This window comes from Thalia democratica, chromosome 4 (genome assembly GCF_965202585.1).
Source record: "Thalia democratica chromosome 4, ktThaDemo2.hap1.1, whole genome shotgun sequence".
In the NCBI taxonomy this organism is placed as follows: Eukaryota; Metazoa; Chordata; class Thaliacea; order Salpida; family Salpidae; genus Thalia; species Thalia democratica.
In genome coordinates, this window is record NC_139168.1 from 20,382,271 (window position 1) to 20,670,628 (window position 288,358).

Genomic DNA, 288,358 nt, shown 5'->3' on the forward strand with positions numbered 1-288,358 from the left:
AAGCATAAAAGCTCTTCTTTGTTATTATCACTTCGAACACGAAAAAAATTCTTCTAAATAAGCATAAAAAAGTTAATCGACGCTAAATGTAAATACTGTCAATAGACATGATAAGAAAAAAGAGCTTTCGGTCATCAAGCTTTTCCTGGGTAAAACTTGCGTCATTCATTCCTTTGTGATGTCACTCTGATTATAACTTTGTTAGTATAGTAAGTTTTTACTTAAAAATGATCAAAGTATATCATTAGCATTTAAATGTACTCTTGCAAAAAACTTTATAGGCTTTGTGAAAATTCTTATTATAATTTTGTATGTATTTTGAATCGAGTTGAAAAAGAACTTTTATGTAAATGACACTTTATGTTTTTATACAAAAAATTAATAACAAAGGTAGTTTTTAAAGCGTTAAATTTAAAAGTGCCTTTCCAAGTTAAGAAAAATACGTTTTATACTGTAAAACTCATACAAATGTAAAAATATGTTCTCCAAAAGAACATCAAAAACATCAAACAAAGTGTTAAAGTACAAGATATTTATTTATTATATTTATTACGTATTTTTAAAGTGATCAATTACCACATACTTAATTTAGAGCTGTGAACAACTTTAATTTTGTTATATTATTAGTAAATATATTATTTAATAATTAAACTTTATGTAAACCTTTTTTTATTAAAAAACTATACAACAACATTATTTTTTTAAAAGGTATTATTAAAGTAGATTATATTTATTTAACTTCTAGCTTAAGACACTTTAACAAACTATTTCAATAAGTAGTACATAATTCCAAAATTATACTTTGACATGTTATTAGCAGCGATTAGAAAAAAAGTATCATCTAAGCAAATAAGTTACGTCAAATCAAACAATACGTAGCTAACATTTCAGCTTAATGTTTTACTAGTCAGTTATGGGCGTTCACTAATGTATTTCTAGAATATACTTTGAATTTAGTGTTTTAAAATGCTTTTTACTAGCTGAATTTTAAACATTATTGTTATTTTACTATGTAACCTTTTTTTGAGTTGTTTCGATTTGTTTTGTTGATATTCTTTTTTAAGATATTTTTTTATCTTAAAAGTTTTTTAAAAATTTAAAAAGTTTATAAAAGTTATTTTTTTTTGTAAGTATTTTCATATAATTAAATAAGGGAATATAAAATTTTATATTTGTAGTATTATTATAAAGTTTTCGTCGATAGTGCTCGAAAAATGAATTAGTAATAAAAACTTATATAAATATAGAACATACTATAGGTTTTACATATGCTTCATATATGAAATAAATAAAGATTTTTGAAGGTCATATGAATAAGAAACATTTCATATATGAAACACATGCAAAAAACTATGGTTTATTGTATAAGATATAAAGTATATATATATATATATAAATATATATATATCTTAAATGCAAGTATGTCACAATGCAAAAATTACTAAATATATCTTTCATATAAAGTTATTCTGTTTTAATTCTATAATAGTGTAAAGAGTTTTAAACGTTTTATATTTGAAGATAGTTAGATTTTAAGTTAAAAGTATATACTAATTATAAAAATAAAATGTTTTATTAAAATTACAATTTACATTTAGTAAATTTTTTTTTCTTTTTCTTATATTGTCAAATAACTTCATATTGTAGTGCTTATACAGTGATAAAAAAAATAAGTATAATAAAGATGGCTGTACAAGAAATAGGTTCTTCAGAAAGTTGGTAAGTATTACCCTCAACAAATATTAATTTTTCTTAATTGTTATGTTTTTAAATTATCTTTTGTAATAGAATAAAAATAAAACTTTATATTGATGCTATGTTATAAAATCTTTAAATTGAGCACGATAATTTAAGTTTAGCTATAGTTAAAAAACATATGAACTAAAAAAAAAAGACTAATATTATGTTTTTTTTTACTTTTAACTTTTAGTTGTTGTTATTAAACAAACTTCAAAATTAAAGTTAAAAAAAGACAATACAAAATTCTTGTTTATACTTCTGCACCTAGAATTTATAAAACATGCTTACTAACCTAAAACTATACTGATAGCTGTACAAATGGGTAGCTGTTGAATTTGCACGAACGTACAAAATTGCACGAAGACACTTTTGCACGAGCAGACATTTTTGCATTGGTTGAGTTTTTTTTTATGAACTTTATTAAATTTTTTTTTACTTCCTTTTTTTGTTACTATTACTGTTACCCCTAACCTTTACCCTTGTTGAGTAGTTTTTTTCTTTTAAATTAATTTCGATATTTTATTTTATTTATCGGTATAATAACTTTTGTTATTTATTTTCTATCTTACTATCGCTGTAACGCCTAACCCTTACCCTCGGTCAGTAACTTTTTTTTTCTTTTTTTTCTTATTAATTTATCTTTTAGTGTTTTTTTTAGCTTCTTTTTTAATATCTTTAACTTTTTTTACTACTCTCGTGCAAAATTTTAACTCGTGCAAAATCGACTCTTGGTACAAAATTGTCTTCGTGCATTTTTGTCTTCATGCAATTTTGACCTGTTCCCAAAAAAAAAGCTAAAATAGCTCGCAAAATTTAATTTCTGGCATACTGTTTACTGAATGACATAAAAAGCGCTCAAAAGTTTGGTCTAAGGATCTAGTAACGAGTTATATACTACGTGTATGTAATAGTTTTCCGGGACATGACTATTAATAAATAACTAATTAAAATTTTATAAAAATTTATAATTTAGTAAATTTCAAAGTACTAACTACCAGATATAGTTTCTTTTCGTATTTTTACATTTAATGTATTATTATCTTTTAAATAAAAGTTAGTTTTGCGTACTTTTAGAATTATACTTAGTTTTCGTTTTATTCTTTTTATCCTATATATAAAAAACAAATAAATACTAACTTAATATTTCCAGTTAATATATTTTTACCACTAAAGATCATTTAAAAATTTTTAATATTAAATTTAAGGCCGAACAAGCTTCATGATGAAGTTTTCTTGCACAAGCTCGATTCAGATATTCCCCTAAACAGAGATTTCGTCGAGCGTTTTGACTTGTTCTCTACCGGAAGCACCATAGGGATGCCCAGAGAAACTTTCGTGAGTTTTATTTATATAAAGAATTCTATAGAGCAAGTACTCAACTACTGCAGTTTGACGTTTATTTTGTGAAGATAATAAAACTTTAATTATCATAACTCTATTTAGTTTACGAGTATTTTAAATTTATAAAATTCTCTTAAATAAGGACAAATTTTATAAGTTTATCCAACAAATTTCAAACTGATCTTCATAGTTAAAAAACGAGAAAAAAACAGCATAACAAAAAAAAATTGCAGGTCGCATTTGCAAACAAGTATAATTCTGAAAACTCGGTAAGAGCTGTCCTGGACTATTTGCTGCACGCCAGGGGCAACAAATTAGTTGACGGGTGGTCCAGGACTTTACTTGAGGTCATGAACAACAATTTTCAATCTGAACTTGCCAGCAGGCTTAAACCAAGTTTGTCTTTTAAAATATTAGTTTAAAAATGTATGTGTCTGCAAAACAATTATTAACCTGAACTTTGACCTAGTTTGTATAAATTTGATAAGTTTAAGTATTGTCTTAATAAAATTTATTAAACTGAATTATCAAAACAACTAAAAGATTTTGTTTAAATTTAATATATATAAAAATTTTACCATAAGAAGTTGCTCACGGTTTGTTTGTTTTTCAATTTTAGTATTTATTAATTGTATTATTATCAACAGTTGATACTTTTAGCTGAAATTTTACTTACTTTTTATGTGTATAATACAACTTTTACCTTTTATTTAACAACCTTAAAGCTGTCATTAAAAAAAAAGTTTAATAACCTTAGAGTAAATTCTTTTTGTTTTATTTTTAGAGTGTTTTTATTATAAACATCTTTGTGCGAATTTAGTAAGTAATATATACTAAACAAATTTAGCTGAAGCAGACAAGATCTTATATGAAGAACATGAAGAAAGAGAAAGATTGAGAAGGCTAAGACTGAGATCAACTGATAGTTCTGACAAGTTAATAATTTGTTTTTAATAAATTAGATTTATCACTAAGAGACAACTGAAAACGTTTTTGTATCACAAGTTTTAACTTTTATAGAATAAAAAAATTCGTATTACTGTCTCGGTACACAGATGTTAAAGGGGGGTAACAGGGATTAATAAAGTAGATTAGTACAACAATCAAAACAACACTTATATTTTATTTACATAAACTAAACAACACAAAGATACAATTACATCACTCTATACGAGAACTAAAGTTAAACACACAAGAAAACATTAGTTCTTAAATCTAACGTGCTTAAAATGTATCTTAACTTAAAGCACACTTGCCGAATGCTCTGCCGAAACTGCTACTGCAAGTAAATGCAAGTAAAATTCCGTTTTATAAGCACTAAAACAAATGTAACTCCTAACAAAAAAAAATGTTTTTGTTTTCAATACTGGAAGTACGTCACGAAATCTGCGTAAAACAGTTTACAACATCCGCTTTTGAATAAATTTGGAAAAGCTTGTTTTGAGAATAATGAAAAATATTTTTATTGTTACAAAAAATTACATATTTACTCACGAGCTTTAAAATATTTAAATGAAATGTTAGTTTCATTACATTACTTATTTTATTTTTTTTTTAAATTAGTATTAAAAGCCTGATTTTAAATAGTTTAAATCCTTAAAATCCTACTTAACTTTAAACTTTTTTAACAGTATTAAAAGTCCGGTTTAAAAAAAGTAAGAAAAAGAAACTGTATTTCTTATTATCTCAAAAATTACATAATTTACAAAAACTTAGATAAAACACAACATAAAGACAAAGTAAGTAACAATGATAGTCATTTAGTGGCTTCTGGCTTGTTGTCCTCGGGGTTCTTGTCCTTGGGCTTGTTGTCCTCGGGCTTATCGTCCTCGGGCTTGTCGTCCTCGGGCTTGTGTCCTCAGGCTTGCTATCCTTGGGCTTGTCCTTGGGCTTGTTGTCCTCGGGCTTGTCGTCCTCGGGCTTGTCGTCCTCGGGCTTGTTGTCCTTGGGCTTGTTCTTCACTGGTGGTTAATAGAGGCTTATGAAACATCAATTGGATCATTGACAACGTTTTGTTTCTTTTAGGAAACATTTGACTTTCTGTCTTCTAGCTGGTTTGTTGAATCAGCAAAACATTACATCGATCGGCTTTGGAAACAATGACAGCAGCAATTTTGATTGTGACGTCATAGAATTAACACAAAATCTTCATTCTATATTTTGTCTATTGTCATACAGTAACCTCTCGGATCTTTACGCACTCGTGACGTTACGCTTTCTCGTTTAGTTACGCATTTCAGAATTCTATAAAATTCAGAAAATATATTTTTTTTTTTGATATTGCACAAATTAGGTTTAATGTATATTTTCAAATTAAAATATGTTTTTGAATGCAAACACACCTGTCTATATCTTTAGACTTTGTAAATTTATGTTCCTTGACTAATTGATAAACATTTAGTTATACTTCAGTATATCAGAAATTTTGTAAACAATAAGAGATTAAATCCAAATTTTGAAATAAACATGACTTTTTTTAATAATGAAAGTATAATGAAATAATAAGAGTTTAAAACACAAAGAAATGATACAGCAGTCTTGCATTATATATTAATAAACACCATTTTATAATTGTAAGAAAATGCTTAATTATAAATTGAATTTGCTAAGTAGAATAGAATATAAATGTCACATATAAATAAAGATAAAGAATATTTCTACTTTTTATTTAAACAGTAAAATTATTTCTACTCGTATTATTATTTTATAAAAATTCAAATCCTTTTTTTTAATATATGTATAGTTTTATCTGTTATTTTCATATTTATAAATAAAGTAAACAAATTGTTAAAAGTGGGAAAGTGCCCAGTCTGCTTTTAACTAGAAGCAATATTAAAAAACAGCTATTTTAGTGAGTATATTTGGTCCCTCTCATTTCTTTACGATCTCTCATATCTTTACGCACTTTTTCTGTGGACACAATGTTCATAAATAAGCGAGAGGTTACTGTACTTATAAACAAAAAAAAACTTTTAAAGTTTCATGCAGTAGCAAGGTGTTAGGTGTGTTTAAATGACAATCAATTATTTGCTTCAACAACGTTCAAAAAGATACAAACGCAACAATTTATTTAACAAACGACGACTGCTAAATTTAAGGGGAGTTTATTTTTGGTTTCTTTCAAAGGGAAAATTTTAACACAATTTTATACTTGAACTTGAAATGAGTAATAAAATGTGGCAAACGATAAGCCATTTAACGACTAAGAAAGATGAATACTCATTCAAACATATTTTTAAACTTCAGAAACATTCTAATTTAAAACAAATACAATCTATACTTTAATACGATCAATCAGCAGATCAAAACAATAAACTAGTAGTAGTAAACACATAGGAAAATTAGTCTTATCAGCTAAAACTCCGACGTTATTAAGAACAACTATTCTGCTGTTGTAATTCTAAACTTTATTGCGGTTCTTACTTTACATTTCTATGCTTAGAAAAATATAGTAACTGCGCTCTCTTGGCAACTTATAAAATGCAATTTTGCACTAAAATACTGCGTCCCCTGACGACTTATGTAAATTGCAACATCTTCAAAGAACATTGTGCACTAGAGTAAAAAGACTGTACTTTTTATAATCGAAATACTGCGCCCCCATGCGACTTATATTAGTTGCAACTTATATTGTGCCTTTAGCTAAAAAGATTAAGCTTTTTAGGATCCAAATACTGCGCACCCATGCGACTTATGTTAGTTGCAACATATATTGTGCACTAAGAAGAAGAAATATTATGCTCGTTAGCAAACAAAATGTGCACCTAAGCACTAAAAAAGCATATATAAAACTATACATAGAAATAACCGCAAAAGTTATATAGTACTTCCAGCAAAAAATCCTTGACATCAAGCTTCTCTTTTAACAAAACTAAATAAACCCCTACCACACACTTGTATTATAATTGTAGACTTGCTGTTTCAAAGTAGAAAGTTATTCACACAATTTTTCTTACTTTTATCAAAGTGAAATGTAGCAAAGTAAAGTATTATCGCAAATTATACTGTCAAAATTTTAAACTCATTGAAAAGTTGTTTAGTAATAAACTAAAGTTTTACTTTCCGCTGCGTTTTTTGATTCATAAGGCACCTAATTCCTAATCAGAAGATCGTAAAATTCAGGCCACTAATGGTCTCCAATGTCTCGGTACACAGATGTTAAAGGGGGGTAATAGGGATTAATAAAGTAGATTAGTACAACAATCAAAACAACACTTATATTTTATTTACATAAACTAAACAACACAAAGATACAATTACATCACTTTATACGAGAACTAAAGTTAAACACACAAGAAAACATTAGTTCTTAAATCTAACGTGCTTAAAATGTATCTTAACTAAAAGCACACTTGCCGAATGCTCTGCCGAAACTGCTACTGCAAGTAAATGCAAGTAAAATTCCGTTTTATAAGCACTGAAACAAATGTAACTCCTAACAAAAAAAAATGTTTTTGTTTTCAATACTGGAAGTACGTCACGAAATCTGCGTAAAACAGTTTACAACATCCGCTTTTAAATAAATTTGGAAAAGCTTGTTTTGAGAATAATGAAAAATATTTTTATTATTACAAAAAATTACATGTTTATTCACGAGCTTTAAAATATTTAAATGAAATGTTAGTTTCATTACATTACAAAAAAAAATATCATTATAATTTATATCAAATTTTTGTTTGTCTTTTACGATATTTTTGTTCACTTTATGCTTCAAAAATAATGTGTTCTTGATGAAACTTCAATATCTAAAATTAAATTAGTTTTAACTCGGCTAAAAGTTAATTTCTTATGCATTAATTGCAAACCTATTATTAGTGTAAACATCTAACTAATCTTGAAAAAATGTTTTAAAACAAAATAGAATTGTAAAACTTGAGTTAGTAAAATATAAACATTGCAAATTTACTACTGTAATTTTTTTTGTAGTTCACAGTCCAACATAGATGATGACGAAATTGAAATAACTCCAGCCATTTCCATAAACGTTGTAAGTTGATTTCACTTTTATTTTATATACATTAAAACAACATAATTGCATTTTATTTTTTTATAAACATAAATAAATAAATAAAATGTTTAATAGTCTGTTCAAAACTTCATGAAAAAAAGCGCTAAGCGTGAAACAATTGTAAAGTAGTGTTTGATTCATTAATTACACGAAAGTGGAATGATAGGTTTATATAGAATATAATTATTATTTAAAATTTTAAGAGAATGTTTAAATATTTTTAAGGCTACAATAGTGTCTCTTCCTCACAAAGAATTCCAATGTAAATGTAAAGAGATGTTTGAAAAAGACCGGTTTGAAAGTTATACAGTTTACAGATACATCTTAGTTGACCAATTGAAGCTTAATATACTTCCTAAAGGTTATTAAATGTTTCTATTATGAAAATAAGTTCAAAATGTGCAAATGTTTTAATGCGGTAAACAACTGACTTTCTTTTATATAACTTTTATTACATTTTAGAAAAGGCAGAAATACTTTGTGAAGAAATTGTTAAGATGATTCACAAAGAGGACGAAGAATATTCAGGTATTATAAAACATTAAAATTATAATTAATTCAAGTTTAAGGCTACATTTTGTTTTAAGTTCTATCTAAAACTTTTTATTTGTTTAGTTAAAAACGAAAAGTTTTAGTTTTTTTAATTAAAAAAGGTACTTTTATATACTTACTTAAAACCTAAAATTCTACTCACATTATTGTTTTTTTAGTTAACTAACAACTTTGTTTACGTCTATAACTTTACTAAAATAACTAATATTGCAGCAGAAGTTTTACAAACAATGAAACTTACACTGAGACTAAATGAAAATAAATCACTAAAAACTAAGATTAAGAACAAACAAAAGAATTACTACTTGTTACCTGAAAACAATGATGACCTTGATATAATTTCACAATTTTTAGCAAGTTTTGATGTAAAATCTTATCGGTTCAAAATAACACTATCTGAGAACACACAAGATACAAAGCTTTTAAATTTAACTGAAAATATTGGAAAACAAAGTCACGAGGTAAGTTTTTGTTTAGTTCTGTTATTTTCCTTATATATACAACTATGTAAGTTTTAGATATTCGCAACAATAATATTTTTTTTTCGTATCTCATAACTTATTTTAATAAAATTACATTTGTGTTAAAAGTCTGATATACTTGCTTTACCTACTGTTTTCAGTCAATGGTAAAAGTATAATTTTGTTGTATTTTAATGATTACAGATTGATCTTTTGAGTGTTAAACATATTGAAACTAAAAACAAAGATGTAATATCAAAAGAACTTCCGAAATCCACTAGAAGAGTTATATATCTATATTTCAAAAATGCATTTACTTCTGATGAGCTTCAATCACTGAAAACTAGTTTAATTGGTTCATTAAACTGCAGTGAAGTTGTAAGTTTTATAAGATTTGAAAATATTTGTTTATGACTAAATAACTAGTTTTTTGTTATCAATATTTGATATAAGAATTAATGTATGTGTATTGATAAGATTTAAACGTTTCAATTTATCGGTGAGTTGTATAAGCTAAATTAGTTACATATGAAGTATACTGAATACTGTCCATTACAAATTTAACATATAATAACTATTATCTGAAGTAACACAATACTTATGTTTAAAAACTTTCTTTTTATATATGACAAAATAAGTATCTTACTTTTAACTTAAGTTAGTGGATAACTAAGTTTAGGATTATTCAAGTATATCGCAGTTATCTAACTTTGTTTAAGTTCTCATACACTTAAAGTAGTGTGTGAGAATTTTTAGGATTAATAGTAATAAATATACAATTTAAATCAAAAATAATTCATACAAAATTGCTATATATATCAAAAAAAAAAAGTAATTGAATTATTTGACTACTTAAATTTTGAAAATGTGCTAAAAGTATATTTTCTTTAATTGTTACTAAAATAACATTTCTATTTTTTTGCATTTTATAATTATAAATACTAAAAAAATTCATTAAAAAAGCGTTTTTGACGTGATGGATATTTTTTTAATTAGTAAGTGTTTTAACAGACATTTATTATGAACATTTTAAAAAGTTCAAAAATAGTTTTTGTGATTTATAGTTTTAAAGAACATAGTATTTAAAAATTTGTTATCAAACAAGTTAAAAAAAACTTTTTCTATGAAATAAATTAAGTAAGCAAACTTTATAGAATTCTCCTTTTATTTATGCAATAACAAAAAAAAGACGGTATTTAATACGAAAAAAATGTATTCCTGCAACAAGATATTATGATTGGCGTTAGTAAGTTTTATCGATTTATATAAAGTAACTTGTATTAAAACAAATAATTTAATTTTATATTATTTTCTGATGATGAAATGTTTATAATTTTTCTAATCAATTTATTTTAAGTTTAAAATATTAGAAAAATCAATTCTATCTATGAAGTACTATTTTAAACCCCTTTTTAAATTAGTCCTTTTACTTCTATAAGGAAAACTATGTGGCATTTTTAGAAAAGTATCTTAATTATGTACAACATAAAATAGTTTACAAAAGAACTTAACATAAAAATATTTTAGAAAAAAAATAGGAATTATGTACAAATTAAACAACATTGAACTTTTTAACTAAACTTAACTTTTATTGTAGCTCATTCTGATGGTAAACCATTTAATAATATTGATATACGAAACTTGAAATCAGAAGAACTCACAGGAGTCATTGAAAAAGTTTCAACACTTACACGGGTTAGAATTACAGTTTCAACAAAAGAAGAAGTTGTTAACATGGATAAAATATTTCGAAAGTTATGTAAACAAACTGAAATTAATGATGTAACAATATTTTTGGACGACGAAGCTTTTTATGAGCACTTTCTTTACTTTTTCTTCACAACCCTTACACGTGAAAATTTCAAAGTAATTGTTTCTTGATATTAATTTCAAAACTAAATAGTAAACCTTATGTTTTCACATACAAGTAACGATTAAGAAGTTTATAAAAATACCGCATTTTCTATCTAATAATAAATTAAAATTTTTAGGTTAAAAATATCTGTTTTTAAAGTTAAATATGAGTTTTTTAACTATAAATTTACGCTAATAAAATTTCAATATATTTCATAAGTTTTACATTACCTACTACACACAAATAAGAATTATTTTACATTAATAACAGACAAATTTTCTCTTTTTGAACAATGTTAAGTTTAATGAGACGTTTTACGATGGAATAGAACAAGTTACAAAAAATGTAACATGCAGAATATATATTTACACGGAAGACAACTTTACTAGCGAGCAAAAAGAAGTAATAATAAGAAAACTGAAAAACTTAAATAAAAATAACGTTAGTTTATGATTTAATTTGTAACCTTCTGAAATTTAACTAGTTTACTTTACGAATGTTGTTAGTTTGAAAACAATTGTGTTTAGAGGTTTTCTAAGTTTAAAACTGTTACTTATTAAGATACTTTTTAATAACTGTGTTTAGTTGTTTATATGTTTTGAATACATACAAGTGGAAGTGTTACATGAAATTTAAAAATAATAGTTTTTAATAGAGTAGATTTCAAACTAATTTATTTTTATTTAGGAAGTTAATCTTTAAATTAGTACTTTATTGATAATAAGTATTATTTATACATATGACTTGCAAAAACAGTTGAAAATTGTTTAAAATGCTTTTAACAACAAATTTTATAAAGTCCTAATTCTAATTTATGAAGCACTCTAAATGTAAAGATAAAACTATCTAAATTCTGTTTAAAGTTTGTAATAAAAGCTTAAATACAACTAATATTGTAAAGTGTAAACGAATATCTTTTTGTTTTTACTTTTAAATATAAAAGTAATCATTACTTTCTTAGACATGCGAGTTATATGTTTACTTTCAAAATGAAGTAACGAAGATTTGGTGATGGAATAAAAAAAAATTATAAAAAATGAACAATGTGTTAATACTTAGATGTAAACAATATTTTAAGCTTGATATTGCTGTGTTTGTAATTTTTTTTTTTACGAATTTATTTCAAATATTTATAATTTTTTTATTTTTTTTGTTATTTTATAAAGACCTAAGATTTGTTTTATAAAACCAAAACTTTATCTATTTTTTATATAAAGTTGTTTAGCATGTAAATTATTTGTTAAACTGTAAAAAGTCTTAAAGTAGTATTTCTATAGTGAAAACTGTTTTTATACAACAATTGTTTAACTTAAAACTTTCGGCAACATTTATGTTTAAAGCAAGTCAAATTACCACAACTACGGTTAAATATTAGAACTAACTTAATAAAAAATTTAAAAGAATTTTACAGATTTTACTAATTTTGTTTTATTTTTATTATAACTAACGTTTTCTTCAAAGTGCTTAATGAATGTTTGCTTTGAAAGATATTGCGTTAATGTAATCAAAACTATTATTTTTAAATAAATACATAGAACTCTGAAATTTCAATTTTTACTTTTTTTGTTTTGAATTTGCTCTATTATCAAAATATTTTCAGTAGCGCAAATTTTTAAATTTTTTAATCTTTTCATCGATTTCATTTATCAGTTTACTTTATTCCATTTGAACTTATTTAGAAGATATAAGTATTAAGTATTTAGATTCTAGAACTCTTACTAAAGGAATTTTTATAAAATTTTATCAAGAAAAAAAAGATTATGTTAGTTTTAAACTAACTATAACAAACATATTACGAAAAACTAATGTTTTTCTATTAGTTCTCGGCCAAACTAAAAAAGTGTTCACTGTGAGTTTTTATTTTGACTTAAGATTTCCACTTTACAAAAGTATAACAGGTTTAAAACATATGTACAATTACTGTTTCAACAATTAGCTAAACAGTCTAAAACTAACTTATCGATTTATTTGTGTGTAATGATAAATTATGTACATTTTTATTTTTTGTAGAAAATAAATACATACTTTTTGTAGTTTTCATGTTTGTATTTTAGTAACAATATCCTTTTTTGTAAGCAATTTTACCTGTTTGTTTATTGATTATTAATACTAATTTATTTAGTCTCAATTTATCTATTTTTTGTTTAAAGCCGTTTAAAACTTAAATGTCATATTTTACTGAATGGATTATTTTACTTTAACTTAAAACTTAATAGTAGTTTACCTGGTCAAAACTTAAAATGTATAATATGGGTTAATCTTTTAGTATAGTATAAATTTACCTAGTAAGAAATCGTTCAAAGTCTAGTTTTAATTACTAAACTAAAAGTTTTCACATAACAATAAACACAATTCTTTCAAAAGTTTTTAGCTACGAACTAATTTATATAGAAAACTCTGTATTTCATATTATTAAGTTTTACTATTTCAAATTGACTTAAGTTAAGTACACATAATATTTCATTTATTATCATATAATAAACATTTTTATGTATAATATATTAGAATAGTATTTCCGATAGATCTAAACATAAGCTTATTGCAAAAAACTAGTAATTCATAAATTTAATAATAAATATTTATCGACGTTGTAATGTTTAAAACTCTGAAAATGTTTTTAAATAGTTAAAATGTTAAGGTATGTAAGAGGGGTGACGTGTGGCTACGTCATAGGGGTTCAAAGCAACATGAACTAGTTTAGATTGCATTTTTTTTTTACATTAAGTACTGCATTTCCAGTTAAAATTTTGAAAACACTTAAACCAGAGTATTTAAGCATGGTACAAATCTATACTTAGTAGTTTATTTTTCTCTACAACCCTTATGGCCTCATCATGCGTTCCCACTGGTAAGTGCACACTTTTAGAAATTATGTGCACACTTAAACGGTATAAAATGATAACAATAAGTTTGTATTGTTTTTTTATGCACTTTTGTGCAGTTTTTTCACTTCTCAAGTACTTTAACACTTTTTGGAATAAGTAAACTCTTATTTTCATTCTTTATATTAAGAAAACTGTAATAAACCATTCTAATACTACATACAAGCTTGAATTATTTCAATACTATTTGATATCAGTTTATATAAATTGCAAACAAAATAGAAAATTCCGAGTGCAACACTACACAGACTCCAATAACCAAAATTAATTTTAAAAAATTCAGAAAACATATCTCTAAAGTAATGTATATTTATTTAAATTTAAGAAGTGCTCGTGTAACCTTATTTGTTACCTATAACAATTTTTTTCTGTAAAATATTAGTATTTCTTGAGATATGGCTAACTAATTCTTTAATTAAAATTATTGAACAATTGTAATAGTTAACTATTAGAAAATAATAATTCTTTCTTATTTTTAACTATCATAGTATTGTTAATTAGACCTACAAAAGCTTTTTAAATATTCTAAAGTATGTGTTGTGGCCCTTTAAACACTTTTTTAAGGATTTGAATTGTTAGAAATTGAATTGTTAAAGTTTGAATTATAAACTAACCGAAAATTACTTAAAAGGACGTAATTGTGCAAAGATATACTTCAATTTATAATTTTAGAGTTTAAATGTAGTATAAAGTGTTGTTACAAAATAAAACTGTGTAAACTTTTTAAAGTTTTAAACTTGAAATGTTGTGTATAAGTTGTTTTATGAAAAAAAGCTAAGCTTTCAAATAAGTTGTTCAATACTATTATGAATTCTTATGATTATGTATAGTTTATTTAGAATAGCAGAAATGAATTAATTTTTTATTAAGTAAGACTTTTGGTTCTAAAAATAAAAACATTTTTTATTTCTTTGTTCATACGATAACGCTTACAAAAAACTTATAATTTCAATTTTTTTATTATTATAGAAGTTTATTGTCAAATAAAGGACCTAGGCATTAAAACCTGAGCCACTTAAACTGAAAGACACTAACATAAAAGAAAAACAAATTACAGTGTTCAAACAAATATAAAACCCATACACGGCACAAAATAAAAAAACTAAAACTTTCACAACCCTAGTATTTAACGATTCCAAAGTCACCAATTTCCAATTATACATTCCAAAACATCAGATCTTTGAAACAAACATCTCCTGTCAAAATTCTTAAGAACCTGGCTCGAAACTCTAGGAACCATCATGAAGACAACTCTTTATCAAACAAGAACTTTCAATACGGCATTTGTTTTAAACTTTCGACAGAAATCTTGATCTTGCAGAACATTGATCTCAACAACTGTTTGCCATTCATATTTTCAAAGTTTCACCACGGCAAATTCAGTCAAAAATCACATCAAACAAGTGGCAGCAACAGTTCACAAATCTAGCTTACGAATCAACTGAGCATCTAATGATTTCAAAATCTAAATTCCCAAGCCAATAAACTAAAATTAAAAACTACTTAAGATCTATAAGGGGAAGGTGTAGCTTACAGATTAAACTACCAATAAACTACATACCACACACCAAATCAATGGTTAAAGAGATGAACAAAACTAATTACTTATAAATTTTACTGGTAAATATTTTATTTAAATCATATTTTTTACAAGTTTGATCGGAAATTTTCAAGATTTTTGCACGATACTAGTTCCTTTGGAAGTTCGTTTCACATTTTTACCGAACGATAGAAAAAAAAAATTGCCAACCAACAAAGTTGAAATGATATGTGCATGTATATTTTCTACTATTACTTGAGTGACTAATCATTTTTATAAGATTTAAAGAAAGTTTTGGAATCAGTAGTAGTTTCATTGCTAATCAGTTTAAAAAAAGTAATAAGATCAAAATCAAGTCTTCTGTACTCTAAAGTTTTTATATTAAGCTTTATTAGTCTGTCTATGTAAGACGTATATGAAACGTTACACCGATTAAAGATTGATCTTGTAAATTTTCTTTGAATAGATTCTAGTTTGTTGATGTGTTTTATGGAACATGGAGACCAAAAAGGTGTGTTGTATTCCATCTTAGGATGGATGTAAACTAGGTACAATTTTTAAAGAATTTCCAAATCCGTAGATATAAAAAAAAAGCTCACAAGTAACTTATATTTTAAATTTGTTTAGCTCCATGGTAAAGAAAAGTTTAGAAACAAAAACATCTAAAACTAGTGATAACAAACATCAAACTTTTAATCTTAAGTTTTGAAAACTTTAAATCAAACTTTACAGTTTTTCAAAAAAAAAAGAGGAATTCTGCAAAAATTTTTAAATAGTTGGATATAATTTACAAATTTGCAGCTTTTCTTAGTGTAGAAATCTTCAGATCTGTTACTAGTTAAACACATGTGAACTTTTAATTCAAATTCAAGTTGTAAAAAACATAAAAGATTCAAAACTTTATTATTTTAATGTTCATCTTTTACTCTGTGTTCATTTTCACTGCGTGTTTTGTTTGTCTTTTTATTTATGAGTTTTTATCAAGTAATACTTTGGTTCAGAAGTTTAAAAAAAAAACATTTTTCTATGTACATACAAAAAAAATAAAAATCATAGAAGACTTAATAACTTTAGTTTTTTAAGCTCCACAACAAACGCAAATATTAAAATTACAAAAAAGTAAAACAATTTTGTCAGGTATTAGCAACATTGCTTCAAAACAATGCAATATGCTTTAAAACCTCTAGAATAAAATAAAAACTAAAGTTTTGCAAAATATAAATTAATAAACTATATTTATGAAGGATTTTAAAAACTTGTTGTCATATATTTTATAGAAAAAAATTTCTTGTTGTTCTGCTATTAATAGGTTTATATACACAAAACTTTAAATTTAAGATTAAGGTGTAAAACAAAACAGGTTTGCAAAATTATTAAACTAAAGTTTATATTTTTCTTTGTCTCCATTTTTACGATTCTTCATTTTATCTTCGTTTTGTTTTTATTTTTTTCATCAGTTAAATTAATTAAAATTTTACTGCCTGTTTTGTTTTTTATTTTTTTTATCAACGAAATTAATTAAAATTACGCCGCCTGTTTTATTTCTTATTTTCTTTATCAATGAATATAATTTTATTTTAACCGCTCGTATAATTCTTTTAATGACGGGATTACAAGTAAGCAGACCCTTTTGAAAGTTGTTTACAGTTAAAAGAAACATAGAAGATTAAAACACTTTAAAACAATACTTATACACGACCTATCATACAACTATTTATACAAACATTGCAAATAGCTTTACTTAAAATAAAAACATAATTATTTTCGAAATACTTCTTGCAAATGTTACAACCAAGTAAAATTGTTTTAAAATGTCTCATTAAACTTTGGTAAATAAATTTGAATCCAACTTTAATAAGCATTTTAACTTGCCATAGTACCTTAGTTAAACAATAAAAAGAAAAAATAATCTGATTTGAAATGTTTATAAATTAGTTATCAGGTAGAAATAGGGTCAAATAATCACAAAGACGTGTTGTTAAGACCACTTAGTTGAATGGAGGAAAACCTTACAATTTCAACTACTACGTCATATTAAGTAATTACCAAGAAAATAAAAAAAACAGTAGAAAGGTGCTTTTAAGGCTAATTAAGTAAATTTTTAGTTATTGCTTTTTAGTTAGTTTTTTGCATAACTTTTGATCTATCAAGTCTTAAAAAGTATAGGTTTTTTGATTTGATTTGTAAAAGTCAATAAGGCTTAAGATAGATGTTTAAAAACGCTTAACTTTGGTGCAATCAGTTTTTATAAATAGATCTATTCTAGAATTGCAAAGACTAAATGCAACAAATTTTGTATAAACATATGATGTTTTATAAAATTACTTTAACTACTTGTTTTTTTGTTACGCAAACATACTTAAGTTTATTATTAACAATATCAGTATATACGCTTTGTACAGTTAAATGTCGTAACTAAAAAGACTCAAACAATCTTTTTATGTAAATGAGAAATAATAGTTTTAACTATTTAGCTGTGTGAAATAGCTTTTAATAGCAAAAGTAACATAATACGAAGCAGAAAACTTTGTTATTAAACATTTTTCGAGCACAAAAAAATTATTTCAAATAAACATTAAAAGTTAATCGACGCTAAATAAAAAAAACTGCAAATAGAACCTTTATGAAAAAAGAGCTTTCGGTCATCAAGCTTTTCCTGGGTAAAACTTGTGTCACTGATTGATTTTTGATGTCACTCTGATTATTACTTTGTTAGTACAGTTGCTTCCTACTACCCTTAAAAATTATCAAAATATGTCAGTGACATTTAAGTTTATTGATGCAGAAAAAATTAAGCGGCTGTATAGGCTTTGTGAAAAGACTTATCATAAAAATGTATGCATTTTGAATCAAACTTAAAAACTATTTTTTTGTAAGCGATACTTTGTTATTTTATCAAAAAAAGTTAGTAACAAAGCTAGTTTGTTAAGCGTTAAGTTTAGAAATGTCACACCGAATTAGGCAAAAAAAAGTTTTATACTGTAAGACTCATACATATGTAAACATATATCCAACAGAACATAAAATACATCAAATAAAATTTTTAAGTAAATATATATACTTTATACATTTCTTACGCATAGTTTAAAAAGGATAAATTCCACATACTTATGTGAAAGCTGTGAACAAACTTTAATTGCATTGTTAGTAAATAGAATTTTTTATTAATAAAACTTTATGTAATTCTTTTTTTATTAAAAAGACTACACAATAACATTAAGGTTTTATAACGGTTATTGTATGTAACTGTAGATTATCTTTTTTTAAATTATTAGCTGAAGAAACTTTAATAAGTTATTTTAATATTCACTACACAATTACAAATGTACATATACATTTACAAATTATTGGCAATAAGTAGAAAAAATTTCATCAAAGCAAATACTATACGTCAAATCAAACAAAAGTTAGCGGAAATTTTAGCTTAAAATTTCACTAATCAGTTATTAGCGTTCACTATTGTAATTTTAAATGTACTTTGAATGTAGTGTTTTGAATGTTTTTTACTAGCTGATTTTTGAATGTTTTCTTTTTAAAACTTTTAGATGTGATCTAGTTTTTTGGAAGAGTTTTATTGATACTTATTTTTATTAATCTTTAACGTAGCTTTAAGTTGTGCAAAAACTAAAAAAAAATTATACGAATTATAATTATTAAAGTTTTTTTGCACTTAATTTAAATATAAGCATATATAAATGCATATATATTTACAGTTTTATTAAGAATTTGCACAATAGTGCTAGACATACAAAATCGGAACTAATTATTGTTGTTAGACTACAAACATAAGTTTGTTTTTTTCAAATCCTTTAAATACCAACTTGAATTTAAACGTGTAATAAGTTAGAAATTAAAAAATAATTCTACGCTGATTTAAAATGTCAATATAAACTACGAAACTCATCGAAAAAAAAAGTTGTAATCCTAGTTATTATAACTGAAACTATTATATTTATTGCTCAAACTAGTTGATAATAATAAAATATGCTTCAGTACTTTTTGTTATATATATATATATACATAATAAACTTTTGTTGTCTAAGTGTAAATTTTTGCCTGATAAAACTTAACACCGATTTAATTTTTACTAAAGTTACTAACTTTTACACCGAAGTTTAAGATGGTCGTATTGTGAAAAAAAACTAAAACGCCTTCAATATATATCATACAATCAAATCCAAGTAATAACCTATATTGTTGTAAGTAGCATTTACATTAGTAGGAACCATACTCTGCCAGACTTATACGGTTCCCCGTTGTAAAAGAAAAATTCGAAAGCAATTTTTATATGATAGCAAAAGTAAATTAGATGTTGTTCATGGTTTTACAGTCAGATTAGGTTTATTCCCAGCCAGTCATGAAACATGTGTTAATTACCTAATTGAGTATTAATAACGAAACAAAATCCTAAATAGTTCACCTCATACATAAACAAATAAACAAGAAGCAACATATAAGTTGTGACTCTACTTAATGAACTTTGGGTCATTGTTATCGATTTTACCCCCCCCCCTTTGAAAATTAAGACTGTTACTGCTAAATATTATTAATCTTTGTTCACGTTTTAATAAGGGTTAGAAAAGAAGAAAAAAAAAGTGAGTATTTACTCTTAAATTGTGTTTTGTTTACTATATTTTTAAAGATGAGGTTCCTAAAAGGTAATATAAAATTCTTATTTACTAAATACACGACATATTTTTCAAGTTCAGTTATTTTTTACTGTTTCGCATGTTATAAGTCAGAAAAAAGTGTTTAAAAGTGGTGCACGACTATTTGATTTCCGACAATTCAAATTCTTAAAAAGTTTTTATAGGACCACAATTTTAAAAAACACAAACTTGAAACATTATGAAAAAAATGTTACTATAATTGCCTCCTACTACTCTTAATAACGATTGAATTAGATCATTGGCATGTTAGTATACTGTTGCATAAAAAGTAAGCGAATGAATTGGCTACGTGATAAACTTAATAGATAATGCTTGTGTTTATATTAAGTTTAAAAAGTGCTTATATTTAAGCTTCACGTTTCGTTTGTATTTACAAATTGTTAAGATAGTTAATTTTTCAAACCGTTCATATTGAAAACACTTTACCGAGCTAAGCAAAATAGTTTTATACTGTAAAACCCATACAAATGTAGAAATGTTTTATCTTAGAGAATATAAAAATATATCATACAAAGTTTTTAAGTTAAAGATATGTACTTAAATTTTTTTGTATAGTAAGTTCCACAGATTTAAATTGAAATTGTAAAAAAAAATAATTTTGTTATGTTATTAGTAAACAGATATTTATTAGTTATTATACTTTATGAAATTTTTTTTCAATGATAATGCTACTGAAATTTCTATAACTATTATAATTTCAGGTTTTCAGACGGTTATTGTATGTAGCAAAAGACTTTATTTTTATTTTTAGCTAAAGACTTTACTAAACTATTTCAGTTTGTACTAAACAATTAAAAAGCTATACATTCACATGTTATTAGCAATGATTAGAAAAAAGTTTCATCAAAGCAAATAAGTTACGTCAAATCAAACAAAATGTAGCTAACATTTTAGCTTAATGTTTTACTAATCAGTTATGGGCCTTCACTAGTGTATTTTCTAAAATGTCCTTCGAATGTAGTGTTTTAACATGCTTTTTACTAGCTGATTTTTAAAATCTTTTTTTTTGTTAAACTATGTAAATTTTGTTTTAGTTTTTTCGAATTGTTTTTTGGATATTTTTTTATAAGAATTTTTAACGTAGCTTTAAAATTTTCAAAAACTAAAAAAAATATAGAAGTTATTATCTGTTGTAAGTATTTTTTATTTTATAAACCAAGCTTATTTAAACGTATATTTGTAGTATCATTATAAAGTTTTGGTCAATAGTGCTTGACAAATAAATTATAAATATAAATTTAATTTAATTTACAATATACTAGGTTTTACATATGTTTCATACATGAAAAAAGTAAAGTTTTTAAGGTTATATGAATTAGAAACGTTTCATATATGATTCATATGTAAAAAACAGTGGTTTAGTTTATAATTAATAAATAAAATAAATAAATATCGAATACGTAATTGAATTAAAGTGCTTAGACTATAAAGTATATATTTTTATAACGTTATTCTATTTTGTTTTATAAAAGTGTAAAAAGTTTTAAACGTTTTATTTTCTTAAATAGTTAAGTTTAAGTAAAAAGTACACATTTTTTGTAAAAAAAAAATTTTTAAGTAAGTTTGCAATTAGTATCAAATAAGATAAATTTCTATTTTTACTTATAATACCAAATATGTTTATACAATAAATGTTTATACAGTGATAAAACATAAAATAAGAATAAGAAACATGGCTGCAGAAGGAAGAAGCTCTTCAGAAATTTGGTGAGTCTTTATCCTTAATACACATTTTAAAAAAATAACTTATTTTATAATAAAAATATGTTGAAAACTTTGTATTCACCCTTTAAAGTCTCTAAATTGAGCATGATATTTTCACTTAATCTATATCTTAGAAATATATTAGTCAAAAAGTAAAACTAAAACGATGATCCTTATTTTTTTTTTTTTTAAATTTTGGTTGTTGTTGTTCTTGTTGTGAAACAAACTTAAAATTTTGTATTAAAAAACAAACAATATAAAATTGTTGTTTTTATTTCTGCCTTTAAAAATTATAAAAAATGTTTATTAACCTAAAAAACATACTAGTAGATGTACAAAAAAACTAAAATAGCGCGGTGAAACCAATTGATGCCTTAATGTTTTCTGAATGACATAAAAAAGCACTCAAAAATTTTTTTCAACGACCTGGTATCGAGTAACACACTATTGATACAGTTTAGTATTTTTTCCAGGACATGTCACCTTGAAAAATGACCAATTTAGTTGTGTTTTAAAAAGTACTAGCTACCAGACTTTTTTTTTCATTTTTTACTTTTAATTTATTAAAATTTTTATTAGTAAAAGTTAGTTTTGAGTATTTATAGTATTATATTTTGTTCTTGTTATGACTTTTTTTTCTAAATATAAAATACAAAAAAGAACTAACTTAGAAGTTTAAGATAATATAATTAAACCTTGAAAAGCATTTAAAAATTTCAAACATTAAATTTAAGGTCGGACAAGCTTCACGATGATGTGTTCCTACATAAACTCAACACGGATATTCCCCTTAACAGAGACTTTGTTGAGTGTTTTGACTTGTTCACTACCGTAAGCACCATAGGGATGCCTAGAGAAACTTTCGTGAGTTTTATTGGTAAAAAGTATTCTGGTAAGCAAGCAGTTTTGTGCTATTTTGGCAAGGTGCTTTAACTTTAATGTACTAACGTGCGTGGTAAAGGGAAGTTTAACAAAAACATAAAAGTTTCTATCATAAATATATTTCAATTTGTAAGTGTTTTGAATTTAAAGTATTTACCTTCTGAATTTATCCACTAAATTTAGAAATATAGCTGCGTGTTTGTAAAATTAGACGACACAAAAAATAACTCAAAAAAATTCAGGTCGCATTTGCAAACAAGTACAATTTCGAGAGCTCGGTAAGAGCTGTCCAGGACTATTTGCTGCATGCCAGGGGCAACAAATTAGTTGACGGTTGGTCCAGGACTTTACTTGAGGTTATGAACAACAATTTTCAATCTGAACTTGCCAGCAGGCTTAAACCAAGTTTGTTTGTTTTTTTTAATTTCGAAAATTTATGTGGCTGCAAAATAATTATTAACCTGAACTTGCATAATAACTTAGACATAGTCTGTTTAAATTTGATAAATTTAAAAATTGTCTAAATAAAAATTACTAAACTGAATTATCAAAACAACTAAAAGTTTTTTTATAATTAAAAATTAGTTAAAACTTTACCATCAGAACCTGTTTACATTTTGTTTGTTTTACAATTTTAGTATTTTTTTATTGTATTATTATCAATAGTTGATACTTTTAGCTGAAATTTTACTTACTTTTTTTGTGTATAAAACAACTTTTACCTTTTGTTTAACAACCTTCAAGCTGACAATGAAAAAAAAAGTTTAGTTAGATTAGTGTAAATTCCTTTGTTTTATTTATAGGATGTTTTTATTATAAACATCTTTGTGCAAATTTAGTAAGCAATATATACTAAACTAATTTAGCTGAAGCAGACAAGATCTTATATGAAGAACATGAAGAAAGAGAAAGATTGAGAAGACAAAGACTGAGATCAACTGATAATTCTGACAAGTTAATAATTTGTTTCTAATAAATTAAGTTTGTCACTAAGAGACAACTGAAAAGTTTTTGTATCAAAAGTTTTAACATTTATAGAATAAAAAAATTCGTATTAAAAAAAATTATCATTATAATTTATATCAAATTTTTGTTTGTCTTTTACGATATTTTTGTTCACTTTATGCTTTAAAAATAATGTGTTCTTGATGAAACTTCAAAATCTGAAATTAAATTAGTTTTAACTCGGCTAAAAGTTAATTTCATATGCATTAATTGCAAACTTATTATTAGTGTAAACATCTAACTAATCTAAAACAAATGTTTTAAAACAAAATAGAATTGTAAAACTTGAGTTAGTAAAATATAAACATTGCAAATTTACTACTGTAATTTTTTTTGTAGTTCACAGTCCAACATAAATGATAACGAAATTGAAATAACTCCAGCCATTTCCATAAACGTTGTAAGTTAATTTCACTTTTATTTTATATACATTAAAATAACATAATTACATTTTATTTTTTTTATCAACATAAATAAATCAAAAAACAGTTAATTAGTCTGTTCAAAACTTCATGAAAAAAGCGCTAAGCGTGAATCAACTGGTATACTATCAAAATCCACCCGCGTTCAAAATCCACCCGATCAAAATCCACCCGCATTCAAAATCCACCCGATCAAAATCCACCCGGTTCAAAATCCACCCGATCAAAATCCACCCGGGTCAAAATCCATCCGATCAAAATCCACCCGGGTCAAAATCCACCCGATCAAAATCAACCCGAGTCAAAATCCACCCGATCAAAATCAACCCGGTTCAAAATCCATCCGATCAAAATCCACCCGATCAAAATCCACCCGAGTTAAAATCCACCCGATTAAAATCCACCCGGTTCAAAATCCACCCGATCAAAATCAACCCGACTCTAAATCCACCCGTTTCAAAATCAACCCGATCAAAATCCACCCGATCAAAACCCACCCGGTTCAAAATCCACCCGATCAAAATCCACCCGGTTCAAAATCCACCCGATCAAAATCAACCCAACTCTAAATCCACCCGTTTCAAAATCCACCCGATCAAAATCCACCCGGTTTAAAATCCACCCGATCAAAATCAACCCGAGTCAAAATCCACCCGATCAAAATTCATCCGAGTTAAAATCAACCCGAGTCAAAATCCTACCGACACAAAATCAACCAAAGTCAAAATCCAACCGAATCGAAACAAGCACCTTGTTTATTTATTTCTTTTTAAATCAAGTATCATTTGAACAAATCTCACCACTCTAAAGTACCAATCTTAAACAAGTTTTATTTAAAAAACACTTATAAAATCTTGTATTTTTGTCCCTTATAAATTGACTTAAGAATATAAAAACTGTACTACAGATTGAACTTATTTTGTGAGGTTTTTTGAGTTGTTATTTGGTATTTTTGCTTATTATAAGGAATTTTTGACAAAAATATTTTTGTTTTTTTGATTACTGAATATAATTTTGAATAGCTACAGCCGGCAAGCAGCTTTTAAAGGTACTGTTGTTTTTGATATAAGTATAACTATAAGAGCTAATAAAAGTTTAACAACGTCAGGATAAATAAATTAAAGTTTTACTATACAAATATGACTATGTTAAAACTTTTAGAAAACTAAAGGATGTGCCAGAAAAAATAATCTTTTATTATCTCAATCACAATTACACGACAATCAATTATAATTTACTGTTTCTAGGTATAAAATTTAATAATTTAGAACTTTTAAGTAATTTTTAAACAAATACGTCACACGATATAACTTTTATAAAAACTGAGTATTACAAGTGAAAGCTACCATTTATACTACAAATTAATCCATTTAATTTAGGGGTCAGCAAACTGCGGCCCTCGAAGTGTAAATATATGGCCCTCGAGCATGTAAATTCTGTCAACTAAACAAAACAAAATTTAAATTGAAATTTTCAAAAAAGAAAAAGAAATTATAATAGTTTGTTTTTAAGTTTCTGAATATCATTTAAAAATCATTTATTATGCTTAAGCCTTAGATGTGAAAAAAGACAGATAGTAAATCTAGAAGTTTTTCTTTAAAGTTTAGACTTTACTTTTCCTTTTAAACAACAAAAGCTTACGTACTTGGATAAATTACTTATATAATATTGCAAAGTTTTTTTAATTGGCAATTTTACATGTTTTTAACTTTTAAAAACACGGTGACTGGGTTGAAGTAACTGTTGTACTTTTTTTGTTTCAAAAAGTTGCAACCCGAAAAACTTTAGATAGATTATTAAGGTATTTAAAGGTTTTAAAAGAAAAACTTACACTGTTTAAAATGAAAGTATTAATATTTGTTTATATTTTAACTAGTTTAACAAAATCACTAAAATTTTAAATACGTGATATGCTGTGCATTAAATAAAAAAAGATTTTTTTTAACTACTAAAAAGAAAATACAAATAAAATAATATAAATTGATTATAAAAAGTGTACATAATGATCTACACCTGTTTTTAATGATCTACACCTTGTAAATAATGATAGAAATAATAATATGACACAAGTTTAAAAAAAAATAGTTTTCGACTTTAGAAAAAACTATTTTTAGTTTTTTCAAAAATAGATGGTTTATAAAAAAAACATTTAATAAAATAAAATTCAATTAATTAAACACTTTGAAAAAAAGATAATAGCAGCTAAAATTATTGTATAAATTAAAAAAAATAACTAAAAAATATTTGTAACAAAAATTAGATAGAAAACAATAAAATTGTTTTAAAACAGTTATTGATTTCTTACATATTCCTCATTTATATTTTTAGTAAATTAGTTTTCGTATTTTTATACTAAAATTTATGTTCTGTTTTTAAAAATTACTAATAAAAGAAACGTCAATAAATTGTTTACTAAACGACAAATAAAAGCGCTCAAAATATTTGGTCCTAAGTCCTTTTGCACGAACATACCTTAAAGTTATCGAGTCGCACACCAAAAATATCTTTTAACGTCTTTTCCACGTCGAAAACAATAATGTTTAAAATATAATTAATAGGTGATAGTTTTTCCAAATTTAACAAAGGATTTTTATTTTATTATCACGTAGCAATTTTATATTATTCTTTATCTATATTTTATTTTTTATAAACACTGTTAGTTGAAATTTTTTATATAATAAAATATTGTATGTAATACTATTTTGAAATTTAAGTAAAGCACAAAACACAAAACCTTTTACATCAAAAAAAAAAGCTCAAAAATTTTAGATTAATATTTTAATTTTCTTTTTGTAACATTTAATTAACATTTTCCATAAATTTACATTATTTGGTATTTAATTTTTGTAATTTTCTTTAGCTTAATAAATGTTATTAAAGATTCTTCTAATTTATAAACTTCTATAGTTTTGATATTTTAATTTACTATGAGTTATCCTTAGTAAATATTTTTATTTAATTATGATTGACTTTAAGAAATATTTAAGAAAATTTATAAACATTTTAAATACTTGTAAAGCTACTATGAATTTTTTTTTTAATGCTGTTTAATTATATTGTTTAACTTATTTTTTAAATTATTTTATTAAATAAATTAAAATTTCTTTCTTTATAAATACTTACTCTTTTTTATACCAATAGTTGTTTAAACATATAACTTTATTCAATATTACAAAATTCTATTAGAAATTAATTCTTATTTCGAAAAAAAAATGAACTCGGGTTGATTTTGATCGGGTGGATTTTGAACCGGGTGGATTTTGAACCGGGTGGAATTTGATCGGGTGGATTTTGACTCGGGTTGATTTTGATCGGGTTGATTTTAATCGGGTTGATTTTGAACCGGGTTGATTTTGATCGGGTGGATTTTGAACCGGGTTGATTTTGAACGGGTGGATTTTGACTCGGGTGGATTTTGACTCGGGTTGATTTTGATCGGGTTGATTTTAATCGGGTGGATTTTGAACCGGGTTGATTTTGATCGGGTGGATTTTGAACCGGGTTGATTTTGAACGGGTGGATTTTGACTCGGGTGGATTTTGACTCGGATGGATTTTGATCGGGTGGATTTTGACCCGGGTGGATTTTGATCGGGTGGATTTTGAACCGGGTAGATTTTGATCGGGTGGATTTTGACCCGGGTGGATTTTGATCGGGTGGATTTTGACTCGGGTGGATTTTGATCGGGTGGATTTTGATCGGGTGGATTTTGATCGGGTGGATTTTGATCGCGGGTGGATTTTGATTGCGGGTGGATTTTGAACGTGTCCCGAATCAACTGTAAAGTAGTGTTTGATTCATTAATTACACGAAAATGGAATGATAGGTTTATATATAATATAATTATTATTTAAAAGTTTAAGAGAATGTTTAAATATTTTTAAGGCTACAATAGTGTCTCTTTCTCACAAAGAATTCGAATGTAAATGCAAAGAGATATTTGAAAAAGACCAGTTTGAAAATAATGCTATTTACAGGCGTATCTTAGTTGATCAATTGAAGCTAAACATTCTTCCCAAAGGTTATTAAATGTTTTTATTATGAAAAATAAGTTTAAAATGTGCAAATGTTTTAATAAGGTAAACAACTGGCTTTCTTTTATATAACTTTTATTACATTTTAGAAAAGGCAGAAATACTTTGTGAAAAAATTGTTAAGATGATCCACATAGCGAACAAAAACTATTCAGGTATTATAAAATATTAAAGTTATTCTTAGTAATAGGGTTGATCACGCCAATTCGATCATCAGACCACAAGTTTCGGTAGACTGAGACCGGTTTCGTCCTTATTAGGACTCATCAGTCAGTCACAACCGAAAAACTTGTAGTCGTCAATCTACAAACGGTTTATCATGCTTTCACATGAATCACCCATTTGCTAGCAATGATCAGTGACGTCAGCATTGTCATTTGCCGTGCAACGTTTAAAACATTGTCCACTAAGCAAGACATCTGGCACGCTCGTTTTAGTTAGCTCGTTATAAACTTGAGCTTGTCTCACGGCAAACGAAAGTCCAGGCTTCTGCTCTGCTGACTTTCGTCGATGTTTTTTGTTGAAGTTATTATTAGTTTAAGTTTAAGGCTATATTTTGTTTTAAGTACTATCTAAAACCTAAAACTTTTTATTTATTTAATTAAAAACGAAACTTTTTAGTTTTTTAATTAAAAAAGGTATTTTTTCTAGTTTGTATCTAAAATAATTTTTTTTTTTTTTATTTTTTACTAAAGTTTAAAAATTAAAGGTATGAAGTAGAATCAAACTACGTTAACTTTATTTTCCTTTTAAAAAACTTTAAAAAAATATTATGTTTTTTAGTTCTAGAACCAAAATTATTTACTTACTTAAAACCTAAAATTCTACTCACAGTATTGTTTTTTTAGTTAACTAACAAATTTGTTTACGTATATAACTTCACTAAAATAACTAATATTGCAGCAGAAGTTTTACAAACAATGAAGCTTATGCTGAGACTAAAAGAAAATGAATCACTGAAAACTAAGATTAAGAACAAACGAAAGAATTACTACTTGCTACCTGAAAACAATGATGACCTTGATATAATTTCACAATTTTTAGCAAGTTTTGATGTAAAACCTCACGCGTTTGAAATAATATTACCTGAAAACACACAAGAGTCGAAGCTTTTAACTTTAACTGAAAATATTGGAAAGCCAAGTCACAAGGTATCTTTTTTTTTTTTCAAATAAATTTTGAACAATGAAGTTCGTTACTTCTGTTAAACGTATCAATAACCTTTACTAAGCAAAAACAAAGTCTAAAATATTGTTCTTGAAAAAGGTACTTTTTAGAAATTTTCAAGAATCTAGTTTTTTTTTTTGTTTTAAATAATTAGAATAAGTTAAAATAACATTTTTATACATAAAACATTAAAGTTACTTATAAAAATTGTTGTATTTAGTCGATTCCAAGCAAAAGTTTTATACTATTAAACGATTGCAGATCAATTTTTTGACTATTAAAAATATTGAAACTAAAAATAAAGATGCTTTTTCAAAAGAATTTCCGAAATCAACACAAGAAATAGTTAAACTATATTTTAAAAATGCATTTACTTCTGATGAGCTTCATTCAATGAAAACCAGTTTAATTGATTCATTAAACTGCAGTCAAATTGTTAGTCTCAAAATTTTTTGAAATTTTTGTTTTATAATGAGATTTATTTAAAATAGTAAATATATTCTTATATATCAGATATCATATATAGTATTGATAACAGAGTTTTGAGGTTTTGATAAAAGTGTTTGTACTTGATTTTTATTTTTTGATTTAAGTAAATTTTTTGTGTGAAAAAATATTGATAATAATCAGATTCTAACTTAAACATGATAAATATAATCTATATTAAACAACATTTCTTTTTATCACAAAAAGGTTTTTTTTTAACGGTATATAAACAAGTATTAAAACTTATTTTTTGCATTTATTTTATATAACATTTATTTTTGGTATGTCGAGGTTAATGGACTTTGTATAAACTAATTAGAGCCTTAAACACTGAAATTATATTTTACTATTAATTTTATCTTTTAAATCGATTTGAATATAACTTATATTAAAATAAAGGAAGCGAAATATTTCGAAATATTAGTATTGTAGTTGTTTATTAACTCACTTAAACATATTAAACAACCGTTCAAACAAATTTAAAAGAAATAACAAATCTGTTTATTAAACAATTACTAAAATTATAAAAAGTTTTTATATGTTTGTAAAATATATTATATTAAGTACAGGTTGTACAATTTGACACTTTTAATAAGAAACACAGTTTTTTTATTTTATAAAATAACTTTTTCAAGACATAATTGTTTTGAACACTTTAAAATTGAAAATTAATGTATTATAGCTTTTTATAAACAAGTTATTAACGTATTTAACTAGCAAATTAGATTATCTAAGTAGTGCTCGTTCAAATAGAAAAATTAAAAGCGTGTTTGAGAAAAATGAAAATAAAAACTTTATAGTACTATCCTCATATTCATGCAATTACAAATAGAAGACTGTACTTATTACGAAAAAAAAATATTTCTGGATCAAGATATTATAAAATCAGTTAGTTAGTTTTATTGCTATATATAAAATATCCTGGCAAAAACAAATAACTACATAAAATTTTTTTTTATTATTACTCTGTATAAATGTTTATACTATTTCATTAACTTTTTAGTCATATGCACATTTTAATTTTAAATTATATTTATAAAACTTAAGTACACTTTTAACCTTAATTGATGTTGCTTTTAGGAAAATAAATAAATGTAATAAAAAGTATATGGTGTATGACTCGATAACCGAAAGGTTCCTTTGTACACCAGGTCCTTTAACCAAACATTTTGAGCGCTTTTTTTATCGTTCAATAAACAGTACATTCATGTAAAATATCATATAGTTTTAAAATAAGGAAATTTTTTACTTAAAAAACAATGTACACATATAACCACATTGAACTTATGTAATTAAACTTGATTTGTCTTAAAAGATTTTGGTGCAACATACAATAAAGTTGATATACGAAACTTGAAGTCAGAAGAACTCACAGAAGTTGTTGAAAATATTTCAATACTTGTAGGTCTTGAAATAAAGATTGCAACGAAAGAAGAAGCTGTTAACATGGATAAAATAATTCGAAAGTTTATTAAAAAAACTAGAATTTATGAGCTAACAATATTTTTTGGCAATGAAACTTTTGACGACCCATCCACTTACTATCTGTTCACAACCATTACACGTAAAACATTTCAGGTATAAGTTTTTGATATTAATTTTTAAATTAAACAGTAAGCCTCATTGCTTTAATACACAAATAAGGATTAACAAGTTTATAAAAATACCGCATTTTCTATCTAACAATATGTATAACTTTTTAGTTTAAAACTATCTATTTTTAAAGTTAAATATGAGTTACTTACTATCATTTCACACTATTTATATTCAATATATTTCATAATATTTATTTTACCTACTACACACAAATAACAACTATTTCACATTAATAACAGATAAGTCTTCTCTATTTGTATAATGTTAATTTTAATGAGACGTTTTACGATGGAATGGAACAAGTTACGAATAATGTTACAAATGGAATCAGAATTTACACGGAAGACAACTTTACTAGCGAACAAAAAGAAGTAATAATAAGAAAACTGAAAAACTTAAATAAAAATAACGTTAGTTTATGATTTAATTTATAAACTTCTGAAATTTAACTAGTTTACTTTACGAATGTTGTTAATTTGAAAACAATTGTGTTTAGAGGTTTTCTAAGTTTAAAACTATTACTTTTAAAGATATTTTTTTAATAACTGTGTTTAGTTGTTTATATGTTTTGAATTCATACAAGTGGAAGTGTTACATGAAATTTAAAAATAATAGTTTTTAAAATAGTAGATTTCAAACTAATTAATTTTTATTTAGAAAGTTTATCTTTAAATTAGTAGTTTATTAATAATAAGTATTATTTAAACATATGACTTGCAAAAACAGTTGAAAATTGTTTAAAATGCTTTTAACAACAAACTTAAAACTTTATAAAATCCTAATTCTAATTTATGAAGAACTCTAAATGTAAAGATTAAACTATCTAAATTCTGATTAAAGTTTGTAATAAAAGCTTAAATACAATTAATATTGTAAACGAATATCTTTATGTTTTTACTTTTAAAATTAATAGTAATCATTACTTTCTTAGACATGCTGGTTATCTGTTCACTTTCAAAATGAAGAAACGAATATTTGGTGATGGAATAAGAAAAATTTATAAAATATGAAGAATGGGTTAATACTTAGATGTAAACAATATTTTAAGCTGTGTTTGTAATTTATTTTTACGAATTTATTTCAAATATTTATAATTTTTTTTTGTTATTTTGTAAAGACCTAAGATTTTGTTTTATAAAACCAAAACTTTATCTATTTTTTTATATAAAGTTGTTTAGCATGTTAATTATTTGTTAAACTGTAAAAAGTCTTAAAGTAGTATTTGTACAGTGAAAACTGTTTTCATACAACAATTGTTTAACTTAAAACTTTCGGCAACATTTATGTTTAAAGCAAGTTTAATTGCCACAACTACGATTATTGTTTTTAAATATTAGAACAGACTTAATAAAAAATTTAAAAGAATTTTACGGATTTTACTAATTTTGTTTTATTTTTATTATAGCTAACGTTTTCTTTAAAGTGCTTAATGAATGTTTGCTTTGAAAGATATTGCGTTAATGTAATCAAAACTATTATTTTTAAATAAATACATAGAACTCTGAATTTTCAATTTTTTACTATTTTGTTTTGAATTTGATCTATTATCAAAATATTTTCAGTAGCGCAAATTTTTAGATTTTTTAATCTTTTCATCGATTTCATTTATCAGTTTACCTTATTCCATTTGAACTTATTTAGAAGATATAAATATTAAATATTTAGACTCTAAAATTCTTACTAAAGGACTTTTTATAAAATTTTACCAAGAAAAAAAATATTGTGTTAGTTTCAAACTAACTATAACAAACATATTATGAAAAACTAATGTTTTTCCATTAGTTCTCGGCCAAACTAAAAAAGTGTTCACTGTGAGTTTTTATTTTGACTTAAGATTTCCACTTTACAAAAGTATAACAGGTTTAAAACATATGTACATTTACTGTTTCAACAATTAGCTAAACAGTCTAGAACTAACTTATCGATTTATTTGTGTGTAATGATAAACTATGTACATTTTTATTTTTTGTAGAAAATAAATACATACTTTTTGTAGTTTTTATGTTTGTATTTTAGTAACAATATCCTTTTTTCTAAGCAATTTTACCTGTTTGGTTATTGACAATTAATACTAATTTATTTAGTCTCAATTTATCTATTTTTTGTTTAAAGCCGTTTAAAACTTAAATGTCTTATTTTACTTTAACTTAAAACTTAATTCCCAATAGTAGTTTACCTGGTCAAAACTTAAAATGTTTAATATTGGTTAATCTTTTAGTATAGTATAAATTTACCTAGTAATTAATCATTCAAAGTCTAGATTTAATTACTACACTAAAAGTTTTCACATAAAAATAAACACAATTCTTTCAAAAGTTTTTAGCTATGAACTAATTTATATAGAAAACTCTGTATTTCATATTATTAAGTTTTATTATTTCAAATTGACTTAAATTAAGTACACATTAATATTTCATTTATTATCATATAATAAACATTTTTATGTATAATATATTAGAATAGTATTTACTATAGATCTAAACATAAGCTTATTGCAAAAAACTAGTAATTCATAAATTTAATAATAAATATTTATCGACGTTGTAATGTTTAAAACTCTGAAAATGTTTTTAAATAGTTAAAATATCAAGGTATGTAAGAGGGGTGACGTGTGGTGACGTCATAGGGGTTCGAAGCAACATGAACTAGTTTAAATGCCATTGTGTTTTACATTTAGTTCTGCATTTTCAGTTAAAATTTCGGAAACACTTAAAACAGAGTGTTTAAGTATGGTACAAATCTATACTTAGTAGTTTATTTTTCTCTACAACCCGTATGGCCTCATCTTGCGTTTCCACTGGTAAGTGCCCACTTTTAGAAATTGTGTGCACACTTTAACGGTATAAAATGATAACAATAAGTTTGTATCGTTTTTTATGCACTTTTGTGCAGTTTTTTCACTTCTCAAGTACTTTAAAATTTTTGGAATAAGTAAACTCTTATTTTCATTCTTTATACTAAGAAAACTGTAATAAACCATTCTAATACTACATACAAGATTGTATTATTTCAATACTACTTGATATCAGTTTATATAAATTGCAAACAAAATAGAAAATTCCGAGTGCAACACTACACAGACTCCAATAACTAAAATTAATTTAGAAAGAATTCAGAAAATATATCTCTAAAGTAATGTATATTTATTTAAATTTAAGAGATGCTCGTGTAACCTTATTAGTTACCTATAACGATTTTTTTCTGCAAAATATTAGTATTTCTTGAGATATGGCTAACTAATTCTTTAAATAAAATTATTAAGCAATTTTGAAAGTTAACTATTAACAAACTGTTCTTTCTATTTACTATCATAGTATTATTAATTAGACCTACAAAAGTTTTTTAAATATTCTAAAGTATGTGTTGTGGCCCTTTAAACACTTTTTTAAGGATTTGAATTGTTAGAAATTGAATTGTCAAAGTTTGAATTATAAACTAACCGAAAATTACTTAAAAGGACGTAGTTGTGCAAAGATATACTTCAATTTATATTTTTAGAGCTTAAATGTAATACAAAGTGTTGTTACAAAATATTCTTTATGAACACATATGATTTTAAAATTAACTTTAATTTAAGTCATATGAATTGTATGAAAAAATAAAACATGTAAACTTAACATGCATAATGATAAAACTGTGTAAAGTTTTTAATATTTCGAACTTAAAATGTTGTGTATAAGATTTTTTATGAAATAAGGGTAAGCTTTCAAATAAGTTGTTAAAACACTATTATGAATTCATATGATTATGTATAGTTTATTGAAAGTTTTGGAATAGCAGGAATGTACAAAATTTTTACAAAATACGACTTTTGGTTCTAATTACATTTTTCAATTAATTTTTATTAAAACTTATATTTTATTTCTTTGTGCATACCATAAAAATAACGCTATAAAAAACTTATAACTTCAATTTATTTAGCTACATAGTAAACGAATTATTTCCTAGTTTTCTTTAAAATGATTGAATTATAAAATTGGCGTGTAAATATACTGTTGCAGGCTAAATTAAGCGACTGTATGGGCTTCGTGGAAAGACTTATTATCATAATGTATGTACTTTGAATCAAATTTAAAAGTCACTTTTAAGCGATACTTTATGTTTGTACTAAAAAATTAATATCGAAGTTCATAGTCAAAAACTATTTCATGGTATTCTACTACGAAACATATAGTTTAGAAATTTAAAAAAATAAATTTCAACTTTACAACTAACTTGTTTATAATATATCTTAGCATTGAAATAAATAATTTTACTGCATTAACAGAAGCCATTGATGAAACCACTTTTCATGTAAGATAATCAACCAGACGGTCAAATTTCCTCAAACTAGATCAGCAATTATGTTTGTTATATTTGTTTATTATTTAAGTATATTTATTTCATTATGTGTAAAACTAACTGTTTATTCTATTGTAGTATTTTAAACTCTGTTATAACAATTTTATAATATGCCTGTTTATAAAATAATTTAAGTATATTGTGCGGCTTAGATAAATTATTTAGCATTAACTTCTTAGTGTCCAAAAATTGTTATATGAGAGATTATTATAATATCAGGTTTTAGTTAAGATTTCGATGGGTAACGTACGGTCCAGATCCAGTCAAATTTCGGCACGATAAATAACTTAAAATCTACTTGTGCAAAACAAATAAAATTTAGTTTTTTGATACTTATTATTTTGAATACGCTTTCAATTTAGGTCTTAGCTAAACTAACTTAAGGTCTTTTTTGTCTTAGCACTGTTTTAGTTTTTAAAATTAAATCTAGATATGGTGTTTCAAATTTATAATTATTCTCATAGTAACCTTGTTTAAAAAAAATTATATCGTACCCAAAACTTCATTACAAATTTACGTACACTAAACTCAAAAGTTTAATCAAGTATAAGTCGTTTTATTAATAATAAGCTTGTATAAAAACAGTAACTTTGTTATAATTTAGAATGAAAGCTGTTTTAAAACGACTTATATATTCATAAAACTTCAAAATTGCACCTGCTTTAGTCCTATTTATTGTAAAAATATCTTAGTCACTTTACGTACCATACATAAAGATACATATAAGCTTAAACATTTTTATTTGTAATAAATTTTACGCAGTGAAGAAATGTTTATTGGGTTTTTTTTTTAGTAAATTTAAACATTATTATGAAAACTATAGAAAAAAAGTACTTATCTAAAGTTTAGAATGATAAAATTTTTTATAGTATTTATAAACCACTGTTGTTTATAATTAAAGTTTTAAAACATTTTCTAATATGTACTTTTAATTTTAAAATGTTTATACAAAAACGCTAACAATGTCACTTTATTTAGCTCAAAAAGAAACCTAAAACATCAAAATTCTTAAAAAAACAAAAACAAACATAAAAGTATTTAGCAACAACAAACATTAAGCTCAAAATACAATGCTTCAAAAAAATTAAAAAAAGCTTAAACTTAAGTTTTTTAAATTATAGAGGGTTCAGTTTCGCTGTTGAACAATTACAACAAAACTTTCCATAAATATTAAAGTTGTAAAACAGCAGAACTCAATGCTCTAAAGTTCATCTTTCACTTGGTCTTCACTTTCACTTTTGTTTTTATTCTTAATTTTGTCATCAATGAAGTTAATTACACTTTCACTGCTTGTGAAATCATTTACTGAGGGGTCGACAAGTTTTCCATTGCTGTAGTATTCATAAGTGGGCCTCTTTTTTATAGAGTGTTGGTAGCATAACACTGTGAAACGATTAAACTGTTTAGAGTTGTACTAATAAACACAATTATGGTTTTTAGCTAAATTCTAGTAAGAATATTCAACATATGAATTTATTATAGTAGCTTAATCAACTTTTGTTTCTAGCTTATATAACGAGTATAACTCTTTCAACTAGTTCAAGGTTTCCTAAAATGGTTTAAGTTGCCCGTTTGGAGGCTTTAATAGAAATAAGGGAGGCCATGAGCAGCAAAGAGGCCAAAGGGGAGGGGGATAAGATCATGGTTTGAAACTTACACTAGATATTCAAGAGTTGGAGATGAAAAGCAAAAATAGGTCTTTAGCGTTATTCATAGTAGTTTTTCGAAAAGTTTTGTTGGAGGGGCCATAGCTTTTTTTATTTTTTTAAAGGTAGCTTTTTTAAAAAGTTTGGGAAACCCTGCTCTAGTTAAAATGGATAAGCAAGAAATTTTTCAGAATAAAAACTTTGAAAAAACATTAGTGAATGTTTTTAAGTCTTAGTTGACAAAACTTAAACAGTGTTGAAATTTGTTGTAATAAGTTTTGTACAATACTGTTTTTTTTTGTATAATTTTGAGTTAATAGACTTATTTTGAAAAGTTTACATGTTTTATAAGGGCTTAAACTTGTGGTGCTTTGATTTGTTTTGCTTTTACTGATGAAATCTATTCTAAGCTTCAAAAACATCAGTAAACTTATTTTTAGTTATATTTCTAATTGAACATTGTAAAAGAAACTAATACAGGTTGTTACTAAAAGCTCAAAATATTAATTACGTAAAATAGTTTATTAACAAAGTCCAAACTCTATATAAAAAAAAGTCTGTTTCTTTCAAAATTTCTACGAAATAAAATAAATATTTATTTTACATCTTCGATGAAAAGTAAATAAAAATAGCAACTTTTTCTATTAAAATTATTTTCTTTGATTTTAACTTTAGAATCTAATGAACTATGTGTCATCTTTTATGTTTAGTTTGTTTTTAAAAGTGAATTTTATTAGCTCATGGTTTAATTTCTAGATACTTTTTATAATAAATGAAATAACATTTAACTCTGATAAAAGTTTCAGCTTTAACTTCTCTAGCACATACCTACAAAACAAAAACGTTCTAAATGGGTCTACGAAATACCAACATAACTAACAACAACGAAAATTCAATGTGACGTCATAACTAACCTCCCTGTTCGGGACTCCGGTAGCAGTCGACAGCTCCGAAACCCACATTTTCGTTTTGGTTGCTAAGCGACGCTTCTCTCATAAATTCGCGGGGTTTCTCGCATTGGGGCGAGTAGAGAGAGTGGAACATCACTATGGCGTGTTCCTGTGAAACGTTTATAATATTTATATAATAAGTTGATAGAACGCTAATTGATTTTTTAATAAATTAGAAACGTTGTTAAAATGATTTTTTTTTTTTTTTAATTTTTTTTTTCCTAAAGTACAATACAAAAGCGTGGTTCTGTTGTTTAAACATTGGTTTATTTTAAACATAAATGTTCTATACGTTACTTATATTGTTTATGTATAGTGTGGTTAATGTGTTTAAAAACTTTTTTTTGAATGTTTAGTTTTTTCGAACAATTTAAAGTTTTTAGGTTACTATTTGAGAGTTTCTTATAGTTTTTATAATAAGTAAAGAGAACAAAATTTTCTAACTGCTTGATTCCTTTTACAACAATTTTAAGTATACAATAAAACCTAAAATATACTTTCAGCTGGTTATAGTTTTTAATACTTTGTTAATAAACTTAGAATTGTTAGTGAAATATTTGATTCAAAACGAATTCAAGACGCTATGGATATATCGACTAGCTTAAACTTAAGTCTACAAAAAGTTTTGAAGTTTACTAACATAACAAATAACAAACTGTTTATTTGTAGCGTTAACTTATTCATAAATAACAAATTATTACTAACATGTTTATTGATAAACTGATCGAATGTAGTGTTGCTGAGGTGCTCAACTTTTCCCGATAGTTCCACATCCTTATCTTGCCATGAGACAGGTTTTATTTTCTTTGCATGTTTTTCAACTGGACTGTAAAATAAATTTTTTTAAATAAACAGCTCAAATTTTAAGCAAAGTATTTATATTCAAAAATTAAGTCGGTTTGATTATATAAAAACATAAAAAGCATAATAGTTTTTAAGTTTTATTTATTTGTATGAATCTAAACTAGTTAGTCTTCATTTAGAAATGTTTAAGAAGTTGATACCATTTTTTTAATATTTTATTTATAGTTATATATCTACTTTATTTGATCATAGTTAAGAGATCAATACAGTAAGTTAATGTTTAAACTTTTCCATAAATTTCAAAAGTTTTTCACTGCTCCAGTAGGTTTGATATCTGAACTTCTTTTCACCGTTTCTGTTTAATATTTGTTAGCTATTTCAATTAAGCATGATAACTCTGTTTTTATAAAGTAAAATTAAAACTAAACTGGCTTTTCATATTTTTTTTTTTCAATTTTTGTTTAAAAAAAGCTTTTTTGATATAAACAACTTATTATAGTATTTTTTAAGTTACTTATGTTTTTTAAGGTCTACTTATTGTTGAAACTAATATAAATTTTTGTTAAGAACGACTAACTCAAAGTATATGAATGAAGGGTAGCTGTCAACGCCCAACTTTTCACCCAGCTTTTTGTTGGTGTCACATCGCAAAACGGCCAGTTTCGTCTTGAGATTTTTCGATTCGGCGACTTTTGCCGCCTTTTCAATTTCGTCTTTGACCGAGGTCAGGCATATTTGACAATCTGGTAAAAATTTTCAAGCTGAATTTCACAGCTGTTTTTGCCAATGATATTTACTAAACTACTAATTATTTTTATCAACAAACGATAAATCCACTTGAATGCGTGTTTTTAAATTAAAATGTTTTACATAACAAAATGAAATGAAACTAACTAACAGAAAAAAGAAGTTGCAATACAATAAAGAGCGAGTATAACATTCTAGTTTCATATAAATGACATCTCTGCTACTAATTGAATTAAATACATAGCACCTCTTAAATGTTTTTTTAACTATTGTTTTAAATAATCGCAATAAAACCAAACAAAAACATTACAAATATCAAGAAACAAACGTTTTATGTAGAAGAATAGCAGTACGTGCTGGTTTACTTTCATGTAATCTTCGAAGTTTTCAGTTTGCAATTTCTTTACATTTTCACTCCAGTTATCTTCCAACGTATCCTCTTCACTCTTTGTTTCTACTGGGCTATTTTTATTGAAAAATAGATTTATTTATTTGACTTGTTGAAACAGATAATGAACATCTTGATGTATATATATAAGTTAGAGGGTTCGTTATTTTATTGAGATTTTTACTTTTTTGACTACTTTAATCAAAAATAACAAACTTTACTACTTGAATATGTTGAATAGTTATTTTATGGAAGTAGTTTGTTTTTTACATACCTTAGTAAGTAAAAAAAAAATTGTAAAAATAATGTTAAAGGTACGAAAAATAACCAGCTCTTAAAGGTGTGATTTTATATTTATTTTAGTATCATATCAGTTTAAATAATATCAACTGTTTAATAAATTAATTTTATAAACTTACTTTTGCCTCTTTTTTAATTTTGAATATAAGTTGAATAAAAGTTTTTCAGAGTTTCAACTGCACTGTATACTTCCAAATAAAATACTCTCAAAAGTTTCGTGTTAATTTGAACATTGAAAAATATCAAATTCTTAAGCACAAAAGTTTGTTTAAACAAACTTACTCATTGAGGAACTCTGCGAAATTTCTTTTACCGATAGGTCCGTTGTATTTGAACTTTGGCTCATCATTTTTAAAGTACCAGAACGTCGGGTAGCCCTATTTTACAAAATTTAAGATAAAAAATATTTGATAATGAATTTTGTTAAAAGTCTTTTGCTGTTTTACCGATTTCAGTAAAGTTCGCTTAATTTTAATTATCTGTTTACAGTAATTTCTAAGAAAATATTTTATGTCTGAGATAAAACAAAAGGTATTTAAAGAAACAAAATTTCAATGAAGTCCAGAAAAGTGAATAGTTTTTGTACAGCAAATAATATTTTTGGCACAGTACTACAAGTCCTATTAAAATACCAATGGTTAGCAACTTAGCTACGTGTTAATGTAACTTTTTTATTTAAAAACCTTAACGTTAAATTTTTTAGTTTGTTCTTTATACTTATCAGCATTCATGATCGCCAATTTAGTGTCAGGAAGTTCCTCTGATACCTCTGAAGAAGTTTCGAAAAATTCAGATTTCGCTGACTTGCAAGCTGGGCACCCTGTAAATAAAGTGTTTAAAGTCGCAACCTAAATGTCTTAGTTCAAGTTACTAGTTTGTTTTTACAAGTTTATTTTTATCTAATTTATATTCTGATCAAAAAAGTATTAATACACTTTTCAACATTGTTATTTCGAGTAAGTAATATTAGAGTTCTTTCAAACTATGGCAAAGACAGTAGTTTATGGAAAACGACAGTAAATAAAGCTTTTAAACAAATATAAAAATTCAAAACGGTTTCAATGACACTAAATTTATTTAAATGTTTTTTCAAATTCTATTTAAACTTATCAACCACATATCTTGAAATGGGACACGTACAAAACCCACCCGCGATCAAAATCCACCCGCGTTCAAAATCCACCCGATCAAAATCCACCCAGTAAAGTTCAAGAACCGCTTACCGATCGAGGGTAAGGGTTAGGGGTAACATTGATAGTGAAAAATAAATTGAAATAAATAAGAATAAATGCAAAAAATATATCGAAATTAAAAAATAAAGAAAACATAAAAAAAATGGGTTGATTTTGAAAGCGAGTGGATTTTGATAGTATAACCTTGAAATAAGCCGCTACTGTTGATTTTAATAAACCTTAACAATGACAGTAAATAATTTGTTAATATTTTATCATATTAAAAACAAACAAGGTGCGTAGAACATGACGAAAGCTTCCTCCGAACTTTTCAGGAAGGATTCCAAATCGTCAGGAGTGAGTGAGGTGACATCAGACGGGAGGTTTTTCAGGAACTCTGACTCGTCGCTAGTTCCTTTTGCCTTGCTGGTATGTTTGTATGAAAGTTGTACTTTGCACTTTTGGGAAAAAATATCTTATCCTACACAAGTTGTATGCAAAAAGTTAAACAAGTGTATAGTTTTTGAATATATATATATAATGTAAATATTTTTTTTGTTAAATACTTTAGTTTGTCAGTTAAGTAACTTTATTTTGTTACGTAAAAAAAGCTAAGCATATTTATGTCATTTCTTGTTTTATCAAGTTAATTCATTGATACCTGACATTTTAGCTTTTTTCTTGAAACACAGATCTTTTTACAAAATTAACAACTTTGACTAACCTCTTCATATATTTAACAACGTCTTTTGCTTCTCGGTTGCGGTTGTATTTTTCTTTCATTTTACCATCCCTAAAATATAAGTTGTACTGAAAAATATTAAAGTATGGCAAAGTAGGTTAAGCATCTACACTGACTTATTATATAAACAAACATGATTAACTGTTAACAGAAACAAAGTTCAGGACAGTAAGAAAACAGACACTACTGGTGTTAATGACATGTTTTTATTTATATCAAGATTTTAATTTACTTAATTTTTAACCTGCATAAAGTGGGTAATCAAATAAACATCTACTAATATATTTTTAGAAATATTTTATTATGTTTTATCGATCAACATCTGCTATAGAAAAACATAAAGACATTATCAGCATTTATATTAACTTTTTATTTTACTCATCAGATTAATTTTTCAACCAACATGAAGTAGAGAACGGTGGGTAATCCCCTGACTCCAAACTCCTTCATCAGGTCCCCGCTCTGATCCGCGTCAACCGCCCCCAACCTGACGTTTTCATCCGATTTCAACAAAGTCGCTGCCTCTGCGAACTTCGGCTTGAAGTTCCTGCAATGACCGCACCCTAGCGGATAGATTTTTTTTCTAATTTTGTAGTGGCATATTAGTATTAGTTTGTTTTTACTCTTTAGTTATCCTTCGGTATATATACTAAAATTGTGTTCGTTTGGTTGGTTAAGTAATTGAACGCATTATAGTTTATTGAATGACAAAAAAAAGCTCAATATATTAAGTCCTAGGACCTGGCGCACTAGATTAACTTAATATTTTGAAAACCAACAAACTTCTAACTGAATTTAGTTGTAGTTAGTCTAAGTGAGTTTAGTAGAAAAATCATGTAAAAGTAAATCATATTTAAATTAAACAAATACTTATTACAAAATTCTAGCCGTCATTTACAACAAAACAAAAGTTTATAATGCAAGAACCAAAAACAGTTAGCGTAACTTTATCAAAAACTTATGAAGGCTGATAATTTGTATATTTTAATGTTTACTTATACTTGTTTACTTACATTTAGCTTGGAACATCACAAGCACGTGTTTAGTGTTTCCGATTATGTTTTCGAAATTGTTTTTGTCCAAAACTTCAACATCAGTGCCGGTCCAAACTCCTTTGTCCACTGGTGGCTCGGTGTATACTGGGCTGTCGTAAGAAATTAATTAGTGTAACTATTTTCAATTATGTTAGCTAGTTTGTACACTAGATTTTTATTAATTGGTTTTATTCATAAATTATAATTTGTATTTTTGATTTCAAGTAAAATTTCAAGTAGCTTAAGTTTAGATAAATACAAGAAAAGAACTTTTTCGAATAACAAAATCAGAATTTTTTACATCAGTAACTAACTCTTTGCAGAACTTAACAATTGATTTGGACTTTGTTTTCCCGTTGTACCTGAATTTGAACTCCCCTGATTTGAAGTAGCCAATGTAAGGCGTGTCGTTTATTTTCAACAATTCTTTAAGAGGTACGTCTGATGAAAAAAAGCTTTAAAACAACAAATCCAAACTACTTAAATAATATCTAAATCTAAAAAGATAAAAGTTAACTTATTGTGGAACTTTACAAAATAGTTCCGTAAAATTAAAGAAAACAATTTTTTTTCTTTAAAATCATAAATGAAATTAAATCGGCCACAAACAAATAATTTCAATACGCCTAATTCTCATCAAATTTTTTTTTAGTAAAAGACTTACTATCATCAATGTTAACTGCCCCCAGTTTCATATTTATTTCTTGTCTTTCCAACTTCTTTGCAGCTTTTTCCCACGATTTTCGAATCTTGAAACTCTTTTCACATTCTATAAAGTTATTCAATTGCAAAATGGTATTATTAACAAAAAATAAACTCGGTAAACAATTATAGAACTTATTCAAAAACAGGCAGTTTTAATTATGTGTTTCAATGAAAACAAATATTGAAAAAAAAGTTTTTCTATTGTGTGTTTTGATTAGAACAATCAAACACAAAAATATTTTTAACGTTCATGTAACTTTGTAAAGTATGACAGAATTTCAACTGATTAAATAAATCATTAATTTGGATTAATATTTAGAAAAAAATGAGATTATTTATTTTTTAGTAGTGAAAATTAAATAACACAACAACTTACTAAACACAACTATTTTTACTAATTCAGTATCAATAACTCACAACAGTATAAAAACACCAAATTAGTAAATAGTTATCAAAAAATGGCTGCTAAAGACTAATTAATATTTTATTGTATAGCTAACTACGAAAGATTTAAAAGTCACTTCTTAAACAACCTTTTAATCGAACTTTATGAAATTTTTTTCATAACAGTATAAAAAAACACAAACTTAGTGAGTAGAACAAAACGAGTCCCTGGTCTTCAACGAAGTCGGAGAAAGTGGCTCCTGACAAATGTGTCACGTAGGAATCTTCTTTTTCCTCCCACGGATCGTACACTACTCGCTTCTTCGGTCCCTGTGGACTGGAAAAAAAGTGGAAGTAAATAAAAACTACCTGACAAGTAAGTAATTTTACTTTGGAAATTACAATAAATGTTCATGACTTAATAATAGAGAGATTAATTACTTCAAACTGTTTTATTTTGTTGTCAAAACAATGTTTTACTCGTTTGAAACAAATCAAACGAGATCCTCAGTTGATCGTATTTAGAAATCGCATTCAATTAGAACTTAAAAATTTTTTTTTAAGATCAATAAGATTTTAATATTTAGCTGAGGATCTAGTTTGAGTTATTTCAAACGAGTAAAGCATTGTTTTGACCATAAAGTTTATATTCAAAGTTAAAAGTAAGTAATTCATAAGAAGTAAGTAAGTACGCAAAATTATACTTATATTTTTCGACATTTACATAAATAATTAAAAATTACATTATTTCTTAGTAATTTTCAATGCCTGCTAAGTACAATTTGTTTAGTGAAGACTGTATTTTTAAAATCCTGGCTTATCTGGTTTACAAAGAAAGTGTTTGAAATCTTGTGTAGAGTTTTATCATGAAATTTAATTTTAAATACTGAAGAATCCCTTACAATTTTTAACAACTGCTTTCTGTTTGAGCATTTTGTACTTAAAAAGAATTAAAACTGAACTTACACAAGTTCAGTTTAATTACCACAAGTTGATTACATTTAAAAAAAATTGGCTACAAGCTTAACACTACAAAAACAAAAACTAACTTTTTAACAAAGTTTATGATGTCCTGCTGAGCGCGCTGCCCGATGTACTCGAACTGCTTCTTGCCTCCCTGCACCCAGTAAATAGTCGGCGTTCCCTCTCGCATGCGCCACAAAGCGGTTATTTTTTCGTGGTGCTTCTCGCCGTCGATCGACGCGAAACTTACTTCGATCTGTTGGGTGGGTTTAAGTAATTAAGTGGTTCACTTGTTGTGACTCACTTATTAATAAAAAGATTCCAAAACTCTAAATACTGTTTATTTACGTTATATTAGTACATTAAACTTCATATAAAATTAAGGATATAAATTGAAAATTTAAATAATTTTCAATCGAACCAAAGCTAGCTTTAATTTCTAAAGCAATGTTAAACTTAAAAAAAATTATTTAAACTATCATTCTTTCATAAAAAAGCTTCGGTAAATATATTATTAACAGTATAAAAGTATAAACTTCTAATACTTTCAAAAAGTTGTACATTAACAATTAGGTTCAATTAAGTTTAACACTTATTTTATTATAAAAAAAAATTTTGCAGTTGTTTTACAACTGAACTAAAATAATCTAAAATATTTGAATGACACTTTCCTTGTCTAATTTTGAATATTCTTAGTTTAAATTTTGTAAATAGTTTATCAGTAATCTGCTTTGACGATTTAATATATCATATAGTTAAAACTAATGCTAAAAAAGAGCTACAGTTAAACAAAATACTTTCTTTAACATCCTCCTAATGGCTGAAAAAACTTAACTCGTTTGTTTTCTAAACTTAATTTTATATTAACATTTTAAAGAAATGTATTACTTTTGATCGAGTGCTATAAAATACCGACAAAAATCTTATATAAAAATAGTTAAACGAGAGTACAGTTCAAAGTTTTAAGTGAAAAAATTTAATAAAAAACAAAAACAAACTCCTTCGCTGTCCAGTTGTTTTGCGGCATCTGCGAACTGTTGCCTAGCAACTTGACAGTTAGGGCATTTCACGTTGTAAACCATAATCAGTACTTTTGAGTTCGATCTGAAGAAGTCCTTGTAGTTATTACCTGCATTTTTGTTTTTTACTGATTAGGCTTTTAAACTACCTATTTGATTACAAACTTATATGTTGTATCTACTTTTGACTTAATTGTGTTTATTTAAGTATTTGTTTTGTTCATATTTAAATTGTAGCTAAATTTTTTTACTTTTACTATACTAAATTTTTGAAAACGGTTTAATCATTAAGTATTGGTTGATAAATTTGTAACTTTTTAAAATGAATAAAATAACGAACAACTTTATTTTTTCCAGTATGCCTACTTTTTATGACTAACAATAGTTTTTCATTCTACAAAATATTTATAATTGCTAGCAAGTATTTGTGCTCTTCTTTGTTACTTAGTTTTAATTCTCCAGAAAAGTTTTCACAAAACCAACAAAACTTATCGCCACTTCGTTTTTAATTTTTTTTAAACAATCAAAAATACAATATGTCGTTTTTTTTTTATAATTCAGATTGCAGATTAAATAAAAAGTTCCAAAAGTTTTACTATAAAAATGGTACATAAGTTATTTACAAAACTACCTGTAAGATCAGTGACATATTCATTGTTGTCAATTCCCTTCCAAAATCTGCTTTTCTTTCTGTTTGCTTTCGATTCTGAACCCAACTTGTTGTTCATGTACCTCACATAACTGTCTTCCTATGAAAAATTGTTTTCTTATGAGCTTAAGGTACATAAAATCAAACAAAAACAAGTAGAAAATTTGTAGTTTCTAGCAAGCTTATTGGGAAAAATTATAAAAACTTTAATTACACCTCTTTAAGTAATTTTGTTTCAAAAGCGTTATATTCTACTCTATTATCATTATCAAGATACTTTTTGGACTATCTTTTCTTGTTTAAACTCTAAATATTTTAAGAAATTGAGGTCAATTTTAACAATTAAGTAAATTTTTAGACAAAAAACTTTATTTTATTATAATGTAAATATATTTTAAAAATTGAACGTACAAACTAAAGTTTTTTAATTTCTACTTATAATTTTGTTTGTTTCTTGCACTTGTAAAAAATAAATACACTTTGTTTTGTAGATTAATAGCTGATGTTTCACAGATTAAGAGCTGATGTTAAAAACTTATCTAACAGACTACATGTAGTAGCTTTAACATATTTTTTATTAGAAAAACACCAACTTGTTTTCAAATTTTGACATTTTTTAACTCAATATACAGTACCCAAGCCTTTATGATACTAATAAAAACACAAGGTTTCTGGAGTTGCACATTAATTCTAGTGCAAGCCAAACTTTCTAGTTTGTTTGGTAAAAGTTTAGTTTAAATAGAGAGCTTAACAATTAAAACACAAAAAACTTAATAATAAGTTTAATGGTACACTTATTTAAACTGACAAAAATGTTTTGAATAAACTTTGCTTTAGTGAAAATTTTTTTCGAAAAATTCGTGTATATTCACTAAAGTTTACTATGAAACGATATACTTTACAACACAACATGCTGCAAATGGTAAGTATATTTTAGCGAACACCAACTTTAAAGCTCAACCTAAAGCTTAGAATAGACTCTTGTAGTTAGCAGGTGTTAACACCTTTAGTATAACTATCACAACTATTTGCTGTTAATAATCTCTTGAAGAACATTACCACAAAGTATTTTAAAAAGTCAGCATTTTTATTTGGTGCTTTTTTAAGTTCTGAAAAATATTTAAAAATTTAAGTATCGTTTTACATATCTTAGATGTTAACAAACCAAAAAGAACGTTTGAGTTTCATTAAGTTATAAAAATTCATTATTATAATTTAACATCTATTAGAGCTTTTTTCTTCTTTTAAAATGTCTATTGTAAATTTGATATTGTAGTTGATTTTATAGATACTTTTTGGGAAATATTTTATACAAAAATCTATAGTGTAATTATTTACTTTTGAAATATTTACTTAGCTTTTGTATTAAGTTGCATGTTGAAATGTGTTAACTTTATATTGAGTTATAGTTCCAATAAAGAGCTCAACTAGAAAGGAGCAAATAAAAATTTAATAATTAGACAATTTCAGATTGAGAGTTTTATTCAACACGGTGTTTCATGCAAACGAAATGGTCTTAATTGGCCATCTTAATTGGTCACTAAGCATTTTGCAATCTTTTTGTTAATTTAGCAAGCTCATTTTATTTAATCAGTTTAAATAAGAATATAATTAGTGATAATTAGTGTTGTTTAGTAGCATCTAATAGTAGTAAATATGGCTTTTTCTATCTTACTTTGTAGAGTTTTTAATCGTGATCATTGCGTTTGCATGAAACACCGTGTTGAATAAATCTCTCAATCTGAAATTGTCTAATTAATGTTGAAATGTATACATTTGTATAAATTTAGAGTTTATGAAATTTTGTTAATAATAAAACTTCAACTAGTCACTGTAGAAGCGAAAAATAATTCTTATATAAAGAAGTCTTTACAAAACTTTTAAACAAAATACTTCCTAAAACCCTGCTAAATTTGTTTTAGACGACTGCATTATTTTTTTTTTACCTTTTAGAGGACAAATATTGATTTCAAAGTTTTTTATATATAAAATTAATTATACTTGTTTTATCCTCATTTTCCAACTACCTTTCAAAACAAGATACACTTTATTTCTCTATAAAGATTTGCCGTTCAGTAAATCTTCTTTGTAACTTTATCTTATTGAAAGCAGTTTATAAATTCAAGATGCTTTACACATTCTAAACCCAAGTCATAGTAACTTATATATTACAAAACCAGATTAAATAACGATTTAATTTTCTTACAACGTAACTTATACATAAACTGATTTCTAAAAACAAACTTTTAAAAACTAATAAAATTGAATTTTTATGTACGTTTTAACAAACTTGACAATTTTGGCAACTTTTATTTAACTTAATCAACTAAAGCTGTAATGGCTTATTATCTACAACCTCTCTTACCCACTATAAAGCAAGTTCAAGTCTTAATAAGAACCCTGGGAATATATTTTAGAGAATTTGAAAATAGTTTATAATTTTTTTAAACTAGAGCTGTTTAAAAAATTAATAAGTGTGAACTCTTAAAAAGTATATACACCTACTACACTAAAACAATTAATTGAGTTTATAACTTTACCTGAACATATGCGATAGAATTATTTAAGAGCATTACTAAACTGATTTCGACGAACAAGATTGGCAGAAATCATTCTCCATAAAATAGGTAGTATAAAATACATACATTTTGATAATTGAATGCTACCTTTCAAAATCGAGTCTGCTGTGAATATTTGATTTAATATCAAATACTATTTTAGTTATTTTAACTTAAACTTTGTTTTTATTTATAAATTATTCCATATGTCCATAAAGATACTTCCTTATTTAATTTAAAAAGTTCCTGACCGTATACACACATATTGAAAAATAAAAACATATTTCGGAAGTATTCAAAGTTTTTGCAAAAAGTTAAGTTTTGCATCTTTTTATTTCTGACTTAATTTATTTTAGAGATCTTCCTAACCAAAGTATTTTGTGTGTACAAAAACTAATTAATAGGCCAACATACAAAAATTGTATAGAAATTAAAAATAAACACTACAAATTTAACAAAAAAGACATGAGAGTATAAATGCATGATTGAAATGTTAAAATAATAATTTTTATATTAACTTGTTGACGCATTTCCTAAACTTAAATAGTAAGGAAATATTATTCACGACCAATAGAAGTATGTATCAATATTTCATAAACTAAATAAACTTATTTTAAGTTAAGTTGAATTATTTATCAAATGCTGTACTAACCTACAACCTAATATTATTAGTTTTAAATGTTTAACTGTTTTTTGTATAAAAAGCATTCACCAATTCAACTTGACTCTACAACCGAAGAGTGTAAATTAAATGATTAATTATAAAAAAAATCTACAATATGCAAATAATTTACAAAAAATTATTTGTCACTAGTTCTAAAAAATAATTAAAAACAACTTTATTAAACAGAAACACAAAAAACGGTGTAACTAAGTTCTAGTGCACTTTTCTATAACAAAAAACAATAAGTTAAAAAGTACAATTAATAAAGAAACGAATAATAAAACAGGAAAAATTCAGTACTATTGATACGCTAGATCCAGTAACAAAAAAAAATAATCATAAAAAATATTTTGAATTAAAAAATAATTGGATTGTGAAGTACACTTTGTTCAAGGCTTCAAATAACATATTCGCAACAAACTAATAATAAAAATACAAAAAATAAATGACACTAAAACGCAGTTGATGCTTGCTTCTGATTTAATTACTAATGTTTAAAACAATTCATTTGGAAGAAATTTATATGATAGCAATAGAAATGTACTAATAAATATGTACTTTGTAAAAGCGACTAGATATCACTAATTATTTTGTTAGTAATACTACTTTTCTGATTGTAATTATTTTTTTACAATTCAGATCTAACACCTTTTTTCTCGTTCATAAAGTTGATGAAATCTGGTTCCTAAAAAAATATATTAAAGAGTTATAGAATATGTTAGAGAATTTATAAACAAAAACTAGAAAAAAAAACATACTAGTTGAATTATTTTTAACATTGCCCAAGTTAAAACATTGCCCAAGTATATTATGATTATACATAATATTATTTATTATATTTAACATTATAATTTATGATTTAATATTATGATTTATTATTATGTGATTTAACATTGTTATATTATGTTTATATTATGATATTATATATTATGATTTAACATTGCCCAAGTATAAGTTTTAACAACTAGCAAAGATATCAAAAGTGTTGAAAAAAATTTAACAAAATCAATTTGAGTATATCTAAGCATTGAAACGTAAGATCCGTACACACTTTTTATTTGATTTGTTTGAAATCAAATAGTTTTAGTATTTTAGTATAGAAAAAATGATTCCCTTTACCAATTAATATATAAAAATCATATTTACGTACAAGTATTTAAAAAAAGATGTATTTATATTTTAACTTTCATTGAAACTATCAATATAAAAATCTTTTTAAATGAATTAACTTATGCACTCTTAACAGTAGCAAAAAAATTTATAAAATAGCTTGTATAAATATTAAAAACTGTATTAAAGTGAACATAAGTGAAGATTAAAAAGGACTACAAGTCCGTGTAACTTTATCAATGTATGCTTAAAAGTTTATATGTTTAATATGTTTATATCTTAAAGTTTCAATGTTTAACGTTTAAGAAGTCTTAAACTTAATTCAAATATTAAATGAAAACCAAAAAGTTACAAAACTTTCTATCACGATAATGCACACTTTGTTTTATCTATACAGTACAGTGTTTAAATTATTATTTTATCTACCAAACAATTAAAATATCTAGATAAGGTTTAATGTATGCTATTAAAAACCGGGACTACTGAGTTCGCACTGCCGGTTTTGTGCTCAAGTTGCAATTTAAAAAATTTAAAAAATATTTCGTTTTAAGGCTATCACTTTCTTTGAGTTCGCACTGCCTAAAGAGTACGCAACTTTATTGTCACAAGTGCGTATTCAACTGGTAAACTAATACACAATTTATCGAGTGTATAATAACAGTTTTGATATGTTTTTTACTATCCAATATGAAACTAACATTTCTTCCCAACTGATACTTCTCCTCATTCTTTCCGTACGACAAGTAGTAGAAGGTGGGATACCCTTTCACGTCCAACTTGCTGCAAACATCTCTGCTGACAGTGCAGTCCACTGCCGCGAACGCTATCTGTTTGTTTGTTTTGCATTTATTGCTTATATGTTTCATCAATTTTGTATATTATTTTTTAAATATTTCATTATTTAAGTAGTTTGTTGTTTACGCACTTAGGCTTTTTCTGTCTTAAAAACAAACTGCATTTCACCATAATTATTGCACAAGTTAAAAACTTTATATAACTTTGTGCAATCTAAATTAGTTTCATAAAATAGTCAGAAGTATAACTTTAAAAATACTTAGTTTAAAACACATTCTCACTTTTTTGTCATCTTTGAATTGTTCGGCCGCGTTTTGGAATTCAGGTTTTGCTTTTTTACAGTGACCGCACCCTGTAAGAAAAAATATCATTTTTTTTAAATAATCTTAATTTTTGATATGAGAAATACTAAAAAGGGCATAGAACATTAAATGAGCGTGTTTTTTATGTTTAAACATTTATTAACTTTCTATTAAACATTTAATTAAATACAAAACATGGAGTGTAGAACATAACAAGAGCATAATTTTCTTATTTTTCATATAGTGACTTATTTAAACTTATATTTAACCTATAACATAACAAGACAATTTTTTATTTATTAATTATTTTTATTACTAATATCTAAACTAACATGGAGCATATGACGTCACTAAAGCGTCTTTTTTTTATTTATTTAACTCTACTTATTATTTAAATACTCACATGGAGCATAGAACATGACGAGAGCGTGCTTCTTCTTCTTCAGTTGAGACTTGAAGGAGTCGTCTTTCAGGTGAAGGACTTCAGATTCGACTTCTTCCCAAGACTTCTCCGGCGGTGGAGGTTCGGTAGGACTAAATAATGAAAAAAATATACAACTTAATTTTTTTTTTAATAATTATGTATGGTCACTGTGGTAAGTACGAGTTTTTAATTTTACAAATTCTTGCGGTGGTGGTACAGTCGGACTGGAAAGTGAAGAAAATAATATGCACTATAAAATGCACGTCAATTTCAACTGCGCACAAAAATATGCACGTCTTTTACAACTGTGGTAGCTGATAATATTTTTAATTTTTGTCCGTTTAAAGAATTTAACTTTTATACGCATTCAAAAGACTGATAATTCTTTATATACTTCAAACATTTGCAGTTGTGAGCTTTGCATAAACATTTGCATAAATATGAGGAAATAGTCAGCAAACAGCAGTATTTTTATTTTATCTTTTTATGAACTTTTTTGTTTTGTTTGGAGCAAGAAATAAGTTTTTTGATTATTTATATACAACTTTTTTCAGTCGAAAAGCTCATACTGCAGAATTATGATTTCAAGGTAAAATAAAAATATTGCATTTTGCAACAAAAGGGAAGATCAGTATATATGAAACATTTACACTTGTAAGTCTATAAAGATGAGTTGAATAATTAAGGGCATAGAAAGATCCACCTTTATTTTTACAAGTTGATCTTATTTTGTAGAGTTAAATCTTAGGTATCAGACACTTTTAATCGCAAAACAAAATTCATAGTAACTTTCAAGATACATGCGATTAAAGTCGGTGGCCTCTATAGGTTCCTTACAGAAGGTGCAAACCAAAAAAATAATTAAAAAATTATTTCACTAAAAATCTATCTTCTCCTTTATATTTCAACCATTTTTTTTCAAATAAAATCAATAAGTCCATAACTAATATCAAAATAGATTGAATGCAGATTTTTTTTAAGAACTAAAAAAATAATAAATTAAACAAACTATTTTTTTAAACTACCTCTTTTTTTTAGTTTTCTAAAAATTTTCAAAACTATAAAAGAATTGCTTCCTGAAAATTTGAGGTCTTTAGCTCAAAAAATGAAGAAAAAGATTGATTTTTAGTGAATTTTAAAATTTATTAATTTCTTTATACACTGATGTATTTAAAACTTTCTACAAAAATACCTATATCTCATAAACTATATAAAATTGTTATATTCTATAGAATCTGGTTTGTAGTTTATATTTTAAACTTTCATACAAGATGTTAGTTTTTCTATAAAAAAATTTGGACCCCCCGTTGCCCTTATCAAATAAACAGTGTAATTAAGCATTTTGGGTAAGGGGCTCTCTAGTGATTGGGAATATTATTATTATTATTTATTTTAAAAACTGACAATTAAGAACATAAAGTTAAGGCAATCCAAGTACAATTTTTACCTCTCTCAGTAAGAAGTTAGAACTAATCTAAGTTCTAAGTTGGACTTAAAAAATACCGTATAAAATGCATGAATTAAAAATGGACACTATAATAAACCAACAAACGTATTAATAAAAAACAATAAAACAAATTCTACTATATTTTGTAAATTTTTCTTAACTTAATAAAAGAAACTAACTTTTTAATGTACTCAATGATTCCCTCTTGTGATCTCTTCATAGCGCCACCTACCGTATACTTCTTTTCTCCTAATTCGAAGTACACTATTGTTGGGTATCCAGTAACCTTAAAAAGTTATTAAAATTATTATTTGTATACTTCTTTTCTAATTTTACGATCTACACCAGGGTTTCCCAAACTCATTTACTAAATCGCCCCCTTTTCAGTAAGTTGAAAAAAATCGCCCCCCCCCTGATTTCACAAAGTAGTTTTTCTTTTAAGTACAAACTTTTGAGCTAAAAAAAGTTGTGTTCGAAATGTAATTTAGTCTGGTACTTCTTATGCACGCACTTTTGTGTTCAAAGTAGTTTACAGGGCTTGAGAAAACAATTTACAGTTATTTTCTTAGAAGCCCAGTAAAGTGTATAAAAATACTTAATTATTTAAAAGCCTTGTGCTATCTGTAATCATATCCTGTTTAAAAATGAACTGTTTTGAAACTAATGAACTTTTAGGTCAGTGGTGGACAATTTTTGTAGTCAGCAATTCATATTTACTAAAAAAATCTTTTCTAGTTTTAACTCGTTAAAAAAATGTAATAGCGGGCTGTAGCGGGCTGCATGATTTTAAAAAAATAACAAATAAGAAAATTAAAAGACTCGAGCAAAATTTTAATAAACTCATGTACTATTATTGTGATCTAGGAAATAATATTGTGAACTGAAAACGAAATAAAAGCGCATTTCAAAATATTAAGTATCAAAAAACTAAATTTTATTTATTATGCACAAGTAGTTTTTAATTTACTTAGCGGGTCGAAATTCGACTGGATCTGAGCCTTACGTTACCTATCTGAAATCTTAACTGAAACCTGACATTATAATAATATCTCATATAACAAATTTCGGACATTTAGAAGTTAATACTAAGTAACTTATTTAAGCCGCACAAAATACTTAAATTATTTTATAAATAGGCATATTCTAAAATAACTATACCAGAGACTAAAAAAAATAAAAAATGAACAGTTTATTATACACATAATATAATAAAAATTAAAAATTAATTTCTGATCTAGTTTGAGGAAGTTTGACCAACTGGTTGATTTTCTCACATGAAAAGTGGTTTCATCAACAGCTTTAGTTAATGCAGAAAATTTATTAATTTCAATACTAAGATATATTGTAAGCAAGTTAGTTGTAATATTAAAAATTTTATTTTAAACTTTTTAAAATATTTGTATCGTAGTAGAATACCATGAAATAGTACTTGACTTGGAATAATCTTTAGGGAACTAAACCTTAATTCTAAAAATTTTTTTTTCTTTATTTAATTAAAAAAAAAAAATCCAATGTTCTACACTTAATTCTGTGAACAAAAGTAATCAATTAAAAAAAACTTTTAACTTGGTTAAAATTTTGTTTTGTAACTGTAGCAGTCTTTTTGATGGCTTATTAAATTTTGTTTAAAAAGTTTTTTTTTTAGCTATTAGCCTATAATTATTTAAAAGAGGAAAATAGTGAAAAACTAAAAGCTAGTGTTGAAGTATTAAAATAAACTAAGTATATTCTAATTGCTAATATAATTGAATTAAGAAAAAACAAAAAACAGTTGTATTAATAGTCTAAAACTCCTTATATAATAATAATTTGTTTAACAATAATAAATCAAGTTAGAAATTAAAATTGAGTTTAAGAAACTTTTAAATGAGAGTAGAAGTCATTTAAAAAAGAGATCTCAAATTTATACTCTTTTAAAACCAAAAAAATCATTTTACAATTTAAAACTTTAATGGTTATCAAAATTTTACAATCAAATAATAGTTATATAGTTATATAAGTTACATACAGATTTAACAAGTAATAACAAAAACCTGTCAAATAAAGGTCTTTCAAACAAATATATTAATCACTATGCTATAAAAACTTTTAGTGTAATGTAAAACGACGAATATGAACTACAAAATTAACCAGGTCAAAATAAAACTATTAACAACTTTAAAACATAAATCATTAAATAAACATAGTAGACTTCCGCTTAAGTTCACACCTTGAAAAAAAAAAGTGCAAACTAAAGAAATTATTACCATAGTTTTTTTTACAAAATGACAAATTTCAATATGTTATATGCAATAATGTAATGAATACACATGAAATCCACGAAAACATAAAACAAACTTTCATCAAAATAAAATAAATCTATATAAGCTAACAAATACTATACATATTTTGTTTTATTAATATTTGGTTAGTAATAGACTTTACTTTAGTTATATATAAGAAAATATAAATTTGCTCTTTTTGTTTGGGTAAAAAGTGCGAACTCAAGAGGAAGTCCACCGTAATTAAGATTTGTTAGGCATTATGCAAACCTGTTGTAGAATAAATAGCTTAATAAAGTTGTTATTATAAAACGACTAATTAAGTACAATACAAACCAGGTTAAATAAGAAATTTACAAAAGATCAAATCAAATTAAAAAACTTTCATAAAATAATGTTTGCTACTGAAGTCTAATATAATGTGAAGGATGAGGTTCATGACTGCTTGCAAGTTTTTCTAATCTGATTCTTAATCAGTAAAATAGAGCCTTAAGTCACCTCCTTTATAAATATCTAGATTAGATCTTTTGGATGTTGATAACTGAACTGAAAGTTTTCTCAACAACATAGCTAGAAGGAAAAGCTATAAACAACAATCTAAATTCCTCTTAAATGATTGGATACTTTTGCCTTAGTTTTTGTTGAGTTTAAAAGCTTTCATATCGTTCTTTGGAAGAATTTACTTTAAGTTTAAGTTCAGTTTGTAAGTCTGAGAAGGTTTCCTGTATGTCGTTTATTTAAAAAGTATCTGCCTCGAAGGGATCCATATTTTAATCTATATGATAGCTTTTTTGTGTCAAATCTAAATTTTACTACTTAATATGTTAAAATCGTTAAAAATTCCAGATTTTTTCCAGGTTTTTTTTTGCCGAACTTGTCAAGTTCCAGGTTTTTCCAGGTTTCTAGGTAAATTGGCAACCCTGTATAGATTTTTTTTCTTAGTCTAACTTGGTGACTTTTCAAAAAAAAAACTGGAAATATCATGAGGTGATAGTTAATAAAAAATAACATAGATTTTTAGAAACCATTTATGATCCAAAATAACATATATGTCAGGTTATAAAATAGTGAGAGGGATTTCAATCATCTATGATATATGTAATTGTTAAACAAGGAAATATATGAATGAAAATACAGTATTTACTTGAAAGTAAGAGTCATAAGGACTTGATTTTTTCTATTTTTTACATTAATGAAATAAACTTTTTTGTTTAAGTTTTACCTCAGGGTCAAATAATTAATAGCAAGCTAAAATTAGTAAAACAGCAAGAAAAAAAGTAAAAATCTCATAACAGCCTAAAATTTTAAAATCGCCCCCTTTTCGCCCCCTTACTAGTTATCGCCCACCCTTTCGCCCCCTTACTAATTATCGCCCCCCAAATTACTAAAATCGCCCCCAGGGGGGCGATATCGCCCACTTTGGGAAACCCTGATCTACACTATTGTTGGGTATCCAGTAACCTTAAAAAATAGTTATAAGTAATATTTGTATATTTCTGTTCTCCTAATTTGAAATACACTACGAAACACGAAATAGTTTTTGGTACCCAGTCCAGTCATCTTTGAATTAAATAAAAAGAATTGAAAATGCTTATGTTGTATCTATTTTCTTCTATCTCAAGGTAGAACTATTGTAGGGTATTCAGTAACTTTTGAATTAAATTTAAAATTAATAAATTAAAAAAATATATATTCTTCAATTTCCAAGTAGAATATTTTCGTGTACCCTAAAACTTGTTAAACATTTTAACTATTATAAACCTATCACTTAAAATTAAAGGAAATCTTAAAACAACTCATAATATAAACTACTACAAATTTGTATTTCGTACTAACTTTGAAGTCATTGGCAATATTAGGATGCTTAGTTGCATCTAATGCAGCCAACTTTCCGTCAATTTCTTCTTCTTTCATCTGGGTCGCCGCTTTATCCCATTCCGGTTTCAAGTTCTTGCAATGTCCGCACCCTGTGACGCAATAATAGAATTGGTAAGCGACGTAATAATTGAACTGGTAAGTGAAGTAAAATCTAAAATAGTAAATTGCGATAAGGCAACCTTTGACGTAATAAATAAATTAATAGACAAGTTATTTATAAAATTCAAAATACAAAGCATCATAACTTAAGTGTTTTTACTTGCACCTTACACTAAAATTGAAAACGTCATTGTGACGTTGTTATTGTTCGTGACATCAGATCGTTACCTTTTTGTTTTTCGTCGTGCACAAAGTTCTTATACTATTTGGTGTTTAAACACTTTGTTGCGTTAAAAAGTATTTTAAATAGTATTTGAGGTAACTATTATTTAAGAGAAGTAAATTGACAAACAAGACCATGAATGTTGTAATACTTAAAACTATACAAAAGTATTGAAAAATTAATAGACTGTGTATTAAAACGTTTAAATTAAACATTCATGAACAAACACAAAACATTTCTTACAAAAATAATAGAAGTACAAAAAAGCTCTATCGTTACAATTTAAACTTATGCTTTAAGTTATAATTATATATAATTAGTTTAATACCGTTTAGCTTAAAAAAAGATAGAAAACACGAGCGCTTTAATGTTTAAAAATATCATAAACAACTAAAAATTAAACTAAAAATTTTAATAAAACAAAAAAAAACAACTCACAAGGAGCGTAGAAGAATAGCAACACTTTGTCGTTGTCCTGAATGAACTCTTCGAAATTTTCTTCCGTCAGGTGGCTCACGTCGTTCTCAGCGTCCGACCATTCGACTTCCGGCTCCTTCGGTTTCGGTGGGGAGGGGCTGGGATAAGGGGTTTATTAATTAAATTTAATTACTTTTTCTGATCATGTTTAATAAATATGGATAAACTTAGTAACATAAAATCTATATGAAGTACAAATAATTTTGTTTGGTGCTTTTTTAAAGATACCTCTGGAAACTTTGGCTTGATTGTAGTGGAAAAATCATTAAGTTGATAAGCGTTAGCCGAAATACACTTACCAAGTATGTTAAAAAAATATAATGGTAATAAAAACTCACTCTTCAAGAAATCCAACTAAATCTTCTTTTTTGTGACGGGCAGAATAATCGAACTTGTAACTTCCTTTTCTGTAGAAATTAATCAAAATATTTAAATAAAGCTAAAAAAATATTTTCAAATTGATATGATTACTGATTTTATTGCATACAGACTTTGTATACTAAAAAATATACTTTCTTTAATTATAGTGAAATCAGGTATTGGCAGGACTTTTTGTCTAAAATCCAGTTCAATAACTTGTTACTTATATTCGATGATGATTAAAAAAAAGTATAAATACTCAAAAGTTACATTATAAAACTTAACATTTAAATTCAGTCATATAAAAAGTATTTTAAGTTGTTTTAAAATGTGAGAAATATCTTTTAATAGGATAATTTATATAATAACTGGTTTCTATTTATATAGGCATTTACCAGTAAATCTTGCCAATCCTTTTATGAACATAAAAATTTCAATAAATAAAAACAAATTGTACAGTAATCTTCCTTTATTGTACCAACATATGTTTCTGTGTGTCAACGAATCAACACACTTCAACTGGGTTCTGTAAAAAAATAATTACTGTAATGAAAGAATACAAGCATAGAATAAAGTAGTGTTAATTCGTTGACACACAGAAACATATGTTGGTAGAATAAAGGAAGATTACTGTACAATTTGTTTTTATTTATATTCCAGTGAAGTTACTTCACTAGGATCTTTTGTTAGCAAACGATTAAACCTATATTTTGAACAGTCATATAAGTTTTACAAACAAAATAATCCATTTGAAACATAAAGTTTTTGGAAATCTTGTTGTATTAAATCATTATGAAACTATGTTAATTATATAAATTTTTGTTTGAAGTAAAGAGTTTTCGGGAATTCAATACAGTTATCCTTAAAAAATTATTCTTATTATACACAACTATTTTAATTAATTTACTCGTATTACAATATTTTTTAAATCCAGTAACAATAAATACTTAATAAACTATTTGTTGTAAAAATAATTAAAACATCTCACTCGAAATAAAGTGTTTTTGGGAATCCAGTAACATTGAATCTCTCTCTGATTTTATGCGAGTCTGCGTTGGTATCTGCGTCATATCCGGCTAGTACCTTGAACAAAAATAGAACCATATGCAAGAAATTTTACAAAACAACGCATTAGCTAGTACATTAAAAATAGTACACAATAATACTTTATACTACGTCATTGAATTTTTTTTTAATATAAAATATTAATTCTTATTTTTTAGTTATACACTTAGCTAGAACCTTAAAAATTAAGCAATTAAAAGCAAAATCAGAAAGAAATGCATATTAAAATTGTAATGTTAAGTTATGTTATAAAACATTTATCTAGTACATGGAATACAAAAATTAATTTTTAATTAAAAATAGGACACCCCTAAGCCAGTTTGAACTTTTAATGAAAATAATAACTAAAAAATGCATTTAAGTTTATTACATAATGGCTCATTTTGACTGTGCCTTGAAAACACTTTTAAAATTATATACATGTTGATATTAACTTTTAAAGTTTTTAAATTATTGTAGACTTACAAGACCTTGTTGTAATTATTACTACTTTTAAATTCAAACTCATGCAACAAAATAGATATTAAAAAATGACATTTAATAAAACTAAATAATAATTTTGTAGCTAAAAACTTAAATATCAAAATAAATGTTAAAATCATTGTATGTACTAAAAGTATTTCAGGCAAACCATAACAAATAAATATTAAATAATAAATAGAACTAACAACTTGTCCCTTCATTTCAGTTGCCACTTCGGCAAAAACTGGTTTGAATCTTTTGCAGTGACCACACCCTGTAGAATTATTTAAGGTGAATATTTGAAAAGTAAACATCAGATGTTATTTATTAGTAAGAAATAATTCAGAAAATTAGTTATTTTGTGTAATATTTGGGTAAATTATAAAGTGCTATAAGATAGTTTTTAGTTTTGTAGGGCATAATTAAATAAAAATTTAATATAAGTAGGCAAGTTAAAATAATTTATGTACAAAGTTATTTTGAGGTGAGTTCGAACAACATTTGGTGAATAGTTTCTAGACTAAAAAAATGATTTTATTACTATTAATTAATAATAAGCTAAACAATAATATTTTCGTAAGTATGAAAACATTGTTACTTACAAAGTTTGTTTAAACATACAAAGTTTCACGGTTGTAGTGAAATATGCCCAATAAAATAATTAGCAAACAAACGTCTGTCATTTTACGACATTTAAATGCTAAGTTCACAAAATGTTTATCAAAGTTGCCTATTATTTATGGCCGAGAGTGCAAAAATTGATAATAACTTTTAAATATAACTCAATGCTGACTTCGCCTGTTATTACCATCACATGAAATTTTTTTAATTTTCTAATTTATAAACTTTTTGTTAATAACTTGATTATGAATGAAAAACCCTACAGGGAAAAACATTTTTTATTTATTGAAGTATTAAATTTGAAACTCTATAATAATTAAAACAAATTAGCATTTTAAAACCCTTGTACTTCACGTATTAAAAATAGTGCCTTTTAAGTAAATCTTTTTCAGTAATCTTTCAATTTTTTTTCATCATCCAAGTGTATCCATCAGACGCTTTAAAGAGGATTAGTTCATTATACTGTCAAGTCACTTATTTCGCATACTATTTACTGATTTTAGTAACAACTTTCGAATTTCATTAGTTTTTCTTCACAAACTAATAAATTTCTTCTTAATGCTAAATAAATAACATCAAACTATTTGGTGACTATTTACTGGCTCACAATTGTATCAACTCATAAAAATAAAAACTCACATGGAACTCTGAAATCAGGTTATTCAATGACAATTTAGTGACTTTAATCTACTACATATTTAACAAAAACGTCATTAATTACACTTTTTGTTTATCGATAATAACTCACATGGAGCGTAGAACATGATAATAGTCGGTTTATTCTTCTTCAGCAGACTGTTGAGTTGCTTCTCAGTGTTGAGGTGGATGACATCGGACGCGCTGTCTTCCTCCGACCACGGACCGTCGGATTTCGGGTCTTTCAAAAAGTGGTACATGGACTGTGGAAATAATTATACATATTTAATAACCACAGTAAACAAACATTGAAAACAAGTGTATGTAATATTAATTGTGGACTTCAACTATTTTCAAAAATAGTTTTCAAAACAATGTTTCATTTGAAAAAAGATATAACCAGTTAACAAAAAAAAATGTTTATGTTTTTATTTAAAATACCAGTTAAATAACATTTTTTTATTAACTAATGATCTCTTTTTTTTGAATGAAACATTGTTATAAAGTTAATTTTACAAATAATTGAAGTTATAAGTTAATATTTAAACTAATTAGTTAAAACTTTATAGCTAGCAAAGTAGAATCATGTAAACTTAAACACGAAAAATAATATTTTCATACTTTATTATGATTGATTATAAATGTAAACTATAAACTGAATAAATAAAAGATAATTAAGAAAATTTTATATTTATATGTAGTTTGTAAATAACTTAGAAGTAAAGTAATAAAGTATTTATTAATAAATAATTAAGGTTGTAATATAATTAGTTATAAAGTATTTAGTAATACAGGTTGTAAAAAGAAATCTATTTAAATAGACATTTATAATAAATATGAGTACATATTAAGTTACAGTCTTAAAAAGTTTACACTCTTTATTTTAATTTTTATTCGTAAAAACAAATAAGACAATGAATCTAAATTATATATTGATTTATAGTTTGATTGTCACTCAACTAACCAATACTGATAGTTTTCTGTCATAAGTTGAACTCAGTTCTCCGTCTTTGAAATGAACCAGTTCATTAGAACCTTGCTTGTACTTCTTACAAATCTGCAAATAAAAAGTAAATGATGAAAAGTTGCATGCGTATTTGCAATAACTATTTATAGAATAAACAAACTTTATATTGTAGTTGTTTCAGACAACTTACAATAAGACAGTAAAAAAATATAAAACATGCAAGAAATGATAAATTTATAATTCTTTATTAATATTTTAAAATGTATATGTAAACACAGTTTTATATAATTTTTTAATGACAGTTAGTAAAGATAAATAAAAAAACACTGTAACATGAAAGTTAAATTGTAAACTAAAGGTTACGTTTTACAGACTTTATTTTTCCAATTAATATAAAACTACTAAAAAAGTTTTGGACTACAAAAACTTCAAATAAAATTGATTAAGTTAAATTTTGACTCGAACTTTATTACTACTTAAAAACTAATTTCCTGAAACTTTATACTGAAAAATTATTAAAACAGTGTAAGGCTGATTTGTATAGCAACTGTACAAAATCATGAATAATTACAAAACTAATTATCATGTCTGCCATAGGTTTTTTTGCTAAAAAGTTTCTAAATTACAAAAACCTACTAAAAACCTTCAAGAAATAAGTCATTGTTTTAAGTATTTAAAATAAGTTAAGTTTAAAAATTTTGGTAAAAAATGTAAAACAGCTCAATAAACTGGCTGCCAAAATTTTCAGCCAAAATATAAACAAAATAACACACTTTTTCAGCTTGAGTTTAAAATGTTTTAACTTTATCTTTAAAACAATTTTTACATATAAATTAGAAGAAATCCGGCTTAAAATTTTAAAAACTCAGTATTTAAATATTGACTAAGGTTTTATTGAAAAAATTTAAAAAATAATTTTGAAAGAATTTAAATGAAAAAATTAAATATATTTCAATTAAAAATAGAAAAACAAATCAACAAACTTTCTTCCCATCCTTTTTATCACAGTTGATCCAGGCAAGTGTTCCAATTCCTTTTGCCTTCACCGCTGTTTCTGCCATCACTTTCAACTTGCTTGATGCTCCTTTCTCTGTGTTTTTGATTGTTTGATAATCATTTATTTTTAGTGCATAGTGCATATATGAGCATTGTCAAAATAAAATTATAAAATATTTGCAAAAAGTTATGAAAAAATTGTTTATGAAAAGCAATTAAAATTTTCTAAATTTGACTTTTTTGTAAATATCAAAGTTTCACTATGCCACAGATCATCAATACTAAAAAGATTGTATAAGACAGTTACTTGTTCAAATAGGGTAATAGTTCAACATGTTTCTAGAATATTTTTTAAATTTTAATCTGACTTTGTAGAGGATATTTTTATTTAATTTTACCATTTGAAGGCTTTGAAATTTAATGATTTTGTAATTAAACTTTTGAAAAATTTTGCAGTTTTAGTCTATCATAAAAAAATTTTTTGTTAATTTTTTACCATTTTAAAGCTTTGAAAATTAAGGACTGAAAAATAACTGACAAATTCTAAAATTTTACCATTTTGACCTAAAAAAGTGACTTTTTGCCAATTTAACCTAAAAAGACTAACTTTTGATAATTTTGACCACAAAAAATATGACGTAGCATTATTTAGCCTGACCTATGGCAACTCTGTTTAGTGTTTCATTAATATTTTTTTTATAAAATGTTTTTATAATTTTGAAGTATCAAATACTTTTATAAAACTAATAGACAGTTAAAATTTACATAATTTTTAATCATAGAACTAATAGATTTTAGATATTCATAATTAAGACAAAAAGATTTTTTAAAGAACAATAAAATGATGTCAAAAAAATATGAATATTAATAGTTTGCACAAAAACACACTAAAAAATTAATATTAAAATAAGTAACACTTACTCTATGTTTTATTTTTAGTTTTTTATACTAATTTTATTTACCTACTAAAATTTAATTTTCTATCTTGAAAACAAATGATGAAAATCAAAACGATGAAAAATTTTTATAAGATACAAAACTCAACTCGCATTTATTTGAAACATCTTTTATTTAAAAAAAAATGACCATTTTTAGCAAACAGAGTGAAATTTTTTTGCAACAAAATAAATTAATAGTTGTAAGATAAATATAGCAAAAAAAGTAAATCTTTAAGTATAACAATAAAACATATTTTTTTATATTTTTGTAGTTTATTAAATCATACAACTAATAAAACTATTCTTTCACAAAACTCAACCAACCGTTCTTGGCGAACAGAGTGAGAATGTTAGTTTTAGTCCTCAGCAGTTTCTTGAATGCCTTCACATCTTCAATCTTCTGAATGAGCTTCATTCCATCATTCTTCTTTGCACATTCTATTGTCAATAACTGAACCTGAAAGTTTAATTTGGTTGTTAAAGCATTTATATCTCTTTTATAATCTGTATAATACTTGTTTATTGTATCAGTTTATAAATACCATTTCAAATATTTTAAAGATGCTTCAAGCTTTTTGATATTATGTAAAAATTTTTAGTATGCTAAAGTCAAAGTTATTTACAAAAAAGTTGTGGATTCTAACTTGTAAAATGTTTGAATAGGAATAACAATTATATATTTTTTTCTTTATGTTTTACTTTTTAACTATTTTAAATTTGTAAGGGGTTTGATAATTACTTAGGATGATGTTGCACCAATATTAAGCTGAAATTATATTATATTGATATCTTTTTTAACCATAATTTTAGGCTAAAAATTTTCATTATATAAAAACATTAACTTTTAACTATAAATTGAACAATATTTTTTAGTTAAGACAAATAACTATATAAATACATAAACAAAAACAAAGTATTTTATCAGAAACTAAAAAAACTTTAAGTGCTTTTATTTAACAATATAAGGCAACTATATCAATACAATAATTTATACTGATATTGAAATAGTAAAATAAAAATGATTAAACTTTTTTTTTATAATAAATAAATTTAATTTTTACTATGTATTTGTATAAATTGTTTATAGTTTATTGGACAACAAAAAAAGGGCTCACAAAGTTTGGTCCTAGGACCTGGTGCACAAAGAACCTTCCAGTTATTGAGTTGCACACCATGGATACCCTTCAATGTCTTGTCCAGGACAATTAAAACATTGTATCTTTTTAGATTAAACACATTAGGCTTAAAACATTAATTTTTAGCCTAAAATCATGGTTAAAAAGACAAAAAATTAAATATAATTTCAGCTTTATATTGGTGCAACATCACCCTAGATAATTACCAGTATTTTATATCTTAGTTGTATGACAGTATTTTTTTTTGTGTGTGTGTTGACCACTAGGCTTTAATCGTACACTACTAAACTCAGAGAATTTTCAAAACCGTCATAACAACCCATATACCATCAAGCCACACATATTTGTAATATTTTTAATAACAGCAAGTAGCTATTTTATTTTATATTTTTTTAAGTTAATTATAGTCATAAAACAAAAGTGTGTTGATAAACTTTACTGTTTGTATAAAAGTTGATTGTAAGTTGTTTTTTGTAAATAATATATTATTCAATGTTTACAAAGCTAAACTAATTAATGTAAAATTACATTTTTCATAATAAACAACATTGTTTAAAACTAACCAAAAGGATAGCACCAACTATTAGCAGGTGACTAACTTTGACCATACTTTTTTCCTTATTAATCACTAGTTGAGATTGAACTTTTCAATTGCTCAATAGCAACTATTTAACTTTTCAATTAGTGTACACGCATTTTGCTTGTCATGCTCGAGTAACTTTGCACTTTTATGGCACTTACAAGCTTAAATAGCGAAACACGTGTAATCCCAATCAGGGTAAAACTTATAACATATTTTGATAAAGATCTTCGTATCAAGCTTCAAAGTTAGTTCGTTTCTAAGAATACCCATATAATTAGAAATATGATATTAAATATTATATTGCAAGAATTAAATTCAGCAGTTAGGGAAAATAAATATTCTAAATTATTTTAAAACTTGATTTTTAAATTAAAAAAATACGTTTTTTGTTTACATCTAAATATAAAAATTATCATAAATATTTTAAGGTTTTTGAGGATCCCATAGCAAAAAAAAAACTATTGCTAATCATTAAAATTTAACTAACTTAATTTTATTTCATTTTTTGATTAATATCGGACTACTATTTTTTTATACTGCTATGCTAATAAATTCAGGTTGATAAATGACAGTAAATTTTATTTTGTATCCAAAAAATGCCAAACTTGTTTCTTAAAAAAAACTGTAAAGCTAATCAAAACACTTACTAAACAACAAGAAACTAATAATTATCAAAAATTATAAATAAGGTAGAAATTAGCTTTATTTAAATTTTTTAATTTAAAATAAATAAGTAGGTTTTGTTAGTAAAAAAACTAGTCTCGAATAAAGCTTTATAAAAATCCAACTATGACTAAAATTATCTTGAGAATAACTTTTCAACACTATTAATAAACTTTTTATAAAGTTTAATTTTACATTAACTAAAAGTATAAGTACGTTTTTAAATTTTTGACAATCTTAACGGCCTCATATATAGCGTTTACTTTAAAAAGTTTGTTGTTCACTAAACAAATTTAAAAAACATAAAGTAACTGTTTTTTTTATTTATTTATTGATGATTATGATAAACGAAAAAAACATATCTTACTGATATAAATATCTACCAATTTTGTCTTACAATATTTTCAATAAGCGATCTATTTCAAACTTAACATGACTTAACTGAAAACAAACTATTATCAGCTTCTTTTAGTTTAGACATTTTCAGAAACTTTTATGTCTTAAGAATTTATAACCGTGGTACTAAAGCACAGCTAAATTTAATAACGTTTTGTTACTATGAAAAAATTCAAATAATTTTCACACAATGTTCACTTGGTACTTGAACCATCTACAGCTGTCAACATTAAAATATGCACGAAATTTATATTTCGGATATTGTATACCAGCGTTCAAAATCCACTCAGTCAAATTCGAGAACCGCTTAACGATCGAGGGTAAGGGTAAGAAAAAACAGTGATAATGAAAAATAGATTAAAATTAAATAAATAATACATAAAACATGTAAAATAGTTTTATTAAATATAAAAATATTTTAAAAAATCGGGTGGATTTTGAACTCAGGTGGATTTTGATCGAGTAGACTTTGAACGCGGGTGGATTTTGATAGTATACCGATACTTTTCGCAGGCAACATTCGTTTTATAAAAAGCAAACTTTTTAGATTAGGAACCAAAAACTTCTCAAGTTTACTACATCTTCCCCTACAACAAAAAATTTCTGCTTTACTGCAACCAATTTGAGAAAACGACGTCGTCCATTCATATCAGTAAACTTGTCCGCAAATTTCCAAATGAGTCATAGCATAGGTCTCAACAGTGTTATGTAGATTTAGTCCATTACTTTTCGTTCTGGTACTAAAATATTAATTTATAGAATAATTATATACGATATTCAGTCTTTAAATGATAAAAAATTATAAGAAGTTAATCGAAAACTTGAACTTTTTAAAATTTATGAAAATTGGTTAGAAAATTTAGTAACTCCTATCAGAAATAACATTTGATAAAAATTGATCTCTTAACTACTTTTGTTTATAAAACAGTTTTCATAAAGTTAAAACAAAAACTTTACATATTAAGTTATTCTTGTTTTTCAAGTTAAATTTAAACTATCTCTACGATACATACTAGGTTTTAAAAAATTACTTAATATCAAAAATATATTATTTTTCTGAATAAGGTTTACAACATTCAACTTTACTTTAAAACTAATTGTTACTAATCGAGCTAAAGGTATTTAAATAACTTTTATTTAAAGTCAATACTAGCCCCTGTTTAAAACAACTTATAATAGAAAACAACACTAAAGTGAAGGATAAAATTTGCTTCTGTAAATTATATCAATAATCACAACTGGTTAGTAATAGGTAAATAAACTAAATAGCTTTGAACTCATATTTGTTTTTCTTAACACCGAATAATTAATTAACTATTTTGATAGTTTTAGTACAAATAGATTTATGCAAATTTTATATTTTATTTGCGACCGGTTTCGGTGGCAAGAGATTGCGACCTTTTCAAGCAAAATAAAATATGAAACTGCATATAACAATGTTAGTTAATTATACTGCTGTTTAAAAACTTATTCATGCGTGAAGAATATAAACAAAAACAAAAATGTTGCATATTCAAAAAATTCAAGCATATCAGAGTATATTTAGGTAAAATTGGTACTAGTTTTATAAAAAAGGATTGAATTAATATTATTATAATGAGTCAAAAAAAAAAAAACTGAATCCATAGCTTTTCTTTAAAAAAATAATAATAGTAAAATATTTATACCTTTAAATTTATCTAAATGAAATTAAGAATTGTCTTGAATTGTGGTTTTAAGCCAAGAGTCAACAAAACATTAATAAAACTCAAAGTCGCTGAAGATTTCAAAATCTAATTTGTGCTAAGTTAACATAACAATCAAAATTTAAACGGATTTAATAACTATCTAAAAAAAATTCTAAAAAATTTATCTAAGTTGAATTAAGAACTGTTTAATTTTTTTTTTCCAATTTAAGCCAAATGTCGACAAAAACTCAATGAAAAAATCAAGAAAAATAACCTATTTTTTACTTTAATTGTGATTTGGTTTAAGTTTTGTCTGCTTTCCAATTTATTAGTAAAAATCTGTTTCTGTGTCTGCATGAGTTCATTAATTCCGTTCTTTTGTTGATGCAGTTTGTACCGGATTCAAGGATTAGTAAAGCTTCTTTTAAGCACAACCTGCATGTCATAACTTCTGGGTTTGGTTTTTTCTCCCTTTGTGATATTTTCCAATTTATTTTGTATTTCTTATTTTCATTTTTTAATTTATGGGTTAATTTTGAGAGTTCAGTTGCTTGTTTATACTGGAGGTAGTTTTTGTCATTTGGATTGCTTTTTATTGTTGTGTTGTGTGTAGATATGCGTTTTTTTAGTTGATTACCACTTAGTCCAATGTATATTTTTGTTAAATTATCTGTTTCTATTGTTGCTTGATAGTTTTACTAAGATAGTTTTACTACAAAGCTTTTGGTAAGGCTAGAATTTTTGTTTTATTAATGTTTCAAATTAACATATACTACGTATTTTTGTAATAGTCAGTATTCAGTTCAGTACATCTACTAATACGGCTTTAAAATTTTAGTGTTAAGTACAAAAGAAAAAAAGTATATTCTTTGAACACAAAGCAATAAAAACAACTTATATTTTAGAATTAAGTTTTTCCACCGTAAGGTTCTTTAATATGTACAAGTTTAGAATAAAATAAAATATTTTAGTAGGTTTTTAAGTTTCAAAAGAACTTCTGTACTTTTTTATTTATGTGTTTTATAACATTTTTTACAGTTTTATGTTATAGTTTTTCTTTTGAGTAAAGTTAAAAAGATAAACTTTATATTAATAGCTTTATATTTAATCTCAAAACCACAAGTACTGAATAAAAATGTTTGAAATATAAATATACCGTTTTTTATATATTGATTTTGATGTCAGTGGTGTCAAAGAAAAACTCAGTATATACTAGTTTTAAAACTTTAAAAGACAACGTTAAGTTACTGAAAAAGTTCATTATTTGATCAATATACCAAATTACAACCTAATGTTTATTTTTGTTAAAAAACAGTTATAAAGTTATACTTTAAATATTAAAGTTTGTGTAAAAAGTATAGTTTCAAAATTTAGATGTTTAGAAACTCTAAAACAAGTTCTTAAAAATTCACTTAATTAATTTTTAATTTTAGGGTAATTTTAACATTTTAAAGCTATTTACTTCTACTTATGGCTTAATATAAAAGGCTTTTTTTTCAATTTAATTTAACAAAAAGTATTACTCGTTTAATATTTCAAGTTAAATTTATTTTATATGTATGTAAAAGACTCATTTTATTTCTTTGAGACTCTTTGTAAAAGCTCAAGTTCATTAGACCATTTTCTTTTGACATTTGAAGCAGTTCTACTAATGTCCCACTTGATAAAACAATTAACTTTTGTATTAAAGAACTTTATAACTCTTGTTTAAGCCGCCAATTATTATCAAAGAAGTATTTATAAGTGTGTTATATATGGCTGTCAAGGATTTTTTTTTTAGATTTAATCATTGTACATATAGAAAATATGATGGTGTGGCCATAGAGGGTTCTTTAGGTCTTTTATTAGCGAACATTTTCGTCAGATATTATAAATCTATTTTATTTCAGAATTTAGATAAGCTGATAATTTACTTTAAATATGTGGATGGTGTTTTTATCTCAAACAAAAAGGCTACAACGTAGAAGATTTATTTGATAAAACTTTCAACCTCCATCTTCACTTAAATTTACTCGTGTAAATGAAGTCGACGGTTGTTTACTTTTTCTAGATGCTTCATTACAACGAACATTAACTTCTTTCATAACATCCATTGTAGGAAACCAATACATCCTACGAAATTTTTTCTGTCTTTCTTCACTAGAAGCAAACCTTATTTCGTGCTTAGTTTTCGATCGTTTAAAATCCTATCTTAAGTCGGTTTAAAAATGGTTGGCTTCCAACTACAACATACATCAATGACTTACAGTGCAAATTAGAGCCTTGCAAAATATAAGTAAAGTATTTAGTTTTAATTTGTAAGTTTAAGCTAAATTTTGCTAACACTTTCATCGTTAAGCACAGAGTAATTAGTAATTACCAAAGTTTTCGATAAGAAAACTTACCATAAATTAATCTCGAAATCTCAAACTTGCTGGTAAACATCGAATTTTTTTAGTTAGGCTTAGGAAAGATAAAACGGTTATATTTAATTTTTTTTTTAGTTTTCTATTTTACTCACTTAAATTTCAAAAAAAAATACGATAAAATTTTAAACAAATAAAACTCGATAATATATAAATTTATTTTTTTTATCAGCAAAAACTATTTAACAAATAGGCCGAAGTAACTAAAAGTTTATTACTGTAACGACATGGTTTTTTTAAACCAAATAAACTAAACTATCTGGTGCAGGTTTAAACCTGTTGCTTGTCTATAAAATAAACTAATAATTGATTTGTCTAAAAAGAAAATGAAGAGTTAAATTAGCTAAAAAACTTTGAAAAAAATCATATGTTAAGAAAAGATGAGTGAATAGAATTAAAAATAACTTTTTTCTCTAAAAACCATTTGTAAAAACAGAACACAAATTTAAAAAAAAAACAATTCCATGTCCTTTTTAAAAGAAGTTAAAAGATATCTAAGTGGTTTGTCACTTCATGACCGAAAGGTTCTTCTTTTACCAGGTTCTAGACCAGGGTTTCCCAAACTTTTTGTAAATGGCCCCCTTTAAAGATATTGTAAAATCCATGGACCCCTTCAACAAGATTACTTATAAACTACGATGGAACACCGAAGAACTTTTTTTTTCTAATCATCTGCAACTCAAGAATACCTAGTGTAAGTTTCAAATTTTGACCTCATGCCTCTCCTCTTACCACTTTGCTGTTCGTGGCCCCCTGAGTATCTGTCATGGCCTCCAAGGGAAACCCTGTTCTGGACCCAAATATTTCGAGCGCCAATCATTGCAACAAATTACCTAGTAAATTTGAATAGTATTCTCTGTCGTAATTTAGAAGTTATTGTAAAACACCATTTTAGCACAAAAGAACGCCTTACAAACAAATTGATACAACACAACAAATAAATCTGAAATATGACCCATAGGATGGTACTGTAATAAATTATTTGAATGAAATGAAATGAATTTAGTCTAGATGATATGATTGTTGTAAAGTCGATTTTAGAAGATATCAATTTATAATATTAATATCAGAGAGCTAATAAATAAATTAAAAAAATGTACAGTGCAGTAGGAACTAAATTCATAAATTTACTTCAATTTTTTTTAAATACTATTAGTTTTATAAAAATTTGAATTAATTACAATTAACATCATATAAAGGAGTGTGAAATTTGATATTTTTTTTTACCTAAATCTGAAAATTTAACTTTTTTTTTCTTAATCTTAGTAATTATTTAGTAATAAAATTGAATTTCACAACTTAAAAATCCTTAAAGGTCTGAAGTACGAAAAATATAACTTTATTTCCCTATAAAAATGATTAAAAGTATTTCAAATTTGTTAAGATTTTTAAGTCATAACCAAAAGTAGAATTGCAGCATTTTTGTTTTAAATTGAGCTTCTGTTTAAAGACAGGTTTTAAGAATATGTGTTATTATATTTATTTTTTTATATGTGTTGGCCATGTTTTTGTTCTTGCAACGCTCTATTCCAAAGCCATCATTAGGACCCCTACACCTATTAGGTCACACAATATAATCATGACATCAGTTAGCAAAAGTGTTATTAAAAACACTTAAAAATTCTTTTTATTTTAATCATCTTATATTAAAACTACTATAACCATGATCAATTAAATTTAGTGGTCACTCTTAGCCAATACATTGAATTATGCTAACTAAGCCATTTTGAACTAATATTAGTCTGTGAAAAACTACGGAGGTTATCACATTGTTGACAAAGAAATTTTCACATTTAACAACTGCAACTTATGAGAAAATGTAAGCTGTAAAAAGGCCACCTATGCAATAATTATGATTATCCAATCAAAATACTCCAAACCCAAACAAACAACCAATCAAAATATGGCACTTACCAATAAATTATCATATTGTATTTGACTAAATTATTTAACTAAACCACCAAATAATCAATTGTAGCAGTCTTAGTTAATTAAAAGCTTTAAAACACTTTTAACAAATCAAATCGCACTAAATTCACAAAGCAACCAATCAAAACATAGCGCTGTCAGGAGCCAACTAGTATAAAATATTTTTTTAATTTCACCACACAATAATGTTAACAACAAGTTATCAATTATTGATTGGTTTGAATTGTACAACTAATGACAATTGCAGCCACTTTAATTAGTTTTAAGTTTCAAGTAAACCAATCAAATTACTTCAAACTCACAAAACAACCAATCGAAACATGGCGTTGTCAGGAGTCAGGATGGCGGACGGGAAGTACGCTGATGGCAGCTGGGAGCTGAACATCAAGGTGACGGACATGAAGACGGAGGACGGCAGCAACGAGCTCCATGTGTCCGTTCTGGTCACCTCGGATCTGCACATTGGCGGCGTGATTGCCAAGCTGGTGGACACTCTGAAGTCACAGTATGGTGAGTTTGAATGTACAATAAGATTAATGATAAATTTAACAATCTGTAACTTGCACATAACAACATTTTGTTTTTGATAACATTTTGATAACTGGGTTTTTGATAACATGTTGATTGAAAAAACAATTAAAAAAAAATTTATAAGTAAAACAAATTTTTTTTATGAGAATCTAACAAATCATTTCAAATAAACTTTGGTTATGGCTTCAAGAGGTTTTTGACCCCTGGTTTAAGATGTCAAGTAGTGTATTTATTAAATTTGAGTTATTAGTGTGATGATGAAGTTTTAATTATTCATGGCTGCCAAAAAACTTGGAATCCTGAACCTTTCTGGAGTTTGAGAACTTCTGTAAAAATACCTGAAACTTTGAAAAAAATCACAAAAAAACCTGGAAAAACTTTTCTATAAGTAAAGTTTACTGTATAACTAGTTAAATGAAATAACTTTTTTATAATAAGCTCAACAATGTGTAAGAGTTTTTAGAAAATATTTGTCAAGTTTTTTTCTAAACTTCCTGCTTGCATTTCAACTTTAGTTGTTTTACTTCTTTTGTTAATTTTCTTATTCTACTATTGCTTGAATTAACTTATATTTTGTTTCATTAAACAGCTTTATAACTTTGATCAATACATTATTGTTGCACTTGTACTTACTTGTTGTTTATTCTGTATGTATCTTATACAATCTTCTCTATTTAAAAATGTTAACATTTATGATCACATACATTAAAAATTACATGGCTTAACATTTCAACACATATTGATAGATTAAATTTAAATCAGAAGAATTTGTTGAGAAATAGAAATGTGCACAATGTAGGCTAATTGCATACATGTTGAGTTGTTTATATAAAATACTTAAGTATTTACAATGTACTTTTACACAACTTATATAGTTATTGTAGTGGTTTAGTCTATATACCTTTCTATTTTGTTAAAAGATTCTAATATAGATAACAGACTGGGTATAAGTCAGACAGTTAGAGAGTAATAATTAATGATTTGTTGCAATGCACTTTTTTTAACAACACTAAACGTTTAATGATGTCACTAGTTTTTTTTTTCAGTTGGTAGTTTGTACTATCATATTCTATTTTTTTAATAATACAGTATATTTCTTATAGTACATATGTATTATTAGTCCTATAAAATCTATGTACACACCACATTTTTTATTTACTTATTGTATCTAATGAATTTTAATTTACCAAACACAGATAGTTATAAGCATGTTTAAAACAAGTATAAATTAATCAGAAGTCAACGTCTGGCAATCTGACTCTCAATACATCACATCATTTGTTAATTTATTTTATCCCTATTAAATATATATTGTCATACTAACACAATACTAATTAATTTGTTTTAATCAGAAACCCACATTGGAGAGTTAATTATTAACACTAAGCCCATTTATCACTATCACTTCATAATCTCTATGTATATAGTAATAAAAATGCTATTATATAAACATAATATGGTCCAATATATAAGTATATAATATATGGTCTGTTATTTTTATAATATAATATATAAATAATATGTATATATAACATCTTTTTGAAACAAAAATGTTGTCACATAAACATATTGCTAATAAAATTACTTTTCAACCAGACGTCCACATCGGTTGGTCTGACTACGAGCTTTGGTGGCCAGACAGGCAAAAGTGGCTAGACAAAATGGGACAGGTTAACTATTTTTGCAAAAACATTAAGTATAATTTGATTATTCTAATGTGTTTATGTTTTATTATTTCAAGACTTTATTATGCAAACTAACTTTTGGTCAAAGATCTTGTCAATGCTTATATATAAATCTAAAAAGATATGTAGCAGTAATGGAAAATAGTATTTGAACAATTAAATGAAAAACAAGCTACTTAAAAAACAAAACAAATTAAATTTTAATCTTAAGGTAAAATTTATGGTAAAGTTTAAATTTTAGTTAATAAAATATTGATAACAACAATAATTTAATTATTATAATGTGTTGTTCCACACAGGTGTTGGGAAAGTATGAGGTCCAGGCAGACGCAAAATTGATCTACACGCCCAAGCACAAGGTTTGTAATGTTAAGTTGGTTACATGACAATTCAAATTCAAACAACTCAAATTCCGTCAATTCAAATTCTTAGAAATTATTTAAAACACTATATCTTAAAAAGAAATATAAATTTAAAAAAAATAAAAAATGCGTATGTAAATCTTATTAATATCTACAAGCCACTTTTATTTTTTTGAAAATCTAAAATATTTTTTAAAGATACTTTAAAGTTACTAAAAATAACTATACTTTTTACTTTAATAAAACCATTTCTCAAAAAATATTTAATTTTTTGCAAAAAGAAAAAAATGGCCATGTAGATATTGATATGATTTACATATGCATTTTTTTTAGAAAAATATAGATTACTTTTTTATTTTTAGCTGTTTCAATTTTTGTTAAGAATTTGAGTTGTCGGAATTTGAATAGGCGTGCACCCTGTTAAGTTGATATATTGTCGACTGTACAGTATTGATAGACATTCTAAATATAATTTCCAACAGCATTGATCATACGTGTTATTTCTAATTTAATTTGCAAGAGTAAGGTTAAAGTTATAACTATCAAGTTGTATGTATTCCCAAGCACAAAGTTTAAAGTTTTTAGACATACAAGTTGGTACTGTAATATAGTTTTAAATATTAATGCTGAAACATATGTTTTAAATACAAACCTGCAAGAATCATGTTTAATTATTAACTGTTGGAGTAACTAAAAACTATAAAATTAAAAAATTAAAATGGTGATGTAACACTAATTATAAAAAGCTTGAGCTTATTAAGTAGTAACAAATCATTTGAAACTTTTTAACATAATAAGATATTCTATTGTACATTTTTTCTCGAGTTTTGGAAACACTGATTACATGAGGATGTTTATAGCCTAAATTCAAGGTATATAATTAGTGCAATTTCCTGTCAAATTCATATGGTACATAATTCAAACATTGAACATTTTGAAACACAGGTGGTGAGAATCCAACTACCAGATTTACAGTACGCCAAAGTGAAAGTTAACTTTGCTGAAAAGTTGTTCTTCACAGTAAAAGACATCTGCAAGTTTTTTGGTTGGTTTTGTAATGAAATTTAATTTACAGCTGGTTATTGAAATTATAATTAAAAGTTTATCATGACAACTGGTTTTTATGTTTTTTATGAAATTTTCATACAAGTAAAAAAAAACCGTTTATTTTTAAAAGATACATTGTAAATGTTTTTTTATTTTTTTTACTCTAATAATAAATACAAGAGTTAAACAGTTTATTTTAAGTAGTCCTTCCAGTTTTGAATAGATCAAATTTTATGTTAACTTTTTAATATAAACCATTAAATAAGTAAATTCTTTTCATTGTTTAAGGTAAAATTGAATAATAGTTGCTTACTTAAATCTATATCAAATTACTGCACACAGATGGTAATATCAAGTTTAAAAATAATCACAATAATTTTCAAGTTTATAGTCAACTCCCTTCTACATATTGACTCATATTGACATGCATACAATTAAGCCAATATTTGATAACCAATGAACACAGTTTTACTAAATCATGTCAAGTTTAAATACTCAGGTTATAATACGAAAATAAATAACTTGTAGTAAAAAATTACTACTGTAAAAATGTCATACAATGACAAAAAAGTTAAGTTGTAGTTTTAAAATTAAATATTAAATTTTTCTTCTTAAAGTTTGTTTTGACTGCCAAAAAGTAAAACAAATAAAATATTCATGGAATTTTTGTCGGATGATTTTAAAGCAAGATAGAATTTTGACACTGAACTTTATTAATATTTAATTTATTTAACTTTAAAGTTTCACAATTTATTCTTGCTTGCTTTTATTTTAATGTTTAGAGAGTTGGTGTTTTTGTTGTTTTTGAAACAACTGTGTTGGTAGTATTATTTGTTAAAAAAAATTTTTGTGTGATGTATTAACATTTTTATTATCTGTAAAATAAATAAAAACCACAAAAAAAAGTTATAATATAAGTTGTTCCTTTAAAGTACTCTAAAATTTAAGGCATTTCTTAATTATGAAAAGCTATAAAGTTAAAATTATTCAAGTCTAATTTGTGATTACTGTTTAATTAATTTGTGTAAAACTTATGTGTATATTGCATGTACGATTTAATATTAAAATAATTTACTTATACAATGTTTAGTTTAGTTATATGTTTTTAGAGTGATTAAAAATACTTAGTTTTATATTAAAAAAAACATTAATCAATTCAAAACCGGAAGGACTTTTAAAAATAAACTTATGTTTTATAAAAATTAAAAGCGTTTATTTTTCATCATATCAAGTAACTAGGTTTAATTAGTGTATAGCTTACACAAAAAAAAAACTTAAAACGTTTACTTAAAGTTTTAAAAGCTTATCCATTTATTAAAACAAATCACAATTGTACTTTTTAGGTGAAATGAGTTTATAATAGACATGAAATAAAACTTGCAAACTATTAAACTTTTAAAAAGTTGTGTTTTTATATTTTTAATCTAATATGTGTATTTTTTCTTTGTAAAATCATTAAATGATGCATTATTCATCTAAAACCAATTTAAAAGTAGGCTAATGAGAAACTCCTTTTATAAATCTATTTGATATAAGTATTTTTTGTTTAGCACCTCAAACAAGTGTACACTATTTTACTTTAAGTAAAGTTAAAATATTAAGGATGATTGCTGTATAGTTCCTAGCCAAATATAAGTTTGTGTACTTAACAAAATTGATTAACTTGTATATCTATTTATCATTAAAACATTTATAAAATACCTTAGCTTAAAATCAATAAACTATAGTAAACTATTATAATTTCTATTTACCACATATTGTTGTATATTAGTAATCAAATATGATCTATCGCTTTTTAAAAAAATTGTTCATTTTTATTGATATTTATTATACAAAAAATAAAAATACTGAAACATCGTACAAATAATAGTGATGGTTTTTATACAGTTATTGATGAAGCATTTTTGTTTAGCACAGACATAAGGCACCCGAAAGAATTGTCAAATAAAAATATACTTGATATAAATACTTTTGTCTAGCACCTCAAATAAGTGTACATTATTTTTCTTAAGTAAAGTTTAAATACTAAAGACTGTTGTTGTATAGTTTGAAACCAAATATAAACTTCAAAACCTAAAAAATGATTAAGTTGTACTTATGTTTATCATTAAAACCTATTAAACTTTTAACATTATTGTTCAACACAGACATAAGACACCCGGAAGAACTGTCAATAATGACCAGGAAGCTGGAGACTAAATCGTCAAAGAAGAATTTGAATGTCAACAACGATGATGGACTCATCACTACAAACGTGTTGACTCCTGGTTTGACACCAACTAGTCCTTATACACCAGGTATGTATATTTATCATATTAGTGGCAATAAAAAAATATATAAGTTAAACATCAGGGTTGACCCTTACTAATCCGTATACTCCAGGTAGGTATATTAAATAATGATAAAAAACAAACATTTTATTATAAAACATGGTTTGACACCAACTAGCCCGTATACTCTAGGTAAATATAAAGAATTTAAACCAATTGTATAAATAATCAATAGTAATAACAAACTGTAACACCAGGGTTGACACAAGTTAGTCCGTATACTCCAGGTAGATATATATTTATCATATTAGTGGTAATAAAAAAAATATAAATAAAACACCAGGGTTGACACCAACTAGCCCGTACACACTAGGTAAGTATATCTAAGTGTTATAATATTATTTGAAATTCAATCTCAGTGAAGGTTTTAAAAGTTTTCAAAAGTATTTTATGAATTTCAAAGACTGACAGTGTCTTATGAAATATTTTTCCATTTCAATTGTTACAACATACACCTGGTAATTATGCATTCCTCTAATGTTTTGTAAATTCCATCTAATTTTATATGTCATCAAGTTCCAATTTGAGGTTTAAATTTAGAACTTCAAGAACTTCAAGAAATATGAATTTCGGTAGAAGTTAAGAAAATATTTTAATTGAATTATTGCAACATTTAAACTTTAATACTAGAGCTTTGTTTCTGTTTCATTTTCGGATATAACAATCTTAAAAGATATAACAATCTATAGTTTTTTTGTTTTCATGTGCCACTAAATGATAAAATGAAAAAACATTTGCTTGCAAGTACAATAAAATAATTTAAAGGTCATATTTACGTGTCTTAAACTAAAACGTCAGTATTAGTTTAAACTGAATAACTTAAAAAAATCATAGTATTATTAGCAATAACATACAGTAGGTTTTATTTACGTGCCTTTAATTAATTTCAAAGTATTAATAAAAATACACTAGTTACAAAAGCTACAAAGTTTTATCAATCTTTTTATTTGAATAAGGCCCATTGTGGTTAAAAAAGAAACAATAAGCTTAATGTACAGCTGAAATAATAAAACAATCGAACAAATATGCCCTTTATAACATAAATGTTTTAACAAATTTTAAAGAAAGCAACTTTATTATTATTTTTTAAATATTTTTAAAGTCAAAGTTAGCTTTGTCTTTTTAAATATTGAAACGCTGAAAAAGCCAGTTTAAAACTTATGAAAAAGCAAATAAACTCAAAATTTTCATGGTAGAGTTTTTCGGTTGATTATTGTGTAGAAATTTTTCAGTCAGGTATTTCATGGTAGAATAACTTCTAATTATTCCTACCGGCTCTTGAAAGCACTTGACTAGATAAATCATCAAAAAGATTCTGCTTTGAAGTGTTTGAACAAATATCTGTAATGGAAATTAAAGCTTACTTTTGATTTATATTTCTATGTGTTCTACATTACATTCATTTCTGAATTATATCCAACTACTGAATATGTACTTTAAAAAAACAAGTATAGTATTTGTCAATTTTTTTACAGATGTACATAAAATTTTGAAATTTTGAATTAACAAAAAGATACTGCAAACTGTTTTGCTCAGTATTTAACATTTTTGAAGTGCATGCATTGTAGAAGTAATTCTTTAAAATTTTGTAGGTAATCTGATGAAAGAAATCAATTCAAATGATTTATTACATTACTTTACTAAGGCATTTAAAATTTAAGATGTTGAATTCGAGTGCTTTAAAGCAAATTAAAACATACCCATGTACGAATATTTACCTCTAGAGTCACAACTGTACTTATACAAATAAAAGAGATTATTAAAATTCAAGTATTTGAACAGACGAAATATATGAGTGCAAGTATTCATGTAATCTTTATTTTAACAGCTTTTCAATGCTAAAATACTCATAAATGAAATTGCTTAAGGTCTTAGCCTTCAAACATTAAGTTGATAAAACATATTTAACTCGATAAGTGAATTTACTATTAAAGCGATTTTCAAACAGCTATTTTTAAGTTTAGCCGTTTTAGCTGTAAATTCTAAAACTATATATAAAGAGCTCAAAGTTTAATTTTAGATAATTTCAAATTTAATTGTGTTTTTTCTATTTACATAGGCATGATAAATTAATGATAAATTTAAGTAATGTTAATAAGTATCACAAGAATTGATTTTGTATTTAAAACTTTATTCATAAACAATAGTCTATGAAATTGATCATACAGTTTTTAAAATTTTATAATATATTTTGCTAAGCTTGAAAAAAAAAGTTAGATAAAAAAAAATATTAGAAAAAATTAAACAATCTTATAAGTAGTTTAATTAGTTTGCTCATTTTAAAAATTCTATTGTTGTGTTTTAGAAGTAAACTACTAAACCTTGAGTTTAGCTTGTTTAAATTGTTTTTAATAGTTCATCATTAGTAAAATAAAAGCCATCAAATTTTTAATGGAGTTTTATAAAAAGTTAACAAAATATTTATTTTTAAATGCAAGCTTATAACTCAGTGATAAACCAGTTAAAAATAAAAACAAGAGGAGGTAAGTGAAATCTGTTGTAATTTGTAATGATATATACATGTTGTAAAATGTATTTAAAATGTTTTATATTAATTATTGTTTTTGTTTATGCTTTAATCGTAATGAAAGTTTTATGTCAATATTTTTTGTGTTGTAAAAATAAGTTTATTTTGCTTTATCAATATGTTTTTAATGTTTATGACCATTAAGTTTGAGTTTTTGAAATAATTAATTAAAAAAACTTAACTGTATATGAATAAAAAATACATTTTGATGCAGTAAATAGTTTATTACAGTTTAAGAGAATGTGTCTTATTATACGTTCACTATAATTTTAACATTTAACATTAAGTTGTTTAGTATGTAATTTTATAATTTAGATTACATTTGTTTTTTATATTAGCATAAGCAGATATTTAAATGTTGAAACATAATTTAAATGTATAGCTTTAGTTTAGTATGTAGTAGTAGTGTAAATATTTAGTCGAAAATTGTCGTTTTTATGTTTATAATTGTCACACTGGATGAAAATTTGTAGCCTCCAGCTAAATTATGTTAAAAATCTTATCTAAATTGTAAATAGTTGTGTTAAAATTTTAAAGGTATTTTAAATATTTAAATATTTAGAGAAAATGTTACTAAGCTAGTTTGATGTATAAATTTACCTAAAATGTTCAAAATTTTAAAAATTGTTTAAGTTTAACTAGATATTAACTTAATTGGAATGATAAACATTAACAAAAACGGACTCAATAAATAAGTAAAATTTTTTTTTTTGAGTTTTAGTTTCAAGTTTAAGAGTAAAGTTTAAGCATAAAGTTGCTATTAAATATAACAGTAAAGCTTATAGGTAAAATATGCATAAGATATTTAAAACATTATTTAATATGGTATTAGCAAAAAATTATGTTCAACTTGTTTACCAGTATAATAAATGATAAAATACTAAATTATTTCCATGTAAATACATTACATACAAGTTAATCTAAGATCAAAAAATAAATAGTTAGATCTTATCTTAATGTTTTATGTTTACAGTATTTATATTTGGTAAATATTACTCTTGTCAAAATTAACTGATTTAATCAATACTTTCTTTTTGTAAATCTTTTGTTCCTTATTATTTTTGATACTGTCATCAAAGTAAATGATTGTAAAAATGTTCTGTGTTTATATTAACAAAAATTTAGTCTTTTTTAAAGCCGATTACGGTACTACTACAGCTTGTATTGCTTATAACTTAAACTTGCATTTTTTATATTAAAAAAACTATCAAATAATTTACCACTGGTCAAATTGCTGTAATTACTAAGTACTACTTGTTATATATTGCAAAGCGTTTTATGTAATGTTTTTTATACGTCATAATAGCTATTGATAAATCTTTTTATATCTTATACTTTATTATTTTACCTGTAAATTTTTATTCTAGAAAAAAAACTATTTATTGCTTAAGGAACCTTTGTAACAATTTTAAGAAAATAAAATGCAGATACTCTTAATAATTTTTTGGCATGCGTTTATCAATTTGACTAATCTAAATATCAAAAATCAAACGTTTTACCATCAAAAAGTTGAGTAATAAGTTTATTTTAAACTCAGAATCACCAATGAAACTATTTGACACTGAAACATGTGTTTCTATTAATTTTTCCCCAGTTATTCAATGTAATACTATGAGAATAAAATATAAATACATCAATTTGGAGTAAATTTAACTTAGGATCACCGATGTACAACACTCTCACTCCGAAGGGCAACTTGAAGGGCAACTCGTTGGAGTATTTGGGAGGAGTCGACTCCAAGTTGCTGTCCACGTCTTCAAAACCCTCCGCATTCGCATTGCGTCACCTGTTCAGGCCCAAGTCGTTGATGGACAAGGCGAACTACAACATCGGGTTTGTTACAAACGAGCAATTATTTTCCGTGATTTTTTGACCTTATTTTTGTTTAGTTGCTATATTTCGGGCAGTTTGGCTATTTTTTGCGACTATGGTGATATATAGCTACAACTAAATATTAAAAAAAAGTTTTTAAGTATATTCATAAATTCCGCATTTGCTTTGAGCCACCTGTTCTAAGGCCTAAGCCACTGATGGACTACAATATATGGATTGTTATAAATAAAATAAAAATATTATTTCAATAAAATTTTCGGCATTACCTTAATGTTTATTTTATCATAATATATTAGTTATATGGCTAAATGCAAAAGTTACCTAGTGGTGCTTTTCACAGTATTATTAAGACCAAATAAGCTAAGTCCAGATATTTTGGTTAATGATTTACTACACTGATTGTTCTTTAAGATTACTAGTGGTAAAACTGCTGATTCTAACAAAAACTAACATTTTGCAAAGTCAAAACAACTGTAAAACAATTGAGATAAAAATCTTAATTCGTTCTTTTGAATTATTTACCATCTAAATTGTTAATCTTTCACGAGACTTTCAGTTAACCTTTACAAAGTAGCATATGACAAATACTTTAACTTCATACCAAAATGTTTTAACTATAATAAAATATTTAGTTGGTAGTTGAGTAACCAAATCATTTTTGAATTAACAATTAATATTATTTAAACTCCTTTTCTTTAAAATATCTCTATTTATTAAAAAAACGAGATTTAAAGACCTAGTTGACTTAATTTAATTGTTAATTAAACTTCTTAACAATTTAAAAATTTTTTTTTAACGACTTAAGTAAAGTTAAAAGTTTGAATTTTATGATTATAATTAAATAAAATAAAGTATCCCAGAAAATGGACTGATTGCGTAAGTTTAAAAAAAAAGTTAACTGCTATCTTTAATTTTTATGAATTAGTTTATTTTAAACTGATTCAAAATTGTATTTGTTATAATTTTATAGTTATTTACTGATTAAAATAAAATCTATTCTCTTATGTAATTGTTTACATATTATTAGTGTTTATTTTAAATTTAGCTTTTACTTTTTTTTTAAATAGTTTAAAAGTACCAAACAAAGTTTAAAATAAACCTTTTTAAATTTCCTTTTAATTTTAGTTTAAAACGTTGATTTTGTTGTGTAGTTTAAAAACAAAATAGGAATCAAGTGTCTCCAAATCATAAATACTTTTTACTTAAAACACGCCATATAAAAAATTTTTGACAATGTAATTAAAATATTTAAATAAAAGCATATAAAATAGTTTACCGGAAAAAAAAGTATATAAAGATATAAATTTATGAAATTGTGATTATTGTTTTTCATGTGATTGTAATAATGAAAAGAATTCATATAATTTACAGTATTTGTTCATTCACAATTACAAAGTATTTCTCACACAGTTGTTTCTCACATATCAATTGTACTACCAAGTTTATTATTCCCACACAGAATGCATACAAGTTCATTGATAACTTATTTGATAATAATTGTCGTGTGAATTCGTTACAAAAGTGTACTGGATTAACTTATAATGTCCAGTTTGAGTAGTTTTTATAGTAGAAAAAAAATAATTAAGTTATGAATATAAAAATAGTCATTGTTAGGTTTCAGTGAAAAGAAAGTGTAGTTTGAACATTAACAAACGACATAAATAGTATAATAGTCATCAAAATATAAATTAAAAAGTGTAATTTATGTGTGAAATTTTCAAAACAAATGAATTTCAGTTCACAATCAAAACTAGTAACTAAGCATGCATTTTTTGTTATTATAAATTTAACAGGATATACATTTATTTTTTACTAGAAAGTCTTGTTTGTTAAAAGGTTTCAAACACAATTTAACAGATAACACTCAGCTATCAAAATTACTATAAATTTCTATAGTGATGGGTATTTTACTAAGCCAATTGAACAACAGCTTATAGTTATTTTTTAAAGTGTTTATAAAAAAAGCTCAAGTTAGCTAAATAAAATGATTGATTTGGTTGTAAAACAAGTTTTTTTTAGTAAAAGTTTGAACTTAGAAAACGTAAAAAAAATAAATTTCATGCAGTATCAGGAAAAAACATTAAAAGCAAATAAATATTACAAGTAATTTTTAATTAAAGTGGTTAATTTGATATGTTCTTCGAACAAAACATTTTAATTTTTCAAAACAGTTAAAAATAAGCAAATATTTATCACTATAGTTTTTCAAAATACAGCACTTTATACGGTACTTATTCAAGTATTGTTATATTATAAAAGTTAATCCTACTTTCAAGTTCATAGTATAATACATATGAACCTTTTGGTATTTACTGTATTGATAGTTGTTGTTATATTAAACTAGTTTAGGTGCTAAAAATTTAATAGTTATATTTGAAAGAAAGCATATTTTATTACTATTATAAAATAAACTCACTCAAAAACTTAATTTTAATTATTAAAAAGACATTTATAAAAAAAGTTGTCAAAAAATAAGAGTATAATGCTCAAGTTAAGCCGAAGCAGTTTTTCACATAAAACTTAATCTTTTTTCAAGTTCAAAATTGAATACATTTTCACTTAATAACCATGATCTAGCGTTATGCTACACCAAAACCCTTTCATTAAAGTCAATTATTTGTACCCTAAAGTGCAAAGTCTAGTTTGACTATATAATTTGATACTTTAAGTCGACATATTTCAATATATGAAATTTAGTATTAATAAACTACGTTTTTCGAGATAAATTTTGAGTTATGTAACAAAGTTTCAACCATTAAATTTAATTTTTCATTTGCTGGAATTATAATTACAAATTTATGTAAGTTAGCTTTTTTTGTAAAGTTTATTTTTTGATAAATAGTATCTTAAGCCTAGATCTATTTTTACTTTATTATTAATAACTTTTTTTTTTCCGAGAATAACTTCAAAGTCTGCTTTATTGCGGAATTCGATCTAAAGATGAAAACTAATAAATAAGTGATGTTAATACAGTGTGTACTTTTGTTTAATTTTTTTTAAAACCGAAAGTTGTGTTTGTTAAAAAGATTAAGGTTCTCGTAAATATAATTTTATCTAGTTTTGTGGAAAAACTTTGTTTATTTAGCAATTAGCCTTAATCTTAGAACGTTGTTGTGTTTGGTACTTAATGATATGCTGTAATTAGATATCAGTTTTCATTTTGTATTTGAGTTTAATTTTAATGATTTAATAAAATAGTTTGAAGTTACACTTTATATTACTTTAGTTTGATAGAATGTTTTAATACTCTAAGTGATTTAAATAAAAAAAATATGTAATAGAATTTCAAACAGGTCATATATATTTGTGACCTTTTAGGTGCTAAATAACAAAAAAAAGTCAAATGTGAAAATCCGATAGTAATTTCAAAAATAAATAAATGTATAGGTAATGATATTATATTATCCTGTTAAACTCGATTAGTACAAGTCGTAAAATTTACTAAGATAAATACGAGTGTAAATATTTATAGTATTTAATTATTTTTTCTTACAAATTCACATACAGTTCAAGGAGTCTGATGCATTAAACAGCTAAATATTAAGTACCCATGATTTTAAGCTACTTTGTTTAATATTACAACAATACTTAACAATCACGACAACTTTCTTTATTTAAATATTAATAAACAATCAACACAATCTCTTTAGTGTTTTAATCTTATTTAATATACAGATGGCTTGACACATAACATGAATAAAAAAAATAATAGAAATACTTATAATTCTTATTAAACATACATATGGTTAGACAGTTCCAGATTTCTAATAAAACTTAAAGTTGTAGTATCTATAGTATTATTTATTGTGATTTTTTCTTATATAATTCTAACATTATTTAGTATACAGATGGCTGGACAGTTTAAGATGTCTAATAAAATTTAAAGTTATAGTACTATTTGTTGTAATTTTTTGTTATATGTAATTTTATAATAATTTAAACAATATTTAAAATTATTGTATTTTTTTTAAAAAATTTAAAAATATTTTAATTTAATATACAGATGGTTGGACAGTTCCAGGTGCCTCATGGAACTGGTGTTGTTTATTGTAATTTTTTGTTGTATGTAATTTTATAACAATTTTAATGTTATTTGATATACATATGGTTGGGAAGTTCCAGATGTCTCGTAAAACTGAAAGTTATAGTATTATTTATTGTGATTTTTTCTTATATAATTCTAACATTATTTAATATACAATGGCTGGACAGTTTAAGATGTCTAATAAAACTTATAAGTTATAGTATTATTTATTTTAATTTTTGTTATGTAATTTTATAATAATTTTAACATTATTTAATATATATATGGTTGGGAAGTTCCAGATGTCTAACAAAACTTAAAGTTATAGTATTATGTATTGTTGATTTCATAATAATTTAAACATTATTTAATAGATGGTTGGACAGTTTCAGGTGCCTCATGGAACAGGGGGTGGAGGAAAACTCGATCATCTACCTCAGGTTCAAGTATTTTGCTTTCTTCGATCTCGATCCCAAGGTTGGTTGCTTTTTATTAACTTATTATAAGTATTTGAACTATACTTGTTCTAGAAACTGTTGTTTTCTAATTTAAAATTTTACAATTTTTTTGATCAAAAAATTATACGATTCTCTTAATCAAAAAATTATACGAATTTTTTAAGTATGACCCCAAGGTTGGTGTTTAGGTAAATAAATAGATGGTACGAGTGTTTTAGATTGTAAAACAATACTTTTATAATAATTTTTATTTAAATGGTAAGTTAATAGCTACTTTGCCAAGGTTGTTTTCATGATAGGTAACTGTTTTGACTGTAGTGGTAGATTGTAAATTCATTACAATATTTTTGTTTTAATGATAAGTTAAAGCTTACTTTAATCCAAAGGTTGGTTTTTTGTATAAAACAAGTTTTCTTGGATGTATCTTATTCAAAAATATTGTTTTAAAACATTACAACAAAAATTCTATTTGTTAATATGTTCTGTTACGTGAATATACAAAAAGCTTTTTGTAATTGAAAACTGAAATATAACCACAAAAACTCGTAATTTAATGTTCAAACTGTAAATGATCTCTGTTAATGAAATAACAAATTTTGTTATTGTAACAATAAACAATAGCATAAAACGTGATAAATATGTTTATTTTCCGATTTCATGATGTATAACATTTGCTTATTATTTGCGCAGTAATACCCTGTTGTTAATAAAAAGTTTATTGATTTGTCCACCATTCAACTTTTGTTTGGATACAAAGGTCTCATATGTGCATTAAATTTCACCCGTATATAGCACATTTTGTTTGTTAAGAGGGTGTAGGTAGAAAGACATTTGAAAATATTAGTTGTCTCTAAAATTTTCAAAGTATGAAATATACTAGATGAATTTGAATAAGTTATTTTGTAATTATTTATGTTTTAATTTCTAGTTGCGTCAAAAGTTTTTTAAAGCTTATTTATTTAAAATAACTTTAGTAGGTTTTTTGTTGAAATATTTATAAGGGTCTTCATATATTTATGATACAAATCAACAGAAATAAAGTATTTAAAAAAGCATAATTTATGATTATTTTAAAATTTTACTTGTATGGTAAAATTATTGTTTAAAAACATTTTTTAAGAGACTATACATTTTGATAAGATACTACATATATAAAATAATTTAAAATGTTCTACTAAAGTATTTAAAACATGTATGATATATGGTTTATTCTCCTGTTTGACTTCAATAGCATCATATTCTCTTCAACAATATTTGGCACAACCTTGGTAGGCGTAGTAATTATGTGATGACAAATTGAACACATTGTTGCTTTGAAGCTGTTAAAGTTGTTAATGCACTTGTATTTACTTGGTTTGATGTATCAATTGTAAAATTTTAATTCTGTAGAGGTTTTCAAACAAGCTTTGAGAAGAGTAATAAAACTTGTATAAAAGTATTAAATTATTTCCAGTTATAGCTACTTTATTGATTGTTGAATAGTTACTAAAACCAAAATAAATTAAAAACATGTCCTTAATTCATTAAAAAAAATGCAAGATTTTTTAAGTTGAACTTTGTATTACTTACAAAACAATAGAAAAATTATTCAAATTATAGCTTATTACAACATTAAGAAAAAATAATTTTGGAAGAAAATAATTGAACATAGCCTTTTGCTTCATTTCTTTATTTGGTATAAGAACAAACATCATTTAAAGCTGAATTGAAGTTGTAAAGATAAAAAGTCCAGCCCACAGTTTGTTTGTCTAATTAAGCCGTGTTTCAGTTCAATTAAAAACCACTGTATACATACAGTTTGCTTGAAGTTGAAAAGTTTGTTTAGAAAATCATCAATCATTCCTTGAAATGGTTTATTTTAATGTAAAAATGCTTTGATGTTCTTGCTTTAAAGTGCATTCAATACATAGGTATTAAATAAACAAGAAAAAGTAATTTAAATTAATTGTCTGTCAACCAATTTATAAAATTTACTTTTTAAACTTGAATGTTTGTCATAAAGTCAGTCAAAATTTACCTTTTTTAAAGGCTTAAACTGATTTTAAAATCGATAGAAAAGCAAGTTATTATTCTATTTCCTTCATAAACTTTGGTTGTATAAAGTTAAAAATTTTAAACCTTATTTCTTGTTCAAAGTATAAAATGCACAGAAGTTAAGTATGCAGGCATTGCCAGTATTTCTACAAAACCACTTTTGTGTTTGTGTGTAAGTAAAGATGCTTCCGGTTTACATACCACTGTAAATAAGCTCTTTAATTCATGTAAAAGCTTAAATGTGAAGAGTTTGTTTTACGCTCCATTTTAGTCATTTTTGTTTGTACCTTACTAAGAAACAAAATGTTGTTATGTTTAATAAATTAAGTTTGAAAAAATAAAATAGTTAATTTTAAAGCTTTTTATCAAAAAACTGGTAAGAAAACTGCACTAAATTCAAAAAGTAATCTTGGACATAGAATATCATTAAGAAGTTATCATATTAATTATTTAAGTAAAAATGTTTGTAATACACTTTATAAAGTTTATTACTTTTTACAGTTTATGTCTGTATCTAAATTCTTAATTTAAGCATTTCTAAAATCAAAATCTTGTACAAAAACTGTGTACAAATGACAAAAATGTATCTGAACATGAATTAAATTCAAAAATTCCTATTTGTAGCGAAACTAATCAGATTTCCTTACAAAACCACTTTTTAAACATTCACACAACTAAGTTGTTTGTTTTATGTTTGTAAAAATGTAAAACATTAAACTTGAATAAATAAAGTACTGTATTTTCAATCTATGTTCCAAATTTTTGGTAGACGGTTTATATTAATAAACAGAATTTTTTAAACTATTTATAAAAAGCTTTAAAAATTCATTCTTTACAAGTTTTATAGATTCTCATTCAAAAATTGTACTGTGGACACAAACATGTTTACTACTTGATAAATAAAGTTTCAGTTTGACAAAATCTTAAATAACTTGCACACAGTTCAAATATTGGTACAGTAAATGGCATTTGAAATATTTTCCCTTAAATGGTATTTGTTAATTTTATCCACTGTAAGCTTTTACCATAAACCTTTATCGCGAATGTGCTCTGTTTAGATTTTTATAACTTTCGCATGGATTAAATTTCAAAATGATGACAGCCTTTTTTAATGTTAAGTATAATGTTGTAGTTTTTATAGAAGTTATGTCTTGGTCGATATAATTTACAAATTTAAAAATATTTACCTAAAAAAGGGACACAGGGTTTTTATTAAGAATAAATATATGATTTTTACTATTTAAAAAAAGCTAAGCCTTTATTAGCTAAGCTGAAAAATGTTTAACTGAAAAATGTTCTTTTGTTTTCATAAGTTTTACCATCCAAACAAGTTAAAAAAACATAATTCAAACTACCATATAAAACGGTATATAGTTTACTCAAAGCACAAACAAAATACCAAACACAACGCAATCGCTTCACTGTTTTCACTGCTGCAAACTGCTGGTATTCAAAATATTTCTCTGGAATTTTGCTTCAAACACAATTTTTTTACAAGTTTTACCAGAAAACTGTTTGATCAAGTTTTTATAGATTTAATAGTAGGGTCAATTAGAGTGCAAGCTAGCACTAAAGTAGCTTTTAAACGTCAATCTGGTATAAAAAGAGTAATCCTTTAATGGGCTTGAAAATCCGTTTGTTTTTGAGTTTTCTTGGAAGCACTGCTGGTTTAATTTGTGTAAACAGTTGTTATAATGTTAAATAAGAACAAAAAGTTTATTTTGCTGTTGACAACTAAATTTACATTAAGAATTTGTTTAGTTTTTCAAATTTTTAGCATACTTTGAAAGTTTTTTTTCTTTCAAACCTATATTGAAATAAAGATAATTTGTAAGTTCATTTACTTTTTACATGCCAAAATTTAGTTAAAAAGTTTAAATAAATTCTTGTATCCGTTATTATCTTTGCAAATATTTGTCAAATAATCGAGCTAAACTTCACTTCTACTACTAGTAAGGTAAATATTTACACGCATGACTGATTTCAGCTTACAACAAGTATTTTAGCCAAGCCTCTTTTCGTATTTACTTGTATTTATTTATTAAAATAATTGTAAATAATCTGATTTTCTGTGTTGAAAACAAACTTCAATCGTATGAGGTAGATTGACTAAGAAATAAGTGTTTATATTTTGCATATTTATTTTTTTTATGTTTTAGTATCAAGTTTATAGTATTATAAATTTCCTTTTAAGTTCTTAGGTTATTAATTAACTTAAACTTAGATACTAATCTAAACAATAATTTAGCAAAAATAAAACTATGAAAATTTGAAACTGTTTTTGGTTTAAATTAATTTCTTACCTTCACAAATAATATGACATGGGTTTCAGAATTTTCAACCAAAAAGCACACTACAAGATGTCTCCAAAAACAATGTGTTTGTTTTCTATACCATTTTGCCGGCAAACAGTTTTTGTTTTGTTTATTTAACCTACTATTTGAAGTCGGCATCGTTTACTTTTGCTTTGTTTATTTAACATTCGCCACTATATCTAGTCCTTTTTATTAACCTCTTGTTACGACTCTGTCGAAACCATTGTTTTAAGTTCAAAAGAAAAGTGATTGATCATTCAGTATTCATTCAACTGTGGTTTACATTTGTGTTATGGCTTTTATTTAGACGTATTGTACTTTTTTATATTCAAAATATGTTTGTTTTTGGTTTGACCTTACAAGTTTTGGGTCCCCACCCAAAAATGTTTGCTTTTTGTGACTTCATGCCGTTTTTTGAATGTCAGTTTTGTTGTTTCTTAAACAATCAGCCATAAAGTTACTTTTACATTGTATAAGTTAATAAAAATTCGACTAAGTCTATAAATAATTATATTTTTATAGTTTCGTATTGTCATGAAAGCTACTGTTTAAATATAAATAAATGTACAAGTTTTTTAAGTTTTAATACAAGTTTTAATTTTTTTTAAATACAACCAATACAACCTACAATTTTATTCAACAAAGTTAAGTCTAATGTAGTCTGTCTAAGCAAGTACTTTTAAAAAGTTGCATAAAATAAAGCAAATTAGACAGTTATTGTTTTTATCAGTAGTGATTTAATTATTCAATGAGTTTAAATAGAATTTTTTTTATTTTTTGATAATACAATCAATACGACCTGTTTAGTTTGTTTATTATTTAATTATTTTGTTTAACAGGTTAGTTTCAATCAAAAAAAAAGTTTTAACCATTATTAAAAACTAACAATTTATTGTTTGTATCAAAATAAATACTATTTTTTTTTTATTAAGTAAAAAAATACAATTTTTTTTTGCAAATACAACCAATAAAACCTGTCTAATTTTGATTGAGCGGTCTTCTGCGTGTAGCAAGCTTGTTGTTACCATATATGGTCATGTTGCTAGCTCGCTTGATATTTCATTATAACTTCACTTTTTACTTTGAATTTCCTTCAACTTTGATGTTGCTAAATTTTATGATTTTTCGTTTCAAAAGTTTTTCTAATTTAACAGTTTGAGCAGGAAGGTTTGAGTTTCCTCAGAGTGTGAAGTTTCAAATTGCTCTTTTTGAATTTTTAGTGTCAAAAGTGTTTCCAATTTAGCATTTTAATTTGTTTTTGAATTGAATAGGAAGATTTTATGTTCCTTGATGTATGAAGTCTGAAATTGCTCCTTTTTAATTTTAGTTTATATTTATTCTCAATCTTCTTTATATAGTTTTTTCTATTGCTTGTAACATAAAAGTGTTTAATTTCTTTGAAATTTTAACGCTTTTCAACTTTTGATTTTTTTATTAAGTTTATGATCAAATTGTGTTTGATGTTTGCTTTTTGATGATTTTCAAATCAAGTTTATTTTTAGTTTCCTCAAAAAAAAAACATTCAAATTTATTTTCTTTCCTGTATACAGTTTTAGTTTTAATTTTTTTCGGATTTTTGATTTTAAATAAACAATCTTGGTAAAAATTTAGTAAAAAATATTACTGCAAAACTTTTTTAATTTTTGTTTTCTTTTATTAATAGAATAAATTTTTCTTTTCTTAAATTTATTTGAATTTTTTTTAAAACTTCTTTTATATATTTTGCACTAGTCTTCTTGTTATTTCCTTAAAACTTTTTAAGTTTAAAAGAGCTTTAGTTCGATTTAAACAGTTAAGTTTAATTTGTTTCCTGATCTGTGTATAAATTTTTGAAACAAATTTTTAGTAACTTTTATCCATTTTGCACTGACCTTGTAGAAGTTACATTTATACAGTTAAGTTTAATTTGTTTCCTGATCTTTATACATAAACGTTTTTTAAGTTTCCTTAATGCTTAGAGTTTCTATGAAAACTGCCGCCTATTTATTAAATTTTAGTTTGTTTAAATTTATTTTTAAATTTTAAATAAAAACAATTTTCCCACTTGTTTACTGTTAAATATGCTAAAACTTACTACTTATTTTATTTTGAATATGTTTCTTAACTTAAAAACACATATACTTAAAACTTAGTTACACTCATAGTAAAGTTATTTGGTATTAGTTTATTTTCCAGTTGTATAGTTATACTATTCTCTTTTTTATATTTGTTGTAATTGTATTTTTATATGTTTTTACTTTGATTTTCATCAAAAGTTCGCTTTACTTTTCCAAATTAACATATAAAAAAACACAGCCTATACGTTTTCCATAAAAAGTTTTAACTCACATTACGTGCACAATTTACATTTTCAAATTAAATTAAAACAGTTAATACTATAAAATACACCTTAATCGCACAAAATTTTTATTTATTTAACGTTACATTAAATTAGATTTCCGTGTTTTAAATCGTTGCACAAATACGTGTATGACTATATAAAGGTGTATAAGTGTTTGAATAAAATGTTGGAATTATATTGAAAATTATTTCTCAAAACCAGTTGTTGTTTTAATCGAACTTCTTGAGCTTATTTAAACAGTTTTATTCTCCTGTTCTTAACTAAATACAATGGATAATACTTTAATTCTGGCATTGTGCTTTTCAGATGTCTTTTTTTCGGCGTGTATTGAGTTTGTCTAAATATAAATTTTTTGTAATAGCATAACTGGAGAAAGTTGAAAACAAATTTTATCTGTTTATTATAAATTAAAGAAAAAACTGTAACTTAAAATTAATAAGTTGTTAAAATCTTATACAAATCGATATACTATATCTTGTTATATAACATATAAGTATTAAAAGTACAATGTACAAAATAAAATTTTATCAAGCCTAAATGAAATTTAAATTTATGTCAAGTTTTATGTAAATAATTTAAAATAATTATTTTTGTTATGATTATTATTGTGTTTTTACATAACCGTATTGCTCTGTAGTTTATATTTGTTTTGAAACTCAACAAAATTTAGCATGTTTGCTTATACAATACTTTTTACTCATTAAAAAAAAGTTAATTATGAAGTTTAACTTAAATGACCTGTGACGTATTAATCATGTTATTGTGTAAATAGCACAAATGTATTTTGTTGAATTTTTAAATTTTATTATAAAAGTTTATTCTTAACTTTCTTATTATAAACTACAAGGTTGTAACATATGTATTTAAAAATTTAGAAAATTATAAACAGCTCAAAAAAATTATAACTTCTTTTTAGAATTAAAAAAGTATTGAGTTTAATTATAGTGTTTAAAAACTTTGTTAAAAAATAACTTTAAAGTCTTAAAATTTCTACCTGTATTAAGTAATACAAATAAATTATTTTATTTAAGCTTTTAACATAATTTGTCAGCATATTAAATTGTAACGTCATTGTTTAGACTTGAATTAGTTATTAAATGACTAATTTTTTTCCAAAGTCTAGCCCGTATTAACCACAATATTAAATAGTTTATGAGTCATTTTAAATAAAATAGGTTTTAAAATTTGAAAAATCCGAAATTTCTCATTTCTTTTTTATGTTTTTAGAAATATGTACTACAAACTTATTTTGCATTACTTTTCAATTTTTGTTTGTTTAAATTAAAATAAACTAATTAAATATATGCTGTCAAAGTTTAATTTTATAAAAAGAAATTTTTATTGTAAAACACATGGTACAACCAGTTTTAACTTCAACTTAAATTCTGGGCCACTATCTTAAAGGTAGTCTGAAATCAGTGTCTATGTTTCATTGAAACTCTTTAAATAATAACTGACTTAAGAATTTTAATGAGAACTAAACTCGGGTTTCATTTTGTCTTTAGCTTGTGGTCCTGTGACCAAAGTTGTATAGTCGAAACTCATTGTACCACACATTTCACAATTCGCTAATTACTTTAACAGGTATTTGATTTTCAACGGCTTGCATTTAGCAACATTAGCTGTGTGGTTCATAAATTTATACTGGCACTGTAAACTAGTTCATTGTAAATTAAGCAACCTGTCGCTCCACCAAGCACTTTGCACGCTGCCAAACTGCATGACTTTGCGTACTCAAGATAAAATATTAATAAACTGTTCAAAATATAGTTTGCACAACTACCAAATAAACCGCTAATATGTACCACTTACAGTACTGCTTAACCCTGCAGGGTTGCCACAAGGTCAGGAAATGTCAGGAAAAGCTTAAAAAATGACAAAAGTCAGGAAAAGTTAGGAGAAAATGGGGGTTTTTGAAAAAAAATTTCTCAGCTAGATCTGTGGCAACCATGCCCCTGCCAACCTTTTATACTAATGATCAGTTTATTTATAAACTCATATTATTTGGAATTGCCTTGCAAAATGAAACAAAAGCAGTATAATAATGTGTATTCAAAGCGTTTTGAGAAAAAATAAATACATTAAATTTATATAGTATAAATTTTATAATTGTTTTTCATTTCAACAGCACGACTCTGTGCGTACCAACTAATTATGTTAAGAAGCGAAATCAGTATATTGAAATCAGATTTTGTTAAACTTTACAAGTAATGTTTACATTATTTTCAACAGTACGATTATGTCCGCATAAACCAATTGTACGAGCAAGCAAAATTAATTTCTTATAATTATATTTTGTAATTATTTATTGTTTCAACAGTACGATTCAGTGCGTATCAACCAGTTGTACGAGCAAGCTAAATTAATTTCTTATAATTATATTTTGTAATTATTTATTGTTTCAACAGTACGATTCAGTGCGTATCAACCAGTTGTACGAGCAAGCAAAGTGGAGTCTGGTGTGTGAGGAGTTGGATTGCACAGAGGAGGAAATGATCATGTTCGCATCACTGCAGGTTTGTTGCTTTACTAAATTTTGTATTAAATAATTTACCTGACAGGCATGTAGCTTAAATTATAATCAGACAGTGTATAGAATTTGTTATATATGTAAAATAGAGGGAGCAATCATGTTCCCATCTCTACAGGTTTGTTACTTGTTTAATTAGTATTTATGTTAAATGATGGAGCTGTGAGGAGTAATAGTTTAATCAAAATTGTAGTCAGCCAATTGTTTTTACTTGAGGGGAATTTACCAACTTTTCATTTTTACTCTTGCGTCACAAGGTGTCGATTGCAAGATGTAAGTTAAATAAAAAAAAAACTCTAAATAGTATTTCTTGAAGTTTTTGTCTTGAAGTTTATCATGCGGGAAACAATAATCAAGTTCATGTGTGCATTTAAACCGGGGTTTCCGATAGTGGGCGTTTTTAGTAAGTCGGGGGCAATAACTAGTAAAGGGGCAGAAGGGGGGAAGGTTTTTAAAATTTTGAAGTTTAAATTAGATATTCTTGAGCTGCACATGAAAAGCAAAAAAAAAAGTCAAAGTTGTTTTTAAATGGTAGATTTTTGAGTAGTCTTATTGGAGGGGGCCATAACCATTTTAGTTTCGTTTAAGGGGGTAATTTGAAAAAAAAAAATTGGGAAACCCTGATTTAAACATTCAAACTCACAGTGCTTAAAAGTCTAATACATTGTATATTGGTTAAAGGAAAAAACACTCTATTTTTTGGTTTATTTTTAAAATGAAATTTGCATAATTATATTCTTTAAAATGTCATACACGTATGATTGGGTATGTAAGCCAGAAAAAAAAAGAATGATGCTCCGTTGAAAATAGTTTGACAAAACATTTGGTTTTTATCCGCCAGATGACGTAGAAGAGAAAAATTGTTTAAACATTTTTAGTTTTACTAAAAGCATTGATGAAATGCAAAAAAAAGGTTTTAGTTGCGTTACAAGCTATGTAAAATTTTTTATATTAAAATATATTTCCCGACTAAGTTTTCTTTTTGCATTAAATTAAAGTTATAAGATACCCGCTACGTACAAAAAATATTTATTTTTATAACAATCAACCCTTAATGTTTTTCTGATTTATTTATTTTGAACCTGCTAAAAAGATCAGAAATACTCCAGCTGATTAACAAAAGTACTTTTAAAGGTATTTTTAAACTTGTAAAAATGTGTAGGATTGGCAGAGTTGTTTATTTATTATTAGACCTATAAACTATTCACAGTGATCTGTCTGCATAAAAACGTAATAATATAGATATTTTAAAAGATTAAGAACTAAGAATGAATACTTTTCCATTAACCGAATCTTGAAGGTTTCTTAGAAACTTCGGCTTAATTTTGCGTCGTTTGTTAGGCTGCTTTTTGTTTACAACAAATTAAAAAAAAAACTAATTTCAATTTAAAATTATTCTAATTAGGAATTTTCTGAAAGATTAAAATATTACAGCTACTGCATTCAAGGTTTTATTAAAAATACTTACATTTTAAATTCTTTTGAGCTTCAAGCTATTTAAACCATTCAATTTTATATAATTACAATTTTGATCTCAGACAAAACAAAGCATAGATTTAGATAGAAACGTATTCAGAGACTGAAGTTTTATTAAATCATTGATTCAATTTTAACTTTGTACAACAAACTTTTAATGTTGTTTAGTTGCTTTTTTCAATTTAATTTTTTTGTAAAACACTTACTGACAAATCACACAAGTTGAGTTATACTAAAAAATATTTATTTAAAAACAAAACAACTAAATTTTTAATTTACTTAGCCATCCTATCTATTCTGAAATACCTGATATTTGTAAGTCGACTTAAGGTTGACTAAGTAAAAAAAGCACATTCTAAAATATTAAATTTTTATAACTAGTGACTACAATTGATGAAATTATAACAGGTCAATTAAGTTTCATTTGAATATTTGAATAATTTTAATTTTTAATTAAGTTTAGTGTTTCTTTTTTTATGCAAAGCAGTTTTAGAATTTTATAACTGATACTCTTTTTTTTTTGGCAAGAACTATTGTTTGTAGTTAAAATAAAAAGTTATTAACTTTGAATAGTGTTAACAAGCTTTAAAATCGTTAAGTAAAGCTAAGACTAAACACGTGTATTAGTTTTAGTAAAAGCAAAAATAAGGTAAATTTAGTTTTGTTCAGCAAATAAAGCTGTTTGCATATTGTTAGTATGCGTTGGTCGTATAGTATTTTTGACTATATTTAAATATATATTATTCTAGTGAACACCAAACTTTATTCAAGTTTTTATTGGGTTTTTATGTTCAAGAAAAATATTAATAAACCTTCGATTTTTTGTGTTGAAGTCGAAAATTAATTAGATCAGTTAATTGTTGTTTATAATTTAAACACATCATACTTTTGTATTTTGATTTCATATAATTTTATGTTTTTTAAAGTATGTAGACCAAAAAATTAAAATTTTAATATAAGAAGCGAGGTATAGCCAAGTACTTACAAAAAAATTAAAAACTTTTATTTTTCATCATTGGTTAATTTTTTCATTTGTTTTTACTAGTTTTGATTATTTAATTCACAAACGCAAACATTTACAAAACAAATATTTTTTGCATTGTTTTATTTTTATACTTCAATAAATTCCTTTAAATGTTTTAGTAATTATTATTACTTTAAAACTACTTTTGTTTGTTGTCATTTAAATGACTAAATTTAAAATTAAAAGTTTACATAATAAAATAGTTTAGTCAATGCACCCATCATTAATATGATTGTAAGTGTGTTTTATGTGAAAATATACTGAAACCATGTATTTAACTTTAATAAAGTATAAAAATAATTTTTGAAAAAAGAAAACCCAGTATGATTTGATTTTATGTGCACAACTGATTTAAAATTTTAATTTTTTTATATATAAAATCGAAGTAAGCTGGTCATATTTATTTTGTACCATTAGGTTTTGTGTTGCTACCAACTTATCGCACTTAGAAAAAATAGGGTGCGAAAAAATTTGTTAAAAAACAAAATTTATCAGCATACATTGATAAGTTTGTAATAAAAAAAAAATTAATTTTTTTATTAATATTTTTTATCTAATATTTTTTTATTAAAAAAGTCTATCTGCGTAACAAAGCAATTACCTTCACACAACACACTTTAATAATGAGTATATTAAAAACTAATATTAATATTTTTTTCTACCGTTTATGCGGCGTTGGATGATCTAAAATTTTTTTAAGTCACTAAATGTTGACCACTTCATATTTATTAACCTGTAAACAGTTATTAATTTTATTTTAAAGTGTTAACCTTTGTAATTTTTTATCCATGCTTTCAAGTTAAAAGAGTTTTTCGTACAAATTTCTAGAAATATAGAAAGAATTAGCTGTTTTTAAAATTTGGCTTGTTAAAATTTTAAAATTTTCAAAATAAACTTTTATTAATTAAAGAATAGAAAAAAATCAGTTATACATTGTATTAACTGCAAATACAAATTGAACTAAAATATTTTGCTCTCAGCTAGTGGTTAGCTTATACAGATGTCGGTAAAACTAAAAGTAAAAACGTTTGTTTGCCTTGAACAAACTAAAGAAATGAACGTAAAAAATGATCAAATTCGCTTTTCTAACATGCCCACAAAAGTAAACACAGTTGTATTTTCTCAACCACTGCCAACTACATTTTCAACCACAAACTCACAATTAAACTTGCCTTTAAGCTGCCTCATGACGTAACGATTGTTAACTTTGAAAATGTAACAAATGTGTGAAGTTCATATGTTTTTGAATGCGGTATCAACGTTAGTTGACTACCGTCGTATCGGTTGTGGAAAACCTGAAATTTTTAAAAGTCAGTAATGTCTGGCTGAATAAATAAAGCGTATTAATAAAGCAATCAAACTTACGTACCGAAGGTTATAAAAACTTATCTAATATTCCGTTTTAATCGTAATATAGTTACCCGGTAAACAAAGTATTAGCTTTTTTTAACTACAAAGTTTCAATTATTAAACTTACCTTTAAGCTTCGTAATGACGTAACTCTGCAATTATTAAACACTAAAAGTAAATGGATGTTCAAATAGTTATCAAGTAGACACTACTTTTCATATCCTCGAAGAAAAACCTGAAATTTTTAAAGTCAGCGTTGCCTGGCCGTGTTTGAAATTTAAACAAAGTCTTGTATAAAATATCGATTTGGTGAAAATAAGTTACTTACACATTTTAAGTTGCAGGGTTCTGTGAAAATCGATTATCGTTTTCATTTTTTATGTTTTTGCCATATAGCAATTTCTAGAACTTTGATTGTACAAACAATTAAATTGTAAAAAACGCACTGTAAATAAAAAACAAAACGCACAATTATTGCTTACAACTCGAAAAATAAGTAATATGACAAAATAAAAGTAACTCTTTGCTCGAAACTCAATGCGTTTGAATCTTGTTATGATGCAACGACGCAAAGTAGAGTCGTCAATATTTTTTCTTTAAACATATATACTCGTTATTTCACGTAGCATAACTCCATTATGATTTATATAAACGTCAAATTTTTAAAGTTAGTTTTCTGGCTGATTTTAAACTATTATAAATTTTATTAAATATTATCTGAATTATATTTTATAACTATTATAAATAATATTATATATGTATAGTTTAAATTGCAGCTTTCTTTTAGTTTTTTTTTAAATAGTTCATCATTTATGTGTTATATTTAAAGTCAAATAAAAACTTATTTGTTTTGTTAGTATTTTACTACAACATTTCTTTACTGAATAGATAAAGCAAAATTTTTCTTACAAAAATAGATTAAATATTCTGTCAACGAAATCATTAATAAATAATAATAATACTAATAATAATAATAAAATAAATCACTTTTATATGTTATAAGTAAATAACTGAAAACTGTTTAAATTTTGAACTATAATAAACTCTATCGCTCTTTGTAAGTGTCGTTATGACGTAACAATACTGATAAAGTTTTTAAACGACTTAAAAGCGAATTTAAATATAAATGTGAATTTGCAACTGTGTCGATTTTGTGCTTCATCTGTATAATTAAACCAAATGAAATTTGAAGCCAGTCTATCTGGCCAACTGTTAATTTATTTTAAAGAGTAGTTTAGCACTTCATACTTTAATGTTACTTTACCCTAACTATTCATAGTTACTTTAAAGGCATGTCTGATTTTTAAGACCTCGAAATGAAACATTTTTATTAAACTGACTTGTTAATTGTTAAATTTAAAAAAAAATTAAATGCAAAGTTAAATGATAAACAGTGTTTGTTTTTTAACTTCATTATGATAAAAAAGTGTAGACATAAACCTTAGTATATTACAAGTATATTTTAAGTTGGTAGTTTTTTTAAATTGAATATGAATATAAGCAATCAATTTTATTAGTTTTCTATATTTTTTAGTAAGTCTGTGCTTGCTTTGTTCCTTAACTTTTAGCAGAGTACATAGCCAAAAAAAAGTTAAGTTTAAAAATTAACTTTAAAGATTATATAACTACTTATAAATCTAATTAGTCTAAATGACTTTTTCTCATAAGAAATTGCGCTGTCAAAATCCTTTTGAAGTAACAATTAAAAAAAAAATTAAATTGTGAACAAAAAGTTTTTATACTCTTAAAACAAATTTTGTTTTTCATACTTGATAGCAGTCAAAGAAAATCTACAAGCCAAGTAACATTTTCAATTTACATAATAATAACAAATACAAACCTATACATATGGGCAACTAGATGATTTATCAAATAGTAATATAACTGAGAGTTATTCTGTAAACAATAATATAATCAATAGTATATAATTATATAATATAGCAGATATTATTTAAGTAATTTATAAAATATGTATATCACTATGTATAGTCAATTACGTTTCAAATGATAAAAAACTCGCACTGCAAGCTTCTTTATGACGTAACAATACTGATAAAAGTTTTGAATATGTTAAAATTATATTGAAATACAAAAGTAGAATTTTCATCATCTGTCTATTGTCTTCTAGGCTAAAACAAAAGCGAAATTTGAAGCCAGTAATGTGGCCAGATGCTTAATTATTTTAAAGAACAATTAAATGTACCATCACACTAAGACATTTGAAACATCTTGTATAGTTTTTTTTCTAAAGTTAAAAAAAAACTTTGTCACTATACTTGTTGGTAATTTGTTTTTACAATAACAATAGCATAAGTGCAAACTTAAATGCTATTTTTAAAAATTCTGTTTAGCTAAAAAGTGTAAATATAAGCTTTTATATTTAATAAGTCTTTTTATAACTATATACTTTTTTTTATTTAACAAAATCAGGCAATCAATTGTTTTCATGTGTTTTAAAATTGTCTATGTTTTCAATGTTAGTCTCACAAAATTTAATTCCATAAATTTCTTGCAATTTACATATTAACTTCACGATAGCTTTATGTAACAAAATAGTATACTTGACGTTATAAGTCTTGCTAATAAAAAAATGTAGACAATCATTAAGTAATACTTTTAAAGTAAAAGGTAAAAAATAAATGAAAAGTGTAAATTATATAATTTATCAAAGCAGGTTCTGCTCTTCATATTTAGAAGCATTAAAAATAAAGCAAAATTGAATGGCTACTAATTAGTTTTTTGAAAGTAAAAGTTAAATAAACTTAATAAAATCCTGATATTTTATAAGTATATACAGTTAAATAAAAAATAAATTGATTAGTACGCCTTCTGCGTGAAAAAACACTAAAAAGAATTACTTTCTTGCTGATAATAGTCAAGTTTTCATTAATTAAAACTTTGCGCTCACAGTTTGACAATGACGTAGCATTGTGAAAAAAGTTTTTGTAGTTTCATAAAGTAGTTTAAAAAAAAGTACATCGTTCAGTAGAAGTTAGTCACTTGACTTTCATTAGGATCTCAAACGATCCAATTTGAAGCCAATTTTTAATGGCTAATTTTATTTTGAAAACTATTTAAAAAATGAATCAGATACCTATGATTTCACCGAAATATAAATTTAGTATTTTTACGACTTTATTCAACTTCTAGATAAAATAAAATTTGATTTTAACTGGTTTAGATTTTTAAAATATTTTCCCAATTTTGTGCTTATCATCTACTAAATATATACTTATGCAAGAATTGGCTGGCAACTATTAATTTAATGTTTTGTAAAAGCTTAGATGTGTATTTCATGAACTATACTTAATTTTTTACTGTACTAAAATATTATTTTAAAACTTTTAAAAGTAAATACTGCTGAATAAACTAAAAATATTACTTAAACCAAGTGCTGGTAGACTTCAAATAACCACTTTATTAATTAGCTTTAGTTGTAAAATTAGATGTAATAACAGAATAAGTGTTTAACTATTTCTATAACATAACATTTTGCTATATGTTTTTACCCACTTTAGAGAACAACAAGTCTTTTAGATAAAACTTTAAGTAATATTTCATAAAATGAAGTTTATAGTTTCAAATCGAATTTGAATCGGGTTTAGAAAATTGTAATTAAAAAATTTAACCTCACATCAAAATGTTGTCTATCTGTTTGTAATATTTTTTAAGTCTTAAAAGTAATTTATTTCTAATAGTTATCTTTTTAAATTACCCCATTAAATTTTTTATTTTCAACTATATGTGCCTTGACAACTTAGAAAAATATCATAAAGTTAAATAAAATGCATAAAAGTATTTTGTTTTTTACTGTGTGATACGTAACAAATAAAAAAATTGAATTTTATTTTGTGTAAAAGGTTAATAATAGTGTTATTCAAACAAAAATTATGTAATGCTCTTAGAACTGTGCCATACGATATTTGAAGTCTTTTATAGGCTAATTTTACTTTTCCTTTTATTACTGAAAAGTAGTAAATGTAAAATAATTCAAAATTTATGTTAAGTTAAAGCTTGAAATATATGCCTGACACTTGATTTTATTATCATGAAGATGATGTGAAATAATATTAGATTTTAAAGTTGTTTATTGAATTTTAAGATATATTTTGTATTAATAGTATGTTAATGTGTAAAATTTTAATTTTTACATAAAGCTTTATAATGTGCTGTAAAACAAGTATGTGCTTTTAAGATACATTTATGGTTCTTATCAACGAGTACCTTATACATACTAAGTAGAATTATAAGTTTTGTCAATTTGTGAAAACTATTTATCCTTCTTAAGATTACTTATTATACTCATAATAGAATGCTTTTGTAATTTATTATCACAAGTATTGTAATTAATTTTTTTCTGAAGTTTCAATTAAAAAGTAATTTAATAACATAACAAGCTAAAGTGATTGAATAGTATTTCGTTTTTAAATTTACATCTGATAATTTAAAATTATAGAAGTTTTAAACAGATAAAAAGTTTCCGCTTCTAACCCTTCACTGTGATGTAACAATGTGAAAATAAGTTATAAAAATTATTAAACAAATTCGACTGAAATATGATAATCAATATGTAAATTTTTTACTTAATTGAAGTAGTTTGTTAAGACATATAAATAAATATAGTTAATATTTACAGTACCACAGCACAAAGTTATCTGACAACAGTGGTTGTTAAATGTTATATATTTGTTAATACATGTTTTTATTTTTTACAGTACCACATCACAAAGTTATCGGAGAAGACTGATGGAGAAATGGAGCAGAACGACAATAAGGACATCGATCAGGCTTTGAAGGATTTGGAAGGATCTCTGGGAACTACATCTCTTAATAATAAGGTAATATATTTAATATTATTAATATGATAGTATAGTTTAATAATTTCTAAAAAAATAAATTATTTGTAAAATAAAAAAGTAATTGTTCAGCATAAACAATGAATGTAAATTGTATATACAGTTTTTGCTAGCCTCAACAATAAGGTACATAACTACAAAATTCATTAACTTAAAGATCCTTATATACTACTTCACTTAATAAAAAGGTGGGTGATACTAATAAGGTAGTTTATAATAAGGTTAGAAATACCACTTAATAGTAAGGTAGTTTGAACATTAGTTTTTATGTGTAATGTATCATAGATGTAGTGATCGAGTTTGAAAAAGTAGAAGTATATTTGAATCATTCAGTTTTAGTATAACTAGTAGTCAACTAAAAAGAAATTGGTTGGATACAATGTACAATTTTAAATTTTATGCTCAGCAGTAATATTAGTTTAAAATTTTACAATTTCACGGTTGCTATGCAACAGGAAGCAATGACGTAACAATTTCATGGAACTTTTCTGTGCAATTTGTATTCACGTTTCCCGCCTTACAGCATTATAAAATAATTTTATATATATATACATGTCTGGTTATAATTATAGTATATAGTACATGTTATAAAATAAATAATTTTTTAAATAGTAAAATATTGTGGATGATTTATAAAACTAAGTTAAAAAAATGTACTTATTATGATTTTCATGTGGTCAAGTTATTCTAGAAACTGTATATAATGCACTTTGCTTTAGAAATCAATTAAGATGGTAATTACCAAAATTCTAGCTTCCTTAATATTTTCTAATTTTAAGTTTTTACATATTAAATAATACCACATCAAAGTCTGTTCATGTAGCCTAATTTTTCTCCTAGTTTTAAATAAGTCTTTTGAGTTTTTTATAAGCTGCTCACTAGTGCCATGGGTGGCCAGTTTTTTGAAAAAGAAATATAGAAAATGATCGTTAATAAAAGTATTAAATTTAATACAAATCAATAAAGTTACTTAAAAATAGTTTCTTTAAAAGGGAAACAACTATAAAATTGTAAAACAAGTATATAGTCCATCAAAAAATATAACATATAACTTTTCAGACTAGAAGTTATTTTAGCTGGTTAAAATCCATCTAATCTACGAAAATATTGTAAAAAAGTTTCCAATTGAGTAAAGCTGAAAATAATAATTAACAGATATATTTTATTTATTATTTTTTTTTTACTAACTAACAGGCGGATATAATGAACACACCAGAGCTTTCTCACTACCTTAAATTGCTCAAGTTAGTTTATTTAATTTAATATATTCTAAAATAAAAAAATAACCTTTAATTGCTCAAGTTAGTTTATTTAATTTAGTATATTCTAAAATAAGAAAATAACCTTTAATTGCTCAAGTTAGTTTATTTAATTTAATATATTCTAAAAAAAAAATTAACCTTAAGTTGCTCAAGTTTGTTTGTTTAATTTAATATATTCTAAAATAAAAAATTAACCTTAAATTGCTCAAGTTTGTTTATTTTATTTAATATATTCTAAAATAAAAAATTAACCTTAAACTGCTCAATTTTGTTTTAATTATTATATTAAAAAGTATGTTTATCTTTAATTATTTTAGTTTATTTTTTTTATAAAAAAAAAATAAATTACTCAAGTTAGTTTTTATTAATTTTTCAAAATTCTCAAGTATATTTTTTATTAAATATATTATGTATAATATAATTTTTTCTTGAATTGCTTACGTACTTTTTTTAGTTTTACAATATACCATTTTATATGCTAAAGTAAGTTTTTTTTTTCTAAACTTAGTTCATATTAAAAAACTGTATTTATCTTAAGTTATTCAAGTATTTTTGGTTTTTTATAATCTATGAAAGTATATGATTCGTAGTTATATATATATTCTTTCTTACAGCAAAATAAAGTTTTCAAAACAAAATACAGCTTTTTTTGTGTTTTTATAAAGTTAAGTTAGCTAAACTTTAACAGCTGATTCAATTTGTATGTTTTTTTTTGCCAAAAAATGTAGAGCTTATGAACAAATAAATTACTTGTAATTTTTTATTCGAATAATAATTATCATCAAGTTTAACTTTTTTTTTGGTTCATTTCAAAATGTTATTTTAAAGTAAAGTTTTATTTTTGTAACAATAAAGTACAATAGTTATATTTATCATGCAATTTAAAACAGACCAAAGAAGTTTACACTGAAAGGATACAAGAAATATTATTTTATTTTCAAAGACACAAGTATTTCTTATTTCAAAACTAAAGAAGCTGCAGCAGCTTTGCAGTCCCCTGTACAAGTTAGTAAAAAATATATATAAAAAGTTAAATACGTATAATGTGAATAATTAAATAAGCTTATATATATTATATTTTATATATTGAAACATTGTTGAGTCGTGTCTAACTTAGTAAAAAAATTAAATAGTGCTAATCTAATTAAATTCAAATAAAAAATAAAATAAAATGTTTTTTTCTATTAAGTAAAACCCATATAGTTTTAATATGATAAACTTCGAAGTGTGTGTTCTTGTCACTAAACATGTAAATTGCTTAGCATCATTTTACTGCAAGTAAACCGAAAAGTTTACTGCTTATGCCAATTATGTTTCCTTTTATAATTCTACTTAAATAAAGTTTTGTATTTATTTAAATTTTTTAACTACACAAGTATACTAGGGAATGTTTACCATAATACATCAACATATATTTTTTTAGAGATTGTATCTCAAAATTCCTTTCAGTATGTAGTTTACTTATAATGTTAAAACGGAAATTAAACAATAAAGTTTTAGGCTATGTCATGTTTGTTTGTAAAATATGATGATGTTTTATTTTATCTTAATCTTGTCAGAGACATAGGAAATACTTTTTTTAAATTTAATGTACCATAAAAAAATTTTATCAAAAAATATTTCGAAAGCATGTCTGTGGTAAAATTAAATGTCAAGAGTTCACATTTTATATCTTAATCTAACCAACTTATTTGTTACTATAATTCCATTGTATTAAGAATTTTAAGTGTAAATAAAACGGTCAATAGCAAAGTTCCACTAGTATAGGGCACAAAAACACCCATCTATTTATATCTAGTACTTTTATATCTATAATATAATGTAATTTTTTCACTATAATTCTTTTTCAAAATAGAATTCCACACAAAGTTTCATAAAAAACGTACAACTTATCCATATAAAGAAGTTGAGCCTAAACGTGACAGTTTATAAAAAAAACATGTTGAAATGTTTAAGAAAACTTTTAAATAATTATGACCTCAATGTACGTAAGTAAAAGTGGTCAGTTAGACTAAAATTCCATAAAAATGTTTTACTGTAAGTATTTATACATAAAAAACTACTTTGTATCCTTATAATTCCTTCCTAAAAAACTAAGTAACATTAAAAAAAGTTTTACGGTCATTTTGATAAGTTTTTAAAGTGCTTTTGAATTAGTTTTATCATCACTTAAGGTTTTAAATAGTTCTAAGTTAGTTTAAGTTACTTCTAGTTCATGACTTCAAAGTATTTTAATTACAATTTTATATTATATATAACTTTTAGTTATTTCTATAAGCACTTTAGCTCTTTTTTTGACTTCTTTGAAAATCTTTTCTACTTAGTAAAAATTAACAGACATTTTCAAGTTATTTTAGCTTACAAGAATATTTAATTAAAATCACAAATAACTTGTTTTAAGTAATTGGTTTCTGAAGTTAGAAATGTCTAGATAAAACTATTTTGCATTTTAGTTCTAAAATATGTCTAAATAAACATTACAAAACACTCAATTTGATTTAGCTTCATTTTATCAAAAGCAAAATTCAACTTTTACTGTTTAAATGGTCCGTTAAATTTCTGCAAAGTTATTTTTGAACACTTTAAAGTGCTTTTAATGTTTGAAACTGGAATGTTAATTTAACCATGACCTTTGAATTTTTTTTACAAATATTTTAACTGACCAAGATTATTTTTAATGTTTTTTTTGTGCACAGTTTATCATGTTCTAAAAATTAATTTTAACTATAAGTTATTTTTTTTGTTAATAGAATTTTAGGACTAGTTTATACAATTATTTCAAAAAAAATTATTGTTTTCAAAACTAAATTAATATTTATTTAGTACTACGTACTTTCAGTTTTTTTCCCATACTTGAAGTAAACTGTCAGTAAACAATTAGAATAAAATCTTACATTTTTAAAAGTTGAATTATTAATAGGTAGTAAATAACTCAAATTTGAAATACTAATCACAGCAGAATAAATAGAAAAGCTAGGCATTATAAACTATAAAACAAATATTGCAAAAATAAAATTAAGAAAAGTTATTAGTTTTTGAAAAACCGAATAATGAAACGATTAACTGATTGATTCACAAACAAAAGAAAATATAAATAACAAATTTTAAGCATTTAACAACTGTTGTGAAGTAGCATTAATAAAAACCGCAGCAAAAAGTTTGTGTGATTTAGATAAATTTTATTACTGTTTTTAGTATTTGTAAAATTTAGGGACATCAAATATTGGTATTTAGAGGCATTTTTTGACTTTGATTTTTACTTTTTTATTAGATTCTAGAATTACATTGTAAATAAACAATTTTTAAATCTTTTTCAGTACAAGAATGCTTAACTGTATACTCAAAACTTTTAATAAAGATTATATATCCAATTGGTGTACTTTTTTCCTAACTTATTAAAAAAAAGTGATTGCACTAATGACAGGGTTTAATCAAAGACAAATAAACAAACTAGTTTATTTCTTCCTTAAAAATTTATTACAATTGACATTAATATATTTATTTTCCAATGGGCACACTTCTTATCCAAGATTCAAAAATAAGTGCATTCATTGACATCATCGTGTTTTTATTTTTTTAATAATTAAAATATTTATTTTTCAGATTAAGCTCAAAGGAGCAGAGGTCGTTCCCGATGTTTCGATATCTGAAAACAAATACGTCATCAAACTGTTTGTACCTGGAATTGAAGGCATGCAAGAGTATTGTCTAAAATGTGATAATGTTAGTTTGTTTAAACTTGTTTTAATATTAATTGATTTTTAATGATAGTTTGTTTATTACACAATGTTTATTATATTTTTTACTTGTTAATAGTTGTTCTGTTTGTACGTTTGGTAAGTATAAAAATTAGAAATTGAATTGTTATAATTAAATGAGTTTTAAAACCTAAAACTTTAATTTTTAGATTATAAAGCAACTTAAAAAAATAAGCTAAACATAGAGTTTTTTATGTGTTCAAAGTAAATGTTTCAATTAAAATAGCGCATAATAGTATAACTTTATAAATCAGTTGATAACCTTGCCTAAAATGAATTAAAAGAGTTTTAAATAAAGTTTGAATTACTTACGAACCATAACTATAAGCAGAAAACACCAGTGAAACCAAAAAAAAAAAACGAGTATTACAAGCATCATAAAAACCAATAAAAACATGCACCATTTGTTGTAAAACACCATTAAATCATGAATTATTTCTTCTAGAACACCATTAAAACATGCACCGTTCATGCGTTCTGCATGATTTCACCATTAAAGCAACCATCTTTTACATGCTTACATGATAAAAATTTATCAAAAATATTTAAAAGTTTACAGTGCATTTACAATTTAATGGCATGGTGGTTTCAAAACATAAAAAATTGACATTTTATCAAACTATAACCTAGTCAAAAAAAAAAGTTCGTTGTCTTTTAGTTCTAAAAAGCTCTAATTGGTTTTGCTACTTTTATCATTGATAATATAAAAAAGTTGAAAATGCTAACTTTAAACTTGAAATAAATATATCTAAACACAAGTTAAAGCTAACTGTTTTTCTATAAGCTATAGCCATCAAACTTAAAAGCAATCTAATACAGCTAAACTTCTAAATGTTTAAATCATAAATTGTACAAAAATAAGTAGTTTCTGTATTCAACATGCAAGTTTTAACTGAAAGTTTAATTTGTTTATCAAAAATACTTTAAACTAGCTTCGTGCTGTTTTTATTACTTTTTTTTAGTATTTACAATGTATAGATATTAATTTTATATGGTTTTGTATTAATAAGTAATTAGTTATTAATAATGTTTAATTTTTAACTTTTATTCTGGTTTATTAAATTTTTCATTAGCAGCGTTTGTAGTTCAATATTTGATTTATTTTGAAATTAAAATCGTTTAACATCATTTATGAAAATTTATAAAAGTTAACTTGTAATTTGATCTCAAAATCTCTCTGATATTTTATCCTTAGACATTTACATCAACTTTGCAAAAATTTTGCTGATATATAAATTGCAGCAATATAGTATATACTTAGTTAAATATTGTAAAATGAATATTAATAAAACTAATTAAAATTATATTTATTCTTTCAAAAATTTATTTTACAAACTAAGTTTCGGTCAAAGACCTCTTCAGTGCTTAAATAAATCTAAAAAAAGATATGTGACAGTCATGGAAAATAGCAATTGAACAATTAAATTAAGATAAAAACAAAATATTACTGAAAATTTTTACTTAAGAAACTAAACAAATCATTTTTTTTAATTAAATAATTAAAATTATTTAAGTTTAACGTTGAACACATCAAAGTGTTTCTAAAACAACATACTTAATGTTTTTTATTAAGTGCACTTAGCTATAATACTTTTAAAAATAAGTTTATTCAATTTGATAAGTGTTGTTATACAATATTTTTAAGAACATTGCTAATATTTTATTCATGTTTTTAACATTTTTCAATAAAGTAAGTGTGCTATAATACTTGTTCATTTTTTTAAGTGTAAGTTGATGTTAATTTATACGTTATATTTCGTTGAGATCAATTAAAATAACTGTTAGAAGTATAGTTTCTTCTGTTAATAGACACATACTAAGAAATTGTTGCATTTAATAAAATTTTCGGTATAGTAAAATGAATTGAACACAGAAACTAATTTCTAGTAAAAATGTAGCCTTGTTCCTATTGGCAAACTTGTTTTACCAACTGCAATTTGCAAGACCACAGACTTATACTAATGGCGACACTGGACACTGAATAGTAGACGTAGTTAACTTACTTTTTAAGAAAATATCACATTGTAAAATAGTTGTAAGTTTGTAGCCTAAAGTCATCGGTCATTGTTGATAACAAGCAGTAAGTATTTGTTTAGTTATCAACATGGATACACTATAACTCAATATCATTCATAAAGTTAAATGCTAATCATACCACGTTTAATAATGGTGGCAGCATAGAGTAGTAAATAAGTTTATTCGACTCACCAGATGACTTGGTTTACTGCAAATGGATTGCAGCATGCAAACTGGCTGCAAAACCTACCACACTAAATAGTGGTGATAGTAATAAGTAGTACATAATTTTAATCATGCAAACAGGACGTGGTTTACTGCAAATGGATAAATTTGTAATATTATTAACATGAAAAAACTGTAAATCTATGTCGGTCATAAAGATAACTGTTAATCTCGCCACGCTTAATGGTGGTGGCAGTAATGAGTTGTAAACAACTTTACATTTACTAACAGCAAGTATACTGCAAATGGATAGCCAGTGAAAGACCACACTGAATAGTGGTGGCAGTAACGAGTTGTAACTAACATTAATGCATTTTCACAGGACGTGGTTTACTGCAAATGGATAGCGGCTTGCAAACTGGCCGCGAAAGGCCACACGATGGCAGACGCGAGCTACGACGTCGAGGTCCAGAACTTCAGGACTTTACTGAAACTTCAGAAATCATCAGCAAGCAGCGGTAACAAATCAGGTGTGTATGTTAGAATATTTGTGTGTTAGAATATTTGTATGTTAGAATATTTGTGTATATAATATATGTTTTTAAGTGTGTTGATTATGGATCCCGAATTGTGTAATAAATGAATTTAATTTTTTTAGTTATAGTTTTATGATTTGCTTGACAACAATAAATCATGTAAATATATATATATAAAGTTACATAATTTATTTTAGAAATCTATAATATATATGCAATTAAACAAAAAAAAAAGAATCTTTTTAAAAATATTTTATTTAGATAAAAAATGCAACTTCCAACATCAAACATATTATTTTCATTTATTGATGTATGTTTTTCTTTAAACATGTTAAAATTATTTCAGACGTTCAAATTCAACTATCCACAAACATCGAACCCGAATATTACGTTGCAAGAAGGCACCTCAGAAGACTTGGAAATAAAGTAAGTTTTAATTCAATAACAACATTTAAAATTGTTCTCATGATTTTTTGATATAGCTATAAATTAATTCAGGAAGCTCTAAAGTGACACAAAAACTGAAATAATAATAAGCCAAAGATATAAAATGATATACAATTCAGATCGTTTTTTTAAGTTTTTAAAAACAAAATTTACATAAAAAAGCATGTACTTGATGTGCTAACTCTATACTTAATGTATTTTATTGTTTTTATAAGAATTGAAGTTATTTATTTAACTTCCTACATTTTCAGACTGTGATCAGGAAGATTCAGGAGTCGGTGACCAACTACAGCAGCTACAACCTGATCCAGGCCAAGCTCGCCTACATAAAGGCTTGGGGCGTCCTTCCCGAATACGGGTTGACCCACTTCAGCGTCAAGTTCTCCACAAGCAGGAAGGAGGTAGGTTGAGTTGTTAGGATAAATTTTGGTACTTTGGTTCAAGGTAAAGTTGTGGTACAATTCCCACCTAATTTTCAACAATGATTTCTATAATCAATTCCATCAAAGTTAGTTTTTTTAAATTTGTGCTATATTATAAACAATTGATAAAACCATGTTGGAATCTTTTAAGCACATTTTTATACTAAAAACTAGTGTATTAAATTTCAATTTTTTTCATTATTTAGTTTTTGGTTTTTATTTATTTTTTACTACAACTGTTACGCTGACCCTTTACCCTTTGTCGACAATCGGTTTTCGGATTTGATCGGGTTGGAACTGAGCGGTTCTAGTTTTTAAAAACTGTTATTGCTACTATGCTTTGAAGTTGTGATTAGGGATAATTTTAGTCAAACTGTTTTATAAATTTACACAATTTTTTTTCCTTATCAATAGTTTAAGACTGTACAACGATAAGTAGCAATTTCAGTGGTTAAAATTTATTAAATTCATTAAGATATATTGATTTTTTATTCTAACTAACACATGTTTGTAGGAAATGGTTGCGGTGGCGTTCAACAGAATAATCAGAATGGACCCGAGCTCCGGAGAGGCGATTAAAACTTGGAGGTTCAACAGCATCAGAGTAAGTTTTGGTAATAAAATAAAAATGTGTTATATGTTTTGAGTTATTATAGGACCTAGATCCGCATATCGGTGTGTTCACGATCATTATTTTAAGTTTGTTGCACTCAAAATGTTAGGCATTAAAGTTTTAATTTTAGTTTCGGATAGTAATTATAAAATAAAGTTTGGCCGAAGTTTATTTTTTAACTTTTCAATAATAGTTTCTATACTTTATACCAGCAAAATTATTTTTTAAGTTTATACTTTACTAAAAGCAACTAGTAAAAGCATGTTGGAATGTTTTAAACACATTTTTACTTTGAAAAACTAATGTTTGAAATTTCAATTAGTTGTTTGCTTTCATTTATTACTTTACTTTAGATAAGAACTTAAATTTATTTTTATCAAGTCTTAAAGTTTTCAATATTCAATCTATTATGTAACAGGCTTGGAGCGTGAATTGGGACACTAACCACGTGGTAATAGAGTTATCCGAAGAAAACAAAACAATAAAGTTTTCATGCAACAGATTCAGGTAAAAGTGTTTTAGTTTAATTACAAAGTAACTTTAAGTTTGAAAAATTTAAAAAAGTTATAATAACACGGTAGTTGAAAATTTGGAGTTTTTTTTAACTGACCCAATGACATATCAGTTACAAAATTGTACAAAAATAATCTTTTTTTCTCAACACTTGTAAAAGTAAGTATTTATAGCTGTTTGATATCCAGTTTTTTTTCAGCCCGAAACTGGTGCACGAGTCCATAGGAGGGTACATTTTCTGCTCCATGCGAACCAAAGACGCCGACGAGCAACTCGACGCCGAGAAGTTCTTCAGGCTCACCGGCGGCTGGCACGGCTAGTTTGGCGGGAAAGCGCACATCGGATCGCACGTGGGTTGCGACCAAAATGGCTTTTTCTGCTTTCCACACTTCGCTCATCAGGGATCACGGGAGAAAATTTTTTGCGCCATTTTTTTTTAAAGTTGTTTTAGACCAACTTGATCTATTTTAATTTTTAGTTTAAAAATATTTATAAATAAGTTTTCAATACAAAAGGTTTTTTTGCAAGTTTAGTTATAATTTTTGGTTTAAAAAGCAACTTTTGAGGTTTTATAAGCTCTACCTCCATAATAATAAGCCTTTTTACTTGATTATCTTTTCGTAGGTATCAAAATTTACACCAAATTGAATTAAAATGAAATTAAAATATTCTATGTAATCATGTTGCCTTTTATTCAGGCCTTTCACAATTTATTTTTTATCTATATCATGTTTTACAAACTATAAAAATTATTTGAACATAAATTTTAAATTCCTTCATTTAAAGTTTTTATACAGTTTTCAAAGCTGTACAACATCTCAAAGTACACTTTAGTAAATACAACCTTATTTCTTTGATTTATTTCAAACCTTTTTTCCTATAATACTTAACTTTGAATGAATTTTATATTAACTCTATTTAAAATGTTATTATTTCATTTTAATAATTTTTTCTTAATTTACTTTGCTGCTGACTAAGTATTCTTTTAACTTTTTTAATAACTTGCTTTTTATCGTTTTATTAAATACTTTTATTTTATTAATTAATTTTGTTTCCCGCCCTTTTACCGTTACTAACAAAAGCTTATTAGGCTTGGTGTAAAAAATAATAGTTTTTTGATTAAAATAATTGTTTTACATACTGGATTAAAAGTTTTACATGTTTTTGGTATTTTATTTCAGAAAGAAAATAGAAGTTTACAAATAAATTAAAATGTTAGAAGCTTTTGGAAATATTAATGTTCTATTTTATACTAATAATAAAACTTTTATTTATATTTTTAGAGAAGTTATTTAATATTTGGTAAAATATTATACAAAAGTTTTCTATTTAGGTCTTTAATATGGCCATCTTGCTTAGTCAATTTTATTTTAAAGAAAAGTTTACCTTACTAAGCAATAAAGATGTTTTATTTAAATATTGTTAATTTAAAAAATGCTTACTTTAATCGCGAAAAAAATAATGTAACTCAAACTAAGAAACAACAAAAGGGTGTATAAATGTTTTTTCGTTTTTTTTAGTCCACTATGAAATAACGATTTTTATGAAGGAATTTCAAAGTAAAAAAAAGTCTTATTTTCAAAGTAAAAACTGGCAACCAAGCCATTTAAACTTTAAAAATTCCTTTTGTGATTTTGGCTCAGTGACTGAAGAATCGTTTTCCACAGTTTCCACTTGTTCTTAGTTTTGACAGTTCGTGTTTTTTTCAGTTCAGTTGTTTGTTTTTATAGTGATGTTTACTAAAAGTTGATTGAGATTCAATGAAAGATGTTTAAATGGTCATGTAAATGAACTGATCGACGGAAAACAAAGAAAAAGCAAAATATATAAAACGAGTAATTTGAATTAATAGCCGTTTTGTTAATTTTGTATTTTGCTACTATTTAATTTGTACGTGATCTTCCCTTTGCTGATGATGCTGCACTCGTGGCTCACTCTGCTCAACAAATGCAGACACTACTGAGTCAGTTTTCATCGGTATTCTTGGATATACGTACTATAAGTCTTAATAAGACTAAAGTTCTAAGTTATGGAACAAATATTTTACCTTCAATCAAAATAAATGGCGAGGATACCAAAAGTTTAAAAAAAACTTAGTATACCTCGGCTCAAATGTTGCGCCAAACGCATCATTGGATACAAAAATAAATAGTCGCATTGGTAAGGGGCAAGTCCTTTCGCTTGCTTGGCTGCAAGAATTTGAGATAAATGTTTAAGCATTCGCACAAAGGCTAACGTTTATATTTCCTATGTATGCAGTACTCTGGTATACGGCAGTGAAACATGGACTTTGTCTAGCGCATGGGAAAATTTGTACCTTTCACCTATGATGCCTTCGCCGCGTCCTCAGAATTGCATGGCAACAAAAGATCATCAACGAGGAAGTGTTGAGACGTACTAGTCTCACTTTACCCTCAGTCAGTGCAGGCTTCGCTGGCTCGGTCATGTTCTGAGAATGGGTGCTGAGAGAATTCCGAAGTCTTGTTAACCGGAGACTCGGTCGTATGCAAGCGCGACCTAAAATGCTCAAATAAGAACTGATAAGTTAGAGTTGCTTGTGAATGACTGCAACAAATATAGATTTACTTTTTTATTTACTTTAAGAAACCGAAAAAATGAGAACCATAAAGAATTATATTTGTTTTATTTATATGTATTTTTATTTATTAGCTGTTTGTTTATTTATTGAAGTACTGGGCTTTTTAATTGAATATTTTCATTTACTTTAATTCTCAGCTGGTAGCGGGCCTTTTATTACTATTTTTATTTTATTCTAAAATATACAAAGCAATTTAGTAAAAAAGATGTTTAGTAAAGCCTCACAAAATAAAGTTTTTTAAAGTTATATATTTAAGCTTAAAATTTCTATACTAAACTATAGTAACTATAACTTCTCAATTGTTTGACAAGATTGAGCATGTATTATTAGCAACCTGTATCAATTAATCTAAAATGAAGATTATACGTAACTTTTAAACACCTTAATTGAAGTTTTAATTCATAAGATTAAGCTTATTTACTAATAACTTTAAATATTTGATTTTTTTATACCTTGTTTTTGTAGCCAGCTCATATTAAACTAAACAAGGTTGATTAAAATTTAAATACTTATTTTTAAGTTTAAGACCAAATAATTATAACACTTTAAACTAATAATGACTGTATTAACTACGTATATTTTTTATAATGTAACAAATGTTGAAATTGGATTGTAAAGTTTGTAACTTTTTTTTCTAGGCTAATTTGTTTGATTTTAAGTTAGTATTTTTAGTAACTTTTTGTGTAAAGTTTAAAAAAAATGCTTTTTTAAAAAGTATAGCTTAACATTCAAAAAGATTTGAAGAAAAACAATGTACATATGATTAAAGTTTTTCGCATAAAACTAAATGAATCTAAATTCAAATAACTTTATTGATTTTTCATAACAATTTTTTACAGCCTTTTGTAAAACTTGAAAGATAAAAAGTATAAAATGACAATGTTTATTAATAGTTGTTTAAAATATTGTTTATACTAGGTTTTTAATACTTACTTACTAGTTAGACTAAAATGGAATTCTTAACAATAAGGAAGTAAGGAGCTACTATTTTCTCAAAGACTATGACGGAATCGGAGAAGTCAATAAAAATGAAGCACTAAAGTACATGTTCGGGTATGTTTTCAACAAACACGACCAGATCGGATTCTATCACCAAGAAAAGTTTCCTACATTCAATGACGCTGATTACTGCATTAGATGTAAGTCAAAAAAACCAGTGTGCGGAATTATCTACATAAGAACCAATGGGGATCTCCTAGCTGTAATAACTGAATCAAATAAGCGCGTTCATATACCCGCTGGAAAATCTGCTTTCGAAGATGGCTCATCTGGAGAAGTGACGGCAATACGGGAGTTCCACGAAGAAACAAACGTGCTCTTAAGTATTGACCAGCTTGCGTCTCTAAAAGAATATAGGACCATAAAGGTTGATCATAATCGAAACTGCCGAAAATTCTTCTACTTGTATAGACTCGTGAGCCAGGTTGACATCAATTTCAACATGAAACATGGCCTTTTACCCACACGAAACTATAGGCATGATGTGGATAAACGCTGTCAACAGAGGAAGAGCACTTAACAATCTACCAATCATACTAAATGATGATGAATTACCAGAAACTGTTGTAGGACAGCGTGAGTTTGATGTAACTCCACCAATGATGAAAGTTATAAGGGAATACCAATCATTTTTGGATGGTACTGGTTTTGCTACAGATGATTTTGTTATAGGCCAGGACACTCGTTAAAAAATAAGATTGTCCAAAATGAGCATGTCTAGACTTCCTTATGAATAATTATAACTTTAGATTGTAGACCAGTAAAACAAATCATGAAGCTTTTATTATTTAAGTTAGGTTAATCATACGCCTGTTTCAAATGGTTTCAAACTGCCTTTTGTTTAAATTATTATTTAACTATGTTTAGTAAAATTTTTAAGTGTAAAAAGCATTATTTAATTTTTGTTACATATATGCTTTTGTACTGGAAATAGTTCAATTATACCGACAGCCTTTAGTTCATCTACTATAATTGTTTACATATACTTTTGTTTCATTTTGAATAAATATGTTAAAGTTTTCATAAATTTATAATATTAAAACATTTGTATTTACCTTCCCACTAAAATGTTTTTTACTCGCCAGTCAAAAGTGCGTTTTTTTTTTATATTTTTTAACAAAATTTTTTAATTCATTTATGAATCTTTGTTTGTACATTAAATGGAAATAAAATTTTATAACCAGATTTAGTTTTGATGTATAAGAAGTATTTTTTTTAAGTTTTGTCCTTATAAATTGACTTAATCTTTATGCAACATTAGGTAGTTTTGTGATTTGTGCTCTTTTTTTTTTATTGGTGACTGTTGCAAGAGAAACATATTAAGTAATGATTAAATTGTCAAATAAATAACAGTTTATTATAAGAGCAGACAGTAAGTGAGAAAAAATATAGAGCAATTTATTTACTTAAACTAAATTAATCTATTGTGATTTGCATAATTTATCCCATTTAGATTGTGTCCTGAACAATTAACTGCTAAAAGTTTGAACTTTAGTTCAGTTGTTTTTACAAAAGTTTTGCTTTTTAACAAATATATTTTAAAAATAAACTCATATCATCTTTTAGTGTATATTTTGAAATAAATAATATTTATGAAAAAAATATATACCTTTGAGTTTTGATTAAATAATTATAAAATGTTTGTTAAAAAACTAAAACTACTCAAATCATTCAAAAATACCGCTCTAGAATGTCTTCAAAAAGCTCATAGTATAAAAAATATATTAACAAATACAAACTTTCTTTACCTTAGTTATGCCTTTAGGAATGTCCTTGTTAACTAAAGTCTACACTCTTATCTGATATTATTTTCGTATCATAATAGAAATGAAAAGCACTATTCGTCTCATTTTTTAGGACTCATCAGGTCGAAAAATGCTAATGGATTTTTATTGATGATCGGGAAATTAAGTTTATTGCTAACGCTATTTGTAATAGTAGGAAAACATCTTTACTTGGCAAATAGTGACCAAAAACATTACTGCTAACTTGATAGCTGTTTTTTGTATAATTATTAGGTTAACAATTTAAGACACTAGTAGTGTCTGTTTTTTGTAGAACAAAACTATGACATGTATTATTAAAAATGCATTTTAACATAAAAAAATCTATCCATTGAACTTGAGATAAATTTACAACCAAAAAGACAACTTTAAACCAGGAACACAGCACACAAATAATATAAGTAAGCGAATGAATTTAATAGTTTAATTTAACTCTATTTACTAATTTTTCTAAGTTTATAATGAGTATATAAAACTTTAATCTTTAAAACCTTTCATATACAGTTTTACAAAAGCTTCCCATCTTTTATTTTCATACAACACAGCTTTTCCTGTGGAAAACCACTGTTTGTTTTTTTAATTTATTGAAGCATTAACATGTTAACAAAAACAAAAACCGCAGGCGGAAAACTTCTAAAACTTGGGCACCCTGACGCAGGAAAACTCCTGAACGTTCCTGGCGACCGGGCAGTCTTTTTCGAACCACTCGCCCTTGTCCACGTCGTAGCAAACGGCTTTCGGCGTCGTCCCGCGCTGGACGACGACGATCTTGGTCCCGATCAGGGTGGCGTTTGTCGCCTTCACGTCCATCTCCGGCATCCGGATGCTCGTGAACTTGTTGCTCGTCGCGTCGAACTCCATGAGGTACCTCCATTCGGCAGCGATCAGGAACAGCTTGCTCCTCACCGCCACCATCCTGTTACGTCACATTGGTTAGCCACGTGACACTAGTCACGCGCGACACATCAGTTTAAATCAGCCTTTGCTTTTTTCCGCGCTTTGCCTCGCTTTTAAAGTGCGGATCAGACTTGGTGCGGACTGAAATTAACTCATAACAGCTGTTTTTGTTTCCACGCACTTTTTAAGCGCTAAAGTAAATACAGGTAGAATTAGAAAAGTAAAAGCAGCTATTGAGAAAAATAAAAGTACACTTGCGCGTGCTCGAGTTATTCTCTCTTTTTTTCACAGTTTTTTCTTTCATAATTAATTTAATTCTGCTGGGAATTTTTTTGAGCTACACGCACTGCTTATCACCAAGTCAGACGCAGAGCAATAATTACTAACATTAAAAAAAAACTGCGTATTTCCTAAACAGTCAAACTTTATTAGATTTAGTTCACTGAAACGTTTTAATTTTTTTTTTCCGCGAAAAAATGCTAATAAAAACAGTTTTAGAAATATGTTTTTAAATAATTAAACTTTAAACCTTGTTTTAACAAAAAATATATAAGTTTTATGGCTTGGATCGTACAAAGTAAAGTGGTGCATAAAAAATGTTTTGTAGATAAAACCAATAATTAATATAAATGTTAAGATTGGAACATAAGTGACCAGTAATTGTACAATCAGTATACAAGACACACAATTTAAATAAAAGTGGATATATTTCGAGTAATTCTCATCAGTAAAGTACAAAGCTAACAAGATAGAATATTTTACATACTTATGTGGTAACCGAGTAATCATAAGGTAATCAAAAGATTAATAATATACAAAAGCAATCAGTAACAATTAAAATAAATTAAGTTTACCTACCTTATAATTGATATATAGTAAAACTGTACATCAATATAATGAAAATAAAACTTAAAACGTATTATGAAAACAAAGAAACAGTATAGTTAATATTTTTTTGCTTACATAAAACAGGCTTCGAAAATACAAATAGCTTTTAATTTTATCAAATCGAAAACATTACTACAAGTTTAAAAATTTTAAAATCTATTTAGATTATAACTATTTGCTTTTTTTGAATTATTAACCAAATGTTTTGCAACATATGAACGTTTTGGTGCATTTAAAACCTTGACTAGTATATCATCCTTCTTTTCTGAAAAGAAAAAGTTCTCTATTTTCTATTGGACATGCTCTTTTATCCTTTTCCTTATATGTCTTACCCAATATAGCTTGCCTTGTACCAGTTTTTGTTCAACAGTAGCTTAATTGGTTTGCTTTCACTTAGTAGCAACTCTGGGGAACAACTTTTATGTGCAAAGAAATGTTATTTAAATTTTCAATTCAACTGTAGTTTAAAGAAAAAAAGAAACTCTGTGTCATCGTGCTCATAAAATTTGTTTCCCAGAGTTGCTTCTAAATGAAATCAAACAGATCAACTTACTATTGAACTAAAACATGTACCATTAAGAGTTATTTAACAAAACAATTCATTATCATTTAAAAAATTTGGATAAAATAAAGATATTAGGACTGAAAATGTTTACTTACTTTAAAAATCCCAGCCACTAACCAAAGCTCAGAAATGTTTAAAAGAAAATTAGACAATTGATAAGAAATACCTATTATGCAGCAAACCTAACAATTATCTTAAAGTCAAAACCTCTATTAACACCAGGTAGTAAAGATCCAGTAACAAACTTAAATAAAAATATGGTAATTCACCAATACAGATGCTGTTGTAAAGCTAGCTATGTAAAATGCACCTAAATGTTCATCTTTTGCAAAAAGTTTGGTAAATAATTCAACATGTGCAAATAGTTATAATCTAAATAGATTTAAAACTATTAAAGTTTTTTAGTAACGTTTTCGATTTGGTTAAACTAGAAGATATTTGTATTTTAACAAGGGAGCCTGTTTTATGTAAGCAAAAAAATATTAATTTTACAGTTTCTTTATTTTCGTAATACTTTTTAAGTTTTTTTTAATCATATTAATGTATAGTTCTACTGTAGATAAGTTATAAGGTAACTCAACTTAATTTAATTTAATTGCTTCTGATTGCTTTTGTACTTTAATAATGTTTTGATCACTTTAAGTGGTTACTTGGTTACTACATAAAGTTTAAAAACATTCTCCCAAGTTAGCTTTGCACTCTAATGATGAGAATTACTCGAAACGCATCTAGTTTTATCGAAATTGTGTGTTCTCGTACAAACTATTGTATTACAATTGTAAAGACACAAAAATTTTTATCAGACTCACGGTTCAGTGACCCTAAAGTCTTTTTTAATGGAAGACATACTCTACCCAAAGTTTCAATCAAAAAACAAACCTGTGATCGTGCAACCCATAAATCATATTGGGGATCGCCCGCCGACTTCCCGCCGCGGCGTCGTATTCCTCCGCGCTACTCAATATCTCATACTCGTAATCGAGGCCGCCCGTCACCACGATCCGGCCCCGGAAGACGCAGCAGGCCGCGTTGGACCTGTCGCCGCCCATGCCGTCGACGTACCTCCACTTTTTCCAGCCCTCCTTCGTCGTGTCCAGCTCCAAGCAGGACGAGGTCGACCGGAACCAGCCGGCTTTGCAGCTGCCGCCGAAAATGTATATTTTGCGCATGAACGCGCACGCGCAGAAGTCCTCGCGCGCGTCCGGCATCCCCACCACTTTTTCCCACCGGCCCGTGAACGGGGAGTACTTTTCGACAAAGTTGTGCTTGACGTCGGTGCCGGCCCCGCCGATCACGAAAACTTCCCCCTTGACGAGAACGGCTTGCGAGCCGCTTCTCCTGCTCATCATCGGAGCGACGGACTTTATGAGCCGGGGCGCCACCACGCGGTTGACCGACTTGACGCGCGCTCCCGAGCTCATCAGTCTGCCGCCGAGAACGAAGATGTCGAACGACGTCTGGCAGCAGTGCCTCGGGTTCGCTTTCGGGGGAGTGCCCTGTTTCAAAACCGCGCGGCACTCGTCGGCGAGGGGCGAGGACTCGTCTTCGACGAGGCGCGCGAGAGTTTTTTGCGACAACAAGCCGAGGCGGACCGACCGCAAAAGACCTTTTGCCAGCTGGCTGCGTTCAACGACGTCGTGCTTCAGCCAGTCTCGGGCGAGATTGTACACTTCGAGCTCCGACGCGACGTCGAGCTCCGAGCTGTCGAGTATCTTCCGCAAGGTGGCGTAGCTGACGCGCAGAAAGTTTTCGTCGTCGGCAAGCACGCTGAAGCAGCGCTCCACGTAGCTGAGCGTCGGCCCGTACAGATTACGTAGCTCGTACGTCCTTGTCAGTTGAAAAAGCGCCAGGGCGTTTTTGATTGTCAGTTTTTCTTCAAGTGTTTTACAAAGCTTTCTTTGTTTGTTGTCCTCGAGAAAAACTTTGTTTGATTTTAGAAGGGGGATGATTTTGTGCTCGTCCAGTTGTGTTTGGCCTGTAAAATATGAGCCGTGGTTTTTAGATCAGGAAAATCAATTATAATAAATTTTCTGACAACCATTATATACACACAAGTCTTTAAAATACGTTTTGGTATCAATTTTATTCTAAACATTTTGTTGGTAAACAGCTCCAAGTATTTATTTACCCTTTTTTAAATTTTTAGAAAACAATACATTAAACTTAACATAAAAAAATATGTTGATTTTCAGTTTAAGTTTTTTGAAAGATAATAATTTCTTTAATAAAATAAATTTATTCATTTATACATTAATTGTAGAAAAACAGTTTATAAACTTGATAACTCTCATAATAATAGTTAAGTAAGTTTGTACTAAAAATTTGTTGTTTTTCATAAAACAAGCAAACTCAGAAGTTTAAAAGTCCTATTTTATCTAGCTACAATAGGTTCTAATATTACTTTAAATCAAGGAAAGTTGTACGTTTAACGTAAAATTTGATTATAAACTGTTATTTTTTTTCAAACTTAAATTATATGCCTTAACTAAAATATATATTCAAAAGCGATTACTTACTGGAGTTATTCAACTTATCAAATTCTTGTCGGACTGCTTCGCCAATAAATTTTGCAGAATTGTTTTTACAAATCTTCAAAAAACTATGATTTTCTTGACTCTTACAAATCACTCCACAACCAACATTGTTTTGATTGCAATCTGAATTTAACTTTTCAGGCGCTTTCAATGCAGAACCCTTGTTCATATTGTTTATAGTAATATGCTGCGTTTCGTTTAAAATATCTAAAAAAATTGTAACAATATGTTTGATATAACTCAATAAAACTAAAAGTTTAAGTGCTATTTACAGCAACAAACTAATTTGCTGTTGGCTTACACAAAACTAACTATAGTTATTAAGGCTAATGAAGGCAACTAGATTTTTTTTACAACAATTATACCTCTTGATCTTTTTTAATCTGTAAGCTCTAACTTACATACCTTTTTTTATAGATTTACTTAACAATACTTAAATTGAACAATAATCACACACTTTTAGGGTAAAACAAAAGTCGGGTGTGTTTCATAAACCACGGGCCAACTTTCCTAGAAATAAGTTTCACACGGGCTGCAGTTATTACAAGTTGTTATAGTGTAATTTATTAAAACAGTCTGTTAAATTAGGTAGAGTAAATGAATAGTTGTTAGTTTTCTTAAATTTAAAGCCTAGTTCAAAGATTTTACCGTAGAAAATATTTTGTGATCTTTCAAAAACTTAAGTTTTTGCCAAAGAGGAACATTTAAGGTCGCAGTTTGCTCAGCTTTTGTTTAAGAGGTAATAAACACACACAATTAAAAAAACTAAAATACTTATTTATATAAAGAACTTTGTTATATGTAAAGTATAAAAATAAAAAATAATACTTCAACTAGAGTTAAATTTCAAATTAAATTTAAAAAACATTTCAGAAAATATATACTATAAAAAGTCTATAAAAATCTAAATATAAGTAGATTAAGTTTTATTTAAAAAACATTTTATAATAAAATTTATTTTCGTTACAAAGAGCACAAAAATATTATTTTACATAAAAATAGACCTTTATAATTTAATAAATTAAAACAATGTTTAAAAAAAAGATATTTTAAACATAAATATAAGCATGGCTTTTATTTAAGTTTAGTTTGTAGCAGAGAATTTTCTAGGCTATAACTTTTAATAAAAAACTTGTAAAAATGAGGTTTTTACTGTTTTAATACAGCATTTCTTTGTTGCAATAAAAAATATAAGTGATGGTGAAATTTATATTAAATTTTCAACAATATTTTTTTCAGATTTAAATTTTTATTGTACAACTCTTGAAAATATAAATAAAACTATTGATGGTTCTTTCAGTATCAAGTTCTCATTTTATGGTTCATTAAACCGATCATGTCATTTTAATTGTTACAATGTTGCCATCCTTAAAAGCAAAACTTTAGTCTAAGTCACATAAAAATAGCGTGATGTTATGTAAAAACTTTTATATTTGCGGTTAAACCAAAACAGTGACGATTTACTTTCATTTGTGTGTTGATACTCAACATGACTCTAACAATAACAAAGGGACTTTATGTATAGAAAAATAGAACACATACGATATTATGTACAGAATTTGAAGTTATGAAACTTACCTGGAACTTTAGAATAAAAAGCTAACTAAAATAACTTTATTAAGAAACCAAACAAGCCTGAGTTTTAATGAAACTTAAGTTTTACTATATTAGGCTATTTATCTAATAAGTACTCTTTCCCAAAGGCTCTTTAACGAACTTTTAATTTATGAAAATATTTTAATGTTTATTTTAAATTAAAAAAAAAACACTTGCGGCCCGCGAAGAAATTATTATACGAAAATTGGCCCGCAACTTATAAAAGGCTGCGGACTCCTTGCCTTATTACAAAATTGTTTAATTTGATAAATTAATGATGTGATACTGAATATATCAATATAAAATAAAACAAAACGTGTAACTTAAGTATCTAGATAAAAATACGAAATCGAGAAAAAAAATAGCACTGAGCAAAATAAGACAACAACCCTGTCTCTGTAATCAAAAATTAACTTCAAAATAACAAAACTAAACAACAGTTAAAAATAGAAGAAAGCTAAAACTAAGAATAAGAACAAACAATAGAAAACTATACATTACTTTACTTTTGCAAAAGTATTTTTTAAATCTACTAAAAAAATTTAGTCAATACTTCATAACAAACATTTACGTAAACTTTTATAAATTTCACCACTATACTTTAATTGCTTTGTTAACTGACACTTTTAACTATAATAAAAAAAAATCATGTTTTAACATTTTACTGGTGAGGCTCGTTACAGTTTAATAAATTAATACACTGACCAACTTATTAAAGTATGAAGTTTAATATAAAACTCATTCAAATAAGATTAAATATTCACAGGACGCGTTTGGCCCAAAAACTAGTGCAAATGAAATATTGGATTTTTCGAAGAAATATAAAATCTGTCTTTCAAAATACACATGACTTGAAAAATAGAAATAGATACAGTAAATTTACTAATACAATACATAGATGCAAAAAAAATTGTAACTTAAAATGAGTACAGATAAAGTAAAAAAAAATATATAACTTAGTTTTCAATGTTTATATTGACATATCTTGTTTAACCAGTTAAATTTTACTAAATCATAAGTTTTGAATAACACCTTATTTTTTATAGATTTGTTATATGAAATGAAGAATACGCCTTAAAATTTTGTACAAAAATGTTTTATTTTAAGTTATTTTATTTTTTAACTGACTAAAGTTGTGTGTAAGAAGTTTTTTGAATATATTTTATATTTTTTAAATAAAAAATTGCAATTTTAATAAATTAAACTGGTTGAGGTAGCTAATCCTCAGAACTATTATTAATATATTTTTAAAATATATATATAAGAACTTTAACCCAACTTAATAAGTTTTAAAAAGAGATTTTATTCAATAAACAACTTTTAACTAGATAGCTTTATATTAAAGTATATGTTTTTTCAAACTGGTTTTTTGCTGCTAAAAACTTATATTTATAAAAAAAAAGATATAAATAAACACCTTTATTAAAAATATGATTTAAAATTTAGGTTTTTTTTTTATTACATATACTATAGGAGCACATAACTACTGAATTATTAAATGCATTAGCAAAACTTATTAGAAAAAAAAATCTATCATTTACATAATTATCTTTAAATATTTTTCTTGTAAACCATTTTTTTCAGCTTTAACACAGTTGTGTTTTCAAAATCAGACACCAATAAAAAAATATAGATTCATTATGCTGTAGTTATTAAGGTGATTGAAAAACTTATACTTTTTTATAAAGAAATGTATGAATAAAAATACTTTGAGAAATGGCCTATACTTTGTAAAACAGGGTTGCCAAATTCTTTTTGTGAAATTTCTTCCAGTTTTTCTGAATTTATTCTAGGTTTTCACAAGTACACATTTTTGGGTCTATTTTTAGTTTAAAGCTAAGCTTATACTTGAAAACTGTATAACAACATTGAAAAGAGTTTATAAAGCTACTTTTAAGTGTTTTTTAATATGTATTTTTTTGATGATGACGATTTTTTTTTCTACTTAGTAGACTTTTCATGTCAAATAAAAATTATACTACTTAACCCGTAAAATTTGTTTGAAATTCTAGGCTTTCTAGGTTTTTTGGTGATTTTTGTTCAATTTTACAAGTTTTTTTCAAAACTTCTCAAATTCTACTTATTTTAGCCTAAATTATCAAATACCAAGTTTTTCCAGAATTCCAGGTTTTTTGAAACCCTGGTTAAAGCAAATATATTAATTTTTTAAGGTAAACTTTAGAAAGTTGTAAAATTGATAATTAATTATTTAGAACAATACAAAACAAATAAAATCTTAACTGTAAATATAAGAACATGTCTGAAAATTTTGAACTATCTTTACAAAGAATTGTTTGCGTTAGAGTAAGATTCAGATTTTGTGCAGTCTTAATTTTGTCCAAGAAAAACAATCATAAGTATTTATTAAAGTATTTATACTGTAAGACTATTGTATTTTAAAACCTTTATTTTAACTTGTATTTTATAGTAAAGAAAATCAATCAAATTTAAAAGGCAGAAGAAAACTTCACAAAGATTAAGTTAAACTTTTAATAAGTTGAACAATAAATAATAAAATAAGGTAAAAGGGGATAAGGGAAATATTTCACAAAAAGCTAAAGAGGGTTAGGATACTTTTTTGACAAGTAGTTTAAACTTAAGTTATTCAACTTAAATAGAAGTTGATTTCTACAGTTAGTTTGTGATTAACTAAATTAGTTTTTAATATTTAAGGCAACTAAAATGGAGACTTATTTCAGTTCTTATGAAAATCATTGGAACAAATTAAAAAACTAAAGTATACTATTCAATAAAAAATATTTTTTGTTATACAGTTTCAAACAATCATTCTCAAAAATTATAAATTTAATATTGACTTATCAATAAAAAGCCTTGTTCTAGGCATTTGAAAAAATCTGAGTACATTCATAAAAAAAAACCATATTGTTTTATAGTTGTGGGTAATAAAACTGTAATGTATAAATGCTGGTACACTTAACTTATTGGTACTACTCATCATAATTAAATCCTACCTTAACTGTTACTATATAATAAGTACTAGATAATATTTAAGTCTAATTAATATAAATTAGACAACAAAAATTGAGTATTATGAATATTATAAAAAATAACCAGAGAACACTTTTATGATAACGATGCTTTTAAAATAATAGTTACTTTTATAAATACCTAGTAATAAATTAAACTTGATAAAAATTTAAGTTTAAATTAAAAATACTGTCAAACCTTAAGTAGTATGAACTATAAAATATTTAAAGATCTCTAAAACAGTTAAGTATTAATAAATAAAATGCTTAAAAATTTAATAATAAAAATACAAAAATAAATAACATGCAGTTCTAGCATAGGACTTTAACAATATTTAGGTATATCTCAGTACTAGGTCTCTAAGTCTTATCAACAACTCTATCAACAATAATGATAACATTGCCTGAGATACTTGCGTTCTGGGTGACTGATTTCGTGACATTCAACATTTAAACACTCAAATTTCACCATATGAAAGATGGATTCCATTTAAAAACGCTTACTTTTAAAATGTTTTGCAATTGCTACTATTATTCATCTTTGATATAGTTCAAGCATCATTTCCATATAATTTAAACTTGTTTTCTTGAGAACTAAAAAAAATAATTTCTATTACTTTTATTTAAAATCTTTGAAAATTGGAAACGCAAAAATTCTTCTTTGTAACTTTGTATCGGAAACTTTTACTAAGCTGATATTTTAAAGCTTTTTTAAGCCGTTTGCTACGACGTGGACAAGGGCGAATGGTTCGAAAAACACTGCCCGGTCGCCAGGAACGTTCAGGAGTTTTCCTGCGTCAGGGTGCCCAAGTTCTAGAAGTTTTCCGCCTGCGGTTGCTGTTTTTTAAAATTTGCTAGCGCTTCAATAAATTTAAAAACAAACAGCGGTTTTCCATAGAAAAACCTGTGTTGTATGAAAATATAAGATGGGAACCTTTTGTAAGACTGTACATTGAAAATTTTTAAAGACTTTTTTTTAACTTAAAAAATTAGTAAATAAAATAAAATAAAGCTTATAAATTTGTTAGCTTACAATTTAAATTAATTGCACTATATGTTTACTTACTTGCTATCTGCTCCTATAATAAACTTAAATTTCTTTGACGATTTACTTATTACTATATATATTTTTCTTGCAATAATTATAAGTCACCAACAACAAAAAAAGTACATAAATAACAAATCTGTTTAATGTTGCATAAAGATTCAGACATTCTATAAAGACAAAACACAAAACTTAAAAAAAAACTACTTTTACATCAAAATTAAGTCTGGTTATAATATTTTATTTTCCATTAATGTATAAATAAAGATTCATGAACGACTCAAAAAGGTTTATTAGAAACTATTACAGAAACAAACCTTTAACCGGCTAGTAAATCTACTTAGTAGGAAGGTAAATACAAATATTTTAGCATAATAAGTTTAAAAAAACTTTAACATTTTCACTCAAAATAAAACAAAAATAAATGTAAACAGTTATAATAGATGTAGATGAACTGGCTGTCAGTATCATTGATCAGAGAGGTTATAAGCCGACAATACTTCTGATTATTTATACGCTGAGTCTATGCAGATGAGTTGTCTTCAGCATAAATACAAGCTACATACCTTTAAGATGCAGACTTAATGGTAAAAAACACGTGTTGATAACACTAACATTATAGGTAAATACTACAAAATAAGATATTGATGAATTTATAGCCACTTACGATGTAAGCTATGTTTTACAAGAAAATATACAAGGAAATGTTTTTTTTTTGAAAAACAGAAACAGTAATTGAAACTAAATGCTTCACATTAGAGTAAGCTAGTGGCTGTTGGTATAACTCGTCGAACTTACTAATGTTGCAGACTAATTGTACAAAAAGTTTGTCACTCTAATTTAAAAGTTATCTTCAGCATAACTGCAAGCTGCTTTTAGTAACAACTATGAAAAGTTGCAATTCATATTGGTTGGTTCTAATAGTATACTCAAAAATTGTTAATAACATAAAAGAGTTTTGTCTAAACTCAAATGAGAACTTACTATAACAGATGCTTTTATAGGAACCTTTTTTAAGTAAATATGTGTTTTACAGTTAGTTAATATTATAACACCAAAAACTTTATATGGCTAATAAATGGCATGAACAAACTTATCCCTTTTTTAAACTTTAAGTCATAAACACAAAATAAAAGATAAAATGATGCTCAACAAGCTATTACTTGTTATTTGAAAATATTTTTAAATATTTAATGAAGAGGTTTTATAAGTTTGAGGACATTTACTGGTTGTCAGTGTGAAAATTTTACATTTTGTAACAAAATTTCTTGTCTAAACCAGAGTGATTTTGCTAACAAGTGACAGCTTACATGTAAACGAAACTTTCTTTCTAAGTTTTCTTTCTAAGTTTCTTTGTTGAAAACAATGAAAATTCTTTGCAAAAGATAGTTTGAAAATCAACAATTGTGTGATTAAGTTTGTTAGCTAAAAAGCTGTGTTCGAATGTATTTGCTTTTTAAAAGTTATTAGAAGAGATTCATAACAAGCAGTTTTGGTCTATAACTTAATTAATATTTAAAACTTGATAAATTCTGGTAATTATGGAATATAAATCGGTTTAATAATTTGTAACTTTACAAAATATAAATTCAAGCGTTTGCTAATAAAGATACCAACGAAACAAGTTCACTGAAAAGTACAAAAATAACAAACTAACTATTTTAAGTACTTCTTTAAATTTCATAGCTCCATTGAAGTGTGTTAACTTGTTAACACATAGATAAGTCTGTTAGTTTAATAAAAAAAGAGTTCCCTTTAAATCTGATCTTTTTATGATAAAATGTTTTAGTTTTTAATCTAACTAAATATATTAAATAATTCTAAATTAAATGTTGGTATTTACTTAAAAAATTTCACCACTTTTTTTAGCATAAGAGAGGATTGCAAAGAAAACTGTTTATAGTTACAAAAAGCAATGAGCAAACAAAAATTAATTGAAAGTTATTGAAAACTGAAAATATTTTTTTTTTTAATTGGTAAAATACTATAATTATATTGTTAAAATGTAGGCATTACTATTTTTGAAGCTAAAGCTTTTATTTGAAAGCTATAACTACTTTTCGTTTTAAGCTTGTTATTAAGACCAAAAAGTTACACTTTTTAGTTTAGATTTGTAAAACGAAGTGGCAAACTAAAGTTCTTTTTTAAAACTTAGGCTTGAGATGTTTTTTGTTAATGCAGTTATTTCCAGTTTAGACTAGATAATTAGAAAAAGTATTAATGCATATAATATAATCTCTTTCGCACAAATGTTTTTTAAAATATAAGAGTTTAGAAATTGATTTTGGTATAAATAAGACTTTGTAAATTAAATAGTAACAATGTAAAACGTGATTTTTTTTATATAAAAAAATATCAGGAATGCAATAAAACACACCTCATAAAATTTTTGAAGATGTAAAAATAAGTTTGTAGTTTAAAAAAATTTAAAAAATAAATTCGCTAAAAATAACTAAAAAAAAATTTGTTTAAACACAACTATTTACTATCAAAAACACAGTAGTCAGTTTAAATTATTAATTTCAAGATTCTATTTCTAATACTAATTTTATTTAAAAATATAATATAATATATCTTATATTTAATTTAAGCAGGCAATGGCCTTATTTTATACTTTTAAGTAAAAGTTTTACAAATTATTAGATCAGAAAATAAAATAAATACTTAAACATAAACCACAACTATAACATAAATCATGTTTAAGAATCTTAAATGGTTCATCAAATCTATTTATACAGGATACTATAACAAAAAGATTATATCCAAGATTAAAGTTTTTAAAACTAGTTTCAACCTCAAAAAATTAAAAAAAAAGTTATATAGATAATAGTGTTGTTAAGTTATGTGCAGGAAAAAGCTTTTTTTTAAGTTTTCGAATAAAACTTTTAAAAACTATCAATTTAAAAAACAGCAAAAATTACTCAGTTTTTGCAAATCTCATTAAACAAGCTTAAATGCTTCATTAAATCTATTTACACAAGAGCTTAGAAGCAGTTTAAATAATTTAAAATTCTCAAGACTCGGCGTAGTCAAGAGAGATCGATAAATCAGTAATACTATGACGAAACAATACATATTTTCAAATAGTTTGTTAAGTCATAATCCAGAGTGTTACGTCAAAATCAAGCGTCTGAAACTTGCGTGTGTTCCACATGGTCTTCCACTCTTTGACGATTGTTTTGGTTGTTGAGACTGTTAAAAAACACTATAACTACTCTCCTCAAACTAAAATATTAATTTAAACTTTTTTTTATCATAAACTTAATTGTTTCAATTTAGTTAATTTTGATAAATTTTGATCTGTTAAAAAGTTTGATTTATTTAGCTTTGAAATTTGAACTTAAACAAAGTGCGAGTTCCAAGCTTGGTATTTTGACTAATATTAATCGGAACAAATTTATGCTGCTAGTATTTGTAAACGAGTTTAAAAGCAACGAGATTAATTATCTCAATGTAGTATTAGTGCCCTTTTAGAGTTTAAATGACAAGACAAAAAATTGAATTTTAGCGAAAATTGATTAAGTTTTGGTGTTTATAAAAATTTTTGCCAAATAACTGAGTTTAAAGTTTAAAAAAAAACCTGTTTTAATTACGTATATTTTGTAAAACTTTAACTTTTCAACTCAACTTTATATTTTTTAACTTTTATTTAAATGATCATATATGATTTACTAAATAAATGATGTGCTTTATACTTGCTGGTTGATAGTTCAAACTTCAACGCATTTTTCTACATTTTTTTGTAATTTATATGATAATAGAAAATGTAATAAACTACATTACGCCAACAACTTCGATAATTTTTTACAGAAACTTTTTTACTAAAGTTTTAGATTTTTACCAACAAGTGCTTAATATAGGTATTGCCGTTTTAAAGTTAATTTTAAACAAAAGAAAATAGCTTAAAACTAAAAAAAAACAATTACACTAATAGTACCTTGAAGTGTTAATGAAGCACCTTTTTTAGTTGTTACTCTATCAAAAAATTAAAAATGTTTAAATTTAAGTAAATTGAAAAAACACCAACATTTTTTTCACCACCACCAGCAGCACTACTCCCACCACCAAAATGCTGAACGCCACGATGAGCACGACGTTCAGGATGTTCGTCACCGCGTCCTCCGCCTCCGTTTGTGACGTCACGGTGGTAGTTTCCATCACCCGTCCGTCGTTCACCACGTCGTCCGGCGCCGTGGCGTTTCGTGACGTCATCGTCATGTTGCCGTTTGACGCCTGAGTGGTTGACTTGGTTTCGTCGTCGTCGACTTTGTCTGGTGACGTCACAGCTGAAGAACCTTGCGGCGTTGCAGTTTTTTGTGACGTCATGACGATGTCGTCGTAAACATCGATCTCTGCCGTTACTTGGCTCAACTCAACTTGCTCTTGCTCGCCGGTATCGTTCGATGACGTCACCGTCTCAGCCGTCGTTGTGCTCTGTGGCGTCACATCTGTTGTTGCGCTTTGCGGCGTCATAGTCACTTCGATGACTTTCCTGGTGGTCGTTTCGGTGACAATGATTATTTTTCCTTGTTCAGTGGTCGTGGTCGCTACCGAAGAGCTTTCATCTGAAGAAGCAGTGTTGAAAACTGCCGTTATTTTTATTGGGGGGTCTTCATTCGTCTGTTCATTTGGGTCTTCATTTGGTTTTTCGTTGGTCTGTTCATTTTGGTCTTCATTTGGGTCATCGTTGGTCTGTTCATTTTGGTCTTCATTTGGGTCATCGTTGGTCTGTTCATTAAGGTCTTCATTTGGGTCTTCGTTGGTCTGTTCATTAAGGTCTTCATTTGGGTCTTCGTTGGTCTGTTCATTTTGTTCTTCATTTGGGTCATCGTTGGTCTGTTCATTTTGTTCTTCATTTGGGTCATCGTTGGTCTGTTCATTTTGTTCTTCATTTGGGTCTTCGTTGGTCTGTTCATTTTGTTGTTCATTTGGGTCATCGTTGGTCTGTTCATTTTGTTCTTCATTTGGGTCATCGTTGGTCTGTTCATTTTGTTGTTCATTTGGGTCATCGTTGGTCTGTTCATTTTGTTGTTCATTTGGGTCTTCGTTGGTCTGTTCATTTTGTTGTTCATTTGGGTCATCGTTGGTCTGTTCATTTTGTTCTTCATTTGGGTCATCGTTGGTCTGTTCATTTTGTTGTTCATTTGGGTCATCGTTGGTCTGTTCATTTTGTTCTTCATTTGGGTCTTCGTTGTTGTCTATTGTTTGTTGTACGTTGTTGTCTATTGTTTGTTGTTCGTACTCGTCGCTGTTAGTAAATTCCTCCTGGTATCCAACAACCTCTAAATCTGAAAAAAAAAATTGAAGTTGACGGTTATGTTTTTTTTTTTAGCACAAATTTATTCTTTACTACATGATATTAAAGCCTGTGTTCGACTAGTAAGAATATCTAAATGTTTTTGTAAGTTGTCGATAGTTGAAAAGACAAAACAAATATAAAATGAATTCGATTTGATAAACTCTTTAAGGTATTTTTTCAAGCAATTGAGGGCTAAACTTAATTGTATAAACTTATTAAACCTTTACTAAACTGATCAAAGTTATCTATATGGTTTTAGTATGGTTAATTATTTGTGACAAAACTTATATGTAGTTTTAAAATTAGGATTTGTAAGAAAACTGATGATATAAACTATATTCGATTTTATCACTCGAAAATTTTATTAACCTAAACAGCGACCTTTTTTTAGATTTTTCTAGAAATTTTATATAAAGGGGAAACTTAACCACTATAAAATCAAGTAAGAGACGTACGAAAACAAACGTAAGAAACATTTTCGTACAAACGCTGACATTTGAGATTTTTTTTTTGCAACAATACAACTAGCAACTTCATATTTTTAGCTTACCTCCTAAATTAATAGTGGGTATATAATCTTCTTCGGAATCAAGGTTATCAGCGCACAGGTGACAATCTCGCCTTACATTCCACCCAACGCAAACTTGCCTCCCATCTTCCTCAAAGCAACTTGTTCCGTGAACATCGTGGTACTCGCATTGCCCTTCGTAGACAATCTGACTAGTTCCTACTGGATACGAGAAGCAGTCTGTAAGGTTTGTTTGTAATTCTTTATGTTTTAATTATTAGGGATTAATAAGCTAATAATGATTGAAGTAGCGTGAAACAATGCTAATTTTTATTTGTTTAATTCTTATAAAGTATTCAGTTTTTATTTTGATAAGCATACTTTTGAGCGTATTTGAACGTATAGGAAGTTTTTTGAAAGTATTAAACACAGCTGAAGTTGACGCACTAAAGTAAGTCTTTTATTGTAAGTAAAATCTGATACTTTAGATGCATAAATTAAAACCTATGCTTAGTTAACGATTTCTAACTGAAGCGAAAGTGATTTGAAATATTTTTTTTAGAGTTTTCAGCATTATTTAGTTCGATAATTTTTTGATCGAAAGTTATAAGAACACTTTTACCATGCAAAGCACAAGAGTACAAGAGTAGATTTAATTAATCATTAGTATGTTGAACTAATACGAGAAAATTATTCAATTAATTTGATACTTATATAGTAATATTAAAAAAAAAGTTTAATATATAATGAGATATTCAAGAACGAGTAAAAATATGTTTTTAGAAATATTAGTAAAAAACAGACATATTTTAAAGTTTTTTCTTGTAAGTTCACAAGAATATCAGGGAAATGCTAAATGTAGGCGACAAAATAACTAAAAAAGCAAATATTATCCTAAAACCTATAAGTCTGTTTATGACATCGTAACATCCGTTATTACGTCACGATTAACTTATTTTTGATTGCAAACTACCATATATGGAACAATTTAGATACTTTGTAAGCATTATCTTCGATGTACATTCTTTATAATGCTTTAGTAAACTAGATACTGTTTAGACTAAGCTATATTGAGTTAAGAAATATCTATCTTTTAGACCAGTGGTTTCCAACCTTTTTAATGCCCCGCAACCCTAAAATATTTTTTTTTGCTCTCGCACCCCTTGCAGTACATGTAATGACTTATTTAAGAACAATTTATAGAAAACGATAAAGGTTTGTTTATTAATTTTTTATAGTGGTTTATATTAAAAAGAAACAAATATATGGAAATAAAAAAAAAAAACAAACTGCATAACTTTTTTTTCTAAGGTAAAAAACAGCAGAACTTAGACTCTTTCTGCAGCGATAAAAGTTTTCTGAAGGTCAAGCAAGTGAGTTTTAAACTCATCACTCTTTATTCTACCTGCCCTATCTTTAAATAAGTTAAAAACAGTTAACTTTTATTCAAACGAAATAAATATGAATCTATATTTAAACACAAAGACAAAAAATTTATTTTTAACTAACGAAAATAAAAACAAAAAACTAATCTTATTTCTTCAATAAAACTCCTATTGGCACGTCGTTTGGCAAATACTCTAACGTATTTAACGGATAATTAAGTTTTTACTTATGCTAGATTTTCTGTAAAAGATTTAGACTGAAACAAAAGATCCACTTTAAATTTAATGACCATTTTTTCCTATTTATTATTAAATTATAAATAAATTTTATTCTTTTTTACTAAATTAGTATTAAATTTGAAAGCTTATATTAAAATTATTCAATTATACTATGGCGTAATTATCAATTTTTATTTTCTAATGATTTGAATAGGTTGTTAGCTTTAAAAATCGATAGTTTTGTTTAGTGAACGAAGTTTTGGCTTACAGTCACTCAAGTTAAAGAAAAATCCCCTTATATATCAAGAAAAATTTAAAAGTGCACCCCTTGAATGCTGCCTCGCACCACCAAATATGCGAGCACCCCTGGTTGGGAAACCCTGTTTTAGACAGTTTCAGTTTGTTAAATTGTCATTTGAAACATGTTTTAATTGGTAGTGGCTCAAACTTTATAAAAGTATAATTTAATCATATAAAATTATGTTTAATTTAATTTTTAAACTATAAAAGATTTTTTTTAAACACTATATCTACTTAAAACTAATAACACAGAAAAGTATAAAACAAAACAATAACATACCTGGTTTAACAGTAGTTGAGATAGACAATAAAATTGCTACACAAACTAATTTTGACATCTTCAAAATATGATTTTTATAAAATATTAACTAAATTCTGAAACAAAATAGTTCATTGAGTCAGTATTACATCTTTAAATTTTAAAAACACAAAGTTTACAAACATTCCTGATTTTTAAACGAACGTTTATCTTACATCATATCCTGTTTTACACTTTGATGTCAAAAACTAGCTTCTAAAAAGTTTCAACACAGTTTTTAAATTCAGCACATAGTTCCGTGCAAATAATTTATAATTGCTGAATTTTGTTGTGTTAAGTCATAAACTAATAAAAACATCAAAAAAAAATTTAAATATATTTTTATTAAGCGTATTAAATTAACTTTTATAACTAATAAAGTTTTTTTTTTCTTTTTTTGTAAACAAGAACGTAACAAATATTCTTCGACAGCTTAAAAAACTAATAAAAACATTTAAAAAAATTACAATAATCAGGTAAAAAGTAAAACAAATAACTAAATGTATCCATAGCCTTACACTAAGTTTCGCTGAAGTTATGATTTTAATTCAAGGCAGCTGTTATATAATCACTAATTTGTTTCTCAAAAACTAGCTATGTATGTAAAAGTTTTAAGAAACTAAAAAGTCAAACGTTTAACGTCTAACTATTTATAATTTCAATAGAAAAATTTGCCGATATAAAAAAAATATTCTTTCAATACGTCTAAAAAACTTTTTCTCAATTTGAATGGAAATCTATCTACATTTAGTTTCTCCAAAGTCTGTATAAAATAAACTTTTCTTTAGATAATTTCAAAGCTTTCTGCTAACTCTTAATATTTTTAAGCAACCATTGCTAACAATTTTCATTTAGAATTTTAGTTATTATCTGAATTTAATTGAAAGAAAACGGAAATGAAATTTTCTAAAATAATAAAGTAGTACTTACCTCAATTCTCTAAAGACATTTAAAATTCAAATCATTGCTTTCTATGTTTACTAAATATATTTGTTTTTTTGTAATGAAAATGCATAGACCTACTAACTTAAGTTTTATATGCTATACTAAGTTTTTTTGATCTTTTATTAAGGTATTGTTTTTATTTAGCTAGAAACTTAAACTTGTATTTTAAAGTGTTCATTTGATACATATAGTTCCAAGGTACATACCAAATAAAAGCTGTATTGCTTATATTGTGTAAATTGAATAACTTTAATAATATAACGGTTTAGTGTTGGAAAACAGACTAATGACATTTAACGATTGACCTTGTATAAGTTTTTTCAAAAGTTCATGTTTTTTATGATAAAAACTCTTTATTTTAACTAATCTTATAACGCTTTTATATAAAACTTTTATTTTAAACTTACTGATCTAAAATTAAATCGTACTCTCAAAAACTTCAATGATAAGTATAAGTCACAAAAAAGTTTCAAAAAGATTTTATAAATAAAGCTGTGGTAATTGATTTCTGAACAACATAATATAATGAAGTTTTTATTATAAAATAATTACCAAACATGATCTCTTAGTTGTATACAAAAAAAATACAAGTTTGATTCAGCAATTAAACATATCTTAACGTTTTTCTTTATACTTTTTATTTTATTGAAGCAAAACTCTAAATGTACGTTATTCTACTGATAAAAGCTTATACATTTTTTCATAAACTTTCTGAAGTTGATTTTTTTTAATAAAACTCAACTCTTGTTTACTACAAACTAAGAATTTTTACGCTCTTATAGCATGCACTTAAAATACTTAGACTGTGACTGAAAAATCTCAGGGTAAAAGTTTAAGCTTTGCTTAAAACCAAAACAATGATGAAAATAGATAAAAATTCATTAAAATTTTCAAAAAAGTTATTCAATTACTTGTTTCGATTTATTTTTCTAAAATTTTTAATTTCATCTAAACCAGCTCTAATAAAACTTTGCTTCTTTGATTCATAGAAACACACCAAAAACAAAACACGAAAGTTCGCTTAGAGTTTATTGATGTTTTTGAAACTTTACAGCTGAAAGAGCCCAGCTGTAGATCGAAGTTGTAGTAAACAGAAGTAAGTTTCAGATTCGGTGACATTAAACAAATCTGCCGATGTAAATATTTCTACTTTAGGCGTCAAAATTTAAACAAAGTTACAAAGTTTAAAGGAAAAGCTAATTGTTGTTTTGTACAAAGTTTAAAAGAATTTAAGAATACTACAAAAAAAACGTTCTTATAACTTTAAAAATTTATTTTGTTTTTTTTATTTTTATTTTGTTTATTGTGCAATGTTGGACTCAGGCATCAAAACCTGAGCCACTTAAACAAGACACACAAAAAGAGAAAAAGAAAATGAACTTATATTCAAAACTTTAAGATAAAATATATATATATATATATACAAACATAATTTAAATGAAAACACAAAGTTAAACACAATATGATAAACAAATGAACTAAATTGAAAATTCAGTTCAAAAAATTCAAAATTTTATATTACTTAGTACACACAGTAAAGAAGTTTGTCTAAAATCATGGCTTATAAAATAAAATTCATAACTACAAAATATATAAGTAAACTAATAGTTTGTAGGGGGGAGGCGTAGGGAAACGAATATTTTTCCTTTTGTTACAGTGGAAAATTAGTTAATTTTACTGGTATTTATCGTATTTAAATCAAATCTTTTTAGCTTTAAACGAAATTGTTCTACCCTCTCACAAGATACTATATCCTGAGGTAGTCTGTTCCACATAGCTTTTGCTCTGTGAAAAAATGCGCCTTGCCACTGACTGTTTTGAAAATCATGTTTACATTTTATTTTCAAATTATTTCCTCTTAGTTGATATTTATTTTGAGAAAAATTAAAAAACTGGTTAAAAAAACTTTTATATTTGCCATTGATAATTTTGTAAAGAATTAATAAATCAAATTCCCATCTTCTATATTCCAGTGATTTCAAGCCAAATTTAATCATTCTATCATTATATGACGTGTAAGATATGTTGCAACGACTACAAATATGACGGGTAAAACTCCTTTGCACAGATTCAATTTTGTTAATATCCTTTTTTAAATGGGGTGACCAAATTTGGGTACTAAACTCAAGTTTAGGGCGAACGTATGTTTTAAATAGTTTTGTCAGAATTGGAGCAGAATTAGTTCTAAAACTTTTCAATATTTGATAACATGTAGTTTTTGCAATCTTATATAAATAGTTGATATGTTCATTCCATTTCAAATCTTTGGAAATATAAATTCCTAAATCTTTAAAAACTTTAATTTCTGGTAACTTGATGTTATTGATTAAGAGGTCAGTTGGAGAAGATTCTTTTTTGTTAATGGTTAGAATTTTACATTTGCTAGGATTTAAGTTTAGTTTTCTTGTTTTTAACCATATGTAAATATTATCTAAAGATAGTTGTAATGAGGTATTTGACTGACTAAATATTTTGGCATCATCTGCAAATAAGCTTAACTCACTTTTAATATCAATGTTTGAACAAATATCATTAATATAAATTAAAAAGAGAAGGGGACCAACTACACCACCTTGTGGTACTCCACTGTAGATTGTTAAAGAGTCAGAAAGCGTATTATTGATGATTACTCTTTGAGATCTATTATTTAAAAAATTATCAAACCAATCAATTAAGCTTTCATGTAGCCCATACTGATTTAAAATTTTTAATAATCTTTTGTGTGATACTGAATCAAAGGCTTTTTGAATATCTGTATAAACTACTTTAGTAAATTCATTTTTGAGATAAGGAACTAACCAAGAATGTAAGCATGTTAACAGTTGAATGGTTGATGAGCGGTTTGGAACAAAACCAAACTGTTTGTTAGTTAATAATTTGTTATCAAAGAGGTGATTGAGAATTTTTACAGATACAATATGTTCATAAATTCTTGAAAAGCCACTTGTTAGAGATATTGGTCTGTAATTTAATGCATCGTGTATATTACCTTTCTTGTGCACAGGAATAATAAAAGATGTTTTCCATTGTTTAGGAACATCAGATAGTTCTAGAGAGCAATTAAATATTAATGAAAGTGGAAAAATTATTGATTGGATAACATGCTTGATATAATAGGGTGGAATGTTTTCTGGCGTTCTTATGATTTTATCTTTTAAGTGGTTAATTGAATTTATAATGTCTTCATAGGTTATGAAAAAATTTTGCATCTTACTACAATTCTTTTGGGGTAGCTTAAAAGACTGGTAACTCTCGTCTTTTTTAAAAACTTTTTGAAAATTTATGTTAAATAGTGTTGCTATTTCAAAATCTGAGGTTACTGTTTTGTTTTTATCATTATCATATAAGAGATGTATGGAATTATTTAACTTAAGTTTAGATTTCACGTAGCTATAAAACTTTTTTAAATTTGGGTTTTTGCAGAATTTGTTTTCATATTCAAAGTTGTATTTTTTAACAGCTAATTGATATTCTTTAGACTTGTTTTTGTATTTTATCAAAAGTGATTTATTTGTCTTACTTTTTTTGTATAGATTCGCTTTTTCTTTTAATAACTTTTTAATATGAGATGGATATTTTTTACTTTTGTTATTTTTAGAAAAAATTGGAACAAAACGTTTGATTGAGATTCGGATTGAGCTAATGAATTGATCGTAGAAATGCTGGAGATTTTCTGAATTTTTAAATAAAGAGGTCCAATTAATTTTTGACAGGAAATCATTGATGCTTTCAAAATCTGCTTTTTTATAGTCATATGAGACTTCTTTAGCAATAGGTATTATTTTGTTTGCAATTTTAATTGTTAGTGAAAGCAAGTTATGATCACAAGTGTTTGTTAATGGAAAATTAGTTGAGTGTGATATGATTCTATCTAGACCAAAATGATTGCAAATTATGAGATCGAGAATGTTACCATTCTTATGGGTTGGATTTTCAATTATTTGGGTTAAAAAATTGTCTGTACAAAAATTAAGAAAACACTCATGGGGTTTATTGAAATCTGTGCTAGGAATCCTCCAATCTATATGTGGCATATTAAAATCACCAAGAACATAAAAAGAACACTCTTTTGGAAAAACTATTTTAATCATTTTGATTACATTTTGAACAGTCAGTGCGCATCTAGCAGACAGTGGAGGAAGGTAGACACAACAAAATCTTAATTTCATCTTTTTTAAAATTACATCTACACATAGGTATTCAAAATTGATGTTGCTAGTAGAGATAAAATCGTTTTTAACTTTAATAACTTTAAGCGATTTTTTGAAAAGGATAGCAACACCTCCACCCCTACTAGACCTATCACTTCGGTAAATGTTATAGTTAAAAGGACACACTGTGGCATCGTTGACCTTATTAGTCAACCATGTTTCAGTCAAAAAAAATAAATCAATGTTATTCAAATTTATATAGTTCTCTAAAATATAAAATTTATTTAAAACAGATCTTATATTAGTGTAACAAACTTTTAAATAGTTGTTGTTACAATTTATATAGGAAAACTTGTTAGTGTTAAAATTAATCCTATCACTTAATAAGTTTATACCTGTTGACTCACGATTTCCTCCACTAATCCCAGATGTCCTGGGAGCGGTAACGAAAGGGCTGTTTTGTCAGTTCAACTATCTTGTTGTTCCTTATAACATATTTTATGTCCAATTTATTCTCATCAGCGATGGCTTGCTTTATTTTAACTTCTTTTCTCAATGTTCTGAAAGCTTCAACTTCCAAGAGAGTTCTGTCAGGGTTGATGTAGACTTTTGATTCAATTTCACCATTAAACATTTTCAAATCTCTCAGTCTTAACAGTCTGTGTTTGGATGCTAAATTATTTAATTTGACTATAATTGGTCTGATTTTGTTAGCTGCAATTTTACCAACTCGATAAAGTGACTTAAACTCTTCTTTTTTCATTTTATTTTCTCCTAATACTTGTTGAATAATTTTTAAATCATTTTTGCAACTTTCTAGTGCATTATGAGTTGGATTTTTACTTTCTGGAATGTTAAATATTATTACATTTAAAGCCTTTTTTTCTTTCAGTTTTTGTTCATTTTCAGCATCTATTTTTTCTGCTACTAAATTTAATTTGGTACTAATGTTTGTAATAATTTCTGTTGGTTCACTTTTCTGCATAGCATCAGCATATTTGGAGAATTTAGCTTCAAACTTGTTAAATTTAGAAGAAAAATCAGACTTAAATTCTGAGAAACTTTTTTGTAATTCTGTAATTCTATTTTCTATATTGTCTATTCTCTTACTGCTGATTTCATCTTTTTGAATCTGATCAATGTTATTTTCAATAATTCTACTTTTTTCATTATAATCTTCCTTCAATTTAATCATCTCAGCTTGAAAACAACTAAATTCATTGTCCTTCTTACTTCCAATGGCAATCAGTTTTTCTTTCAGCTGTTTCCCAATTTTGGAGGACTCAACCAATGCTTTAATTTCAGCTTCAACAGACATTTAATTTTTTATATTACAAAACCTTATTCAATATATTTGAATGTTATAAATGTTATAAAACGGTTTATAAAATGTTATAAACCGTTTTGATTCACAAACTTATAGCATTTATATCGTTTTGTTTTAAGTTTTGTCAATCTTAAGAAGTTTAAAATGTTCAAATGTTTATAAAACTACGTAGTTTAAAAAAAGTACCATCTACTAAGAAGAATTTATTTCTACGGAGAAATGTCGTCACAAGTATTTTATCTTTTAAATGATTAAAAAAAATCTTATGTTTTCAACGTATATTTTAAATAACACGATTATTAAAAAAAACCTACAAAACTAAACAAAAATCATATATATATATAATTATTTAACTTTGATGCATAAATAAGTTTTTAAACAACAACTCTATATCAAGACTTACCACACAAAATATTGTTCACAAAATTAAAACTAATCTCTTTAAGTAACCTGTTTTTAACAGGAATAATTTTGAATTATGTTTTAATTTAATTTTAAGTAGCTTTATTATTGAGAAACGCACTAAAAAAAAACAATAAAATACAACAATATTTTTATTAAAGCTAATCAGATTAGTCTTTTTTTTTATTTACTCTTTATTATTCTTAAAACATATTTTTTTTCATTATGCTTAGATTAAATATCAAGTAGACTGTTATGTTTATAATAACAGTTTTACAGACTAACATAGTTAAGTAATTAAAGAAAAACAAACTTTTAATTGTAATACTATCAAAACAAAACGATCAACTTCATAACCTCAAACTGTTTAAATAATAAAAAATACAAAACTATATAAATTATATTAATAAATATAATTAATAAAATTTTAAGTTTAACCCCCTTAGAAACTAATTTAATACCTTTAGTCTGTTTTAATTTTTTTTTAAATTGTATCACATGATTAAAACAACTCAACTTGTTTAAGTTTAGCAGCTAAAAAATTAATCCTGCGTTACTTTAAATTGCCAATTTATCTTACTAAAAACAACTAGATAAACTCTTTAATACTAGTACTTCTTTAATACTTTTACTTATTTTAATACTTTTTTACTATATTTCTAGACACCTTAGCTTGTTGTAATACGCATAAACTTCTTTAAAACTTCTCTAATAAACAAACCCAACATATTTTTAGAACATAGTTAACCAAAACTTAAAGCAGCTGTTTACAGGTAAAACGTTAAAACTCGCATGATTTAAAGTTAGCATGATTAATGATGATTAAAACTAAATAAATAGTTGTATATTGAACAAGTATTATTGTATTCAACGACATATTTCTTGTTGTTCGCTAATTATAGGTATGTCATGAAAAAACAAACACTCAAAATATTTAAAGCGAGAATATTTTCATAGAAAAGTGAAAAGTTTGGAAAAACTTTGCATACGATAATGTATTTTTTAAAGCTGATTGAATACTTTTTAACAACATGTTTTAAAACATATGATTCGCAAGGTTTTCTCAAAAACAATTTTTCAAAGTATTAATTTTATACGAGCTAACACTAATGCATAAGATTTTTAAATTACTTTTGGTTATTAGCTTAAAAATTTTGCAACCTATTCTTAAATTTTTTCTTTTTAATAGGTATATATATATATCTATTTATATAGTTCTGTAATTCTGTTCGTGTAAATTTTGAATTAATATGGAAGCTTATTCTAAACAAGTGATTAATAAAACTCAGAATTTGAAATATAAAAATCAAACTAACCGTCTAAAGTAAAAGTCTTTTTTAAAGTTCTAACTACATACTACTTTTTATATATAGAGCTTTAACTATCAAAACTTTACTCAATATGCTCTTATAGGCAGCATATGTTAATAAAATCAAGTAAAAGATCTAGTGCAGAAACCATTCAATAAATACAGCGCTTAATCAAAAAATCTTATCAGTTTCTGTAAAACGTAGTTCGCTTTTACAATTAGTAAAACCTTTAACAAAAAAAAAATAACTATGAAAAATTATGAGAAAAAATTGTTTTGTAAATTAGTGAAAAAATAAAACTCGTGTCAGACGTGATTTACGACGTTTTTTTATAAAAACCAGACTTAATTTGTTTACATTTACGATAAAATTTTAATTATCGAATTGCTTTATTGTTTAACTGCCCACAACCATTCTACTTATAAGGTATATTTCAAAAGTTAACAAAAGCTCATATGTTGTTTTGGTGGGTAAAAACATATAGATATACAAGACAATGTATTTGTTGTATAATTTTTTTTTTAAGTAGAAATCAAGCTGCTTTGTTTAACAATGGCTGTTAAACATTCTTTTGTTCTCAAATATTATTTTGTGTTTGTATATAGATGATAAGTTTCAATAAAAACCTGTTAAATCTATCTAATCAAGTGCAAAAAAGCTTTATTGAAGCTTACTTGTAGTTTGAAAAACTAAATTTGAAAACATATTTTTTAAAGTATGTTAAAATTCATTTGATATAATAATTGCATAAAAAACTAACAAACGAATATTTCGATTCAGTTTTAAAAATCATTACTAATGATTGAGATGTGAAATAAGTTTTATTTTTCCATTTACGTAATAAACCACGTAATTAATATTTTGAAGTTAAGACACGAGTACTACTTTAATCACTAGATTTTATGCCAACTTCAAGCATATAAAGGAAAAAATTCAAGTTTATACTTGTTTATGAACTCTTTTAACTTTTGCACTTCAATAAATCACATTTCTAGATTAGCAAAGATGCACTTACACAAAGATTGAAGCACTTAAACTGTGACTATTTGATTAACGACTCTTTTAAGTTTTAGTCTGTCGACAGATTTGGTTACAAATAACAACTTAATTGTGTATCAAAGCAAAAAATTTTACAAACTTTATTATAAGTTTTTGCTCACAATTTTTTTTATGTTTTCAATAATATTTTAACTTTTTGAAATAAAATATAATAGAAAAACGTCATTTAATCATTATAAATTATGCAACTAAATAAACACTAAGGTAAACAGACTTTTATTATAAATATTGAGCTTTAAACATTGTTTTTAAGTTTAAAGAACTAATGCTTACAACAAAACATAATAAATTGAACAAAGCATCTTTAGATAAATCCTGTTCAAAAGTTTTAATCAAACTTTATCTTAGCTGTTAAATAGAAAAAATACCACAGTTTAAAAAACAAAAGCTAAACAAAGTATAATATAAAACTTCATTTACCTCTTAATAAATTTTTATACTCAAAATTAACATATAGAACTTATGTCTTTAAGAAAGTAAATTAAACTGAAGAAAACAAACTTAAAAATTCAAAAGGGGTTAGTATCTTAAAACTTGGTTACTTCAATAAAAAGTTTAGTTGCTAAATGTTAAAACTTAAGTGTATATTTTGTTTTAACACTAAAAACAAGAGATATAAAGGCTTAAAGTTTTAAACTTATTACTATAAATCAATTAGACGCTTACTGCTAAACAATTAGACTACGAGATCTAGACTTTTTATATAATGTAGTTTTAAGGTCGAATTTTTAAAGTTGAAGTAATATAGTACGTAATTAACCAAGAAAAAAGGGTTTCTAGAATAATCAAAACACATCAAGATTTATAATAATCAAACTACAAAAGAAAACTATGTCAGTACGCACTTAAAAAGTCCTTGAAATACTTTGAATAAAACAAGATAAAAGATATAATACGTCAAATATGTAAGATCAAACGGAAATCAAACACTTGTTTTTTGGTTTTATCAAAACAAAAATTTAAACCAATCTAAACAGCCTAAATACTAAGTTATAAAAAAAACAGTTAACTAAATAAATAGTGCTTAAGTGTGAAATATAAGTAATAAAATCAGCTCACACACTTATGGACTAAGTATGTTGAACAAGCGAAAACTTGCAGAATTATTTACATATGAGTCAGTTGCTAGGCAATAATAAAATGTCTGTAAAAATCGTAAATATTTAAACGCTACTTACAGAACAATGTTTTTTTTTTGGGTCAATGATTAAATGATTGATAATTTATACTTGAGTTGTTTTGTTTTAAAAATGTGAAACTAACAAAAAAATTATGTTGAATTAATTTTTTTTTACAATATAAGTACTTTTGCTAAACTAGTTTTTTTAAATAACTATAAATCAAACGTTTTTAAACTTATTTTATAAAGTGTGTATTTTTTTACAAAACAAAGTTTATACGTATATATAAAACATTAATATGTTCTTTATACTTTTCTAAACCATTGTTATCTTTTTTGCACCTAAGTAAAAGTAAACAAAAATAATGCTCTTAAGTTTCTCTAATTTTGTTTATTGATAATAGAAATTCATAAATCTCTTTTCATGCTAAATTAAACTATTTCAATATGAACGTCATAAAGCTTTTGTAGTTTTTTAAATTTTCTGATTTATTTTGTTTCAGTCTTGTTCAAATTTAGATACGTTAACAAAGTTTTAAACACTTTTAACTGGTGCTTTTAACATTAAAATTATAATAATTTGTTTAATAATTAAATGCAACAAAAATATAGTTTAATTCTAGTAAGATTGTTTTAGTCTATTTTTTTGTTCAAGATAATAGTTTACAGTATAAAACTAAATTAAGTATTTCTTTATAATTAGAACTTACATCCGTTTTTCATTAATTAAGATTTTTATTTAATAGAACTAAAAATAAAGATTTAGCTCTAAAGTATTTTGTACTTTAAAAAAAACAATTTTTAATAACTAAAAGTTTTTCGAATATAAGTATATATACAATGCACCTTTTTATCTAGTAAAAAAAATCAAACTTATATGTAACAGTTGCGCCTTTCGTAAAATATAAGCTCAAAAGCAAAAAAAATTTTATAAAATTTTTATTGAAAAATAACAAAAACATAATAGTTTAACTTTCTATAATTTTCATAGCAAGATAAACAAAAAAATATTATACATAATTAGTTAAAGCGTTATATTATAATTAGTATAAATAGTTATTTTTTATAAACTTTGCTAAAACTACCTTAATTAGTAAAATATTTACGAAAGCGTCGTCAGCCAATGTCCTTAAAAACAAATCCAAAAAACAAAAACACTTTTTAAAATCTTTGAAACACTAGAAAACTAATTAAACTTTTCTTATGTGAAATAAAAATAGAATTTTGTTTAGTTTTATAATTTTAATTCTTTTGTTCATACAAAAAAAATTAGAGCTATTGTCTACTTAGCACTGCTATGAGAAAAGAATGGCTTTAATGGAAAAAATACTGTTTTTTTTCTTGCTAAAATTTCCCACAAAACATTTAGAACAAAATAAATAAATGCTCTAAATAGTTTTAAATTTGTTTACTATAAAAACAATTTATTTTTAAATTTTATTATTTAAAACAATTAGCTTGTCTGTTCGTGTAACAATAGTTTTAACAAAGTCTTTCTGTTATATATTTAAAAGACTTCTAACTTCAAATACTATACAGCAGGCGTTTCCAAACCTTTTTTCAAAAAGCCCCCTTTAAAGAAATAAAAAAAGCTATGGCCCCAATTGTCTAAGATTTCTAAAAAACTACTATTTAAAACGCTTAATACATTTTTATTTTGCTCTTAATCATCTATTTCAGAACTTTTAGTGTAGGTTTCAAATTATGCTCCATGGACCCACTTGGCCCCTTTGCTGCTCCTAAATGGCCACCTAAATTTCTGTAATCGCCCCAAAGGTGGCCACTTGGTCTACTTTGGTAAATCCTGCTTTAAAGTCTAAACTAAATACTTTTCAACTCTTTAAAAGATTGCCTGCAAACAAAAAACAAAAAAAAATATTTTAGTATTTATCTTACCCCGATTACTTATCAAAAAACTTTAAACATTTAAGTTTACGAATGTTTTACAAATAGCGCTTTGTTTTTATATTTAACTAAAACAGCCAAGTCTTTGCTCTTTTAAATATAAAAATATTTTTTGATAGTTTTGTTTTACAATGCTCGTATACGTTTTGGATACATTTGAAACACAATCAAATGTTTTTTTTGTGTTTACTTTGTTATTTTTTTATATTTTAACATTTTACGTTATTTTCAAAACAAAAACAAACTTTAACTTATTTATGTTTTAGGAAAGACAAGATTATCGGATTAATATAAAACATTGTAATTGTAAATATTTCTATATTTTAGCGTAATGTCATCAGCTAACGGTAAATTGTTTGATAGCTTTCAGTAAAATGGTCGAGTTAACTTATATGATAAAACTTTAAATCAGTTTAGTGAAATGATAATTGAAACAGTTTTTAACTCGGCCAAAATTTTCAACTCTATTTTGTTATAAATTAAGATATTTATTTTATGGTACTAACAATTTCCCGCTTGCAGCAAAAATCGGTCATACGTAGACTTATGTACACAATATAAATTATACTCTTGTTAACAACTAATTTTGAAGTTATTAACTAATAAAAATCATATAAATTACAAATAAAAGAAATTTAAATGTTAAATTAAATTAACCAATTTTATTAGGATTTCTTCGTCTGCTAAAGCTTTTTTTTTCACTTAGTCTTGCTTCAGAAAGGTGCAATCTTTTCCTTTTCATCAGTTTCTACAAAAAGTTCTTCAGATCGCACTTCCAATTTTTTTTGTGTTCTTGACCAAATTGCATTAAGTTTACCAACAATCATACCAACAAAGCTTACTTAGGTGGAGCACACCCTGTTTTATCATCTGATAACTCCTTTGTTGCTAATTTTATGTTGCCATCAAGCTTCGACAATATGGTAAAGGAATTGTAAAAAGGTACATTGTTTATTAAACGACAAAAAAAAATCGTTCAAAATATTTGGTTGTATGACCTAGTGCACGAAAATATCATACGGTTATCGAGTCGCACATCACTTTGATACATTTTAACGTCTTGTCCCGGACAAGATTTCGTTTCACTTGGTTCCACGTTTTTCCGCCGTACTAAAGACCAGTGGCGGCGACGCATGCTATTTTTGTTAGAGGGTTGAAAAATTTTAAGTATGTATTAGAAAACCGCTAAAATTGATATTTTTTCAACCTAATTTAGATAAAAAATATCGACAAATACACTGCATTTTTTTTTTGAAAAAGAAATTTTTCAAAACACACTTTTCCTTAAAAGATTGCCCGCAAACAATAATAGTTTTGTTTTTATATTAAACTTACCCCGATTATTTATCAAAAAACTTTGAAAAGTGTGTTTTGAAAATCTTCTTAATTAAAAAAAAACTCAATGTATTTGTCAGTATATTTTAAAAAACTTTGTAACCCAAAAAAGTTACTAAACTTAATTCAGTAAGATAGAAATAGTACAATTGCATTTAATTGTTTGTATACACAATTTTGTTCAAAAATTAATAATTTCAACATGTTTTTACTTTTCTTAGTTGGAGTGTATAATCCAATGCTCCACCTCACGTCACGATACACAGCCGACTTTGTGCGGATAGATAATTTGGCAGTAACTTAATATGCTTCTTAATTTGTCATATCATAATATCTAAGTAAACTAAAATGCAATCTGCTAGTAGTATTTTGCAACTAGTTTACCGCAGTTTTATGATCGTTAATAATTGTTTTAAAAGTTTTGGCCAAGGTTAGTTGTAATAAAAGTTTTAAAAATTGTCAGGCTAATATTTCAAACCATCTTAAACTTGCTCCAATGACCTCACTTTTTAAAATTAAGTATTTTTGATTCATCAAAGTTTGGTTTAAATACATAATATATACTTCTATAGAAATATTTTATTTGTTTTGTAAATGTAGTCTTTAAAATAAGTTATCTGAAAACGTCTGAAGTTTAGTTAAGTTTTATATTTTATCAGCAACTGTTAAAAGTTTATACTGTTATACTTAACTTTTAAACTAATTAATTGTTTAAAAGTTTTACTGAAACATTTTTATATTAAGTTTTTAAAGCTTCAATGTATAACGTAACAGTTTTAAGTTGCATACTAGTTATTGAAAATAAACAGTTTTAATAGTTAAAACATTGTTTAAGTTAATTAATGTTTTTTTATTTCGTTTTATTTGCAAAAGAAATCTGGTTTAAATTTAAAGATATGCATTTTACTAAATAAACTTGAAAAGTTTATAAGTTTATACATTTTCAAAGAAATATGTTTTAACGAGAAATACGCTTCAACAACAAATGCTTCAGAATTATTTTTAGAATTTAGCCTTTATTGAAAGCTTTAACTTCAAAACAGCAGTTTTTACTGCGTTTACAAATTATAACATGATAGTACTAAGTTCAATTGTGAAAATCATATACCTTACATATGTTAAGTTTGACATTTGTAAAGAAAAAGAAAAACAAAGTTTAAAAGTGTAAAATATTTTCGTTTGATGTATAACACTTTATTTTCCTTTTAAAGTGGTTAATGGTAAGATTTACATGTAGTAGTGAAAAATTTATCAGAAAACATACTTTCAAAGATGTTTCAACTTGTTTTATTTAACTTGTATTGCATTTAGTTTAAAAACACCGTTTGTATTAGAGTTATAAAATATATTTAGTTTAATTATGTATTATTAGGTATTTTTTTTATGCTGAAATTTAAAACATTTTCAATTTACTTTAATTGCTCACAAATAATGCAATAAACAGACAATAACACCTACATTGAATTTATTAAACAGTTACATTTGTAAACCACATTTCATTGTTATCTGATAATTTTAATACCATTTTTCTACTATTCACTTTATTTAACTATGTGTACATCAACAAAATTATGTAGTCAAAATTACTGTAAGCTCAATTTCGTTACTTAAGTAAACCAATTAAGCTTGAAAATTATTTACATATAACTAATCTTTCGTATAACATTAAAAAATTTAGCTTTTAATTTGACTTCATACTATATAAGGTGCTTAATAAATAGTGTTATCACGGTATTTCATTAAAGTTATAAACCTGTTTTAAATAGTTTAGTTACACATTTTTTTTATATCGTTTGCTTTTGTTTATTCTTGTATCATTTTTTATGTTGTAAAACAAAGATTTCAAAACAGAATACTAAATTTTTTAAGCCAAAATAAAGAAAGTATGGATTTAAGAATTTTACAATAATTATATCATTTTAAGTGAGATACTTATAAGCATGTAATAATCAGAAATTTAAAAAAGTTTATCTATAAATATAATAAAAACTTGATAACTACTTAGTAAACAACATATTCATAATTTTACAGCAAGTAATAGTTTAAATATATCTCTCAGTTATAATAACTTAACAAAAAAAAAAAAACAAAACGGATTTTCAGTTTTAGTTTTTCCACAATTTTGTTTACAGAAGTTTATCAATGTCTAAGTCAGCAAGAATTTTTGTTATAAACAAAGTAGTTAAAGCATTTCAAAATTGATCTTGATTTTATTTAAATATTAAATTTCACATCGAAAAAAGAAAATAAGTAAAGTTTATAACATTTTTGTTTAAGCTCAAAAAGTTTAAAGTTTCAATTTTTTTAGTATCTAATTGCGAAAACATATATAAATACAAAGTACTTTTAATAACTAAATTACATATTAAATGGAAAAAGCTTTTAACTTAAATGTTTGAAAACCAAAAGCTTGTAATTTATAAATATATTAAATGTAAAAGTGTATATTAATTGACTTTTATTACTTTGTTAGCCAATAAAACATTATGTATTTATTTTTATTATTTTAATTTATTAGAAACACTTTAAGTCATGAGACTGATCGAATGAACTAATTTTGTGTAAAAAATATTTTGTACTTGTAAAAAATAAGTATTGCTAATATTATAAGCGTTTCTTCGAACTTATAAAATACAGTTTTCTTAGTAAAAAACCTACAGTATAAAAGCATTAAAACGTTGTTTATGTTCGAATAGTTGAACAAGTATTAACCGCGGTTTATTAATAAAGCCAAATCCATAAGAAGCATTTAAAAGTCTGTGTACTTATCAATGTTAAACATAACAACATAAAAAAAAAAATTATCAGTCAGTAATGTGAAAGCATTTTTTTGTTTTAAATAGTATAAATTTTTATGGGAACTTTTTTTATCTATGCAATTTAAATTACTCAACAATAAATTTGTTTTTGTAATTTAATACAAAAATATGTTTTTATAATAATTTTTATTCTGTAATGTTAAATTAGCCTTGAACTAGTTTGTTATAAAAGGAAGTATGTAAAGTATGGAGTTTTAATTTGATTTCTCATTTTAGTTGTAATAGCACTATATAAGTAGAATACTTTTAGGCTATTTTTATTTATTGAGAGTACAGGTACTTATATAATACTTTGTGATGAGTTTATATAGTTTTATTAAAACTAAAAGCTCACAAACCAACGATTGAAAAAAATTTAGAGCAGATATATTTTAACAAACTAACTCTAGAATTTCTAAAATAAGAAATTGTGAAGTATGTCTAAGAAACTGTAAAAGCTTTGTAACACACATCAAACTTCTGTGTTGTCAAATTAAGCTATTTTATTAAACAGTTTTGAGACATTTACTTATATTGTTTATAAGTAATAAATTTGGGTATAAATTTATTTAGTATTTTTGTTTGTTTTTGCTTGTACTTGAAACGATAGAATTATTATTATTGTGTACCTTAAAAGTTTACTAGACGCGAACCAAACTTTATATGTTTCACAACAATAAAGACATGCACAAAGGTCTATAACTAAAAAGAGAATGTTAAGTTTTAATAAGATTTATTTAATGTGTTACTTAAGCTACGTCTGAAATAAGCTAACAATAAACTCTTTTTATTGTAAAAATATCTTAAAATTAAAACTTTAGTTCACTTATATTGTAAAACTACTATTTGTAGATATTATATTAAGTAACTTGTTTGTAAAATGTTTCTTGCGTTTTGTATTTTGAGATCTACCAAAACTTTATATCGTAAATATTTAGGATTACCCATTTGTTTTTATTTTTGTAAAGTAAAAAGCACCTAGCATTTAGCTTCTTTTAAAATACAGTTATCTTTAATTTTTTAAAGTATATAAGTAGACATATATGAAACCTTAGTAACAAGTTTACATACTTAATTCTTGTCACTAAAACAATACAATTTAATTACATTTATACACAAAAGCTAATTGTTAAGCAATTAAATTTTTAAGTAACAAATTTGTTTAATACATTTTAATTTTAAAACATTTTTGGCATAAATATTTAGCGCTCAAACATCAATAAATTTAATTTACTTACAACTAATTGCCAAAAAACCATTAAACAGATTTAATTAAAATATATTTTTTGAAATAATTAGTCATGAGACTTAAAAATAATGTATATATATAAGTATGGTTACATTTTTAAATTAGTCTTACACTTCTTTGAATATTAGTAGTTTATGTCGCTTTATGACGTTTTAAACTTAAGCTAAGTAAATGCTTAATCATGAGTTTTACTGCGTACTTTTTGAAAATTCTGACTACTCAACATTTTTTAACAGTAATCAATTAGTCTCTTAGGAATATTTCCAAAAATAAACATTGTTTTTAGTTTTGCACAGTTCAAAGTAATACAAAAATGTTCAAAGCAATTAACTTAAAATGCTGCATAGTTTAGTGTTTGATATTTTTGTTTTATTTGTTGTTATAAGGTGCTTTGATAGGTCTGGTTTGGTTTGTTTTTATTTTAACTCTCCTTTGGCATAGATTGTGTAGCAACACTTAATTTTGATGAAAATTTGTTTAACAATTTCACTTTTTTTTACTATTTGTTCATGTAAAACATTTTTTTTAATAATTAAACTCAAACTTCAAAACTTGTTTTTTCTAAGCATGTAAAATTATTAAAGAAGCTAAACAAAGCTCAAATACAAAAAAAAGTCAAGTATTAAAGCAAAAATAAAAAACTCAAACACTAAGAAAACTTAAGTAGATGCATATATTAATTAATTTAATACAACTTTTTCTAAAGTAATATCATCAAAAGCTAATTTCTTTATTGATAAAAATATTTTTTTAGACTTTGTTTTGTTATATATTTAAGCTTGTTCGTTGAGTTTATAGCTGCGATTTAGTGAACATGTTTTGTTGATGATTTTTAGTTTTAAGATTTTTCTAACAAATCTAACTTAGTATAAATAAGGTCATTTCGTAATAAGAAAGAATATCTTTAGTGTTATAGATATTATTATTTCTGATTTTATTCAAAAAATTGTGATAGAAGAAGTGATCAAATAAATATATTTTTTAGTGAAAATAATTAAGTGTATGAAACAATTAAGTTCAATTCAAATGTTGCCGAGTAATTTGAAATTGAACACTTTTAAGTTTTACGAGCTGAAGGTCTCATGACAAAGAATATCATTTTTTAATTTAATTAGTTATATGAGAGTCTTCACATGACTAGCAAAATATACATATATTAAATTTATACATTAAAGCAATTACATATTCAAGTACTTGAAAAAATGTAAACTAATTAACCTCAACTTTTAAAAGTAGAATATTACTTAATTTCAAATTTGCTTTTTATTTAAAAAGTGTGGTCAATGACAGTATACATATATAGCACAAAAAACTAAAGTAATTAGTTAGTAGATACTTTTAAACTTAGTTAACGTAACTTTAAAAATAACGTTAGGTCTTTTAGTTACAATAGTTATAGTTTTAACAAAGTAAAAGTTGGAAACAGTTACATTTACCTAAAATAAAGAAATATTGAATAGAATAATAATTAAAACTGCTAATAAACATCCATGAAAAACTGGTAAACTGTATATAACTCAATGTATTCACTTTTTCATACTTTTAGCACGCTAAAGTTCAAATCACACATATTGTGTTTTAAAAAATTTCAAGCATAGTTCAAGTTACTAGAATGACAAAGTTAAACAGAACTTATAATGCTGTAAGAAAAAGTGCTTTGTAAAAAACAAATTTTGGTTCAAAAAATCTTTTAACAAACAACATTCGTGAGAAAAGAGAATGATTTTTTTCAGTGAAAGAGATTAAACAACAATTTTTGACCTTTTCAAAAGAAGCAATTATTGCATTAATTGGCAGAGTCGGTAGTAGCTGATACAGTTCAATAGTAAACACGACTCGGTAATAGACAGTGTCAATCCAATTCGATAAGAAAAAGTTTTGAGTTTTTTGTGAGTACATAGTTAAAAGTTTATTTTTAGCTTCTTGAAACAGTTCTTTGTTTTGAAAAATTTTGGTTTTGAAATCAAATTAAGTTCAGTTTAAGAAATAAATATTTCATTAAGATCTTAAAATTGAATAAGTTCAGTTTAAATTAACTTTTTTATGTTAAATTTTAAAATATGCATTAAAAAAAAATATTTCGTTTTAAGTGCATTAGGATGTATTAATTTACTTTATACCTAGAAAATTTAATTTCTATTGAATAATTTTACGACTTAATCAAACTGACACTAATTTTTTCTATAATTAAGATCAAATTTTTCAAATCCTTGCTCTTGAAAATGTAATTCAATATTACCTCAAGTACTTTTGTTATATAAAAAACTAAACAACATTTAAATACTTAAATGGGCTTTAAATATATAAGTTCAGAAGTCTTTTGTTAAATGCCCTAGTAAACTATAATGCAGTACTTAATAAAATTTAGCAACTTTTGAACTTAGCTTTTAACATGTTTAAACTTTAAAGTGAAAAACATTGTGACACACTTAGTTTTAAGATTAGTTGTTTTTTTCTTTTGTACATGAATTTTACTATTCTGGTGTTTCTAAAACTAAATGTTTTATGTAAAACATCTTTTACAACTTTATTTTGTTTCTGTAAATAGATTCATAGTTTTGAACTTTCAAAACTAACTTTTGATTTTTTATTAAAAATTTAAACAATATAGTAAGTTTGGTGATCTAATTAAAGTTCACAAAGATTTCCGAAGAGTAAAAGCTCATTAACCGTTGTTAATAGTTAGTTAATAAATTAACCAACAAGTTATTCAAAACATTTTTGTGCCAAGTACTTAATAAATAAAATTTAAAAAATATTTAAGTCAGATATAGGAAAAACAAAATTCATTCATATAAATTAGTTAGTTGCGTTTTCTCTTTACTACTATCAGCTGTTATTACCAACTTTTTAAATTTAATGTATAATGCAACTACTAACATTGTTATTAACAGCAATATTAGTTTATGCAAATGTAGCAGATATTGAGAAAATCTTGCTATTAACAATCACTTGCCCTTAATAGCTTAAAACTTTGATGATAGTTTTATGTTAACTGTTTGTTGTTTTGGATCAAGTTCAAAAGCATACACATTTTTAGCTCTTAATTATAATTAGTGAAAAAAAAGTTATGTAAAAACTGCACCATTTTTGCTTTAGTTTTTAAAATTTAGCACGTATAACTTTTGAGTTTAATAAAATAACAAGTTTAAAAAAAAATTTTTTTGTTTGTGATAATGACCTAATTCGTTTAAAAAGAGAAAGCTCTTTTAAGCTTAAAAGTTATTTAAAAAACAATTGAGAATTTGTTTTTGTTTTTGAAAGGTTACATCATGAGTTTTATAAAAAGATAAAAGCAGTTGTAAAGACTTTTAACATAAAAGAAAAAAAAAATGTAATAATTTTTTTCAAAAAAGAAACTTATCAAATAAACTTCAAAGCTTTGAATTTGTGTGTAATTTATAAAAAACAAGTATATGTTTCAGTAATAGCTCAGTGGACTATACAAGGCACTCGTTTACAAAGTAGTTAATTGCTTATCAAAATTTATTTTATCAAGGCAACCAAAGTGTTGTTTACAAAGTTTGCAATATTTATTAGCTGTTTATAATGTTAGTTAAAGAGGCTTGATAAGTTTTTAAACAAGTGTTATTTGTTAGTAGCTTAAAAAGAATTAAAATAACATTATATGTTGATAAATAATTTCGATTTAATATCTCACATATACCTTAACACCAAGCTTAAAAAGTTGTTATGGTTTAAAGTTAAGTAATTTTAGTTTTGTTAACTTACATCGAAAAGAAATACTAGTCACTTGAATTCGGCCATTAATATGAAATGGTTGATATTTTTGTGGTAAAATACGTTTAAAAGATTACAAGTAATCTAAAATAAAAATTTCGTAATATGTTTATAGCAAAAAAACAAGTAGTTAAGATTGAAACAACAATAATTAGAATTAGTTTAGGATTTTAATTCTTCATACAAAGTATATTTTTTAAATGTGGTTTTGGCTCTTTTTTTTCAAATAACTTTATACTTATTTTACAAATAGTTTGTTTTATTTATAAGTTATTTTTTTTCATTCATAAATAAGCTTAAATAAACGTTTTTTTAGATTTAACATTTTACCATGAACCGTGTGTTACTTATAACAATTGTTCTTGTTTCTTGCCTAGCTTCAGTTGCTATGTCGGGTAAGTCTAACTTGTTTACTTTTAAACAATTTATAACTTACACACTTTGATTTAGTTTACTTTTTGAACTAAATGCTAAAGTTTTTGCTTTCTTTTGAGTACATATAGACATAGTTGATTTTAATTAGTTTTACCAGGTGTTTCGATCTAACGTCTAGCCAATTAGCAATATATTGACTATACTTCCTTTATTTATTAGCAAAACTATCATTTTACAAATGATTTTTCTTTTCAAACTTTGCCTATATTTTTTTTTTGATTCGAAAAGTTTTTAATAAGTTCATAATGGTTAAATAAAATTAAAAATAGTTAAATAAATGTAAAGTAATGAAAAAACACATAAAAAACAATGTTTTAAAATGAATTTGTTTATCTTCCATATATAGCATAAATTAGCTTTATTAAATAAAAATTTAAGTTAGAAAAGTTTTTTTTTTGCCAATATTAGATTTTTAGTTTCTCAATTGTAGCAAATTCTTTGTGACGTAATCAATAATCACCATGAACCAATTAACACTTATAGTTTAAAATAGTTCACTAACGTTCTTAAGCTAAAGTTCGAAGTTTTTATAATAACCAAACAAACTAATAATTATTTACTATGCTGTGCCCATTGTTGCTGTACTACTTTATAACAAAGTAAAGTGGACTTTAGTATCTTAAAATTTTTGCATTTAAAAAATTAAAAAACTTACAAAACAGGTAACTTGTTGAGAGTTTGACTAGCTATTTTGAACAAAAAAACATATATTTCATTTCAGAAAAATATAATAACATATTTATAAAATATTTTTTTATTTTCAGATTGCCAAGTGGGCACCAACATAGAGTGTGACGTCAGCGACCACTTCGCGGGAAACCCCATCAACTCGTGCGTCACCGACTACAAAACGAACGCGATGACGTGCAACGTGAACAGCATCAAGGTCGCCTGCGGACACTGCGTCACCGGACCCGCCGTTACCGCGGCGACCGTCAAGAAGGTGGCGACCACCCCGACGGAGGTTACCGAACTGAACCTCGATGATGATTCTGATTATGACGTGGCTGACGAGACGACAACTGGTGCTGGCATGACGTCACAGACAGACAGCACCGTCACAAAAGCGACTGGAAACGAAACCACTGAACCTACTGAAGCTGTCACCGGTAAAACGATCGAACAAACCACTTCAACTAGCGCTGGGGCGAACCAAACAGCTAATGACGTCACGAAAAGCGCGAACTACACCACACCCGAAATGACGTCAGCGCCCGAGAATGCCACGTCAGCTACTACGTCATCGACACCCAGTGACGCGACCACCACCAAGAAACCTGATTCGGGATCGGAGCAGACCACGACCAAGAAGCCGGATTCGGGTTCGGTCCAGACCCCGGTCATCGTGGGCGTGGCTTGCGCGTTTCTGGTGGTCGCTATCGGCGCTGGCGTCCTTGTTTGGTACAAGAAGTATGTAAAGTTTTTTAATGAAATGTATTATCGATTTAATGTAGCCTGTTAATAAGTCAAACTAACTAAACAACTAAATGTGGCCTTATTTTGTTTCTATTAAAATAGTATTAGATGGTATGTGTAAAAGTTACTATTTGCGTCCTTGTGTGGCATATGAGGTACATTTTAAAAAATTTATCAATTAGTTATATTGCTAAACTTGTGTTCTTTATATATGTTTATTTATCCAATAATCAGGGTAAAAGAAACCAAAAGACTAAATTTAAGACAAAAGTTTAAGCTTTTAGTTTGGTAATGTTAAATGATTAATGTAATAACAATCAATTTCATTGCATTTAAATTTACTTATTTTAAAAGCTTCCAAAGCAATCGTTAAGTAAGTCTCAAAAAAAGTTTGTTACATGTTTTAATTTCCTTTAAGATTTTAAAACAGTAAATATCATTTAGAGTTAAGTTTGCTTAATTAAGACAACTAGTTTTAAGTTACTAGATTAGTGAGAGGATAAAAACTTGAAAACGTTTTAATGTGGAAGCTTTCCTTAAATTAAATTCAATAGTCTTATATTTAATTACACAATAAACAGTTTTTTTTTTTCAATTTAAAACCTAGATTATTTAACTTATTAAATTAAGTATGTTAAAATAGCAAATACTAAAGAATATAAAAAGTTCATATATTTGTTATACAAATAATGTTTTTATATTTGCAGCAGAAATGATGTAAAAAGCGACAAAGATATAGAAATGAACAATTGCCAAAATAACTAGTTTTTGTTAGTTTTCTTATAATGAATCTTAAAATTTATTAAACTTTAAGCAAAATTATAGACATTTATAAATTATAAAATCTCAACATGGTTTTGATTTAAAAACTCAGTGTTTAAGATATGTTACTAATAGAAAACTTTTATAGCAGCTTTAAGTATTTAATAAAAAGTTAAAGACTTAAAGGATTGACGTAAACTTGAAGTAGTACAATTAATTTTTGCAGTAAAATTTTTTGATAAATTAATCTTTACTTTTTATGACCTAAATTTATTTTCTAAACTATACAAAAAAATTTTACAGGTCATTGACAAAGACTGGTTTTCCTATGGTCTGTACAAATGGCAGAATTCTGCAACTATTAGGAAATAAGTGATGTTCTTTTACTAAACTGTGCTTTAGACTGGTTCAGTTTACATTCCTTCTTATAATTTCTTAAAATGTTTTAGCTTATTAAAGCTGGTTTGTGTACTTATCACTTTTAAAACTTTCCAGTTACGCAAAGTTTGTTTTCTACAATATTCTTACAAACTATCTCAATAACTAGTTTTGTTGTGATCTTTATTTTAGTTTCAAGGTTGAAGACATTGACTTATGAATATTTTTGAGATTTTTGTATAAAAAATGAGGTCAATGTTCACAACTATTAGCTATAAAACTTTAATTTGAACTTTTCAACTTTTCAATAAAGTTATTATATAAGATAACTGTTTTTCTTCAAATATGTGTTTTTTGTTTTATTTTTGCACGCTTATTTGTTGATCAAATAAACAATAAAACCAAAGAATAAAATCAATTTGTACGACTTATAGATTAAAATATTATTTCGTACTTCAATGACTACTTTCTAAATATATTTTGAAAAACTTAAAGTTAATATAAAAGTAATAAATATTTGTACTTTAAATTTTACCAACGTTATAAAGGTATAGGTATCTGGTTTAAAAGTAGTTTTTGTAATAAAATCGACAATAGCTTTTTTCAACCTATTTGAAGCTAGATTTGCGTTTTTTTATATTTCATTAACAGCTGTTTAAAAAAACTTTTGAAAATTAGTAATTTTGAAAAATATAAATAATCTAGTGCTTTTCTGCCAAAATTTTAGCTAAACGCTGTTAATAATTAAAAAAACCTTTAAAACTAAAACACTTTAAAGGCTTTTATATCCGAAGTAGTTTATATGTACTAAAAGAATAAATTTTGACTTTACTTTTACAGCTACGCTTATACTTATGTCTTATTGTTTTCATCTACTAAAAGTAGAACTTGGTTTGCAAAATTTGTCATAACTTAAATTTGTTATAGAAAAAGTTTAGCTTAAAGTATATACTTCAAAACTCCTAAAACAAGTCAAATAACATATAAAAATAGAAATTGAATCTAAATTTTTATTAAAGAAAAATTTAGAAACCAAAAAGTTTATAGTAATATTCTAACTAATGTTAAGTTTACAACTTTTATATTTTAAAATCTATAATGGTAAGGTCAGTAATTTGTTTTCTTAACAACTCAATATACATTTATGGTTTTTACGATGCATTGTTATGCTTAACCTAGTTTTAATCTATTATGGTCAAATATAATTTTTTTGATAAATGCTTTGACGAGTGTTTTAATTTATTTAAATAAAACTTGTTTAATGAAAAAAAAGTTGAAATATGAAACAAAACACTAAACAAAATAAATGTATTATATAAAAAAGTAGAAACAAAGTTTTAAAAGTTTTTATTTTAGGCCGCCAAAATTTTTATTATTTTAAATTAAAATTTTTTTAGTTTTCAGGTTTGAATCACAAAATAGTAACCGATTCAAGCAAATAAAACCCTGTTATTAAATTAAATGCTTTAAAACGTTTCTACTAGAACAATTGACGTTCATAAAACTAGTTGACATGAAGTTTAAATTGAGTTGGAAAACATTTTATAAATAGTTTTTTAAAGCACTAAACTTCACATGATTTCTTCTATTTTAAAATCAATTTAAGAAACTGTAGAAATTTTATTTATTTGAATAAATATAGTTAGTATACTGCAGGGGCGTGTCTAGACTTTTTTCAAAGGTGGTTCACAATTTTTTTGTTAATAATTTCCCGCATAAGTACGCATTTCTTAGGTATGCACTGCCAGTTAATTACGCAATATTTAGCCGAGAAACTCTGTGTTTAAAATGCTTTTTTCTGCTTAAAAATAACAAAAAATCATTTAAGTATATTTTGGAAAAATGTTATTTTTTTTAATTTATTATACTGCAAGAATCAGAAAAATAATATTAATATTAAAAACTTTTTTTTCAAGTAACTTAATCTATAAAAATTGAAATTTTACTGAAAAAATGGGTAGTTACCTTGGATGACGTCGCACCAATATCAATCTGAAACTATATTTAATTCAGTATTGTTTTTTGCCATAATTATAGGCTTAAAATCTATATTTTATAAATACATAAATAAAACTTATTTATAATAAACCAATAAAACTTATATATTTAATTGATATTTGTGCAATATAATTTCAGCTTAATATTTGTGCAATATCATCCTAGGTAATAACCAAAAAATGTTTAGATTTATACAATTAAATTAAAATACCTTTTAAGTTATAATTAAATGTCGCCTGATGGTGCAGGAATTCTAATGATAATTTTGAAATCTTTTTGAGTTGAAAATTTAAAAAAATCAAGAACCAACTTTATGGCCTACAGATATACAAAAACAAAACAACTTAAATAAAAATATTAAAATACCATTAAATGATAAAAGAATAAATTCTAAGGTGGTGTAGTTGTCTAAAGATGATTTTGAAAACTTTCTGAATTGAACTTTTCAAGATAAAAACCCAGTTGGTTGACACATAAACAGAAAACACAAATTTTAAAGTACAAAAGCTTCACACAACATTATTGTATATAATAAACTAAGTAAAATAAAACTTAAGTGATTTTATTGGACATTTTTTAGTAAAATTGTACTTACTAGTTCAAAAACAACATTTGATCAAAAAAAATTTACTAAGTAACGATTTATAGTGGGAACTAAGAGCATCTTAGTAAAAAGTTTCCTAGAAAAAAAGCTACTTTAAAACTTTTAACTTTTATAATGTCACAATTAAAGTTTTATTTAAAATCTATTTCAGCTGGGCAAAAAGGAGCTTTTTTTTTTAAGGAAACTTATTAATCTTTCAGTGTTATAAATTCAACATTCATTATTCAAAGTTTATCAGTAACAAAAACAAAGTCAATAAACAACGTTTTTAGTGATGTTCTAAGAATCTTTTTTTCTTCTTCTTTTCTTTTTTTTCAGGGGGTTCACAGGAAACAGGAAACCAGTCAAAACACGCCCCTGGTATGCTATAAAAAGCAACCAATAGCCAACAAAATCTCATAAATTTTATTACTTTATTAAATTATTCGCATTTATAACTTAAATAGTTCAAAATGCGTTTTCTACGAACTATGTTTTTTTTGTTGTTGTAGGGTAGACCTTAAAAGATACTAATGTTTATATATAAACTTAAATTGCGAGTCATATAGATTACTATTTACTTTTTTTTGATATCAGAACTAGCTTAGAATACTGTTATAAATAATGATAAAATAATCTTTAATAACTTTAAGATACCCCACTTTAACTAACACTTAGTAAATAATCTATACGACTATTATTCATAAATTAACCGTTTTAATCTTTTAATTTTTCTATCATTAATTAATAGTAAAAATCTGTTTGAAAATAATATACTTATTTTAAGTTTCATCGGCTATATGAAGTTTCAAATAGGTACTTAACTGCACCACACGATTACTAAAAATCAAGCAATACATACATTTGATTTGAGTAAAAAACATATACGTTTATAGAAACAAACTTGTTTTTATACTAGTTTAAGTTCTTGGTAATTATTAAATATTTTTATTTTTTTAACTAGTTTTGTTTAGTAAGTTTTAATATTTTAACTTTTGTCAACAATTAATACAAAACTCAAGCAACAAATGTCTATTGCAAAAAGGTATTTTACTTTAAAATATAGTTCATTTCAAAGAAACTTTGACTTAACAGACGGTTTTTAATTTAAATAATACATAACTTACAAATTAAATAAAACTGTTTTTTCAATGAAAGTGCAATATTTTTTTCAGTAATGTTTAAAAGTATTAGAATATAGTAGATCAATAACTTTTTAGTTGGTAGTCTACAATTGTAACTTAGGTTTTTGTAGGTAGCAGTAGAAGATATTAAAATTTGGAAATAAAATAATTGGACTTTTCTTTTTAAACAAGCATCAGTTTATATATATATACTTATTGTTTTTTAATAAATGTCAAAGTTTTTAAATTTTTATGTTAAAGTTCATGAAGCATTTCAGAAACTCATATACTTTGTTTTTATGTTGTAAGAGTTATATATTTTTCCTTCTTCTCAGTATTTCAAACTTCCTAACCTTTAAATATTTCGTATAAGATAAAATTACCTTTAATCTAGAAGGAAATAGGTAAAATAAAGGAAACTAATATTGAAACGTGTTTTTAAAATACTTTTTTTTTTACTTCAAAAAAATAAATTTAGATGGTATGAAAACTACTTTGTTTAGTATTTTATAAAAGTACGTTTATAGCTATTTCTAATATTTTAGATTATTTTGTTTAATCATTGACTACTTAATTGTTTCTAGTAGTTTAAAAAAATTTACACTTAGTTCATCAAGCAAAAGATATAGTTAAGTTTTGAAAATTAAATGTCTGACTAAAGCTTAATTTTAAATTGTTTTTTACCTTAATTACAACCTCAGTATATTACAGTTTTTAGTAATAAAAATAAATCATTTTGCACAATATGTGATTAATTTATTTAAATAAACAATTAAAGTTTTCAAGCAAGTGCGATTTGTTTATTATTTACACCAGTTTTATGCTGAACCATCATATTGACACTTATCTGTTAGAAACATCTTCGCATAAGCAGTAAATCATTAAATCGTTCGTTAAGACAATAATGCAAAGTAAGCACTAATACTTTTTCGTACACTCAATATTTATGCTGGCAGTTTTATTTGTATATATAAGGAATCAATGTTAAACTAATGATTGGTAAAAAGATAAACTTTTAGAAGGGTATTGAGTTTGCTTAATACTAAGAACATAGGTACATACTTTTTTCTTTCAATACTAAAAGAAAAGTAAATCAGATAAACGGCTTGAAAAATATTTGTATACAGTTTGATAAACTATAATTTTAAAAAAAAGTTTAGCCTTAAATATTTTTAACTTTTACTTAAAGATGTTAAGATAGAAAGTAATTATATATAAATTTAAATTTCAATTCTAATAGATAAAAATAAAATACTTAAGTTTTTTTTTTAGTTAACTGATACTTTTATTTTACTTAGATAACTATAAAGTGCTAACAAAGTTTGGTTTTATAAAAAAATGTTTAAAAACTTTTCAAACCAGGTTCTTTTAAGCGTACTTATGAATAATAGTATGTACTTCAAAATTCTACTAGCTTTTTACTTGGTATCTACAGCTTTTTCTGGTTAGTTTAACTGTATTTTTTAAATTTTTCTAATTTAAACTTAGTAATTAACTTTTAAAATAAATTTACTCAGGTTTATTCACAGTATAAAAAAATTGTACTTATGAAGTTTTACACTTTAAACACTTTAAAACTAAATTAAAACTTAATGCTAAGTTTTATTTAGAATATTTTTGTTTAGTTTGTTTAGAAAGTAGAAAAATTAAGCACAGTTTATAACTTTGTATTCAAATACATTTAATAGAATATATAAAAGTTTAAAACTGTTATGTTTTCACTTATTAAATGCCTAAAATGTTGATTTCGGTCTTTATTATTTCAAAAAGAGTTGTTAAGCTATATAAGTTTTAATAAAAACATCTTACTTTAAACCTTTTGTTTTTTACAACAGATTGTCAACGAGGAACAGACATTGAATGTTCTTACCACATCAAATACAAACACAACTGTTTTGCTCACAACAACAGAACGGTTTGTATTGGCAGAGATACCCATGTGGACTGCGAACCTTGTCCCGATACCACTACACTAAAACCTCCTGTAACCATGACAACGATTTCTAGCGGCTCCTTAACCCAAAGTATAGAAGACACAAAAAATTCAACCAGAGAAGTTTCCACTGGTAAACTATCATCTGGTGTTGGGAGTACTGCGACTGAAGCTAGTTCAATCATGAAATCGAAAAAAGTTTCCAAGACAACTGCTACCAACAGACAAAATGTAAAAGTCAAAACTACAGCAACGGAAAATAAAGGTGACAAAAAAGCAAGCAATACGAAAACTGTGGCTAATTCTACAAATCCTACCAAAAGTAAAAATGCTAAAAATATGTCCTCTCAGGGCGAAAACAAAGGAGACAAAACAACGAGAAATACAACAACTGAAGCCAATTCTGCCGCTGATCATAGTAAAGTGACCGTAAAAACTGCTACAGTAGTAGAAAATGTCAAAACTACGACTGATGGAGGTTTGAAAAAAGTTGGAGAAACAGCAAACAAGACCAATGATGTTGACAACCAAGTTGAGGACAAAAACGCCAGAAAAAGCGCAAAAAATGTTGAGCCAAACACCACCACAGTTAAAACTAAACTAGTCGATGAAACGACAGAAAGTGTTTTGAAGTTCGAGTTTGTGGATAACAAGAAAGACACAGGTTTGTCAAGTTGGGGAAATACCCCACTTATTGTCGGTGTTTGCTGCGGTTTCCTGGTGATTTCCGTTGTCATTGGAGTAATTGTTTGGCGCAAGAAGTTTGTTTTGAATATTTTTTATTTTTTTTAACTAAAACTTTAATGGTAAAAGTAAAGAATGCTTCGAAGTCCCTTAGATGCTGAATGAATAGTTATTAATTTAAACTTGCGCAATACTTTCGAGAAATAAAAGTAAATGTTTTAAGTTTTTATACTTAATATTAGAATATTTTGTCAACTTATTTAGTTTTAAAATATAGTTTAGTACTCATACTGCTTTACTTATAGCACTTAAAAATAAAATAATTTTCTATTTTTTCAATAAGTTTAATAACATCAAGAAAAACGATAAGTTTTGCAAAAATAATTACTAGATTTGTAGAAGGTCATCGTTTTGAAATTAAAGTTGATTAACAAAAAAACAACTTTAACGATAATATGGATATTAAAACTAATCAATTTTATTTCATCTCTACAGAAAGTCAAATGAAAGAAAAAATATAAGAAAAAATGATGACTTAGAAATGAACACTGCAATGATGGGGAAAACAGTTAATCTTTATTTTGTTATGTTTTTTAAAATTTATCAAAAAGCTTAAGTTATTTTAAAGTTTAAGTAAAAAAAAATTTTTTTTAAATGTTCAATCTTAAAGAAAGGAAAAAAGTTTTAATTACTTTTATACTTGGAACAAAAAACAGATTTACTTGCTCGGCTAATTTGTTACGAGGACTATACAGTCGTTGTTGAGTTGAATTAAAACGTTTAATAAAGCTAAAGATTTTTAATAGGTTTTATACCAATAAAAATACTAAAGTAAAGTAAATTAAATAAAGTAAAAACTAATAAGCTTTAGTTTTTGATAAAATTGAATACCAAGGCTTTTTTTATATGCCAAACTTGTATAAAAATTAGTTTAATTAAGAACATACTAAGGTATTTACTAACTTTCTCTATGTTTTTGAAGTATAATACTTACTTTATGTGATGTTTAACTTTTATTTCTAATGTTTACATAATAAAAACATGTTTTTCAGGAAAGTAAACCCCATTTTTCCAAAAGTTCACCGAAATAGCAACATCATGTGATCAGCAGTAGTGAAAAGATATTTATAAAACTAAGCTGTTTTTATTATTAGTTTATAAAATACTTCGTGTTATTTTCTCGTTTTGGTTTATCAAATATATTGTTTTGTTTTTACTTCTAAATTTTCTAACGAAAACGAAAATGTTTTTTTTCTAGTTACAAAGCTAAATGTTTTCACTACTGTTTTATAAGCTTCTAAAATCAATATTAAAACAGATTTAGATAAATGAAATTGTCTTGATAATCAATTAAAAGTTTTAGAAGTATTTTAATAAGCAAAATGTTTTAGATTAGAAACATAAAAGCTTCTAATAATAATATTAAAACAGTTTTAGAAAAAAGGAACTGTTATTGATGATCATTTAAAATTTTTATAAATCGTAATTAAGAACAAGGTTTTAATTTAGAAATATATAAATAAAGTATTTTTATATTGTTTTTTGTTTTTATAATTAGTACTTTAAGAATACTAATATTTAACTGGTTTTGTTTAAAAATTGAGGTTTTTGTTATTTTTTATATTTTGAATTAACTTATTTGTTTATTTATTACTGTTTTTGATCATAAAACTTAAAAATGGTAACATCATAAGTTTTAAAAATCTAAAAGATAAGGTTTTTGTTAGTACTTTATGAACTATTATCACAGTCGCTAAATAAGTAGATTTCTATTTACATTTTCCGTATTCTCAGTATTAAAAACTTCCTAACAGCTAAACACTTGGTATAACCTATAAATACCTTTGACCTATAAGGAAATAAAAAAAAGAATGGAAACTAATACGAATATGCAAATTTCATTTTTAGACACTAAAATAACTAGAAATATATGAAAACTACTTTGCTTAGTGTTTATTTTTTTTTCTCAGTACTACAAACTTCCAAGCAGTTAAATACTTGGTATGACCTAGAATTACCTTTAACCTAAACGGAAATAAATAAAAGAAGAAAACTAAAATTGAAAAATTTCACAATTTTTATTTTTAAATCCAAAAAAACAAAACTACAAGTGTAAAAAATCTACTTTGCTCACTATTTACTGGAAGTACGCTTAGAACGATGTCTAGTGGTTCGACTTATTTTGATTACTTTTCATGTAGTACGTTTGTTCTAATATTTTAGACTTTTATAAACTTTTAGAAAAGAAATTAAGATTAAATGTTTGAAACATTAATCAGTGCAAAAGTTTAATTATTGTTTGCTTGCTGATAATACAAGCAAAATTATAAGTAGATTTAGTGATATAAAAACAGTAGAACACTAGCTAATAGTTTTATACAACATGTTTATAACAGTTTAAATTTTGCAATCAAGTGTTATTTGCTTATTATTTATACCAGTCTTTATAATAATTCATCAAACTAACACTTATCTGTTAAAAACTCATCTTTTAAGCCGTAAGTCAGTTTATAAACAGAAATTTATTAATTTTTACAATGATGCAAAGTTAGCACTACAGTTTTTTTATATTAAATATTTGTACAGAATATTTTGTTTTAATGGAAAATAATTAACTACGAAATCAAAATTTAAACTTATGCTTAATTAAAAGATAAACTTTCAGCAGAACGGTCTTGAAGTACTGAGTATATTTTTTTTAAAAAACTTATATACTAACTTTTTGCATAATTTTAAAAAAAAAAGTTAAACTAGATAAATAGCTAAAATAACTTATAGTAACAGCTTTGTTGATAAATATATTAAAATAGCCTAGCTTGAAATAGTCTTTTATTTTTACTAAAACGTATCAGAATATAAATTAAGGTATATAAAAATCTTAATTTTAACTATAATAAAAAGAATATAGTGTATCTATATCTTTCTATTAATAAATCTAGGTTAGGGTTTACTTAAATAGTTTTTTATACCTGTACCTAAAATAATATTTTTCAACAAGAAGTTGTCAACCTGACAATAAAATGTTCTTCAAACTTCTAGTAGCTTTTTATTTGGTATCTACAGCTTTTTCTGGTTAGTTAGTTTTAATGAGATTTTCTATAAAAAACTAGTAGTTAATTTTAACAATTAAATATTTTTTATTCATTTATAATACACCAAAAAGTGTAGTTAATAAGTTTTGAACTTTAAATACTTGCCTACTTTAAAATACTTATAGCTAAACATTATTTTGAGTATTCTTATTTTAATCTGTTTGAAAAACACATAGACTAACCACAACTTATAGCTTTCTTCCAAAGGCTTGTGAGTAAATGAAAGCTATACATGCATTTCACGTTTATGCATTTTATTTGTTTAAAATTGCTTCAATCCTTTTAGAAACAATGTATGTTAAATTACAAATGTTCGAATATTTAAAGCCCAGTTCAGAATAATCCCAAAATACCTTAACAAAACAATAAAAAACGCATTTCTGTTATTCTACTTGAATAAGATTTATATAAGTACTGACGAGGTTTTTGATCATTACTAAGTTTACTTTTAAAAGTATTAGAAGCATAAACTGTGTCAATTACCCACTAGAAGTAAATATCTTTGTATATTGTTTTCAATAAATCAAAAAATATAACAAAAACGCATAATTTTTACACTTTATTTTGTTTTGTTTCAAACAGAATGTCAGTTAGGAACGAACATCAAATGCAAGTTCTCATGCTTCCCCAGTGACAACGAGAAGATTTGTGAAATCAGCATGAATGAGTATGTCATCTGTGGGGATTGTGTTGAGCCTACGACAGCCTTGCCAACAACTTTAGAGGGTTCTACCGTCCACGAAGGCGCAAAAGAACCAAAGTTTTCAACCGCAAAAGCTTCTTCTAGTAAACTATCATCTAGTGTTGAAAATAAAAAGACTAAACGTAGTTCTAGCAGCAAACCAAAAAAAGATTCTCTAATTACTGCTACTTCTGGAAAAAACGTAAATGGCAAAACTACGGCAACGAAAAATGAAAGGAAAGGTGACAAAATAACAGAAAATACAACAAATGAAGCTAATTCTGCCGCACAGTATGACAAAGTCCCCTCAAAAACTGCTACTGTAGGTAAAACTGTCAAAACTACAACATTTGAAGGTGTGAAAAAAGGTAAAGAAACAGTTGAAAATAACGATATTGACAATGAAGATGACGATAAAAACTCCGGCAGAAGTACTGACATGTTAGGCCCAAATCAACCCACAGTTAAAACTAAAATAGGTAATGAAACGACAGAGAGCATTTTTAAGTATGAACCTACGGACAAGAATGACGAAGCTGCATTAAGTTGGGGGAATACCCCAGTAGTTGTCGGTGTTTGCTGCGGTTTCCTGGTGATTTCCGTTGTCATTGGAGTAATTATTTGGCGCAAGAAGTTTGTTTTAAATTTATTTTATTTTTTTTAGTTAGAAGTTTAATGTAACTGTTATTAAACGACAAAAAGCGCTCAAAGTATTTGGTTATAGGACCTGGTGCACGAAAAAAATCATTCAGCTATTGTGTCGTACACCACAGATCCCTTTTAACTCCTTGTACAGAACATGATGTTATACATTAATGATAAATTAATAAATGTTTCGTAGTACCAAGACACTAAATAAGTATTTATATTAGTTTAATTTGCTTAATGCTTTTAAAATGTGGAAAAAAAAAGCTAACTAGTTTATTCTTACTTTTAAAAGTTAATTTTAAACAGCTAGTTTTCTAAAGTAATTTTTAACTTACATCTACTAATATGTAGAACTTTAAAAAACAAAATTGCAATTAATTATTTAGTTAATAGCATTATAAAAAACTATAAATTTTTGCTAAAATATAATTAGTTACTAAATTTATATAAAGTCATTTTTAAATTTACAATTGGTTACCTCAAAATTAAAAGTTTAAAAACTTTAATGAATATCAAAACTAAACAGTATTGTTTCATCTTTACAGAAAGTTCGTAAAAAGAAACAATAAAAGAAAAAACAATGACTTATATATGTTGCCGCGATGAGAAAATTTTAGTTAGGTTTGTAAAACTATAATACTTACAGATTACCTCAAAATTTGAATTATTTTAAAAAAGGTAAAAGTTGATAACTTCCAATGGATAATCTTATCAAAAGTAGAACAATTTGTACGTTAAATTCGTTTAGAAAAAATCAAACACAACTTTACTAACAAGATTAATGTGTTAGAGCTAATCTCTAAAGTTTTCTTGACTTGAATAACTTGACCAGTTACTCATTTAAGTTTTTGATAAAACTAGTCATTTTAAAGAGTTTTATTAAAAGTTATATTATCGACCGCTAAATACTGGAGTTTTCTATCTGTTATAAATAAATAAACGTGTATATTAACTTGATAGCGAAAATACTTTAGAATTAAAACAAATATGTTTTACAGGAAAAAATACCCTAGCTGTCCGACAGTTTAACAAAATCACAGCTTCATGTAATCAACAGTTTAGAATTCTTTTCGAAACTAAGCTACTTTAATTTGTATCGTACGTTTCTTGTTTTTTTATCGTTCTAGCATTTTTAGATTTGTCAAACCTTTTGCTAATAAAAACTGCCACTGAAACATTTTTATTTCTATATTTAAAAAGCTAAGTGTTCTTGGTACCAGTTTAAAAGCTTAAAAAATAAATAATCAAATCGGTTTTCGAAAAAAAAAATGCTGATGATAATAAAAATGAAGTTTTATGAAAAGTAGCAAATAAAAACTTGTAGTTTTTAGTTTAAAAAAGTTTATTTGTGTGATTATTCTTTTTTGATAGTAAGTATTAAAAAAATATAAAATAAATTTTTTTTTAATGTTCTCAAAAACTCGTATGTTAGTTTACTGATTCACCACACAATTAACCAAAAATGTATATAGTATAAATAAAATCTAAAACACATAACAAAATTTTTTATAAACGTTTTATGAACTATACTCACAGTCGCTAGACTTGCAGATAACTGCTTGAAACTGTTTGCTCGTTATATTTTAAAAGTACATAACCGTAGCATGTTTTATTTTTCAAAAAAAATATAAATAACTTAAGTTTTAACCTTTAGTTTAAATCTTTTAACTTTGCGCTAAAAAAAAAAAAATTAACTTTATTTAGGTTTTTTTTATTTAGAATAACTACAGTGAGCATGCTAGTTAAAAATTTATAATCATTGCTTACGATGTAATAATAAATTAAAGTTTTAGTAGACCAAGTAGAACAATTTACTTCTTGTAATTTTGATAAAATTTTAAAGACTATAAAACAAAAAATACCGTCTATTGTAGATAAAAAAACCACAAGTTTTCTATTAATTTTTTTCAAATAACTCCATTTAGTTTTTTTATCTTAAACATTCAGTAATGTTTAAAAACATCTGCGTACATCAATTAATTCAAAAAAAACTTTTAAATAAACTGAGTTTTAAAAATAAACTGACCTACATCTTATTATAAACAAATAGAGTTTTGTAAACTAAAATTATAAATAGGCAATATAAATATAGAAAAAGCGGTTAATTTTTACTTTTGCTGTATAAAAAGCTTGTCAAAATTGTTTTACGCTTAAGTTTTAATCCGTTTTAATAAAAGTTAAATATCAGTTTAAATTAGTAATTAATAAGTATCAACTAAAACAACAATAAAAAGTATGTATAGTTGTTGTGCATACAGGTTTTCTTTTCTTAATATTCTTACACGCCATATAATTTTACGTAAAAACTTACTTTAATTAAGTTTCTATGAAACAGTACTATCAGTGCTAAAGTTAGTGTAAAATTGTTTTCACATTTAACTGCGTTGATAACCAGTTCTTTTGAAATAATCTAATAATAAGTTAATTACAAAGATGAGCTTGTCAACACACACAGTAAAAATTTTAACCTCGTTAAAATTTAACTTCTTTTTTAAACAGTTATTTTTTAGCTCAGCTCAGTTCTCAGTAAAAAGAGATAGTTTTAAAAAATTTTATAAACTATTAATGTGTTAAAAAAATGTTCATTGGAAAATTTTGAAACACTAGTTAAGAAACACTTTTTAGTTAAACTTAACAAATATATATAATTTGATATTAGAAAACTACAATAGACAAATAAAAACTAAAACATACTAAATAGTTTGAAAACGAACTATATTAGTATAAAACGTATTTAACAGTTTTAATATTTTGTGTTCATTATCAAATTTATCATAAACTAAAATAATTTATATTAAAACAAAAACTTAAAACTAAACTGCAGTAGCTTTCAAATCAAAAGTATTCGTTTGAAAAACATTATTTAAACTATTAATAGTTAAAAAAGTGCTAAACTAATTTTGAACTTTAAGTAAAACTATATTACTGTTTTCAATTATATAATTTGTACTTAATACTTCATTATTGTTCTAATAATTAAATCAAGCTTAAAGGCTTTAATTTCAGAGAATTATTAAAAGCATAATTAAGTCCATAAAATTGTTTGTTGCTTAATTAGTTGTATATAAAATATTTAGCAAAAATCAAGTTTGTTTTGTCAAAATGAAAATTTATCATTGAAGTTAAGTTGTGTTTAAACTACTACACTTAGTTTAGTCTAAATAGTTTTAGTTTAACAAGTTTTCGTGTTTTGAACTTCAAAACAATTTTAATAAAACTTTAGCTGTGTTTGAGCAGTTTTAAAATGTAGTTTACTTTGAAACGAGAATTTTGCATTTTTTACAACAGGTTTTATGAATTTAAATACTAATTTAATTACTAAAACTTATGTACATTTACGAAAAAAAGCAAGTTAAATACAATTTTGAACTTTGTTTAAAATTTAATTGATATGTTAGATTAATGGTGTAAATTTACTGTTTTATTTTTTTTGTTTTAAAATTATGCATCCTCTATTTTTTTATACTATTTTTAAAACATAGAGCTTTTACTAACTTTGAAAGATAAAACTGCTTACAAAACTTTGAAAACTAAAGAAAGAATAAAAGCAATTAAATTAATAAAGCTTCATTTTTTTTTTTCAATAAGCCAAATATCATTTTATTTGTTCTTTTCAACAAAAAATTAAACCACTAAACTTGGAAAAAATGCTACAAGGTTACTTTACCTTTGCCCTATAAGGAATTGAGTTTTAGTAAGGTAGTTTTAAGTAAAAGCAAAAAAATTCTTTAACCGAAAAATATAATTTGAAAGTTGCAATTTTTTTTTGTACTTCAGAAAAAAGAAGTGTTTTGAAGTTTATAATCTTCAGTACTACAGCTTTTAAAAAATAAACTTTTGTTATTTTGTTTGTATTTTTTTATTAATGTGAGTAGTCTAATCAAAACATAAAAAAAATTTACCAACATTTAAAGTATATTTTATTATTATAAAAAAAAGTTAAAAGTCTAAATTTTTATAATAAGCAAGCAAAAAAAAAACGTTTTAATTGTGTACTGTCAGTAATAGATAATTGTTTATTCTTATTTTACACAAAATGGTAGACATAACATATTTTGTCAAGCTAAGGTGTTTTGTTTATTGACAACATATATTTTTGACCTTATGCAACAAACAATAACACCTAACTGTTAGAAAAATATTAGTATGTGTTAGAGTTTTTCAAATTTGATATTTAGTATAAAACTTTGTTATTAAAGGCTTTTTAGAAAATAAAACTTAATTTATAACTTTGTTTTAGTTGCTAAGTATAATTTATAAATATTATATAATACTAGTTCAGTTATAAATAAACGAATGGAAGTTTTTAATTTGTTTTAAGTTTAAACAAAATATTTAAAGTTCAGTTTATTTTGAAATTAAGTTTTAAATTAAGGAAAAAACTAAACATGCTTTTAATAAACAAGCATTCAACAAGTTACAACAAAAAAAAAAGAATTTTGAAAGAGATATAATTAACTTTGAATAGTTAGTGGTATGTATTATTAAAACAGTTAGTGTTAAGTGCTTTTTATTACAACTTCGAAATTTCTACCAAGTTGCTTAACAATGGTAAAAATAGTTTTGTTGCAAAAAAATGCAGAAGTTCTAACAACTTAGTGTCAAACATCACATACAAGTATAACACTTTATAACATTGAAGCGGGTTATTTTCTATTTAATTAGTTTAATAGTAAAACAATTAAAAACAATCTGAACTTATTTTTACTTGTAAAATTTTTATTGTCTGTAAACTTTTAATTATCTTTGACACCTTGATTAGTAGATATTTAAAACTTTTATTAATACTATTGCTTTTTACTATAGTTTCAATTATTTTACGCTTGTATAATTTTACGAGTATTAAACGATCTTTATATGTTTTGAAAGAAGCATTAGCTAAATTTTACACTTAGAGACCTACATAAATGTCATAGTTCGTTTTCATAAGAATTGATATTTTTATACATGTTGTTGAGATTTTATTTTTACATGAACTAAATTGAGAAAAAGTCGATAAAAAGTACAAGTTTTAGTTAAGTTTATTTTTTAAATTTTCTTACTTTTAAACCAGATAATTTTATTTTCATAAAACTTTTATAAATAGTAAATCGTTGTAGTAATTTTTCTTTACAGGTAGCAAAGAAAAAATTACTTATGAAAATTAGTTGTTTTATAAAAATATTCTTAATCTGGTATCTGGTAGCAACTGTGGTATCTAGTTAGTTATAAAAAATACATTATTTGTTTTTTTTTTAATTTAATAAACGAAATCTATGTTTTATAGTTAATTTAAATTATGTTTATATTGATTTTTAAACTACTTTTGCTTTTGTTTGTGTTATTTATTTAACATTATTTTAAATGAGTTTATAAATTTTTGTTGCCAACTATAAATAAACAGTTGTATTCCTAACTTAAAGGAAATTTTTTAATGGTGAAATATGTTTGTATTGTTTTTTAGATTTGTTTAACCGTATATATTAAATTTTATTGTAACTATTCCAACAAACAACTATAACTAATAAAATATATTTCTATTTGTTGAGTATTGATAATACGACAAATAGTTTTTATTTGAATTCATTATACATAGTTTTGACACTTCATTGGTAATTCTGTAACATTTATCTAAATTTTTAAAAAAATAAATATACTTTGTAAATCTTAGCTTATAATAACTTAAAAAACGATTCTTTTCTGTAACTGTTATATTAACTTTTGTAATTTATAGGTGAACGTGAAGTTGTTTTCGTATTTATTTTCTTAATGTTTATTTTTAATCAAAAGGTGAACGCGAAGTTTTGCCACCACCCGAGGAATACGACGAGTATCAACCTCTTCCTGAGAAAGAAGATATTCCTCCGCCATTAGAAGGAGAAGAGGAATACCACGGGGATCCCCGAAACAAAGACAAGACTCCAGATGACGAGGTTGACGAGAATTTCCAAGACGAAGATTTTCTACATGACAACGCTCGACCTAAAATTTTAGAAAATCAACCTGAACCGGTAGTTTTCCAGCCTGAAACCAAAGATAATCAACCTGTAAATGAAGGTACTTCACCTGAAACTGGAGGAATTCCACCTGAGACTAAAAGTTCACCATCTTTAATCAAAAACACTGGTCCTGAACCGGTAGATGGTCCACCTAAAGATTTAGATACTCTGTCTGAAAACAAAAACCTGCAACAATATCAAAATAAAGATGTTCATCCTTCTGGAGTCGTTAAAAATTTTCACCTACTTGAGAACTCGACAAACGCCTCTAAAGAAAAGGTCAGCGCAGTTGAAAAAATCCCGCAGTTGACGGGACTTACCATCGAGAAACTCCCTACAAAGGTTAAAAAAGCAAAGATTAACGATGTCGTTATCTCGTTTGGGCCTACTCCAACTGTTTATGATGAAATCGAAATAACTGTTGGAAACAGAACCGATAAAGAAGGAGAGAACAAAGTTTTGAAGACTGACGGTAATGAGGCGAAAGAAGAGAGTGAACATGCTGCTGATGACACAATTAAAAGTAATTTGTTACTGTTTACTAATAAGTAGTCTTAGCTAAGCATATACGTTTAGTTTAACAGCTTGCTTTTGTTATTAGATTAATAAAACTTGTAAAAAACCATAAATAAAACAAATTCTACTTGACATACCGTCTTAAGATGATGTGTAGATTTTTTAAAACTGATATGAATTTATGTGTTATTTTTTTTATTATTAGTTATTTTTTAAGTGCGGGAAGTTTGTATTAAAATTGTTTGTTTTACTAAACATTAACTATATAACTAAAGTTAAGACTATACAAAATATATTTATCAACAAGAACGAAACATTTTAGTAATATTTTTAAGCGCACTCAAATTCCTTAAAAGTAACGTTGCTTAAAGCACATTCATAAAAACTTTTTATCTTTTTAACTTGGTTTTAGTTCTTTATAACAACTTTTACATACATTTAAAATTTAAAGATTTATTTTGAGTTGCGTACAATTTATTTCAGTCGTAAGTTGTTTCCAATAACTTAGTCTGCATATATGACGTCATAAAACACCAAATTCCCCTATAATGAAGCAAGTTTTTATCGACAGGTAGCTCCGTAACAACGAAACCAAACATGTTAACCACAATAACTAATATTGATTACAAATCAGCTGATATGAACAACAAAACAGCTGATATGAACAACAAAACAGCTGATATAGATAACAAAACAGCTGATACGGATACTAGGACAGCTAATATGGTTACCACGACAAATTATATGGTTTCCATGACAACTGATATGGTTGCCAAGACAGCTGATGTAGAAAACAAGACAGCTGTCATGGATACAACGACAACTGAAATGGTTACTGCGACAAATTGTATGGTTATCATGACAGCTGATATTGATAAAAATACAACTGATATGATTACTAAAACAACTGATACAGTTACGCCAAGAACAAATATTGTTATTAAGGCAGCTAATATGAATACTAATACATCTGAAAATGATATCATAGAAACAACAGTTGCGGTGACGAAACGCACGTCTAAAGTTACATACATAGTTGAGGAAAATATGCCCGAAGAAGATGAAACCCCTCCTCCCGATGATCATGACTCATTCTTCTACTTAATCTCCGACGAAGACAGTGATGATTACGAGGATTGTGATGAAGGTTATGATGTAAATACTTCTCCAAAAGATCATCATGATAATCCCGAAACAACAAATTACTCTGAACTTCCTGGAATGACGCAAGAACCTGATAATTTTACTGCTGAACCTCCTGAAGATCATCCTGACAATTTTGAAACGGGACAAAAACCTGAAAGTAATACTGGGACGTTACCAAATTTCGAAAGTTCGACAACGGAAATAAATCCTGATAGTTATAAAATGACACAAACTTCTAAACATTTCGAAACTACCCAATATCCTGAAATTTCTCAGGCTGAACAAGACCCTGAAAATTTTCAACCTACACAAAGTTCTGATGATTCTAATGATGATAAAAGTCCTGAGAACTCTACAACTACACAAAATCATAATCATTCTAAAGCTACACATAGTTCTGAAAGTCATCGAATTAAACAAAACTCTGACAGTTCTAAAACAAAACAAACTCCAGAAATTTTTGAAACTACCCAAAATCCTAAAAATCCTCAGGCTGAACAAGACCCTGAACATTTTCAACCTACAGAAAACCCGAAAAGTTTTGAAGCTACACAAGGTAGGCTATACAGCACAAATGACAAAAACAACTCGTCTGTAGGAGCGTCTCATGCATACAAGGAACATTTCATGACTACAAAACCTAACGACACTTATAAAGAGATGCCAACTAGTAAAGACATAAAGGATGACAGTTCTAAAAATGTTAATGAGACTACAGAATCTGATAAAGCTTCTAAAACTTCTCAGATAGCATCAGGTCATCTAGTGAGCACTACAACCGAAAGCATCGTGAAAACTGCTAGTGTCTATGAAAAAACCTCTGGAAACAGTTCTAATGTAAGTAAAGAAAGTGCTAAGCCCGTGTACAGTATTAGAACTAGCGTTGACTACACTTCTTCAAATGAAGTGTTGACCACAGAGAGAGCTTATGTGAAAAATGATGGTACAAATGCAATACAAAAACCAAATTCAAGTTACGGACAAGCAACCACTAGTAGCGCTGCAAACACAATTGCAAAAGCTAGCGTGACACAAATCAGCTTACAAGAAAAGAGTAAAAATGTCACCGAAACAAACAAAGCAAAAGCTACAACTGCTAGCTTAAAAAGCAATGAAGAGAACATTATAAAAAACTTTGAAATTAGTACTAATGACAGTAAAAACACATCAACTCAAGCTAGTGAAATTATTACAAAAGTTAAAAGTGCAACTAATTCAAGTTCTGTAGTTACCTCTGTAAATACTGATTTAATTAAAGTTAATGATAAAACTGAATTTTCGATCGAATCAACTACTAGTCTTTATGAAAAAGCTTCTAAAGAAAATTTTAATGTACTTTTAGAAACTACTAAACCGACAAAAGTTTCCAGTTCTGAGAAGTTTTCTTCAGATACAACTTATACCGCAGGTAAAGAATCAGTAAAAAATAAAAGTATTATTTCGACACAAAAAATTGCTTCAGATTTTGAACAAGCGACCAATGGCAGCCATGGAAACACAACTGCAATAGCTAGCACAACACAAACTAGCGTACAAGAAAAGTTAAACAGTGTTACACAAACGGACAATAAAAAACCTAATTCAACTATTACTTTTATAAGCAATGAAAACAAATTTATAGAAAGCGTTACAATAAATTCAGATGACAAAATGTACACTTCATCTCAAGCTAGCGAAACTATTTCAGCTAAAACGAGCTCTAATAATACCTCTGTAAAGGCTGACTCAACAAAAGTTACTAATAAAACCAATAGTTTGATCGAAACAACTACTAATGTTTATGAAAAAGCTTCTAAAGACAATTCTTATGTACCTAAAGAAACTACTAAACCCACGGACATTTCCAGTCCTGAGTTTTTTTCAAGTACAACTTTGACCGCAGGTAAAGTGAAAAAAGAAAGTAATAATTCAATACAAAAAACAACTCCAATGCTTGAACGACCGACCAAAAGTAACGCTTCAAACACAACTACAGAAAGCAGCGTAAAACAAACAAGTGCAGAAGAAAAGTTTGACAACATTACGCAGGCAAAAAGCGAGAAAACAAACGAAATCACAACAGTAAGTGTTGTAAGCAAAGAAAGTAACGCCACTAAAAGTGTCAAAATCAATGATTCTAACAAAATTATCACAACAACTCTAACTAATGAAACAATCTCATTAGAACTCAGTACAGCTAAAATCGTTTCTGTTAATACTTCTGTAAAGGTTAGTACTTTTAAATTAACTGATAAAACTAAAACGTCGACCAAAACTGACGTTGATAAAGTTTTTGAAAACCCGACATTAGCTGTAGTAAAGAAAGGAGAGTTAATCAAAAACCAAACTACAGTTAAATGTACAACTATAAGTAATAACACAACTAAAGAAACTGTTAAATTAGCAAAACCAGACTACTATGTACCTATAATTATTGGTGTTGTTATTGGATTCATTGTTGTTGCCTCTGTGACTACTGTAGTCACTGTCTTTTTCTGGTATAGGAAGAAACACAAAAGGTTTGTAAATTTGCTTCTCGAATAACAGTAAATTTAAAAAACAGGCTATTTCTAGTTAAAAACTTTTAATAGCAGCTGAATATTTGTAATATAACTTTTTACACACTTTTTGTTTAACTTACTTAATTCCAAAGATGTTAGCAAAGTTTTTTTTCTCTAAGTAAGGTACACAAAAAGTTTATAGATTTATGAAGCAAGGCATGTTTAAGAGTTTTTAATGTTTTAAACTGCTACTTAAGTTTGTGCTTTTACTAATAATTATAAACTGTTTTCAAATATACTTTCAGTAACAAGCCGGTCGCAACAAACGAGTTTGAAATGAGCAAATTTATAGAACATTACGATGCTTAAAACAAGTATGTTTTGCTTGAAATTATGAAAATCATAAGTTTGTCTTAAAATATTTTTAGTTGACCTAACTAAACTTATAAAGTTGTTAAATTTTAAATTTAACTTTATTTTTTGAAACACTAAAAGCTTGCAAAACTCATGTATAAATTTTTGTGCTATATTGATGTGAAAATTTTGTAGCTATTTTTTTGTTTTTTAAATTATTTACTACCTCGTAAACACCAAAAAAATTTTTGAAAGAACTCTAGAAACGTTGATAAAAGTGTTTTAATTGAAAATATCTAGGGTTTGATTTTATTAAAAAAAGTGCCATAACTTTTGACTTGTGTATCGCAGCTTAGTTGCAACAAAAATTTTATCAAAAATAATAAATGTTTTCTACTTATTTTAGTTTTTAATTCACACAATTTTAGGTAACAATTGGAATAGTATCAAAAAACGTAGAAGAACTTTGGAGTTCTTAAAAATAATCCAAACAACTACAAAACTGTTTGCTTTCTTCTTATTTTTTGGTTGTATACTTTTTTTAATTTCTAAAACAATTTACCTATAGAATATTTATGAAACTACTCATTCTAACTGACTTGTAAAATCTAAGTTAAGCTTAGACAATTCTTATAATTTTGTTAAAGTCAAGAACTTAACTTATGCGTAAATATTTGTTTGAAATTAAGCATTGTTTTTTATTTATTTAAAATTAAACTAAATTGTTGTTCTAACAAACAACACATTTTTATTAGTAGTATTTATACTTTTTTAAAGTACTTTATTAAGTTTTTCACTTTAAAATACAAAAGTCCTTCGTCTTTTCTAAAAATTTTTTACTAACTTACAAAGTAAATTAACTATTTTTATCAACTTAGAAATATTAGTATTTTGTTATCATTCTAAACTTAATGTTTAAACTTGTTGAATTTTTATTTTAAGATACAACTAACTTATTTTATGTTTAGTTGAATATTGAATAATCTATGCTTAAATATTTTCGAACAAAATCATGAAAGTACGAATCGTGTTTTAATTTTGAATGGTTAGTATTGTATTTTTTTTTTTTATTAATTTTTATTTTGTTTTATCTTTTTTATTACAAAATTTTTACTATATAACCGAATTAGTATCAGTTTTATAAGATACTACTATTTATTCATGTTTAGTTATTTATTAAAATACTCATGCTTTTAAGTTTTAAAAAAAACTGTTAACGTACGAACTTTGTTTTAATTTGGAATTGTGTAGAGTGTTACTTTTATTTTTAAAATTGCAGTCAATTTTATTTTGTTTTATCTTTTTTACTAGAAAAGTTTTACCAAATAATCATGATAGTTGTGTATTATTTAAGTTTTAAAAGATACTTTATCAAGATAATTGTTTTTATATATAAAAATATACATTTATTTTAGTCGTTAGTTCAATATAAATCAACTCAACCAATTTATTATTATAAAATAGCTTAACTAACTGATAAATATTTGTTTACAATTATGTATACAGCATGGTTATATTTATAATAAAACTGTAACTTTTATTTTAGAAACTAATCGAAGTGTGTATTTATATATACTTAGTAGTGCTGTAAGTCTTTAATTGTTTTAATTAAAATAAATTAAGTTTATTATATAAAATAATATGTATAAAATGTAAATTAATGTAGAATTTAAGCAAATAAGTTTAAAAAATGTATAAAATTGGCAAAAATTATGTAAAACTAAATTAATAACTATATTAGTAAGCATTATATATTGTTTATTGAACGACTAAAAAAAAAACACTTAAAATATTTGGTTCTAGGACCCGGAGCACTAAAAAACTTTTTAGTTATCAAGGCGCGCTTTACTTGGATACCTTTTAACGTCTTGTCCAGGACATTTATACAGTTATATAATTACAGTATATAATTACTGTTTACTTAATGATGCTTATATAAAGTTTACATTTGTAAAATATAAAAAACATATCATTTTAATTAGTTTCTCCGTAAATTATATACTTTTTTTATCTTAAAAAAATTAATATTCAACTTTCTGAGTTTAATTTAAATTTTTAGTAAAAACTTGGTTTATTACATATGAAACTTAAATTAGTAGACAAGGCAATTTAAAAACTTTCGAATCAAAACAAATTGGATTTTAAACACAGTTAATATAAGATTTAATACTTTACGTTAGAGAGCTTAAAAAAAGAGATTTTACGAATGTGAACAAAATAATACAGTAGGATAAAAGTAGAAAGTATTATTAAAAAAGCGAGCCTACGTATGAATTAGAGTATGATTTTTTTTATAACAATTTACAAATATTTAGTATTAGGTAAAGTTGTTATGTTTATTTTTTAAACAAGTTTGTAAAACGTATCAAAATATTTTAGAAAAAAAAAATTTTAAGCAGCAACTCTATTCTAAGTTGTTAAACTATCTTTTTTTATACTAACAAACGTTTAATTAACTACATTTATTTTACACCGGCATCATAAACATTTAGTTTATACCACTTTAAGTTGTAAAACCTCCTCTTATTCTTACTGTTTAACAAAAAATTCAAACTTCTAAAAATCAGTAGTCGTGACATCACATCTTATGATTACGTCATCACATTATGATTACGTCATGATCTCTTCTTCCGTGCTCTGATTCGCTTCCACGTATTTTTGTTCCTTGTCCTCGTCAAACAAAAAGTTTTTCCAAACCGCATACATCGCAAAAAGCTCTAGTATCTGTTTAAATTTAAAAAACTTAAAGTTTAAAAAGTTTTGCACAGTTCATGTAATGCTAATGGTTAAATTTTTGTATTGGCTAATAATATCGTAACATGAAAATTTAAATTCAAGACTTATGAAATTTTAGCTTAAAAAATATTTAATTTCGATAGAAAATGTACTAAGAGTTTTATTTAATAAAGGTAATAAAATTAAAACAAAGCTTGAAAAGTTAATGCATAATCAATCAGAATTATGAGAGTTTAAAGCATCATGAGCACAAAATTTTAATGCTAAATTTTATCTATTTTTATAACTTTTATGCCGTTTGTAGGCCAAAGTTCGATACTCTAAACAAGTCTTTGTTTAATATTTTGATTAAAGTTCAATAAAATCAAAAAGCATAAAAGTGTTAAACCGCATTGTTATGCAACAAAAGTTGTTGTATGCATGAAATCTTTTTGCGTCGGATACACCCATTGTTGTTAGTAAAAAAAATATTTAAGTGTGTATTTTGGAGAAGAAAGTTTAAAGCAAGAAGTTTTTTGTACAACAAACATCCTTGTTATACACAAAAAACTTTAAAAAAGCTTATTCATAGAAAAAGGTGAAAAAGTAAACAAATAAAACTGCTTTTGATCAAAACTGTTTAAAAAAAGAACAAAATTATCACGAAAACTGACTTTATATAAAGAATGAAAGGTCTTATTTATAATAACCCTACAGTTAAATATATAAGAGACTTGTTTAAAGGTAGTTATTAAGTTGTAATGCATGACTTTCAACTTAAGGTTAATTTTTTCTATACTACTGTAAAATTACAAAGTTTTTAACAAAAGTTTCACACTCAAGTTTTACATGTTTAAATGAAAATTAAGTAATGAAACAAGAAAAAACTCTTTAAATAGTTTTTGAGACAAAAAAGTTTAAACAAGAAATCTGCATGTAAAGAAAAATTGTAACTTTATACAAGTTTTAATATAAACTTAAAACTAATACACAATGAAATCTATGTATATAAATTTGGTCAAATGACCTAAAGTATAAATAGACTTTTCATCCATTAACCTAAACACTAATAATTTACTTTAGCTTTTTAACTAAGTGCAATTAATAAATAAACAATATAAAACTCAAAATTTAATAAAAAACGAAATAAAATGAACGAATAATAAATAAACAAATAAGTAAACCAACTTGCAAACACATGTAGACGTTTGGAATGAGGAAATAGATGCCAGTATCAAGCGGACTGAAGGATAGTTTCAACACGGCAGCGCAAATATTAGCGTTCTGACACCCTGTCTCTACCATCAATGTTCGACTGTTGAATTTTTTGAGTGTAATTTTATTATCTAATAATGTTTATTATACTTTATATTAATCGCAAATATTAGCATTCTGACACCCTGTTTCTACCATCAATGTTCGACTGTTGAATTTTTTTTTGTGTATTTAAGATCTATTAATGTTTATTATACTTAATATTAATCACAAACATTAGTGTTCAATTACCACGTCTCTACTGCAGGGGTTCGACTGTTGAAAAAAATGATATTTTCTACTAATTCTTATTCAGAAATATTTATACTTTTTATATATATACCAATCGCAAATATTATCGTTCTGACACCCTGTTTCTACCATCAGAGATTTTTTTGTATTTGTAATATATAATAATTTTTGTGATACTTTGTATTAATCGTTAAATATTAGTGTTTAGTTACCAAGTCTCTACCGCCAGGGTTAGACTGTTGAAATGATTTTAGTGTATTTTTATTATCTATTAATGTTTATAATACTTATATCAATCGCAAATATTAGCGTTCAGTTACCAAGTCCCTACCGCCAGGGTTAGACTGTTGAAATTAGTTATATTTTCCTATTTATTACTATTTTGGAAATTATGTTTTTTTGTACTTTTATTAATCAAAATATTTTGCGTGTCAACCTGTTTTTACTACCAGTGGTCTACTGTTGAAAAAATAATAATTTAAACTCTTCATATTTAATACTCAGTCTCTACTTTTATGATTCGACTGTAAAAAAATAATTTCATTGTTTTTATAGCTAGTTGTAAATATTTATACTTTTTATCTTAAAACTGATAAATTTACTTAATAATGTTTTATGGTTCAAAAGCTTTGATTAATCTATAGTAGATGATGCATTAAATTTGCTTACAATTGAAAACTAACTTAAATTTTAAAACTTTGACAGATCTATACTCTATCAAACATTTCAAAGTTAAATATAACTTAATTACATTTTCAGGAGAACAAAAGAGTTTTTGTTTTACTACTTTATTATAACCTTGCAGCATGGAATTTAAAAGTTATATAAAGTTGTAACTAATGGACCATTACAAATTGTTGGCATCAAGTCAACTTTTACTTTCAAGGTAAAAGCTAAGTACGGCTTAAACAAATAAAAGTTCTAATAATTGTAATTGCATTTCAATTTTGTAACTATTACTTGCTTTTGTTTTGATTACAAAAACTTCTTTTATGAAAATATCAAGATTTTTATCTAATTAACTTCCATAAACTTCGTACACACAAAAGATTTGTTATAATTGTTATTTTAAAGGTAACTTCAATATAATTATCAGCTTTAAATGACATAATTTTATCTATTAATTTGTTGTTTTTATTTTTGGCTTTTAAAATCTTTATAAAAAATAAAAACCTCTTAATAAATTAATGAACTTTAAACACAGTTGAAAGTAAAATTATAGATTTAAGAATTTTTCTGAAGTTTGTGTTCACAACAAATATTGCAAAGTATTTTGAATGACAACTATTTGAAACTACGTATTAAACAAACTTCGTAAGATATTGAAAGAAATTTTTAGTATTTATTTAGGTGTATTATTGTTGTCGTCAAATCAACTTTTATTTTTAAGGTGAAAGTTAAGTACCAATCATGTTTCTAATGGTTCTAATTGAATTTTCAAAAGTACAATTTGTAATTATTGCTTACTTTTGTTTTTGTTATAAAAACAAAAACTTTTTTAACGATACATTTGTTTTTGTTTTATCGTTTTATTTCCGTCTTTGAACTTTGTACGCTTAAAAATTTCTTAAAACTGCATTTTGAAAAGTTAACTTTGTTAAAATTATTATTTTAAAGTTTACACTATAATTTATATGTAACTATTGAATTATTTACTCTAAAAAATTAAGAAAAAATCCTCTTTCATAAAATTAATGAACTTTAAACGCATTATACACAAGAACTTTTCTGTAGTTTGTGTTCACAACAAATATTTCCAAATGTTTTGAATGACAAGTATTCAAAGTTTCGAGTTAAATAAACTTCAACTGACCTTAAAAGGACTATTTTGTTATTTTATTGTAATTTATCGTTTACTGTAACCTAGTGAATTTTTTTTTAAAGCTTGTAGGTATCTGAAATAACGATCCAAAATGTATTTTTTAAGTGTAGTGAATGACGTTACACAAAAACATTATAGGAACAATTTTGAAAAGCTCATTTTACTTGATTACTTTTTTTGACCAAACCAACAACTATACCAGATAATCATGTTATAATTTGTTCAAACGAAAAGCATACTATACTTGTTAAAACTCAAAACTATCATCTTGTTACGTTCAAAAATGAAGTGAACTTTTTCAGAGTTAAACACTTGTAAGATTTTTATAATATAATTTTATAAAGTTATTATTACTTAAAAAGCCATTAAAAACATTTATTTTAAATGAACTTTAAAAAGATTCCTTTTAATAAATTTCTACTATAAGCTTATCGTGAAATATTAAATAAAAGTATTTATAAAAAAGTACCAACCATGATTTGAGTTCCTGCTTGAATATTCTTGGTGCTACAAACCCAACTAAATACCCAGCAAGTGGTAATACAGCACAAGCAGCAAGTAGCTTGTACGGAAAGAACTTTATGAAAAGCCTGGCGAACAGGGCCAGTCCAAGTCCGCAATTTGCAACAGACAACAGGATTATTATGTATTTTCCTATCTGAAAAAAGAAAGTTACTTTATTGAAGGTGTAATAAAAAGTTTAAGTTTGATCTTTAATGTGATAATTTAAATGTTAAAAGTAGTACTAAAGATCCGAAAGGATAAATACATATTTGTGTAGTGTGTAATTTAAGGTTATTTTTATTCTTACTGAGCTTTATGCTTGACATTAGACTTAAAAGACTACACTTGCCTGTTTTATGCTTTAAATATCTTTAAAACTATTTTTTACATTTTTAGCTTGAACTTTTTAAAACTTTAAATTAAGATGGCTAGATATTCAGTAAGTATGTTATTTACAAGTAGTGAAAAAAGAACAAACGTATTACAATCTACAAATGGACTACAAAGTTAAGTCAACAAGTTTTCTAAAGTTTTAAAGTTTTGTGACGTATGTCTAAAAAATCTTAATGTAGGTTAATATAAAACTTTGATTATACCACTTAAATTGTTAGACTACAAGCTCATTAGTATGAAAATTAAAGGTTACATGGTTATACCATTTAATAAGAAGTAGCAAAAACAAACTGTTTCTTAGATAACATTACAACGAAAAATTTCATTATTTAAGTAGATTCTAATCATTATAGAAAGCATTATAAAACCATTACAATATCGATAGAAATGCTAACAAAATATATGAGTTTACAAAAAATCTAAACTAATTACTACCAGAAAAGTTATTAACTTTGAACACGAGCAATTACTAACATGATAACGTAATAAATATCATAAAGAGAAAGTAATCAGATTATAATTTAAACTTAGCGAGAAAAATGTTTTTTATTTGAAACAAATTGTTGTATCTTTGAAAAGCTAAACTAGTACTTTTAAATAAAAATAAATTTTAGATAGTTTTTATATTTTTCTCTTTTTGCTTTTATAGAATAAAGTAAGTTTTATAAACAAATTACCTTTAAAAGTTTTAAAGGGAACTTTATTTTTTAATATAATAACATAGTTTACTCAACGAAAAAATAAAATCACTCAAATTATTTGGTTTTAAGATCTGGTGAACGAAAAATATTTCGGTTATCGATTATTGTATATCATAATAGATAAAATAACTTTTTAGATGGAGTAGTATAAAAGCTTATGCTCTTCAACGTATAACTTGTTTGTTACCATTAAAAGTACATACATGATTGATTTTCTACTAATATGATTTCTACTTAACAGACTTATAAATTTTGTAAAACTTACAAAATAAAATGAAAACAAGACAAGCTTTGCTAAAAAATTCAAATTTAAATTTATGCGTATTTTGTCCAGTAAAACGCTACATTATCGGATTAAATAACAGCTTTTAAAAAATTCCTTATATGTGTGTTTAAAAAATGTATTTATAGCTTTTGTGAAACATAAACTTTACTAAAAAACATAGCATTTTGGGAACTTTTATACAGTCATTAGGTAATTAACTATCTGTAGCGACTATGTAATGTTTTTTAAATGCTTGTTGTTATAAGAAATCAAGCAACTTTTCTTAATAATGTAATTAAAGCAAGTACAAGTAAATTTGAATTTATATTACAACATTCAAAGACTGACTTTGATGTAGCAAATTACACAAAGTTTTATTTGTAGTAATATACAAATAAGCAAATAAAGTTTTGTAATTTAAAAATAGCTTTTATTTTATACAATGTACATAACAGTTTTTGTTTAACTATAAGGTAAACAACTTTATACAATTTTATAATCTAATGCTGAACTTTACTCTCAAAGTATGTTTAAGTACTATAATTCAATTTTAGAACTAAAGTAATTTTGAACTTAGCAATATAGACATTTAGCTGTATCTATGGTGTATAGCTCGATAACCGAAAGGTTATTTTTGTACTTAAGGTGCTTTGACGAAAACTTCTGACCGCTTTAACTATAGTTTAATGAATATAATGAAATTATATGTTATTATCAATAAACAAACTTTAGTGTAATTGTTACAACCATTAATAGTCCTAGTTTTAAAATAACTTTAATATTTTTTATACAGACAACATCAAAAAAAGTTATAACATTTTTTTTACAAAAGTTTTATCCTAGTTTTTAAAGCTTTTTTCAATATTTAGTACAACATCACAAACACACGCTGTTAAAAAAACTTTCAAGCAAAATTTACATGATATTTTTATTTTTAACCTTCTCTTTTTACTGTTTTGAATATTTACAAAAACCACTAATCTAAACTATTTCACACTAAAATTACAACTATTTAAACACTCGAACTTTCAAAAAACCAACTTTTTTCATGACATCGACCTTCTGCGGAAACTTCCTACCGACCAAGGAGCCTGCAATGACCGGTATGATGAAGAATATGATGGTGCAGAACACTTGAACGTAAGGAACCACAACATCAGATTGGAAATGTATCAGGTTGAACCACAGTTTTAGGTTTATGGGCATCAGTGCCAGGCCTATTATTGAGGAGAACCATGTGAAAAGTACGCTGTTCGAAATAATTTTTATCTATTTTATTTTAAAGTTCAGTGTTAAGCATACTTGTTTTGATATTTATTTCAGTTTTAGTTTTTTGCTTTGACTTGTTATAACTTTATTTTATTAAGAATATAATTTGTGGAAAGTACACTGTACAAAAAACTATTTGTTATGACCTATATTTAAACTAAAGTATTACACAATTACATTTATATAAATTGTTTTTTTATTATTTTTTAATTATGTTATAAGTTAGTTATAAAAAATAGACCAATATTTGTAGTTTAAGTTTAGGTATTTACTAAAATATACTAAACTAAAGGTGAAAAAGTAAATTGTTTAATAAACAAGTTCTAGAGTTTAAAAGTTTAAAATCACATACATGGATTACAAAAGTTTTAAGGTAAGGCCTTATCTAGTTAATATATAAAATTCAGTATATTAAACATTAAATTAAATACTAATTTAATCCAAGTTAGTTTTAAAATCTAAAAAATGTTATCTAAAACCAAAAACAAACTACATAAATATTCCATTATATAAGTTCTACTGGTTTTTAATTTAGTTCTAGAGCACTGCAACAACATCTAACTAAAAGCTAAATAAGGTTAACATTTCAGATTTGACAAGTTGAAACCTCAGATATAGAAAAAAAACCTCATAATGTCGAAAGGCTTGAACAATATCTAAAATCTGTAATTGCTAGTTTATCTAACACCTTACAATTGCTGCGTTTATATTTTTTAGTAAAATTAACTTTTTTTTCTTTAATTTAGCTTATTTTTTTTGATAGTTTTAAAAGATTTATGTGCAAATATGTACTTATCTTATATTGAGCAAAACTTAGTTGTTATTAAAAACTGTTTATTTAAACTATTAAAATAGATATTTCAATCTTTGCCAGTTTTTGTTATTATATAATAACTAACTTCAAGCCTTTCTATTCAGAAAACATATGAAATTTACTAATAGGCATTAGATTAAAATGTTGACTTTAAAAATTCCTTTTAAACGCTTTTAAAGCCTGACATTGAGACAATTGCACTTTAAGTGCATCCATAAAACAACTTGTTTGTTTTCAGTTACTTAAAACTTGGAAGCATTTTTTATTATAAAATACTCGATTACGAAAGAAAATTTTTTCGTAAAATAAAAAAAGTTAAAAAGTAACAAATAAAATTACCAATTAACTGTTATGAAATCTAACCTGACGTTCATGTCACCTCTGAACATGTAAGCAAACACATTTGAAATAGTTCCACCTGAAATTTTGAAGGTTAAGTTTGGATAAGATACTAAAAAAACAATGTTAAACTGTTAGCTAGCTGAAACCAATGACATATACTTAACAAATAAATTTAATTTTTTAGATAAATTAAACACATACAACAAACTGTTGATGATGTACCACCTAAAAGTTATCACTTTGAGAATAAGTTTAAGTAAACAATTATGACAAAAGTTAAATTGAGTTTATTATCAATTGTTTCACGCTAGAGCGATGATCACAAGTAAAAAAGTAAACAACCTAACAAGTTGCAACGGGCAAGCACTTTTTATAGTTTTAGATAAGTATTTAGTAATAAACTCTGTTTAACTTTTGTCATAATTGTATAAAGGCTCCTTAAGTGTGAAGCTCTCTAGAAATTTATTGTTAAAACTTCAACATAAGTTTAAGTATATATATAATGAACAGAATTTTCAGCTGCTACAGATAAAACTTAAGTTTGTATTAACATGATTGTCTATTATCATTTTTTAAATGTTTGAAATTTAAAACTCTATCGCAAATAATTTTCACCAAGAAATTAACAGTTTAATTAAAGAATTATTTAGCAAAGCTGTTTATCGCTAAAAACATGATTTACAGTTACCTTTTTTAAAAGTAATTATTTGTTTGTTTTTGAAAATTAGTTGATATGTAAGTAAAAACTGTATTTAAATTGATAAGTAAAAAATAAAAGTTATAAAATCATTGATCAAATCGCTTTTTTTATTGTGTAACTTATACTTTCAATAACAATTAAAATTTAAAAAAGTTTTATAGCTATAGTTTTAGACTTGAAACTTAAAGAAACAAGAAAAAGAAGTACACAATTTTTTTTTCTAGGAATAACCTTAGATTTTAAAATTTCGTTTTAAAATCGTCAGCTCCCTATTGGAAAACAATAAGCTATATATAAATATATCTAACCGGGAGAGCAGCCAATAAGGAGCAAGCACAGCGCCTCAAGCGACCGAAGTTCGAAGATTATTATGACGCAATAAGTGAACAACGGCATGAACAGGAACTGACAGGTGAAGCCTATTAGTAGAAGTTTAGGGTTTTGGAGCAATAGGTACATCTTGCTGTAGTCTATCGTCAGGCCTGTTGAAAAGATATGTAAGTAAAAAATAATAGTTTTAAGTTAGGGGTTTTGTAAAAAATGGTACATTCTATTGTAGTCTATCTTGCCTGTGCAATCAGTATATGTTTTATTTTGGTCAACGTGATGATACTTTTTAATTCTTTTAGTAAAGTTTTAATTTTTACTAACAAGTAAGTCTTATTCCATTTTACTGTCAAACCTTTGGAACACATATACAGTTTACTCTAGTTAATGTGGTGATAATTTTTAGTATACTAAATCAAAATGGATATATTATTCATTATCTCATTTAATGTTTAAATTTTGCTTATTTGAACAGGAAAAAAACAGGAAAAAAAAATTATAACAGTTTTAAAATGAATTTTATAGTTCTTTGAAACAAATAATATTTTAATCATGAAAATTTGAAATATAAATTAATTTTAACTAATGCTTTTCAAAACAAACACAACACTGCTAAAATAATACTATTAGTATTAAAAAGTTTAAAACACCGATTTGTGTCGAAAGTTATACATAGCCTAAATACAATACTGTTTGTAGTCTTATATTAATATTGTTCAAAACATATACGAATAGCATAGTTCAAAATTTGCAATTTGGCAAGAAACATACAAACTAATTATACTATTAGCAAAAAAAAATTAATCCTCTTTTTTGTAAAAAAAGTGTCAATCGATCTGAAAACATGTCATTGATAACAAACCGATAAAAAGCATCATGACTACCATGAACATCACCATGGCAACCACCAACGACAGTTCCAGAACCCTGTTGTAGTGCTCGTTGTACAAGCCAATCAGGGAGCACGTGTACTCGTCCAGCATTACGTCACAGTGAGTTCTGTTGGCAAGTATGACGTTAGCGTCGAAACCGGAAGAGTTGTGCTTCGCTCTGAGGAACTTTATCAGCGTTTCGTTCGTAATCATGTTTTTGTTTTTGATTAAATAGTCTAACCTGTGAAGAAATATTAAAAAACTATGTTTTTAGAACTTGTAATAATGTTATTGTTAATTACGTGTTTTGATATCTAAACAAAGTTACTTTAATTAATTTTTTGTTTAATAAAGTTTGTAAACAATTGTTTGTTATGCAACTACAGCTTTTAAACATTTTGTGTTTTATCGTATACTTTAAATTGTAAACTTACTTTCAAAAAAAAAATTAATAATTGAGTATAAGATAAAAAAGCACTCAATTTAGTTACCGGTAAAAATCTAAAAAAAGTACTAAAAGAAAACATTTAGACTAACTTCTTTCTAAAGCTTATCAAATATTTTTTGAAAAAAAAAACTATGAGAATTAAACGGAAGCTGAAATTATGAACTTAAATAGACAAATTGCTTGCATAGGTGTGTAAAACAAACATGTTGTTATAAAAGACTGGCTTTTAAATGCTAATTATAAATTAAAAAATTAGGTGTAATGCTTTTTTATTATTTCGTACTTATGTTTTTCTGAAAAGATTCAAGTTGCAATTTATAGCTATACAATGTTAAGAAGTAAAAATTAAAAACTATCTTAAATAAATGTGTGAACAGAATGTTTAACAAAATAACGTTAGTATTGGTTTTCTATATACTAAGCATAATGTTTGAAATAACTTAATACCAAATTGTGATAAACATATATTAATTAGTAAATTTACTAAAGTATCTGTTTTATTACAGCAAAAAAATGTGTCTGAATCCTTGAAAAAATGTTTAGCTTTCACTTTCGTAAAACTTTGACTCTTGAAAAAACTTTTGATTAAAGCTTGTATTTTTTATCTGCTAATGTTTCAAAAAAATAAATACTAAAACAAAAACAAGCTTCATATGCTGCAAAATATTATTTTATTTATTATAGACTTCTTTATCGAAGTAATTTAAAAATGCTCGTAGTCAAACTCTTGAAAAAACATTTTTCTTACTGTAGTAATATGCTTAAACTTAACTAAATCATATTGGAAAATTTGTTTAGAGTTTTCAGAAATTAAAAAACGTAGAAAACATACTAATATACACCGTAGCTTATCTTAATTACAGCTTTTTTACTTTTTATGTCTTTAATTCGTATAAACCATTTTAAAAATCTATAATCGTGACTATTTAATAAAGTTTTACGTGAAAAAATGTTGAAGGTGCTTTATTTTAGTTTTTACTTTTTTAACCACAAATTATTTTTGTTTTGAGGCTTAATGATAAAATAAAAAATAACGAAACTATTTTCCGAAACTGAAAAAATAATCTTTAAAATCTAAAAGACTGTCTAGTTTTCTTAAAAGTTTCTAAAAGTAACAAACCACTTATTACAATTTGAAACAAGTTTAATTGATTTTATTAATTAAAGAAGCATAGTGAAACATTTAAAGTTATTTATCAAATAAATGTATCAAATGTACAAAAAATATTTAAGTCTTTAATTTTATTTATAAATAAGACGCTAAAAATAAAAGTTTAAAGAAATTTAACCAAATATCTTAACCAAAGTATTTCAACATGAGTTTTTTATTTCTAGTTCTTATAAAAAATACTTTTTATAAGCCTCAGGCCAATCCAAACAATAAGACCACAAAACAATTATGAGAAAAGTTTTATAAATAAACAAAATTTCACACTGACTTAGATGACCTTTAAAGAGTTCTTTCATTTTTAATAAATATTTTACACTAAGGTCGAATCTAAAGTTTTAAATCAACCGTAAAAGTTTACTTATATTAATAAAAATCTTTCAAATATTTAACTTAATTTTAATTTACAGAAATTAGCGAAAGAAGTTACTTGAGCTCTTTAAAAAATCACTATAAAACTTTTAGCAAATGTTTCAAAGCTAGTAGTTTAAAAAAGCAATAAACAAGGAAGTACAACAAACGAATACAAAAGACAACTTATTATAAAAACAACTTTCGTGAAAAACTTAAAACAACAACGCTTATATCTGTATGAACAATATTCAAATAAAAACTCTATTTTTAGCTCATTTGAATTTTAGTAAAAAAAAGGAAGTTATCTAAACACAGTTATAAAAACTTTGTTCCTTAAACTTTGTTCCTTAAAATTTTCAATATTACAAATCTAAGCATGAAAGTTTTATTTAAATATTATAAACTTAAAAATAATATTCTATCTACTGCAAACACTTGTCAAACAAAAACAAAATCTGCTATTCACTTAAACTTATATTGCATAACAACCGTTTACATGGTAACAAGATCAGGCCATACTGCGTTTCCAATAGCAACAGGAAATTTAACGCCTGAGTGATTTTGACAACACACTATTGCAGTCTGGAAACGCGTGATTAAGTTTTATAAAATTAGTTTTATAGTATAATTATAGAACATCGAAGAAAAAATCAAATTTATATTCAAATACCTATTATTTTTATTAATTTAAATAAGTATATACAACTTTTTTTTTTTAACTTGATTAAATAAACTTCAAATCAAACATGCTACTCTCCTTGAAAATAAAAAAAGTACAAAAAATACAAATAGTTTAATATTTAATAACAATATTTTGAACACGGAAGTATGGTACGACATCAAACCTTTCTTTAAAGTGTTTGTTCGAAACTTTAGTAACGTAAAACAAAGTTTAATTCACTTAGAAAAGGTCGGTTAAGATTGTTTTTGTTAAGATTGTTTGAATTTTGAAAAACTTTGATTGAAACAAAAAATCTTTTAATTTTGAATGTGTCGCATGCAATTTTTATAAAGTTTATACTTTTTTAATATTAAAGAAAAAAAAAATTATATAAATAAATTTAAGTAGTTTTTTACTTAATAGAGTTCTTCAGTTATTTTTTCTATTCGTTTTAAAATAAATGACTGAACTACATTCCACGTTAAAATATTATCAGTTTCTAAATTCTTACTGACAATTTATAAATTGTAGAAGAAAATATTTTCAAATAGTTTTCTGTGAAGATTTTGTGAAAAAAATTTGGTTGTGCAAAAATTTATTTAAAGTTTTTTGCCCAAAAAATACGTAAAAAGATACAAAGTTTTATTTTATAACATCAAAATAAAAACTCAATAAAGTAAAGTCGTTTTAAGTGTTTGATATTTTTATAAACAGTCAGTTAAGTATCAAAAAATCAAACTACATATTTTTGTATTTTAACATGACCTTAAGTTCATGCCAGCTTAAATACAAAATTATGAGAATAATCCTTAAAAAAATACTTTAAGTTATTTTAATGCATAATTATAAGTGAAGTTTATCAAAAAATACTAATATTATAATTATAACATACAATAAATATTGGCACACCAAATAAGTATTTAAGTAATCCATTTAAAACTTCACGTGATTATTGCATATCATAATCTAATAGTAATGACCAGTTTAAGAAACTTGAAATTTTTCTGTATGCAAAAATATGATATAAAAAAGTAATAGGTACAGTAATAATTGGTAGAAATAGTTTCAAATAATATAAAAGATAGTTATTGCTTACTTTAGATTTACTTATTTTATGTGCTTTAAGCCAATTAAGTACTTTAAGTTTAAGCTAAGTTTATAGATTATTTAAAAGCTTGTTTATAATATTTAATTTAGTTCTAAAACATAACTACATTTTCGAGTTTTTTGTTAATTAGAGCATTCCAAATAATCCGGGTTTAATGATTAAACAATTACACTAAAAATGATTAAATAGTCAATCAAAGAGTTTTAAAGTATCACTGCAATTTGCAAAGTCCACGTAAACACTATAAAATAATTTGAATATTTGTTAATATTCAGGTGATATTTTGAGTCATATTACTTTGTAGCAGGATTTCCAAAACTCATTATTATAGTGTCTTTGTTATTAAATATTATCTTTTTACAGGTTAATCACTAGTTTACTTTTATTTTTTTATTATTAACACCACCTGATAGTCAAAGTATTGTTCACTTTGGAAATTCTTTAATTTATTTACAAAATACACAGTATTTAATCTTTCATATTAAAGTAAGATATTATACTTTTAGTAACTTTTAAATTAAATTTTCTATAGACGAATGTTATAAAACCCTTAAAAAAACAGTTTATTGAACGACAAAAAAAAAAAACAACACTCAAAACACTCGGTCCAAGGACCTAGTGCACGAAGGACTTTTCGGTTATCGAGTTGCACATCACTTATATCCCTTTTAACGTCTTGTCCAAGACAATCATGCTTAGTAATCTAGTATAACTTGCTCACGAGATAAAAAAGTTAAAAAAAAACATAACTTTCTTTTAATTAACTATATTATTTTTAGACTACTTATAAGTTTTGACCACAAAATAGATTTTGTTTAAATGAGCAAAATTTGCAATTATAACACGTTCTTTTAGTTTAGGACTCTGAAGGTTCTACAAGTTTAAAGATTTCAGTTGTAATTAGTTTTGATATTAAAAATGTTGTTTATTGGAGAAAAAAAAAGCTCAAAATTTTTGGTTTAAGGACCTGGGTTCACAAAAAGACTTCTCGATCATCGAGTTGCATACCCAAGTTAATCAAAATTACAATGAGTTACAAATGAAAAATCAAAAATAAAACTTTACAGTAAAAATTTAAACTCTAAAACGAAAAACTCTATGAAAAATAAAACTGTTAAACTTTACAACATTAAATATTTTTCTAAAACAAGTATTTAATGCTTTTAACTCTTAATTAGTTGTTGCACTAAGACTTGTAAAGTTTTATGCAAACAAAAATGTTTAATAAGTTTAAGTTTGAACGTCGTTTGTATAATTGTTTACAATACTTATAAGTTACCATTAAACTTACACAATTAATTTGACCTAACGTATAAGAAATACTATTTTAGTTTTTAAATTTTTTGCATAAAATAACTGTGCTACTTAAGGTTTTTTTTTTCTTTTTGTTACTATATAGTTATTTGCCTTAACTAAAAGAGAATGCTCAATTTACTAGGATGTAAACAGCTATCTTTTTGTTACTATAAGTTAACTGATTTTTTATAAACCTTAAAAGAAGAAAAAAAAAGTGAAAACGAATGACTATAAATCCAATTTTTAAACCTATTTAGTTAGTAAGTTTTACAGTTCAAAATGTTTTCATACTAATTAGTCGTTATTTAACAAAACAGTTCAACAGAAAATTATACGCAACATTCTGATATTCTCACAATAAACTCTGTATATTCAATCGCCTTAATATGTTTTGTGCACACTAAAGTTATCTACTATTACTGTACTACTATGAGCAATAAACTTTCTATAATTTATCATTACTAATGTTTGTTACAGCTGCTGATCAAGGAGTTGTTATTAAGTCAGCATTACAGTTTCTATAGACTTTTTAACAAAAACATTTACAAAGACTATTTTTTGTAAATAATAAAAGCTATAAATGCACATTTAAAAAACGTCTGTTTTTAAATGTCTGCTTTATTTCTGCTTATCAAAAAACGAGAAAACCATTCTAATTGATAAAGTATACATAAACAGTATTATAAAAAATAGACTTTAACTAGTATGAAAAGGCTGGAGGCTAACGATTATGTTAATTACTTCGTTAGAACTTACCTTAAATAACCTATTACAAACAACTGACTTATAAACTATGCTCGTGCAAAATAAATATATTCAACATTATTAAAAGTTCAAAGTAGTACGATCTAATAATAATATTGTTTTTCTTAACCAATATCAGCATAGTTTAAACTTTTCAAAGTTATAAATTTAAAGTTAAACCTCTACAATCTTTTTCTTTACCATCTTTTATCAGGATCTAAATCAGGGTTTCCCAAAGGGGCCATGACCGTTCTTCAGGGTGCCATGAAAAGCAAACGGGCAAAGGGGGTTATGAGTAGTAAAGGAGCCACAGGGGGGGCATGTGGTCATAATTTGAAACTTACACTAGGTATCCTGGAATTGTAGATGAAGAGCAAAAAAACGTCTTTGGTATTATAATGACAATTTTTTGAGTAATCTTGTTGAAGGGGGCCATAGCTTTTCTAATTTCTTTAAAAGGGGCCTTTTAATAAAAGTTTGGGAAAACGTGTTCTAAATAGTAACTTATCGGATCTAAAAAAAAGGATCCGACCTGAACCAAATCTATTTTAGATCCAAAGTTTGTTTAATTTTAAGTAAAGTTTGTAAGAGTACCAAACGAAAAAGTACTTTTTTTACATTAACTTGAACTGAGTACAAATGTTGATTAAAAATACTTGTATGCAGTTTTGTAACTGGTAGTTTGAATTTTTTAAAGCATTTGTTCTAAAACGTACAATATACCAGTGTGATAAACAAATCGTAAAACAGTGTTTAATTATTACTATTAAAAAAACAAAATGTTCATTAGACATTTATATAATTTAATAAGGGTAATGATTTTAAGTGAAATGATGTTTAAACAAATTTTTGGCACAGCAAAATTTTAAATTTTTTTTTAAAAACAATCCATTTAAGCAGTGGTCTTCATATGCACCAGTGTTCATGAGGTCATACAAAAAAAAAGGTCTTAGACTTTTTAATGATGGGATTTTGAGAAAACTTTTAAAGGGGGCCATATTTTTTTTTAGTTTCTCTAAAAGGGGCATTAAAAAAAAAAGTTTGGAAAACCCTGCACTAAATATTACGGGGAATCGCACAAAACTTGTTTTTTTACAATTTAGGGTGCACAGTTTTTGATTAGCTTGAAGACCACTGCATTAAAGCATAGATTGGCATCTTTTGCAGCATGCCAAGTTCAGTGAAAAATATTCTTTGTGGGCCTCATTTAACGCGGTCCATAAGTAAGTTTTTTTTAAATAAATATGTACACCAGAATAATGAAACAAACATGAAGTAGGTAGATCTGAAGGTTACTCATAAGAAATGAAAGGTAATTTATGTAAACTTTCATTATAAAAAGCTTAGACTGCATTAGTTGTCTTACACGAAGAAAAGCAGAACTTTTTCTTGGTCACTGATTTAACGTGGTTCTTTTATCATGGCCACTGGTGTTTTAGAAGTTTCTTGAAGGTCTTTAAAAATACAAGTTTTCCTGCTCGTTTTTTGAAAAAAAACTAATTTCTTTTGGTAAAAAGTGCTTGTATAGTACAATAAGGTATTTTAAATGTGATTTATAACAAAAAAAAAGTTAACACATCTTTAAAATTTATATTATTATAAATACAAAAATAGTTCACTTTTTTTTTTCAAAATTCCAGGCTTTTTTTACGTATCAAGTTCCAGTTCAAATGGCATGTGTGAATTTTGCTTTTCATAAACTTTTATTAATAATCAACTCATTAAGTAAATTTAAAAGACTTTAATTTGTATAACAATCAGGGTTGCCAGTAGTGATGTACCGGACTCACTATCCGGGTCAGGCCGGATATTGCCATTTTTGTCTGATATCCGGATCCGACGGATCTTGATATGACAAAAAATCCGGATCCGGCCGGATTCTAATTTGAAAAAAAGTCCAGATCCGGGTCCGGCCGGATTCTGATTTGAAAAAAAAAGTTCGGATGCGGTTCCGGCCGATTCGGATCTAGTTAGTAAAAAAGAGCATACAGAAAAGTATTTTTTCAAAAACAAACCCTTTGTAAATTAAAAGAGTCATGTTCGTCAGTTAAAATTAAACACCTACTGTGATTGGATAATTTTGTACACGTGACAAATTTACATTTGTTTACATTTAAACTATGAAATAAACATTTTAGAAATGCATCTCTTTACCTATGTTGTAAAACTAAAAACTTTACTACCAAATTGTTAGGCTAGTTTAAAGACTTTTTGAATAACTCAGGCTAGTTATCTTTTAGATTTTGAATGAGTTTAAGCTGATCCAGTTTTCAATATTTTGTGATTTTCTAGTTAATTTTGTTCAAGAACTTGATTTTAGATTGGTAAAGCTATAGGGGGGTCCTCCTTGATTTTTACAAAATAATCTTACTTAATAGGTTTTAATCTTAGCTACCAGATATTGTTTCTGTGATGTACTTTATCTTTCTATCTATTTTCCTTATACTGAATTTAATATTCATAGTTTTTTTAGCTCTTATAGAAATTTTAAAACTACAAACGTAAGCTCTACCTTTATGTGAAAACTAGTGATTTACCGGAATCACTTTCCGGGTCCGGCCGGATATTGCCATTTTTGTCTGATATCCGGATCCGGCCGGATCTTTACATGAAAAAAAAGTCCGGATCCGGCCGGATTCTAATTTGAAAAAAAAGTCCGGATCCGGCCGGATTCTAATTTAAAAAAAAGTCTGGATCCGGGCGGACTTGAAATTATTAGTCCGGTATATCACTAGTTGCCAAAGGGTTTTTCGATTTTTTTTTTTGTTAATTTTTTAGTATAAAATTAATCTAAATGTAAAAAACCTTTATAAAAGTATTTTAAATACACTACAAATGTTACTTTAAATTAATTATAATATGAAAAAAATTCAAATGATACAACAATATTAACGTATAGAAATAAATTTTCGTACCTAACCAAAATTTCATATCTTTACAAGTAATATATTTACTCTAGGTTCTTTTGTGATTTTTGTTTAATTTTTTTTTTCTGAAATCCCAGGTTCTTTGGTAAACATAAACTATTTTGTACATCAGATAAATAAAAGAAAATTAGAAAGTGTTGCTAACCAACTTTATTTACAATGGACACAATTTGTAAAACAAATTTTATTCAAACGAAAAAAAACACATGTGAATTGACTTGAATTAATTTATTACAACGAAACCAAAATTACTCCAAAAATACTGAATCCATCAATTATGTACATACGAATCATTTACCATTTCTCATCTTAGCAGCCTGCTAGCTATATTTTGAACTTAACTTTTAGAAGAAAATAGTTTTGCGAAATTCAAGTCAGACACTGAACGACGACTATTTACAATAAGAAAGTCTCTAGCACAACAAATCACGCCAGGGAAAATAATATAACAACGAGAATGTATTCTTGCCCGGTGGTTCGTATACGTATGAGGGAAGCTTGGTTTTTAGTAGAAAGGGTTGAAAGTGAAACGTTTGTTAGATCTCGGATCTTACACACAAGTTATGAACCTTGGTAACCTTAAACAGGTTGACGTTACGTGAAAAGTTTAAATTATACGCCAAGAAAAAGACATCTGGTTTCTCAGACGAGAATTTAGGAATTATGTCACAACTGTCCAAGGACAGAAACACGAGGTTAGAGAAAGTCAGCTTTAAAGAGGAGAAGAGTCATATCAAAAAATGGAGAGGAGAAATGTCATATTAAGTGAGTGAAGGATGTAACTTTTTCTTGTAATTACGTTCTAGTAACAAAGAAAAGGAAAAGTTGGATACTTCAAAGCGAACCTTCTAATTGGACGAATTTATAAAATTAAACTCTTTTTAATCTTTCAATTGAAGTCCGTTTGGTAGAAACGACATGTAAGGTTTTACACTGAAAAAATTACATTTATTACACTTTTCCAACCCTCCTAACAAAAATCCTTTAGAAAAACAAAAAAAATACGTTTTACAACAAAAATACAATAAACTATTTTGACTTGATAGACCTAGCAAACTCAAAATTTGTCTATAAACTAAAATAAATTGTCGAAAAATACAATTCAGTCAAGAGAAAGTTCAAAAAAAGACAAAACTAATTTTTACCTGATCGTTTTCTCATTAAATCTTAATACATATTTGATACCATTCTTTTTTGTTAAATTTTACTTCAAAAAACATCATCCCTGCCGAAATCCGGTTATAATAAACAAATGTACAATTCAAAATGTGACGTCACAAACAATACGCCACGACGTAATGATACGTCATCACTCGTCGTCGTCGGAATCGTCGAAGCGGAACTTCCTCTTCTTCCTCACCACTACGTCATCTTCCGAATCCGAGTCGCGCAAGTCCTGTTTCGCGGTTCCGCTCGGGGGGAGTTCCCTGTACTGAGGGGAAGTGGAGGGGGAGTCGTCTATTTGCAGGGACGAAGTGCTGAAAGTTAAACAATAATTACTATTTTAATACATAATCTTGTATTTACTTGTTCTTGCATTGTTGTGCATAAAAACTCACATTTGTGACATGAGTTTAGCAATATTTGATACTAAAGTTTTTTTTTTTGCGTTGTATGCAATATTAACTCAATAAAACTGTTAAAGTAGTTCTTCTCAGTTCTTTTTTTTTTGTTTTACAGTTGTGGAACTTGAGTATGGTTCCCAATACAAATAAAATATATCGGTGTTAAACAATTTTTTGCTGCGGTATTAAATTAGCTTTCAGCATTTAAATCACTAGCGGATTTTAAACGTTTGTCTGAATGCAAATTTGCTTTTAAATAACTTTAAATTCTCAACATTTTTCGGTCCTCGTTAGATTATATTAACCAGAGGCGAGTATCTTTGATTAATTAAATTAAAAAATTAAATATTTTAAAATTAAAGAAAAAAAGTGAAACTTTTAGAACAGCTGGATTTAACAAAAATCTATTTACAACACCTGTTTTGAAAAAAAAATGCTTAAGAAAATGTCATTACTTGGTTCTTTCTGGTAACTCTTGTTGGTATTAAAGTTTATATTTTAAATTGCAATTATAAATAGATGCAAAAATGACTGTTTTGTTTTGAACGTTAATAAAATAGTTGAAAATAGGCTGCTTGAAGTAGGCTGAGAGTATTGATGTCTTGAAATGAATAGTTTAAAATTTCAATAATCCTGACTTACAGAAGAAAAAAACCAACCGCTAGGCTGGGTAAAGAGCAACTGAAAAGTTATCTGAAATTTTTTTCTTAGTTTTGTCTTCAAAAAAAACTCAATATTGATTTATGTAGAGTATTGATTTTTCAAAAGAACGACCCGTGACATAAAACAAAATATTTTATAAATAAAACCCGCCACCAAGTTCAGTAAAGAGCAACTGAAACAAGTCACTTGCCAACTCATGAGCGAAATTTACCGCTAAAAATAATATTTGCCACTAACGGGCAGTAGAGGGCAACAACATCTAGAAAGGTTACTTCAGTTGAAATAAAATGTTACGGTTTTTAAGTTTTTATTAGTTACACAGTTATAAATTTTTATACTGATTTTTGAGGTTAGTGTAATTATTGGATTGGGTTTAATTTATAACTTTTTTTTTTGCATGGAGTAAGTATTATTGAAAAATAAGCTTGTAATTAAAATGAGCGGCTTCAAAACAAGATGTTTTGACAGTGAGCTGCATAACACTACGTTGTAGAAGATTTTTTCGTTTTACTAAACTTCCACCTAACATATAACGTACAATTAAAAAAAAATTACATTAAAACACTAAAAAAAAGTATATTTTTTAATAAACTTATACAAACGAAGTATAACATTATATTTAGTCGTTAATGAAAAATCAAGCAAACATTTAAGCCACTAAAAATTTATATGTTTTATATTTATATTATAAAATGAAATGTTTATTGAGTTTTTGAAAAAACATAAGTTTTCTAAAATTATTAGTTTTAAATCAAGTGTCTACGTGATTTAAAAACATGTGAACTTTTTCATAAACAACTCTTGGTCGAGACTGTGGTTGCTTTAACAATGTGAATTTATTTTTAAAGTAAACAATTTAGCTCTCAAAAAACAAACAAACTCAACTTAAAATGGTAATCAATCTGACACAAGACAAACACTCACATTGTTAAGAGTTGATTTTTTTGTAAACTGTAAACTTATTTCGTAAAATCATCAAAACTAAATTGCCGTTAAACCTCACGAAATGAATATATGCTAATTTTCTAAATTACTTTTAAAACTAGTTCAAATTTTTTTGCCACAAAAATAATCTCTTCTAAAAAAGGTATTTTTTGATTAATTGTTCTTCCAAACTTTAATAGCATCAAGTCTCATTTTAATTTTGACTTAAAAAAAAATTCATTAAACATGCAATCGAAAAACACATTTTAAAATCATTTTTTTCAGAGTCTTAATGCATTAAGACACAACTTCATAAGAAGTTTTTAAAACTTTTTTTTTCTTTAATTGATTTTTCTACTTGTAAAAATAAAAAAACAAAATTTCTTCAAACCTCGAGTCCATGACTTTCTCCGGGCTGCTGTCCAGCGCCACGTCATCGTCCTTCTTGTCCGTTGTGACGTCACCGCGAGGCCTGGTGATGTCATCCACGCGCAACAGCTCGATTATCCGGTTGATTTCGGCGACGTCGGTGTCCTTCGGAATCCTCCAGAATATCTGCAAAATTCATTTATACAGAAATTGGTAATCAATAAAAAGTTTTACTTTTATGTTTATTTATCTCGTTCTTGGGCTCAAATGCTAAAAAAAAACATTAATAAATAAACAAACATTAAAAGCTGCTTTTGCTAATTTTACATGGCTACGTCGTACCCATAGCCATGTAAAAATTGGCACTAAAAGCCAATAATCTTGCCGTCAAAAAAACTTTCATGCATTTCTCCTATTTTAAATAGCGTCTGCTTTGCTTATTTTATCTTTATATTTTAAGAAATATAAAGCATAAATATAATATATAATGCAAATAGTAAAACAACACCTGATTAAAGACACAATATTTTGACGATTCACAATGCAATTTATCAACCAAAACACATTTTCAACGGTAACCCGATCTCGTTTTCAGACTGCAGTTTAATAATTAAAATTGTATCAAATTTATTATATACTTGTTGTACCACTTTGTTTTCTTGTAATTGTAAAAAAAAAGATCTATAACGAAAGACAGCAATCAAGTAAGTTATTGTCAGCAATTACTCTCATTCATTTCCACGTAACAATAAAACAAAAGACTCAGACCTGATCCTTGTTGGGGGACTGTAGTCCAAACTTGCCCAGCATGGTACAAAAATTAGTATAATAAATTGAAATTATAAAAAAAGAAAAAAATTAAAAATTATCTAACTTGCTTTTGAATTAATGGGGTAGCTGTTAAATTTGCACAATCATACAAAATTGCACCAGGGATAAAATTGCACGAAAACACTTTTGCACGGTTTGAATTTTGTTAAAATTTTTATTAATTTTATTATTTTTTACCATCACTGTTACCCCTTACCCTCGGTCGGTAGCTTTTTTTAATTTTTTTTCTTTTAAACTCGTGCAAAACTGACTCTTGGTGCAAATTTGTCTTCGTGCAATTTTGACCCGTTCCCAAATAATGTATAAGTAAATAAATATCAGAACAATTTAATAGAGGTTCAGACCTGATCAGTGTTGGGGGACTGCAGTCCAATTTTCTTCAGCACCGTCTTGAACACCGGGTTACCGATCAGGTTTTCCTGGTGTTCGGTGAAAGGAACCAGCGGGATGGAATCCAGCTGCTGGCTCGGCGACGACGGTTGCGTTTCTGAAAATGTTAAGTTGACAAGATAAGCAACAAGATAATTAATTAGTATGAATTTAAAATATTTCTATTTAAACGTTGATTGTCTGAAGTGAAAATTAACAAGAGTGTGAAACAGTTTAAAAAAAAGTTGCAGTTATTCCGTTGTTTAGGCTGGAAGACTTTTAAAAAAAGTTTATGAAAAAGAGTAATTTTGAAGCAAAATTGTAAAAAATATCGAAGTCTTCCGGGTTTCTTTTCGGGTAATTACAAATCATGACATGTTAAAAATTGGCAACTGAAAATAACTGATTAATTTTAAACGATTAAAAAAAACTTAGGATGTGCAAACGGACCTGTTTCGCCCGTAGCAACGGCCTGCTGCAAACTGCTTGACAACCACCGGAAGCAATCGCTTATCACGTCACTGTCCTCGTCGTTACGTAATTGTTCGATCAGTGATGTCACGCTCAAGTCTGTTCGTTTACGACGCAAGTCACCGTGTTATTATGACGTGGTTAAGGTTTAATTTACAGTGTAAGCAACTTTAAAGCATTAACAAAACGAGTTCTGTTAGCATTATTTTGACTGATAGTGCATTAAAGATATTATATCAATTTGCATTTTTAAAAGTTTTTTATTTTAAAAAGCTGCTTCAAAAGCCACTTACCAAACCAAGGTTTCAAATAATTCTAACTGTTTACCAAGCAGCGCCACATGTGGCCGTGGTTGCATTTTTAACAAACTACTATTTAACACCTGTTTGACTAGTCATCAATTAAATAAACAATTTAATATTTTTCATAAATAACTATAATAAACAAACGTTCGAATTCTTCGCAATCGTTATCTGATTCATCATCGTTGTTGTCGCTGCTATCCCCGTCTTGATCTTGAGGAACTTCTTCCCTCGTCTTCTTGTTTGTTCTCCTCTTCGTCAGCTGTCTCCTGTGTTTAACAATAAATTTAATATATTTTGTTGTGGATGTTAACATGTTGTTAGTTTAATTTTCATAGTTACATTGAACGTAATAGGGATTCGGAGCATTAAGCTTCCTCAAGTATTGTTAGTTATTTTTTGATTTTATTGATATTTTTTAACCTAGTTTCCACACTTTAAATGATCTTAAAATTTCCTAATTGATTTATCTTTTCGCAAACAACTCTTTGGATAATCTACTACACCAAGCACCGCTTATAGAATCCCTTTCGCATTGAAATCTGGTTACGACCACGTCTAAAGCTGCACACGGTAAGAACATCGAATTAAAGTGCAATCATAAGCAAATGTGCCCGTTACAAGTATCTCATCAGCAAATACTCCAAAAAGCAAGAAGTTTATCAAAAATATTTTGACTATCTCTCATATTACGGTTGCTACTCTTAGAGGTAAATACTCATTTGAATGACCTAAAACTAACTTAATTAAAGAAAAAAGCGCAAGAAAGTATAAGTTTTATAACAGATTGACTCAAAAAAGCTACTGTTATAACGACTTACCTTTAGAACTAACTTGTAGCCATATGTGTTTTTAATAAAACTAATCTTACTTGTCAGTAATTGGAATTTAATCAATCTTCTGCTAATTTATAACATAAATAAAATAAATCTTACTTATCAGTGATAATTCCAAGCTCCAGCAACTTGTTGACGATCTTCTGCCGGGGCCTGGTCTTCCTCATCAGCGGTATCATGCCCCCTATGACGTCACAATCGTCCTTGCAGCTGCCGTAAACCTCCCGCAGCTCTTCCACGTCATCGTGCCGCCACACGCCAGTGTTCAACGCGCTGTTGTGGTTATAAACATATAATTATTATGACGTAATAGTAAACATATAATTATTTATAATAAATATTAATTATATGCAAGGACTATTCCTTGGGCACAACAGGCCTCAACAACTGATAACACTATGTTGATGTTATGATTTTTTTAATTTAATTTGAATTCAATTATAATTTTTTGCATCATTATATATTTTTAGTTATCCATCGTCTTATTTTTATTTTATTTTGCAGGCCTGAAGATCCCTTAGGGGTGAAACATTGTTGCCAAAGTGTGAATAAATAAATTTAATTTCTATAATAAATAGTAATTATAAACATATCGTTTTAGATGCAATATGCATAAAAATAATTAAACAACTGCTTTTATCTCCTGTTTATTTTTTCAGATTGCTGCGATGGTTGTTATTTACTGTAGTTCATTTTCACACGCAATTAAAAACAACCAGCCTACTACAATTTTCCTACAGCCTAACGTCATTATAAGCTGTTGTATTTTTTATTGTAAACAAGTTTTAGATGCAATATGCACAAGTGTATATGTAATTGTACAGGCTGAAATAAAGCACTTCGAACACTATGACTGATTAACATTAAAATGTACTTTATATGTGCTACGACAATCAGGTGTCACATTAGTGTAAAAAAAAATTAATGGTTCTTCAATGAATTCTTATGATAAGAAACTTGTTAAAAATAAAATATGTCAGTGGAGTAGCGTTTTGAATTTTTATTCATTCTAACATTAAAAAAAATGAAAAAATTTAAAATAAATAAGTATATGAATAATACTTTACTTAATAAAGCAAACATTTAGTTTTTAATACCAGGCCCGATTTTTTTAAAAAATTACTTTATATTTATCTGATAACAAATGATATGTAGGACAAAGTAGTAATTACAAAGTGAGACGTGTGGACTTAATTAAAATTTCATAATGATGTGATGAACGTACAATTATGACGTAACAATGAACTTGAAAGCTCGCAAGTTTACGCATTTGATCTCTCATTTCAAAAAGTAATAAAATAAAACACTAAAACAGTGGTTATTACAAAACTAAGTGTAACTGATTAGCAGTAGTAATCTACATAATTAAACTTATATCTGAATACTTAGTTTAATGCTTAAGACACTCCGTAAAAAAATAATTAATCTATACAAACTAAAATACATAACTTTTAAACTAAGCATGTTAAAAAATTTAGAAATAAGTACCTTTTTGTTTTGTTTCAGTAACTTAATATATTTAACAAGTCCCTATTTAACAATTTATTTAACAATAAATACAAATAAAAACCTCTTGTTTTGTTTCAATAGTTTAATATCTTCTACCAGTCCCCTTTTAACCAGTTGCTTTTTAACATCTTGCATTGTTCTCGTTTCATCTGCAATTTCCGACATGATTGCGTTCATTATACCTATGAAAGCGATTGATATATCAAATATAAATAATCAATACTATTTCTATAATCAAAAAAACATTTAATGCAAACTATATAGACCAGGGTTTCCCAAAGTAGACCAAGTGGCCCCCTTAGTTGACAGATACTCAGAAGGCCATGAGCAGCAAAGGGGCCACAGGGGGCCATGAGGTTTTAATAATTTGAAACTTACACTAGTTATTCTGGAGTTGCAATGCAGAGCAATGAAGAGTAATTATGTTAAGGGGGCCATAGCGTTTTTATTTTCTTTAAAGGGGCGATTTGAAACAAAAAAAAGTTTAGGAGATCCTGATATAACTTAATACTAATAAAATTTTACTAAATATTTCATAATGCCTGTAAAAGTGATTAACATATAAAACAGTAACAAGATAAAACAAGTGAAAAATAATCAAATTTATTAAAAAAAAGTATATTGCAACCAAGCTGTACAGACTGATAAAACTCGAACTTCCAGTAATCGACCGAGATGCTCTATTAGCAATAAATTTAAAAGTTTTTATAAACTAATACTGTTTATAAATATCACACTCTTAATATATATTTGGTATCGTAAATACAATGTTAAAGTATAGTGTTATTGTGCTCATTTTTTATGGCCAGCTTAAACATGTTTCAAATATGTATTTAGTATGATTTTCCTCGTAAATCTACTGGCAGGTACAACCTTTCAAACAAAAACTAAACATTTTAGATTAAAGGATTTTAGATAAACATGCACAATGGATATGCTTTACATAATATTTTATGCAAACTAACTTCCATCACTCAATTTTTCCTTGTGTTTTTCAAACATGTCATGAAGTTCTTCAACTTCTTTACTCGACCAGCTTCTGTTCTTGTCTTTCTTGCTACAATATTTTATATCATTAAAAAAACTAAATACAATATTTTATTAAAATAGTCAGTACTTTCAAAACACTTGATATTAACTTGTTTTACTAAGTTATGTGAAACTTAAAACAAAAGTAATCTGCAACAATAAGTTAGGTAGTTAAGGAATTATAATTGTGGTTTTAACTAAATTATTAACTTAAACTCGTTTTAATGTTAAAAAAGTTTAAATACTTTTTCTTTTACTGGTTAAATTATAAATAAAGCAGTCAATGATAATTTAGAACCTTAATACAAATAATTGTTTTTTAAACAAAACGTTTGCTAATTTCCTTAGTGGAACCAAAAACAAACACTTTAGGCCTTGTTGCTGAAACAACAAATAAATACTTAATAGACATAAATACATAACAAGGTGAACTTGAAAAGATTATTTTTTTTATTAAAAATTAAAACAAATCAAAGTGAGCCAAGATAATAAGCAACTAAGCACGTACGTGCTAATATAGAAATATTAAAACATAACAATAACTTAATCTAAAATACATTTTAATTTTCTAATAAAAGATCAGGTAGTCATCAGAACCAAGTTCTGGGATTTACTTGGGTCGAGTTCAAGCTAAAATAAAGTTTGGGTCATACCGCTTCTTTCATAAGACAACAGGCCTTCGGTAGACTGACATTTGGTTTCCTTTTTTGTTGAAACTCGTCAGTTAGTCGCTACCAAAGTAACCTACATAATTGTCATAAAATTACAACATCATATGAATATGACGCTTTAACTTGAAGCTATCGTTTGCTGGTATTACTGAGGAGTATTAGAAAAACGAAATCTACCGAAGACCCCAATAATCGAGTTGGTGTGATCAAATTTTTACGTTAACTTGAGCTTGCCTCGCGGCACATCTTATACAACTAAAACAAATGAAAACATCAAAATAAAACTAACACAACGTGTCCGGCAATTTCCAAACACTGCGTTGCGTTGTGCTTCCAGAACAACAGTTCAGCCACCACAGAGGGGTTCTTCTTGAAAACTTCGAAGAATTTTTTCAAAACCCAGTTGCCGAGCACCACTATCTCCCTGTAAGACTGATCGAACTTGGATGTCGCGTGGATCTGAAAAAAAGTTTTACTTGCTTTTTTGGTAATTTAAACGTCATGTTTTTCAAACTTTTGTTACAATGTTATTATCTTTTAGTTTATTTTTTTTTAGTTTATTTTTTTTTAGTTATATATGTCTTTATAACTGTATATTTAGGTAAACTATTATATTTTATCATTTAATAAAAACTGTACATACAAGGGATTCCCAAAGTGCACATAATCTAGGGGCGATTTTGGCAATTAAGGGGGCGTTTATAAGTAATGCAGAAAAAAGTAAAGGAACAATTTACTAGTAAACGGGTGATATTGTATCTAATAATAATGTATATAATATTTGGTTAACCTTGATATATACCAACGAAACAAAATTTAAAAAAATCTGAACATGTTAGTTATAGAAAAACAGTTTGTCAGCATTGTTGTATAAAAACAGTTAATTTCAACTAAAACGAAACAAACCTGCTGAAAAGTTCTGAAAATGGATGCTTGAAAGAGGAATCCGTACATTTTCAATTGGTAAGCAATTCTGTGCAGCATTTTGACAATGCAGTGGTTCAAGTGGTGGCCGTTTGACTCGTAAGAGTTCAGTAGAGTGGCGTATGCACGAATTACATTTGAATCAGCAAATCTGTTGAAAAATAATATTTTTTACTTTAAAACTTGTTTTAAAAAATTGTCTCATAAAAGTTTAATACTCATACCACATTAGAATCAGCAAATCTGTTTATATTTCATTTATTAAACTATTTTTTTTAACACTGCAGTATTATTTATTTTGTATGAGTGTAACAAGGTTGCGTATGCACGAATTACGTTTGAATCTGCGAATCTGTTTATATATTACTTTTTTACTTTTATTAAACTAAACTATTTTATTTTACTGTCTATTTCATAAGAGTTCAGTAAGGTTGCGTATGCACGTATTACATTTGAATCAGCAAATCTGTTTATTTTAACTTTATTACATTTATTAAACTAGTTAATTTTATTTTACTATCTACGGTGTTGCCACTCGTTTTTTCAAAATTTTTTCCAGGTTTTCCAAATTTCTTTCAGGTTTTTAAAAGTACACATTTTTGGGTCTATTTATAGTTTAGAGTTGAGTTAAAGGTAAGAAACTGTGTTAAATAGTATAGAAACATTGAAAAGATACTGTAAAGTTATTTAAATATATATTTTTAATATAAAATTTTTTGATGAAAGCAAATTTTCATTTTATTTATAGGATAGATTTTTTGAGTCAAATCGAAATTTTACTACAGAACATGTGAAAATTGTTAAAATTCCAGGTTTTTTTCAAAATTTCTCAAATTCCAGTTTTTTTTTTTTCCTAAATTGTCAAATTCCAGGTTTTTCAAGGTTTCCAGGTAAAGTGGCAACCCTGTATCTATTTCATAAGAGTTCAGTTGAGTGGCATATGCACGAATTACATTTGAACCAGAAATTTTTTTTGAGTGTTATTATTTGTTAATTTTTAACACTACAACATTATTTATTTTGTATGAGTGTAACAAGGTTGCGTATTACGTTTGAATCTGCGAATCTGTTTGTTAAAAAAAACAGTTTTATAAATAACAAAAACTTTAAATATTAATTTTTTATCACGTTCATTTAACTTTAGCGCGGTAGCATCTGCACTATGAATCTACTGGATCCGATATGTTTGTGTCAGTTTATTTTTTGTTTTTGGGATCCGGTCAATTTCTTATTTTAGTAGAAAACGCCGGATCCGGTAGATCACCAAAGTGCACAATTAACAGTATGAACAAATCAGTTATAAAATTGGAGCCATAGGACACGATGCTTTTTTGACAAAAAACTATTATTTGATCTCATTTGAATGCTTCAAATTCTGACTGTAAGTTATATTTCGAATTTTCATGATTTCTAAGTAAAAAAAAATTTAAGTAAACAAACTTTTTGATATATTCTTCATAGTCGAATTCTATTTCTTTTTTTGTTCTTCTTATGTTATTAATTTCTTCTTCTTCATTATCGCTTTCTTCTATTTGAATGTCGACCGACGGTTCTACTAGCGCCACTACACCTAAAATGATTAAGATAATTTAATGAAAAAATTAACAGAAACAGTAATTAAGATGGTTGTACTGTACCTATTAGATTGTTTTTAAACTTAAACAGTCCAGTTACAGTTTAAAAAAAGTTTTAAAGCTCTGTTTTTCTAACAGCTTCCTAAACATGAAAACTTTCTTTTTTCTCTAGACCAGGGTTCGGCAAACTGCGGCCCGCGGGCCACATTAAAATCTTTATTCAACTAGTTTAATATACAAATATTTTCGAAAACACAAAAAAAAACATTTTAGTGTTATATTTTAAGAATACTCTATCGCCTAAATTTTTGTGTCCAAAAAAATTGTTATTAAATATGTTTTTTAAAGCACATAAAAAACGTTTCTTTTTGACCTGGCGACCCTTGCTCTAGCCTAAGTAAACCCGAGTGATTAAAAACTCTGTACTTCAGTGCTTCTGAACCTTTTTCTAGTGGCGGAACCCTTTTCCAAAGTTCAACTTTTCCGCGGAACCCCTAATTTTAATTTTACACAAAATGTTTAATTAAATAAATGTTCTTTTTGAAATTTCGAAAGGCTTCGCGGAACCCCATTTCAGAAGCACTGCTGTACTTGTTTTCACAGCCGATATCTTACTTGGTCTAATCTCGTGGCCAAATTTTTTTTTGTAAAGAGGAGCTGTTACTGGGTAATGGTTGCTGAAAATTTATAAAGCGTAGATTCATTAATGACCGCTAGAGTTACAAGAACTAAAACTATGGTATCTAAGTCCTACGGTATTTGTATTAATACTGTTTTAAATATAATATTTTTCATATGGTTCAATTTTAACTACTGTTGTTTTTCAAATTATGTAACCCTTTTTTATCGTAAAATATAATATTTTATTATTCAAATAAATAATATTTTTAAATTTAAACAGCCACTCTTCTATCACAAAACTTCAAAACTAAATCTATTTACATAAAAAAGAGAAACATTGTATTATAACGGAATTCTTTGAAACAAAACATTAACTATTATAAATCCAAAAAAAGATCTTCTGCTTTAATTAACTATTTTTCCAAGTCAATAAATAATGTCAAATGATTCATATAAGTCTTTTTTTAATAATTCAAACTATTTTAAGGAAGTATTCAGATTCGATGGCAGTTATGTGTTGAATCAAATATAATCACACAAGCTTTACAACATATGCTTTTTTTGGTGTAAGATTTTTCAAACATACAGTTTTGTTATCAATTAGTCGGCTCACACCAACTTCAAATTATAGTCAACAGATTTGCAAAATAGAATTACAATTTCGGTTATTGAATTATAGATTTATACTAAAATTTTAGAAAATGATTGCATTATTTTTATAATGACGTCACTAGATCCTTCAGAGTATAATTGAGTGAAGTTATAAAATATCTATTCTTTGACAAGTTTGTTTGTAAAAGCAGCATAAAAATGGTATGGTGATATATAAAGTGGTATGAGTTCACAATGTTTCATGGCTGGTTATTTTTAAACCAATTTCAAATGTAATCTTAATGAATTAACCTATAACTTTTATACGAAATGTTATTGTTTAATGATAGACATTGTTTAATCCAATATTTGTGACAATTTTATGAACGCAAGTAGATAAAATTATTTAATTCGTATTCTAAATGAAAAGTTTCACAATATTTAAAACATTTTGTGCCGGTTGTTTTCAATAATTTTCTAAATACAATCTTGTACACGTCTTATTATAGTTATATCATTTATCAAATCCAAACACACGAGTTTTACTAGTTCTTGTAGTTGGAAAACACGAGATTATGAGTTGATGAAAATTTATTAAAAATGCTCTTCTAAAATATCACTGTAAACTGTGTTGGCAGAACACACGTGAGACGAAGTTAACTGAGACATGTGATGGTTCAATGTTGATACATCAAGTTCAAATTTTTCTTGGTAATACCAATCAGATCCTTCTAGGGAGTTGTATCACTTATACATAGAAAAATTTTAAACAAATGTTTGCAGCAGTTTTGTAATGACGTCACCATGAGCACATACTTGACAGTTAGTTGCACTTTTAAAATTTAATTTTTGTAAAACACAGTGAAAGTCGCTGATGGTTCAATGTTGGTTGGCATTTGACCAACTGCAAATACTGTGTTAGGATTACTAGAATTTAGATGTATTTTGAACTCGTAATTATTTGAACAAATACATTTATCGAATGTTTGCAGTATTTTTATGATGACGTCACAACTTAATTCAGGCTGCACTCAGGTGAATTTGCTTGAAATGTGTTGTTTGTAAAAATTTACATGAAGAATTTTAGTATGAAATGCTTTTATTTCACACAACAATCGAAAAATTTGAGTTTTGAAGTATATTGATTATCATTTGGTGCTGATTTACAAAATTTTGTTGTTAATAAAAAGAAATTTTTTGAACAAATGTTTTTTTTTTATATAATTACACCACTACGAGATTTAGAGTCTATTAAAAAATTGCTGTAAAAATAAACATGAAAAGTTCTCTTTCTATATTTATTTTTCAAATTTTATTGTCTCACTTCCGAAAAATCTTAGGTTTGTTATATTAATGATGTTTGGAAGAAGACCTTGTAACTTCAAAAAATGTATTACTAATGTTATTGTACTTCCAAAAATATTTTTAAGTTACAAAAAACTGAATGCTGACATTATTAGTATGAATATATACCCTAAATATAAACCCCACAAACAACAGCTTCATCAGTACCTATTGGGCAATGATTGAATACTTTCTAATTTTAACAAACAAACAACTTACTGGACAGGTCGGCTTTCAATATTTCCTGAAAGTTTTTCGTCTGTTCCTCCACATTCGAATTAGACGTTCCGAACAAACCCGATTCTGGCCAGATTTGTCTGAAAAATAATAAAATTCATCAGAAAACAATAATGAGTTTCTATTTTTTATGATAAAAAAGTCTAAAATGTAGAATAATAAATCAAATGTATCTGAAAGTAAATAGCTTGCTTTAATACTTAGAAAATTTGTTAGTTTTCCAAAATTAAAAAACTAAACTCAAGATGGCGTAAAGACTAAAAACTTAACTAATAATTAAGGATTATTGATGTCGGTGTGTTATGTTTTGATTTTCTTAACGTTTGAAAATTAAAACAAATTATGAGCTGGCACTTTATAAATCTAATAATTATGAAAACTAACAAAATAATTTCAATATGTTTTCAATAATAAACCCATCTAAAAATGAAGTTTCAAATATGTAATAATTTTAAACATTTTCAAATGTTTCAAACATTTTTTAAGAACTTGTTTGAAGTGTTGTTGAATAATGCAAATTCAGTGAAGTAATGAATACTGAGCTACTGATTTATTTTTAGTAGTTAGGAATTTTTGTTAACATAGTAATTCTATAATAAACAAATAAATTGTCAAAGAAGTTAAATACTGATCATTAAAAATTACAATTTTCGTAAAATATTTTTGCAAACCCAGTAACTTTAATAATTAGTGTGCTAAATATATTAGCCAACTATCAAGCTATTACCACCCAAATATACTAAGATGAAAGATATTGTGTAACACCATTGCAAATGCCTCCATTTGACAGATATTATTGTAGACCCAGTAACTTTAATAATTAGTTTTACTATTTCAACAAACTATCAATTTAATATCACTCAAATTAACTAACTGAGATGACGGATGCTGAGTGAAAACATTAGAGATTTCACCATTGTTGAGCTATTTTTGTATGTTGACCAATTTGATTATTAATTATAAAAACTAATGTTTTGACAATTTCAAATATTACTATAACAAACTAACTGAGATAAAAGATACTGTGTAACACTATTGCTAATCTCACCATTAGTGAGATATTTTGTACATTGAGTAATTTAATTTTTACTTCAACAAACCATTCTTGATATTTAAATTATTAATCAGACAAATTAATTTATTTTAAATATCTCTCAGTTTACTAACTGTGAAGACAGATACTGCGTGACACCATTGCTGATCTCTCCATTGGTCAGATACTTTTGTATGTTGAGCAACGATACTTGTTGTTGTTGGTTCTCTGTAAGGTGCGAAGTTGCGTCGAACACTTTGATGTTGGCCGGGTGAAGCGACAAGTCTTTCTCCTGTGAATCATTGTTATTTGTAAAAAATATTGTAATATCTATACTTAAAATAAATTTGAAATATTTTGATAAAAGGTGTCTATTTTGGGGAGAAACAGCAAATAATTTTTTATTGTTCTCATTTACTTAGTAATATATGTTTTTACTTTATTAACATACTTTTTTAATTTTTATCAAATTTTGTACTCAATATTATTTTATTTACTTAACAAAACAATTATATTTGTTCTTATGTTTATTATCTTCATTCAAATGCAAATATTTTTCTAATTTTCGTAAAAACTTATCATACCTGCAGATAACTTTCTACTTGTTCTCTTATTTCTTCCCACTTACTCATCCTGCTTTCGTTATCGGGATAATTGTCCGGGTGTAGTGACTTTTTCTTGCCTTTATTATAGATAATAATTAGTAAATATAGTTTAACACATACACTTTTAGTTAAATTTTTTGTACTGCATATATTAAACAGAAGTTTAAGACATGTTCCATTCAACAGCATTGTTATTAAGCAACCTAAAATCTATTTCATCAAACACTTATCAATTACTTTTGTTAGCAAATAATTTAAAGATTAAATTTTGAGTAAGTAAACAGTTAAAGGTTTCATCAAAAATATTCAATTCATACCAATTAACATAATTGATAAAAATTAATTAGAGATAGATTAACAGTTTATAATTACATAATTATAAATAAATCAATTAGTAGTTTAACTAAGATAAGCAAACCTACGAATATAAAAATAAAACAAACAATAAATATAATAAAATAAGCAACGAACAAAAATCATAACAACTTATAAAGATTAGATTTATAAACGTTCTATTGCTTGCATAAATCAGGTTTAAACGTTTTTATAAATAAAGATTCTAAAACACTTAGATGATAATTATTACGTGCTTTACTTATAATTGAAAAATTACTACCATTATAATTCTTTGCACAATCATAATTGTTTAATAAGTGTAGGCTGAAATCGATTTTATTATTATTGTTGTTATTATAAGGATGATTTTTTTTTCTAACAATATAAATATCAACAATTAGTAGATGTAAAAAATAAACAGAACAACTAATAAAGACTGTTAGCTTACAGTATGAAAAAATTATGTTACCTATTTATATAAAAAATTATGACGATTTGCAATAAAAACAGTTTTTGTCATGTAAGAATTTAACCTGCTTTTTTTCGTTTCTTTTGTTGCTTGCGTCCTTTCGTTTCAACAACTACTTTTCCATCTCTGGATAAAAAAAAATCATTTAAACAAGTTGTTATATGTTTTGATTTTTCAAAAACTAATAAAAAGATATCAACTTCTAGAGGAGAAATTATATTTATTTAATTCTTCCAAGACTTTTTACTCGGTCAAAGACCTCATCAGTGCTTATTTAAAAATTTCATTCAAATAGAATCCATTTGAATAAAAACAAGTAATTCAAAAATGTTATTTATATGAATATTACTTTTAACTGCCTGTTTTTGGTCTCCAAAAAAAAAATATTGGAAGATAAAACGCTATCACAACTTTTTGTTTGTTATATATATTGTACATCATACATAATATATAACAATTAAAAAGATTCAATAGTAATTTCAGGACGGATAAAGTATTTCTACAAAACTAGTAACTTAAAATTGCTTTATCTTAATTTTTTAATTTTTGGTTTTTTAAAAAGTCTACAAAAAACCAAAAAAATATTCGGGTCAAAACGTTTAACTAGATAATAATATATAGAAACACCGTTAGCATGGTGTTTATTTTAAAAAATTTATTCGCATGGGCCGAACTAGTCTATACACTTAACAAAAAATACGGCGTTTGTTGTTTAATCTACCAACCATTTCAAATAATAAATATTCAACTGACTTGCAAAAGGTTTCGAACATTTTCAGGAAAAGGTGAGTCGTCAGCACAGCGTCTCTCAGAAATGCCCTGCACTGCTTGCGTTCGTCGAATTTTCGAAGGATGATCACGAATATTTCACGGTGCTCCACCACGTAGAATATGTTGTCTGTTTGAATGTTATCATATTTGAGGTGGCTCGGGTTCGAATCTCAGTAGAGGTACTTTTATTTATAGGATTTGGTACTTTACAACTGTTCTTATTAATTAGTTGTGTGTTTAAAAGTTGTGAAATTTTGAGGTGTCTCGGGATCTCAGTAGAGGTATTTTAATTTATTGTTTTATTTTTTTTGTTTTTCGTTTATTTAACAATATAAGAAAAGTCAAATAAGTTGGGATTTATTGGATTGAAAGATACTTTTACTTTTTTTAATTTAATTTATTCAATTAATTCAAACTCATTTTACAACTTTTATTTTTAGAAAAAACTTATTAAATATACAAAAATGCATTAAAACTGCTATAAAGATAACTCACTGAGTAATACTTTAGCGCTGTTCTTCAGGCTAACATCTTCTGAATGCGACATGAACTGAACTGAATACAGAAATTCTTGGTAACATCTCAATGCTAAGTGAAGTCTGTGTGAAAATATAAATATATTTAAATATTAAAAAGAATTGTACTGAATACAGAAACTCCTAGTAACACCTCCTAAATATGAACAAATTTCACAGTATGTTCAAGTAGGGCAGGTCAGTAACAAATTATTTTGTGAAGACCAACTGTGAACGATTATTTAGTAAAGAATGAAAAACTTTCAGTTAGCAACTATAATTTCAGACACCAAAAAACTTATTCTTGATAATATATAATCAATAATACTTACAAAATGAAAACTATGTAACTTTAAAGCATATGATGTACAATTTACCATTTAATTATATTATATTAGTGCAGTTAATCAAACTTCTATAGCTACTATTCAAACTTCTCACGTCCACAATTATATTTTAAATTAATTAGAAAATAAATAAACTTAATAATCTTTCTTTACAATTAAATTAAGTAAAAAGTTTTAACTTTATAAAAAAAATAAATCAAAAAGGTAATTTAGATTAATTTGAATTTATTTTACCGCCTAAAAAATTGAGTATGATAAAAAAATTTACACAAGTTGTAACCACAATCAGTAGTAGTAAAAAATAGATTATAAACAACTAAGATTGCTTAAATTTACTTTTTATCTATTTATCTAATATTCTGATTTGATTGTTTCACAGAACTAGTTCAATTTTTGCTAGAAAGAACTTATAATTATAAGTACAGAAAACTTAATTAATAATATTTATCAACAGTTTTTAAATGGGCAGAATTTGATATAAACAACAGTTAACTTTTACAAGAAGACAAAACTGTGACTAGAAAATATTGTAAAATTTTTAATGCGGTTAAAATCAAATTTAATAAACAACTTTAATCTAGCATGTTCATGAGAATTCAATAATAACTACCATGTGTTTTTATGAAGTTATAACTGTTATTCTTGTGCCAAAACTTTCACTTATGTGTACTACATAAACATATGGAAGAATTTCAGCAAAGATTTACATCTTCTCAAAACAATTCATGTGTTATAAATTACACTTCAGCAGAAAAATCGATAAAACGTTTACAACAGCTGGGAACTACCAGCATCCGATTTAAAATACTCGCCTGCATTGTGGCTAACAATAATGTGATTTGCATGTTAAAATAGCAATGATTTATATCAACTCTTGTGATTAGGACATTCGCCTACTTAATTTAGGTAAATAAATAACATTTTTCATTGGTGCTTAAATTTCGAACGACTTAATACTTTTCAAGTAACACTAAAAGCTTTAGTTTTAGCTAGCATTAATATTACTAAATGTAACAAACTATACGCAAAGCTAGTAACAGACATATACATGCTGCATCAAACAATTGCAATGTTCTATTTCGATTCTAATTAACTTTAGTTGCTAAATAACATTTCTTTAATATTAACAAAATGGTTTTATATGTTTCAAATAAAACTATAACGTTAATTGGTTTATAGTTTTACTTTTTTATACATTTAGATATTCTGACCTAAACTATACAAGAAAAACCTTTTTCAAATAGTTACACAACATTTTGAATGTCGGTTTTAGTTTTGGTAACCGGTTAGGTCTTAATTACTTTTAGCATACGTGGGAAAAAAACAAATTGGGTTGCTTACTTCCTAATTATAAAACAAAAATACTTATAGCCAAGGCAGTTTAAGAGCTTTAAATTAAATATAAATAATTTTCGTACAAAGCGTTATACATCAATTGTGAGAAAAATATCTTTTGTAGTTTCCAAAATTATTATTGAATCTTTTATAAAAGGTTTAATTTAGAAAAGTGAAACCATTAAATCAAGGTTGTATGAATTAAGATGATACATTTTTTCGATTTAGATAAATTAAATATAAAAATTTTGGCCATCAACAAATATATAAAAAACACACAATTTAAACAAAGCAGTTGCAAAATTTTACTCTTTAGTTTTAACAAAATAAGCCAAAGGGTTATTTCTTGAAATAAATTTTTACCACACTTGCACTGCGTAAAATTACAAGAAATTAAAAATACAACTATGTACATTGGTTGGTTGTAAAAAAATATGGCGACCCTGAAAAATACAAAAGAACCTTATAAAACTTACTTGTAGTTCTTAACTTGTTAAATACAAAAACAAATAGAAACAAGTAAAAATTTAAATTTCACCTTCTCTACCAGGCTTAATGTTACTTACTTACTTTGTGAGCTTAATTTGTAAAGAGTAAATACCAAAGAAGACAGAAAGAACTAAAAATTAAAAAAATACTTTCTTGACCGAGTTTAGGCATTACGATGCATATTACATGTAATTAACAATAACATAATAATGATGTAAAACAAAGTTTTGAAAATTTAGCAAAGAGATGAATTATTAAAAATTCACCTTCTCGATCAGAGAACTAATACATCCTAAGAATGCATAATGCTTCTAAAACTTACCTGTTGTTCATTGTTAAATACAAAAATAAAAAATCACCTCCTCGACCAGGCTTGCGCGTCGTGCTTGTCATTCAGCATGAGTTCGTAGTAGTTGAGCAGGTTGGTGTCGATGAAGTGGAGCGTTTGCAGGTTCAACGTTTCAGATACGTACTCTACTTTGAAGTCTGCTGACCTGAAAGTGATTATAATTTAATATATATATTTGAACTACTTTAAATAATTAAATGTTGTTACATATTATACTTTTAAGTCGGCTGATCTGTAAGTGATAGTATTTAATCTAAAATAAATAAATAAATAAATATATATATAAATATATATATATAACTTTACTCATTATACAAAAAACAACTAATATTCATATTGTTTGCTTAAGTTTCATCGTTAAAACGATTTCAACCGTTGATCAGAACAATATAAAGAAAACTGCAAACAATTTTAAAGAACTACAAAAAACACATTATGTCGTTTCAATTAACTTAACTATTCATATATAGTGTTTTATATACTTAAATATATACAGATACATATTCTACTTTGAAGTCTGTTGATCTGTATGTAATAATAGTTCAACTAATTGTTATTCAACTAACTAATATTTACTTTTGTATAACTGAAATATGAATATTGAGATCAACTGATATTCAACCCAGGTGATATGAAGAGTGATCGTAAACATTTATAAAATCATACACTTTAAAAAGATTATACAAAAAATTAAACTTAAAGGCAGTAAAATAACGCATTACTGTCCTGTTGTTTTTTCTGAGAAGAAAAACTATTAATTTACAAGATACATGTGATAAATGGGAAAGTTTCGTTATCTTTACTGACAATTTAATTTCCCGTCTATTAAAAAGTCTTCGTTCTTTAAATTGTATAATTATTATTAATTTTAAATTTTGGCATGCATACATTTCAATGTATCTTTGTTACAATGAAACTGTAGCTTGATAAATAAACGTCTGAAAAATGTCACATAAATATTCAGGGTTGCCAATCGTTTTTTCAAAATTTTTTCTGGGTTTTCCAAACTTCTTCCAGGTTTCTAATATACACATTTTTGGGTCTATTTTTAGTTTTAAGTAAATTTCTATATAAGAAACTGTGTTAAATAGTACAAAAACATTGACAAGATACTGTAAAGTTACTTTAAATGTGTTTTTTAATGAAAATTTATTTGTTAATGACAAAAAAATCTTATTTCTATGATTGATTTTTGGTGTCAAATCGAAATTTTACTACTGCAAATGTTAAAATTATTGAAAATTCCAGGTTTTTCCAGGTTTTTTTCAAATTTTCTCAAATTCCAGGTTTTTCCAGGTTACTTTTGCCTAAATTGTCTAATTCTAGGTTTTTCAAGATTTTTCCAGGTTTCCAGGTAAAGTGGCAACCCTGAATATTAGATACAATTGTTATGCATTTATAACAAGATTGATACTTTAAAGTTTTATATTAAAAAAAGTATTTAATTAATCTTTCGACACGTAAAAAAAAAAAAGCCGTTCATAAAAATTAAAGTAATATTTGTGTATTAAGTTATTGATGACATTTTTGCTTTTGTCATACACAAACATACTATTAAAATATTTTAAACCTTATAAATAGTTTAATAAGTTATTTTATAACTATTTTCATAAAATATAAAAAAATTATATACAACTTGTATAGTTTACTAAACTAGACTTTTTAAATCCTAATATTAAGTAATTTAAAAGTAATTGGTTTCTCGTTTTTTTTTTCAAGTGTAGTTTTATTTTTACTTTTTATTGCTGGTTTATTTTAGTTTGATTTTAATCTAACAAGTTTTATTAGTACAGCAAAGTTCTTTAGTACAAGCATTTCGTTATTTTTTACATTTGACCATTACGTCATTTTATAATTTAAGACTTTAAACTACAGTATATTTTTATTTCAATTCAGTTTAATTTAGTAGATACAATTTTTGACAAGACTTACTTCGAAAGTACTTAAATAAATTTAATTTAAAAAATGAAATGTGTTTTGTTATATTTTTTAAGTAAATTATGCACCGGAAAAAAGTTCTTCAAACCTTTATTTAAAAAACAATCAATTCAAAATAATTTTTTTATAGACTAAAGGTTATAAAATTAAGTATCCTGTAAGTTACTATGTGAAACTAATGCGAATATACGCAAGAAGTTAACAAATTTAGAAAATTATACTTAAACTTCTATTCACCATATGCCGTTAGTGCTAATGTCAGAAATACGTGCAATAAAAAACATGTGTAGAGTTCAGAAACAACTATTAAAGAAAATTTCTCACTTTAGCTTTAAAAATAAATTTTTAAACCCTTTTATTGATTTATTTACTTCTTTTCTAAAAATTAAAGCTTTTAGCAAAAAGTACCAGGGAATCCGTCAATTTAAATTAAAAAATACTTATGTTAAATTTTTACGTATTATTTTAGTCAATAGTTTACAAAACATATTTTGTTTACAAATTGTTATTACAATTTTAAAATTTTGATACTCGTTTGTAGAATTTTTACCCTTTTTTTAAATTTAAAGTATTTTTTGACGTATAAAGGGTCAGAATAGGAAATTTAAAAAATTTCTCGAACAAGAATTTTTCTTCCATGTGCTTGTATCGGAAAAAGTTGACAAAACTGTCTGTATCTCAAAGATTAATTTTAATATTTTAGAAAAGAGATCTTGTAGTTTAACTTTAAGCTGCCAAAAAAGGTTCAACGCTAGTTTTTGTAAAAAAAAAACTTGTATCCCCACATGCTTTAAAACTTTGGAAAGAATTAACTTATTTCTAAATAAAAAATAAATATAACGATATTGTCATTATAAATTGAACCCCAAATTACATATACTTAAAATTTTCTCCACAATAAAAAACTTTATCCCGCTTAAAATCAATTTACAAACTATCCTTCTACTACTACGCACAAGCGTATTGCAACAACAAAGTGCGCGCTAAAAGTTGCAGTTTGGCGGAACAAAATCGCGAGTGGGGAGGTGAAGGAGTGGTGAAGAGAAAGAGGTGGCGGTACGCTGGAAGGAGCAGACGTAGGCAGCAAGAAACAATCGGTTATGTAACGAAATAAAGCGCGTTGATTGGCTGGGAGGTTTTCGCAAAGTTGGCAAACAAATTTCTCATTAAACTGATTTGAAGTTTCAAGTGGGTTTTTTTTAATTCGATATAGCGCTTTATTTGTTAGAAGGTATCAATGATTAGGTTCAATGTACGGTTAACTTCGGGGGCATTTGGTAAAAAGAAAAACTTACTTAGCACAAAACTGTTAATTAAATCAATTTTTATACATTAATAAAAAAAACTGATAGAACTTCACTATTTTGCTACTTTTATAAAACCTAGCAATTTCTGAGTATTAATTAAAAACCAATTTAAATTATTTTTTTAACTATTACCAACATACAGCTATGTTTTTCAAAAAGTTCAAAGTTATTTATTTAAATTTACGTTATGATAATTTTAAAAAACTTTATACTATAATATATTCTAAATTGTAATACGATACTGAAAGCTTTTTTGCCTCGCACAGAAGTTATACATAAATTAGAAAAGCAAAAATCAGAATATAACTTGACTCAAATTTGAAAAAAATACATAAGGTATGTTTCATTTTTAAATAAACATTTTGCTTTTATGTAACACCAAAAAAAACCTAAGTATTTACACATTAAACATCAAATATTTATTTAGAATCGTTTTAACATAGACCTTAAAAAGGTTCTTTACAATCAGCTTATAAACCGATGCAACCAATGTTAATGAGGTTCTTATAAACTTATAAAGCTATTTAATGCAAGCTTTTAATCAGCTTATTCTATAGAGTAACCGTGCATTTAAATATAAATTGTTTACAATACCTTAAGTTCATTGATTTTGCATTCATTATTTCTAGTAAACTCAACTTATTTGGACTTATATAAAACAACAATCATAGTTCATGGACGTATCGAAAGCTTAAGAAGTTGTGTAAATATATTTTTCAATATTTTCTAATTAAGGAACTTTAAAATTAATTTCAAAACGTATGTTTATCAAAACTGTAATTAACATTTTAATATATAAATATAATTTTAACTCAACTATAAAAAAAAGAAAATTAATATCTATTCTAAAATATTTTTTTAAATAATTTCCACAAGACACCTAACCCATAATAGGATTAAAAATTTACAAAATAGTTGTAAAAACTTGACGGGAAATTGTCATAGTTCCAATTCAAACATGTGGAAATTAAAATGGTATATATAATAAATAGTATATTTACACTTAGTTTCTAAATTTCTTTTATGCTTAATTAGTTGACATTATTGCTTAAAAATTGTGTTATCAAAATAAAAACGATAAATTTTAGTTCAAAAATTAAATAAAAAAAAGTATTCATTACAAACTTAAGTAAAGTAGATAAAATACGTATACTAAAAACCCAAAACCATTGCAGCCAGTAACAAGTTGAAGCAAAAACGAGCAGTGCCAAAATACGCGAACAAATTACTCAGGTAAGAATTCGAATGCACTTGTGAAAAAGTTACGTAACCGACAAATTTGATCAAAACAACTTCTTTTCAAGTACGAACTTTATTTCGTTCTACTTTGACTCATTGTTAGTATACCCTGGACAAAAGTGTTGAGTTTAACCTAAAAGCAACAATCAGTGCAGTAGAAGAAAACAGTAATAAATTAATAATCCACTAACAAGAGCTCGATGTTATGTAACGACCGCAAACAAATAGTTATGTAACTTTCAAATATTAGAACTGACTATTTGCCGGTCAAATTTGCTATTTGTTCAGGGTCGTGTTGTTTGTTGTACAAATAAACATTTCGTGCGTCAGCAGAGTCAAATTTCGTTTACATTTTTTTATCATACACTTTTATGACCAAGCAAAGTATTTTGTTTAACTCTTAAAATCATAATGAAGAATGAAAAAACCAAGGCAATCCTTGACTGTATGTAATTTTTTATCCATTTTTGTAAGTTTTTTGAATTTCTAATGTTTTATTTAAAAAACAAGAAATGTCACCATAAAAATTTCTTTGAATAGTTTTAAATTGTGCACAATGAGTTTTTGTGATAACTAGCTACAGTTTAAAAAAATTAGCAAAAATCTTTAAGGTTTAATTGTTTGGGTCCCATACAGTTTGCATTGGGGTTGTTTTCAGAAAATATAGAATAGCCTCTACAAAAACTTTTTTAAATCAGCTTAAAATTTGCATATAGAGTTTTTGAGATATTTTCCAATCGTAAAAAAAATTCCAGCTGAAAACTCAAATATCACCAATTTTATAAGCACCCTATTGTACACAAACATATTTACAATAGCAGTTTTAAAACTTACAAAATTAAAAGACATTATACGCGTTAGTGTTGGTTTTAAGTTTTTTAATTTTTATCAAATCAAATTTGGCATTTTTATTAGACAAATCGACCTTATAGAGTGACAACATATTAAAATTTAAAAAAAAAAGCTTTTTACTTCAGGTTGCACTTAAACCCTTTTTTTGATTTTGTAGTATAATCAAAAAAGCATCTTTTTTAGACAAGTGGATATTATATTGAAACAAATTAAAGAAAATTAATTTTATTTCAGTTTTTATTTTTACGTAACGCCAACAAACTGCTACTAAAACAAAAACATGGTTTGAAACAAAAAGATGTAAATTTCAGGTCGAACGTGACATTTTCGTTTAAACACTTCGGCGTATCATTTATTCGATACTATTTTGCCTGTTTTACACAAGAAAACTAGATGTAAATGTCAGGTACAAAGTTACGAAACAGTCCAATTAAATATAGAAACATTCAAGGATATTTACTATTTCAGGGGTCAAGCTAATGAGTTACAAATAAATTAACATTAAATAAAAAATTAAAACAATAATATAACTATTCTTACTTGGAGAAAATAAAACTAAATTCAAACCACACAGTTTATATTAAACAAATTTCAAAAATAAATAAATTTACTTAAACATCTCACCATTGGGAACCGGAGTATATAAAACAGCAGGATTCGTGTAAGTTTTAAAACTTGTTTAGTTTAACTATGCCTGAAAATTGAACTTTGAAAAGTTATTAAATTTTTTAATTTAATCTAAAACTAAACTAGCTTTTTTTTCTTGTTAGCAAGTCGAAAATTTTCATAAATTAAAAAAAAAAACTTTTGGCATTTCTAATGGAACAAGTGCAACCTTTGATGTCAAATAACCAGTATTTCACAAGCACTCTTTGGATCGTTAATCAAAAGTTACCACAAACAGACCTTTAATTAGTTGTTTAAGTTTCCCGCAAACTTTTATGTTACATAACGACCACATTAACCGATAATAACCAAATTGTTGATTACTGCTTGTATTTCCATACTTCAATCAAGGTACTCATTATTTAGCCTTCATTGTTTTATTGTCTATTTATAAAATGAATGAGACCAGATAGCAATAAAACTAAACGGAAAATATAAAACTATATCTGGTCTCATTTAGCTTTTTACAGAATGAATGAAACCAGATAATAAAGTAATAATCAAAAACTATAAAACAAACTCCCTACTGTACAAAGCAGTGTTGGCCAAATCTATTGTGCAAACACGAGTACAATAATGCATATGAAATAATTAACTTCACCACAAAACCAACAACAGTATTCGAAACAACCTAACGCCCTGTTAGGACTCATCAGGTAGACACAGTCGCGAGAAACTGCTGTTGAGATCTCAACAAGCGGGTATAAGTACAAAGTACTGAAATAATAATAATGAAAATTTTATTTACAATGTAAAATGCATGCCGCCAAACAACTAGGCAAGCTTTAATGAAAGATTTCACGGTGCGTTTCATAACTAAAAGTACAAAATAAAGCAGAATCCAATGGACATAGGTAAACTCGATTCAGCGAAACTAATCTTTGTTTTGAATCTGGGCTCAGCCCTGTTTACATTATAAGCACATTTAAAAGTTATGCAAAAGTTGTAACTCGTTGCATAACGTGTTGTGTAATCATAACAATTAAAGTGTTTTGTTTTAAAACTGATTAGAAATCTCAAGGCCAAATAAAAACTTGTTATTTATGTTAAATGTGTTTCATTAAAACGTTTATGGTGCCGTTTGTACCAACATTGTGTTACAATTTTATAAGCTAGCGTAACTTTTAAGCATTTTAGAAGCTTTTACAAAAACAATCTTTTTGTTTTATCTCACTTTTGCTTTTCAATTACACAAACTTGGAGAAAAATAATCAATTTTTCAACAGAATTTCGGTTCAGACAAAATATCACTAGGAAGGTTTAATAGTCGAGGAAATACTCAAATATAACAGTAACACAAAAACAATCGATATTTTTGTTGCGCCTAAAATATTCTAGAGGCGCAATTTAACAAACAAATTTCGAAAAAAAGCTAAATGCGCATCAATATCTTCATTAAATCAATATCTTCCAAGTTTATTTTCTTCGTTCGAGATACTACTATATGTACAAAACCATAAGTTCAACTGGAAAAAATTTAATAAAATGAAATATATTGCAGTCTGAAAAAAAATTAATTAAATTGATCTCATCTAAGTTTATTTAATTAGTTTCTATTCTGTCTGCTTGATATATTGTTAAAGTTGTAAAAACTTAAACTCTAATAATGTCTAGTTTTTGAGTTGGGATTTTATGTTTTTTTAATAACAAAACAAACTTACACAGACACCTAATCACCACGGAGCTTTTTTTAACAAATGTAATTTGGAAATTTATTATTGCAGGAAGCCAGCATAGTTACGTAAACCATTGTTACGCAACAACTAAAAAGCTGTGACAGGAAGCGAAATCAGAGTGAAATGTCTTTTTTTTTTGTAAACAACTGATAAAAACTTAAATGTTCGACTCGGGCTTACGTAACGCTTAAACGGGAGTTTTTAAATCTGCTGACAACAGTGCTGCCAATCTTTTTAGCGAATTCTTCCAGGTTTTTAAAAGTACTAGTTTTCGGGTCTGACTTTAGTTTGAAGCTTTGTTTGAGTTTAAAAACTGTGTTTTTTAGTCTAAATTGTCAAACTCCAGGTTTTTTGGCAACCCTGCTAACATTTTAAAAGCACAACAACAAAAAAACTAAAACATAAAAATCGAGCTTACTTAAAGCTTGAACGGGAATCTGGTTTTCTTTTACTCTCTAGAATCTGTAAACATTTAAAAAGGCGAAACTGTGCTAAAGCAACTGTTAAAAACTGTGCTAAGCAGTTTAAGAACACTAATAGATACTGTAAAGCAACTTTAAATGTGTTAAAAAAATTGTTGATGATGACAAAAAACTTATAACTAGTTGGTAGATTATTCGTGTCAAATTAAAAGTTTACTACTTAACAAAAATTGTTTCAAGTTTCAGGTTTTTTTAAGGTTTTATAGTGATTTTTATTCAATTTTCCAAGTTTTCTTTCAAATTTTTTCAAATTTCAGGTTTTTTTAGCCTAAATTGTCAGATTCCAGGTTTTTCCACGGTTCCATGTTTTTTGGCAACCCTGTAACATTTAAAAAGCCAACAAAAAACTAAAACATAAAAATCGAGGTTAAGTAACGCTCGAACGGGAATCTGGTTTCACTTTACTCTCTAGAATATGTCAATATTCAAAAAGGCGATAAATTGTTATTTATTTTACTTTCACTTTCGCCTTCACATGACAATTTATTCAAAAAAAAAACTTAGTTATATAGTTTAAACATCAATGCTACCAAGTTACAAACTACAATGACATTATATTTTTGTACCGACCAAAAACTAATGAGTCAACCCTTGGTATGTTTAGACATGTGCATGGACTTATGTATAATTTTTTGTTTAGTTTTAATCTGTATTCTTTATTATCCGTGTTTCCCAAAGAGTGCTTTTGGGCACAAAAGGTTCTTTTAGTTAAAATATATTCGAAAGTAAAATGAAAAAAAAAGTTTGTAAAAAACACATTCATCTCATACAATTTATATAGATTTTTGACATGATAAAAACATGGATTGATTGCGACTTCTAATATTAAATTTAAGTATTTTCTTCATATTTGACGTACTGAAGTAGTGTTAACATATAATCAAAGATGTATAAAAAACGCTTTTCATTTACTTATTTAATTCTACTTTAATTACCAGGGTTTCCCAAAGTGGGCCAAGTGGCCATTGAGCAGTAAAGGGGCCACAGGAGGCCATGAGGTCACAATTTGAAACTTACACTATCTTATTCTTGATATGATGATGAAGAGCAAAAAAAAGTCTTAGAAGTTTTTAACAGTAGTTTTTTGAGTGATTTTGTTGGAGGGGGCCAAAGCATTTTTAATTTCTTTAAAATTTTAATTTGAAAAAAAGTTTGGAAAACCCTGCTCAACTCTAACTAACTAGGTACTAAAAAATAGGTTATTTGCAAGGAAGTTGCCAAACCACTTTTCTGATTTAATTAAAAGTGATTTGTAGAAAAGACGTGACATGCATTTAAAAAAACACATTCTCGATTTTTTTTTGGCCTTGAAATCTCTAATCGGTTTAATATCAAAACACTTTAAAAGTTATGGTTACACAACGCGTTATGAAACGAGTTGCAACTTTTGCATAACTTTTAAATGTGCTTATAATGTAAACAGGGCTCGGCCCAGATTTTGAGAAACATTTACTTCGCTGAATCAGGTTTTATTAATTATAATTTAACCGTAAACTTTCAGATCATTTGTCTTTTTAGCTACAAAACCATAAAATTTTTAAGTAATCCTGCAAAACCTAGTTGTTGCATAACGTACATTTAACAATGTAAACAAAATTTCAATTCGATTAATATTTGTTTGCACAGTAAATAACAAATATATTATTTCGCTCAAGAAGTGGAACTAATCAAGTTTTGATACTCAATGCTTATAACAGGATGGCCTAAATTTTAGTTTTTTAGCCTAAATTAAATTTTCAGTTTTTCTAGGATTCCAGGTTTAGTGGACACCCTGTTATAAACAATATACTTTCAAAAATCACGGGTTACAAAAATAAAACATGGTTACAAACCACATTTTAAAATATATGGAAGTTATTGAAAGTATTTGGGCTTGTATTGTAAAAACACTCTAACTAATTAATGTGATGGGTTGTAAATTTTAAAATACATTGTGCAAGCAGAAAATTTATAGTTTTAGACATACTATACACAAGTACAAGACGTAAATGTCAAGTTGTCAAACTGGCACCCAGATTTCACACGTCATTGACTAATTTTTATATGGGAAAGGTGTTGTTTACGTTGCAATGTTTTTTAAACTAAGATATTTGCTTTACAAAACTTTATATATAAAATATTGCTGAGATATTCTTTTTAAATTAAAATTTTGCACTCGTGCATTTATTCTAAAACCTACTAAAAAAAAATTGCATAGTAAGTGTTAATATGTCGAATAAAAATAATGATTAATAGAACATCTTACATTTGCAACTAAACTGAAATGACTAGTCACATTAGTTTATCAATAAGAGGTTTTACAGCGCGAGGAATTTAATAAAACAACTTTTGCTTACGTAACACTTTCTACTTAAACATTTTAAAGTTTACATACTGTTTGTTTACAGACGCTCGAGTAGGTGAGAAAGCTTGCAAGGCTTCCTGGACCGAAACGACTGAATTTTCACCATAAAAAATTATCCCGTTTACTTGGTACTTTTATAAATTGAGATGTTTATGATGGAATGACGTCTTTTTAATAGAATGAAAAACTTACAAACAAAATGTAGTTTGCAAATTGTTTTTTAACAACTGTCAGGTTTATTAGTACTGTGAGGTTCGTTCAAGTTTCGTTCGAAAATGTTGTACTAACAATCAGACTGTGTGTTAAAATTTATACCTAAGCATTAGTTTCTATATAAATTTAAATTACTTTCACATATACGCATTTAACTGACGTATGTTTTAAATTAGTTGCGCACCATCCAATATAAACAAATTAAAATTTTATTTAATATTTTCCCAGCTACACGAAATTCAACTAAAAATAAGATTTTCTTCAATTTATATACATTATGTTTTTTTAACTTAAATTCTAACAATTCTCAACAATTGAACAAAATTATCTTACGTTATATCAAACAATTATCTTTTAAAATGCTTTTAAATGTTTTACAGTTTGTCTTGAAATCATAACAACAATCATAAAACTGGCTTTTAAAATAATAGAACAATTGTTATAATTTTAGAAAAAATGATTGAAAATGTTGTTTAGGTAGTTTTAAATCTAGAAAACTACTAATCGCTTATCATACTACTATAACTATATTTAAAGATTAAAAAGAAAACATAACAGCAACGCACTCAACTGGGCATGTTTTTCCATTGAAACAATTATAACACTTACTGACAAAATTTTATCAAGTGTTAATAAAAAAAATAATAATATTTACAACTCAACGCAAGAGCATTAGTTTTTTATCGTTTTTAACAGATGTTATAAGTTTAAACTCAGAGGTTCATAACAGAAATTACAACTTAGTATAAAACCATCAATTTTTTTTATGTTTTTATATGTAAACTTTTCAAACGTGCTGTCAAAGAAATTACAATGACTGAAAGAAATTTTTTTTTTGAATTCACTAGTTTTTGAAACTTTACAAAAATATCCTGAAAAAATCGACACGTTGTTTATTTCTTAATCGGAAACATTTTAAACTTAAATATGTTAAAGTTCAATAGATTAAATAAGGTGTTTTCGTTATTTTCAATAAACAGACTACTAGATAGTTTAAAAACAAAACTATTATTAAAAAAGCATATTTCATATTTTAAAACAATGATTTCATGAATGTTTCAGGTTTGTAAACAGCTTCAATTTGAAGATTAAAATTTTTTAAATGTGCATTAAAACTTTTTAGTTCAAAACAATAACATTTAAAAATAGAGTATTTATAAAATTTTGATAAAAAATAAGAACAATCTCAGTCAGTTATTGTGATTTTTTTTGAGTTTTAAAAAAACAGAAGAAAATGTTTTAAAAATCTATTAATACATCGACAAAAGTTAATTTTTCGATAAAAATATTTGTAAAGTTTTGGTAATTTTACAAAATATTGAACAAATTTTATAAATAGATAGACTAAAATTTTTTTAATTTATTTTTAAAACTGTTTCTTAAGTTTACTTGTAGACCGAAATGTACATCTGTAATTTTTGAAGATTAAAACTGTATTTTGTTTACTTAAAACTTAATATTTTTAAATTTTCCTAATATAGATAGTGTAATGCAATAAAAGCCAATTATTTTCTTGTAAATTTTAATTTACGTAACATAAAATTCACTGGGAAAGTTTATACGTCAACCTTTTAATAAATCAAAAAATAATAATAATATATGAATTTTTTATGACTTTATGTAAACTGTCAAAACATAAATGATTTATTATTACCTCAAATTTCAAAAAATTTAACACAAACAATGCTATATTCCTACAAGTAGACTCTTGTTTGAAGTTAAATTATATTTATTGAAATTTGAAACATTGTAATAACAAAAAGTGTGCGTAATTTTCAAATTTTACAACTGTAAGACCAGCAAACTAATAAAAATGTTTTTAATTTCAACAAGTTACTACTTTCATCACCATAAACAATACTTAAAATTCAAAAACCACAGCAATAGTTGATAAAAAGTACAATATAGCTTGAATAAATGTGACTTTGGTAGCAAAAATTTTCAAGCAATTATACATTGCCGAGTCAAAACTGCAATGTTATATAACTTTTTTTTATAAAATCACTTGAAATCGTTGATCAGATCACGCGGTTTTTTAATTGGCATGTTTTGAAACAATCCATCTTGAAATGATAACCACACTAAACATTTCTATTGGATTTCAAAGCTTTGATTTTATTGATACACATTGGTTTTTAAACGATATCAACATTTTTGTGAAAAAGTAAATAAATATGTACATTGCACAGTACATATAACTCTTTGAAAACTTATACGTTTAACGAAAAAAAAACACTCTGTCTAATAAATACACAGATGCGATAAAATAAACAAAAAAGTTATTTTTACTTGATACATCATTTTGTTAATGATAACAAAAACTTTTTTAACATTACTTTGTAAACATAGGTTTAAACACCTTTTAGCATATTTATAATATTAAATATTAACCTACGTTTAATTTAACACTTTTATATAGCTATGCTTAAAAACAAAAATATTTACCAGCTTAAATCATCTGAATTTTAATACTATGATCTATTTTTTAAGACTTAAAGAATTTATTATTTCAATAAAAGCTGTAAAAATATATAAAATAATTTTAATTAGGACAATAAATGCTCTTTGTACGACTTTTATTTAACTCTTACTAAATTACATAGGTAATTTTCATAACTATCAAATTTAACTGTTTTTCAACACTCTAGTTTGTTTAAATACGGATTATAAATATCATATTTGATCTTTTTTAGAGTATCATCTTTTTAGACAATATCTTTTATATTCAATACATATACTTAATTCCATTTCTTTTCATAAAGTTAAAATTATAAAGTTACAAAAGTATAGAAACTTTAAACTTTTTCATTATAATAAACATATAAAGAAAATAATTAAAATATTTTACATCATTGTATTAAAAACTGTAATGTTTAGAAAACTTTCAAGCGCTTCTAAAAATCAATTAAACAATCAATGAAAATATCATCATAAATGTTCTCAGATTTCAAGAAGTTTTAACAGGATTCTGGAAAACTTAATCCGTAAACTCTTGCAACAACGCAAAATTCTTAAGTGACGTTTTCTTGTGTGGAAAAGCACCGAGTTTTTTAGAATTTTGTTTTGCCTCACATTAGAAGTGCACTTGTTGCAGGAACAACATTATCAAGTGAGAAATAGTCAAGTTTGAGTAGCCTAGCCCGGATAACACAGGGTGGCCATCAAAAATCATTATAATTCCAGGTTTAATGATTTTTGTTCAAAACTTCAGGTTTTTTCAGTTTTTTTTTCGAAATTTCTTAAACTCCTTACTTTTCCATAATTCCAGGTTTAGTGACCACCTTGATAATATTGAAATCAATAAAAGTAAAAAATACTAATGTTTCACAACAGAAATAATAATAACTAAATGAAACTCATTCTACAGTCCTGCAAATGCAAAAGTTCAAGTATTTGTTGAAGAAAAAACAAGTATGATTTTATTGAAACTTATCACGTAAATAGAATTTTACGTAATAAAAAAATAAAATGCCGTTAATATTTTATGGAATAATGTTTAGCTGTAAACAATCAATTGTGTTTTACTTTCGTCAATGCACGTTCAACCAAGCAGTAGTTAGTATGAAGTTAATTAATATTTTTCTAGTTAGGAACTAAAAAAATCTTTTTTTAACTTTAACTTTAAAATAAATATCAATATTACCAATCGTTCATAAAACATAATAAAATAAAAAGTTATAAATTTTTTTTATTATTATTATTGAATTCCGTTACTTTTACTGGTGATATACATTTCAAATTGAATTTTTTGAAAAACCAATTTTTCTAGGATACAAAATTGAATTGAAAAAGATTCCTTACGCAATAAAATAAAGTTCAAAAAAAATTAGCAAAACAAACTTTAACCTAACCTCTTTTATTAAATGACTAAGTTTAATATAAACATACCACATTTACTTTTTTATATTTTCTACTTGCTATTTTTCTATTTCGGTTTTAAAATTTATGAATATAGTTATTTTAAAACCAGCAGATATGCTTTCAATATTTTTAAGATAAAAAAAAACAGTTTTGATGAACTCGAAACTGTTATCTTTCGACATTAAGAGCTCGATCTTTTAACAGATAAACAATTACATAAGTTTTTTTTTGTAAAAATTATTACACATGTGTTTCCTTTGTTGGCAAACATTGTTTTTATTAACTTGTTATTTTAGAGAGAAACGATTACAGTGGATTTTCTAATTGTGAATTTATAGAAAAATAATAACGGTAAAAATGACAAACAAATAAAAACTTTGTGTGCATTAAGTTTTCTGTTAAGAAAATAAAAGCAGTTTAGAAAAATATTAACGCTAAAACACCTTAGAAATAAAAATTATTAAACTATAGGCTTTTAACACAAACTCAGAACTACAGTTTATTAATGAGTGAGGTATTGAAATTTGATGGATTTAAAAAAAAAACTTGATAAAGTTAGAAACTATAGAGTTGGCAATTAATATTAAACACATTGTTCCTATGGTTAATTTTTAATGTAATAATATTTAAAAGAAAGAAAGGGGGGTAAACACTGAAAACATTTTATTTTCATAAGCATTATTGTTGTTGTTACCACAGTTGTCTGATGATGTAGAATAAAACGATTTTTTTTTGAAAAATGTTTGTTATGCATAAGGTAGAATAAGGGTTAGATTTAAATTAAATTTTTAAAAATCTTTATATAGAGAAATGAAAAAACTTTTAGTTAAGATATAACCATAGAGTATATAATTTACTAATAATCTAACAAAATAAAAAAAAACAAATTACAATAATTCAAAACTGAAATTTTTAGTGTTTAACAGGAAAAAAATGGTGTGTACCCCCTTTTAGTCATTTTTCAAATATTATTACATTATAAATTAACCATAGGAACAATGTTTTTAATATTAATTGCCAACTCTATAATTTCTAACTTTATCAAGTTTTTTAAAATCCATTAGATTTCAATACCTCACTATATACTGTAGTTCAATTGTCTATGTTTAGAGCCTACAATTTAATCATTTTCATTTTAAAGGTTTTTTAGCATTTATATTTTTCTAAACTGTTTTTTTTTGCAAAAAACTTATACACGCAAATTTTTTTTATTTGTCATTATTATTTTTTTAAAGATTTACAAAAGATATTTAAGATAAGTTTAAAAAATATATACTTTGTTAAAATGTCCAGTATTGGGTGAGATACGATTTGCTGGACGATCTAACTATCATTGTATGCGACTTTTATTGCGCTGGTTTTTTATCATTTCAACTTGTGTGCGCTTCAAACTGTTTCGTTGTCTGATATTAATTGTTCCAGACTAGTTCTCTTACGGATGCTTCAATTAGTTTGACGTTAATCAAAATTTAAAAGATACTTTTCTTGATAAACCAATATTTTTGAATAGTGTTTAACAGAACTTGAAACCTCCATTATTAAACTTTATCATTTAGTTTTTTTCAAAAAAAAATTTCAACTCTCGTAGTGTGATATCGTGTATTAACAAACTTTTAACTTAAACTTACTTGTTAGGATTGAAAACAAGCGTATCAGGAAATAAATAGTTTTATATTTTGTTAATATATATTTGTACTGGCACCCACAACCCACATGTGGAGAGCTTCTCTATTTACACACTTATTGACGAGAAGATATATTTACATAAATATAAACTATAAAAAATTCATTATGGTTTTCTTGATTAAATTATTCACTAACACTAGACTATAGTATATATACAGTGTTATTTATACTTTAAAGATGGCAATCAAAGTTCTCAACTTAAATAAAATTATTTCTATTTGGTAAAATTTTAAACGAATGAAGATCTCGTTTGACTAGTTTCAAGCGAGTGAAACATTGTATTGATAATAAAATTCAAAAATTTATTATAGACTATATATATATTAATTTATTGAGAAAACATGAGTTTGAAAACAACAGGACATATGTTTCATAAAAACAATGAAATTCATAATCATCAGCTGTAGGTTTGATTTCAAAATACACAGTAACACATTTTTCTTTTTGTTTATTCATTTATCTTACTACCACGTCATAGCTGTTTAACTTCAAGAAGAAGTTCTTGATCGGTAGGACTTTTTATGTGTACTATTTTATGGGCACTATTTTATGTGTAGAATTGCTGCATTCAATTTTTGATGTGATGTCATCAAAATTATGTGTAGTATTTAGATGTTGCTGCAATTAAGTTGCTGCAATTAAATGAAAAATAAATTACTGTCCAGGCCTTATATAAATATTATGGATAGTTTTTGTAGTTTTAAGTTTATAAACAAACAAATAAAATATAACTTGAATAAACATAAACCAATAGTATGATTTATTTATACATTTATTTAAATAATAATTTGTAAACTAACAGAAGTAGTGGCTAGACTTATTAAAAGATTATGGATAGATTTTTTCAAGTAATTTTTAATAAAGAAAAAAAAAACTTTAATACACTTAAACAAATTGTTTGATTTATATGTATATTTATGTAATTTATTGTTTTTATACTAACAGAATTAATGGCTAGTCATATAATAAGTAATTTTGGTATTTTTTTTTATTTAAGATTTTATAAACAAAATTTATAAACTAAACTTGAACACACATAAACTGTTTGATTTAAATCTAAAATTGTTTGATTTATAGTTTTATATACGTAATTTGTATTTAGTAAACTTATAGAGTAGAGGTTTGGCCTTATGTGTACTACTTTATGGGCAGTATTTTATGTGTAGAATTGCTTCAATCAATTATGCCCATAATTTGATGTGATTTCATTCAAATTATGGGTAGTATTGAGATGTAGCTGCAATTAAGTTGCTGAAATTAAATGAAAAATAAAATACTGTCTAGATCTTATATAAATATTATGGATAGTTTTTGTAGTTTTAAGTTTATAAACAAACAAATAAAATATAACTTGAATAAACATAAACCAATAGTATGATTTATTTTTACATTTATTTGAGTTATATTTTGTAAACTGACAGAAGTAGTGGCTAGACTTATTAAAAGATTATGGATAGTTTTTTTATGTAATATTTAATAAAGAAAAATAAAAACTTGAATACACTTAAACAAATTATTTGATTTATATGTATATTTATGTAATTTATTGTTTTTATTAACAGAATTAATGGCTAGTCGTATAATAAGTAATTTTTTTTTTTTTTTAAGATTTTATAAACAACATTCATAAATTAAACTTGAACACACATAAACTGTTTGATTTTATTCTAAAATTGTTTGATTTATAGTTGTATATACGTGATTTGTATTTAGTAAACTTATAAAGTAGAGGTTCGACCTTATGTGTACTACTTTATGGGCACTATTTTATGTGTACAATTGCTTCAATCAATTATGCCCATAATTTGATGTGATTTTATTCAAATTATGGGTAGTATTGAGATGTAGCTGCAATTAAGTTGCTAAAATTAAATGAAAAATAAAATACTGTCTAGATCTTTTATAAATATTATGGATAGTTTTTGTATTTTTAAATTTATAAACAAACAAAAACAACTTGAATACACATAAACCAATAGTTTGATTTATTTTTACAATTATTTAAATTATGTTTTGTAAACTAACAGCCGTAGTGGCTAGACTTACTAAAATAATATGAAGAGTTTTTTTTTATGTAATATTTAATAAAGAAAAAAATTATTTGATTTCTAATTATATTTATGTAATTTATTTTTTTTGTACTAACAGAACTAATGGCTTGGCATTTTATAAATATTTTGGATATTTTTTTTATTTAAGATTTGAATAACAATATTAAAAAATAAAAATTGAACACACATAAACCAATTGTTTGTTTATACTTGTATAGATGTAATTTATATTTACTAAACTTATAGAAGTAGTAGTTTGGTCTCATGTGTACTATTTTATGGGCACTATTTTATGTGTAGAATTGCTTCAATCAATTATGCCCATAATTTGATGTGATTTTATTCAAATCATGGGTAGTATTGAGATGTTGCTGCAATTAAGTTGCTGAAATTAAATGAAAAATAAAATACTGTCTAGATCTTATATAAATATTAAGGATAGTTTTTGTATTTTTAAATTTATAAACAAACAAAAACAAAATAACTTGAATACACATAAACCAATGGTTTGATTTATTTTTACATTTATTTAAATAATACTTTGTAAACTAACAGAATTAGTGGTTAGACTAATTGAAAGATTATGGCTAATAAATTTAAATTTTACTTATCTAACACTTAAGAAAATAAACTTAAACAACTATAAAAAACAAAGTTTTTAAATAAGTTGTTATTTTAATGAATAAAAGATAAATCACTAACAAGTATATTGATTTTTTTTTCTATTCTTACAAAATTTTTCTGTTAATTAATGCTTTCTAAAGATCTACCCTTTCAATATTAAAGTAAGTAACGTGTAAAGAAGTAATAAAAAAGAATAATAAAGAATTAATAACGAAAGACACTTGTATTACAACATTAGCAGATTAGCAAAAAACTAACATGATTAACCTATCTTTAAATATTTATTTGATATGTAGTAAAAACGTATACTTGATAAATAATAAAGAATTTAGATGATAAATGACTAATACCTTGTTTAGAACTTTTTTTGGTATACTAAAACTTATCAAATTGAAAAATAAACACTAAGAAGAACACTTAAAAAAAATTTGCTTAGTAAAAAAATAAGAAGCAGTAATAAAACTAATACATAATAATAACTTTATATTTTTTTTCTATTCTTACAAAATTTTTCTGTTAAGTAATGCTTTCTAAAGATCTACCCTTTTAATATTAAAGTAAGTAACGTGTAAAGAAGTAATAAAAAAGAATAATAAAGAATTAATAACGAAAGACACTTGTATTACAACATTAGCAGATTAGCAAAAAACTAACATGATTAACCTATCTTTAAATATTTATTTGATATGTAGTAAAACCTATACTTGATAAATAATAAAGAATTTAGATGATAAATGACTAATACCTTGTTTAGAACTTTTTTTGGTATACTAAAACTTATCAGATTGAAAAATAAACACAAAGAAGAACACTTAAAAAAAATTTGCTTAGTAAAAAAATAAGAAGCAGTAATGAAACTGATAAATAATAACAAATTTATATAGATTTTTTAAATCATAAATCATCACTTGTAATATAAAAAAAAAACCTCAGAGTTAAATTTTAAAATAAAAAATACTTAAAACAAACAATCTACTGAAAACTATAACCTTATACATTAAATTATCTTATACAACAAAATATTAATACTAATATTATAAATTATCCATTAGTTAATTTATATAATGTAGCTCACTGGTCTGTTTATAATTTAAATTCAACTAATTATACTTGAATGTTTAAACTAAAACATAACAAAAAAACCTCAGACTTGACTTTAAAAAAAAAACAATCTAATAAAAACAAAGAACTTATAAATAAATTTTTACACTAATTAAGGCAATAATTATGTTTTTGAAATAGTACGTGTTGCCTTAATTCTTTTTCTGCTACCAGGTTTTTTAGCAGTACCTTGTAGGTTTGTAGGAATTTTTGTTTTGCCAGTGTCAGATACAATGTATCTGAACGAATTAATAATAAGATCTTTATAATGTTTATTTCTTACTTGTTTACTAAATTCTTGAAATTGATGGTATGAAAAAGAGTTATATATTTTATAATCTCCTTGGTTAAAAATTGCAAATTTTAGATTGTCATAGTGAAATTTAACTATCGACTTCAGATTGTTTATTAATTCAGCTATATTGGTCTTATTCCAGCCCACATAATTTTTAATGACGTGATTCATTGATTCAGATTGGTTTGTTGTCAAAGGAGACAACAACTTTTTTTCCCACATTGGTTGCTTAACAAAAATAAAAATTTCTTCTATCAGTTTTTGTAAGTTATCTTCTGTTTTTTTATCCATTCGAGTGCTTAATATATCCATTTTTGTTTCTGCGAAGCTAAAGATATTTTCAGAAAGAATTAAAGAATTGAATTGTTGTTTTATTTTTGTTTTTTTTGTAAAATTAATATTTGATTTTCTTAAATTGTATATAATGTTTTTACTTATGTGTAAATGGCATCTGAATTTCAAACTTTCTGGGAATATTTTATAGACTGAATTTATAAGAGCTTGTTCCCCATCTGTAACAAATGATAGTTTGGAATAATCAAACTCAGGGAAATAACTGTGTATTTTAGATTTAATAAAATTAAAAAAATGATCGTAGTCCTCTTGCTTAGATTTTTTGTGCAGAAAACATGGACCTAGAAACACAGGATTACAGTTATTATTTCTGAAGGTAACTTTATTGTTTTTGAAAGTTATAGCTGTAAGAAAATGAGCTCCTAAATTGAAAGTTCTATCGACACTTAAAACTGATCCAAGATCTTTTGAACATGTGATCATGTCAAGAAATTGGTCTTCTGTGAAAAGTACAAACGAAGACAAGTTATCATGTACATTATTAAAATCCGGGTTGTTAAATTTTTTTATATACTGAACAAATCCATCACCAACTTTTTCAAAACAGTTTTCCAAGTCATTAGCAATATTTTTTTCTTTAAACTCTTTGTGCTTATTATTTACTCTATATTTAATATTTTTGATAGTTTTAGTTGATACAATAGGATCATCAACAGTATTCTTTATTTTTTTACTTTTTACATTTATGTCATCTTTAACTTTTTTAATTGACATTGGATCAACTCTTATTTTTTTACATTTCATGGGTTGTTTACCTATGTACTGAAACAAAGCTCTTTTGATTTTATTTGAAACTATAACTGTAACTATTCTAAAAAATTTTTCATTAAGTTTATGTTTTGTTTTATACCATACAAATTTAACTATGCCAGTTTCTTTTATTTCATCTGGTATTTTTATTAGAGTTTCTACAGAGCAGGATTTAGACTTTTTGAAAAAAAAACCATCTTTTTTATAAACTTGAGAAAAATTTGATTTTAAGTAATACAATGTTTTATAGTTTTTAGTTTTATAATCCCACTCCCCGCAATCATCATAAAATTTAAAAGGTCTTTTGCTATTTGGAAAATAATAATTGTTCATGTCAACAACAAATTGTTTATTGCTTTTTATAACGTTTGGTATTTTATCAAAAACTTGATCACAGTTAATTAATAACTCATATATATCCTTGTTTCGTTTAAATTCTCTGTAAGGTTTAATAAAGACATTATCCAAATTGTTTTCTAATTCATTGTTTTTTGTATCTTCAATTGAAACTGATTGCTCAATGTTATTACCCTTATTGTTTTCTTTTTGACCATGAACATTTTTTAAGTTATTTTTTGTTTTACTATAGTTACTTTTAAATTCTTTATAATCAGCATTATTTACAAAATCATTTTCATCAGAATCATAACTTGAAAAAGATTGTGGAGCTTTATTAATTTTATTTTGGTTTTTAATATCAACAGTTTTTATAGAAGGTTTTATTTTAGCTTCCTTACAAATGTTTTTATTATCATCACTATCATTTACAAATTCATCTTTATCATTTTCATCATTGTCAAGTAATATAACTCCATCGCTATTAATATTAAAATTATAACTTTTTTTAGTTTTATCAACTAAACTCACAAAATGATTAGGCTGCCAATAACGTTTTGTTTTGTCAAAAATTATGCTTGACCATTGAATATTAATGATCACTTCGCTACCAACTGCTTCACAATTATATATTGTGTTAAGCACTTTAGCCGTAGTGTTTTCTAATCCATTAACAAAGGGATAAAAAGTACTTATGTGAACCTTCAATGCCATTGCACTGCAAGCAATATGGGCCACCCCCATCCAAGTTTGTGGTACTCCAACTTGTAGCGTCAAGGAAAACACAGAATCTGATACAAAATACTTGTACTTCTCTTTGATTTTGACAACAGTTTCTGTATTTTTCAACATCCAAATAAAAACTTGGAGCCTTAGGTTGTGGTGATTGTCTTCAGTACCATATAGTGACTGTGAAATAGCCTTGAAGAGGCAGTCCCCTGCTCCAGAGTTTTTAATTGGAATTAACTCTGTAGGCAAACCAAGTTGCAATTCTAAGGCTGTTTTATCAACTTCATGAGTTTCATCAAAGTGTACACTTTTTCTAAACTCACTAAGTGACCTCAAACTTAATCTGGAAAATTCGCTAAAGAAAAGTTTTTTAAACTCATCTTCTGGCAAGTGTTTCAATTTACTAATTAAAGAAAAAACTTCTTGTGCCATAGCTTTTAAAAAAGAAACCTGTTACAAAAAATATATAAAACAAATTTAGTAAATGATCTTATTTGTATGGTTTGAACTAAGGTATAAATTGCTTTTTACTGTTTTACAAAGTTCAAATTATTTTTGATATTTAACCAGTCAAAGGCAGAAACCAAAAAACATGGTAAAATTAAGAAACTCAAATATAAAGCAACTAAGATTACTGTGCAAGAACTAAAAACTACATAATTAAACTGTGTAATAACTGATACCAAAATACAGGGTTGTCACTCATTTTTTTTTTTTTTTTCCAAATTTCTTCCAGATCTTTAAAAGTACATATTTTTGGGTCTTTTTTTGTGTAAAATTAAATTTAAGGTAAGATGACTATGTTAAATAATATAAAAAAATTAAAAAAATCCTGTAGATCTACTTTAAATCTTTTTTTTTTAATTTCTGATGATGAAAAAAAAATTCTTTCTATGAAATAGATTTTTTGTGTCAAATTCAAATTTTACTACTAAACATGTTCAAACTGTATAAAATTCCAGGTTTTATGTTTAAAATTCAATGTTTTTCCTGGTTTTGTTCAAAATTTCTTAAATTTAAGGTTTTTCAGGTTTTTTTTTTCATAAATTTACAAACTCAAGGTTTTTCTATGTTTCCAGGTAAAGAGGCAACCCTGAAAATAATATCAGGGTTGCCACACACTCAGGGAACTCAGGGAATCTCAGGGAATTTTCAAACTGTAGAAAATCTCAGGGAAACTCAGGGAATTTTGGAATTTTCTTTCAACTCAGGGAAACTCAGGGAAGTTTTTTATTTTTCCTCTAAATTTCAGGGAAGTTTTTGAAAATCTCAGGGAAATTTTTTTCTAGATCTAGAATGAGGTTTAGTTAATCCTGTTTCAATATTTTGTTCAAAAGTAGTAATTTTTATTATTTAAGTGGTTATTTAGAATTTTTTTAGCCTTGCGGCTAGTTCTTCAATATTCTTAGTATTAACATTGTAGTTTTTTAAGTTTTAAATTTATATTTACTTAAGTAAAATCAAACAGTTTAGAGAAATGAAAGTTGTTGTTAACTATTCATTGAAAAGTTCTAATAAACTTTTTATTTTTAGTTACTTATGTAGTTTAAAAAACACTATGTTGTACTATTAGTTCTTATTTTTTAAATAATAAAGTTATTTGTTATTTGTTTACAACTACTTGTTTTCAGTAAAAAAATTAAAATGAATATAGATTAGTTTTGTATTACTTTTGTTAAAAAAATAGAGGTCAAATTTTTGTTTACAAATAATAATTTCAAAAGTAGTAGCAGTAATGGTAATTAATTTTTTAGTGTGAATGTTTTAATATATTTTGAACTGACTGCAGAAGCATACACATACAACCTTCCTTTTATTATTAAAGAAGAAAAATAAGAATGAGGTATTAATAATTTGTGTTAAGAGAAAATTTTTTTTTTAAGATTTGAAAAATACTCAGGGAAACTCAGGGAAATTTAAGGTTACTCAGGGAAATTTTTGGTCACTCAGGGAAGATTTTTTGGCTCAAAGAGTGGCAACCCTGTAATATTACTATTACTAAAAAAAAATTAATGAGCATTATAACAAATACTTTAACCTAAAAAGACCAACTTAACAACTGTTTTACTACTTATATACTTATTTTCTATATTTTACAAAAAAAAGTTAATATTAATTCTGTTATATAGTCTTCTATTTTGCTGCTGACACTTTTACTTCTTTTAAGTTTTAAATCTTGTAAAAAACTACAAAATATTTTAAACAATACAAAATATATAAAATGTTAAAATTATATTTTTTTGAAAAAAATATATTTTGTAATATATTATATATTACTTTTATAGTTAGAAATATAAATTTCCAATATGAAAAACAAAAACAAAAAAAAAAATTGATCAATTTTTATGAAACAATTAAAAGTTACACACCAATTTTTAAAGTGATTTGGCTATTTAAATAAAACAAGCATTCAGAAACTTAACCATAAGCAAATTTTTAACACTTAAAACACTAATGTAAATTTTCAATGTTTTGTTTTAGTCAGTATTGTTTACATGGAATAAACATAAATTTAAATTCAACATTTTAGAGGTTTTTATACTTACAGTTTTTGTTTGTTTACAAAAGAAAAATACAAAAATTTATTTCACTTAATTGCAGCAACTTAATTGCAGCAACATCTAAATACTACACATAATTTTGATGACATCACATCAAAAATTGAATGCAGCAATTCTACACATAAAATAGTGCCCATAAAATAGTACCCATAAAAAGACCTACCCGTTCTTGATCAAAAAACGAAAGGTGTAATCACGTTACTATACAAAACATTACCACCGAACTATTATAAAGTCTCATGATAGTGCTCGACAAATTAAATTGGAGCTAAATATTTATCTAATTATATAAAAACAATAGTTTAGACAGCTGCTTCGTACATGAAATGTAAACTTCATGTACTCCTCCAAATCTGCAGTATATCACAATAGTAAACATAAGTTTAGTTTTTGATTTCAGATCTACAACAAAATTTCAAAATATAAATTTCTGTTTACTATTGTAATAAACTGTAGCTTACTGAGGAGTACATGAAACTTTATATTTCATGTATGAAACAGCTGTCTAAACTATTTGTTCATATAATTAGATAAATATATATATAACAAAAAACAATTATGACGCAACAAACCTGTTGAACTTGAGGAAGAAGCTCATCATCCAGAAGTAGAACGTCTCGTCGTGGTCCTGGTGCGCGCCTTCCCGCTGCAGCCGGTCCTTGGTCACCCGCATGCACAGGTTGTAGCCCCGCTCCAGGAAGCCCCGGCAGAAGGAGGACAGGATCTTGCTGATGCCCCTGGACGAGTGCCTGGTGAGAAATAATTTAACATATACTAGTTTACTGAGATAAAGAATGGTTTTTACAGAATTAGTAAATAGAAGTGATTTGTTTTGCTTAATAGGTAAAGATTTGTTTTTGTTTAATTGTTATTCTGTTAACAAAAAATATTTAAAGAATCAAGTAAAAAGAAATTAAATTTATTAGGTTACCTACATCTTTTAATAAGAAAATAATTTCTATTTTTATTGCTTTCCAAACACTTTAACTGAAAAATAGTTAAACAATTCATTAAAAAGTTATTTCTCAACAATTCTATCGACGGTTTTCTTATAACCAGGGTTGCCACTTGTTTTTTCCAAATTTTTTCCATATTTTCAAAATGTCTTCCAGGTTTTTAAAAATACACATTTTTGGGTCTATTTTTAGTTTTAAATTAATTTTCATATAAGAAACTGTGTTAAATAGTTTAAAAATATCGAAAAGATACTGTAAAGTAACTTCAAATGTGTTTTTAAATAAAAAAAATTTTGATGATGACAAAAAAAATTAATTATATGATAGATTTTTTGTGTCAAATCGAAATTTTACTACTGAAGATGTAAAACTTAATAAAAATTCCAGGTTTTTTTCAGGTTTTTTGATCAAAATTCCAGGTTTTTCCAGGTTTTTTTTCAAAAATTTCTTAAATTCTATGTTTTTCCAGGTTATTTTTGACTAAATTGTCAAATTCCAGGTTTTTCAAGGTTTTTCCAGGTAAAGTGGCAACCCTGTATAACTTTCCGAACTTTTGATAAACAATTCCCCGTTATTTTTCAACAAAACATACCTCTCGATGACTTCGTCGATGATGGCCCTCCTGTTCCGCGCTTTCCGCACCGGGTTTTTACCCTCGTCAAAACTCATCTCCTTGCAGTGCTGCAGGCTCCGGTGCATTATGACGTCATTGTCGTCGGTCAGCGCCTTGGTGCCCCTCGCAACGTACGTCCCCCCGAACCGCGAGTGGCTGTTTTTTCGAACCGTATTTTTTTTGAAGTTTTTTTAAATGTATTATCATATCAAATATATAATATAATTTAAGCAATTTTACTTTGAAAACCATTTGATGTTTTTGTTCTTTTGTTTTCGTAAACTTGGAAATCAACCCAAGAAAAATCTAAAAAAAAAAGAAATTGTACAATAAAAACAAAAAATTCATGCAAATACTTGTGTAAATTTTATGTAAGAGGTAAAGTATTAACTATCCTCGCCAAGCAGTCAATATTTATGTAGACTGCTAAAAACTCAGAGAAATGTCTTCTTTTTTTTTTTCAGTTTACACACATTATATAAAATAAACACAACTACTGTTATGTTTTATCACAAACGTTTCCAGGGTTCGTGCGCGAAATTCCTTTTCATTTAGCCTGACAGAGACCCATTTAGCCTGACATTTTTTTAAAGTAGAAAAAATCACCTTCAGAAGGCATTTTGGGTATCGGGGGGTCTTAATTAGCAAATTAAAGCAATAAAAGTATTCACAAAACTACTTTTAAAGAAAATAAAAATTTAAATGAGTTATTTTTCAACATCTATCAATCGCTTACCCAGCAACTTGAATATTTTTAACTGGTCATTATAATTTCTGCTTCAATGAATTCATACCTTTATTAAATTTTGGGGCTTAGTTACATCCACCACTTATCACCCATATACAGGATTCGTGTCAATTAGTACTTGAATTCGTCAATTATAAGTTACATGACTGGACCAGAAGCTTTTATTAAAACAGAAATGTGACTTAACAAACTGCTAAGAGTATTAATCTAAAAACTATTTGGTATAAAGCCTTTATATTAGAAATTAAAACATTATAACCAACTAAGCTCTGAAAAACAAAGCTCATGTAAACAAATTCAGACAAACAGCTAAGTTGTTGAACTAAACTGTAATGTTTAAACTGTACTTTTTTATGAATTTTTATAATTATGACGTATATAATCTACTAAAAACAAAATAATGAAGATTCTTAAAATTATTTTAGAGATTCAACAAAAGGTTTTAAGCACTTATTTTTACAAATACTGACTGATTTTGTCTTTAATAACTAAATCTTTATTTAGAAATAAATTCACATCTCAATTTGATCTTAATTAAAAAAAAGTTCATGCATTTGAACTGACAAAAACTGAGATTCTCAAATTTTTAAACATAAAAACTGATTTAGCCTGACGTTTTTCACCTTTTTTCAAAAAAACTGATTTAGCCTGATTTAGCCTGACTTAGCCTGACGCGCACGAACCCTGCGTTTCGTCTGATGTGAACATTCAACAAAAGACTTGTGTCTTGTTACAAATAACAATTAACAATATTAAATAATAAATTAAATTAATAGAATCATCCTCTCACCGTGCAGTGAGCTTGGCCCTGGCGATCTTTCTTCTCGTCTCCTCGGTCTTCCGCATGGCTTGCAGCTCGCTTCCCTCCTTCGAAGAGCTGGAAGTCTGACCAACCGACGCCAGCTGCACCGCGTTCTGCGAAATTATCGATAAAAATTAACCATATTATTTAAACATTTATTTTTGAACTGGTTCTAAGTGGTATCGTATAAGTATCTATGGTGACGTCATTATACATTTATCTAATTATTTCGAAGAGCTAGTCTGACCCACCGAAGCCAGTTCTGCAAAACTATTGATAAAAAATTAATAAATTGTGACGTCATTACACATTTATCTAATTGAATTCAATAAGAAGTTATTATTTATTAATGTTTTTATACTGTATTTTATTTGTTTTTATTTTTATATTTTAAAGTTTTAAAAAAATAAATTTTGCATCACGTTCATGCAATAAAAGTTACTGATAATTTTTTGTGTGAACATTCGTTAGTGTTGTATTGTTCATTTGTTTTTTTTGTGCTTCTTTTGGAGAGTTAGAAGTTTATTTTCATGCAGCGCACTCGGTGTGACGTCGTATAGGCGTCTATTGATACGTCATGATTAACACTATTTTAAATTCTATTTATCCAATTATTTTGACAAATTAAAAGTCTGTTCCACACTGAAGCTAGTTGCACCGCGTTCTAATAATAATAGTTAATATTAAACATTTATCTATTGATACGTTTGTTTTAAAACCATAAGGTCGCCAAAGGTTTTTAATGAATAAAAAGTTTAAACATAAGTCACTCATTTTAAAAAGGTTTATTAATTAATTTCGTTTAGCTCTTCATCAGAATAAACTTGCTAAAAGTACTGGTAATAAAAAGTAATTTTGAAATACATAGCTAAAAATTGTTACGTCATAAAGCATAAAAGTATGTTTAAAATGTTTGAATTATAGTTGAATTATACTTAGCTGACTTTAAGTTGTTTGTAAAACAAAACTGTTAAAACAAAAAATTTAAGATAGTAGAAAGTAGTAGAGCGAGATTCACTTACCATCTCTCAGTTCTAATTTTAGTTTATTAGAACTCGTGAGCCGAAAATTTGCAAACAAAAAGATTTTTACAATTTAAAACTTTATAAATAGCGTGTTTTGGTATTATTGTCGTATTTTTGTAATGTACTTTTATTTTATTGTGTTTCAGGTAAAATTTCTACTATCTTAAATTTTTTGTTTTAACAGTTTTGTTTTACAAACAACTTCAAGTCAGCAAGTATATACCAACTATAATTTAAACATACTTTTATGCTTTATGACGTAACAAATTTTAGCTATGTATTTCAAAATTACTAGTAATTTTAGCAAGTTTTTTCTGATGAAGAGCTAAACGAAATTAATTAATAAACCTTTTTTAAATGAGTGACTTATGTTTAAACTTTTTAGTTTTTAACAAACATTTCCATGTTTTCTGAATTTCTTCAAGATTTTTAAAGGTACAACTTTTTTTGTCGATTTTAGTACAAAATTGATTTTAAGGTAAAAAACTATGTTAAAAAGTACATCAAAATTGAAAAAGTATTGTAATGCCATTTTAAAAGTATTTTATAATAATTAAAAATTTAAATGTTAGAAAAAAAACTATTATATTTGAAAGATATTATAAATGCTTTACATTCTAAAATTCATTCACATTCTTTTTATTTGATGTTTCTTAAAAATTCCAGGTTTTTCCGGACCTTTTCAACACTTATCATATTCTAGGTTTTCCATTGGCAACCCTGATGTTACTTTATTACTTAGACGAGTTTAGGAACTTTTTTCACTTACCGTCTAAAGAAGTTTTCCTAAGATTAAATGCTACAAAAAACGGCACTTCCTGTAACTTTTAGAACATTTGGTTTCGAAAGCAGCAGAGAGTTAAAATAAGTCAGATTGTTTTTTATTTTTAAAACGTTTGAAATATTTTTACACTGTTTATAACAGCAAACTATAACGAATAAAACAAATATTGTCAATTGTTAAACATGATTTTTGTTGATAATCAAATTAAAGTTAAACAAGTAAACAGTTTAACATGATGTTTGATTTTTATATTATGTAACTCAAAGCAAAATTAAAATTTTTTAAAGTAGTTATTGACTAAGCATTAAACATTTTTAACAAACTTTCATTTTGTTACTTTTAATGTATTATAGAAAACTTTAGTCAAAAGAATTTAAATAACAAATTCTAACAACTTTCTTGCTTTTGACAAGTCTAAAAATCTACATATTAAAGTTTAATGTGTTAAAAATACTTGAAACTTAAATAAAACAAACAAAAACTCAATTTGTAAGTTTCAAAAATCGTAAAGTTACTGTTTGCAGCTTATTGTTTTACTTGAAAACCTTGAAATAAAAATAAAATTAAACAAAGTTTACCTCATTAAATATTAACGACTTGCGGTTTCAAGGTTAGTTAAAAATTTTCATTATTTGTTATTACTAAAAATGCCAAAAAAATCAATATTTTTTTCTGCGGGCTTTGAAAATGTATTTAAACTTTGTTTGTATACAGGCTGTAGAACTATTGTGACAAAATCATTATTTCATTCTGTATATTAAAATTTAAATTTACTATGCAGCATTTTTGTAACTTTTGAAAATTAATACACTTAAAAGTTACCTACTAAAATGATAGCAAACTTGTTTGAACTTTTATAAAATATTTTATAACAACTAAATGCAAACACTATTGTCCTTTTTATTACGTCATAACGTGCTCTTTTTTGACAAAATATTTTTTGATAAAAACATTTTTTAGTCCGCCAATTGTTGCATTAGAACGAATTTTTTAGCTTGTTTACCAGAAATTTCAGTTGTATGTTATTTATTATTAAGTTCACCACAAAAATTATTTTCAATATCATACATGATTTTCTACCGGGTACATTTCAGCAACAGCATATATCACGCAGACTACTTTTACCAGAGCCTAATTTGTTTTGCTTTAAGTTCAATACTAATCTATCAAAGTTGACCTATTTACAACTTTAATAATTTTAGAAAAGGTAAGATTGAATAAAATAAACTTTAAAATGGACTTGTTTGTTATAATTTTAGCTTCCACTAATTTAATCAATCAAATACAAAATACGCATTTTTTTATTTAATTTTTGTAAATAAACTGACTTGTTCTTTTGGTATCGAACAGATGTTTTCAATCAAATACAAAGTACGTAAATTTTTCAAAATAATTTTCAAACAAACTGACTTGTTCTTTAAGTATCAAACAGATGTTTGCAATCAAATGCAAAATACGTAATTTTTTTATATAATTTTCAAATAAACTGACTTGTTTTTTTAGTATCAAACAGATGTTTTCAATCAAATACAAAGTACGTAAATTTTTCAAAATAATTTTCAAATAAACTGACTTGTTCTTTTAGTATCAAACAGATGATTTCAATCAAATGTAGCATCCACTGCGTCTCATCGTTGGATCCTACCATGTACAAGATCAAGTCGTCGAAATCTGACGAGTGAATTTTCCTGTTTAAAATTTAAAATTAAGTTAAAAAATAAATAAATTTATTTTTTTTTTTTGTCGTACAATATCTAGTTCATCGAAATCTGACGAGTGAATTTTCCTGAAAGATTTAATTTTATCAAATATTTCATTATTAGTCAACGTAAAATTTCATGTAAAATTTAAAAGTTTATCTAAAAATAAATGTAAAATCAAATCGTCAAAAATTGAATTTTCCTGTAAGACTAAATATAAAGTAAGTATTTCAATACTAGTCTACGCACATGTGACTGTAAGATTCAAAACTTTGTATGAATAAATGCACACCATCAAAACATAAAATCTGATGAGTGAATTTATCAGTTTAAAAAATCTATATCAAAATTATATTGTGTAAAATTTAGGACTTGCTGTAGGTTCACTTGGGAGTTTTGCAACAAGGTATTGACTTGCAGATTTTTATATTGGGTAAAACGTTTACAAATTATATTTTAAAACGTTTTACAAAGTTTTAAAATAAAGTTTGTCATCACTTAAAATATATGACTCAAACTTGTAACAAAGTGTAAAACTCAATCTAAAAAGTATTATAGACAAAAGAGTGGTAAAAATAAAACCAAAACCACATTTTTTAATCATTTCAACAAATATTTTATAAAAAAACAAAAGTGAACCAAATAAAGCAGTCCTGGAAGCCCAATTCCTGAACAATTTAACACATTTTAACAATAATTCTACACAAATAACTAAAAGAAACCAACCAAATAAGACCATCTTATGTAAAAATCTTACTATCTCAAGCAAATAGTATGTTACGAAAGTTTTTATAGATGTCATAAAAGTTTTAAGCGAATGAGGCTGTCCTGAGAACTTAGAATCAGAAGAAAGTAAATAGTATGTAAAATGAAACCTTTTTTATATAATTTAAAAATATATATAAAACCAACCAAATAAGACTATCTTGTGATGACAATTCCTGATCAATTTAATACATTTTAACAAAAATTGTACACAAACAACTAGTAGAAACTAACCAAATAAGACTATCTTTAATAAAAATCCCTGATTTGCCTCCATATACTCTTGTATTTTAAGGTATATTAGTAAATATTTATAGAAAATTCTTGTGAACTCATGGTTGATTAATTATAAAAAGATATTTGTATTAAACAAGTTAGTTAAATAAGGCAGTCCTGCAATGACAATACCTGATTGATTTTACGTTTTAACAAAAACAATAAAACTCTGCGATAAACTAGTAACAAAATCCCCACCAAATAGGCAAATCTTTTGATGAAAACTCCTGATTAACTTAAAAATTCCAACAAATATTTTATACAACTAAATAAAATCCCCACCAAATAAGAGAGTCTTGTGACGACAACTCCTGATTCGTCTTCCTGAAATCCTCGGTGGTGGCGGGAGTGTGCAGCAGATTCCTCAAAAGAACCAGGCACCTCTCCACCAACAGGGACTGCTCCGGCTTCCTATCTTCCCAGGACACTTCCAAAACCTATATTTTTTGTTTTATTAATTCAACTTATTGTTATTTATTTTAACTTATAAGGATTGCTGGGGTTTCCTACCTTCCCTGAACTTTTTTAAGACCTTGATTTTTTATTCTTGTTATATTAATACTCTGTATATAAATATTTTTATTTTTATTAAAACGGTTGTTAAGCTTTTCTTTTCTCTAAATAACAATTTTCATTATTCTTCATTTTATTATTTTATTTGTTATGTTCTTTTTTCCCCAAAACACTTTTAATACCTGATTAATATCTAATATTTTTAGTTTAATATATGGACTGTTTAGGTTTTCTATTCTCCAATAATACTTATAGTACCTTGTACTTATACTTGTTTAATAATTTTTTAGTAACTGGGTTTGAAAATGTATTTTATTATCTATATTTTTCTATTAATTGTTTATTTATTTTAACGATTGTACAGGTTTCTTATTCTCCCATGATACTTCTAATACTTAAACTTAAAACGTAATTTAAAAAATATATGTTGTTTACCTGGTGTATCTTTTCTCTGAGAACATTCCAAATTTCATCACTTTTTCCAAAAGCCTATAAAAATAATTGTCAGATTTTTTATTGTCAACTAACAAGTTAATTGAACTTCAATTACTCAAATTTTATCATTAGATATTTTACTCAAAAAGTAATTAGTTACACAAACAAAATGATGAAATATATAAATCTTAGCGTCTAAAAAGTTAAAATAGTACATAGTAGCATGGATAAAAAAGTTTAACATTGTCACAAAAAGAAATTTATTAAAAAAATGTAAATACAATTTTTAATTTTTTTTGACGAAATAAATTTATTATTATTACAAACTTTATGTTACAAACCTATTTATAATCCTGGTTGTACGAAACAACATTTAAGAATTAATAGTTATATTTACTATGAATATATATAAAGAATTAAAGTGATTATATAAACTTAATCACTTTCCACTGAGCCCACTTGAAGGGCTTTTGAATAATTTATTGAGAAAATTCGAGTTTAAAAATAACAGAACATATGCTTCATATAAAGAAAAAAAAATTGTTTTCAATCATCAGTTGTAGGTTTGATTTCAATTTTATTGTTTCAATGAAACATTTGTTCTCTTATTTTTAAACACGAATTTTCTCAATAAATTATAAATATATATCATATTGTTAAGAAATAACACAAACCTCTTTGTAATATTGATTGTAAGAAACTACATTCAGGGAGTGATAGTTGTTTTTATTAAAAATATATACTATTAGTATTAGTAAGAAAGAACAAAAACCTCTTTGTAATCCTGATTGTAAGAAACAACATTCAAGAAGTGATAGTGCATCACCGTGTCCTTGGGAACTTTTCCGTTGAAGCACAATAGAGCCGGTTGCGTCAAGTTGATTACCAGTCTGTAAAGGTAATTACATATAATCATATGTTCATTTACTTTTCATTAAGAATTTTAGGAGCACGAGCAAAATGATTCCAATAAAACTACATGTTACATGATTAATCTGAACGAGTACTTATTTACGTTTCAATAAAAAAATATATTCAGACTTCCGGGTAGCTTCAGATTTCCACTACTTTTTTTGGGCAGCTCAATAGTTTGCACAAACTTGCAAATCATATTTGCTGAGTAAACAAAAAAAAATCATGTTATTTTTATTTCTAATTATCAAAACTACATTTCTTGATTGTATGTTTGGTTAAGGTGGGTTAGGGATAGAATATAAAAAAATAAGAAGTTTTTTAGACTTTTAAAAATTTAGCCGAAACAGCAAATGTGCGATTGATTTTTGAATTTATGCAAACTTTTTGCAAGTTTCTCAAAAATGTAGGGGAAATCTGAATCTATCCCAGATTTCCTGACAATATACAAGGTTGAGCTGCACTTTGTGCACTAAATTATTAAACTAAAAATGAACTTTAGAGACTTTTATGTTGGAGCACAGAGAGCTGGTTGAGTCAAGTTGATCGCAAGAAAAAAAGAAGCTTACGACCCTAACTATAAATTTTATCACAACAAAAACTATTTTATATCATGATTTTATTAATTTTTCTGAATATTAAAAAAAATTAAATAACAAAACTACAGGTTCAAAGTTGGATGAGGTATAACATGAGAAAATCATTAAATACTGCAAACTTTACTTAAATATACGCACAATTTAAATTTTAATTAAACCTAACAGTTACTTTTAAAACTTAACAAAACTTCGTATAGTGTTTTATTGAAATGCATGTTTAAAAACGCTTTGTTCGCAAGTATAAAAATTAAAAGCAGTTGTTCGTGATAATAGAGAAATGTGTCATTTTTACACGACTTAATCTCGTAATAAGTACATTTGTGGTTTAAGCTGCATGCTTTGCAATAAGTCTCAAGTGAACTATGACATAGAATTCAATAGAACTCTCCTTGTGTTTTTAATCAATAATTAGTAACTAATGGATTTCTTATAATAGTTATAGATGAACTGCGACCTACATACAAAAAAAATAAAACCTGTTTTTTATCCCGTCATTATTTTAAAATCAATTGTTTTTAAAACGTTTTAAAGTGAGCAAAAATTTTATTTAAGAAAAAATTTAGACATTTAAAAAATTAACTTACATTAGTTGTTTTTTTGTTAGTTATTAAAATATACAAAACGACAAAATATTCAACAAATAAACAAGCAAAAAAAATTTTGAAAACGATAATTACAAATAAAGATACATTTTGACTTGCATATGTAATCTTACTGAGCAAGCAAAATTTAATTTGCAACAGACAATTAAGAAGATTTATACGCTTAGTAAACTTGCCGTATTGAATTTAAACAATATGCATCAAGACACTAAAATTAGTATAAGTAAACGTCAGTGATTATAAATGGCTTATATAAAAGGTTAAAAAAATAAAACCAACACTTTAAACTCAAAAGAGCTCTTTATGTAAAGATGCTATAAAAATTTAAATTTTTAGAGCTTCCAAAATCATTGTTAATTAACTTCAAATGTTTTGTAACGCATGTATGCTGTATTTGTTACCTTTAATCTAGAATGATATTTTTTCTTATAAAATATGAGTGTACCACTAAATTTATTTCAAATATGATAAAATATATACTACTAAAAGTGAAAAACATATTTTTGAGATATTGACTAGCTTTATTTTAAATTACAAGTTACTATTAGCAAATAGAGCTACTTTGTTTTCTTGTACTAAATAACTGATACACAAAGACTCTTATAATATATATCAGTAATTATACTTTACAAGTAATGACTGGTAAAAAACATTAAGATAAAAGTATAAGAAAATATGGATATAAGTGTGCAAATAGAAATAATTTTAATCGTAACTAAAAATCATTTTTAGCAGATGCTGACTATAAACTAGAACCGTCAAGTTTTTTTTTTCCAAACCGTGTTTTTAGTAAGTAGAGTCACCGTAAGTAATCAATTTGCTTAGTTGGGAAAATGATTAGAAAGCTTATATTCAACTAGAAATTAACAATATAAATATTTGAAAACGATACAAAAGTTTAGCTCTTTTTCAACCTGTGATTTATTACAACCATGATAGTGTTTGAAACTATTAATCAAATGAATAAGCTTTAAAACTTTAAGTTTTTCACCTTGATTACGTATTTGGTACTATTATATAATAGTTGGAAAGATGCTTATAACAAAATGCATCAGTACTGGTTGAAACAGTAGAAAGAATAAAAAAACTTTTTGAAAAATTAAAAATGTATTGTGGTATATTTTTGAGTTATCGGCATAAACTGACAACATAAAATTTGAATCCAAACTTGAATAATCACTAAATGACAGAATTTATTTTAACTTGATTACTATAAACAATTTTGAAAAAAAGTTTAATAAATCAATGTTAAGTATTTTTAAAATAAAATTATCAGATTATAACAATCGTACAAAAAATAAGATGTTTTAGTGTGAGTTCTTTAAAAATTTAATTTAAATTAAAAAATAGTTACAATACTACTATAAATAATGTCAAATAGTTAAAAATTATAAAATGATAATAATCTTTCAAAAAAAATCAAACAAAATTAAAAGGTTTTATGAAAATTTAACTAAGTTGGCAACTTTAAAAACTTCTCTAGTTTTCAAAATATAACATTAAAAGAACATATCAAAAGAAATATAAATAGATTATATTTTAATATTTTAAAAGTTATATACTTTTTATACAAAACATTGATCACTGTAGCACATTAAACTTGTTTGAAATTTTGAGGAAAAATCAAGCAAAAATGTTATAATGAAGTTTTATATAAGCCTACTGGACATTTTATCATAATAACATAATACACAAACAAACAAACAAAAAATTATAAAACTAATTATTAAACTTATATAATAACTGTTCATTTAATGCAGTATTTGTAACCATTGTTCACCTTTATGTAGTGTATTACATAACAAACACTACACAAAGCAAATGTTTAAACAATACACAACAAACATTGTACACTTAACACAAGTAACTTCGTTCTTGAAATGTTCTAACATACAAAACAAAAAACTAATATTCATGACTTGATATTGTTATAGATACTTTGACAACTTTTATTTTGGGATGGCAGAATTTGTTGCCTTACATTGAACAAGCTAGAACTAATCAATGATAAATTAATTATAATTAATGTTAATTATTATATACATACAAAAATAAAAAACAAACGCATATTGTATAAATCTGTAATAAATCTATATACGTGTACAGTAATTGTACTTTACAGTAATAAATTTTCAAATATTCATTTTAACTATTAACTATTCTAAAACTTTTAAATTATTTTTTATCTCCACATACCTCAACACGCATGAGAACAGGTCGGGATCGTCGTAGTACTGAGTGAGGATGGGAAGAAGATCGTTCTGGAGGATGTGGGCAGCTCCCAGCTGCGTCCTGATGTCCCGGGTGTTGTCCTCATTCTGAAGGTACTTTATCAGGCACTTCACCTGATCTGTTGAATAATTGTTTGGGTTATTTATGTTTATTGATTTGACTGTACTTAGTAAGTACTTATATAGGTATTTTACCTGGTCTGTCGAATAAAAAATTGTGTTTTTTACATTATTAATTTGTTGTACTTAGTAAGTATTTTGTCAGGCCTGGTCTTAAAAACAATTATTTGTTTATAAATGTTTTATTGTACTACTCAGGATTTTTTTATTTAAAAACTTATTTACATAAGATTTTGTCTGTACTTTATCAGGCATTTTACCTGGTCTGTTTAAGAAATTAGAATAACAATTGTTGTAACAGTAAATTTACAAATAATAGAAAATTCTTTTTTTTCTTATAATTTAAAAACTTTTATAGATTGTTTATAACTTTCATCACACAGTTCACCTGGTCTGCTACTTATTAAAATAAGATCAGAGATATTAATTTACAATAAACTTTGTTAGTATCATGTGAGGTCTTGATTAACAATTTTACCTGGTATGTTTGATTAAAGATTGTTCATATTTTTTCACAGTTTAATACTTTTTTACAATTAATTGTGCTTTTATCTATTTTTGTGTTCAAGAAAATAATTGGTTATTTAAACTGTTTGTCTTATCAATTACAATAAAATTTCTGCATCTCAGATACTAAATCAGAAATTTTACGGTGTTCAATAAAACATTAGTTATAACATATGTCACTTTGTTTGAAATAAAGTTTCCTTCACTATTAAATGATAAGATAAATTGAAAGTGAGCTGTGATTATTTACATTTTCTTAATAAAATGTGTATCTATTCTGCTTTTGTAAATTAATCAAGTATTTTTGTTTATTTAAAAAAAAAATATAACTAAAATTGTTCGGCACTTTAACTGCTATTTTACCTAGTCTGTTTTAAAAATAAATGATCAGTTAAAACTGATTTGTGAGTCTTTTTTTAGTTTATAGTTTACAAATTTGTTCATTTAATCTAACCACGATACAGTTCCTTTACAAACTTAAGTAAATTAAACTTATGTCTTGTAATTTACAATAAAATCTGTTTGCATTTTTCAACAACTCAATCAGGTATTCCTCTGAACTGTAATAAGGTAAAACAATAACTTGACATTTTCATAGAGGACTTATAGTAACTATAAAATGATAGTTTTAAGTTGTGCAAAATTAGTCCTAAAACAGTTCCTACTTAGCAGTTAAGCTTTCAAGACCAGATTTAAACAATAAAAAATAATTAACTATGTACAACAACTAGATTTACATGAACATATATTTTACCAACTATGTCCCTTTTGTACTTTTAGTGAATAAATTTAATAACAGGTGGACTTAAATTTACTAGATTTATGCTAACTTAAACTTAGGCAGCTACTTTCCTACATACATAGAACAAAATACTAAACAACTAATACTTTATTTCAACAACCAACCAATGCAGTCTTCTTCTTTATAGTAGGTCTCTCCCTCCAAGTAACCGAGCGCACTACAAACAGCCAATAATTCGCAATTCATCATAAACAAGTCCATAAATCATTCAGCAAAACATTGTATGAGAAGGGCACAGAATATAGAACGTTTGTGGGTTGTTTTGTTTGTTATTTGAAATAATTGAGTATAATAAATATCAGAATCTGTTGGAGCAATTGTTAATAACTTGTACAAAATAAGTATGTAAAAATGAATACCAAAAGTGTGTAAGTAATTGTTTATGTGGATGTTTATTTTATGTATAAGTATTTGTATATAGAAACTACTTGAATGTATTTGAGTCGTTGCTAACTACAAATCCACAGTAAATAGGTGGAAAATAATTTAGGCTAAAGAAATCTTTTTTAACAAGTAACAGCAATCCTAAAAGTTAACTCTAAATGTTTTATTGGTTTGTTTTATAAAAACTATAAAAAAATTACACAAAACATTTAACTAGTAATTAAACAAATACTTAGTATTATTAAGGGCATAAGGAGGTCCAACTTTTTTTTACTAAAAATAACAACTAAATTAATTAAATAAATTAATATAAATAAATTAATATAAATAAGTTAATATAAATAAATTCATATATAGAAATCAATTAATTAATACAAATAAAAAAATGATAAAAACTTTCCAATACAAACGAATAAACAGCAAATTTCTTAGGGTCTATTTTTGTTCAAAAAAAGAAAAATCCTGAATTCATTCTTTTTAAAATCTAATAATAGACATTATGTGAAAATTTGAAGAAGATTTGTTAAAAAATGAAGGAGAAGATAGATTTTTAATGAAATAGTCGTTTTTTGTGTTTTTGGTTTTCACATTTCATTAAGAACTTACTGAGATCACTGATTTTGATCGCTTATATCTCAAAAATTAATTTTTATTTTTTATGCGGTTAGAAATGTCTGATAGCTCAGATAAAACTCTATAAAATAAGATCAACTTGTAAAAATCAAGGTGGACCCCCCTATGCCCTTAAAATAATTTTCTTACCTTATACTTAACTTCATACTAAAAGCGGACAAAAATCAAGTAGTTTAGACAAAAACTGGAAAAAATGAAGACATCTGGAAAAAGACTTTGCGAACCCTGTTGTCATAAAATAGTGTTTTACAAATATTTAAATTAAAATCAGGATATTATTTATTGGAAAATAGAGTAGAGTAAAAAAAAACCAGATGCCTGCCAAAATATATAACAACTACAGAGTTGCCACTTTCCCAAGCAAAAATATCAGTCTAACTTACCATAAAATACCCTAAAAAATGATAAAACAAGTGGATATGAGATAAAAACTGAAGCAAAAACAGTGCATATCGAGCTAGAATTATTGAAAAAAACACATGAATTAAAAAAAAAACTTTTATCATAAACAAACTTCTTATATATTAAGTTAACAGTTGATTTTTTATTAACACTAGATAAAATTTAATAACTAGCTTGAGTTATACAAGAAATATTTAAATTAGTTGGAGCTTTGTAAAAAAAAACTTTTAAAACAAGCCTGTGTCAACCTGAATCTTTTTTTTTATTAATCTGAAAAAACTTTTAAAAAATAGCATTCTAGTAAAACAATATATAGAGAAATATATAATATCATAAGCCCCTTGGAGACTTTTACAAGGCTAAATATTTAAATCAGTAACTAAAAACACTATCATTAAAAATTTAAAACTGGTTTAGCACTAGGCAAAACTAAACCATGACTCAGTGTTTTATTTTTGTAAATTGCAATTATCAAGAAAAACTTAGGGAAGCAGAACCCTTATGAAAAGTTTTAAAAATATAAATATCATTTTTAGCTGCTAAATTTCTCTTTTAATTACTATTAATATATAAATGTAAACTATTATTATGTATTGCATATAGTTAACAATTGGTCAAGCAGTAGGCTATAAAAAATTAAGTGTTTTTTTTTTGATTATTCATCAGGGAATACATAGTTTTTATCAAGTAAAATTGCAATTTTTCAGGATAATCCAGAACAAAAGAAAAATTAGCTAAAACTTAAACAATAAAAACAGCGGTGTGTGAAACCATAAATAGTCATAAGTGTTCCCAACAACATTAAAACAAAAAAGCACCAGTAAATTTGCCATGAATCAACACCTACACAAAAATTTTAAAATTGATTTTCATCATAAAACACTATTTTAGCTTGTTTTTTAAGACTTTAAGTCAAACCAAGCATGTTGCCCTACATTTTCTAAGTAATAAGTTGACATACTCAAGCTAAAGGTGTTTAAGTAAAGTGTTAATAAGTGTCAATATTTTTAAACAAAAACTAATGGTTCAAAAAATTTAAACAGAAATAAAAAACTTGAAAGTATAAGAATAAAGTGATGGTTTTTAAACTAGAAAAAAAGTAAAAAATGTTGCAAAAATATATAAAAAACTAAAATAAAAACAAAGGTGGGGGAAATTTTTCTAAAAATGTTAGAAAATTATGAAAAAAAAATACAAAACAATTCAATAGATAAAAGTGAGCAGGAAAACTCAATTGATAAAATGTGTAAAATACACAAAGTTACACCTTTTTAACTCAATTTTGACTAATACTAATAATTTATTGCCTAGAAAACACTTAGGTCTAAAATCAAATATTGTGAAATACAAAAACAAATAGAGAAAATTCAAAGTTTTAAAAATAATTCAAAGCTTTTAAGAGCTTCAGAGCAATAAAACTAACAGTTACATGAGGAGCCACATCAATTAAGGGCATAGGGGGAAATGGGCATAGGGGGCATTTTCAGGAAATGTTCCTTGCAAAATGTAGAAAATTCTGTTGAAACAAAATTTAAAAAAATTGAAAAATAAAAACTTTATAGTAAAAAAAACAAAAAAAAACTGATTTTTTTGTTTATTCTCTATATAAAATTTTTATTTTTCAATTTTTTAGAAATTCTTTGCGACAGAATCTTCTAAATATATCAAGAAACATTTTCTGAAACTTTGAGGTAGTTATTTCAAAAAATGTAGGAGAAGATAGATTTTTAGTGAAATAGTCTATTTTTGCAATTTTAGTTTCCATAAGAATCCTCCCATAAGAATCCTATTGTTGCCTTTGACCAACGATATCTCAAAAACTTTTTTGATTTTTTTAAATCTGTAAAAAGCATCTTGTAGCTTAGTAAAAACTATATAAAATAAAACCTAATTTCAAAAAAAGGTGTTTACCCTCCCCCCTTTAACTTTAATTTTAATATCAGTACAAAGTTTTTTAAGCTTTATAGTTTTGCATCAAACAATTACCAACACTTAAAAACTTTTTTTTTTCAATTGTACAAAATATCAGTCTCAAACTCTATATTTATCAAGGATAAACGTTTTCTGGACAGATATTAAACTATAACTTAACATTTTCTTCTCTATAAAATGTAATAAAAGTTAAACAAGTTATGCTTGTAAATTTAGTGTAAATATAAACCTTTTTTTAAACTTCATTTGAAACAACAAACAAAATAATTTGTAAATTGATGCTAAGAAATAGAGTTAATAAAATTGGTGTAAAAAAAATCCTTTAGTTCTTGAGCTACAGACTCATAATTGAGCATAACTAAAAAAATTAAGAATATAAAACTCAAACTATAAGCAAAAGGACACCTTTTAAAATGGATTCATAATACATAATAAAAATCTAAAAGTGTTACGGAAGAAAATAATATAATATCAACCGATTGTTAAACTATTCAGAAGTGATAATGACTATTATCAGATTTATATACATAAAATATTTTAAAATTATTGTAGGTTAGTTTACTTAAATTCCTTAACTGAATTATTTGGCTCATGATAAAAATACCCTTAAAGCGGGTAAAGTCATGATTTGTAAGAAGCTTAATTAAGCTTAAATTTAAAGAAAAAAAAACTTATCACATGGAATTATAATTAAACTAAAATGTATTACAAAAATCAAAAACGATTTATAAAACTATATTATTAAAAAGTAACTTATAAGACACTGATATTTTTATTTTTTTTGACAACTATATTTACTTAAATAGTATATGTAATTTCTAGTTTGTTTATTTTAGTTAAATCATTTTTGTAACGAATGATCTAAAAGAATTAATTTTGAGCTAAGATTTTCAATAAATCTAACAAATGAAATCAAGTAAACAAATAATTATTGGGTTGACGATCATTTCAAAACAAGAAGAAGAATTACTATGAAAGAATATATACTTTGAGCGCTTTTGTTTGTCGCTTAATAAACAATACGATCATTTAATCAACATACCTTAATCAGTCAAGTTAAGGAAAGTTTTATATATACCAATAAGATGAAAAATTGAAAACTTAAATCGGCCATTATTTGTTTTCTGTATCAACAAGAAATCTTTCAAAAAAATATGTAAATGTTAAAATAAGCAAATTAATTTTATAAAAAGCATTTGACTTAAAAACTTTTGATTCCAATAATTTAGAACCTCTCAAACTTATTTTAAGAACTGTAACTCAATAATTTAAGCTTATTTGTAAAAAAAAAACATTTTTAGTCTTATTAATACCTACAAGCTATTTTTATTTTTTTGGAAATTTTAAAATTTGTAGAGATATGATTTAACAAAAAATAAAATATAGTAGTTTTATTGGTTATTTTAAATCTCCAAAAATAATAAGAATTTTGAAAAATAATCTCTTTTAGATATAAATTATAATTTCATATGTATTTTTATTTATTTTAAATGCAATTACTTTTTAAGTTGTGTTGTGTCTTTAAACACTTTTTTCATAATTTTAATTGTCCGAATTTAAATAGTCGTGTACTCAAAAGTGTCTAACAAAACATACGGCCCCCGGTGTTAAAATGACCGATCAACTAACATTTAAAAAATTTTAACATTAGTCTGCTTTGCTATTTAAGTTTATTAAAAACAAACAAATCTATTATACATAACAGATGTATTTTAACAACTTTAGTCAATGTAATACATATACAACAGACTAAAAATGAACTATCAAATTTATATAACCTTATAATTAGATCAGAAACTTGTTAATCAACTTAAAAACAAAACAAAAATGTAATTAAAATACTTAAAAAACATAATTTGATACATCGTAAGAGTATCCAAGATCCAGACTCGGATCCGGCCGGTTTATCAGCGTTCATCAGTGTCAATGCAAAAAGCCTTGCTACTTGTGCAAGATGCTGAAACAAGGTGCAACTCAAACTAACTTGTGCTAAAGATACTAGAAAAACTAAAAACAAGTGTCCAGAACTACGTGGCTAACAACAAGTTTTAACCCAAAAATACTCTTACAGCTGATGAATGGAAACTTGTTAGCTTTCTTAATGATCTGCTCGTGCCCTTTTACATTGTAACGCAGCAGTGTAGCAAAAACAACGCATTGCTGTCAAGTGTAATCCCGCATGCACAAGTAATATATAAGATTTTTAATCAAAAAGCTTATAGTCCACCAGGTCAAAGTTGTTCTAATGTCTAAGTCTAAAATCTTGGCAACTGTGGCAAAAAATATAAAAGAGGCTTACGAAAGAAGGTTTATACTACTAATAATAGCACAGGAACAAACCTTCATGATAATGACTTGCTTTAACTCACAACAACTGTTGATCCACGATATCGACTTGACTTTTTTCCTGCTAATCTCAAACAGAAGGTTGCAAGGCTACTGAAATCAGAAATAAAAAGTCATAGTCGTCGTGAGACAGGTCAAAGTTATCAAGTTTCTTTAGTACGGCCTAATAAACCTAAAGCTCAACTACCTAAAAATGGTGTTCCAAAAAGTTTTTGTTGTTCTATTCTACATTTAAATCGGAACAAGTGCAACACTTACGAAAAAAAGCAACAAGATTTATTTGATCAAGAGATTAAGACAGTAATTAAAAAAATTGCTTGAAAAAATTATCTGCTGAAAAAGTTAGAAAAGCTGAAATTTTGTTTTAGTGGAACTCAAAGAAGAAAAAATACACACATTTTGACAGGTTTGCAAGAAGGTATTTTTCCGCACCACCATCTTCTGTTCATTCTAAAAGGTTATTTTTAGAAGCTGGTAACTTGTACGAACAAAAGCGAAATCGATTGATTCCAAAAAATTCCTCGTTTTCTTAGTGTTAAAATACAATATGTATACAATAATATTTGTTATTTTAAACAAAATATCTGTAGTAAAATTTTAAAATTTTACTAATCAATGGTATTATAATAATTAAACTTTTTAAGTTTGTTCTCTATTGGAACTATGTAAAACACTCAGGATCCGTATCCGGAACCGCATTCGGCCGGATCTTAGTTAAAAAAATTATATTCGGAACCAGATTCAGCCGGACCCTAAATAGTGGATCCGGCAGATCACTAGTAATAACAATAAATTATTTCTAAATTTAAGCTAATCGATGATTGCATCTGCAGTCTTCACTAAGAATTTTTCCAACAGAGACGCAGCAAGATTAAAAAAAAAATTTAGTCAGCTACAAATGTCTCATTGACTTATTTAAATTATTTAAATGTTTTTCAACTGCTTGACATACTAAAGTTTATTTTTTGTATCGAAACGATTTTTTTTTTTTTCTATTTGTGTGCAATGATAACAAACGTGTAAGTAAATAAAAAATCAATAAAACTTCCTTGAGTTTTGTAATATAATCTTGTAAGTTATTGTTAGTGTAATACTCTATCCAAGGGTTGACAGAAGTAATCAACTCTAACTACTTGATAAACGTTTGTTTATTTTAACTTAAAATATTACGATCTAGTAGCGTTTATGAAATGTATGGCTTTAAAATCTCCTGCCCGCTAAATTTTAAAATACATTCTTTATTAACTCAAAATTTAGTTAGCTTCTTGTTAGATTATGTTTTTCAATACTTTGAATTATAAAAATATTGAAAAACTTTGACATTTTATATTTTGCTTACTTTAGTTTCAATAGCTTCACCATTTTAGACTGAAAATTATTAATTTTTAATTATTATATTTTTAAGCCAGTGAATTTCGAACAAACTTAAATTATATCAGAGTGCTTTGATAACAAACTTTTTAAAAAAGAGGTCAACTTTTGAGTACTACAAAAAATTAAAACTTATCAAACAATCAATAAAAGACTTGACAAGCAGTGAAAACTTAATAAACTTAATTAATGAAAAAATAAAAAACAAAAAATAGAGAGCAAGTAAAAGAAAAAGATAAACTTTAATGTCTAAAATAGAAATAAGAAGTTTTCAAAACTTTTGAAACTAAATGTAAATGCTTAAAAAAATAAATTACCTAAAAGTTTATATGCAGATAGAAACTTTGGATACCAGAAAAAAATAACAATTTAAGTTATACTACTTTTTAAAATATCATTATATGATTTTATTATGCTATTTGAGTACACTTAAAATCTTTACTGCAAGTTTATTTTTACAGCATGGAATTATTTAAATGTAACAACTGCAAGGTTATAAATATTTACAAAGCTCCACTGTTCTACATATGAAAGTTAGGCATCGAATTTTTATAGTTTATAGTAGTTGAAGTAACTTAAAAATTATAAAAATTGATATGTTATATTATAAAATCACAGAAGTTAATATTAATAAGGTTGCTATTTTACTATAATCTTATTTTAATTATGTTCTGGAAGCTTATTTATGATAAAATAATTTTTTACTAAACTAGCTCTAATGAGCTCTAAAATGTTGTTTACACTGATTTTTAAAACTAAAACTATAAGTATGAAATATATTTTAAAACTAAATGTGCAGTTTTTACGACAATCGCTAAGTTGTTATTGACAAGTCCGGCTTGTAAATAGCACATCTGGTAAATCTGGTCCGCCGACTATAAAAGCTGCTTACACTTGAATCTTTTAACTTTTGAAATACGGTTACTTTATAAAGTAATGAAAGCAACTTTTTTGTTTGGTGGGTTAGATTTACCAGAGTAATCTTAAAGTATGCATAACTTTAAAAATTTTTACTATAAAAATTTAAAGACTGTTCAATATTAAAACTGCAATAAGTAAAAAGTTAATTAGCGCTACTTTGTACGAAAATTTAAGTAACATCAAACTTTAATTTTTTGTTACTATTCATTTTTTAAATTTAACTTTGAAAAGATGTTTTTAACTTTAAAACACGTACTTTGCTTACCACTGTATTCTGAATCACAACACAATGTTTCGATTTTTAATTTAATATCTTAAACTAAAAGAAAAATTCTTAATTCTTAATAGTACCTATTAAGATGAATTTATATTGTAATAAACTGATATAAATAAACTATATATACACTTATTTAGGGTCAATGATATAATTTAAATAATATAATTTACTTTATATTACTTTAAACTTAAAGTTTGTTGCTTTATGAAAGTTTTTTATTTGACGTATAAAAGAATACAATTTTTAAGGATATATTTTTCGTTAATGAATGAAAAATAAAAACAATAAAGCATGCTGAAAAAGTTTTAGTTTTAATCTGATAAAACAAAACTCTTACTAAATTTTTTTTTAACAGTTAAAAGTTTATTGAGTAAGAGTTAAAAGTTTATTGAGTAAGAGAATTATTTTAAGTAGGAAAATAATTACAATCTAAAAAACTTTACAAATCACATTTAACCCAAAAAACAAGTTTATTATTAGAGCTATTTTAAATATCAACGTAACATCTTTATACATTTTTTATTTACATAAATCTGTACATATTAAAGCATAAAACACAAACGTTATAAATTTGGTACAGAGTTTAAAAAATATTAAAACTTTACTGTAAGTTTTTGATAAAAAACTCAAGACTATTGATATTTAAAACAACTTTACTTTTTGATAGTCATCATTTAGTTAAAACCATTTAAAATTTTCTAAATGAAGTTAAAATTGAAACTTTAGGCCTATGATTTTTTTCAAGTTCTAATAAATAAAAATAAGCTTAAAACTATTAAAGTATAAAACAATAGCTAGAAAAACGTAAAAATAAAACAAAGTTCTGATAATAATTAACGTAACGCATACTAATTAGTTGATAAAATTAGTTTTAAAAACAGTTTTTAAAAATACTAAAAACATAAAAAATAAATTGTATGTCGAATTGAAACACAGTACTTTCAATAAAAAAAATCATTTGTTATTTAACATACATTCGGTAATTTAATGATCAATAATGTTAACTATGAGAAAATAAACATATTGTAATTATAAAAATTGAGTTTAACAATATTTTACCAATCTTTGCATTAGTTAATTTTCAAGATAACACTTTAAATTAAAATATTAATTAGACTTCTTTTGTTTTGTGGTATTACTTTAAAACCTCTTAGTCGTATTTTACCTTGCTTATATACAACCTATTTTTGAAATTTTAAACAAAGAAAACTTTTATAAATCATTAGTAAAGTAAAGTTCCACAATGTAGACATTAGTTTAAGTCCCTTTTAAATTTAACAATAAAATAACAAATCAACAAAATAAAATTCAAATAAACATAAAAAATTTCGTAATTTTATTAAATTTAAATCTTAGTTCTGCTGTGTTAAAAAGAATAAAATAAAACTATTAAAACAAGTCTTTACTTATAACATGTTTTGCTTCAAAAGTCTCAACAAACTAAGCTTAAAATTCTGTGAGGAATTGAAGATTTACATATTGTTCGAAATTGTCATCAAGTTTTCTTATTCCATCACCAAATACGTGTTTCATTATCTTTAAAATAGACCGACATGTTGGAAGTCTACAAAAAATTTATATTAATAACAAAATAAAAATACAACGGTGAAGTTAAGTATTAAAGCTTTTAAAACAGCTTTTATAAAAAATGTGTTTTTCGCAGATACTTGTTTTAATTATTTACTGGAGACCATATTTAAAGTTCAAGTTTTTATTTAAAAATTTTTATGAAATAGAGTAAAATATTTATAAAATAACAAATGTAATTCTAAACTTTGTTTCAAACAACTTAAAACTGTTTTATAATCTATCGGTTTAAATATAACTCATTGTTTACAAACTACCAAATTAACACTAATTCATTAAATATATGAAACTTTTATATCTTTAAAACTTGCTGTTTAAAAACTTAAAAAATATTATATACAAAATATCTAACAATTAAATCAATTCAAATTTGTAATTGATAACTAATTACAGAGCAAGGGTAGAACTTTAAAGTATCAGTATTTCTTAAATTAGAAAACCTCTAAACATGTTGGTTTTAAAATAATACGTGTAAAGTAGGCTAAAATAAACAGAAAAAATTAGATGTATTTACTAACATTATTTTTATTTAAGCTTTTTAGTTTTCTTATGATTTCTTCTTTTTGTTCGCTAGTGAAGTTATCTTCCGTATAAATATTTATTCTATTTTTAACATTGTATGTAACTTGTTGTATTCCATCGTAAAACGTCTCATTAAACTTGACATTGTACAATTCGAGAAAACAAGTCTAATATTAAATACATGCATTTAATACTTATATTTATATGTATTTATTACGTAGATGAAAAATAAAAATCAAGTTTAGTAATATCTATTTCAGTTGTTAGCAAGTTAGTTATATCTAACTTTAAAAATAGATAGTTTTGTTTCATAAAGCTCTAAACATTATTTAATAAAAGCTGCAGTGCTTCAAGCATTGGTTGTGTTTTAAAACAATATTGTTTACTAATTATCGAAATAAAAAAATAAACAAATGACTGAAAAAGACTACTTTAAATTTTTCACGTGTTATAGATACAAGCAGAAAGTAAAGAACGTAATCGTCCAAAGTTTCATCGTCCAAAAATATTGTTACCGCAAAAATATCAGTTTGTTTATGCAACTTTCGAATTATTTTATCCATACTAACAACTTCTTCTTTGGTTGAAATTGTAATTAGTACATCGCTAAGTGTTGAAACTTTTTCAATAACTCCTGTGAGTTCTTCTGATTTCAAGTTTCGTATATCAACAACATTTTCTGCTGAACCAGCTGCAACGACAAATTAAGTTTGTTTACACAATGTTGTTATCAATGTTGTTATGTATGTTTATTATTAAGTAGGTAAAATATTATGTAGCTTATTATTTTTAACATTTTAAAATTGATCTACAATTTCAACTGTTGAACATACTAGTAAGTTTTGAAAAAACTAACTAGAAACACAAAATATTTTATTGTTAATTATACTTCTAATTTATATATAAAAACAACAAACTACACTTATTATGTACTTCTCACCAAAAGTACTTAGAAATAAGTTTAAAAATATCAATATTGTGACAGCTAAATTACTTGAAAGATTTAAAATGTTAAATTTTAGTAAATATTTTTTACTTTATTTAAACCAATAAAACTTACTAGAATATTTGTAATATCTTGTTGGAGAAGTAAAGTTTTTTCTTAACAAATACCGTCTCCTCTTTGTTATAACGCAAATATTTGAAAAATTCTACAATTAAATAGTTTGCATGTTTTGTATGGTTTATGTAGATATGATTTTTTTAGCTTTGAACTTAACCTAGTATTATTCTAGTTGTCTTAAAAGTGTTTGTCGAATAAACATGCTTAAAAATAGTATGAGCTTAAAAAATGCTCAAGCTTAAATGTTTTAAAAAGTAGTAAGTTTTATTTATTACGAAAGATTGCTATTTTTTCAAAACGGCAACTTTTTTTGATTTGTTTAAAAAATCTTATTAGAAAAATCAAAAATGTTTTGAAAATTATGTAAAAATTAGTTAAACTTATATACAAACAGGTTAACTTTTATCAAAAACCTTGCTTGAAATATGATTTTAATATACACGATTTCTAAAATATACTTTATATATACTAAAAATGTGATAATATTTTTAGCTAATAACATTCCAGATATTAACCTCGACCTACTTTAGTTTATGCCGAACTCGTTTGTTTAAGTATTTTAGTTATAAAGAGAGCTTTTGTGTTTTGTAAAGTAAAAAAAAGTAAATATTGTTGATGTTTAACAAAAGTTTTTGTGATTATGTATATATTTTATGTGTAATAGATTATACTTATATATATAAATTTATATACTAAAAAATTACTTATACAACTCATCAAGAAGCTAAAAAATAAATATAAACTTAAAGAGCATTTATCAAAATTTATACTTATATTATCTCCATCAGTACTTATTGGTAATGTTATATAATATAAAGTTACTATTTATAGTCTTAAATCATAAGAAATATAATTATAAAAGTTTTATAAAACTTACAACTTCACTGCAGTTTAATGAATCAATTAAACTGGTTTTCATTGAATGAAGCTCATCAGAAGTAAATGCATTTTTAAAATATAGTTTAACTATTTCTTGTTTTGATTTCGGAAATTCTTTTGAAAAAGCATTTTTGTTTTTAGTTTCAATATTTTTAATTTGCAACAAATAGATCTGCAATTCATCATTTATATAAAAACTTTGCTCATACTTGACTAAAACATTTAGTGTTGTAAGTAAAAAAAAATTACTTATTAGAATTTGATTTTAAATTATATAAGTTACAAGTATTAAAAACATACACAAGTGTTTAAAATTTTTAAAAGATAAGTTGATCTTACTTTAATTATTCTATTTTTTAAGTAGAAGAATTTATTAACACGTTTAACAGAAGTAGACGAAAACAATAAAAAAAAAATCGAAAGAAAAACATACCTCGTGACTTGACTTTCCAATTTTTTCAGTCAAATTTAAAAGCTTTGTATCTTGTGTGTTTTCAGGTAATGTTATTTCAAACATTAAAGATTTTACATCAAAACTTGCTAGAAATTGTGAAATAATATCAAGGTCTTCGTTGTTTTTAGGTAACAAGTAGAAACTTGTTCTTAAACTCTTAATTTTAGTTTTAAGTGATTCATTTTCTTTTATTCTCAGCACCAACTTCATTGTTTTTATTACTTGAGCTATAAATTAAATATATTAAGCAAGTTGTTTTTTAAATGAAACTTTTGTAAAACTAGATAATGTAAATGCTATTTTAGGCTGTATCAAAAATTTTGAACTTAGTATAAGGGATTCATTTTCTTTTATTTTCAGCGTAAGCTTCATCGTTTTTAGTACTTGGGCTATAAATTAAACATGTTAATAAAATACTTTTTTAATTAAATGTAGTGTAAAACTGGATACCGTCAATACTGCTTTAAGTTTTAAATGAAAAAATATTGAAAAAAGTTTGTTTTTAGACTTTATTAAGAGCGCTTAGCTTTAAATAAGTATGAAATTGACCTACAACTAGCTTGAAACTCTTAAAAGTAAAATGCTAAAAAATATTTTACTTTGCAAGTTTTCTTTTAAAACATTATTAAAACTTTTACAATAACTATGGCAAAATATATTCAAACTCAAACTACTATTAAACAACATTTAAATAGTAAGTATAGTTTATATAATATAATACTAAAACGTTAGTAACATAAAAAACTGTTTATTTTTTTGAATTAGCACAAATAAAAAACACTATCTTAATAATTTGAAGAGTAAAATTAACTAACGAGTTTTAACATTTAAGTTAATCTTACCTGAATAGTTTTTGTTCGCTTTGTGGATCGTTTTAACAATTTGTTCACAAAATATTTCTCCCTTTTCTAAAACAAAAAAAAATTCAAAAACACTCATTTAGTGACCTTAAAAAATTGCATAACGTTTACTTTTTTGTCTAGTAAAAACATTTAATCACCTTTTGGAAGAACACGTTGCTTCAATTGATCAACTAAGATATGCCTGTAAACGCCATAATTTTCAAACTGGTCTTTTTCAAACATCTCTTTGCATTTATACTCGAACTCTTTTTGTGACAGACCAACTATTGTAGCCTTAATAATCAGTTAAAAATTTTTCATGTTACTTTTAGTACAAATTTACTACACATAAAACGAATATTTAACAAAAGATGGACTTTAACTTTTATGTATTAAACAATACCGATACTACTTTACAACTGTTTCAAACTCTTTATACTGTTTGTATTAAAAAAAAAAAACTTACAACGTTTGTGGAAATGGCTGGAGTAATTTCAAATCCACCATTATTTATGGTTGGCTGTGAACTACAAAAAAATGAAGTAAATCAAAAATTTATATATATATATACAATTATTGAACGACAAAAATGCTCAAAAATGTTTGGTCCAACGACCTAGTGCACAAAAAACCTTTCGGCTGTTGAGTCATTAAAACAGTTTAACGTTATGTCTAGGATACGTTCAAAATTTTACTGACATAATATTTGTTTCGGTAGTTTGTTTTAACACACCTGATTTAGATTTAATAAAATATGTTACTCAATCTCAGCTGTTGTTTTCAATCGGAAATAGTTATACAAATAAAAACATACAATACATGTATATACTATTTTTTACTTAAACTTCTTTCAAATTTAGTTCAAAACTCTAAAATTTTATACTAAATCATATGATTTTTTAGGTGTAAGTTGAACAAAAATAAAACAGTAAAAAATAAAAAAATCAATTTGAAAGTTTTATTTTTACTGTTCCAATTAAAACAAAACTTATTTCTTTGTCAAAGAAAAAAATCCCATGGTATAATAGTGTATATTTTAAATTGCTTCTTTCTGACAATGCCATATACTAACAACAGATTAACTAACTTTTCAGAACTACCAGTTGAATTTAGTCTTAGTCTTCTCAATCTTTCTCTTTCTCGGTATTCTTCATATAAGATCTTGTCTGCTTCACCTAAAAATGTTTAAATGGTGTAACAGTGTTGCTATAAACAAGTAACTTTGTAAAGAACATGGGAAACTGTTTAATGAACTGACACAAACATCATTTAAAAATATTTAGTCCTGTCGAAAAGACTATTTAACTGAAAATAAACTTTTAATTTTTAATTTTCAATACAAATACATTAACAGTTAAGTATTAACTGATTAATTGAAAAAAATTAAAAAAACAAACAAACTAGGTTTAAGCCTGCTGGCAAGTTCAGATTGAAAGTTGTTGTTCATGACCTCAAGTAAAGTCCTTGACCACCCGTCAACTAACTTGTTGCCTCTGGCGTGCAGCAAATAGTCCAGGACCGCTCTAACCGAACTCTCGAAACTGTACTTGTTTGCAAATGCAACCTGCAATTTTTTCCGTAGTTTATTTGTTTGTAATCTCATTTTGTAAACACGTAAATAAATATGTAGATAAAGTAGAGAAATGTAGTTAATGAATTAAAACACCAAAAAAATTAAACTAATGTTTTTTAGTGATATCTACTACTATTTAAGCATTGTGAGCTAAAAATTTTTAGTTTTCCAACAGTTCACCTAGAAACAAGTTTGAAAATTTTTAGAACTACTGCTTTATACTGCAATAAAACTCACAAAAACTTCTCTAGGCATCCCTATGGTGTTTCCGGTAGAAAACAAGTCAAAACATTCAACGAATTCTCTGTTTAGGGGAATATTTGAATCGAGCTTGTGTAGGAAAACTTCATCATGAAGTTTTGCCAACCTTAAAATTAAAATTAGCTATTTTAGTTTAACTTGTGTGGTAAATATAATTTGAATTATGTTAAATTTGTTTAAAATTTTAAAGAGTTAACCTTATAAACAGCTTTAAAAGTTTAAAACATTAAAAGATAAATATGCAAAATATACTTTTGTCAACATAAATAAAACTTGCTTGGTGAATTTAGTAAACTATTTAGATTTTTTTTTAACAGCTACAAAAACATTTCGATTTGATTTCTAACCTTTTTTAATTCGACGACAAAAATCAATAAAACTTGTAAGAACATTTTATTTTTAGATTAAATAAACAGTACATGTTGTTCATAATTGAATAGCTATTACTTCGTATTTTTGATTATTTTGTTTTAAAAAGTTTTTAAGCTGTTTTATTTTTAATCAGTAGAAATTAAAATACAAACTACTGTTTATTATTTTCAACAAATAATTTACGTTTTTGCTTTGAAGATTTTACAAAGTGTTTTGTAAAATGTAACTAAAAGTAAAATACGAAAATAAAATTAAAAAGTTTAAAAAAAGATTTTTTTTTAATTTAAAGCAAAAATTATCTAACTTAACACATAGTAAACTACAACAACATTCTTACGACTAAAATAGTTTATATATATAGATAGTTTTTTGCGTAATTTCATGTACATCTTGACTTATGTTTTAAGATAGCAATATTGTAATAAACTAACCGAAGAGATGTATTTTCAACAGAAAGCAGAACAGTGAAGCACTCTTTTTATAAAACGCGGTGTTTTATCAAAAAAAAAACACATATTGTTTGATATTTAAGAAAGTGAAACTTAAAACTTAAACAAATGAAAAGGAAATAAGGACTCACCAATTTTCTGAAGTATTTCTTTGTTGTGCAGTCATTTTTATTGTATTTAAATATTTTTTTAAAACTGTTAACACATTGTGGAAAGGTTATAAACAAAGTGGATCAAAATTGTTGTTTGATAGCGAAAATTAATTTTAATAAAAGTTTATTATGCAAAATAATTTAATTTCTAATTAATGTTACATGTCGTTCTTAAAGATAAACAATCATTGCTTTAATTTTTAAAACTTAGTTTAATTATCTTTAAAAAAACTAGTTTAACAAAAAAAACTATAGTTTATTTAGAAAACTTATGTAAAATTCTTAATTTTTATGAAAACATTAATATTTTTTAGATTGGTTTTTACACTTTTAAACTTAATTTGTTTTAGTGCTTACTAACAAACTAATATAATTTATAATTTTAAATATATAAACCGCTTATAATCTAAAAATATAAACTTAAAATAAAAGTTGAAAATAATTCTTTCTTAAAAAGCAAAACAAATCTATTTAAACATAAAACTTAAAAAGATTTACATGGTACACTTTTCATTTAAACTAATTGTTAATTATCATTATTTTATAAAAGTTGACAGCTTAAATATTTAAAGCAGCTTCAAACTAAGTGAACAAATTTTCCCAGTTAAAGTACAAATTTAAACATAAATTAAACACTGAGATAATTTTTTTGATATATATGGTACTTTGATAAGAAAAATCACAATAATTTGTGATGTTTTTCTACAAAATATTACTTATGCTATCGCAATAAAAATCAGTTTGATTAAAAAAAAAAATTACAGCTTTCTGTACGTTTTCTGTAAATAATCTTTTTTTATAATTGCACTCAACTGTTTCAAGATGAATATAACTTTTTATGCTTAAATAAATTTAAATTTAATACTTAACACTTGAATTACTTTGCTACGCCCTTTTTTCAACAGTATAATGAAATATATTTATCGAACTTTTATAAAGGTTGCTTTCAAGTTTTGATTAAAGCTAAAACATGATTTTCATAAATTTAAAATCAAGAGACTACAAAATTAGCATAATAAGTAAGTAATTTTAGTGCTTTTTAAAAACATTAGTTCGGACAATTTTTCAAAAAATAAATGAATTGCTGTTTCATTAGTGCATACATAAAAACGAAAAATCTCGAAAGATGTTACGGTCTAAGCTACTTATAAAATATAAATTTTAATATTATTTGTTTCTGTAACCAAACTAAAAAGTAATTAATATATTCACAGAAAATGGTATCGATAGAAATAAACTTTGGGTAATTTGAAAAAAAAATTGGTACCTTTACAATGCTTAGAATTAAACTTAGATTGACTTTTTAACAATTTGTTCTTATCTTAAAATCAAATATGGACCTAAGATAGTTGTCAGAAAAGTTAAAAAAATTATACATATTTATTAATAGAAGTCTTTCTACAGCTATGAAAAGAATAAATAACAACTTAATAACGTACTTGAACTAAGTTTACTAAGAGTATAGTAAAATGTTTAAGATTAAATTCTGTATGACTGTATTTTAGGAAGTTCACTCAAGCGTTTTGAAATAAAAACCGTATTTTATGCTTTGATAAACTGTAACTATACGCTTATAAATTGACTTATAACTTTACACTTTAAATGTTTTTTTTTTTAAACTTAGTGTAAAATATGCCTCTTGTCTTTTTATCTTAGGTTAACAAATAATTGGTTTTTATTTGTTTGTTAAATTTATTTTATTAATAGTTTGTAGTATTTTTTTAAAGTAAAATGTATAGTGTCATAACTAATTACTCCACAATTTCAATATGTAAATATGCAAAACATTTAAGAATTTAAAATTTTATCAAAAACAGTTTTATTTTTCTCATTTATAAACTCTAATAAGAACAACTAAGTTGAATTTATTTATTCATAAAGGATTGTTTCAAAACAGTAGTGATACGTTTAATAGTCGACTTAACTTATTATGTATAAAAACTGAAACTTAGTTTAACAAACTAACATAAAACTAACTAAAAAGATAATGTGTTTCAAACACAAAACTAGTAAAAATAAAAATACTTACTCTGATACAAAACAAAACAGCTGGTTTAATTATTTTAATTAAAAATGAAACGTTTGTCAAAGCACTTTCTACAAGGGGCGACGGTTAGAAGGAGCACTGGAGCAGTTGAACCTCCCAGAAAAATTATACAAGAAAGTAAAAGAATAAAATATCAGTTTTATTGTTCAAGCTATCAACTTTCTCGCTTTTTTTAGCTATCCGAGTTTTATGTTTAAAATGATCATAATGAGGGACGTAAGCCAAATTGGTCGTTCTGAAAAAAGTGGTGAAAGGGGGAAGGGGGGCGGCGATAACTTGTAAGGGGGCGTTTTACAATTTTGGAAAGTCATAAAATTTTTACTTTCTATATTGCTATTTTACTAATTTTAGCTTGCTATTAAATATTTGAACCTGACGTAAAACTTAAAAAAAAGTCCCTTTAGTTTACGTAAAATATAGAAAAAAATTAAATGCTAATGACTCATATTTTCAAGTTTATTACATATTTTTGTTCATATTTTTCTCATATAACTCGGAATCCCTCTCACTATTTCATAACCTGACATATATGTTATTTGGGGTAATAAATAGTTTGTAAAAATTTATGTTATCTAGTATTAAATATCATCTTATGGTATTTTATGAAGACATTTATTGTTTATAAGTAAAGTTAAGATAATTAAATTTATTTATAAAATATGTTTTGTTAATAATCACTACTAAACTCAAAAAACTTTGATATTACAAAGAAGATTACTTACAATATGGTTTTATTAAAAATCTAAGTAACAGAACTCAAACTTTATGCCTATTATTCGAAGAAACTTTCAGTAATGAAGCTATAAAACCATCACGGCTCAAAGATTCTCTTAAAAGATTTCATTCAGAACATGTAGATAAGAATGTAAAGTTTTTCAGAAAACGTTGAGATGAGAAAACAAAACAGGTAAAATCACAAACATGTTCGAGAAATCTACACAAAGTATTGAAGATAGACAGTTAGCTTCTTATTATCTGTCTCTCGTAGTTGCTAAACAAGGACTGTCTCACATCATTAAGGAAAAAAGCGTTTATTTCTGCCTTAAAAACAGTTCTAGAAAATTTCATTCATTATAAAAACACCAGTGATGTTTTACGTTCTACTCCTCTAGGCAACAACACTGTGAAAAGACGTACAGATGAAATGTCAGAATGTGTTGAATGAAAATTAGTTCAAATGGTGTGTAACAAATTTTTTCGATGCTTGTTGACGAGTCCACATTGCCGTGGAATAAATGTCTTCTTTTTGTTTGCGTGTGTTTAATAGTTGATGATACAACATACGAAGAACTGGCGTTCTCCAAACTAATGGAAACGCATGTCACATGAAGGCTTATGTTTCAAAAATAAAAAAATATTTTGAAGTAAATAAAATAACTTCAAAATATTTTACAGAAATTGCAACAGATGATGTTTCATTTATGATAGGAAAGTATCGTAGATTAATCACACATTTGCAACCTTGATACATTTACTATTCATTGCGTTATAAATCGCCAACATTAAGTTGCAAAAAAGTTGAGCGTCCGTTTAAATGACTCATTAAACTTTACAAAGTCGTCTGATAAAACAGCTGTGCAATGACAATGATGAGGTTTTTGATAATTTGATAATACATACAGAAGCAAGATTGATATCAAAAGGAAACTGTCGATAAAAGTTTTTAGCTGTTTTTAATTCAGTTATTGATTTCTTTCTAAAAAGGATAAGGTATTGGTAGAAAGTCTTGTTTACAGAAAAATAGACATTGCTTACATGTCAGACTTATATAGTAAGTTCAATGATCTGAACAAAACTTTACAAGATAAAAACTTGAACCTTGTGAATGTCAAAAGTAAGATAACCAGTTTCATAAATCAACTTGAACTGTATGGAAGAAATTTCAAAAATAATTAGTTTTCACGGTTTGCAAGTTAACAAAAAATGTATTATATTTAATAGCTTATATAGATCTACTTTTTAATGAATGATTAATTTATATTTTAGTGGATTTTATGCTTTTTCATAACATTATTGCATTATAACATATTGAAATTTGCAATTTTGTAAAAAAATGATAATGATTTGTAGAGTTCGTACTTTTTCATTTTGTTCAAAGTGCGAACTCAAGCGAAATTCTACTGTATTTATTAAGTGGTTTATGTTTTAGAATTATTAATAGTTTTGTTTAGACCTGGTTAATTTTGTAGTTTATATTTGTCGTTTTAGAACACTAAAGTTTTTTATAGCATAGTGATTAAAATATTTGTTTAGAAGAAATT

The 288,358-nt window shown here is 25.7% G+C and overlaps 7 protein-coding genes and 1 long non-coding RNA gene across 8 annotated transcripts; 2 read left to right on the top strand and 6 right to left on the bottom strand.

Moving 5' to 3' along the window:
- Nucleotides 1-36,480: 36,480 nt before the first annotated feature.
- Nucleotides 36,481-67,281, bottom strand: LOC145832923 (uncharacterized). The gene is made up of 32 exons (XM_082940124.1): nt 67,172-67,281; nt 65,797-65,929; nt 64,522-64,628; nt 63,536-63,628; nt 62,684-62,834; nt 61,521-61,588; nt 60,776-60,870; nt 59,766-59,834; nt 59,389-59,525; nt 58,587-58,717; nt 54,669-54,775; nt 53,022-53,152; nt 52,598-52,668; nt 52,220-52,348; nt 47,172-47,289; nt 46,520-46,650; nt 45,608-45,777; nt 44,762-44,895; nt 44,134-44,238; nt 43,784-43,910; nt 43,449-43,579; nt 42,839-42,998; nt 42,418-42,486; nt 41,986-42,119; nt 41,205-41,341; nt 40,804-40,898; nt 40,162-40,295; nt 39,664-39,829; nt 39,373-39,441; nt 38,988-39,108; nt 38,247-38,391; nt 36,481-37,069 (listed from the first exon to the last, which is right to left on the bottom strand). Exons 1-32 carry the CDS (start codon nt 67,214-67,216, stop codon nt 36,888-36,890), a joined length of 3,795 nt encoding a protein of 1,264 aa, XP_082796250.1. The 5' UTR covers nt 67,217-67,281; the 3' UTR covers nt 36,481-36,887.
- A 7,222-nt stretch (nt 67,282-74,503) lies between these two features.
- LOC145835226 (fermitin family homolog 2-like) lies at nt 74,504-117,463 on the top strand. The gene is made up of 18 exons (XM_082942786.1): nt 74,504-74,761; nt 76,379-76,452; nt 76,767-76,826; nt 77,775-77,874; nt 80,024-80,173; nt 84,392-84,566; nt 88,965-89,067; nt 98,147-98,254; nt 106,834-106,956; nt 108,169-108,218; nt 109,127-109,241; nt 111,840-111,959; nt 114,558-114,705; nt 115,058-115,137; nt 115,410-115,559; nt 116,095-116,184; nt 116,612-116,700; nt 116,906-117,463. Exons 1-18 carry the CDS (start codon nt 74,572-74,574, stop codon nt 117,024-117,026), a joined length of 2,046 nt encoding a protein of 681 aa, XP_082798912.1. The 5' UTR covers nt 74,504-74,571; the 3' UTR covers nt 117,027-117,463.
- Nucleotides 117,464-122,721: 5,258 nt separating this feature from the next.
- Nucleotides 122,722-127,141, bottom strand: LOC145833115 (kelch-like protein 25). The gene is made up of 3 exons (XM_082940315.1): nt 127,060-127,141; nt 125,318-126,413; nt 122,722-123,004 (listed from the first exon to the last, which is right to left on the bottom strand). Exons 1-3 carry the CDS (start codon nt 127,139-127,141, stop codon nt 122,722-122,724), a joined length of 1,461 nt encoding a protein of 486 aa, XP_082796441.1.
- An 8,030-nt stretch (nt 127,142-135,171) lies between these two features.
- Nucleotides 135,172-140,719, bottom strand: LOC145834261 (uncharacterized). The gene is made up of 4 exons (XM_082941643.1): nt 140,592-140,719; nt 138,450-138,647; nt 136,628-137,888; nt 135,172-135,792 (listed from the first exon to the last, which is right to left on the bottom strand). Exons 1-4 carry the CDS (start codon nt 140,647-140,649, stop codon nt 135,723-135,725), a joined length of 1,587 nt encoding a protein of 528 aa, XP_082797769.1. The 5' UTR covers nt 140,650-140,719; the 3' UTR covers nt 135,172-135,722.
- A 22,851-nt stretch (nt 140,720-163,570) lies between these two features.
- On the top strand, nt 163,571-165,003 carry LOC145835134 (uncharacterized). The gene is made up of 3 exons (XR_014369829.1): nt 163,571-163,796; nt 164,510-164,572; nt 164,868-165,003. It is a non-coding gene; the product is annotated as an uncharacterized LOC145835134 (long non-coding RNA).
- Nucleotides 165,004-188,636: 23,633 nt separating this feature from the next.
- On the bottom strand, nt 188,637-198,603 carry LOC145833116 (ileal sodium/bile acid cotransporter-like). The gene is made up of 7 exons (XM_082940317.1): nt 198,381-198,603; nt 197,500-197,673; nt 196,513-196,567; nt 195,108-195,315; nt 192,677-192,861; nt 190,064-190,190; nt 188,637-188,884 (listed from the first exon to the last, which is right to left on the bottom strand). The coding sequence occupies exons 1-7, from the start codon at nt 198,601-198,603 to the stop codon at nt 188,771-188,773; spliced, it is 1,086 nt and encodes a 361-aa protein (XP_082796443.1). The 3' UTR covers nt 188,637-188,770.
- Nucleotides 198,604-207,271: 8,668 nt separating this feature from the next.
- Nucleotides 207,272-267,931, bottom strand: LOC145834903 (protein timeless homolog). Its single transcript, XM_082942431.1, has 27 exons — nt 267,735-267,931; nt 266,167-266,320; nt 262,630-262,747; nt 261,858-261,911; nt 261,192-261,346; nt 259,742-259,856; nt 256,348-256,472; nt 254,789-254,965; nt 253,813-253,989; nt 228,186-228,320; nt 225,636-225,739; nt 225,123-225,267; nt 224,434-224,495; nt 223,544-223,641; nt 223,094-223,251; nt 221,909-222,006; nt 219,000-219,129; nt 217,542-217,710; nt 216,925-217,094; nt 215,901-215,992; nt 214,997-215,117; nt 213,526-213,699; nt 212,738-212,859; nt 212,268-212,387; nt 211,793-211,935; nt 210,640-210,803; nt 207,272-208,574 (listed from the first exon to the last, which is right to left on the bottom strand). The coding sequence occupies exons 1-27, from the start codon at nt 267,829-267,831 to the stop codon at nt 208,406-208,408; spliced, it is 3,546 nt and encodes a 1,181-aa protein (XP_082798557.1). The 5' UTR covers nt 267,832-267,931; the 3' UTR covers nt 207,272-208,405.
- A 9,209-nt stretch (nt 267,932-277,140) lies between these two features.
- LOC145834895 (uncharacterized) lies at nt 277,141-284,073 on the bottom strand. The gene is made up of 13 exons (XM_082942423.1): nt 284,030-284,073; nt 283,054-283,183; nt 282,645-282,807; nt 282,331-282,418; nt 281,710-281,770; nt 281,402-281,537; nt 281,244-281,309; nt 280,381-280,628; nt 279,946-280,119; nt 279,066-279,156; nt 278,437-278,696; nt 278,002-278,172; nt 277,141-277,460 (listed from the first exon to the last, which is right to left on the bottom strand). The coding sequence occupies exons 1-13, from the start codon at nt 284,062-284,064 to the stop codon at nt 277,410-277,412; spliced, it is 1,674 nt and encodes a 557-aa protein (XP_082798549.1). The 5' UTR covers nt 284,065-284,073; the 3' UTR covers nt 277,141-277,409.
- Between the last annotated feature and the right edge of the window lie 4,285 nt (nt 284,074-288,358).

Bases quoted from the DNA above. Each gene is read 5' to 3' on its own strand.
- LOC145832923 (XM_082940124.1), bottom strand. From the start codon at position 67,216: ATGGTCAAAGTTAGTCACCTGCTAATAGTTGGTGCTATCCTTTTG. The intron at 58,718-59,388 runs GTGAGTTGTTTT...ATTGCGTCACAG, and splicing joins GCTATTCTTCTACGCTCCTT to GGTGCGGACATTGCAAGAAC. The intron at 39,109-39,372 runs GTTTAAACATTA...TTTATTTTACAG, and splicing joins CTTTTGAAATTTATGGAAAA to TCCAGTTGAAAAACATGCAA.
- LOC145833115 (XM_082940315.1), bottom strand. From the start codon at position 127,141: ATGAACAAGGGTTCTGCATTGAAAGCGCCTGAAAAGTTAAATTCAGAT. The intron at 126,414-127,059 runs GTAAGAGTCAAG...CATATTTTACAG, and splicing joins TGTTGGTTGTGGAGTGATTT to GCCAAACACAACTGGACGAG. The intron at 123,005-125,317 runs GTTTGTTTTTTG...GTGACGTAACAG, and splicing joins TATGGGTTGCACGATCACAG to GATGGTGGCGGTGAGGAGCA.
- LOC145833116 (XM_082940317.1), bottom strand. From the start codon at position 198,603: ATGATTACGAACGAAACGCTGATAAAGTTCCTCAGAGCGAAGCACAAC. The intron at 190,191-192,676 runs GTTGGTACTTTT...AAAATTCAACAG, and splicing joins AAGCAGGAACTCAAATCATG to TCGAACATTGATGGTAGAGA. The intron at 188,885-190,063 runs GTTGGTTTACTT...AAATTTAAACAG, and splicing joins ACGTCTACATGTGTTTGCAA to ATACTAGAGCTTTTTGCGAT.
- LOC145834895 (XM_082942423.1), bottom strand. From the start codon at position 284,064: ATGACTGCACAACAAAGAAATACTTCAGAAAATTG. The intron at 280,120-280,380 runs GTATGTTTTTCT...GATGAATTGCAG, and splicing joins TTGGAAAGTCAAGTCACGAG to ATCTATTTGTTGCAAATTAA. The intron at 277,461-278,001 runs GTTAGTAAATAC...AATTTTTTGTAG, and splicing joins AAAGCTTAAATAAAAATAAT to ACTTCCAACATGTCGGTCTA.
- LOC145835226 (XM_082942786.1), top strand. From the start codon at position 74,572: ATGGCGTTGTCAGGAGTCAGGATGGCGGACGGGAAGTACGCTGATGGC. The intron at 80,174-84,391 runs GTATGTATATTT...AATTTAACTTAG, and splicing joins AACTAGTCCTTATACACCAG to GATCACCGATGTACAACACT. The intron at 115,138-115,409 runs GTAAGTTTTAAT...CTACATTTTCAG, and splicing joins TCAGAAGACTTGGAAATAAA to ACTGTGATCAGGAAGATTCA.
- LOC145834903 (XM_082942431.1), bottom strand. From the start codon at position 267,831: ATGGACTTGTTTATGATGAATTGCGAATTATTGGCTGTTTGTAGTGCG. The intron at 261,912-262,629 runs GTTTTTGTTCTT...TTATTTTTATAG, and splicing joins ACAATCAGGATTACAAAGAG to GCTTTTGGAAAAAGTGATGA. The intron at 254,966-256,347 runs GTGAGAGGATGA...TCGAAAAAACAG, and splicing joins AGGGCCAAGCTCACTGCACG to CCACTCGCGGTTCGGGGGGA.
- LOC145834261 (XM_082941643.1), bottom strand. From the start codon at position 140,649: ATGTCAAAATTAGTTTGTGTAGCAATTTTATTGTCTATCTCAACTACT. The intron at 137,889-138,449 runs GTAAGCTAAAAA...TTTTTTTTTCAG, and splicing joins ACCCACTATTAATTTAGGAG to ATTTAGAGGTTGTTGGATAC. The intron at 135,793-136,627 runs GTTGGTGTTTTT...GTTTTTTAACAG, and splicing joins CTGGTGGTGGTGAAAAAAAT to TCTCAACAACCAAAACAATC.